Source organism: Delphinus delphis, chromosome 5 (assembly GCF_949987515.2).
Source record: "Delphinus delphis chromosome 5, mDelDel1.2, whole genome shotgun sequence".
Taxonomy (NCBI): domain Eukaryota; kingdom Metazoa; phylum Chordata; class Mammalia; order Artiodactyla; family Delphinidae; genus Delphinus; species Delphinus delphis.
Window position 1 is genome coordinate 135,765,649 of NC_082687.1, and position 280,497 is coordinate 136,046,145.

General features: G+C 58.5%; 3 protein-coding genes across 14 annotated transcripts in view; 2 read left to right on the plus strand and 1 right to left on the minus strand.

Moving 5' to 3' along the window:
• Positions 1–1,164: 1,164 nt before the first annotated feature.
• On the minus strand, positions 1,165–152,016 carry ABLIM2 (actin binding LIM protein family member 2). 9 transcript variants are annotated; one of them, XM_060013032.1, is made up of 22 exons: positions 151,917–152,016; positions 111,574–111,717; positions 103,184–103,367; positions 97,138–97,253; positions 90,173–90,299; positions 87,147–87,240; positions 76,055–76,142; positions 71,553–71,611; positions 62,970–63,047; positions 55,946–56,092; positions 53,795–53,827; positions 52,018–52,138; positions 50,532–50,630; positions 42,479–42,580; positions 41,874–41,927; positions 35,070–35,122; positions 34,425–34,566; positions 23,493–23,554; positions 17,993–18,047; positions 16,625–16,632; positions 16,349–16,429; positions 1,165–2,913 (listed from the first exon to the last, which is right to left on the minus strand). In XM_060013032.1, the coding sequence occupies exons 1-22, from the start codon at positions 151,924–151,926 to the stop codon at positions 2,800–2,802; spliced, it is 1,971 nt and encodes a 656-aa protein (XP_059869015.1). In that variant the 5' UTR covers positions 151,927–152,016; the 3' UTR covers positions 1,165–2,799. The 9 variants fall into 9 exon arrangements, 2 of the variants coding, with proteins under 2 accessions (XP_059869015.1, XP_059869014.1); XR_009519627.1 differs by lacking the exons at positions 1,165–2,913; positions 16,349–16,429; positions 16,625–16,632 and adding an exon at positions 18,891–19,089 and having other exon boundaries at positions 18,028–18,047; positions 34,425–34,563; XR_009519626.1 differs by lacking the exons at positions 1,165–2,913; positions 16,349–16,429; positions 16,625–16,632 and adding an exon at positions 18,891–19,089 and having other exon boundaries at positions 18,028–18,047.
• Positions 152,017–183,353: 31,337 nt separating this feature from the next.
• Positions 183,354–220,101, plus strand: SH3TC1 (SH3 domain and tetratricopeptide repeats 1). Of its 4 annotated transcripts, XM_060013034.1 has the most exons (18): positions 183,354–183,473; positions 189,040–189,224; positions 192,753–192,824; positions 195,116–195,243; positions 196,550–196,655; positions 197,408–197,554; positions 198,167–198,347; positions 199,158–199,234; positions 200,039–200,234; positions 203,436–203,569; positions 205,212–205,250; positions 206,880–208,787; positions 211,380–211,560; positions 212,663–212,813; positions 214,048–214,170; positions 214,851–215,001; positions 215,873–216,069; positions 219,745–220,101. In XM_060013034.1, the coding sequence occupies exons 2-18, from the start codon at positions 189,086–189,088 to the stop codon at positions 220,000–220,002; spliced, it is 4,188 nt and encodes a 1,395-aa protein (XP_059869017.1). In that variant the 5' UTR covers positions 183,354–183,473; positions 189,040–189,085; the 3' UTR covers positions 220,003–220,101. The 4 variants fall into 4 exon arrangements, with proteins under 4 accessions (XP_059869017.1, XP_059869019.1, XP_059869018.1 ...); XM_060013036.2 differs by lacking the exon at positions 189,040–189,224 and having other exon boundaries at positions 183,401–183,473; XM_060013035.1 differs by lacking the exons at positions 183,354–183,473; positions 189,040–189,224; positions 192,753–192,824; positions 195,116–195,243; positions 196,550–196,655 and having other exon boundaries at positions 197,444–197,554; positions 198,075–198,347.
• Positions 220,102–253,754: 33,653 nt separating this feature from the next.
• Positions 253,755–280,497, plus strand: part of HTRA3 (HtrA serine peptidase 3) — a 29,844-nt gene continuing 3,101 nt past the window's right edge. The window contains exons 1-7 of the mRNA XM_060011882.1: positions 253,755–254,356; positions 265,048–265,147; positions 267,975–268,197; positions 271,179–271,373; positions 272,086–272,118; positions 273,855–273,969; positions 279,343–279,391. Coding sequence (XP_059867865.1) covers positions 253,972–254,356; positions 265,048–265,147; positions 267,975–268,197; positions 271,179–271,373; positions 272,086–272,118; positions 273,855–273,969; positions 279,343–279,391 — 1,100 coding nt within the window. The 5' untranslated portion in view covers positions 253,755–253,971. The remainder of the gene's footprint in view (positions 254,357–265,047; positions 265,148–267,974; positions 268,198–271,178; positions 271,374–272,085; positions 272,119–273,854; positions 273,970–279,342; positions 279,392–280,497) is intronic.

The following is a 280,497-nucleotide window of genomic DNA, read 5'->3' on the forward strand; positions in this document are numbered from 1 at the left end:
CTTCAGGGTGGAACCAGGACCTCTGACAGGCCATCCTTGGGGGCGAAGGAATGTGCTGGTTTCTGACTTGCAAACCTGGGTATACTAAAATGAGGCAGATTGTGTACATGTGGACAGGCTTCTGGGTCTTTATGAGAGTCATTAATGTCATTGGAATAAGATTAGAAACTGCTGTGGATTAAATGTGTCCCCCCAAATCCATATGCTGAAGCCCTAATCCCCAGTGTGATGGATTAGGAGGGGGCCTTTGGAAGGTGATTAGGTTGTGAGGGTGGGCCCCTCACAATGGGATTAGTGCCCTTTGAGAAGCTGAGCGAGATGAGAGGAGAGATGATCTCTCTCTGCCCTGTGAAGACACAGCTCACACCTCTGTAAGCAGGAAGCAGGCTCTCACCAGAACCCGATCATGCCAGCACCTTGATCTCGGACTTCAGACTCCAGAACCAAGAGAAAGAAATCTTTGTTGTTTAAGCCCCCAGTCTATGGTTTTTGTTACAGCGGCCTGAGCAAACAAAGGTAGAGATTATAAAGCATTTCATCCCAGGATGACATCTGCCGACCTGCTGGGCCCTCCCTGGAGGGAGCCCGGCCTTCATTCTCTTCCTTTCCTTAGCCACGTGCTCCAGCCATAACCAGCAACCCAAGTTTCCGTAACCGGGGAAGCCGCCTCTGGCTCAGGGTCCACTCCTGCTGTTCCCTCTGCCTGGAACACCCTTCCCTTCCTTGGCCTCTGGGAACACCTCCTCATCTGTCAAGAATTAGTTTGGTAACACCTTCTCAGAAAGCCCAGCCCCCTGACCTCTGGGGTGTATATGGGGCCTCCTCTGGACCTTCCCCAAAGGGTCAGTCTTGTTGTCATTGTCTGTTTGCCGGTCTGTCTCCCCAGCCTGACTGGGGACAGGCATAAGCATCCTTCCCGTCAGCACCTGGTGCCTAGCTGAGGGGCTCTAGAGCAAGCAGAGGGCCCCACCCTTAGGGGCTGCCCCTGAGAGTGCTGTCCCGGGGCGTTCCCAATGCCAACCCTGGGGCCGTCCCGCCCGGCTCTGTGCAGGCTTCCGGGGTGACCCCTTTCGGCAGACGCTCTCCCCAACGACTGTCAGCAGAAGGGGGTCCATGCCTAGAAACGACGCACCTTTAGAAGAAGTGGCTTTTCACTTTCACAAGTTATAATACATCATCCTTTATTTTTCCAGGCTCCCCTAGTCCGACATGACGTTCACTAGTGAGAAACTGGGGGTTTCCAGTGGCCAGGGCTCAGATTGCAGCGTGGAGGGAAGCGTACCAGGTGCTGCGAACTCCGCTCCCTGGCCAAGCTGGGCTGGTGAGAAGCCGGGCGCGCAGAGGGACTGGCGTGTTACGGGGCCAAAAGGAAGCTGAGTGACGGTGACGCACGGATGGGAACCTCGAGGACACACAGAAAGATGCAGCTTCACAGAGACGGGGAGGGGGACAGACTCCGGGGACGCTTCTGCAGTGTTTCACAGGCCTCTCGACGCACTGACAAACACTCCGCGTCAGGCGCCACGCTCTAGCCCACACCGAATCACAAGCAGGACGCCTTCCCGCGGGGGACCCGCCGGCCTCCTGCCGTGGATGCCCTGCTGACTTTGCCATCCAGGTGCCACCTCCCATCCCGTCTCCCCGAGGGTCTGGCTGTCGGTCTCAGGACCGGGCACGAGCATCCCTCCCTGGGGGTGTCTGTGTTTTATAGGGGAGAAGGGGGGAAGGGGGGACACCCCTGGCCATGTCACCAAGAGGGCACGGAAATCCTTCATTCTGGGGCACTGGCCGTCAGGGGAGGATGTCTTCTCTCCAAGACTTGGAAAATGACAGCGAGAAAAACAGTGGCGGCTGTACTTTACGTGTACTTACACACAGCATTATGGGGGGGCGGGGAGTGGGTCTGCCTTTCGGGGTACCTGTATGACAGGTCAAAAAGCAAAACAGCACAAAGAAAACAGACAAGGAGTCCTGTGTGTTAGGAACACACCCCAAACCCGAAACCACGCAGATGCGAACAGTGGAGAATCAGGCTGGAGGTGCTCCCCTGCGGTGGGACCATAGAATTAAACTCTTTATATATGGCGTCTTTAAGTAGGCTCTACTTTTTAATAAAATAAAAACTTTTGTGTTACTCTAAAGATATCATTTAGGCATCTAAGGGGTGATCTGGAAGAAAAATGCAGCGCACGGGGGGCCCTGGCAGAAGGTGCCTGTCTAGACTGAAGTTCCTCTCTAAACACCGATTCATCACAAAGGCGTAAAAACCGAGCCCCCATGCTTCTTGCAGCCCTGGGTGGCACTCCCCCTGCCTCGGGGGTGGGGGGCCATGTGCCAGGCCGTGCCTCCTGAGGCTGAGCGGGTGAGGGGGGCCACGCCGTGCGCCCACCCACCCATGACCCTGTCATCGACAGGCCTCCTCAAATCTCCGGTCCCATCGCCTCTGTCCTACCAGCGTGGGGTGGGCACTGCCCGGAGGCCTGGGGGCTGGGCTGCCCTTGTCTGTTCCCCCATCTCCGGGGCAGTGACCTTGCAGCATCTCCGTGATGGCAAGCAACAGCGGGGAAGGAGTAGTGCAAAGCCAGGCGTCTGGGCCCTAAACTACGGGCGGGAGCGCTGCTGGCGGAAACGGGGTGGGGGGAGCTGCACCTGCTCTGGGACCTCCTCCCGCCCCCAGGCCCCGGCCCGGCCCTTCTAGGCGCCCACCGTCCACCGTGGACACAGAGAAGCCGAAGCCAAGTGCAAGAGGAGGGGTCTGGTGGCTCCCGCAGGCGTGCCCGTGGTCGGGGCCTCGGCGCGTCAAAACAGCAGGGCTTTCTTCTTGAGGTCGTTCCTCTTCCAGAGGGCCAGGCGGTCAAACTCTTCCATGCTCATCCCAAACACTTCCTGGAACTCCTCGGGCGACAAGTGTCTCTTCAGATAAAAAGGAAAACCCAGAGGGGAGCAGTCAGCAACTTCGGCCCCTGAGACGGGATCTGCAGCAAGGATGGGGTGGTCCCCTCAGCGCACCCGAGGCCCTCGGGCTTCCCACCCTCCCTCTGTATCCCCATCGCTCTGCTTTGCAGTGGACAGAACCAAGCCCAGAGGAAAGAGATCCGGTTAGGGCCCCACGGTGACCAGCTGCAGAAGTGGGGCCAGAGCCCTGCCTCCTGACACCTACAGACACGTGTCCCACTGCAGACGAAGTGTGAAAGCACACCCGGGAGAGGACTTCCTCCTGCCGGGAAACGGCTGAGGTTTCAGGAGATTTGCATACGTGGGCACATTCATGATCTCATTTAATTTTCATGGCCGCCGTTTGAGAGCCGGAAGTGAGTGGTTTATTTCGCCCCCATTTCACAGATGAGGACGCTGAGGTGTGGAAGGTGAGCAAAGGAGCCTCAGTTCAAATCCTCCCTCTTCCCCTCCTCTGCTGTGTGACCGTGAGTTTTTTGTCTCTCTGAGCCCGATCCCGGGGGCACAATGGAGAGGCTGAACGGCACGGTGTCAAGGGCACCCGCGCCAGCCAGCCTCTGGAGCCTCAGTCTACTCACCTGTAAATGGGGTCACCCTGGCAACCCCCCCAGAGCTGTGTGGGTGAGTGGGTCAGTGCAGGTCAGCTCTCAGGGCTGAGCCCGGCCACGGGCAGGGCCAGTGTGTGTTGGGCACGTTTGTTATGATCCGAGATAGAGCCACCTCTCTGGAGCTTCCCCTGACTGCCACCCGAACTCTAGACTGTTCCTTGCAGGTCTCTGCTCCCATCAACCCCACATCTGTCTTCCTCAGCAGGCTCTGAGTAACTCCTTGTCCTCCGAGACCCGGCTCAGGTGGGCACGGCACCATCTCCCGGGGGCCTTCCCAGGGGGAGTGAGGCTGTCCCCCTCCTGCCTGGGAGGGCTGAGGGGAAGACGGAAAGGAGGTGGGGGACAGTCTGCAACAGGAGGGGGGGTCAGGTTCTGGCCCCAGAGGACCCGGTTCAAATCCCCCTCTGGCCCCCATTTGAGAAGTGCGGCTTCCGTGTGGCTGTGTGGAAACCAGTATGGCCGTTCTTCCACGTACTTAGCAGGATCACCGTGCGACCCAGCAGATCCACTCCCAAGCAGGTCCCAGATGACCCAAACCAGGGACTCGCGCGGACACCCGCACACCCACGTTCACAGCGGCATCATTGACAAGGGCCAAGAGCGGAAACAACCCAACTGCCCATCGAAGGACAAACGGATAAACAAAACGAGCTCCATTCAGACTCGGGAACGTGGTTCGTCCATAAAAAGTCGTGTGGCTCTGACGTTCGCTAAGACACGGACACGGCCGTGAGGCTGATCCCACTTATACGAAACATCCAGGATGGGCAGATCCACGGGGACCGAAACCAGAGTAGTCACTGCCGGGGTCTTGGGGAGGGAAAGGACCGGAGAATAGCTGGTCAGTGGTACGGGGTTTCCTGCTGGGCTGATCAAAGTGTTCTGGAACTGGATAGAGGTAGTGGAGGTCGTGCAACCTCAGTCGTACACTTTAAAATGGTTAAAATTGTGACTTTTGTAATTTAAAAAACCCAATTCTTGCCCCTCCAAGAGTGGTTTCCTTAAATTTAAAACAGAACACCTCATACTCAAGGTTACTGTGATGATCGAGAGAAAACGGTGTGAGGACACATGGCTAACTACGGAAAGCAGAAACATCAGAGTCACTGCCACTTGTGTCCTGCATAAAAATCACCGAATATGTGTGGCACGCGCTGGGTTTTGGAGCCCAGCTGCTGGCAGGATATGGGGGAGGGAACCCAAGGGACCCATTTTTGCTGAGTCACAAAAGGCCCTCCTAACTGAATCTGGGCCTGGGGTCCTCAGAGGGCGCACACACTCTCACACACACACACACACACAGACATATAGACACAGACAGACACGCACGGAGACACACACACAGACATACACAAACACATAGATACACACAGACATACTAGACACACACTCACACAGAGACACACAGACACACATGCACACACAAGACATACACAGACACACACACAGAGACATATACAGACATGCAGACACACACAGACATACACAGACACATAGATACACACAGACATACTAGACACACACTCACACAGAGACACGCAGACATACACAGATACACACAGACACACGCACACCATCAAGCTAGTCTCTGCCAGGGAAGGGCCGCGAGCTGCCTGCTGCCGTCTCGCACCTGTGACCAGGAAGAAGGTTCTGGCATATGCCAGAAACGAGCCACCCGCCCGGCGCTGACACTGGGGTTTCCTGCCGATCTGGGGAAGCCACAACCCAGCCCACGGGGACTCAGAACCGTCACTTCAGACAGCAGCACCCACTTCCAGTACCGCGTCACAACCTTCCCAAGTACTGTGGGTCAACCAAGACGCCCAACGGGAAGGAGAAAAGGGAAATCGCGTCTCCTGTTACTGGCTGGGTGTTGAGCGGGAGCCTGACACGGGCCGGGGTCCTGAGGCCCCGGGGGGCGTGGCCGTGGGTGGTTAATGGGAGCGCGGCGGGGCAGAGGAAGATCAGAGGCCTGAGCGAGATGCTGGTCTCCAGGGCCTGGCCCTGGGGAGGTGGAAGCCAGGGGAAGGGGCCCAGAGGGGACGGCGCACAGGGATCCCAGGGAGGCATGGACCGGGCTGGCAGGGTGATGCCCAGCGCCCCTGCAGCCTGTGATCTCCTGCTTTAGGGCCCCCCGGGTGTCTCCGGGGTTGGGTCTCCCAGGCGGTGACACACAGAGGGGAGGAGAGGGGAGAGCGGCGACACAGGTCACCGCGCTCTAAGCTGGGAAGGGGAGAGCGGCGCGGTGAGGGTGACCCTGTGCTCACCGGCCAGGAGCCTCCCGCTAGCAGCAGGGGGACCACGGCAGGGCCTGCGGGGGGTGGCAAGGGGGCCCAAGGAGTCACTTCCCCCGGCACCCCCCGCAGGTCCCATGCAGCCCGTCATCCAGCCTCCAGACCAAGATGCCCTGAGAACTGAGTCCGAAAAGCTGAACAGGAACCTGGGTTCTACGGGCAAGGGGACACCCGACCTCGGGGACCTGTGAACTGGGGACATGTGGTGGGTGAGCGGGCAGGAGGACAGGCAAAGGAGAGGACCCTCTGGGGCTGGCGCTCCCAACCCTGCTCCCCCCGCCTGGCCCCCACCTGGCCACAGGAGCGCACCCCATTGCCGGGGAGGCAGCCGGAGGCAGGAGGGAGGGAGGGGTGCTGCACGGTGTCCCAGCTGGGTTCCCAAGCCCGCAGGCCTGTCACAATGACCCTGGGTGCTTGACACATCTGAGAGTGCCTGAACCCTCCCCTCTGCCCCCCCAAAACCTCCCAAGGCAGCCTTAGGGGCCCAGGAGCCCACGTGTGTCACATGCCTCCCAGAGCAGCTGATGGCAGCTGGGTTTGGGGACTCAGGCTAAGGGCAAGTCCTGGGGGCTGGCAGGGGCCCCCGGGCTCTGGTCCTGTTTCTGTAGGCTGAGAACAGGACTCGGCTGCCTGAGGGCTCTGGAGGGCGGGAGAGGGTCACATGGGGAAGGCCTGGCGGAGGGATCTGTTCAGCCATCCCAGCTCCAGCTGTGTGGTCTCTAGTATCTCACCACACCTGGCTGATCCCACAGCCTCCCAGGGAAGAAGGGGCTAAGGGCCCCCGCTCCTGGCAGCTGGGAAGTTGGTAATGTCCGTCAAGGCAGCGTCAGGGCCCCCCATCCAGGGCTCTTCTTGCCCGCCCGAGTGCCTGCCGCAGCAGGAGGAACGTGGCAGAGCACGGCTGACCCCAGAGGCCAGAGCCGGCTTTCTGACCCTGGCCCAACTCCCCCGGCCGCTGGCTCCGGAAGGCTTCCCTGCCCCGCCAGGCACGGCACGGCCGAATTCCCTCCTGAGCCGGCAGGAAGGCAGCCCAGGGCGTGGTGCCTGGGCCGAGGGACGTCCCGGGATGGCCTCGCTTCTGGGGTGCACTGGGGAGAGCCCCTGGGGAGGAGGCCGTTTTTGCAGCATGGTAGGGGTCCCACACGCTTTGCCAGGGGTCCGCCTATGTGTCACCCTCCAGGGCAGCATCGTGCAAAGACCTCGGGCTCAGGAACCAGACACACAGGAATCCGGTCCTGGCTCCAGGCCTGTCCAGCTGTGCTGAGCGACACGACCTCAGTTGTGATGTTTGTAAAATCGGAATCATCCTGTCTGTGCCTTAGCCCACTCTCCCTCTGCCTGGAGTGCCGGGCCCTCCTCCTCTGCCCACGTAACCCCTCCTCACTCCCCAGAGCTGGGCGTGGGTGTCAGCTCGTCCAGGAAGTCTCTCCTGACTGCACCCGTCACCCCAGGCTCCCAGACCCGCAAGCCTCCTTTCCGTGGTGTAAATACACCACGGCCAGTTTCAAGCTTCCAACGGGACGCCACTGAATGCAGAGCTGGAAGGAGATGCCCGGGGGCACAGTCACAGCTTATTCCTCCCGCGCACAGATGCAAGAGCGGTTAAGTAACCTCGAGAGCACAGATGGTAGTAAAATGTGGTTGAGAGATTAGGGAGGAGGGAGTGTTGGGTATTTATCACCTTTGCTTTAAATGTAATTTTCATAATCCTAAGTTTACATCATTTGTTTTTCAGTAATGGCTGGTTTAACAACCAGCGTGGGAAGTTCCTGAAAATATAACAACACGAGCGGCTCTAGCAGCCCCTGATCTCTGAGCGAGCCGGATGCACTAGGGGTCCCTCCGTAACGAGCACCCCCGGGCAGGGAGAGGGCCTGTGTGCCCGGGACCCTGCATGGGGCACTCCTGGGTGGTAGGGTGAGAGGAGAGAAGGGAGGGGAAGGGCTGGTCCTATGCAGGCGCTCTGCTCTCTCCTCATTCAGGTGCCGGGACGCAGAAATAAACCAGACCGGTGCGCCCACCCCACAGAGATCGCACACCTGCCGGGCAGGTGGGTCAGAGCACAATTAAGTCCATCGAGGGCCTGGGACCTGGAGGCCTTGAAGCCTTGTGAAGCACTGATGACATGCCACCAGCACCTTACAGCCAGAGGTAGTTTTCTGAGGGACATGATCTGACTTAAGCCTGTAACCTGGCTCCATTGCCAAGGGCTCCCTGAATACAGGAATCAGTAACGGCCACTAACCTCTGCTCGCAGCAAGGGCTCCTCAAGGGACGGCAGCCGGGAGCCCAGGGCACACACGGCTCTGTGACAGATGCACGCGTGCACTCACACCCAGGGAGGCAACGAGTGTGGGAGCTGGTGGTGCCCAGAGGACGCGGACCGGACCACAGACGGGGACGTCTCCCGTGTCACCCAGCCTGCAAGTGGCACATTAGAACTCGGACCTTCTGGCCGGGGGGCCAGGGCTCTTTCTGACAAGGTGTCACCTGCTGTTCCTTGAGACCACCGTGCCATTCAGACCAGCAGGTCCACGCAGCTGGGGGGCTACCCCTCCCCTTGGCAGACGGGCCCACCGAGGCCTGTGTACCTGGAAGCCGGGCCATGCATGCTGTCCCTCTGGGGCAGAAAGCCCCACTATTTCTGGGTCACGGGCCCCCCGAAACGATGACGCAGTGGCCCATTTTGATAGAATCACGCACACTCATACACGCAGCGTCCGGGTCCAGGAGGCCTACTCGGGGATCCCAGTTCGGACCCTGAACCCCGCCATCCTCCTGCACTGATGCAGGACCACTGGCCAGGCTTGGGAAGGGACTTCATGACAGCTGCTGCCATCGTCACCTGCCCTGAGATTCTAGTTTTCATTTTACGACCTCAGGAAACCCAGGCTCCGAGGGGTCCCATGCCTCGCCCGAGGGCACGCAGCCTGGGCGCCAGGCCAGGTGGCTCAAGGGCCCTCCCTCAGTCCTGACTCCCTGCCCGCTGATGCAGCTTCTGGAAGCATCCGGGGCTTTGTGGTGGAGGCCCTCGGCCTGTGCTCCCCCTGCTCTGCAGGGTATCCCAGGCTAGCTGCCACCCTGCTGGGACTGGTCTGCAGGGCATTCCCAGTACCCCCTGCCCACCGCACCAAGTTCAGATGTCCCACGCCAGCCCACCGGCCACTGCCAGGCCCCCCGCTCCAATGGGGGCTGATCGGGTGGGCTCAGGCCCCAGACCCGCTCAGCCTGCGAATCCTGGACCGGCAAGGGCCCACGTTTCTTCTGAGGCCTGGGTCCCACAGTGCCTCCCTGCCCCACACACTGTACAAGGAGGCCCTGTCTGCAGAGGGGAGCCCTGCTGAGCTGGGTCCATGCTCTGAAGCTTCTGCCGTCTTAGCCGGAGGTCCCTGACGTCATCGCCATAACGACAGCATCACCATAACGACAGCATCACCATAATGACAATGATCCCAGCCATCTGCGGACTGCTCCTCTGGGCCAGGTGAAGGCCGGGAGCTCTCCATCACAGGCTCGTGATGTCTGCATAGTGTATGGGGAAGGACGGGGACGGAGGCTCCGAGATGTGGAGTGACGTGGCTGCCAGGTGGCCCCGAGGCCCTGCCTCACCGTGTCCTTGCCCACCTCTTCCACCACCGTTCTGCTCCACGGTGGGCACCTACGGGTTCTGGAACATGCCATGCTCTCCCTCCACTGCACAGAACTGCTCCTCCTTCTTCTACAGGTACCAGTTCAAATGCCCCCCTCCTCCAGAGGGCCCTCCCGGATTGCACTAGCCAAGCGAGCAGGCCCCAGGCCATGTGTGTCCCTCAGTACGGAGCCACTGCTGATCTCACCTGGTTCTCAGCTCCAGTAGGGCAGGATGGGCTTGTCTCCCATCCTCACCCAGGGACAATCTGTGCTCTTTGCATCCCTGAATCTGCATCCGTGCTCTCACCTTGCCGGCCACGCTGCCTCCCAGCTTCCTCTCTCCTCCTTCAGAGCCCATTCCACTTGCCTGCCCTACTCTGCACTGTGTCTCCCCCCTCCCTCCCCGCCCTCCACCCCTAAGTCCCTGCCACTTGGCCTGGCCTTGGAGGACTCTTCCTGTTTGTTCTCCGAGCCTCTCCTGGGAGGCCCCAGGGTCCCGGAGGCTGCCTCAGACCCATCTCCCAGGCACACCCAGTGGCCGGGAACCCACACTTCACCATCAGTCTGTCAGGTTCTTATCAGACCGGTTGGATGGGTCTAAACAAAGGACGTATTCTTTGACTGCGGGGCCTTATTTTTCAGGCACATTCCTACAACTTGGGCTTTTCCTGCTTGAGCAAACTCAGGTGTGCGTTTAGCCTCAGGGTCTGGCAGAGGGGGCCCCAGAGGAGCCGCTCAGCCTTGCCTCTGCTGAGCACTCGGAAAGGAGGATCCTGGGGACTCGCCGGGACACACCCTCCTTCCAAACCTGTTCAGCCGGCAGCCTTTGCTCTCTGCATGAGTCAGCCTGGCTAGGCCCTGGTGCCCGGCTGCTTGGCCAAACTCTAGTCTAGGGGTGGCTGGGAAGGTATTCTGTCAATGTGGTCATGCCTACAATCAGCCTTTAAGTGAAGATGACCCTCCCTAATGTGGTGGCCTCATCCACTCCACTGGGGCAATCACTGAGGGCTTCCTGGAGAAGGAGATATTCTGCTTCTACCTGTCGGCTCCTGCCCGAGTGTCCATCCAGCCTGCTGCTGGTCTGCCCTGCGGATTCCACACTTGCCAGCCCCACGGGAAGCCAATTCCTTAAATTAAATTTCTTAATACATGTCTATGTCCATATCTGTCTGTGCGTCTGTCTACCTGTATCCTGTTGGTTCTGATTCTCTGGAGGGCCCTGGCTGATACACTTTCCTACCTAAGGAGCCAAATGTGTGCTCTGGGAGGTTGGGGCAAGGAAGGGTGGTTAGAAATTCACTTTTAATTCTGTAATTAATCCAGGAAGATGCACAGCGCGTGGCCCTGTGTGACTACTTAGCTGGAACCCCAGGTCTGTCCCCCAGAAGCCGAGGGCCTGTCCTCCAGCTCCCCTACCCCCACCCCTTCCCACCAAGGCCTCCCTGTAGCTGCTGCACCAACTTGTGAAAACCAAGTACAGGAACGTGTCCAGTGCTTGGAAGAGCCTAGTGATCAAGAGCTTGTAAACAAGCCAAATCTGATAAATTCTCAAACATCCTGTTTTTTCCCCATATCGGGCATCAGGGAGGGACCTCTGTTCTTCTGGCGGCCAAGCCTGTGGCCGATCCTACCTCCATTCACAGCCAGCCACCTTGCTCTTCCACTAAGTTCTTAGCAATCATTGTTCGGCCAGCCCATAGCACCCCATCCCCGTGGAAACCTTTTTCTAATCCATACTGGCCTACTCGGTTCCCAGGTTGGTAAACTGGGGGCAACATGGACAAAATAATTGAAACCATGTGCACATCACACCTGCCTGGGGCTCGCTCACGGCAGGTGCTCATGGCTACTTCTGAACAACTGAAGAGATGCTCAAACCACCCAGCAGGACAGGCAACAGCGATGTCATCTGACAAGTAAGGGTCAGGCTCAGAGTGGTTAAGTAACTTGTCTGTGGTCACACAGCTAGACATTATGGAGACTGGGTTCACACCCAGGCCATCCCGACCCTAAGTGCTCTCTCCCTCCACCAGGATGCCACCTTTGGATGGCAAGAGGCTGATGCACGAGCCCAATGGCCAGTCTTTCGGCAAATGTCGGGCAGCCCGGCAGAGGTTTGCAGGAGTGGCCTCAGGTAAGAGGACACTTGAGTCTGCCCGGGGCAGGCAAGGCTCTTCCCCCTCAGAGTGGAAGCTCCTGGCACAGCCAAACGCAGGAAGGATCAGAGACCCTCCAAGGCATGAGGTCCTTGGGTGCCAGGGGTAGGCGTTGGGACCCAGACCCCCCAGGACAGAAAGTGCTGGATCTCAGGGATGGTGTGAAACTGGCCCCAGACGGGTCTCCCCGGGAAGCCCGAACCTGGCTCTGCGCACTGGGATCACACGATTCATCCGACCGCCTTCCATGTGACAGCGCTTCCAGAGCAGCGGAGGACGGCCACCCTCCTTCCAAACACCTCCATGAGTCACCAACCTTCACTGAGCACCTACTGTGGGCTTCCAGGGGCCGACATGGCACCTTCCTCGCTGTCAGGCTGAGCATCCTGTATTCCCTTGTCTGTGCCTCACAGGCCAGAGCGACAAACACCATCAGAACCAGGGTTCGTCCTACCGCACCGCGTGACCACCACTTACCCAGCACCCCATCCCGACAGCCCGGAGTCACGCCAGGCGTGTCCCTGCCCCTCCCACTTTGACCTCCCAAATCGGGCCTGAATCTACCCGCTTCTCACCTCCGCACTGCCACCACCCTCTCCAAGATGCCATCATTTCTTGCCCGGATAACCCAACCGCCTCCAAAACGGTTTCCCTGCAACCACACGGCCAATTCAGGCTTCGCGGTGCAGCCTCGGGCACTGTTTTACTTACGTAATCAGGTCTTCCTGCAACTTAAAAGCCTTGCCTTTCCTAGAAACCAAACTGCTTATGTGGCTCAGGGCCCTACGAGGCCTGGCCCCTCCTGCCCATCACCCACTCAAGCACAGCTAGTTCCTTCTCAAACAGCCTGTGCTGCCTCCTGCCCCAGGGCCTTTGCACCTGCTGTGGGCTCTTCCTGGAATTCTCTTCCTACCTGCCATGACTCACCTTAGGTGCAAGCGTGCGCGTGCACGCGCACACACACACACACACACACACACACACACACACACAAGCAGGCACACTTACTGCACCCAATTAACTTTTACCCCCTTTTAAATGCTCACAGGCCCACCCTCCTCTCCTTTAGAGCCCTTACCTTGGTGTGTAACTTCACACCTCATTTGGGTCATCAGTTGATTGGCGTCTACCTCCCACCAAGCTGAGTCTATGGGCAGAGCTCATGCTGGTTTCTGCTCATCGTGTGTCCCCTAGGGCCCAGCTCAGTGCCTGGCCCGTGTTCACCAAACCAGTGAGACTCGGCCAAGCACTCTGGCGGTAAAGGATGGATAACAAGCCTTGACCATTCGACGGACAGAGTGGTCCTCCTTCTAGGGACCGACCCTACAGAGGTGTGTGGGAACCACCAGCTGTCTGCCCACGTCCATCTTCTCCCCTTGCTGAGCACACAGCGGACCTGCAGCTTTGCCATGTGACCGAGCCCCAGCCAACGGCCTGTCACTCCACAGCCTGGCCCCTGGGACCCTCCCCGGTGTGAAACTGAAGCTGAGCAGGACACTGTGTGCTTCCTGGGCGTGGAAGCCTTTCTGTGCCCCCCATTTCTTGTTTGTAGGGAACAGACTCCAGTCACCACGACCTTCCCTGAGTTCCAAAGGGAAGATTCGAACAGTTGCTAATCAGGGAAGGGACGGGATGCAGAAACAAGGGAAGATAGGCCAAGAAACGCTAGTGCAGCCTTGGGGCAGGGTCCTGGCTCCACCTCGAGGGATACACATAACAATATATTCTGCGCTCTTTATAGAACTAGAACCCCAATAAATGGAAGATGTCAGTATTCTTCATTCCAGAAAAGACCGCCTGAGGCCAGATTAAAGGAGTGCAGGCCCTGCACACACCCTAATCTTATCAGCAACCCCCCCCCCCCCCCCCCCCCGCAACCATTGCTAGAAAACTCATCAAATCCACCCAGGTTGGGACATACAGTCTTTGGCCTCAGAACGGGATGTGGGACCACCACGCAGCCAACGAAAAGGACGGGCAGATCCCCATGAAATGGCACGGAAAAATGTTCACATAACATTTAAGAGAGAAAAAGCAGATGTCAAACTGCATAAACAGTACGAGGCTACTTATCCAAAAGAGAGTTCAGTTATCTCTGGGTATTTGTGCAAAAAAAGAGATTTCCGGAAGCATGTCTGCCCCGGAGCTAACAGGAGTCTTGACTCGGTAGGGGAATTCCATGTAATGTTTACGTTCTTTGTGTTTTTCTGGACTTTTACAAGAGTTATGAATTGTTTTTATATTAAAAATAAAGCTCTCTCCCCTGAAATAAAAACATCGGTGTCCCTTTCTCTCCTGCTGGGAGGTAGCCCCTCGTGAGCCCCTCCTGGCTCACACCCCAGCTCCAAACCCCGAAGGCTGTGGGACACGCCGTTTGTGAGAAGCTTCCAATTTGCCTCCCGGCTTGCCTGAGATCAGGAAGAGAATGATTACAGAGAGACGCACCCTTGGGTGTGTTCTTGGAGATTTGGGTGATTAAACCCATTACCCCCGTCCTCCAAGGTTTTTTTTTTTAAAAAGGGGAACATTTACACGTATTAACCACTTGATGTTTTGCACCTTCTCTCTGTACTGTAGGAAAACAAGGGTTGGGGTATGGGAGTTGGTTAAAGCGAACCCCAGACCCAAGAGGGAAGTAGCAAGTCCCAAGGGGCGGGTGGCCCCGCGGCTGCTGCTGCGTCAGGAGCTGAGCGGACCCCCCCCACCCTGCCCCACGGTGGGAGCCAGGAGCCCTCAGGGCACCCACGCTTAAGGAACAAACAAGCAGGACAGTGGGACCCCTTCAGGCGGCTCCTGACTGAGTCACCCAGCAGCGACACCCTCCTGCTTTACGGCAGTGGGACAAGACCACACCCTCAACAAGGGCTCACCTTCAGCAGGAGCCAGAGTGTGTCCCCTGCAGAGGCAGCGAGGATTGCCGCGGGGGAGGCCCCGGAAGAGGCTGCCTAGGACCTCGTCTTCCAGATCACAGGGAAGGCACCCCTTAAGCTTGACTCGGGGCCTGCTATGTGCATTCCTGCTCTCGGAGCACCTCCACGTGCTCTCCCTGCCCCCCCACTCACACCCCAGCTTCCTAGCCGGTCCCGCTGCCCCGCCCCCAGCCCCGGGAATGACCCGCACACCTCCTAACAGGTCAGAACATTCCAGTCGTCCTTCCTCTTCTACGGGGTGAGGTCCAAATGTCCTGCTAAGTGGCCAGCCTCCTGAGAAGAGGCCCTGGGGTCATTCGGCTCTGCGGTCCTCTGCTGGCAAGATGCTGCCCACACCCTGGGGACGCCAAGACTCAGCGGGTGGGCTGCACTGCCTGACCACGGCATCCACGGGCTTGCTGGCTCTGCTGGCTCCCCTCCCCGGCCTCAGCTCCCCACCTCCCTGCAGCTAAGCCCTTGCTGCTGCTGTGAGCCCAGCATCACCCTCCCCGTCTCTAGGTCCCAGGTCTCAGAGACCCTCTAGGAGCCTCCGCACCCCGAGTCTCTTCCCTGCAGACGCTGAGCCCGGGGGAGGGGAGGTGAACATCTGTCCATCAGTCAGGCCAACACACACAGAGGAAACATTCAAGAGATGGAGGGAGAGAATCTGGGTCTGGAGACATGATTAAGCCCCACCCGAAGGGACCCGTCAGTCGTCAGTCGTAGGAGCTGGCAACTCCCTTTCAGCTTAAACCACTTGGGGCCAAGTTCCTACTATTGCAACAGAGAAGACAAAATGGACACCCCCCCCCCCGACTGCTGCAGCCACACCAGCGTCCCCGTCCCCTCCTCGCCACCACTACCCCGTACCCTGGGGGAGGGGCTTTATGTGACCTCTCGTGGGTACAGCCACCCACCCAGAGTATATCAATACCCTCATCCTAAAGGGCGGAGATCAGGGCTCCAGAGCAACTGTCTGGACCACCTGAGACGGCGTTTCTTTACAGATGATTGGCTCCCACCTGGCAGCCCTCCTGAGCCCCGGGGCACTGCTGGTGCCCCTCAGCCACATCCACGCCCCTACGGCTCCCTCCCAGAAGCCACCTGAGCCCCCGCCCACAGAAGCAGCAGGGCAGGGGCTGGCGCTGGCCGGACACACACTCTGCTTCAGGCGTTCCCAGCCCCGGGGCACAGGTGGGGCAGGTGGCCCTGGGCCTTCAGGAGCCTCCAGACCCCTCACCCCAGTGAAACCTTCCTGACGTGGCTCGGGAGGTGAAGTCCACTGGGGCCATTGATCTCCTCGTGGGAAGACAGTGAGGATGGAGGAAGTACACGCTCTGGCCACTTGGGCCCGTGGCTCACGGTAGGGCCCGGGCAACAGATGTCTGTGCCCTCCACCTGCGGGTCTTGTAAACATACACTTGTTCCCAGAGCTCAGTATTATTCAAGATCGGGGTGAGTGTGGTCAAACGAGAAGCCATGAATTGGGCCGATTTTCTGAACATCAGCGCTCAGGGAAGAGGCGAATGTTACCCGGTTAAGCACAGTGACGAAGGCTTTCCTGCCCCAAACCGCAAGCAGCTGTGCCCCCCTTTGCACAGCCACCTTTGTTGGGTACATGACCATGTTCTCCGGTCTTTGAAACAACGAGGGACCTGACTCCAAGCCCATCGCCGGGCACTGTGCGGTCGCCACGGGGACCTTGGGGGCGACGAACGTCGACTTTGTGGATGTCAAGGCAGCTGCAGAGACTCGCTCAGCAGACGTGACCCTCCACCCCTGGGGGCCCCTCTCACCTCCAGTCTCGTCCGGTCCACGTCTTTAGGCAGCTTCACGCGGATTCGGTTTGTGACGATGAGGGCGTCATAAGGATAGATCTGCGGGGAGAAGAAAGTCCGGGTTCACCCGGGAAGTAAGCACGTGCGGGGACAGAAGAGCCGAGCCCGAGGCCAGCGGAGAGGTACATACTTGCGTCTGCATCTGACACACACACTTCACAGGGAAAGCACAAAAGGAACTTTTAACCTGGGCAGGTGCAGGAGGTCAGCGCGGGAGCGGGCGGCCCCTCTTACCTTGTATTCTGTAAGAGAAAGCAGAGACCACAGGGGCCGGGTTAGAACACGCACGAGCTCGGCCCAAAGGTGGAAGCAGCCCGTCCGGGACCCCCACCCTGTGGTGGGCCGGGCCTCGCGGTCTCCATCCCCGCCCGCGGCATCCTCCGAGCTGCAGGGGGACGGGCTCTGGGATCTCCGGCGGGAAGCCAGAGCAGCAGGCATGGTCGGAAGGCTGCAGGCCAGACTGGGAGCCAGACGCGGCACTGTGTTCTCCCTCAGCCGTGCTGCTGTCTCCCTGGTGGTCCGGGCCTGCCTCGGTTTACCCCCGTGGAGACAGGCAGCCTTGCTGGGGTCGAACCCCCCTGCCTCTTACTGTTTTCCCTTCGTGACCCTTTAGCTCCTCCTTTTCAATACACAGCTCCGCGTGCTAGCTTTTTAAAAAGGTTTTCCTTCCAGACTAAAAGCGGCTTGTTAAAAATTAAAGTCGTACGGATGGGAGGCCTCCGTGAGCACGCAGAACCCACAGGGCAGCATCTCTGGATCTCGGCCACAAGCAAGCCTGTCTCGGGAGGGAGACCCTGGCGAGGGGCTGGGCACCGGGGGGCCGGTCCTTGAATTTCCCCATGTGCCATGCAGGGTCCCGGCCGCCCCGGCTCTGAGCCCGGGGCCCTGGAGGCCACTTAGAGTTCCCTCCACTCCCACATCCAGCGCGAAGCAGCCCAAGAGAGCAGGCTCCGGTCACCCTCGGGTGACAATCATGAGTGAGCATCGCGGGGCCCGGCGGCTCAGAGCTGGCAGAGCCCTTGGGCAGGCGCCTGCCACGTGACCGGGTCTCTCTAGTGACACCAACCTCCCTGCAGGCCACCCTGCTGGTGTGAAGCCCTGGGAGGCCACACGGAGAGCAGGGCTGGGGCAGCATCTGACCCGACTTCAGACCCGCGGGCTTTTCACTGTGTCTCTGCCTCCTTTACTGCTATAGAATTTAACAGTAGGTGTGGGCTGGCCTCAGCCCTGGCGTGGGACGGACATTCAAACACAGATCTCTCCCCAGGTGACCCGGAGTGACAAGTAAGTCAGGGTGGGGTTGGCAGTGCTCAAGAGGTGAGCACCTGGGTCAGGAAGTGGAGAAGCCTCTGAGTTAGGAGGCAGGGAGCACCGGAGGGAGGGGAGAGGAGAGGGAACATCGCCGGCAACTTTAGGATGGAGGTAAACCAGTCCTTGACCGGAAGAGGCAGGGACATGACTGCCCCAGGCTCCCCGACGCCACGATGCTCAGAGCCTTCTGCCAGCGGCCCTGGTCGGGCGTGGTTTCAGAACGAAACTCGTGGAAACCTGTTAGCGACCCCTGCCCCAGCCAGAGACCCACGGGGTCCCCGCTTCCTGTACCTCGCGTGCCCCAGCTGGCATCCAGGTCTGCTCCACAAGGGGCCAGATTGGCATTCTGGAAGAGAAAGAGAGAGGGCGGCAGGGGGCAGGTTGCAGGGCGCAGGCTGTCGCCGGGCTCCTGGCGGCCTGGCCGGGGAGGAGGGTCAGCCCACGGTGCTCACTGAGGCCGGGCTCTGGAAGGGCCGTGCGGCCGCCCACACTCGTCGGGGTTGCCGGCTTCCCACGCGGCGGGTTTGCTCACATACCTCCCGCCACCTTCAGGCCTGAGCTACCCCTGCCTGTCCAGCCAGCTCCTTCCCGTTGTGATGACAGCTCCAGGGCGCCCGGCCCCTCGGCCCGCAGCTGGCCTGGACCCGGAGGGCGGCTCACTAGGGCTACGGCTCTGCTCCCTCCAGACACACTGTCCCCAGGGACTCAGGTGGCCGGTGTCTGTAAAGTCCCCAGCACAGACCCCTATCGTCGTGAGCACCCCGTACAATCACTGTGGCCTGATGAGGTCCAGGGATGGTATTCGGAGGGGGCATGGACCCGGCCACCTGTCTCAGGTGCCTCCCTCACCTGTCCACGGCACCAGCAGCCAACTCTGCTGTCTGGAATTCTCTTTCCCTCTGCCCACCTGAAAAAGTCATCCTGCAAACCTCGACAGAGGGTTCCTGCCCCACAATGCAGGTGCTGAGGCCCCGCAGGGTCAGTCAGTCCCTCTCCTGTCCGACTGTCTTAGCCCTGCATCCGCTGCCCACGGTGGAGAACAATGTTTTATTTGCGCCCGTATCCCTGGCACCCGGTACAGAGTCTGACACGGGGTCAGGGGTCTTGGCCAGCGCTTCTGGAACTGGGTACAGGGGTTAAATTTCCACGGAGAGAGCTCTGCAGTTAAAGAAGCGATTATATTCCTCACCCTCGGGTTGTATTACAGGGAGAGAGCTTTCAGCACTAATTTACTGCAGGAGGTGATAAGCCAGGAGCTGGTCAGAGTCCTAGCGAGCGCGGGGGCAGGACGAGGCCTCCGAAAGCACCGAGTCCAAGGTCCTTCATCCTGAACAGGGGAAACTGAGGCCCAGAGACGCCGAGACGAGGGCGGCGAGGCGGGTAAGCACCTAAGTGGAGGGTTGGAGCTGGTCTTTACATTGCTGATACTTTGTCCGTCATGGATTTTTTTCATTAATTTGGAGTTTTCAAAACATTGTATTACCTTGTTTACCTTGATAACTGAGTCCTTTGGTAAGTGCCCTGAATGCCTCACCTTAGTCCCAGCACTGGGACCAGAGCCCGGCAGCCCCTCACCTGCCGGGGACTCTCCGTGACCCTGCACCTCCTCCACTTGACTGAATGATTCCCCTTGGGAGTTTTCAAGAGCAATATTTGCAGACATTTTCTCAGGCCACTGACAAGGACCCCCTCCCCCCCCCGCCCCCCCCCCCCCCCCCCCCCCGTTAGGGACGCTCCTGCATAAAGCAAGGCAAACCTGCCTCCCACCTGGCCCGGCTGCGATACGAAAGAGAAATGCCGCCCCCTAGTGCCCGCTGCCCTGCATCACAGGCTGTAATCTCCACGGCCACCGCCACCACCTTGGGCAGTTGGAAACCCACTTCCGGGCAGCAGAACCGGCTTCCTCTGGTCCGCCAGGCTCTGAGACTAGACAGGGGCTCTCAGGAGGGAGGGTGGGGCGTCCCCCGGGTGGAGGCGGGGGGCGGGGTGTCACGGTATCAGTCCAGAGCAGGGAAAGAGCTCTCTACTCCTGGCCTTCTAAATGCCAAGTGGTGATTATTATCACCATTTAATAGCCGAGGCTCAGAGACGTGAAGCAACTTGCCCAAGGTCACACAGCTAATACATGGAACTGTAAAAAATTTAACCCGTGCATTTTACTTTTCAAAAATTATACTGGGATTGATAACGGTGAAAAGGAAATCGTGGCCATCTCACCATTGTTCTTTTCTTGCTAAAGCTCACACTGGAGCGTGCCATTTTACTCACTAGCTACTGAGGTGGAAGTAAGAAGGAGTAGAGACTAGCTTTCATAATAACTATTCGTTTGGGAACTACGCTATAGAACTTAGAAGATTTCACAACTATAATGTTATGTGTCCCGGCAATAACCTTAAGAGGTAAGGATAATTTTTTTAAAGACTAGGAAATAGAGACTCACAGAATTTAAGTAACTTTTGCCCAAACACACACCCAGGAAGTGACAGAGCTGGGATTTGAACTCGGGGCTGCCTGATGACAATGCATGTACTCTTTCCAGCATATCCGACTTTTAAAATTTGTTAAGGTTTTCTTTGTAGTGACATACAGGAACCTTTTCATTCATGTTTTACGGATATGTGAAAACCCGATTCAAAATATACGAATTTTTTTCATGTGCCTATTAGATTAAGTTCGCGGTTTGCACTATTAAATTGATCTCCATACTTTTTTTCTCCTTCACTAGATCCATGTCTGATTTCAAGAGTCATGTTCACATGACCTACCATACTTGCGTTTTATCAAGGTCTCTGGCATTGCCACGTTGCTTGGCAAGTTTACATTTATGAATGCCGTTAACTGCTTTATAACTTGTGTCATCACGAGCTAGTGTTCTTTCTTTTTACCACAAATTCTACTAATTCATCTTAACCTTAACTTCTACCTTATCTGACATTAATATTGCCACTCATGCTTTCCTTCTACTTGTGACTTTGGTATCTCTTTCCCATCCTTTGACCTCTAATCCATTAAAAAATAATTTGTGTTCATCTCATGATGATACATGTTTTTCTTCTTTTATTTAAAAAAAAAATCTAACCTGACAGTTTTTGTCATTTAGTAGGAAAATTCAGTCTGTTCTTAGTTAGCAACAGCGTTTTTCAAAATGGGACTCCTTCCAAGGGGCTACCGTGTGGACCTGTCGGTGACCAGCGGTCAGTCTCTTAATAGCAGACCGGGTGGCACATGTTGGAACCAATGCTGTCTCATCCACAGGAAAGCCTTTAGTAGGTGGCTGTTTCCCTATTTATTCTACAGAGAGGTGTGAATATCTACCATGTGTCAGGCTCTGTGGCGGGCTAGTTATCAGGACGTTTTAACAAGCTTTGGGACATATGGTGCTGGCCCCTTGTGACAAATCCCTTCCAGAACAAGAACCAGGCACATCTCTGCCTCCCCTGACTTACTGACTTCCTTCCTTCCATTTGACAATAAGAGAACTACGCAGTCGGTCACGCTCAGGAAGCTCACAGCTAAGCGTCGGTGGGTTTTCCCAGTGTTCTGTGTGTCTCTGATGTAATCTTCTCCTACTGCTTTCTCTTCCTCTCCTTTGGGATTTGGTGTTACTGGGTTTTTGGTCACTCTGCATCTGGGCTTTTACTTTAGGTCACCTGGAATCCTTTCAGAAACAACTTCATCTGACATGGTTGAGCCGTAAAAGACTGGTCCTCAAAGCACCTGGCTTCTCAGCGGAGAAGCAGGCGTACGATTACATTAGAGTCTTAGAAAGAGTGAAGAAAAAAAAATAGGAGAGAACATGAGTTGGGAAAAAAGAACCCCCCGAAAAAGTCAGCAATAACTTTGATCAATCTCCTGGCTATTGTAATGTGAAACGCTAGAAGTCCTCATGTGGTGATGAACTCCATCTTTATCGACTCCCCAGGATGTGCAGAAGGCCTCACTCGCAGGCTTTCTAACACTCTGCTCCCCACCCTGAGGCCAGCAGGGGAAACATTCCCAGAGGGTTCAGCTCTGACTCTGTAAAGCTTAGAATCTGCTCTCTGCTCTAGGAGAGGCCTGAAGATGGTGTCCCCGCCAGAGTGTCTGGATCGTCTGTTCCCAGACTCCTTGGGGGTGGAGCCTCCGGAGGCCACGCCTTCCTCACAGGTGCTGGGAGCCATCGACCCACGTCCTTCCAGCCTGGCAACCAAGAAGGGACTCTCCCTAGAGGATGCATAACCCCGCCCCCGATGACGCAAGCCTGGAAGGGCTGACGTTCAGGCTCTTGTCTCCCACATTTTGAGAGAAACCCCAGGACTTGGCCTGGGGGGTGGAACGCCTCGGCATGGACATGGCCCAGTCCGTGACCTCGGCACTCAGGGCCCCGGAGTCAGAGCACAGCCGTGCCGGGTGAACAGAGAACGTTCTGACTGGTGCTGCTGCCCTCGGGACCCTCACGCTGAGCCCAAGGATCTACGTTCCCCGGCGCTGTGGACTCCTGCTTTCTCATGTCCCCTGCATCCGTCCTTAGAAGGGAATTCAGAGAAGCATGCTACGTGCCATTCCAGCTCGGCCCATTCTGAATAAACGGGGTGGGGGTGACTGGTTAGTGGGATGGGCGGGGTTCCCTCGAGCAAACCATGCAGAAGCACCTGGGCCCCGGACACACACAGCAGCAGGGCCCACAGACCTCGAGAAGGACAGAAAGGCCCGAGGACACCCGCAGCTTCCGTGGTGGCGTCCCTGTTCTTGGATGTGCCCCATGGCCTGGACCCTGGATTTGAGGTCTGCCTGAGGGGTCGCTGTCCCCTGCGTTACACACTTGTTGCTGGGACTGCCCCAGGGCAACACACGGGGACTGAGGTCTGAGTGGCTTCTCTTGGGGGGTGAATGGCCTCGGTTTGTGGACAAACTTCCTCCGACCGGGAAAAGGCTGCCTCAATGGTAGCAAGTCTCCTGGGGCTGTGTGTGTGTGTGTGTGTGTGTGTGTGTCTGTGTGTGTGTCTGTGTGTGTGTCGGTCTGTGTGTGTGTCTGTGTGTGTGTGTCTGTGTGTGTGTCTGTGTGTGTGTGTGTCTGTGTGTGTGTCTGTGTGTGTGTGTGTCAGGGGGTTGGTGGGGGGTCTGGTGTCATCACGCCCGCTCTGCCTGAGGGGTCCTCACTGGAGACCTAGCAAAGCTGTGGGGAGAGGGACAAACACAAGGGCCCAGCTGCGGGGGACAAGTCAGGCACCACGCTGTGTGGGCTCACGTTGTCATGTCCCCGGATTCAGACAGCTGGGAAGGGGGCAGTCAAAGCAGCCTTCGGCTGGGAGTGGACAGAGAAAGCCGGCCCCTCGGTGTGGCCCCAGTAACGGTCACAGTGCTAAGGGCATCATCAGTGGTAACCATGGTGATGGTACTAACACTGGGGGCCGCGGAGGAAGGGCGCTCCAGGGAAGGAAGTGATTCTGGGCCCACATGTCTCCCGAAACCCCTCCATCCTTTAAGACCCTTATTAGGCTCCAGGTCACAGGAGAAGGACGGTCAGGAGGGCCTTAAAGAGGGTCTGATTCCTCTGGGTGGCCCCGCTGCCCCTGCCCCCCCGACACTGAGGTCTCCCTGGGGGCTGGGGGCTGGGGGCAGAGGGGAGGAGGGGTGTTGCCGGGTGGTGGTCTGGCCCTGGGTAGAGCAGCAGGCAGACGTGGCGGGGTGAGCAGGGTCCCCAGGGCCCGTCCTCCTGGCCGTGTGGTCACCAAGCTGTGGAAGCCGCCCTAGCTCACGGAGGCCGTTAGTACGCATGTGCTGGGGAGGGCGTGCGGGGCCGAGTACCTACCCGGTGGTCCAAGCCATTCTTGCCATGTCCTGGGACAGGGTCAGACTTGGAATAGGGGAACCCTGAAACAGACACAGCACAGCTGTCACGCATGCAGCCAGGTCGGCGGGGCTGCGCAGGTGACATGGGACGGCCCTGAAAATCCCACTGCCTCATTCGCGACCTCTATCCCCAGGGCACTGACTGAGGATGAAGCCAGGAAGTGGGGGACGTCCCGGAGCCCGCCCATGACACCAGGAACGTCACGGAGCCCGTCCCGGCCTGGCAGGCACCTGCATCCTCTGGAAGCCTCTATCACCGGGCCAAGCACCTCACCTGGCTGACCAGGAGAGCGGGGGGCAGAGGGAGGAAGGGGCCCCCATGCAGGGTAGGGCTGTGCTAACCTGTGCCAGAGGCGGCCAGCGGAGGCCCAGCACCACCAGAGGTGGCCTGCAGAATATTTTTTCAAAACCCTTGAGCTGTTTGCAGTTGGCGGATTTCACATTAAAATCCTAATTTCTAGCTTCTCAAAGGGCCAGTCTGAGACACTGGGCCCTGGATTCCCTGTGGGAATCCCACACCTGGTCTCCCTCCACTGACCACATCCCTGGCTGCTCTGGGGGGGCCTAGGGCTTTGAGACCTCCCCAGTGAACCGCTTCAATGCCACGTCTGGAGAGAGCAGAGCGGAAACTCCTGGCTCAGAAGTCCGTGTGGGATGTGCCCCAGAAGGGAGGCCAAGGGGCACAGCCTGGGCCCCCTGGAGGGGCAGGGGACCTCCACCATCCTTAGAAGCACCCTTAGGAGGCCTTTCCCGGCTGCCTGAACTGTCTTTCCATAGCCTGTGGGCCTGTAAAAAGCAGGGCCCATGTCTGCTGCATCTGGGGGTCCCTGTCCCCCACAGCTCAGGCAATAGCACTGGCTCCTGGGAGCCACCGGGCTGCCCGAGGGCTCAGAGGGGACGGCGGGTCCCATCCCTCTGTGTTCACGAGGCTGTAAACCGGACGACTGAGCCTCCAAAGTTGAGACGGGCGCCGTGCACAGAACTGCCTGTCCGTCCACCCACCCGCCCACTCCAGGAAGGCCCACTTCTGAACACAGGATGCTGGTCGATCCAGGCGCCTGTCGTGGGGTGGAGGGCCAGAGAAGACATTCTGTACAGGTCACACCCGTAGGAAAGGCCTCAGCTGGGGACCTGCCTCGGGGACTTGTTTGTCCCAGGGTAGTCTGTGGGAAGGTTCCAGATGTGGGTTAGGAAGGGCCTTTCACGACATCAAGGGCAGGGTTCTCAAGCTGGTTTTAGCCAAGGAGCCCTCTCGTCACAGGAAATCGATGTGAAAACTCCGATACATGAAACAGGAGAGCGGAGCTGGAGGGAGAGAAGCGGGGCCAGACCTGCCGGGCATCCCTCGCCCCTCCTGGCTGCCCTGGGCTCCGCCAGGTAAGTGACCTAGCCAGCTCCTCCCATTTCACAGAAGGGGAACTGAGGCCCGGGGACACAGAGGGACCTGCCCAAGGTCATCCAGCCCTGGGACACAAGACAAGGGCCTCCTGACTTACAGTCCTGAGGTCCCTCCAGGACACACCTGCTTCCCAATTTACACCCAGAGCCAGGCACACTTGGGCATGTGAGGCTGTCGGGCTGAGGATCTAAGGGACCCTCAGCTGAGACCCAGGAGCTCCTGGTCAGTCGGGGATGCCAGCGTCGTCTTCTCAAAGTGGCGTCTCCAATAATAAGCTCACCAGCCACGCCTGGGAGCTTGCTACAAAGGCAAATTCTCAGGACCCACCCCAGACCTACAGACTCAGAATTCTGGGGCTGAGGTCCAGCAGTCTATGACTTCCAAGCCCTCCAGGGCATTTTGATACACACGAAGGCTTGGAAACCCTTAGGGCCCCGAGAACAACTATGCCCTCACCTCCAGCCTTACCTGCTCTAAACCAGCGGTTCTCTACCCGGATGCACTGCAATTACCTAGCCAGCTTCTAAAATCCCCTGTGCTCAGGCTGCCGGCCTATGGCCTCACAGCAGGTGTAGAGACCTTACTTCCACTCAGGCCACTCCATCTTCCTCACTCATCAACTATGACTGTCTTCGCTCTTTCTTCTACCTGCCTTGAGTTTCCATATCGGATGGTGTAACAATTTTTGCTTCGATCATCAATGATTTAAGAAACTCATCACAAGAAGGACAGTCTGTTATACTGATCCCTAATTTTAACCTGTTTTGATGTTCTTCCTTTCTGAATTTCCGAGCTCTCTTATCACTTCCTTTCTGTTTGGAGAACTGCCTTGTGCCAAGTACGTCTGCGAGTGAAAACTTGTCTGAGTTTTCCTTTGTCTGAGAATGTCTCCATTTTCCATTCATTCCTGAAGGATATTTCCATCCGAGATAGAATTCACGTCCACAGCAAATGTCTTTCTGCACATTATATATGTGCCATCTTCCTCTGGCCGCCACGGTTTCTGGGGAGAAGTTGGCTGTCATTTGCGTTGGTGTCCCCGGTAGGGAGTATAATATGTCTTTTCTCTCAGGCTGTTTTCAGTATTATTTTTTTCTGTCTTTAGTTTTTGTAAGTTTAATTATGGTGTGTTTTGGTGTGGATTACTTTGAGCTTATTCTACTTGGGGTTCACTCAGTTTCTCGAGCGTGTGAAGTTTATGGCTTTTGCCAAATTTGTTAAGTTTTCAGGCATTATTTCTTTGAATATTTTTTCAGACCCATTCTCTTCTTTCTGGGACTCCAGTGATACAAGTGTTGTCTGACAGGTCTCTGAGGCTCTGTCCATTCTTTTCTGCTATTTTCTCTCTGCTGTTTAAGTTGGATAATTTCTGTAGTTCTATCTTCAAGTTCACTGATTCTCTCCTCTGACAAATCCCGCTGTTCTGTTATTGAACCCATCCAGTGAATTTTTGAATCTTGGTTATTTTATTTTTCTTTCCCATAATTTCCATTGGATTCTTTTTTTATAACTTGTATTTCTTCTGTGAGATTTTCTTTTTTTCTTTTTCATTTGTTTCAAGAGTATTTGCAATTGTTTGTTGAAGCAGTTTTGCGATGACTGCCTTAAAAATCCTTCTCAGGATAATTCCAATATCTGATTCTTTTCCATGTTAGGATGTGTTGATTGCCTTTTCACATTCAAATAGTTATCTTCACGGTTCTTGGTGTGAGGAGTGATTTTCCACTGCATCCTGGACATTCGGATGTTAGGTTGGGAGACCTGGATCCTAGCTAAGTTTTCCATGTCAGCAGGCTGTCCCTGTGCTTAGGTTTAACATGTGGGGCATGGCTTATTATGGGCTGTGAGTCCAAAGTCAGTTTAGTTAAAGTGCTCTTCTGGTCTGCTGCGTCCACCTGGTGTTTCTGGTAGCAGGCTGGGGTGACAGGTGCTTCCCCGGTTGCCCCGTACCCCGAGGTGGGGGTGGGAGACACCAGCCATGGGTGAAGAGTGTTTCCCTGGGCTTATTCTCTAGGCTGCTGGGTGCCAGTGGGCCTTCTGCTGGGTACCAGGGAGGGCAGTCATCTACTTGGTCACCTTGTCCACTGCATGGGAGGTGAGAGACACTGGTCCCGCATATTTCCTCAAGTCCTCAGTTCTCTGGCCAGTCCACCTTCCTCTCTCTACCCTCCAGGGTTCTGTGATTGTCTACTGCCCTATTGTTCTTGGGCCTTTCAGTTGTACTGAGTGGGAAAGAGCAGGGAGAGATCACATCCCTGGGATGCTATCAAGACCCATTAGAACTGGTTTCTCTTGGGATGGGACCAGCCATCAGTAGATTTCCAAGGTCCCAGGATCCCACGGGCAGCCGTGATTGAGAACCACCCATTTAAAAGGTCCCCTCACGTACTCATAGATTTTCTTGACCGTCACAAGCCAAGGCATTACACATGAGCCCATTTTACGTTTCAGGAAGCTGAGGCCTAGTGAAATTAAGTGACCTGTATAATATCAAATTGTTACTCATGAAGAGGATGAGACAATCTCCCAGGACCCTAGCTTCGGGAACCAGTAACCTTATCTGCTCCAGCAGTTCTGCCCTGGTGAGGGTTTGCAGGCGTGGGAGTCTTCTAGGGACCTGCCTGGCCTGTGGCATGGGCTGGCCTTAAGAGTGTGTGCTGTGTGTATATTGGAGAGAGAGAGAAGGCACACAGGGAGAAGGCAGGTGTGCCGGACCTGGACAGGTGGCAGCTGGGTACTTGTGACCCCGAGTTGTATCAGGCCCTGTAACCACTGGACACCTGCCCACGCCCCATGTCCAAGCTCAGCCTAACTAGGCTCCCCATCACCTCCTCCCAGAAGCCCACCCGTGGCAACCTTGCCCTCAGCGTTCTGCTGGGATTGATCTTGGGTGTCCTTGGGTCTGTCCGTCTTCTGGGCTGGCTTGTCAGAGGTTAGAGGAGCCACTGGACGGATGGGCAAGGAGAGGCCCCTTGCAGGTGGATGACTGTTCCAGGTGCAGCTGCAGGCACACGGCTCATCAGAGCATCCAGGGTGCTTTGTGGACGACGGTCAGGAAGCCACTTCCCTGGGCAGATCTTCGTCAGTTTCACCGGGATGGTGAACGGTTTTCAGTTCACTGATGTGCGAACGTGTAAGCTCGCAGCTGCGTGGCCCTGTGCAGGTTCGGGTCCCCTCTCTGAGTCTCGGCATCCCCGTCTGAGGAAGGAGGGGCTGGGACCCCCTTCAGCCCCTAGGAACATGAACAGGAGGCCCCTTGGGCCGTCTGAGCTTCAGGCTTCAGAAGCAAGCGAGAGGGGTCTACTCACCATGGCTGGCTTGTGGATCTGACCAGCTCTGTGTGACATCCCGGGGCTCAGCCCATAGGATGCCCACGTTGAGCCCCAAAGCCCGGGTGCCGCCTGCCAGGAGGACTGGAACATCCCCACTTTTATAGACGAGGCGATTCCAAACTCAGAGAAGTTTGCTCTCGTACCCAAGGTCACATAGCAAGTGAGAGGCGAGGATTCAACCCAGCGGGATCGCATCCGCATCTAGCCATCTCTGCGGACCCCTCACGTGATCTCATGCACTCTGTCGCTCCCCCCCAGCCCCCACCGTGCTGGGGCCCACGAAGGAGGGAAGACCTGGGCACCCGCCGCCCCGTGGGCACTCACTGGGGGGCTGCTGTGGGCACAGGGGGAGGCACGGGGGGCCCAATCTGGACCCTGCTCCCCAGGAGCTAACAGTCCTCAGGGGAGAAAAGGACACACAGGGTCATAGATAAGGTGCTCCCGGTGGGGGTCGGGGGAGGGGAGACAGAGCTCCCAGGTGGGTGGGAACACCTCAAGACCTGGGCAGAGTTGTGTGTAGGGGGATAGAGGAGGCCCTGAGAGCTGTGACCTGGGACGTGGGCTCCTTCCCCCGGACGCCTGAGGGTCTCAGGCACTGCCTGCACCCCTGCCCACAAATCTGAGGCCACACCCTGTCCAGTTCCCCAGCTGGGGGCAAGCTTGCCCATCACGGGGGGCACAGGGACCTTTGCTAAAAGCGAAGAGTCCCAGCCAGCCCCCAGGGAACGGCAGAGGGCTCTGTCCTGGTGCCCCCCTCTCGCACCTGGAGGTGGCTTCTCCTGGGCCGAGGTCCCCTCCCTGACGTCTGGAACCCTCACTGCTCTTGCTGGGGCCGAACGTGAGCAGGGGGTACTCTGTCCCTCCAGCTGGAGGCCGGGCGGGCCATGCCCTCCCCAGCAGGCTCTGCCCCAAGGGAGTCCCAGCCAGCTGCTGGATGCCGGGTGCCGGACGCAAGCCCTCCAGCTCCCTCGGGCCTCTCCCTCTCAGCCTTCCCCCGCCCCCTCCGCTGGCCCAGGCTCTCTCCATCCCTGGGCCTCCCCCTGCCCACACTTTCTCCATCTTCCCGCTGCGTCTGACGGAGATGGGAAACAGGGCCCGAGGACTGGGGAGTGAGGTAGGCGCTGAGCAGGAGAGTCACAGTTTCTTTGGGCCTCGGACCCTTCTGAGAAGTAACACAGCTCAGGAAACCACCTGGAGGAGGGCCTGGGTCTCAGGTTACCCACCCCCACGTCCCCGGGCCCATCCGGGAGCCCAGGACCCCTGTGACTCTGCCTACAGCCCAGAATCCTCTCCTGAGCGCCCAGCCCATCCGTCCATGGCCCGGCAGCTCCGTCTGGGCATCTCGGCCTCCCGACTCAATGTGAAGAACCCACCTTGCTCCTGCCCAGCTGTGAACAGAGATGCCTCCACCCACCTGCACCAGGACGCCCCGGCCACTCCTGATTCCGCGCCCCCCGCCCCGCCCCTCCCCGACTGCTTGCACCAGTCCTGCTGTTTAGACTGTTCAGGGGGGCCTCCCCATGGCTTATCTGGACACCCCAGCCCCTTGAGCCCCGGCCCAGCAGCCTCCAGTCTATCCTCTGCAAAGCTGCCCGTCCGTGTCTGAACACATAAAACACATCACCTCATCTTCTGCTCACGGCCCTGCCGCACCGACCCTGGGCCCCAGCAGACAGAGAAGAAAATTCCCAGCATCACGCACAGACCAGCTATTTCTGGCTGTCCTCTCCTGCCTCCCCACTGGCTTCCTGTTTCCCAAACTGCTGCTCAGAACACCCCAGGACACCCCCAAAAGACTACCTCCCCCAGAACCCTCCCCCAGCCTGGATGACGGCAATTCCCCTCCTGCCCGGACAGTCCGGCTGAAACCTCAGTCAGAGGCGGCCAGGGCTCTGCTGAGAACCCCTAGGTCTGTCCTCCACTCCGAGGCCAGGCCAAGCCCTCCCAAGGCCCATAGAGCCCTCTGTGACCCTGCGCATCCCAGGCTCCAGCCCTCCCGCAGAGCCCAGCAGCCAGGCTTCACCTGTGTGAGGAGGGCTCACTCCCACGCCTACCCCTTCAAGCCTGCAGCCCTCAAGCCTGCTCACTCAGCATCTCCCTTCCCCGAGCCATCGGCAGCGCCTGGCCCCCCGACCTGCACGCGCCATGGGCCTTACTTTCTGACGTGCTTTTTGTCTGTGTCCCCGCCTCCTCTGGACTGTCAGCTCCCGGGGCTGGGGTGCTGTCCGTTTGGCCTCTGCTCCGGCCCCAGGACCTGTTCGGCGGTCACACCCTGTCTCTGGGCCTTCTCTTGCTTGTCCAAAAATGAGGGCCAGGACTGAGGTCCCGTCAGGGTGATGCTCGTGGATCCTGCCCCTGGGGTCCTCAGGTCCCAGTGCCCAGACTGAGGATGGCCAACCCCCCAAAATTCTCATGGGGTTGGCAGACAGCGAATCAGGTCTCTCTCTCTTTCAGCCGTGGACTAAGAAATGTGAGAATGATTTTTTCTTGCCTGGAAGCTCCAGAGGACTTAACAGGGGGTGAGGAAAGCCACTTCTGGCCAGGCCTCAAACCCGCTTTCCTCCTGCCAGCAGGGAAGGAAAAGTGGAACAGAGGTGCTGTCTCCCGAGCTTCACACTGGTGGGCACTGGGGGTGGGTGACCCAGGAAGCAATCTCGGATCCCAGCCCCAGACCAGGCCCGGACTGGGTGGGCAGCAGGCGAAGACAAGGGGATGGGACTCCACGGGGACAGACACGCAGAGGGTGACGTAAAACGGCAAAACCACAGGCCGGGTGGGCGTGCAGTGGTCCCCACGGGACCAGCCATCTGCACTGCCTTCGTCTCCAATGTGGGGCTTCCCTCACCCCGACCTCCAAGCCCACCCTAACTCCCCTCACGTGCTGGGATTTGAGGAAGGGCCTTATTCCCTTTGGCAGGGTGGGGTCCTTTCCACGGGTCACTGAGCCCTCAGGGAAGGGTCTCCAGCTGGCCTGGGGCTTTGTCTTACTTCAGCACACCTGTGACCACCTGGAGGGGATGTGGGGAACCTCAGAAGGGAGGACAGGACGTGAAGGGTTAGGAAGGTGGGACGCAGAGGAGCAGCAGGCCGGCCCACAGGGTCTAGACCAGGGGAGGGGGGCCCACACCCCCTCGTGTTCTGCTGGGGCAGTGAATCCCATCCTGTAAGGCTCAAGACCCTCTTCTTGTAACAGAAAATCAATACCATCCCTTTCCTGTGCAGAAATCAGATTCCTCAATAATAGAACCTACTACATGCATAGTCCAGATAATGCCCTAAGTGTAGCATAAAGGAAAACAAGCTGTCTGTCATACAGTGTGTATTTCAATGACACCTCCTTCGGAGGGGCTGTCAGTGCTGGCTGAGAACCACTGCCATAGCGGAGAGGGACGTCACACTGGTTTGTCAGTTGTCTGCTTCCCTGGGGAACAGGCACTGGGCCATATTCACCACCTCCTCTCCGCTGCCTAGCACTGTGTTCAGCACATAGTAGGTGCTCAGTTAATGTCTGGTGAAGGGGTGGGTGAATGACTGAATGATGAACTCAGTCTCAGGTGAGATGTGCTGATGGTGTCATGAGTGGGATGAAGTTGTGCGTGGCCCCGGAGAGCCCACGGAGGACCCCAGGCAGGCGGCGGCAGGGTGCGCGTGCACTTGCTCTCAACGGCGTCTTTGCCTGTCCCAGCTCCCTGCACGCGTCTCTGGGTCAGGGGCTGCTCTTGTCTTCTCGGTCTCCCCCTCGGTGCCCTACACAGCGTCTGGCACAGAGTGGGTGCTCAATAAATACCCGTTGAATTTAATGCATCTCAATTCAACAAACATTTATTGAGCGCCCACTGTGTTGAGTGTCACAATCCTACCCTCCTTGGGGCGCTACAGATGGACGTCCCAGGGGTGCAGGCAGGCGTGCCTTGCCACATGCAAACACTTTGTTCAATAACGGTTGTTTGCAAACGAAACTGGTGTGGATGGACTCACAGTTGGGGGCTACATGGTGAGATTGGAAGGAACCCGAGAAAAGAAGGCGGATACCCCTCTCTTCTCAGTTTAAGAGTGTGCTCATCCCGTCCAAATGTCTCAAGAGGCCGGCAGATAGCAAGGCACGCCTGACCTAGGCACGACCAGCAGCCTGGGTCCTCGCTGCTATTTCCATGCACATTGGGAAACAAGGCGATGTCACCAGGACAGAAATAAAGGCACAATTGCAATTGTTAGACACAGTGGGTTTTCCATTCGGAGGAATTGACGTCAGAACATGTGTAGAAAGCGAAGGGATGACAGAACCATTGTCATGGTCATCGTGAGCCTGCATCCCTGAAGGAGGAGGACACACACACACACACGCAGGTTGTTTGTACTTTGCAGGGTTCGCCCCAGTTAGAGCACAAATTCTAGCATAGGCTTTCCAATTCCTGCCGGCCGGGCGCACCTGGATGGGAGGCGGTCCATTCCCATCTGCGGCTACACCTGCAGCTTGTGATCGGAACACGGCAGCAAGGAACGGGGCTGACAAACAGACCTTGAAGGTGTGTGACTGGCCAAAACACTGGCACAGCCTCCGGGTCTCGCAGGGCCTACCGCCTGGGGGACGCCTGGGACGACCGCAGGGCGCCCCGTCCAGCACGTGCAGACGAGGAAGCAGTGCACAGAGGTGAGGAAACACGAACGGGTCAGCGCGGCACAGGGAGGTCCCCACGGGGCGGCCCGTCTCCTGCCCAGGCTTCTCCCCAGATGGTGTCCCCACCTCCCTAAGCCCCAAGCCACAGGCAGACCGGAAGGTAAGTGGGACTCCCTGGGGACAGCAGCTGCCCCCCTGAGGAGAGACAGCGCGGGGAGCTGCAGATGCAGGCCCACCCACCTCCCAGCAAGGGAAGGACTGAAGCTAGAAAAGACCACCCTGAGGACCCCAGATAGTCCTTTCCTGGGTGCTCTCGAGTCCCGGGGCTAACGCTTTGGTGTCCTCTGGGGGACTCTCCGGTGTGACCTTCCAACGGGGATGTCAGCCCTGTGCTCCGGCTCTGGGTCCCATTTAGAGAGCAGAGGCCCAGGCGGACGGGGCCCGGGGCACACAGACATCTGCTTACAGAGATCACACACAAAACGACACACGCTTTCTCTGTTTAGGCGTCTTCTTTAACCAGTGATCACCTCCACGCTTCTCACCCTCTTCCCACGTCGGAACACACGCACTTTCATTTGTGAGATGGTTTACAGTCACGAGAACGGTGGTGATGACGATGAGCACCTACTACGGGCCCGGCCAAGTGCTGGCTGCACACGTGCCACCTCCTCCGGGTCTCTAACGACCCCGCCGGGCACACAGGTGAACATGGGGCCCAGCGAGTGGTGAGCCACCATTTGAACTCAGGTCCGTCTTACGGCAAAGCCAGTGTCTCTCCCTGGCTTTCTCACGTCCACAACCATCCCCTCCTGGCCTCTGCTTCCAAGCTAAGCCTCCAGCTTCTCCACAGAAACCCACCCACAGCTGCTGAGACCCAAAGACTCTGCCCACCGTCTACCGCGGGCATCAGACGACAGCTTGCTGTCGTTTCCGCCTGTAATTTACAGCCTCTGGACGTGAAGAACGTTATATGGGGAGTTTGGCCCGGCATCTGAAGGTCACGCCTACTGCAGCTTCACGACCCCCCGGATCAGGCAGACGGGGTCTTTGTGTCTCCTGCACTCCCTGAGGATCTGCAGTCCCAGCTCCCGGCCCCTCGCCCAAGATGAGCACAGGAGACACGATAATGCCGTTCTCGGCTCCGAGTCTGGACTCGCCCCCCTGGACCATGCTCCTGTCCACTCCGGAGGGAGCCGGGCCCCTCAACTTCCAGCCTGGCAGCCTGCAAGCCCTTTTCCCAAAGGAGCCCAGGAGGCTGAGTTGGCCTTCTGCCCTCTTGCCGGCTCTGGAGAGTTCCGGGGGACGCTGGCTTGGCCCTTGGGCAGCAGACTGGCTGAATCAGGGTGTCACCAAGGGAAGCCGGCACACGGCTGCTGGTCTGCTTCCTACCGGGCTCGCCATTCTGTCTGTGGGTTTGCTCTCGTAGTTTTTAATGAGCAAGGCTTAGATCTGGGGGGGACTGGCTCGAGGTCGTGGGCCCCTTTTCTGTAAGGACTTTCATGCCACACTGACAGCTCCTTGCTCAAAAGAACCACTCACGTGAGTAAATGTTGTCCCCTGGCATCGTTTGGAGAGGACCTCTATCAGTCCCGCTACTGTGGGCCAAAGACTGGCTGTCTAGGTCTGGAGAGTTGGTCCTAGTGTCTCCGTCCCCCTTGAGAAGCAGCCAGTTGGTCTTCTGCTGAGAAAAAAAACAGAAGTGAATTTTGAGGTCACCTGCAGTGGCATCGCCCCACTTTACAGAGGAGGAAACGGAGGCTCAGGGAGGTCAGGGCCCACATGGCTTCACGAGGGGACAGCAGGGTAAGCCGGACTTGGGCTCTTTCCACACACACCTATCTTCCTTAAAGACAAGCAAAGGGGGTCGTACCCCTTGAGCCAGGGTGGGCGGGCAAACTCAGCCCATAGGCCAAACCCTAGCATATGCATTTTGATTTGTTTTCCTTTCCTGTCAGACATCTCCTTGGTTCTAGACCATGACCAGGTTACACAGCATAGAATGAGGACTTTGGTAGTAGACGTGCTAGTCCTAACTGTAAGGGGGCTGGTGGCATCATCACCTCTTAGATTTGGTCCCCGTTCCATGTGGCCCTGCCTAATCCCTAAGGAGCACAGCCTAAGGGGAGGAGCCCGAGGCTTGAAGCTGGAAAAGTCCCCACAGAAGCAGGTCTGCCCCTGCATTACCTTCCTGTTATCCGCGTCGAAACTTCCGTCCTCCCCATCTGATCGCCGCCCGGCTGGAAGGGAAAAATCAATCTGTCAGGGCAGCGCACCACAGATTCTGGGTTTCCATGTGTCAGTTCCCACTTCACAGTCATGCTCAAAGATGGAAAATAATCAAAGAAAAGTCGCCAGCACTCGTACTTTTAAGGGCTGAGGAACCAGCCCAGCTGGCGAAGGTCCCCGCAGGAATGTGGCCTGGGGAGTGCCTGGGGCCTCTCACAGGATGCGCTAAATCGAGAGCAGATGTGTGAAGTGATGCCTCATTGACGTTCCAGCCAACCACCCTGCGGCCACTCGGCATTTCGAAGAACATACTTTCTATCTTCCAAGTTCAAAGGCACAGAAGGGCCCGGCGATCCAGCCCCTACTGGGTCAGACTCAGCTGGGTGCGTCACAGACGTTACTGCTCATCCCCACCTGACCCATTTCACAGATCAGAGGACTGAGGCTCAGAGGCGCCTTTCTCAAGATCATGGATCAGCGGGGGGCAGAGGCTGGCATTTGAACCCAGGCCGTCTGACTCTAAGTCCTTCCTCTGTCTGCCCCACCTCACTGCTCGCAAAACACAAAAAGGTGAGTGAGCTGTGCCGCTGGGAGAATTCCACGCAGAGCAGTAAAGAGGGTACAACAGACAACCAGAGGTATGCTCTATGGAACAGAGCAAGCAAACGTCTGTTATTCAGCAGACTATCTAGAGCTGCGTCAAGAGGTGTCTGTACCTCCATCTGCCTGTTTGGGGATGGGGGCTCGTCACCCAGCCGGGCTGACGTTATCTCCAAGCAAGCATGATGAGTAAATCACACGAGGGCAGGTTGACGGTTCTCAGCATCCAGTTCGGTAAAGACCCATCCTGTGCCTCCCAAGCTAAACCACTGACCCCCATGCAAGGAACGATGAAAGGAAAGACCCCAGGGTCCTTCGCCACCTGCCACGGAGACCGAGGCCATAGTAAGGACATGCCAAGGGTGGGCTCCTTACCTGCAGCCTGCGGAGGGCTCGGACCTTCTAGCCTTTTGGAGCACCCTGCCTTGTGCACCACCAAGGACAAGACTGACATCAGGCCCGAGAGCTTGGAAATTGGGGATTGGGCTACAGGACCTTGACGAGATAAGGCCACAAGTGAAGATGGTTCTGGATACACGGACATTTCATTACTCCCGACGGCCACCTGCTTCTCTGTCTCCCAGGAGAGACAGTGGTTTTCAACGTGAAGATAAAAACCCTGCCGGGTCTACTTGCAGAGGCAAAGTGATGACAAGCCTGCGTGCGGGGCACCGTGCAGGAGGGGCAGGGAGCAGGGGGCTCAGAGGGACGCATGCCCGTCAGTGTAGGCTCTCCTGTTTCCTGGACAACGGCTGTCGCCAGGCAGCGGAGCCTTGAGCGTCTGACCATACATCGGCCGGGACTCTTGGCGGCGGCGCTGTCGCCCCAGGGACATCGGGCCAGCGGCTACCTGGAGCTCTAAGACCACTGCCCTTGTCCAGCCCAGAGAAGGCCTCCAGGGCCAGGTCTGCTGGTACAAGTAAGCTAGCTGGATCCTTGAACAGCCCACAGAGGCCCCCGAATGGACCGAATGGACAGCCACACTTGGGGTAATTTGCAAATGCAAAAACAATTAAGTGGCTCCCACCAAAAGGCTTTTGGGAATGTTGAGATCCCAGGAGTTCAGATCACAGCGTCCCTCCTGGGTCCGAGGACTTTCCATAGCCTCGGGGAGCACATTGGGCCAGACAAACTCTGCCTGTAGAGCTACCTCAGGGCTTAAAGAAGGGCCCCACCTCCAAAAAGGGGGATATCCCACCAAGATTTAGCCAGTTTTCTCTGCCAACGCCACCAGCTCCACGAGGTGTGCACAAGCTAACCAGACTCAAACCAAGGGCTTTCCGGAGCCCCAGTCTCTGCCAGTCCGCAAAACACCCAACGGATTCTCTCGAGAAATGGAGCACGGCTAGGAAAACAGAGGAACCCGGAGCTCTGTGTTATTTTCGGGCTGCTTCCTTAACAGCTCTGAGCCTCAGTTTCCTGATCTGTAAAATGGGCAAATGACGCCCCCCCCCCCTTCAATTTACGAGGATCGCACGAGATAACACGCAGGTGCTGTCACATGATGGGGAGCTCAGCTTACACGTTTGGAATATTAGGAATAAAACGAGAGGCTAACCGGGCCGCTAATTTGTAACATGCCATTTCAGAGTCTCGGGAAAAGACAGATCAATTCAGGACAAGCAGAGAAGTCGAGTTGCGTGTGTCTTTCCTATCACACAAGGCAGCTCCTTCCGAGCCCTGGGAAGTATTTCCCAGTGAGCACCCTTTTGGGAAAGGCTGACGGCCGACTCCCTGCGTCCCTTGGGACCTTTAGAGGGAGCGTCCCAATGAGAGGGGGAGGTCTCTAATTTTCTTTCTGGATACAGGGCCATTCCCTTTCCTCCCATCTCCAAACCAAAAGGAGACTCGACCCCACTACAAAGGAATCCCAGAGACACATGAGATGTGATTAATTCCCGTCTTAAACCAGGCGCCAAAAAAGAGCTGAGAGTACAGGCTACACGGGTCGCCTCTACCGTCTGGCGTGGGTGGGCAGCTCTGGGAGGTGGGAGCGAGCCCCCAACCGTCTGCAGGTGTGGGAGGCGGTGAGACGCCACCCCTGCTTCTTGGGCCTGCGTCTCCGCACACACTGCCATCTGACGGCTCCCGTGCGCTTACCAAGGAAACAAAACGTCTGTCCCTGCAGCTGGACAGTCAGCTTCCTGGGAAATTTGGGGGAGACATTACTTTTTCCTCTTGAATTCATTTTAAACAGTCTAAAAACTGGGTCAGCTTCACTCCATTGAGAGGAAAGTCCCTGCTCTGTGCCAAGCATCACGGGGCCTCATGCAGAGCCCCTCGAAGCCAGAACTCCGTTCTTCAGAGCGAGAGACAGAGCTGGCAGGGGAGCGGCTGCGGCTGGAATCCTGTCTGCCTCCCAAAGAATCCTGGGTTCAACACTGTGATTGATTCAGGACCGTTCGAAAGACACCCAAAATGTCCCCATAGCAGCTGGACCTTTAGCGGGTGGTGGGAGGTCCCCCGCACCCCACCTCCCAGCCCGTCCAACGCCTTCCGCTGGTCCTGAAGCATCTCTGCCCGACGGGATGTGCTTCTTCCTTCGCTTCCTTCTTCCCCTTCCTTCTTATTTCCCATTCAGTTCTTTTGCTTCCTTTCTTCTCTTTCTTATTCTTTTTTGAAGCCATTAAATTGTAACCAAGTAGAATTGGAACTAAGGTAGTCTAAGAAAACACTATTGGTCTCTAATGATGCAAAATGATGTAAATTAAGAGTGGTGGGTTCAGGGGTCCGGCAGACCCGGTGTGACTTGGCCACTGACGGGTCACTTTGCGGCCCTGGCCTTAGTTCCCTTGTCTATAATAATACCTGCCTCAGGGCTGTGTTGAGATGAAACCCCAGCACACGCGATGCATTCAGTGGCAGCTGTCTGACTGCTAACCCTAAACCTAACCCTGGTCCTCAACGCCAGGGTCCCACCCCCGCTGAGTCCCCAGGCCTGACCATCCTCATGCTGGAGGCTCATTTCCCAGAAACACCAATGGGACTAGAGCACCAGAGAAAAAACCAAAACCCAAAACACAACAACTTTTGATGAGTTGGAAATAAAAAGTTGAAAAGTAAATACATTAATTAAAAAGCATAACATTTTAAAACTCACTGAAAATATTAGCTTAAGCTAATTAAATGATCCAGGAACTCGACATCATCACCCGGAGTTTGTTTCCAGAAAGTCTGGCTATTAAAAGGATGGGGGGCTTCCCTGGCGGCGCAGTGGTTGGGAGTCTGCCTGCCGATGCAGGGGACGCGGGTTCGTGCCCCGGTCCGGGAGGATCCCACATGCCGCGGAGCGGCTGGGCCCGTGAGCCATGGCCGCTGAGCCTGCGCGTCCGGAGCCTGTGCTCCGCAACAGGGGAGGCCACAGCAGGGAGAGGCCTGCGTACCGCAAAAAAAAAAAAAAAAAAAAAAAGGATGGGTTCTCCTGAGGTGATCCTGAGGTGTGTGCTTCTCTCCCTTGACAGATGAGGGGACGGTGAGTTTGCTGAGATGGGGGTTGGTGGCTGGCTGCACGTGGGCTTTAAACACACACGTGCACGCTCACACTCACGCACGCTCACACTCACGCACGCTCACACTCACGCACGCTCACACTCACGCACGCTCACACGCATGATGTACACATGCATGCCCCCCACCCCAATGCACTTCTGCCCGGATATGGTCCAGCTCGATGGGGCAAATCTTGTAAAATTAAGACATCTCAAATCTACTGGAAATCAAATGCATCCCATCACGTCTATTATGTCCTTAGTTTACTTTTTTGGCCGTGCCACACGGCATGCGGGATCTTAGTTCTCTAAGCAGGGATGGAACCCAAGACCCCTCCCGTGGAAGCGCGGAGTCTTAACCACTGGACCGCCAGGGAAGTCCCACATCCGTTATGATCTGACGGTTGTCTAAGGAAAGCTGGTGGAGAGGACTACACAGCACCCGTGAGCACTCACTTCATTCATGGCCCATTTATAGTCAAGCAGGGACAGACTGCATTCATGTTCATCCCCACGACGTGGCTGAACGCGCGGCAGAGAGCAGGCGCTCTATAAAGTTCATTTCATAAAATAATCAGTAAACCCACATTCTAGAATGCTAAGAGGGTTTGGGTCATTGTTCAGGGTTCAGTCAAAGAGGAATTCACTTGCCTTTGGATAGCAGAGGTGTTTCTATCCAGATTAAAAAAGAAACACAAAGATTGCCCCTGGTAAGAGTAAACCAGGACTTCCCTGGCAGTCTAGTGGTTAAGACTCCACGCTTCCACTGCAGGGGGCGCGGGTGCGATCCCTGGTCGGGGAAATGCGATCCCTGGTCGGGGAACTAATATCCTGTGTGCCGTGCAGCATGGCCAAAAAAGAGAAACCGAAGCTCCACTGCACGATTTGGTTAAGGGCCTTACTGTCAGAAGTCCTCTGTCCTAGATCGGGCTCCGTCAGACGCTCGTGAGCAAGTTCCTAATCTGATTTACCACCTATTCCCCTCCCGGGGGCCGGCCCTCTGACCCTGTGTGTGTACGTGATGTTAGCTAGTGGCTGATAAAAGGCCGAGTCAGTCAGTCCTTCCCGTGGACGCGGACAGCACGCACAGCCTCCTGGCCGCAGTATGGGCGCCACGATGGGAAGACACCACTCTGCGCCTGCTCATGCCTTCCTGTGCCTCAGTTTCCCCACTGGTAACACAGGGAGCTAGTCTGGACCACCTCTGAGGGCCCTGGAGTCTACGCGTCCCTTCCTCTCCGATCCCTCGGGAAGATCTGTGCTCCCTGCTTCTCCGACTGAGAGGCAACGGTGAGAGGCATCGCCTTGCGGAAATCCAGGAGTTCCCATTCATCGTTTTCTTTCTTGGGAAGAGGAAGAAATACACAAGGCATAGGGCCTATTGCAGTCAAGGAGAAAATTATAAAACACACAAAGCCTGTGCAACTAGAGCACGGATTTGTCAGTAAGTCACAGAAAACACACTTCTACAGATTCCACCCAACAGCGTCCATCCAGTTGTCAACGGGGGACGTGGCTGTGTTTTGGGTGCATCTGGACAAGGTCTTGAAGTACGGGGATCCCTCCTCCCATCTCTCTAGTGTCTGAATAACAACCCCCATCACGTGCACCACATTCGACAGTTTAGAACATGATTCCACGTTCATCATCCCATCCGGTCTTCATAACCAGCCTGTGAAAAGGGCCGAGTGGAGGGTCGGTCCTGTTTTGCAGATGAGGAAACAGAGGCTCAGGATGGTGAAGCAACAAGCCCCAAATCACCAGAAGTTCTGGGACGAAACAGAGGTGAGACCTGGAGCCTTCTGTTCCCTGTGCACCTGTCCCCTGCAGACTCAGGTGGAGTGGAGGTGTCTGGTCACCCCTGAGAGGGAAACTGGGGGGCGAGAGATGCCCTTGGAATCAAGCATCTTCAGCCCCTATTTGCTGATGCAAGAAATCCCTTTAACCAAAGGCTCAGTCATTTATTCTATCATCAGAAATTCTCAAAACACAGGACGTGGGCTTCCCTGGTGGCGCAGTGGTTGAGAAGTCCGCCTGCCGATGCAGGGGACGCGGGTTTGTGCCCCGGTCCGGGAGGATCCCACACGCCGCGGAGCGGCTGGGCCCGTGAGCCATGGCCGCTGAGCCTGCGCGTCCGGAGCCTGTGCTCCATACGGGAGAGGCCACAATGGTGAGAGGCCCGCGTACCGCAAAAACAAAAACAAAACCAAAAAACAACACAGGACTTAAATTCTCATGGAGGAATAAATGACTGATTCTGGTTTGTCCTGTTTTACAAAGACCAGGCTACGTCAGATTGTGGTCCAAGCACCTCTGTCCCTCATCATCTTGGCTAAAGTCAGTCTGGCTGCCTCTCTCAAAGTAGCGTCCCTGAAGCCACACACCGAGACCAGCTCTTGGTTACAAATCCCCAGCCCCAGCCCGGCCCACGTGCGTTAGCCCCGGGTTTAGACACACAGAGGTGTCCTCGGTAGGACACACCCTTTGCTGTAATTTATGAAGGGGCCTCTCGGGAGCCTACCGGCAAATTTGCACCTAACGTTTAGACTGCGGGGCCTCCGAGGTACCCCCCCCCATCATGTATCAGAACACAACAACGGGAAGCATTCAGTAGCAAAGGCATTGACAGACATGCAGGGCAAACACAGCAGCAGAGGAATCCGACTGCATGTACCATGCTGCTTGTAGATGGGGGGTTTCCTATAGATGTTATCTTTGACGCCAGTGTCTGGGAAAGAAGAAAGAAAAAAAAAAAGGAGAGAACAGCAGGGTGAGCAAGCAAATTGTGATGGTTTCCATCCTACCGCTTCTGTGTGAGCAGCAATCCGTCACCCAGATTTAGGGTCCCCAGCAAGGATCTGGCTCCCGCCCCGGAGCCTGGCACCCAGGCCTCACAGCGCACGTCAGCCTCGCTCAGCCCCGACGCCACCCGCCGTGTGAAGGGGGGCAGAGGGACAGAGGCGGCTGGAGCGGGCGTCCAGCGACGACTGTGACCCGGTCAGCCCCCCTCTCTCCAGCCCGCTCTCAGGGGGGCAGCCACGCCTCCCTGGTGTTTGTGGAGATTCAGGAGAAACTCAAACACGTGCCAGTTTGGGGATGCGCACACCCATCTGCGGACTTTTAAAGCATCTCGGGATTTAGGGGTGAGGGAGACGGGGAGGCTCGGGGACCACGCCACCCCCGAGAGGCACGGCAGCCCGCTCCCACCCCCCTGCCCCGACAGCTCAGGGGCGGACAGACGGTCCGCCTGGCGAGCGGCCGTGTGTCCTGGGCGCCTACCTGGGACGTGGAAGTGGCGAGGAGCCTGCTGGTAGGTGGAGGGGGGAGGCTTGTTGTCTGAGAGCACGGAGAGGCTGGAGGTGCTCCGGCCACTTTCACTGCCTCCAGACGGGAAAGCAAAGCCGGCAGACAGAAGGCGGGAAGGGAAAAGCAGAGGAGAGCATTTCAAGCATGAAAGTGAGCCCCTCTCCGCTGCCCAGGGAGAGGGACCCTCACCGACACCTCCAGGTGGGCCCCACGGCTTGTTAATCCAACCTCGAGGGACCCCCTTCGCTGGCCCCGTGGTGAGGGAACAGGTACGCCCAGGGCAGAGCCCGTATTGGTTCCCAGTTCCTGCAAAGTCTGGCCTGGCCGTCGGCAGAGCTCCCTCTCCTTGGGACGGGCACAGCCCACTGCTGCTCTGCCGTGGCTGCCATTGGAACCCAGAAAGTCACAAATTCACCAAAAGTAAGCATCCCCCCCACGCCCACGTCCTGAGTATCCTTGCGTAAAAAGACGCGGATTTCTTGGAGAATTCACAAACTAGCCATTCAGAATCGGGATTAAAGGGCTAGAACTCATCCACATCTGTCCTGAAGAGCCACTGAGTAAGATCCGATCAGCCACAGGAGAATAAGAGACCACTGGTTAATCAGATGCCACGTTCCCAAATAAAGCGATTTTTTTGCCCAGTTAAACGGAAAGAGTCCTCGGATTCCGGCCCCGAGTTCTATCCCGTCGGGACTGTCATTTCTGTTCTGCGAACAAGGTTGGATTATCAAGTCACAAATTTAGACAGCCGTGGTCCCCCGCCGGTCCTACCTGCCCCCCCCCCACGCCTACTGAGGGATGGGGTGGTACACAGGGGGTGACGGGCGTCGGACACGGCACGAAAGGCACACGGCTCCTTTAGCGAGACACGCGAAGGCACAGCGCATTCCCCCCCTTTAGCCCCGGGAAACCCTCGCCCGTTATGTGACAGCTTGGCGAAGGGAGACGGACACCCCGACGTGAAAATCCCCCGGTTGGGAGCCGCAGGACCCCGAGGTGACGTGGTGATGAGGCAGAGTGAGCGCTGGGCCCAACCTGGAGGTGGGCTAACGGGGGGGAGACGCGGTAGCCGGGCTCGTGGGGGACGCTCTCGCCTGGCGGAGGGGCGCGCTGAGGGCAAAGGGGGGCCCGCGGGGCGGGGTGGGCTCAGCAGACCACGGCCACGGCCTGAACCAGGCTGAGGCCACACGGGGGCTGCTGACTACAACTTGAGCATCTCCCTGGGTGCGGCACCAACGTCACCTGTCGGCGTGGACGGAGCTTCAGGTAGATGACTGCCCCCCTCTTCGGGGCATGAACCCTGCTTTTCCCTTAGCTGCCGCCTTCCAGCACGGCACAGAGCCTCCTGGAGCCCCACGCCAGGCCAGACTCCTGCACCCGGGGAGACCACACCCACGGGCACATAAAGAAAACCTCAGATCCGTTCCGCCGGCTGGGCTCGTGCTTCTCCAGGGGCAGCGGAGCACGGTGGAAGCAGGGGCCTTACATTCATCTGCTCGGACCCTGGGGCAGCCGAGGACGCTCACTTACGGCGGCACCACTGTGCCGGACACGTCTTGACCCAGCTTCCAGTGGCCTGTTTCTCTCCACCCCTGCCCAGGTGGCTGGAGTCCCTAACATGTCACGGGACTCCTGCCCACCCCCCCGCCTCAGTCCCCAGGCCCACCGTGCAGTGTCTGACCTCACAGGCAAGACTCTGTGTGTGTGTGTGTGTGTGTGTGTGCACGCGCGTGCACGCACATACGCGCACACGTATCTGAGGAGGCCCACGGCTTTCACCAGGGTCAGGAGGCACCATGCGGTGGCCACACTGGGCTCTCAGGCCCCCCTTACACCTGCCATCCAGGGGCCTCTACACCGGTCAACAGACTCTTAAGACCTTGGACCTGACCCAGAATGCCTCTGCTTCTCCCCCATCCCCTTCTGGACTTCCTTTCCAACCCTCCCCACCTGTGCAGACCCTTCCTGGGTCAAGGCTCAAGTGCAAAGCCTTCCCAGAGAACAGAGCCCAGCTGACCATTCCCTTCTCTGGACACGCACCTGCCTGCCCGTTCACCGTGTTGCTAAATGATCATCAAATGCACCCTCACACAGACCCTACACGGGGCCTCTCGCAGCACTTTGCTCACGGCAGCCCGGCGGTCACGCCACCACGACTGCCTTTTGCAGGGGCCGGTGTCCGGGTGAGGCCCGGCCTCAGGTGCTGCTCTGAGGGCCAGCTTCTCCCGTGGGCCTTGGGGGCAAAACCCCCAACCACTGATGTCACCGGGGATGGGGGAAAGCCAGAGGTCACCCAGCTGAGCGGCAACTTTGAAAAGGCACGGAGCCCCTCGGGCCAAGGTGCGTGGCTTCTCCTGGAGATGGGTCAGGACCGAGGCCGCTTCTGACCTCTGCCAGGGAGGGGCCCTCAGCGTCCTCAGGGAGACGCGAGGATGCCGGGAAGGGGACCTCTCAGAGCCGGGGAACCCCGGCCGGTGAGCGGCCACCTCGCCTGTTTGTCCAAATTGATGCCTTGTTGCAAAGCAGCTCCGCGCAGCACGGAGCCTTCCTGCGGCCCCCAAGTCATTCCCGCCGTTACTTTACGCACCAGCGGCGCGTTGCCACGCAGGTGTTGTCTAAACGCCTTACTTTATTTGGGTTTCACCCGTTTTCCCCTTTTGTATCTGAGGATCCGTCCAGGACACCAGGCGACACTGGTCCTCACGCGTCCTCAGGCTCCCCTGGGCTGTGACCGTTCCTCAGACTCTCCTTGCGTTTCACGGCCTTGGCAGTTTTGAGAAGTGCTGGTCGGTGTTTCGCAGCCTGTCCCTCAGCTGGGGTTCGTCAGATGCTTTTCTCGTGATTGGACGGGGGTCACGGTTTGGGAGGAAGAGCACAGAGGGGAGGCGCCCCCCTCCCATCACGTCAGGGGCACCGCCATCCACGTGGTCAACCACTGCGATTGACCTTGACCCCACGGCCGAGGTCGTGCTGGCCAGGATTCTCCCCGTCCAGCTCCTCCCACACCCCCACTCTGTGCTCCTTGGGAGGGGGCCGCCATGCACAGCCCACACCTGACACGGGGCGGGGGGGCCCTCCTGGAGGGTGGAGGGTCCATGTGAATGATTGGGGATTCTTCTGCCGGGAGTTTGTCTCTTCTCCCCCAGTTACTTATTTATCCAATCGTTCCTTTATATCGGTGTGGACGCGCGGACGTTTGTACTTTGCTTTACGATCCAACACTGTGTCCTTCATTCTGCTGCTCAGCTGTCCCGGCTCTGCCCTCAGGAGCCCCCTCACTTGCTCCTGTGGATCTGCTCAAGGTGACCAGAGGCGAGGCCAGCCCCCAGCCCCTTGCAGGGACCCCATGGGTCACCAAGACATGGGTGGGTTTCCACCTGCCCCTCTCACTGCCACGTGCCACCTGAGTCAGCCAGAGCCACCAGGTGGAGGGCCCCAGAATGGGGGCGAGATGCAGAGATGGCTACGGGCGCAGCGGGTGGGTGGGGGAGTGGCCTTGACCTGAGGTTCCGCAGCTGCAGCCCCTCCTCTCCCTCTCACGCCCTGTCGGGAGCAGGCTCGGCAGTCACTTCCCGTCACTGCCCAGCAAGACGGTTTCGGCAGCATCACTTCCGCTTGCACGCACCTGCGGTGCCGCGGCCTCTGAGCCTTAACAGCTGAGAAGTCAGTCTTAAACCCGACACTGTCCTGGGAGACACTGGGGACTGAAATTCATACTAAAGCGTAAACGGCTGTCACTGGCACCTACGCTGCACGCGGGTCCCGGGAGGAGGGTGGCCCCAGGCACCAGGACGCGGTGGGAAGGTGTGTCTGGGATGGGGGAGGGTGGGAAGGAGGGGCACCTGGCCAGCTCAGGGCAAGCGCTGGCCTCTCCTTGGTGAGCCCTCCACCCACAGTGCCGTCCAGAGGGAGAATCTCCACCTAACGAGCCAAAGAAGCTGAAGAGGCTGTGAGGAGGGACCAGGGAAGGCTCTTCCGCAGAGCGTGGGTGGATGCCAGGTCCCGTGACCAGCTGAGGAGAGGGCAGGTGGCCCCTGGCACAGCTGGCTGCAGAGTGCCCACGGGCTGGGATGCGCCAGAGCCCGTGGGCCTCAGTGAGAGGTGTCGGGGAGAAGTGGTGGCCCCACGGCCAGCAGGTGGACGCACCTGGTGAACGAGGGCCTGCCTCTGGGCTCTGCCCAGCGACCTGTCCCTGAGCCTTGGTCTCCCCAGGGGTGAGTCCTGGCAAAAGGCCGGGGCTCCTGAGGTCACAGACGGCCCTTGAAGTCAGCAGGGGGCAGAGCCGTGGGTGCCAGGCTCCCCTGCATCCTGCACCAGAGAGGAGGGCAGGGGGCTTTGTCTAATTTCTGAACAAAGAGAACTGGGACCCCGAATAGCCAAAGCAATCTTGAGAAAGAAAAACAGAGCTGGAGGAATCAGGCTCCCTGACTTCAGACTATACTACAAAGCTACAGTAATCAAGACAGTATGGTACTGGCACAAAAACAGAAATATAGATCAATGGAACAGGATAGAAAGCCCAGAGATAAACCCATGCACATATGGTCACCTTATTTTTGATAAAGGAGGCAAGAATATACAATGGAGAAAAGACAACCTCTTCAACAAGTGGTGCTGGGAAAACTGGACAACTACATGTGAAAGAATGAAATTAGAACACTCCCTAACACCATACACAAAAATAAACTCAAAATGGATTAAAGACCTAAATGTATGGCCAGACACTATAAAACTCTTAGAGGAAAACACAGACAGAAGACTCTATGACATAAATCACAGCAAGATCCTTTTTGACCCACCTCCTAGAGAAATGGAAATAAAAATAAACAAATGGAACCTAATGAAACTTAAAAACTTTTGCACATTAAAGGAAACCATAAACAAGATGAAAAGACAACCCTCAGAATGGGAGAAAGTATTTGCAAATGAAGCAACTGACAAAGGATTAATCTCCAAAATTTACAAGCAGCTCACGCAGCTCAATAACAAAAAAACAAACAACCCAGTCCAAAAATGGGCAGAAGACCTAAATAGACGTTTCTCCAAAGAAGACATACAGATTGCCAACGAACACATGAAAGAATGCTCAACATCATTAATCATTAGAGAAATGCAAATCAAAACTACAATGAGGTATCATCTCACACCAGTCAGAATGGCTATCATCAAAAAGTCTACAAACAATAAATGCTGGAGAGGGTGTGGAGAGAAGGGAATCCTCTTGCACTGTTGGTGGGAATGTAAATTGATACAGCCACTATGGAGAACAGTATGGAGGTTCCTTAAAAAACTACAAATAGAACTACCATATGACCCAGCAATCCCACTACTGGGCATATACCCTGAGAAAACCATAATTCAAAAAGAGTCATGTACCAAAATGTTCATTGCAGCTCTATTTACAATAGCCAGGACATGGAAGCAACCTAAGTGTCCATCGACAGATGAATGGATAAAGAAGATGTGGCACATGAATACAATGAAATATTACTCAGCCATAAAAAGAAACGAAACTGAGTTATTTGTAGTGAGGTGGATGGACCTAGAGTCTGTCATACAGAGTGAAGTAAATCAGAAAGAGAAAAACAAATACCGTATGCTAACACATATATATGGAATCTAAAAAAAAAAAAAAAGGGTTCTGAAGAAACTAGGGGCAGGACAGGAATAAAGACGCAGACGTAGAGAATAGACTTGAGGACACGGGGAGGGGGAAAGGTAAGCTGGGACGAAGTGAGAGAGTGGCATGGACATATATCCACTACCAAATGTAAAATAGATAGCTAGTGGGAAGCAGCTGTATCGCACAGGGAGATCAGCTCGGTGCTTTGCGTCCACCTAGAGGGGTGAGATAGGGAGGGTGGGAGGGAGACGCAAGAGGGAGGAGATATGGGAATATATGTATACGTGTAGCTGATTCACTTTGTTATACAGCAGAAACTAACACACCATTGTAAAGCAATAATACTCCAATAAAGATGTTAAAAAAAAAAAAAAAAAAAGAGAACTGGGGGCCAAAGCAGTCAGGAGGGAACCGGAGCAGAGCCCTGCCCACCGCGGGGCCAGTGCCCACCCGGAGCAGACCGCAGGGCACCGTGCCCCCTGACCTCAGGGACACCATTGGAAGGGCTATGACATTTAGAAATGTGGTTTCTAAACCACATTTTGGTGGGCAGTGGGGTGGGGGCCTGCCTGCCCCGCCTGCCCCCAGCACAGGATGGAAGGAAGGGCCTCGTTGCTCCTGCCTGAGGTGAGTGGGCTGCCCTCTCCTCGGCCTCCCTCCCTGGCCCTCTCTCATGTGGCTGAGGACGCGGTGCTGCAGGCCGGGGGCAGCTGCCCAGGGGGCCCGTCCTGGGCTGAGGTCGCCTGACGCAGTAAGAACTCGAGGTGGAGGCTCCTAAGGGGCAGCGTCTGTGATGGCCCCTGCCCCACCTGGACGGACGTAGGCAAAACCTCCCCCAGGCAGCCAGCCCAGCCCACAAGGGGCTGCCCCGGGGCGCGAGGCTAGAGCAGCCAAGAGGGCGAGGGTCCTGCCGTCTGGCCTCGCCTCTGGGCCGCACCTCTGCCAGGGAACCCAAAGCAGGGCCACATCAGGCGGGAGGAAAGCCCTGTGCTCTTCTGACCTTCAAGCAAAGGAAGAAGAGGTATCTCTCCTTGGTGACCTGCTGTGACTTGTCTAAATGTCAAATTCACTCCAGTTTGCAGTGAGTCTTCTGTCCACCTCTGGGTGAGGGCACACTCTGGCCACGCGACACCCTTGTGCCACGCGGGTGTGCAAGAGGCCCTGTGGGCTGCTCTCCCGCTCACAGGATTTTGGGCTTTGCTGCTTCTCAGAAGAGTCAGTACGTCCAGAACAGGCCATGAGCTGTGGGCATAGGTCCACTAAGAGGAGAGGAAGGCACCCCGATGACCAGGGGTTCTCTTCTCAGTTAGGCTGATGGAGTCAGGCAAACAGGTGATGATGACAATGAGAACCGTCCAAGTTCCAAGGAGCCCCGCCGGGTGACCATCCAATGATGGAATAATCCAGCCGAGCTGTCCTCCCTTGGCCCCTCGGGGACAGATGATTCTCTTGAAACTTTCACCACTCAGTAACTGTAAGGAACGGGGACCTTAACACGCGTCTGGGGGAATCAGCAAGAGATCATTGCTGCTCCTCTCGTGCTCTGGGAGTCTTTCCATGGTGTATTAATCAGCTAGGGCTGCATAACAAAGGACCACAGCTGCAGAGGCTGGAAGTCCCAGAGGTGTGGCAAGCCTTGGTTCTGGGTGAGGCCTCTCTTCTGGCTGAAGACAACTGTTCTGTCCTCACGTGGCCTCTCCTCTGAGCGCGTGCAGAGAGAGCGTCTGTTCCTCTTCGTAAATGCCACCCACGCTATCAGATTAGGGCCCCACCGGTATGACCTCATGTAACCCTAATAACCTCCTAAAGACCCCTTCTCCCAACGCAGTCACACTGGTGGTTGGGACTTCAACGTATGAATTTGGGGGGACGTAATTCAGCCCGTAATATACGGACTGAAAAGGAATTGGTCCTTTTCCTGGTGTGATTCACACTCGCGTGCCCGGGCGTGGGTGGGGAAGGAGGGTAGGTCTGCGCCCTGGGAGGAGTTGCAGCCGTGCGGGGTACGCCTCCCGCCCGGCCACCAGGAGCTGAGGTCGTGGACGTCTCCACCCTCTGTGCCTTAGCACTTGCTCCCGACAAGCACGGCTAGCGGTCCCCGCACCTGCCGAGCTGACGTGGGAAAGAAAAGGAGACGACTTAGGGAAAGGCTCTGGGCACCAGCCCAAGGGTGGGCGCTGGGTAGGTCCTAGACCCCTCTTCCTGCCTCGCCGCTTGCTCCCTGACACAAGTTACTTCCTGGGAACGTGTACACGCCGACAGAGCTGGACACACAGGACGCAAAGCGGGGAGCATGGGCGTGGGACATGGGCTCGGGGAAGCCATGCGGCGCACACGGAACAGCGAGACACAGACGCACGGCCGGCCCTGCACCACAGCCCGCAGCCCTGAGCGCCTTACCTCGGAAGTAGGGGATGTAATGATGTCTGAACACGGAGGTAGGGCTTGGGTGTTGGGACAGGGACAGGCAGCTACTGGTACCAACACTCACAGTACCAGCTGCGGGCAACAGAGAACAAGTCAGAATCGGCCCTGCGCTCGGGGCCACAAAGCCGCAAAATATTCCTAGCCCCGCTCTGCTAGGAACATTTGTGCTTCCTCTCTTGAGGAATGCACACCTTTCTGAGGCACCTGAAGGGGCGCCGCTAAGTACACTTTGGGCCAGTCTGCCCCGGGTTCCGAGTGAGGAAGCCCTGCCCTCTGGGGTCAGGGTGGCAGAGCCCCCAGGCCTGCTGGGTGGGAGCTGCTGGCCCCTGAGCCCTGCCCACTGCCCCACTTAGGGGGCTCCTTGGGACCCAGGGCCCAGGTGGAGGGCAGATGGCCAGACCAGGGAGTGATCTGTCACCTGACAGGTGCCCCGGCCTTGCCCAGGAGAGATTTGGGTCTCAGCTCTGGGGTGACCACCTGACCAGGCACAACCAACAAGGCCAGAAGACCCAAATATGGTGGGCAGGGCTCAGCAGAGGCTGACAGCCCTTCTCCTGGGCTCACCTGCTCGCCTGGTCACTCGCTCACTCACTCATTCATTCATTCATTCATTCCCTCACTCACCCACTTTCCAAACATCTACCGAGCAGTGTGTACCAGGCACATTGCAGGGAGTCCATGAAAATAACTTTGCAAATGAATGAGTTGTGATTTTTCCACAAGGGCTGCAAAAATCAGAGTTGAGTCCATGGAGGTGAGGATAGAGCCATGCAACAGCTGGCCGAGGAGGAGATGTTTGGCAAAAATCCCTCAAGAAGCAGCTCTGTGTGGAGTCCCTGTGGCTCGGACACGCTGAGGGCAACGCGGATTTTTAAAAGGGAAAGGAATGGAACATCGCTGGGCGCCAGGCGGGGGATGCGGTGGGATGGGGTAGAGGGTCCTCCTCGGGCTTCTCCCCACTGGGAGGGGGCTGGCAGTGGCCCCTGGGGACAGCTGTCTTTGGGGCCACTAACCCAGCTACCGGTGAAGTGTCAATGCATGTGCTGACTCTAGCTTCTGTGCGTTGGTTTTGTCTCCACAGAGCAGACCTTCCCAGAGCCACGCGAGCTTTCCACTAAGTGACCTCTGGCCTCCTGTCCTTCGTGCCGGTTCGCCTTCCTGACATCTCCTGCTACTGACACGTGAGCTGGATTCTATGTGCTCAGCGCTGCCTTGTGTGCTTCACGGGACGGCTCCTCTAACCAACGGGGTAACCGGCTGCCCCTGCACTTAACCTCCCTGCCCTGGCACGAGAGGGCCTTTTCATTCATTAAAAGGACGGGCTCTCCATCGCCCACTGGCAATCCCACGCCCTGTCGGTCGTTTCTCCAGGTGCTAAAGTAAGAGACAGACTCATAAGAGGAAAAGCCACAAGAAGCAGAGCTTCACGGGGGTAAAAGAGGCCGCGGGGGGCGTGTACCTGGACGGCTGTAGTGCTGGGGCGACCGCAAGGTCGGGGTGTAACGGCCGAGGCTGACCGACCCGGTGGAGCTCGGGCTGGAGGTCCGGCACTGCTTGTAGGAGCGGTCATCCTGATAACCCTGGGAGAAGACAGCCTGGTGAACCCTGGCGCCGAGAGCACCGCCCACCCGTATCCACCCACCCCTCCGCCCTCCACTCGGCGTTTGCTCTCCTGACCCAAGAGGCTGACTCAACACGGCCCCAGGACGCAGTCCCCCCACCTTCCAGGGCACATCTGAAGAGCCAGACGGGGGGCTGGCCTTGGTGCTGACACTCCCCTGGGCCTGAGCATCGTCCCCGTGCCTGCCAGGTACTGGAGGGCAGGGTCCCGCCCACGCCTCCAGCAGCCCCTCCTTGTAGCTGGGGCTCCCACAGAGGAGGCAGAGGCACCTGCATCCACCTACGTCTTTCAGCTCCCCTCTCGCCCCATCCTTCCCGGCACCCAAGGCCCCTCGGAACACAGTTTGAGAACCACTGAGATTCTGTATTCCCCCCAGCCTTGATAGGGGCTCCCCAGGAGCAGGCAGTAAGAAGAAGGCCCCCGCCCCGGCCCAGAAGCCCAGCTGAGTCAGACCCACAAGCACTGACAACGCAGACTCCATTCAAGCAGGATGGCCACTGTCTGGGGTGGTCAGGGCAGGTGACAGGTGGCATGAGATGGCGTGGCACTATGGCACGGGGGCAGAGCAGACCGCCCGCCTGCCACAGCTCGGCACGTTGGCCTGAGGCACGACACGGGCCAGCGTCCTGCCGTGGGGTGGACGCTGCCGCTCTGCCCCTCCAGGCTGGCGTGGGATGAGTAATGAAAGAGTCTGGGTCTGGCGCTCACGGCTCCCACGCCCTTCCAAGCTGACCTCCCGCCTCCTAGGGCTTGCTCTTTAGCAGAACCCACGGAGCCACTGTCCTTAAAGCTTGCCTGTGTGCCCACCTGCACGCTCCGCTCAGGCAGCCCTCATGCTGGGAGCACACCTACCAGGCCCCACCCATGCCTCACCCCGAGCCCCTTCGGCCCGGCACATCCTGGCCATGGGCACACACTCTCTCCCCTGGGATGGCTGCAGCCCTGCCGTCTAGCCTCCATCCCCAGGCATCCTCTGCACAGCCCCGCTGGCCAGCTGACATCATACAGATGTCCTATCTTCTCGCCTGCCCTGTGCCCGGGGCTTGCGGCCACACGTGGGCGTGGCAGCTCAGTGCTAGCCGCCCACGTGCAGGCTTCGGCTGTCGCGTTCCTGGACCCGAGGTCTGATGCCCACGCAGACTGGAGTCTGACTGGTGGCTGTCTACGTCGCGGATCAGTTTTGAGAAGCGAGAAAAAAGAGCGGGATGCTAACCCGTGCTATTTGATAGAGAAATGCTTCCAGCACGTTTATCCTCGAGGACCCAAGATATTCCCATAAGTCCCACCTGGAGGCGCGTGACGTAGCCCAGGCTAACCCAGCCCCTGGACTTCTTCTCTAAAGAAAGCCGTGACCCAGACCTCAGGTCAGACACAGGTGTCCCAGGTGTCCGTATCGCAGGGCCGGCAGACACAAGGGAAGCATGCAGATGGGATACGATTATAAAAATAACCAACGCCGAGGAGGAAGCCCCAGCCTCAGAGGGTCACGGCCTGATGCCACAGGCAGAGGCCACAGTCAAGGGCCTGGGAGACCCTCCAGGGGAGCCCCGGTTGGTTATCTTTACCATCCGGGCGGCAGTGCCACGAGCAAACGGGGTGGGCCAGGGGCGGTTACCTCGGGCGGCGTCGGCGAGAGCAGCCGTGGGGACTGTGGACACAACACAGAGTTACCCGTTAGGCCCGGCGCCTGGTGGTCACTAGGGGAGGAGAGCGCCCCGGCCCAGGCTCATCTGCACCACGGACCCTCCTCCACGTGGCAGGGAACCCCAGCACGAGACCCAACACACGTCCCAAAACCTTTTTGGAGACACACAGGAAAAGGTCCCCAAGACAGTCCTCTCTGAGGATGAGCCTGGACCTTGTCTCATCCTGGCCCGCCCCCGCCCTGCCTCTCCCCCACGAGGACTCATTTCTGAAGGGAAGACTGTTGGCTCTGGGCGTTGGGTGGCCACACCCTGCGAGCCCATCACCCTCGGGTTTCTTCCGAAGAGAGAAAAGGGGTCCAGAGGAAGGAAGCACGATTCGGAGCCTCGGGGCTTGGGGTGAGGACCAGTGTGCGGGGTAGGGGCGTCATCGGGGCTCTGGGGAGCGGTGACCGGCCTCCCCGGCCAGGCACCTCTCGCTGGAGCAGGTGAGCACCGCCTGCCACCTACTGACGTGTTGCCAGGACTTAGGGAGGGAGCGCCTGGCAGAAGGGGCCCTGGAAACGGGGCTTCCAGGCAGGAAAGCTCACCTGTCTCCCCCTCTCCTGGACAGGTAGGAAGACGCTGTGGAGCGTTTCCAAGGAGGAGCCCTGGCGACTGGGGACATTTTCTCGTACCGTTAGAACGGCAAGGGGAAAGTGTTTCCCAATCTTCCCATTTCATTGAAGGGGAAACTGAGGCTCAGAAAGGCTGGCAGATCTCTGTGCTTCCAGCCCACTGCCCTTCCCTCCGCTAGCTTCCCACACTCGGATGAACTGCTGGAAAGCTGCCGTTCCAGAGAAGCAGGGGAAGCGGTCCGGCCCCGAGGCCAGGGTTTGCTCAGCTCAGCGCACTGACCCACGTTCTGTGGCCCACTCCACCATTTACCCACAGAAGGGCTCCCACAGAGGACACCTCTGAGCAGGCTTGCAGCCGGGGCATGGCAGGGCCTGTGGAGGGCAGAGGCCTCGAGGTCCCAGGAGATGGAGGAGGGACAGAAGCCCAGTACCTTGCTCTGGGCAATGGCCGCAGCCGGCACGGCGGCAGCAGTGACCAAGGCCAGCCACGAGGGCCCAAGCCCCAGCTCTGCCCCCGTGAGCAGCACGGTCCTGGGCCCTCACCCTCGTTCTCCCTCACCCTCGTCTTCTCATCTACACCCTGGGACGGTCATTCCCAAAGTGCCGGGCCACAGGAGGCGGGGCGACGCAGAAGCCCAGTGTCAGCGCAGAGTGAGAGCGGGCCTGAGGAGCAGGTGATGACTGTGATATCAGCGACAAGGGCTGGCCACTGCAGCATGACCGGTGAGCGTGCCGCGGACCCCCGGAGCCCCGGGCTGTCCCCGCCCTGCCCTCACGCCCCGCAGCTGCGCCAGCTGCTGGACCGCAGCAGGCGTCTGCGTCGAGCCGGGCGCCCTGGAGCCTCGGCCACAGCTTGGGAGACTCGGAGCGGGGCGCCCACGCCGGGCCACCCCACGTGACCGGCACACAGACATGGCCGACAGCTGGCAAAACACGCCTCCTCTCCATCCCAGGCACCCCCGTGGCCCGGTCACACTGAAGTCTCACAAAGGAAAAGTGACTTCACCAGCAAATTCCAGGGTAAATGGAGAGAAGCGGCCACGATTAGGAAGGTCCAGCAAAGGACACTGCCCACGGGACAGCGGGGAAGAAGTCGTCTGGGGTCAACCAGGGGTCAAGCCAGCTCGGGGAGCTCACGGGACGGCGGAGTGGGCCAGGGCGGGGAGAGCCGGAGCGCGGCCTGGAGCGCTCTGGACAAAGGAACAGGATACATTTCCCAACTTAAGAAAATAAAGAGACTCTCGCTTTGCTCCTGTCACTTTCCTGATCGCCAGCGAGATTCCTGCTTTCTGCGCCCGCCGAGGGGGCCTGTCCAGACCCTCTCCGTCAGTGTGTCTGCGAGGGGCAGTTCGGGGCCAGAGCACACTGGGAATTCTTTAAAGAGGAGGCGCAGGTTATCTGAGGGGGTAGAGTAGGCTGAGGCCGCCGGACGGCCGTGGGGACGGACGCCAAGGGGACCGGCTATAGGTGCCACGCCCTGCAGACTGGCCCCGGGCCGGGCCGTACCTCGCTGCAGCTCTGCCTGTCCCCCACCGAGTGGCTGATGAAGGGCGAGTAGGAGATCATGTCGGGGCGGTCGATGCTGTAGATGGCCTTGTTCTTAGGGAGAGCGGCCAGGTCTCTGTAGTCAAGGATCTCATCACCCAGCTTGGCCTGCGAGAGGAAGGAAAGAGTCGAGGGGGTGGTCAGACCCACACCTGGAGGCGTGGTCGCTCGGCAGCCGTGGGTAGAGGTGGGGCCGGGGGCAAAGGCGTGGGGAAGCCTCGTGGCACACGGACCTGCGTCCCCGCGGACAGTGAGAACTCAGCCCGTGGTCTAAATACACACACAGCCACACACACACACATCTATGCTCGCACACATACATACACATGTACACGCGTGCATTTCAACACGTGCACGACGTGTGCAGGCATGTACGCACACATGCAAACACCCACCACGGACATGCAGACCCGCACCTACAATCTACATATGCACGCACACGGGGAACACGCCCGCCTACAGCTGCGGAGGGGAGACAGACACACCCGCACCTCCACTCACTCGCACCCACACAACCTCACCCACCAAACTAGTGCACACGCACACACCTCCCTACCCAGCCACCCACACACACACACTCAGGGGCCACCACGTCTGCTTAGGTGAGGTCCACCTGGGTGCTCACTCCCCTGCAATTGGGCCCGGCCTCCCCTGCACCGCCCGCTGGCCCCTCCTCCTGGCTCCGGGGGCTGCCCGGGGGCGCGTAACTGACGGGACAGGCCTTGGAGCGGGGTGGCCGCCTCAGCTTGGCTCTCACAGCAGGGCCGAGGTTCCCCCCCAAACACCGGTCTCAGTCCCCGTGTCCCTGCAGCACCCCTCCAGCACCGGTGGAATGTTTACAGCCCACGAGCCCAACGGAAGAGAGGACGTGAGTCCCCAGCCTGCTCCCAGCACGAGCCAGTTCCTGGTGCGGCGGATGCCCAGGCTCCCATCCCTCCTGGAGCTGACACACCAGTCACCTCCTTCCGCCGGGTCCCCTCCGAGGATTCATCTCAGCCTGGCATTGCCAGCCACAGGCAAAGCTGGCCACTCGGGCTGCCGCCGCTGGCTCGGCTCGACCCCCAAACCCAGCAGGAACCCTCATCTCAACCTCGGCTTCCCTCGGTGCCCCCGGCCAGGTCAACGCTGCCCCTGCCTTCCTCTCTGCCCCTTCCCAGACCCAGGCGGCTCTGGTCAAGGCCCTCACTGCCCGCGTCCCGATCCAGCCACAGCCTCTGGGGGGCTGTCCTGCCAGCAATTCTTCTAACAAACACCACCAACAGCAGCGTGACACTACACCTTCCACCCTGGACAGCACTGGGGGCGCTCACAGGACGTCCTCTTCACAGAGGAAGAACCGGAGCCCAGAGAGGCCAGGTAACTTGCCCAAAGTCACACAGCCAGGGAGGAGACGCAGGCTTTCTGAGTCCAGAGCCATGCTCCCCACCATGGCTCTCCTCCCCACCATGGCTCTCCTCCCCGCCAGGGCCACGTCACTCAAACTCCAGCTGCACCCCGTCGTCCTCCAACTCACATCCTCCGGCAGCCCCTTCCGGGATGGGTGACACAGCCCTCACTGCAGTTTCCAAACTCGGCCCTGATGTTTCCAGCCCATTCATCATAAGGTGTCTCCTCCTTGTTCCCCCAGTGTGCCAGGCTCAGCCTCCGCCCTCCAGCTTTCCTTTATCCTCTGAAGTCCGGCAGCCCACCTCCTCCAGGAAGACTTCCCTGACCACCAACTCCAAGGCTCGCGTGAGTCGTTGGGTACGCTAGGGGCAATCCCTGCCATCTGTGACGTAGGTTGAGAGAGTGAACACCTGATGTCTCAGATCTCTGGCGATTCCCTTGGGAAACCTGGGCAACGTTCAGAAGACCTGAGTTCAAACCCTGAGTCTGTCGTTTGTAACTGTGGTACCGCCCGATCAGCATTTTTGAGCTGCTCCTCTCTGCCTTCCGGGGAAATCTGAACTCAGGCCCCTGGGGACCTGGCCCTTGTGTATCTGCTCGTCCAAGCCTCTCACTCCCCCACCCATGCCCCTTGTCACGCTCGACCCCTTACAGTTTCCAGAACACCCACAGCCTGAGTGAAACGGAGCAGGACCCTATGCTGCTTCCGCCCACGTCCTCCGCCTGCCTCTTGTCTGCAGGAAAACTTCAGCCAAAGTTTAATCAGAGAAGTGAGAAGATGCAGAAACAAAGGAAACCATCAAAGGAGACCAAATGATAATAGTTTAATCATTAAGCAAAGTCAAAGACCTTTAGTTCCTCCTTAAGGGCTACAGATAATATTCTGAGCCGTATCCTGGGAGCTGCCTTATAGATACTGAAACCCCTACCAGGTGGAAGAAGTTAACTACATGATGACAGACTGTAGCCATGACATAAGTGGCCACAATTCCAAGAATTGACCTCAAGGAAATGGGAATAGACTGACCCTGAAACCGAAGACTAACTGTACTTAAAACAATCAAGATGACGCTGGTCAGACCACCGATGACCAATTTCAAGACGACGGTCAGAGCTGACTGTGCAGTTTCTGCATGTAGCCCCCTCCCTCCGTCTATAAAAGCTCTTGCCCAGTGATTGTCACGGGGGGAGTCAGCCTTTGGACAGGAGTCCGCCCTCCTCTACCTCGCCCTCGTTGCCGGCGTCCAAAATAAAGCAATGTTTCCTTTCCACCAACCTTGCCTCTTTATTGGCTTTTGAGCGGCGAGCAGCTGGACCGCACTTTCGGTTACATGAGGGCTTGGTACATGCTGTTCCCTCCCTCCGAAATGCCGTTCCCAGGCCTCTTTGCCTGGCTCATCCTCTGGTCCTTCCAGATTCAGCACGCTTCCCCTCCACCACCTCCCCTTCTCCTGTGAGTAAAGGTGCTGATTTCGTGGGTGCATCTGTCTCCTTTGCTCCTGAGGCTGGTGGCTCCTGGGGGTTCAGGACCCTGATTCACCATGGAGTCCCTCCCCCTAACTCCATGCGTGACGCGGCACGGGCCCTCGGGGCAGGCATGCCGAATTGAGCTAAAGTCGATCGCACATTTGCCAAAGCCAGCTGGGTTCTCTGGGTCTTTGTCTCCCCCTGAAAATGGGAATACCACCTGGGCCTTGTCCATCTGCTGGATTTCGTGACCATCAACACAGCTCGATATAAAGGGCGATGCTGCCGAGGGGCTGGGAGAGGTCGGCATTCACAGGTCACTGTGGAGGCTGTGTCCGCCCACCCACCTCTGTCCTGCTATGATCGCAGCGCTCAGTGCCCGCTGGCTTTCTCAGCCCCAGGTGCACAGTCAACAGCGCCCGCCTTGCCCTGACACAGGGGATCAGGGAGGCGGCCCGACGATGCCAACTACCACCAACACGACCCTGCTCAGAGAGAAGCCTGCCCGCCCCCACCTGGCCGGCTAGGCGGCTGTGCTCCTGGCTCCTCAGCATTTGTCCTGCCCAGCGGGACAGGATGCATTTCCTGCATCCAAGTCCCGGGGCGGTTGCCATGACAACGGGCTATGTTGTCTCATTGGCGGAAGGCCACTGGAGTGTGTGTAAGTACAAGTGTTTTCCCTTAGCTTTCTTCTCTCCTACACTGTATCCAGCATAACAACTAATGATAAGATATGACCATATATGATGTTATGGCTATAACATAATCCTACCGATGATATAATCTCATGATGCCGCTTTTACGCTATGCCGACTCACTGCTTTATTGCCCTGCTGAAGAAAGGTTACAAAACAATATAGCCAATGTGACCTCACTTTGTTAAAAAAAAAAATACACGCACACGGAGAAAAAGAAACCTAAAGGGCATACTTCAAAATATTAACAGTGGCTACTCTGGCTGGGAGGATTATAAATGGTATTCATTTTCACCTCTGCACCAATCGCTATTTTGTTGCTAATAAATGTGGGTTACATTTGTAATAAAGAAAAAGGCGGTGAAAAGGTTACTTTTAAAAACCCACAATTTATTGAGCACCTACTGTGTGCATGTTTTATCCTAGATACTAAGGTGAGTGAGGCATGGTCCCTGCCCGCCAGGAGCTCACAGCCCGTGTGGGAGACGGTAGCCACATCACATGATAAATTCCCTGCCATTCCTGCAGACAGGGACTTCGCGGGGAATTGATCTCTTCCTGACGGGCAGGAAGGGAGAGGGAGGGAGAGGAAGCTGCATTTGAGAACAACCATCCCACAGCAGGCGGGTCCCAGGCGGCTGGCATCCTTTTAAGCACGCTGAGCTGGTGCATGGATTGGGACCACCGTCCTGAGGTCCTGAGTGTGCCCGGCGCTGAGCAGAGTTGGGTGCACAGTAGGGTGACAGGAGATACCAACAGGGAGATGGAAGGAAGAGCAGAGGGGCTGAGCCTGAGATAAGAAGGGCACTTGCTTGACCAGACTCTCGTCTCCTCAGGGAAGGAACTGCATGGATGTGCACTGCCAACTGGTGCTGATACCGACCCTGACTTGGGAGGGATGGCCAGGGTGGGACGTTTCCCGGCTGGGCGCTGGCCATGGTGCTGGGAGTCCATGTGTTAGGGATGGATGCAGGTCCTTGGACGGTGGCCCCATGACTTAGAGGCTGTGACACAGACCAGCTTCTGCACCTCTCTGAGCTGCATCTAACTGGGATGCTGAGAGGCAAAAGGAGACGGCAGAGTACACTCCCTGGTACCCAGGACTCAAGGCACCTCTGCAGTGTCAAACTAACAACTGCTGCTTCAGACTCAGGAGACAGGATTAAATTAATTCGCCCGAGGTCTTCTATTTACTTATTTTTTTTTAACTTTTACTTCTTTAAAAATATAGCCATGTGTACACTTCAAGGCCTTCTGTTTAAACAGGAATCCAGCACACTCGTATTAGCTGAGCGAGAAGTCTGTCTCAGCTGGGACGGTGCGACCAGCTGGAATCTACCTCGGCTGAAGGCACAGCCAGCTGGTGGGCAACTTCTTTGCCCACCATCATCATTGGCAAGTTCGTGCTCCCCAAGGGCGGGAAGGCCATGTGACCCGATCAAGGGGCGTGGACTTGGCTGTGCTGAGAACTGCCAGGTGGAAGAAGGGACCCAGCAGGGCTGGTTTTCAGCACTGAGCAGCGGGGTTCCCTGGGAAGAACCCAAGCTCTGTGGTGGCAGAGACCTGGGTTCAAAGACAGCTCCACTGCTTACCGCTGCATGACCTTTGAAGTAACAGTGATCACAGAGCCCAGGGACTCTGGTCACTGCTCACTGCACCGTTACATGGTCACTACCGTACCTAAGCGTCTTACAAACACCAGTTTGTTCAAAAAATAATAGTTCATGTTTAATGAGCAGTTTACCAGCAGTAGCTGCAGTCTGGGGACACGACCATGCCTGGCCGCATGCCGAGTGCTTCACAAACACGATCTCATTCAGATAACAATAGTCATTATTATTATTATTCATGATGATGATGGTATTAGGGGCTAAATCGTGCTTCCCCAAATTTCTATGCCGAACCACTAGCCCCCAGCACCACAGAAGTGACTACATTTGGTGATATGGGCCTTTAAAGTGGTGATTAAGGTAAAAAGGGGTCATTAGGGTGGGATCTGATCCAGTACACCTGGTGTCCTTCTGAGAAGAAGAGATTAGGACACAGATGCGCACAGAGGGACGACCACGTGAGGACACAGGGAGAAGACAGCCGTCTACACGTCCAGGAGAGAGGCCTCGGAGGGAACCAACCCTCCAGACACCTTGACTCAAGACTCCCAGCCTCCAGGACGGTGAGAAGATACATTTCTGTGGTTGAAGCCCCCTGGTCTGCGGGGCTTTACGGCGGCCCCGGCAAACGAGCACAGACGTCGTAACAGTAATCCCAGCGAGCGAGCGTTTCCTGTCCTCCCTCTGGGCTCAGGGCTGTGCCCGGGGCCTCCCACTCAGTACCTCAGTGGACCTGGGCAGCAGGCACTGTGGGTCCCCAGGTACAGGTGAGCTCCCAGAGGCTCAGAGAGGCCAACATCCCGCCCAAGGGCACACAGCTGCCTGGTGACGTCGTGCTGCCTTTCTGAGCTTCCGGGTTTGCATCTGCAAAGGGTCATTCTGCGATTTACTCTCCGGACTAGAACCCTTGTTATTATCACCTATCGGAATTAGGGTCAGGAACGGCCCTAGCCCAACTAGAAGGAGAGTTTGGGGAGTGAAAAACAGTGTTGAGAAGAGCGAATTCCACCTCCATCGTGTGAGAGAAAAATGAGGCCCTGGCCGATGGCGGGGGGAGGATGAGAGAGGCGACTCGTCCCAAGTCACCGGCTGTCCTTCGGGTGTGCAGCTGGGCCAAGACACCCAGTCCAGGGCTCGCCCCCTTTCCCTCCCCCACCCCGCACAGGCTCTTTCCCAGACAATGGAGTTTGCCACTTAGACAAGTAAACTAGCAAATAATTACAACCATCACCTTCCATGTCTAATCCCACCACCCAGAGGTAACTCTTATTAACTATTCGTTAAAATGTTCCCAATCATTTTTAGACTTGTATGTGCACGTACACACATACACACACAAATACCCATAACACACACGCACGCACACACATGTGCACACACACGTGCACACACACATGCACACAAATACATACACACACAAACGCAAACGGGATCCCGTAACATGTATTACCCTTCACATGCTTCTTCTAAAAACACGTTAGGAACTTTCCACAGCAGCAGCCACAGATCTGCACCGTTATCTGTGACACGGGCCCGAGTGTTATTTACGCAGGTGAGTCCTGGCTGTGGGGATGCGGAAGTGACTCACCGTCACCCCTGTAGCCACAGCTGTGAGCACACCTCTCTGCGCACCTGTCGCCATCACGGGGCGGCCGTGGTCACACAGCACATCCACACTGGAGGCTCCGACCCAGCCTCACGGTCTGCACCAATCTCCCGCGGCCTCTGGGGGGCGCTGGCCCCGGCCCCCCACTCCGAGGGCACACTCAGCGATGACCCCAGGCCCCGGGGCCCCTCCCCACTCTCCACAGAGAGAATCCAACTTACATAAATCACGCGGCTCGGAGACCCTGAGGTGCTGGAAGCAGGGACGGAAATGATGCTCTCTGAAGAGGTTCTGGTTTCCTAGGAGAGGAGGAGACAGGAGGAGGCTGAAGCAGACCGTCAACGCGAAGAACCTTTCAGAGGCAATTGCACTCCAACAGAAATGCCGGCTCACGAGATACTTTTTATTTGCAGGTTGAAACAATTCTTAAAATAAACATGTAGGCTTGAATGAACGACAGCACAGCTGTAATCAGAAGACACAGCAGGTGACCCTGGCTGCAAGCACAAGCCACGCTTTCAGCGCCGGCCAGAATCGCTCCCGTGATCGCCAAGCTTTCCCGGCGTCAACACTATCTGTTTTCCGGAGGATGAGAGCAAGCGATGCCGTTTCCGCGTTTCTGCGCGCTCCAACGGCAAAGGCGGAACTGTGCTGCTCAGAGACCTTATTCTCCACGTGGATTACGGGGGATGTACTGCAGCTCGTTCCGCCAGCCCCGCCTCTGTTGTCTGACTCGGCGGCCGTCACGTCTGTGGTCTGCTCCTCGCGTGCCCACTGTGGCTTGGAACCATTCCCCCGCCCCTCCTCCCTCGGTTCCAACCATGACTCCTGCACCCCCGAGGTGACATCCCCGAGAAGACTGTCCATCTCCTCCACTCCCCCGCGTCAGGCCCCCCATCAGTGCGAGGACCCTGCCTGTCTCCAGCTCCCACCCCACTCGCTGCACCTGTGCCCATCCCCACCTGTCGGGCGTGACCGGGTAGCTCCTGGACCCTCTCCTGGTCCAGCCCTCACCCCTGCTGGGACCACCCACGGACCTAACACTCCACACCTCCCACTTGCCCCGTCTAAACGGGACCCATCTTCACAAAGCGCCCCCCTCTCCCTACCCACTCACGGCTCCTCTCTTGTTTTCTCAGCAGGCCCCTTCCTCCCACCCCCTGGAATTCTGTCCAGCCCCTCTCAGTGGTCCACACCCGCTGCAGTGGTACCAGCAGCCTGGGAGGGGCCGCATCATGAACTGAATTGCATCCCTCCAAAACCCATACGTTGAAGTCAACACCCCAGGACCCCAGAATGTGACGGTATTTGGAGGTACAGGGCATTTAAGGATGCAATTAGGTTTAAACGGAGTCTTTAGGACAGGCCTGGATCCAACCTGACTGGTGTCCGTATAAGAACAGGAGACTAGGACACAGACATGCACAGAGGGATGACATGTGAGGACACAGGGAGAAGACGCCCAGGAGAGAGGCCTCAGGAGAAACCAACCTGCCCACACCTTGATCTTGGACGTCCAGCCTCCAGGACTGTGAGAAAATCCATTTCTGCTGTTTAAGATCCCCAAGCCTGTGGCATTTTGTATGGCAGCCCCAGGACACTAACACCCATCATGGACCCCCGCCAAGTGGATGACCCCCAGCTCTGGCTACACTTAGCACAACACCAGCGAGAATGGGACAACACCAGGACCAGACGTGAGGCCGACACGGTAGCGGCAGGGACAAACCTGAGAGGCATAGGGGGTGGTGCCTGGGTAAACCTGACTGGGAGCCTGGCTCTGTATCTACAAGGGAAAGAGAAGAGGGAGAGGGCGTGATGCTCCCATCTCTGCGCTCGGTCACTCGTCCAGCTGGTCCATCCCCTCTCCTTGCCCCAGTTATCACCCTGGCATCCTCTGGAGACCTGCCCTGCTTCCCCGGGCCCCTCGCAGGCAGGGGCTGGGGTCCCTCAAGGAGCTCAGCCGGACCCCTGAGGCTCGGCCACCCCCAGTAAAACACAACGTCAAGTGCTGTTGCAAAGGAGCTGCACCGTCGGAGCCCAGTGACACTGGGTCTGTTTTATCACCGTCCCTGTGGCCAGGCTGCCTATTTTACTAGGCAAAAATGATGTACGTACACACTTAATACATTTGAAAGAAAACTTTGACTCTCAGCCTCCTTCTCTATGAAGCGGAAAGAGCTGCTTGGAAGGTGCTTTCTGTCTCTGAGGACGTAGGCAACCTGCTAGGGGCTTGGCACTGTCAATCGTCCTTACTTTTATTTCACTTCAGTTGATTCCAGCTCACGGCAGGAAGCCCCTTCTTTGCAAAGCCGACAAACACTGGTTGTTTTACAAGAAAAGTGCCCCTAAGCTGAGAGCTGCAGCAGTGGCCCAAGAACTGTCCCCCAGACCAAGAGGGACGCTTCCTGGCGCAGGTGGGGCGGCACCGGCTCACTGTCACCACGACCCCGACGGAAGGGGGCTTGGGCTCTGTGAGCGGCAGCGGGCGCCTGGGTTTGCTCTGGCATGTTTCAGGGTTCCGAGCAGGCAGGTGGGTGGCTGCACGGTGCTCTCCTCCCTGTGCCAGGTTCCCAGCCCCGGAGAGGGTCAGGGCGTCCCTGCGTCCCACAGGTCAGGGAGCCCAGACACGACGGGGCCGAGTCCAGGTGATTCTCCCAGAGTCAGGAGACCTGGGCTTTCTCTCACTTTCTCCCTACCCTGACTCCAATTCGTTCACAATCAAACCCAATACCCAGTTGTGTTCTCCAGGGCCTTGTTCACACCAGCAAAGGGCCGGGCAGCTCACCCAGCCCTGTCCCCACCGCTCAGCCTGGTCCCGGGAAGCGTCGTCCTACAACAGTGACGGGGGCACCTGGCTCTCATTAAGGTCCCACACAAGCTGCATGGATACCGCGTGAGGGGTCAGCACCCACTCATCTCCAACTTAAAGCCTAGGGGCTGAGGCTCAGAGAGGGCTAGTGATTTGCCCAAGGTCACACAGCTGGGCAGAGGCAGAGTCCAACACCAAGGCTTGCTCTCCCACCCCGGCGGCCTCTGCGAATTCCACTGAAACGTTCTCACTCATGCTCAGTCACCCCGTCCTTGCGTTTGGGCCTCTGGGACCATCTCAACAAGCCTGTCTTCTCCCTGCTCAGCGGCCTCACAGTTAGCGCAGGGGCTCTTGCTTCCTTCCAGGTGCCCCCGCGGTAAGCAGCCCGGACCTCTGTGCCCCGGGTTTGGGGTGGGGGTGGGGAAGGACATGGGCTCTTGAAATGGTAACTGTGGAGACCCGCAGCCTGGGGGACCAGCCCGGTCAGTCCAGGCTCGCTCTGCGGCCACCCGAGCAGGAGCATGCCCGGCTGTCCCCGGCCACCTTCTTCATGCAAGGAGCTCCTCTCAGCTACTCAGCTGACATGGGGCCGCCCCTGCCATGGCTCTGAAACCCTCACGCAATCCCCAGCAGATCGTGGTTCCTCTGGCTTGGGACCCAGAGCCAGAACAGGGCTGGGCCCTGTGACCCACTCTCCCACACACCTGCCAAGTCTCAGCTCCGGGAAGCTGGCCCCGTCCCTCCCCCCGTCACAGGCAAGCATCCTGCACCCTGGAGCCTGCCCATCTGTCTCCCCTGCCAGAGGACGTGGGCCCTCCTGTAGGGCAGGGACCCGCTGGTCTTATTCACCTCCGTGTTCCCGGTACCCAGCCCAGAAGGGACACAGCAGGTGCTCAGTGGCTGTGTGTTGAATGACCACGTGATCCACTGCCCAACGATGCACTGGGGACAGGCAGTTAGGACCACAGCCTTCCGACAGGCTTTCCATGGGCACGCTCAGCAGACGCACGTCCTTGTCCGGGGGGGCACCCATCCCCCGGGGGAGCACGCAGTCAGGGAGGCCTTCCGGGCAGTGAGGAAGGACTGCCCTCCCTCTCCTGGCTCGGCCTGGCATGGACTCCGGTGCCGGCCCCTGCTGCTGGACGCAGAGATGGAGCTGGCTCCCGGGGGTCCTGGAGCCCACTGGGCCTGGCGTGAGGGGCACTAGTTAGATGACCGCTGAGCAGCCCTCCAGACGAGTGAGTTAGCTCTCGTCTGGATTTACCACATAAGAGTGGAGCTGCCTCCACCCACAGGCCGGACTCAGAGGGAGTTAGTGACGCCACCTCTGCTGCCCTTCTCAGGGGCTGATGGCCCCCTGAGCAGACCCCGCTGGGCTGACCCGGAGCTGACCGGGGCTGGCTGGTTCATGCCCATTAGCTACCTTGCAGGCAGCGAACAATACAGAAAAGTACAGCTTTCTCCCTGCCCCCGGGCAGGAAGCAGTCAGCTGGCTGGAGAACTATCTCCAAGGGGACCTGAGTGCCCAGGGAAAATCATCTGTGCCTGCCCCACCCACCCACTGCCCGGCCCGCCCACTGCCCTGCCCACCCGCTGCCCTGTCCACTCACTGCCCTGTCCACTCACTGCCCCGCCCACCACTGCCCTGTCCACCCACTGCCCCGCCCACCACTGCCCTGTCCACTCACTGCCCTGTCCACCCACTGCCCCGTCCACTCACTGCCCCGCCCACCCACTGCCCCGCCCACCACTGCCCTGTCCACTCGCTGCCCTGTCCACCCACTGCCCTGTCCACACACTGCCACACCCCTCACTGCCCAGCCCATCACTGCCCCACCCACCACTGCCCTGTCCACTCGCTGCCCTGTCCACACACTGCCCGGCCCGCCCACTGCCCCACCCGCCCGCTGTCCTGTCCACTCACTGCCCTGTCCACCCACTGCCCCGTCCACTCACTGCCACACCCCCTCACTGCCACACCCCTCACTGCCCCACCCACCACTGCCCCGCCCACACACTGCCCTGTCCACACACTGCCCTGTCCACCCACTGCCCCATCCACTCACTGCCACACCCCCTCACTGCCCCGCCCACCCACTGCCCTGCCTACCACTTCCCCATCCACTCACTGCCCTGTCCACCTACTGTCCTGCTCACTGCCCTGCCCATCCACTGCACTGCCCACCACTGCCCTGTCCACTCACTGCCCCATCCACTCACTGCCACATCCCCTCACTGACCCGCCCACCCACTGCCCTGCCCACCACTTCCCCATCCACCCACTACCCTGTCCACCTACTGTCCTGCTCACTGCCCTGCCCATCCACTGCACTGCCCACCACTGCCCTGTCCACTCATTGTCCCACCCACCTGCTGCCCCACCCACCACTGCCCTGTCCACTCACTGCCACACTCCCTCACTGCCCCGCCCACCACTACCCTGTCCACTCACTGCCCTGTCCACCCACTGATGTGCCCACTCACTGCCCGGCCCACCAGGCCCAGAGTTTATTCTCATTTCCCGGGCGAGACAGAAGAGGCCCTGAGGGGCGGAGGTGGGGCTGGGACCCGGGGAGGGTGAAACAAGGGACAAGCAGGGCATGACTGGGGCCTGGATGCTGTCCCAGGACACGGAAGGGCAACTGTTGTCAGGCTGCTGGCCTCTGCCCCAAATGTTCCCAAAGCATCTGTGGAAACAAGCCCAGGAAGCCAAGTCCAGGGCAATGACCAGCCCCCGGGGCAACAAGCCTTCCCTTCCTCCCTGTCCTGCCAGCCTGCAGCATTCAGAGAGCCTCGCTTCCGCGGGGCCAGTGGCCTCCAGGCTGGGAGCAGAGGCGGCTGCTGCCACCAGGCCTGGCAGCAGCCTGAGGCCAGCTCAGCAGGGGGTCCAGAGTCCAGGGGCTGGTGCTGGGCACGCTGACCTGGCCGGGGGAGGCTCTGGGGGCACAGAGGGCCCGGGGCACGTGGTCCTCCTCCGCGGAGCCCTTCCACCCCGGCTCAAGGCCACCTTTCCCCAGGTCGCCGTGACACACCAGGGGTAGCAGGACGGTCCCCACGGCCCTCGGACGTAACGTGCCCCTAAGTCCCCCTGCTCCCGCCTCCAGCAGGAACAGCAGGGCTTGGATTTAGTCACCTCGGTGCCGCAGGCCGAGAGCCACGAACGCATCACGAAGGGGCAGATGCCCCAGAAGCAGCGGCTTCCAGACCCCCTGACATCAACTGCCAAAGAAAATGGGACGATTGCCCTCTGCAGTTCTCTCAGAACGGGCTTGGCAAGTGTGCTGAACTGGGCTGGGTCCCACCCAGCCCGAGGGCCCGGTACGAGGAGGGTCCCCTCCACCAGCCCATGCCCCCATCACGTCTCATGGGCCAAAGTTCACGAGGTGGGTCTCCATCCAGCCCACCAGGAATTCCCAAGCCCTGAGCCCCCGCGGCGTCTGCTAGGTCTGGAGACAAGTTTCTGCTCTGGCTCTGCTCACTCCCCACAGCCAGGGGTGGGGGGACTCTGCAGCCCTGACCCCTCGCTCCCGCAGTGCAAGGTATCAGTGAAGGACTCAACGAACAGAACCAGCGTCAACAGTAAAGAGCAAAGTACGCCCAACAGCAGAGCTCTGCCCCTTTCCTCCTGGAGCAGAATTCCTCTGGGCGACGGTCCCTCCTGCCAAACGCAGCTGCCGCAGAGGCGCAGGAAGCCACCGAGACCCCCGGATCGGCCGGCCTCCCACGTGCTTCCCGGGGGACCTGCCTGACTGTCCAGCCTCTGCTCCTCTCAGCCCCTCCCCGCCTCCACCCAGGGACCCCGGTCACCTCGGCCTCTTGACCCAGAGCTGCCACCAGCAGAGCGAGCCCCTCACCCCCGAAAGGCATTCTGGGTATCCCACGGGCTTGGGTCCGAGAAGGCTGGGTCTGAACTCTGCAGTGATCCCAGCATCACTCTGCACACCACACACGGGCACGCTAGCGACCCCGTGCGTCTCCCCGCCCCCTGCAGCAGTTTCCCTGTCCATCTCCCAGACACGGATGCAGACCCGTGCTATGCGGCATCTGAGTAGCCAGGGTCTTCAAGGGCCCACTGCCACCCGGCTCATCCGTAGACTGTCTGGTGGCTTTAAAAGGGTTGGCATGCCCGGGACACCACGCGTAGGGGACAGAGTGGAAAGCCAGGGGTTGCTGGCGTCCTGAGGCCGGGCCCGGGGTCCCGTGGGTCACACACCACTCGCCGCCCGCGGACCATCTACGCTATCCCGGGGCCCTGCAGGGCGTGGCTCCCAGTGGGGGTCCTGCAGGGGTGGGGGGCCCCCTGGCACAGGGCCTGGTAGTGCCTGACAGAGCAAAGCTGGCTGACACGCCTCCCCTCGAGGGCCTGCGGTCCCCTGGGCTGCAGTTCATTGTATTCACTTCCTTCCTTCAACCCGCAAACGCTTGAGTGTGTCACCTGCCAGGACTCGTGTGGGAGCCGGGAATTCAGGACGGAGAGACTGGAGCCTTTCCTCCAGGCTTTTAGGGAAGAGGGAGCTGCCTGCGGGGTGTGAGTTGAGGACGCGGGGCAGGAGCAGGAGTTGGCAAGGTCTTCAGGGGCTGACATTCTGGGTGAATCTTAAAACCCAAAGGAGGAGTTTGCCAGGATGCGTGATGCAAGGGCACGAGAGGGCATCTCTGGCGGAAGGAACGCGTTTGCGAAGGCGCAGGGGAGAAAGGGAGCGGTGAGGATGGAGGCGTGGCAGCCCAGGGGCAGCGGGACCCCTCCCCTGCTCACCCCACCGCCACCCAAGCCAAAGGGAGCTTGCCCTGTTCCTGCCCCAGGGCCTTTGCACGAACCCCCACCCTGCCTGGAACCGCACTCCCTCTCCCTCTCTTCAGGCCTGGCACCGTCTCATCTTCTGGCTCAGCTCCTGCTCATTTCCTCTGGAGGACCGCCTGCACCCCCACCCCCCCCAACCATCCCAGGTGAGGTCGGTCCTTCCCCCGCTCTCCTGCCCCGCCAACCACTGCTGCATTATCTTCTTGCTGAGGCGTTGATTTCTGCCTCTCTCTGGGACGCCAGCCCCGGAAGGGTCAGGGGCATGCCGGCCTCCTTTCTCACCCTGTACCTGCAGCCTGGCGCCCAGCACAGGGCCTCTGAGGGGCAAGGAATTTGGCCTGGCCTAGAGGGTGGTCTAGCCTGGCCCAGAGGGAGGTCTTGCTCTAGTTTCTGGAAGGTGATCGTACCCGATAGGATGTCTCTGTTTAGGAAGGGGGCTAACTGCACCCAAAATTCTTAGAGTGGGGCTGGCCACGCCAGAAAGACCAACCCTATGATTCTGGTGGTCTTGGGTCATGTCACCTGGAGAGTGAAATCAACCACATGGCAACCAATCAATCAACCAACCAACCGATCAGTCATTTAATGGAGCACCGATAAGGTCTCTGGCCCCGGAGCTTCCCTGGTTGGCAACACTCCGTGTGCGCTGTCACCCGTCACTGGGAGGGGCCGAGTCTGGCCTCCACGGGGAGAAGACAATGGTACCGTGTGTCCGGACCCCTCCTGGACCCCGCCCCATGCTGGGCTGATTTCACTCTGTATCTCCCCCTGCCCCCTGCCGGGATAAACCATAACGGGGCTGTAACAGTTCCGTGAGTGCTTCAGACACATTAATGAACCTGCGGGCAGCTGTGAGGACCCCTCGAACTAGCCGCTGGCGTCAGAAGTATGGACGGTCTTGGGACTGTTTGGAGACCCGCGAACTTTGCAGTTGTCCCCAAACTTCCACAGCCATCAGCGTCCACTGAACAAAGGAAGAGGTCGGCAGGGCCAGTGCGGGAAGGGCCCTGGTCCCACCCAGCAGCTGATCTACCTGCTTACACCTCAACATCGCCAGGCCTCGGGCCACCTGCCCCAGAGCCTGGTGGGACTGGCCGGCAAGCCTGCAGACCCAGCCAGCGTCCTCTTAACCGTGCGATGATAGCGCAGAAGCGGGGGGAAAGGCGTCGGAAGAGACTGAATTCCACCAACCTTGCTTTTGTCTTCAGTTCTGGCCGCCTGTCGACACGCCGGGTGCCAGATGGAGGAGCCTGTGGACAGATTCCCAAGAGGGAAGTGTTAGTGTTATTTCCGGAGATGCAGGGGCCGTGCGGAGTGTCAGGAGGAGGGAGCTGGCGTCCACACTCGGACCCTCACTCCCCTTCGTCTGTGCCGGAGTCACAGGTCAGGGCTGGGCCTGGGGCCGATCACGGGGGCTCACAGCCCCACCGGGAAGGGGAGGACGTGAAACAGACAGGAAACGCCCCACCACGAGCTGATGCTCCCATGGGGTCCCTTGGAACCCCGGGCACCCAGACGAGGCTTCTCCGAGGAGGGGGTCTGCGGGTGGCTTCTATTCAGAGGCAGGGGAGACAAGAGGGGCTGCCGTGCGACCTGCACCAGCTCCTCTCTGTGCGGGTGGGCAGTGGCCAGGCCCAGCCATGGGTGCAGTGGGGGGCCGGAGCCCAGTGGGACCTGCCTGGGGAACGAGCGCTTGGGGCAGGGCTCTCCTCGGGGACCCTCAGGTGGGAACCTTAGGTGTGGGGTGAAGATGAGGGCTGCAGGCTGGGGGCCCGACCCCGCGCTCACTCGCGGGGTGTCTGAGCTGTCTCGCTCATGCCGGCCCCGCCCACCTTCCACAGCTGCAGGCACCACCCTCAAGGTAACAGGTCACCAAGCGTCCCAAGGACCCCAAGGGCCCTGCTCTTTTCTAATTCAAACTCGACCTCCCCGAGTCTCAGAGTTTTCCCACCTGCACACAGGGCCGACAATAACCCTACCTGTTCAGGCCTTTAGCAGAATTTAATATAACTAAACAGGGGTAATAACTTCAGGGCCCAGAGCGCTTGCTTCCCCCCTCGGGCCTCCCTGAACCTCAGCCCGGCCCCCTTTCTCCCTCCGTCCATCCGTACTCCACTCACGCACCCTCTGCGGGTGGCCACGGCTGCCGTGTCCGCGTTTACATCCACCGCTGCCAGGACAGCCCATGTGCCGCGTGGAGGTGGGAGCCTTGTCCATCCCATTCTCACATCCCCCGAACAAGCCACACAGAGTGGACGTAGTAGGGGCCCGGCACACAGCAGGGGCTTCAACGTGTGGTGGCAGGAAGGAGCTGCACCCATTTCCGCCTGCAAAGCCTCCGGGTCACGTGAGTTAACGCCAGGGAAGGGAACTTATTTCTGCTCCTCCCTGGGAAAATATCTGCTCCAACCCGGAGCTCCCAGGGAGACCGGGCCTTGGTTGGTTTGTGCGTAAGCTTTTCTTTTTTTAAAACATTGTTTATGATTACAGAGGTCATCGCTGTTTTTTTGATTAAAATTTAAACAAGTCTAAAAAAGAGTATATAGGAAAATTAAAATCATCTGTAACCTCCCACCCACTTTGGGTCGGGCTGTCTTGCAGCGTACACATACAGATTAAATGCACCGTAGGTACACAGTTTTGTATCCTGCGATTTTTGCTTATAAATGTCTTAGTATTTCTCCATGTAATTAAATATCAAAACTGTAACTTTAAGGGCTGCATAATATTGCATCGTACGGATTGATGAGAATGTCTCTATCTGCTCCTTGCCTGTTAGTTCCAAAGTTTTATTTCTAAATAAAGTTGCAGGGAGGGACTTCCCTGGTGGTGCAGTGGTTAAGAATCTGCCTGCCAATGCAGGGGACACGGGTTCGAGCCCTGGTCCGGGAACATCCCACATGCTGCAGAGTGACTAAGCCCGTGCTCCACAACTACTGAGCCTGCGTTCTAGAGCCCGTGGGCCACAACTACTGAGCCCACGTGCCACAACTACTGAAGCCCGCGTGCCTAGAGCCTGTGCTCTACAACAAGAGAAGCCACCGCGATGAGAAGCCAGCGCACTGCAACTGCAACGAAGAGTAGACCCCACTCGCCGCAACTAGAGAAAGCCCGCGTGTAGCAACGAAGACCCTACGCAGCCAAATAAATAAGTAAATTTATATTTAAAAAAAAGTTGCGGGGAGTCCATTGTACACGAGTTCCACCCCATCTCTCTGATTTACTTGAGGGCTTCCTAAAAGTGGGGTCTTGGCTCAGAGGGTGTGGGCATTTTTTTTTTTTTTTTTTTTTTTTGCAGTACGCGGGCCTCTCACCGCTGCGGCCTCTCCCGTTGCGGAGGACAGGCTCCGGACGCGCAGGCTCAGCGGCCATGGCTCACGGGCCCAGCCGCTCCGCGGCACGTGGGATCCTCCCAGACCGGGGCACGAACCCACGTCCCCTGCATCAGCAGGCGGACTCTCACCCACTGCGCCACCAGGGAAGCCCGGGTGTGGGCATTTTGAAGGCTCTTGGGGCATCTTGGCAATTCCCCAGTTTTCGCCCACGAGCCAGGTAAGACGCCCGTTTCCTCCAATCCCCATAGCATGGGGGTGTGTCTTTCCTTTTAACCCTCGTCAACCCAGTGGGAAAAATAACATCAACGCGTTATTTTAATCTGGGTCTCCCTGATAATTAGCGAGAGTCAGACTCCCCCGCCTATGTTCACTGAGTCTGCAGACAGGAAGGTGCGTCCAGGGCTGGGTGGCAGTGCTGGTATTTGGCAGGGGGGCACCTCATCTCCCTCGGAGGCCAAAGGGCTCTCCGGGACCTCTGCTCCTTGCAGCTTTTGCTGCATGGGATTCAGCCGTCAAATACGCCCTCCTGGAGCCCCAGCATCCAGCTGGACCAGGCAGAGGGTCTCGGGGTGTCCGTGCAGGGCAGGGCCAGAGCCCCAAAGGGGCCCCTCTCCGTGGGACTCTGGTGCTCCGTGGAGTGGGGCGTGAAAATCACCGACCGGGTCTGAACCCTTCCGGCACAGACTGGGAAAGAGGCTGGGAGGCGACGGGATGGGCTGCGACATCCCACAGAAAGTCAGGGCAGGTCCCGCATCAGGAACAGGGAGCCCAGAGCCATGAAGAGCATCTTTGTTCTGAGACTGGGTCCCCTTGATGGCCAGCTCGCGTCCCCAAGCTGCCGGCTCGATGCCACTGTGCCAGGCGTCAGTACGTCCTGAAGGTGCCACTTACAGTGGGCGCGGGCGCCTCGGGCAGGGTGACCCCTCCCCACCCAGACATACGTAAAGGACCCCTTTCATAAGCTCTCAAGACTGAAGAACAAGAGGGGACGCTGGGGACCAGGCAGTCCTGGCTGACGTCACCCCACGAGGTTCAGTCTCAGAAAGGGAGGCCTGTGTGACACACGGCCCCAGAAGGACGCCGGGTGAGGTCATCCAATGGTCCGTCTGGCCCTACTCAGCTTGCCTCCGGGGTCACAGAGACACTGACGTCCTTGAAAAGACAATGTGACTACAGAGACAGGGGGTCTCAGCATCTAACCCAACCCACCCAGGCCCCTCGGGGAAGGCCTTCAACCTGCGAGCCCAGTGTCAGCGAGGGCACTGGGGAGCCTCAGCCCCACCACTGACTTTGCCTCTAGGCCGCTGGCCTGTCTTCAGCAGGAATCCTTCTCGGCCTTTCCTCTTGGTAATTTTCCATCCACCCGTCCCCCACTAATCCCCACCCCCTCCTTGGCTATAAATCCCCCGTCCTTGTGAATTCAGAGTTGGCCTGACTCGCCTCCCACCTTCTGCCATGTCCTGAATATACCGTCTTCCTACTGTTTTGACAAGTGTCCAAGGCTTGGGAATGAATAAGCCACAGGGATGGGGTGGGTCTTCAAGGTGATAAAACTAAGTGTAGCTCGAAGGAGAACTCCTAGCACCCCGGTGAACAAACACGTAAAGCAATAGCTGGGAGCTGGGTGCTCCGGTCTGAGCGTGGGTGCAATTTTTTGAACAAAAGCGGCAACGAGCTGAACAGGGTCACTGAAGGAGGGAGGGGGCAACTGGCTGTCACCTGCTGCTTCTCCAGGTCTGGTGGCCACAGGACGCCTCGCCTTTATTCTGTTGTTATTATTTTTATTTTAATGGTGAATGGGTTGGGGATTTCCCATGAAATGCCACGAAATGGGTTAGAAGGTTGGCTATGTTTTTCTCCAGAACTCTCTTTACCGACACTTTGGCGACTCCCTTGACCAGGAGAAAAGCCTCAGGAGCGGCCCGTGGTCTCCACGCTCCCCCATCAATCAAGGGAGGGTAGTGCAGGGGAAAGCCCTGAGCTGAGGGGCTTTCAGGACAGGCTTGAAACGACCACAGACCACATCCATTCCCGTTTGGCTGCTGGGACCCAAATTTCCAACACTCCTGCATCTTGCTCCTGAATTTGGCCTTTCTCTTATCGCGTCCATCTCAGGTTCACGGACATCACGTGGATGGACGATGCAAAACCGGGCAGGCTGTCACTCTGCCGACTCTGGCGGCTGCTCCGTGGGGAGAGCCTGCTGGGCCCTGGACCCCCATCCCTGCTGGGGGGCGGGGTTCCCTAACGAGCGGGAAAGCTCGCTGACACGCCAGGGCACACCCGGCACAGGGCGTTGGGCCCGGGAGCCGCCTGTTTGGTGCCCTCGGGTCGCGAGCCGCACGCTCTCCTTCTTACCTTGCAGGTACATCTCCTCGCCTTCCGCGAACATCCGGCCGCACCCGACACATAGCGCACACAGAGGGTGGAAGTGCTTCTCCCCCGCCTGGAAAAAGCACAAAGCACAGGCGTTTCTGCTCAGGGCACGGCGTGTCCTCACGCAGGTGCTCAGGTGAGGCAGGAAGGCGGGCTGTGTGGTGGAGAGCCCACACTCAGGGGGATGGGATGGGACCGGTGGTGCCCCAGGCCGTCCAGGGTGTGTGAATGTGGCCTCTGCCCGCTGGGGCCACGCCTGGGAGCAGAGACCGGCCTCCGGGAGAGCAGCTGTGTCGCCAGCTCCTCCCAGCTCAGCGGTGGATGGGTCTGCCCCACCCACGAGGCAGAGGGGGGCCAGGTCCCATGCACCTCTGTATCTTGGTGGGGCGGGGAGGGAGGACCTAACATTATTTCCCCAGATGGAGGGACAAGACAGGTGGGGTGAAAGTGATCATTTTCTTTTTGTCTCTCTGTATCGCTCAGTTTTCTCAAGGAGCGTTTTGCAGTTTTTATCATTCTTGAAACCCATTCAAATCGATTAAAATATTAATACCGAAATAACCAAAACAAAGGACATTGGCAAGTTTGGCTTATTTCTACACGGTGTCTTCAGCATGACTGTACACTGACCTTCACCTGGGTTGGGTGTGGCTGCAGCCTGCTGCTAGATGTGGATGTAACCCCCTCAGTCTTTCCTGAGATGCGAAGGTTAATCACCGCTCCCTGAAACTGAATTAGTAATACTCTCCTGAATCAGTAACGGGGTGCAAATTCGTTACAAGCACCTCACTTTCCTTCCCCTTCCCCACCGGTGCCTTCCGTGCAAACCAGGCCCGAGGGGACCCCTGAGTATCAGGGAGGAAGAATCCGGAACAGACTCCCTTCCTGCGTGTGGGACCAGAGGTGTCAGTCTGCGTGGCCCACACGTGTCTCCCGGCAAAGGGATGCTTGGGGAAGCGTGAGAATGCCGAGTGCTCAGTCCTGCCGGCTCTGCGGCCTCCAGGCCTTTGCACCTGCAGCCCCTTCCACCAGGACTGCCCTCCCCACTCTCGCACCCGGGACCACCTGGAATGTTCCCGATCTCATCTCCAACGCCACCTCCTCTTGGAAGCTTCCCCTGATTGCTTCCCTGCTCTGGGCCCCCACAGCCCCATTTTCACAGGGTTTGACAATTATTTCGGGTGAGTCTTCCCCGCTAGACAGTGAGCCTCCGAGGGCAGGGCCTGGCACGGGGCCATCGCAGGAACCCCTAGTCTCAGGAATCTATCTGGGGAGCAGGTCACATTGCAGCACTGGGCCCAGGCAGAGTGAGGGTGAAGCTGCCACTTCAGCCTTAAAATGCCGAGCGGTCAGAGCAGCTCCGTCCTTGAGGTACAAACAGGGGATTGGAACAGCGCTGTAGCTTTAACAGAAACCACCTGCTGTCAGGTCCCAGGTGTCAACTGAGGACTCACGTGCTTTAAACATTGTGACCTCTGACCTGTCCTCACGCCTTCCTCAGGCAGGCACCCCCTTCACTCTGGGTCGGGGGGACAACCCACCCTCATGACATCAAACAGCAGGAGTTCTGTGACAGCCACTTGGGGGAGAAAGCACACACATGTCTACACGTGAGTCAGGTGGAGAGAGAAAGCCGTGGGGAGAGTCTGTAAGAGGACAGGCTTGAAACCCCAGCCCGACCAATGAGAATTAAGGCTGAGCAGAGAAACAGCCCTGCGGCCACCGCCAGGGCCCGGCCCAGCGTCCACACTCTTCCCTCTGGAAAGCACCCCCCAACCCAGCAGCCGGCAGACGCCCCAGCAGCGACGGGGACACCGCTTATTTCTACAGGGAGAGGCAAGAAGCCGCTTCACACACTGACTGGTCTTCATCCTGTGACAGCCTGTGAGGTTCATGACTACCTTTGTTTCCACCAGGGCACAGAGAGGTGGAGGAAGCTGAGCAAGGTCACACAGCAGGAGGGGGTGAAGCCAGGCTTGGCGCCCAGAAGTCTGGCCTTTGTGGCCTCTGTCCCCAGCCGGGAAGGGTCCCTGACTCTGTGGTGTGCACCCCATGCCCACGCACCCCCAAACCCCACACCCTGAGCAATCAACTTGGAGGCCTAGAACAGACTCAAGGCCGAGGAAGGAAACCAGACACCGCGGAGCCGATTCCATTTTTACAAAGTTCAAAACGAGGCAAATGAATCTATACAGTCAGAGTCAGGGTGGTGGCTGCCTTGGGGGCCCCAGGGGGCTGTTTGGGGTGCAGGGCATGTGTTTTCTTGGTCTGGGTGCTGGTGGCTTGGGTGTGTCCAGTGTGTGAGATTCATGGACTCCTCTGTGTGTTACATGCCAGTAAGAGAGTTTTCCCACAGAAGTATAAAACCACAGAAGAAAACACAGGGGTATATTTTGCTGACCCCAGATTTGTCCGTGGATTTTCGGATATGACACGGAAAGCGTGAGCCGCAACAACACAATAGATAAGTTGGACTTCATAAAAATTAACAACTTTTGTGCATCAAAGGACGTTATCAAGAAAGTGAAAAGACAAACTATAGAATGGGAGACAATATTTGCAAATCACAGATCTGATAAGGGTTTAGGATCAGAATATATAAAGAGCTCTTACAGCTCAACAACAAAAAGACAAACAGTCCAGTTAAAAGATAGGCAAACGGCTTGGATGGACATTTTTTCCCCAAAGAAGATACAGGAACGTCCAAGAAGCAAATCAGAGATGCTCAGCATGACTGTCATTCAGGAAAGGCAAATCCAAACGACAGTGAGACACCACCTCACACCCACGAGGGCGACTGTAATGAAAACAAAATGGAAAATAGCAAGTGCTAGTGAGGATACGGAGAAATTGGAACCCTTGCACATCGGTGGTGGGGATGTAAAACGGTGCAGCCACTGTGGAAAACACTGTCAGTGCCTCCAAAAGTTAAACACAGAACTACCACACAACCCAGCGATTCCACTCCTAGGTATTTAGGAAAAAGAGAACAAAAGAGATAAAAACCTGGGTCCACACAATAACGCGCACGTAAATCTTCACAGCAGCGTTATTCCCAGTAGCCAGAAGGTGGAACCCGCCCAAATGTCCAAATGTGAGTGTGATAAACACAACGGCAGATTGTTCAGCCATGAAAAGCCACGTGGGGCCCCCAGGATGTCTTATAAGGACACTCGTGTCCTTACAAGATGAGACAGCAGAGCTCTCTGCCACGGGAGGACACAGGGAGAAGGTGACAATCTCCAAGCCAGGAACCCAGTGCACTGGCACCTTGATCTCAGACTTCCAGCCTCTAGAGCCGTTGCTTAAGCCTCGCAGTTCATAGCACAGCAGCCCAAGCCGACTGAGACAGGCTCACGAAGTCCAAAGTAAAAGTGTCCTCACCCCTTGCATCAACCCCCACTGCTGCTCTGCTCTGTCTCGCAGTGGCCACGGTGGCCGGGGCGTTCCACGTGATCGGAACCCAGCAGCAGCCCCTGCTCCGTCAGAGCCCTTTCCTCCCTACAACTGTCCTAGAAGGGCCACAGTCATCTGTGCCGTCACCCCAGCCCCCAGCCCGGGAGGCAGAGCAGCCCCTTACCCAGGTGGGACTCAAGATGGCGCAGATTTTGAAAGTGTATCAAAAGCCCATGAGATTTTGCGGTGCGTGGTTTGGAAACGATGTCTTGTGCCTTCTGACAAGCGGCTGTCATCTTTAATCAGACAGAACCAGGCTCGTTAGGAACGCAGCCTCCGGGGGCACAGAGCGAGCGCTGTTCCTCAGCGGTACCCAGGCAGAGTGGAGGGCACTGAGCGCGGCCCGACCGTGGACATTAGGGACCGGCCGGGCACCGTGGAGATGTGGCAGTGTCTCTGGGCTGCAGAAACTCCCTCCCCTCCCTGCAGAGACGAGCAGCCAACCCCTCCCGCCTCCCCCAGCTGTGGGAAGCACGGAGGGATGGGCCTCCCCTACCCCATCGGAAGCAGGCACCCCCTTTTCCTCCCTAAAGCCGTCCATGGCCTCTTCCATTCCCTGGAAGCGGCTGTGCCTCCGCCTGCTTTGGGGCCCTCCCCTGGGTCCCCGCTGCAGGGCGCGCATCCCCCAGCCCAGCTCCCAGGGGCTGCTCCCGGCACAGCCCCCAGCTTGAAGCTTTAGTCTCCTTCGGGAATGACCAGAACTGGAACCGGATCTTGAAAGCCCTGATCTCCAGGGCGCACCGATCAAATGAAATTTACCGAGAAGCTAATCAAGATCTGTAGCAGGAAGGATGCAGTCGGGGGAGGGGGGAGCAACTGGCAGCCCTCCCAGCTCTGTGCCATGTCAGCAAAGACCCTCCCCAGAACCCCTGACTCAGCCCTGCCCCCTCCCCACTGCTGACGCCACAGGCCTCGGGACAGGCTCGCTCTGGGCTCGGGGTCTTGGGGGACCACATGGAGGCTGGCGTGGCTCCCTGACTGTGTTTGGGCTCTGTTCCTCTCTCTCCCCCAGCTCCAGGACTCGGGTGACCGCTCCAGGACTAAGCCTTGTCCCCTCGTTCTGTGCTGTCCCAGGCCCTAGAGCAGAGCTGCACGCAGAGGGGCTGTCCCATAAAGATGTTCTGAACGAGAAAATGGTACCCGCCAGGCAAGCATAACGGGGTCCTAGAGGACAGGGGGGTTCTGACCAGTGAGTGTGGGAGCAGCGAAGTGACATACTCCACCTCCAGGCACGTCAGCTATCAAGGCTCTGAGAAGTCCTGCAGTAAGGACGTGGGTGTGGCGCCCTTGCCGGGCTTCCTCAACCCAGATGCCCGGGAATGTGCTGACGGACCGATGGTTAAGGACAAGGACGGAACACACTGATCCTCGCTGGGTGCTGAGCAGGGCGTGGCGTCAGGCTGAAGGCAAGTCCGCGTGTGTCTCTGTGTGTCTCTGTGTGTGTGTGTGAGTCTGTGTACGTATGCGTGTGTATTTTTGTGTCCCTGTGTGTGTCTCTATGTGTGTGTATCTGTGTATTTGTGTGTCTGTATCCGTGTGTATCTCTGTGTCTCTGTGTGTGTCTGTCTATGTGTGTAAGTTTGTGAGTATCTGTGTCTGTGTGTCTTTGTGTGTGTGTGTCCGTGTGTCTGTGTGTGTCTTCGTGTGTGTCCGTGTGTGTGTGTCTTCGTGTGTGTCCATGTGTCTGTGTGTGTCTTCGTGTGTGTGTGTCCGTGTGTCTGTGTGTGTCTTTGTGTGTGTGTGTGTCCGTGTGTGTCTTTGTGTGTGTGTGTCCGTGTGTGTGTGTCTTTGTGTGTGTGTGCGTCCGTGTGTCTGTGCGTGTCTTTGTGTGTGTGTGTCCCTGTGTCTGTGTCTTTGTGTGTGTGTGTGTCTGTGTGTGTCTTCATGTGTATCCGTGTGTCTGTGCGTGTCTTTGTGTGTGTGTGTGTCCGTGTGTCTGTGTGTGTCTTTGTGTGTGTGTGCGTCCGTGTGTCTGTGTGTCTTTGTGTGTGTGTCCGTGTGTCTGTCTTTGTGTATGTGTGTGTCCGTGTGTCTGTGTGTGTCTTTGTGTGTGTCCGTGTGTCTGTGTGTGTCTTTGTGTGTGTGTGCGTCCGTGTGTCTGTGTGTCTTTGTGTGTGTGTCCGTGTGTCTGTCTTTGTGTATGTGTGTGTCCGTGTGTCTGTGTGTGTCTTTGTGTGTGTCCGTGTGTCTGTGTGTGTCTTTGTGTGTGTGTGCGTCCGTGTGTCTGTGTGTGTGCACGTGATCCAAAAGGATGACGTCTAAATGCTAACGGTAGTTTTTCTGGGTGATGACATGCATTATGTATGATTTTTCTTTTAGGATAAACAGGTATTCCCTCTGAGAGTGTTTTTAAAATAAACACGTTCATTAAGTTTTAAAAAGGGAGCGAGAAGCTGGGGTCTTGGGAAGCTGACTTCACCTCTGTCCTTAGGAAACGCCTTTATTTGTTCGGAACTCAGGGTTTGTTTTCTCCCAGTGATAAAAGTCCTGCTGGCTTAGGAGGGTGAAAAGTGCCAAGGAGAAAGGAAAAGAGGAAGAAATAAACACACCAGCATAGGGAGTCGCAGGAAAGGGTCCATTTGAAATGGAGAAACTTTCAGCTGGCCGCCCCCCTCCCTCCAGGGCTCCTCCAGGTCAGGCAGGGGGACCCCTGCCACCGTCCTCACGGGGAACTCCGCCCCCAGGCCAGGCTGGGACACAGTGAGCCTTCAGGAAGGTGAGTAGTGGATGGAGAAGGGAAGGAAGGGAAGAAGGAAGGAGGGAGGGAGGGAGGGAGGGAGGGAGGGAAGCACAGAGGAAGGAACAAAGGGAGGGAGGGATTAATTAGTGGTCCCAGGGGGACCCTGGGCTTCTCGTTACCATGGAGACAGCCAGGCTGCAGGAGGCAGGTGGGGCTCAGACAGAGGCCCCGCCAGGGTTATAAGGAGGATGGGGCTGGCCAAGACGCACCCCATTCCCCGCCCCCGCCCACCTGTTCCTGCTAATACTGTGAGAACCAGTAGAGAACAACGTGATGGCAGGGACTCAGCCAGGGACCCCCTCTCACGCAACACCCCCTCCACTCGTCCAGCCCTGGGCTGGTTGATCTGCTTAGACCACCGTCCCCTGGCAATGCACAGCCACCTTCCAGCTCTCTCCGTGGAGAGACTCCATCCCCAGGAGCCAGCACTGCAGCAGGGCTGCTCCCAGCCCCCTACCTCTGCTCCTTGCCCTGCCCCCCCCACCCCAGCCAGCCAACCCCGCGACGGGGAGGGGGCTTGTGTCAGCCCCTCCCAGGTCCCCACCGGACCCAGGACGCTCCTGGCATGGAGCTGGCTCATCAGGACAGACACCCCAGACACGCAGGATGCGAGACAACATGCAGTGGAGGATGTTAAATATTTCGAGTGACAGAGGGAGTGGGGGGACTGCACTACCATCAAATGCACACCTCACGGGCGGGCGCCCAGCGCAGGTTGGCCCCGGGCCCGGCGCATGCAGACGCGCACAGACTGAGGGCTCCCGCAGGGGCGGGGAAGAGGCCCGGGCTGCTCCCCTACTCCAGCACCTTGGGAGGCAGAGCCGGTGGGGTGGCAGGTGCCTTGGGGGCCTTGCACCTGGCTGATCTGCCCCGCTCCCTGCAATCCCACCCACCTGCAGCCAGTGTGGCCTCCCCATCGGCCCAGAGAGCTTCCTACCTGCACGGGGTCCTGGCACCACAGCCCAGTCGGAGCAGTCAGCCCCTCGGCCCCTGTCTAGCCCCGCTCCCGGGACAGGCTGGCAGGAACAGGCAGTGTGACCGTGAGGACGGGGGCAGAGAGCGGGGGCACAGAGATGCCCTCACCCTCCAGCCAGCGGTCTGGATCCTCCTCTTTCTTTTTCAGGTCCTGTCCCCTGCCACCTGCCGGCCCTCAAGAGCCCGCTGCACGCCCAGCGGGGTCCCAGCACGGCGGCTGCTCCCTTCCGTGGAGCCGGCTTGTCCCCGCCCGCCTGCCTGCAGCTGCCGCCTCGCTGGGGAGGAATCTCAGAGCTGTGCAGGTCCCGCTGACTCAACTGCCACACACCGCGGAGCTCGCCGCCCGCAGGGGCGAAAACAAAAGCATTCATCTTCCCTGGGAGGCCCTTTATCCTCCAGCCCCCATCAGCTACCTCGTGGCCGGCGCTGAGCTGGGGGGCACTCCGCAGACCCCTCGGATCCCCGAGGAGGGTCTGGTGACCGGGCCGCCAGGGCCGGGGCTGGCGTGTCCCGCCCACCCCAAAGGGTGCCGGAAGCGGGCCAGGCTACAGTCACACACCTGTAGCGACAACTGCTCAGCCCACAGAGCCTAAGATGCTGCCCGCTAAGGCCATCAGGTATCGCAGCGTGGCGGGAAACAGCACACAGCAACACCTACGCAGGGGGAGGCCAGGCGGTCGGGCCAAGAACAGGCACCGGGAGCCCGGCTGGGCCTCCTGGGCTCGGCACACGCTCTCCCAGACACACAGACACGAGCCCACAGAGTGAGGGCACCAAGCAGGGCGGGAGGGGGCCAGCGCTCTGGGGAGCGGCTTGAAGAGACGGTGCAGCGGCTGGCGGACCTGGACAGGTGAGGGTTGCAGGTTTCTAGTCTCTTTAAACGGGGGCGACTTGAGCTGTTTCAACAAGCCACCAGGAGGATGCCTTGTGGCCCCCAGGGAGGAAAGGAGATGGCAGGGTAAGGCTCCAGAGGAGGCGGGCAGGGTTCGGACCGGAGCACAGGGTTGGGGGCTGTGGCTGGGAGGAGAGACAGAGCCTCCGTCAGGAAGGGCAGGAGCGGGTGGGCTAGAAGCTTCGCAGACAGCCCTGAGTGGCGTCTGACCCTCTCTCTGTTAAGTCTTAGACAAGGTCATTGTGGCTGGCCGGCTGGGGTGGGAGGGCAGCAGCCCAGGAGAGCGAGGAAGGTCTGGAACAGTCTTTTGGGGGAACAGAGAGAAACAGGCTTGAACTGCCAGGCACTGCGGCAGGTGGGGCCCTGGCCGGGGGATCCTCCAGAAGCCTCGGTGCTGCTGCCGGAGGTGGCGGCTGCCCAGACTCCCCCAGAGCAGGGTCTGCAGCAGGGTCTGGGTGAGGAGAGAGCCCTGGAGAGACGGGAGGGCCAGGTGAGACGTCACCGTGGGGTACGGCGGGAGGACGCATCCTTCGTGCACGTTCGGAGGATGGGGGTACAAACATGAGGCGTGATCACCACCCCAGAAAAACATACAAGATATTCATCAGATGAGATGTCAACAGTCTCATCACGTGACCACCCGCCCAACTCCGTCGGAAAGACATGGAGCCCCCAGTGTAGAAACAGGCGATGCTGACGGAAGATAACTGAAATGCAAGAACTCTGATTGGCTAAAAATGACAAAGAAGACCCGGCACCACTAGGGGTGGGAGGGAAGCAAACAGCAGCGAGGCCCCCCGTTCTCCCCTATCAGCTCGACACAGGATTTCATAAAGATTACACCCAGGGTGGGAGATGGGAAAGATCACGCTCTGTTGATAAGCACGTAAATCAGAATAAACTTTCTGGAAAGCAATTTATGTGTCAAGAACCCTTACAAAGTTCATGGTTGTTGGCTCAGTTTCTATACTTCTGTGAATGAATCTTAAGGAAAACTAGAAATGCAATAAAAAAGATGTTCATCTCAGTGTTATTTATCATAGTAATAAAGTGGAAAACGGTGCTCTGTCCAACGATGCATGATCAGCCTAAAGCATTCTGGTCTAATCCTACGAGGAAATACGATGCAACACTGAAACACTCGTATGTGCGATGCACCTGGAAATGTTATGTGAGACAGATTCAATCACAGAGGACCCCACATAGTGGACGATTCCATTTACATGATGCGTCCAGAACAGGGAACTCTACAGAGACCCAAGTAGATTGGTGGCTGCCACGGGCTCAGGGTGTAGGGGAGGAACAGCTAAGGGGTACAGGCTTCTTCGTGAGGTGATGAGAACGTCCTAAAATGGACTGTGGGGATGGGTGCACAGCTCTGTGAAGATACTAAAAACCACCGAATCACACACTTTATGCGGGTGAGTTGCGTGGTGTGTGAACTATATTCCAATAAGGCTGTTTACAAAAAGACCCATAAAACACAAAACAAAAACATAGGAACCTATTAAATAGGACATGGGAGTTGAAAAAAATCAGGATATAATGTATAAATGGTTTGATGCCAACTCTGACATGTGGAGAGAGAAAAAACTGGAAGGAATCCAGCCAAAAAGTTCAGCTAAATATGATCGCATGTCAGTGACTTCCCCCTTTATTTGTGCTTTGCAAACTCTCTACAGTCAATGAGGGTGTAATCACAGCCCCCCCGCAGGGGCCTCTGGGCGTAGAAGGGCACAGCTCTGCACAGAGCCTGGGACCATTCCCGCTGTGGCATCTGGGAAATGGGGAGATGGTGGGGAGGGCCTCACTGCCCCTGGGTGGGTGTGGCCACCCCCTTCCCCTCCCCGCTACCTGGAGCTGAGGCCCTGGGGCAACTCTCTCCCTGCAGCTCTGATGTCAAGTGTAATTTCAAGAAAAGCAGCTCAGTGCTCAACGTGCAATTCACCAAGGCATTCTGCGCCCGCTACTGCTGGGCTCTAGCTGTGGGGCGGACAGCGCAGGAGTCCTCGGGGCTGTGGGAATGCCCAGCCCTTCCTGGCTGGCTGGCCTCCCGGCCTCCGGCCTCAAGTCCAGCCTCAGCGGCAGCCTGAGGGAGCTCTCTGGTATGCAAATCCGACCCAGGCTTTCCAGGGTTCAGAAGCCCTTGTCTGGGAGGGTGGCCTGGGCCCCGCAGCCTCAGACCCCAACCTGTCTTCCCACCCCCAGAGGCTGCTTCTGTGACCTCCTTGGAAAAGGCTCCCAGGCCCCTTGGCTGGGTCAGGGCCCCTCCTCTCCCACTGCTCTGCCCCCTCCCCACCCCCCAGGTCCTCTGGTTACCTCTGCCCTCCCCAACAGACCATATGCTCGCCGAGGGATGGCCCATCCACCCGCCCCAGCGCAGAGCCCAGGAGGGGCTGCAGAGTGGGGTGGAGGGGCAGGCTGGGCCAGAGCATCAGGGGGGTGGGTTTGGTCCTGTGCACCCCATGGTATTGATCTTACTGAACAAATGTAGTAAAGTGCTTAACACATGTTATTTTCACAAAGGGACACACCCGTGTAACTACCACCCAGACCAAGAAACGCACCTGTCAGCACCCCAGAAATGCCCCAACCTGAGATCGCTGGGTGACCGGTCCGCCTCTGTGGACCCAGCCCTGCCTCCCAGGCTCCCTGTGCAACCCGCCAAGCCTCAGATTTCCCATCTAGATGCCAAAGGGCTGAACCAGGATCGCAAGTTCTTCCCACCTCTCTGTCAACGTGTAAAGGGCACAGGTGAGAGAGTGTTGCAGGGGAATATTCCTGGAGGAGGTGGCACTCACTGGGCAGACCCTGGAAGGTGCCCTCTGGCAGAGCTGGGAGGCAGAGGCTCAGGGCTGCGGGTTCCTGCACAAACATACACCCCAGACGCCACGAGAGGCACCTTCTTATCCTCTCTGTTAACTCCTAGGGGGCGGGCAGACCCCCGTGCCCAGGGAAGACCTTAGAGCGGGCGAGGGTCATGCCTGCAGCCTCCAGGCGGGCCTCCTTACCTCCAGCACGTGCCCCGTGATGTACTTCTCACAGCCATCGCAGCGGATCCCGAACTTGCTGTGATAGTCCGCCTCACAGTAGGGCAGCCCATCCCTGCAACAGAGCCGGCAGTCAGGACGGCGGGGGCACCCCCGGGACCCCCAAGCCCTCAGAGTCCTCGCCAACGAGAGCGGCCATGTCCAAGGGGCAAACGCCCACTTCCTCCTACTCTGGGTACAGCGTGTATGGGGCACTTACGGGCACCAGCACGGCCCCTCGGTCATCAGGGCAGCCCCAAGAGAAATACCACGAAGATCGTTCCATTTCACAGGTGGACAAACTGAGGTTTAAGAGGTGGGGCCGCCTGCCCAGGGGGCGAGCGAGGGCTGGCGGAGGGCTCCAAAGGCTGAGCGCAAGGAATCAAAGCTGCGTCTGGGAAATAAAAGACGTGTCCGCAGACGTGGCTCTTCCTTCCAGTTCATTCTGTCAGATGTTTAACAACCAGGGTGGGAAAGAGTCTATTTACGCATTGGGTGGCTTCCTGCTCGTTCTGAAAGGGGTCTGGGGCGCTGGAGAAAAACGTGAGCCGACAAGGGGGTGTGACAAAGCCGCCCACGGTGGAGACCAGGTCTGAGGGTGACAAGATGCCAAGTGGCAGGCGTGCCTTGGGACCGACCCTCACCCTCCCGGGTGTGGCCGGGAGCTTCCTGCTCTCGAAATCCGAGGGGCGAGGGGCATCAGGCTGCGCAGGAAGGAGCGACGCGTCCACGCCCCCCGCGCACAGCAATGGCGGGCTTCCTACGCGCCGCGCGCGTGGCTTGTGACTTTGGGAAATTGGGACGAGCGGGACACCTCGTGGGCACTGCTCGTGAATATCTGGGCAGCCGTGGGCGGGCTGCTTGAATGCCGAGCCCCCTTCACTGAACTGTAGGGAGAAGCTGGTTTGCAGGTGGTGGACAGAAGACAACGCAGACACAAGGCCTGGACAGTGTCTGGCCTGCGGTCGGAGCTCATTAATTATCACTATGGGGTCAACGCCACGGGACGAGTGGCAGTGACGGTGTCGGAGGTGGTGCCAATGCTTCCTGCTGGGCAGCGGCGAGTGAACAGGCTTGCACTCAAACGCCCAGAGTCCCGGCTGTCACTGAACCCGTCTGGGCCTCAGCTTCCTGGCTGTAAAGTGGGATCGGTAAGTGCAAGGTCTAAGGGAGACAAGGTATGGCCGGCACCTGGCACCCGGTGGCCATCGCCAACCGGGGCTGTCCCCCTGGCCCCGGGTCCAGCCCAATGGGACTTGGACGTGGAGGCGACTGGCCCGGGGGGTGCAGGGTCGGGGGCGTTACTCTGGTGCGTCATCCCCCCCCCACCCCCAACCCCGCACTGCTGCAGTTGCCGTGTGAGCCCCAGTTTGGTTTCGATGTTTGCTCAGCTGCTAACGGAAGGTGAGATTTCTCGAGCTTGTTGGGAGACTGCAGCTAGTGGCGCCCTCTCTTCCTCAAAGCTCAGGACCTCGTCTGGGTCACACAGATGACGGCAGGAGGGGTGAGGTCCCGGTGTTTCTCTGCAGCCTCAGAAACGAAGCAGCCCTTCCTTCCACAGGAGAGGGGACACGTATATTGGGCACTTAGGGTCCACCTTCAAATGCCCTGACCTCAGGGCCCCGACCTCTCCCCAAAAAAGGCTGTACATGCAGCAGATCCAGGAGGTTCAAAGATGACGTCTCCATGGCAACACCACCACGCCCTCATCACGAATTCCGGGCTGTCCCAGAGGCTGCTAAGTAACGCACACGCTGTGTGGGTGAGAGGGGCTGCAGCGCTCTGGGGGCTGGGCATCATTTTGTTTTATTTTAAGTGCTCTGTCCCCAAGGCTGCCTTGGCGTGTCACTCACCCCTTCCCTTTACTATGACAGAGGCAACAGGTCCTGGCCCAAGTGGCCAGAAACCCCCCCAGCCTGACCCAGCCTGGACAGAGGCTCATCTTGATGTGGGGACTCTCACTGGCAATGTTTGATTTTGAGATAATTGTGGATCCAAACACAGTTGTAAGAAACGGGACAGAGAAACCAGGACGGCCTTCGCCAGGTTTCCCCAAGGCTCACATCTTACAGAATTAGAGTACAAGGTCCACAGGAAATTGACACTGGCACACGCAGCGACCCGATTCGGATTCCCCCAGTGAACACCCGCTCTCGCGTGCACATGCGTGTGCATGCATGTATGTGTGCGTGTCTTATTCTCGGAAGTTTTATTGCAGCGGTTTTTGACCCCAGTCAATTCCTGTGATGGTTCTGTTCCCTCAGAGCCTCAAGAACTAGCACAGTCTTTGATAGAAGTTGCCAGAAAAGCCCCTAACTGGCAGGAGGGAGCCGCTCTGCACTCAGAGAAGCTGCTCCTTTGAGCTCAGCCTGTAACCCTTCCCTCCCCGGTGCTGTCTGGGGGCTCACCTGACTCAGTTTCCTGATCTCCAGGGATTAGAATGCACCTGGCAGACCAGCTGCCTCTGCTCAGGGCCCGATCCCCAGAAGCTCCCTCCCCACTGCCTCTGGATAACGGTGCTCCCCCCGCACCCCAAACCAGCCACCGCTGCATCCTGAGCACACATCAGGGACCCTGTGTCGGCCAGCGGGAGCTGCCGATGGCCCCGCGGCAGAAGACAGGGCTGCGCCGTCACACCCGTGACACCCGAGCCCGGTCAGCCCTCTCTCCCTTGCTCTGCTGCCGGCCTCGGCCGACGTCCACTTTGCATCCTGCAGGGGTGCAGGCACCAGCAAGGGGGGCGAATTCCACGGGCGAGGGTGACACCAGGGGCGGTGTGGGGAGGTGTTTTACAGGGTCAAAGGTGGGAGCGCTAAAGTCTCTGTCCCAGTGAACAGCAAGAGCATGGGAGTCTCTGCAAACCACGCTGAGGACGCAAGGCTGGTAGGGAGAGGGGCCTGGCCGGGGCTCTTCCCCTGGCACAGACGGGAGGAGCTGGCAGGAGGGTGGGCACAGGACGAGCCCTGCCCCGCCCCCAGGTGACAGGCCAGCGAGCCCCGCCCACTCACTTGCTGATATACTCCGCGTTCAGTTGTTTCCCGCACGTCTTGCACTTGAAACAGCCCAGATGCCAGTGTTTCTCCAGGGCCACCAGGGACTGGCCGTTTTTGATCTCCACTCCGCAGCCCTTGCAACCTGGAAGAAAGAACGGAGCACAGCCGTCATCCTCGTGGGTGTGGGCGAGAGGCGCAGGGTGGCGGCCCTGCACCGCTGGGACTTCAGACGCCCCAGGGGCAGTGAGAGCGGGCCTGGGGACGGGACAGATGGAACCGTCCGCCGCGGCCGTTACATGACGGCCAGCGTGAGCGCGCATCGAGCGCCGACCGCGTGCAGCCTGGGCCGTGCGCCTGGGGTACCAGCATGAACTAGACAGAGGCCCCACCTTCCAGGGACGGGCGTCCAGGCCTGCGGAAGCAGATGGGGACTTGCACAGGGGCACCCTGCAGTGGGTACTGCCCCAAGCATGGCCCGGGCAGCAGGGTGCCACGATGGCAGGAGCTCTGGGTGGCCTCGCCTGTCCTGCTCTGTTGGCAGGTGGACTTTGAACCTAATTGTGCCCCCCCACCAGGAAAGGTGCTGCTTTAGAGAGGTTGGAGCCCCGATGCCTATCCTCTGAGCGCTCGCCTGCCGGGGTGCCCCTCCCAGGAAGCCCTCCGGCCCCGGCTTCTGAGCTCCTTCTGTGGCCAGCCGTGCCACATCCCGGACATAGGACAGTGACCACCCGCGCTTGCGCTCCTGGCCTCAGCCCAGGTCGGAGCCAGGCCCCAGGAAGCACCTTCACCCCCGGTGATGGGGGCTCTCCCTCCCATGGCCCCCAGCCTGGTCTGGGCCCCTGACTGGTCTCCCCGCTGCTCCTCCAGCCATGCCCATCCCTGATCAAGCCCCCCCCAGGGTCTCGGGTGCTCAGGACACAGCCCTGCTGCCTCCCGACCCCTCCAGCCATGGGCAGCCACACCGGGGGCTCCCACAGTCAGTGCCACGTGTGCTGAAGGACCGGGGGTGGAGCAGGCCGGGCAACGTCAGGGGCAGAGACAGGCAGCATGACCTGCCTGGGGCGTGCGTGTGTGTGCACATATCTGTATCGAGTACGTACACGTGTGTCTTATGTGCACGTGTTGTGTCTGATTACGTGCACTTGTATCTTTGTGTGACATGTCTGTGCAGACAGGTATATCTGTGTGTGACTGTGTGCAGGGGTGTGTGTGCAGGGGTGTATCTATGTATGTGTGTGTTAGTGCCTGTGTGTGTTGTGTGTATGCATGAGCGTATGTGTCTGTGTGAGTGTGTGTCCCTGCGTGAGTCTGTGTGTGTGTGTAAGTGTGTCTGTGTCTGTGCATAAATGTGTGTATGTCTGTATGTAGGTCTATCCGTCTCTGCGTGTGTCTGTCTGTGTGTGGCTGCATGTGTGTGTCTCTGTGTGTGTGTGTCTAGTATTTCCATGTATATCTGTGTGTGTCGGGGACATGACAAGGGTGGGGCCTTGGGGACCCCAAAGGGCCCTGATGAGCAGAGGCGAGCAGGGGGTGCCCTGAGGGACTCAGCATTTCCTGGGCTCAGCCAGGCAGGGACCCCCCCACCCTAGATGAAAGAATGGGGCCCAAGGTCCAGCAGCCTGGCTCCAATCCTGGCCCTACTCCTCGGGGTCACACTGGACAAGGCTCTTTCCTCTCCGTGTGGAGCCCTGTTTCCAGCCGGGGGGTGGGGCGGGGCAGTCACATTCAGTGGCGGATCTCATATGAAGACAGCAGAGCCCGCACGTCTAGATGCTGATGCTGCCGGGACACGGCCAATGCACGGCGGGCTCGCCAGACTCTGCTCTGACAGGGATTTGCTCTCCTTCTGGGCAGAGCCCAGCATCACGTCATCTTTAAGAATAAAAAATATTTAATATCTACAGAACTGTTGGTCAAACTCTAGATTTCTTAATTTACCACACCATCAAATCCACTGGCAACTTTGGAAAAGACCCGAAGAACAGGCTCAAACCCCAAGGTCCAGGGCTGGGAGGGAAGAGGGGACCTCCCAGCCATCTCAGGATCATGGAGCCCAGCCAGGCTGGCGGCAGAGAAGAGCTCAGTGAACGAACGCCTGAATGCATCGGAGCCAAGAGGAAGCTCCCTCCTCACGTTCAGGAGGCATCAAGACCCCTCCCCTCCCGGCCCCTCAGTCTGTCCCCAGCAGAGCAGGGCCGACACCGCCTTCCAGTGCTGGATCCGTGCACCTAGCGGGTGACCGCGGGCACACACGGTACGCTCTGTGCCAGCGCCTCTTGACCAGGGCCATTTTGCTGCCGGGGGCTTTGGGCTGTGTCTGGACACAATTCTGGTCCTTCCAACTGGGCGTGGAAGGTGGGGGTTGTGCCCCAGGGGCCCGGAGGCCAGGAATGCTGCTCAAAACCCTCCAGGGCGCAGGTCGGCCCCCACCACAAAGAATCGTCAGGCCCCAAATGTCAACAGCGCTGAAGTCGAGAAAGCCTGCTCAGAGCCTCGGTCCAGGTCTTCGCAGACGGGCAAAGCCAAGGAGCAGCCCGGACCACGCTGGGCCTGGGGGGAGGCGGGGCACGGCAGTGGCTGGAAGCCAGGCTGTCCCCGCCAGCTGTGTGACAGTGACCGAGTCACTTCACGTCTCTGTGCCCACTAAGACAGGGACGCACTTTATGGGGGTAGTAACAGGACTAGCCTCACGCAGCTGTCATGAGCTAACAGAGACAGGCGTGTGGTGTGAAGGATGCGTTTGAGGAATGAATAAGCGCACGTGAGCTGAACGCTCGAACTATTACCGCTGTCGTCTCGAGGGGGACACCTCGTGAGGGGCCGATTCCCTGCGGGAAGCCCCCCACTCTGCCTCTTCCTGGATCAGCAGTGTGCCCGCCCCCAGGGCAGGGTCCGAGGCTCCGGGCAAACGTGCCACCTGCCGCCGGGGGGGACGTGCTCCGCACCTCCACACCGCCTCCTTGTCCCCGTAGACTCGGGGTAGAGCCTCACTAATAGCGAGCCGTGAACGTGGAGGCCAGGGCCAGGTGCGAGGACTGTTGTCATGGAAACGGCAATCATCATTTTCTAAACACATCTGGAGCTCAGCATAGCTTCGCAGGGCTTTGCAAGTGACAGGTGAATCTTCTGTGATGAATCCACTCGACAACAGCTGTCAACGCACAGACGTCCTTGAGGGAGTGTGTCCCCACTGCCCGGGGGCAGAAGGGGGGCACACTTTGGCCTGGAAGGGCCAAAGCCTGCCATCCACTCATCCTCGCACCCTGGGCCTGGCTCTGCCATCACAGCCACAGGATGGACCTGGGCCCCTTCCCCAGCATGACCCTTCTAGAACCTTCCAAAAAGTTTCCTTGTTTCCCCTCAAGTGCCCCCTCCTCTAGCAGACGCGGTCATGGGTTCAAAGGCCCGGCTCTGCCACTAACTCGCATGGGACCCAGGACGTGTCAGGGGCCTCTCTGAGCCCCAGCTGTGGCCTCGGGCTGGGAGTGGGGTGCAGGGTCAGACTCCCTCACCCACTGTCCTCCTCAGATCTAACTGGGAGTGGAGGGGGGTCTGGGTCGAATCTGAGATTGACCTTTGATGGCAAGAAACCGACAGAGTTCTAACTTTAAAATGCCTGAGACGTTACGGGCTTGGCTTGCGATTTCTCTAAGGAGCCGGGGCCAAGCAGGAGGGCCTGCGAGCATCTGCTGGGAGAGATAAAAAAGGTTCAAGTGCATCCCACCCACTGGGCTCTGCACTGAACTGGCGACTCGACCCCCTGACTGCAACGCAGTGGCTGGGGGGCGGGGAGTGGCGGCCAGGAGGGACATTGGTTCCTGGGGGCTACAGCACCCTACAAGGCAGATGCACCCCACAAGGCAGCCACTGCACCCCACAAGGCAGCCCGCATGCCTGCTCCCCCCTTGGGGCCCAGCCCCTCCTCATCTTTCCACGTCACCCCCTCATTTAACCTCAGCCTCGCCACAAGAAAGGCTCACCCCATTTCCAGAGGGGGGACCGGGGCTCTGATCCCGTCACCCACCCCTGATCACGTGGACAGTGCAACCCCACGTGGGCGGAAGACAGAGAGGTTCTGAGGGCCACAGCCCAGGTGGATGCACGTCCGAAGGCCTGAGGCCCCGCCCCGCCCACAGGACGGCCCCTCACGGGCACACAGCCGGCAGAGGCCTTGGATGCCAGGGCCCTGCCCCTTCCCTCCTGACTTCGGTGGGCCTCCTGATCCTGGCTCCGAGTGTGACCCCAGGTTCCGGGTGTGACCCCGTCCTGGCTGGGCTGGGCCCCAGCAGGTGGAGTCGAGCCTAAGAACGGGTCACGGGGGCTCCTCAGCTTGGACAGGGCTGCCCCGGTCCAAGGTCCCACATTCCCAGCTCCTGGCTGCTGCCACACCAGGCTGCCCCTCCGGGCCACTGCCCACACCCACTGCTGACCCCACATCCACTCCCAAGGCCCGGAGAGGGGACACAGCGTGCCCAGGGCACCCAGGTGGTGAGTGGCGGGGTCTATTCCTCACAGCCGGGCTCAGAGCTGCGCCCTGATTGGAGTGGCGCTGGGCCTCTCTGAGGGCTGCCCTGTGACCGGCTCCAACCAGCAACCGGTTCAGAGCTGGAGAGTACGGGAGGAGCCTGGAAAAGGGGAGCCTGGATGGGCGCCCAGAGGGCTCTCCGGGAGGAGACCCTCCCCTCAGGGCAGTCGGGGAGGCAGTCCAGGGCAGAAGCAGCATGGAAAGCTCAGGTGCGGTGGAGGAGCTGGCCACCCAGAAGGAGCGGTGCACCCCTCCCCAGGGAAGGCGTGGGCATCCAGCAAGAAGCGCTGATCCTGTTACTAAGCAACAGGCTCAGGCCAATGAGCGGAAGAGGGAAGCTCAGGTCCCTGGGACCAAGCCTGACTTCCACGGGAGCAGCTGGCCACTCTCCGCTTCCCCCAGGGAAGGCGGCCCCAAAGGTGGCCATATGCAGCTTTCCACCCTATGCAAGAAGGGCCACGTCCCTCCCCCAGCTGCCACCACCTGCAGGGCAGACCACGCTGTGCAGGCTCACATTCCTAGCATGCTCCCAACCCACCCTGGCACTACCTCCCTCAACAGCCATCTATGGCTCCTCGTTGCCTCCAGGATGCAGCTGGAGCTCCCTGGCATGGCTTTGCCGCCTGGTTTCTTCACTTCCATTCCCTGCTCCCACACAGCACCCCACCTTGTCCACTCACATGGGGGTGGCAGTTGGGCCCAGCTCATGCAGTGCCCTTCCCTCAATGCCTACTTAACGAAAACCTGTGTTTTAGGTTTCAGAACAAAGGCCACCTCTTCAGAAAGCCTCTGGTCACAGCAGGGCGGGCTCCCCTGCTTTGGACTTTAAAGGCCTTGGCTCAAACCTCAGCCCCACCCCTCCCTAGCTGGACACTGGGCACCCAGCACTTCTGCTGCTCTCCACCAGGCTCAGGGCACTTATGCTCCTGCAGAAGGAGGGAGGGACTCCTGCCTGGCCAGGTTGCTCTGGGGACAAAAGGAGGTGGGAGCTGGGAAGACAATGCAGACATCCACACAGAAGCCAAGAACTGGTGATGAATGTTTAATGCCTTCCAGGCACAAAAACGGTTCTAAGCTGGGGATTATCACCACGGACCGTGAGAAGGGATAGGTTATAGAAGGGGTGGGTTACAGACCCATCTGGGGGTGAGGGCAGCGTCTGTTCTTTGAAAACACAAATTTTATATTTTTAAATAAATTTCCATTTGGAGAGGGCAGCCTTTCTGCCCATGACATTTAAAAAAATCTCAAAAAAGTCTCAGACAATGAATCTGTGATTGGGCATATTTCCCTTTTTACTTTGGCTGCCAGGAAGCTCTGGACAAACTCTTCAAACTAACCCCCGCCTTTTCAAATTTTGCTGTAGTTTTTGATTACTATTTCAGGCTTAATGATAATAGGGCTGTTTGTTGAAGCAAATTCTCAAAAACTTAATCAATCCAGACCTCAGCTGGAGAGAAAGTTTTGAATGGAGAACTCTCCTAGCAGACCTCAAAGCAACAGCCTCACCAACTGTGACTGCCGTGAGCTTGCCTCCCCAAGGGATGAAGGCTTCGCCTCATTTCCCAGATAAAATTGTTACCAGTCCCTGAAGCCAACACTCGGCTCCTGGGAGGATGTGCAGTCTCCTCTGTACAGACTTTCAGTGTCGTGGACAAGGAAGCGGGAGAGGACAGGAGAGTGAGGAGAGCCAGGGGGGCTGGCTCTGGAAGTCAATACAAACCCCTCCTCTGTCCCAGGACACGTGGCTCTGGCACTGGGACACCACAGCCACCTTGCACACAGGATGGGCTCTGAACACCCCGTTTCTGCAGTGGGAGCCTGGTGGGAGCAGTCCTGGGGCGCTGGGCTCCCTCCCCGTCCCTGTGTCCCATCTCTGGTCCTGGAAGAGCCACCCACAGGGAAAGGCCAGCGCCTTTCTGCTCCCACCTCGCTCTCTGCCCCACATCCACAAGCTCCTGACATGCCCCTGCTACTGGTTCGTTTTCACTAACAACCCCCTTCTTCATTCAAGAAGCATGTATTGAGCACCCACTGCATACGCACCCTGGCCCAGCTCCCAGGGGACGGAACAGGTAATCCAAGAGCCCCAGACCACAGGAGCCCAGAGGTCACTGTTCTCCTAGTGGCTCTCCTGAAGGGCTCCCGGATGCTCTGGAAATAACTGTGGGGAGCTGAGTGTGGGTGCTGGAGGGAGAAGGCCAGAAGGAGGCCAGAAGGCTTCCTGGAGGAGGTGGGCTAGAGCCGGGCTGAAAGATGGAGTGGCACAAAGGGGGGAGGGCACAGGCTGAGCAAAGGCTTAGAGGCAGGAGTACCCCAGAGACGCCTGGCCCTGGCTCCCTTCGTTGTGTTCATCCACAGTTATTTGCTTCCACTACTTCTGGTCCCAGTGGTGTCAGGCCCGCCACCCAGCACCGCCAAGCCCCCTCCGCCACGCCGCTCCACGTCCACTTACTCCAGAGGCCCTGGGACAGGGGCACGCTGCTGCCCGCTGACGTGGGCAGGGAGCACTTCTGGCACATGCATTCCTTGCCGTTGAAGGTCACTCGGTCCCCGGGCGGGAAGGGCAACCTGAAATAAGACAGCGCATTACCAGCCAGGACCACCTCCTGGCTCTTCTCCTGGGTCGGGGGAGCCCCATCCTAGACACCACGCCGTCACCTCCCCGGGGACCACAGGCCCAGGACGCTGGGTGTCTGCGTGCAGGTGCTGCCGCTGGGCCAGCTTAGCCTTAGTGTCCTCATCGGCACCAGCAGGTAGAATCGCGGTGCAGTGGGCCAGAGCAGTGGGGGCCGGCCTGTGCTTGCACGTGGCGATCAACTGGGCAGTCTCAGCCGTTGGCCTCCTCCATCCAACCCTGCCTCCTCTGACCGCCCAGCATGCTTTGTCTGTTCAATACTCATGGCAACAGCACCGTTTACTGAGCATCTACTAGGTGCCAGGCCAGGTTCTATGACAGATTCCTTAATGCCTGCCTCATTTATCACCATTAAGATGCTTGCCCAGGTTGGTCTTTGCTTTGTTTTTCTCGATGGGTGAGAAAATTGAGTTCAGAGAGGACAGTTGACTTTTCCAAGGCCACACAGCTGCTGCCCGTCAGAACCAGACTCAAACCAAGACCTGTCTGACTCCAAAGCGCCGTGATTTGCCTCCTGGGTCTCTCAGAAAGCAGTGCCGCTAGAAGCATGCAAGACTGTATGCTGGATTCCGTCTTTAAAGTCTGGCATTTTTTTCATCATGGATTTCTTTTTTGCATTCATTCCAATTTCTGAAGTATCACATTAAAATATCATTTACCTTGATCACTTTTTTGGCCTCCCCTTAAACTCTGCATCCAAAGCAGAGTCCCTAGTCCCAGCCCTGGGGCAAGGGGAAGTTACGGCCCTGGGCTGCCCAAGCGAGGCCGGTGGGGGTAGCAGAGCTGGCCCAGCTGCTTCAGCCCCGGAACTTCCCCTCTGGTGACAGAGGTGGATCGGGTGCCTGCCTCTGGTGAGCTAGGGTCAGGCCACCTCCTGCCACTGGGCCACCTCCTCCCCCAGTTCAGCCTGGCAAGAGAACCTGAGCCCTGCGGGCGGCAGTCTCTGAATTATCTGGACCAGGGCACGCCCCGTCCTCTGGCTTAAGCCTTCGTTGTGTCCCCCCTGCCTCCTTCGGGACTGGACAAGGCCAGGCACAGCCAGGTGCTCGACAGGTCACCGTCAGTGAAAGAATGAGCAAGTACATGAACACGTCAATAACCGAAGGTCCCCCTGGAGGCCTAGCTCAGCCACCTTCCCCTGCAGGGCCTCCTCTCGGAGCCTGCCTGGGTCACGTCGGCTCCAGTCTGGCCCCGACTCTGCGACCAGAAGAGCTTTCTGACCCATGAGGCTGCCAAGCCTTCCCGTGAAAAAGCCCCGCCAAAGCCCCCCACTTTGTGCGGCTGGCGTTCAGGGCCCTAGGCAGATTCAGCAGGGCCCCAGCCAGCCAGTCTCAGCTCTTAGGGAGCAAGAACCTATAGAAGCTGAGCTGAACCCCGTCCCAAGACTTGCGAGATGGTCCTGCCGCTCTCTGTCCTTCAGCTGCCCGGGCAGCTATCTGACGCCGTGCGCTGCATCCCGCGTGGTTAGTGCTGGGGTCTACCTCTCTCCCGCCTGCTGTCTTGCAGCTGCCTTGGTGATGGGGGGTCTTGGGCCACAGCGGGAGTCCCTTGCCATCCCTGGATGCGCTCGGAGAGAATCTCCGGCTGTGTGACCCAGAGCAAGCTGCTTAACCTCTCCGAGTTCCTGCTTCTCACTTGTAAAACGGGACTAAGGACATCTGTGTCTCAGGCTGTTATTCATCCATCCATGCATCTGACCTATAGCGTGGAAAGCTCTAGTATTATGCCTGGGACCCAGGAGGGGCTGAATGAATGGTAGGTATTATTTTATTAATTCAACTTCATTGAAGTATATGTTGACAAATGTACACACTCATGTAACCAGGACCACAGTCACGGTATGGGACATTTCTGTCCACTGTAAAAAGCCTGCTGTGACCGTCCACACTCATCCCCCCACCCCGGCCCCAGGCGGCTATGATCGGCGTTCTGTGCCATGGATCTGACTTGATCTTCTGGGACTGCATATAAATGGAATCACACGGTACGCAGTCTTTGATGTCTTGTTCTGCTGCGTGTTTTTGAGATTCACTCACACGGCTGCACACGCCACTGGTGTGTTCTGTTTGATTGTCAAATGCTGCTCCTTTGCACGGATGAACTGTTCATGTCCAAGGACATTTGGCTTCTTTCCAGTTTGGGACTGTTACAAATAAAGCTGCTAAGAACGTTTGCTGACAAGTCTGTGTGGACGTGTGCTTTTGTTTCTCCTGGGTAAATACCTAGGAGCGGAATTGCTGGGCCACGTGCTAACTGTGTGCCTAACTTCACAAGACACTGCCAAACTGCTTTCTGTAGAGGTTGCACCACTTTGCCTTCCCACCAGAGACCTGTGACAGCTCCTTTCACTCTGTATCCTCACCAACACTTGACACTATCCATCTCCTTACTGTTAGTCATTCTAGAGGACATTGGATGGTATTTCAACGAGTTTTAATTGGAATTCCCCTGATGACTAGTGATGTTAATGTAATCATTTAATTTGTTTATTGGTCATTTACATACATTTTTGTGGCGTATCTGCTAAACTCCTTTGCTCATTTTTAATAGTTTTTTTGGTCTTATTATTGAGTTGTAGAAGTTCTTTATATACTGTAGATAACTGTGTTTCACCAGATATGTACCTTCTATTAAGCTGATGGCTTGCTTTTTCATTTGCTTGACGTCTTTTTTTTTTTTTTGTGGTACACGGGCCTCTCACTGTTGTGGCCTCTCCCGTTGCGGAGCACAGGCTCCGGACGTGCAGGCTCAGCGGCCATGGCTCACGGGCCCAGCCGTTCCGCGGCATGTGGGATCTTCCCGGACCGGGGCACGAACCCGTGTCCCCTGCATCGGCAGGCGGACTCTCAACCACTGGGCCACCAGGGAAGCCCTCAGGGAATTTTTTATTTCAGAAATTTCCATTTTCATTTCTATAATTTCCATTTGGTTTCTTTCCATGTCTTCTATAATACTCCTACTTATGTTCATGCTTTCCTCTGAATACTTAAATATATTTACATCGGCTGTTTTAAAGTCATCGTCTGCTAGTTTCACCATTGATCTCATTTCTGGGTCTGTTGCTACTGACTGATTTTTCTTCTGGCCCTGCGTCACGTTTTCCAGCTTCTTCTTATGACCGGTCACATTTGATGGGTGTTGGACATTGTCGATTTTATGTTGTTGAGGGCTGGGTTTTCTTCTCTTTCTACGAAGAGTGTTACACTTTACTTTGGCAGGCAGTTAGCTCACTTGCAGACCAGCGTGATCTCTTTGAGGCTTGTTCTTGAACTTCGAGCAGGTTTACGCCCTCACTCTAGGGCGATTTCAGTTCCGCTAATAAGGCATGATGCTTTTGGTGTCCCCACTGCATGCCTGGGTGTTCCACAAGGAATCTCCACCTGGCCAGAACTCGAATGTCTCCCAGCCCTGGGAATGTTTAGCTTACAGCAACCTGGTCATTTTTTGCCCAACCTTGTGAAATTTCCTCTCCGTCTACATGGCTTCGTGTTTAGTCCAAGAGTCAAAGGCACCTCTGTGCAACTCTCCTGAGGTCTCGTTCTGCATAGCTCTCTCCCTTCTGCTATGCTGTTCTGCCTCTCACATCACTGTCTCTTAACTTGGGGGGGATGCCATGCCCTACCTGGTTCCCTTCTTGTCCTCTGGTTCAAGAAACAGCCTCCAGGCAGAAAGCTGGGTGGTCACAGGGGTCCCTTCTTTCGTCTTCCCTCTGTTAGTCCTGAGCTGCCTGTGCCCCAGAATCCCAAAACAGTTGTTTTGTATGTTTTTTCCAGTCTTCTAGTTTTTTATAGTGGGTGGATAAGTCCAGGCCCAGTGACTCCAGCACGACAGGGCTGTCAGATATTATTTTTAAAATATCGGATTACAGAGGTGATCTTTCAAACCCCCTGTGATTATGTCACCCCTTGTCTCTAAGCTACGTGCACAGAAATCAAACATGCAGATTATCCTTGGGGGAACCTTGACCCACGCACGCTGCAATGACACACGGTGACTCTTCCGTTAGAAATGTCCCTTGTCATGGCTCCTTCCTGGCCCAGCACCTCCTCCCACCCCCACCCCCAACAAAAGCTTCCCTTTCCGCCTAGAGCACGTGCCACAACTACAGAAAACAGCGGGAACAACACTCAACAAGGCCCCTTTCAACTGGGTGTGGTGAGACAGACAGAACAGAGAATAAACTCTGGGGGTTTCATTCTTTGTTTTCTAGACAGAACATTCCCCCTGGGAGCAATGTGTCTGGGGCTGTGGTGGGTGGGAGGGAGGGAGGGAGGGGGGAGGCAGGATGCCCACATGGGAAGGCTGCCTGCTGCTGCCCCCAAGCCCCAGAGGTGCAGGGCAGAGAGGGGAGCGGGTGTAGCCTTGCTGCCGGGGCTGAGGACCTCATTCTGTCTCTAGCAGCCATTCAATGGACACCTGCTCCGTGGCAGGCAGCAGGCGCCGGAGGAGTCAAATCCAGTCCCTGCCCACGTGGTGCTGCCGTCAAGCAGCTCTGGGACACGGTGCCACAGAAGGGTTGTAGGGCCCAGGATGCAGGGGAGCCGCGAGGAGGGACAGGGAGGGGACTGCTTTCCCGGAGGGAGGCTGTGGGGAGGCGGCTCTTGCTGCCCTGCTGTGTCCCCAGATGCTGCGCCCCTAGGGTCTGGGCTAACGCAGCTCCAAGTCACCAGAGCCAGCCTGGGGCCTGGCCCACGTAGGCACCTAGAAAAGCCTGGACGAATGAATGAATGAATAAAGGAATGAAGGGACTGGAACAGACTGTGAAGCTCCCCTCAGCCAGGCTGGGAGGCTCAGACTTTCTCGTGGAGGCCATGGGGGTGGGTCGGAGGAGTGACAGGCAGAGGGAAAACAGGGACCCCAGTGTGGAGGCCTTGGCAGGACTCCAGGGAGGTGAGTTCTGGGTCTGAGTAAGGCAGTGGCTGGGCCGATTTCGGAAGTTCATGGGGGGGACCTGGGAAGATGCCCACGCTTGGGGCTCGTGTGCCTGGTGGGTTGGGCGCCTGTGCCACCTACAGATCAGGGACTTGGGTACAGAGAGGCGGGGTGTGCAGGTGGGATGCGCCAGGACGGCGGAGGAGAGGGGAGCGGCAGTGGGTGGGCACGGAGACGCCAAAGCGTGGACACTGCAGGCACCGACGTGAGAGGAGGCGAGGTGGAGGCTGCGGACAGGAGAGGGGCTGGTGGGCGGGGCCGAGAGGGCACAGGCGGCGGGCGAGCACCTCCCCAGAAGCCATCAGAGGCCTCGTGCTGGCGGTCTCAGAACCCACGGGCCTCTGCATCCCGGAAAGAGGGCTTGATCCTGTGCTGCGGGCAAGGGGTGGGGGCCTGCAAGGTGTGCAGCTGGATGAAGGTGTGCCTCAGAGCAGGGCCGGGGTCCACCTGCCATCCCTTGGCTGGGTCCCGCCTCCCTCCCGGCCATATGAGACAATGGGAGGGAGGGAAGGAGGGAGGGAGGGAGGAGGGAGGGAGGGAGGAGGGAGGAGGGAGGAGGGAGGAGGGAGGAGGAGGAGGAGGGAGGAGGGAGGAGGAGGGAGGAGGGAGGAGGGAGGAGGAGGGAGGAGGGAGGGGGAGGAGGAGGGAGGAGGGAGGGGGAGGAGGAGGGAGGAGGGAGGGGGAGGAGGAGGGAGGGAGGAGGGAGGGAGGAGGGAGGAGGAGGGAGGAGGGAGGGAGGGAGGAGGGAGGGAGGAGGGAGGGAGGAGGGACGGGAGGAGGGAGGGGAGGGAGGAGGAGGGAGGGGAGGGAGGAGGAGGGAGAGAGGAGGGAGGGAGGAGGGAGGGAGGAGGGAGGGAGGGGTAGGGAGGAGGGGGGAGGGAGGAGGGAAGAGGGAGGGCTGGGGAGGAGCCGTTGCAGGTCCCACACTCACCGGCAGACTGCACACACGAAGCAGTTTGGGTGGTAGGTCTTGCCCAGCGCCGATACCACCTCGCCCTCGATGAACTGATCGCAGCTGAAGCAGCGGGTCCCGTACAGTCTCTGGTAGTCCTGGGTGCAGATGTACTCGCCCTGCCGCACGAAGAAGCCGCCTTGGGCCAGGTCACAGCCGCATTCTGGGGACACACGGGAGGGGCCGAGGTAGCAGGTGACCACCAGCTCCCCAGTCCCGACGGGCTCCATGCGTATCCCTCACTACACACAGGCTTCGGTGCGAACTCAGGGTGGCTCGCTGAACCCTCGGGGGGCCAGGCCCTAAGCACAGACTCCAGCTCCGGCCCCTCAGCCTGGAGACGAGTGGCTTTTCTTGTGGAAGCTTCTAGAAAGGGGCACGGACCCGGGATGAGAAGCAGGCTGTGCTGAGGGGCCAGCCCAGCGCCTCCTCGCCTCCTGAACCCACCAGGGACGCAGTGCTGATGCCCCATGAGCCCCCCCCAACCCCCGCTCCTCCAGGTGGGCTGTTCCCAGCAGGAAAATAACAGATGGGGAGGCGGTTCACACCTGAGCACCTACCGCGTGCTAGGCCCTATTCTGGGGGGGAGGATCCCCTGACCACAGTGAGGCTTCCTGACCCCCCTCCACCCGTCTCCCCCAACATGGACGAGGCCAGACCCCCTGCAAAAGGGAGAGAGGCCGGGCACACTCGCACTGACCCCTAATATACCTCCTGCCCCAGGGAGGACCAGGGGGACGTTGCCAGGCGGAGGATGGAGTGCCTGCCCTCAGGACAGGCCCCAGGGCACATGGGAACCGGGCCTGGTTCCAGAGGGAGCAGCCTTCGCGCCCTCCCTGGGGAGGCCCAGCCTGCCAGCCCGTCAGGGCGGGGTCTTTGTGGGTTGCAGCCCCCTAGCCAGAGCCTTGAAATACCATGTAGCCCATCTTTGAATCAACGCCTAAAAATTTTCATCAAAACTTTAACCGACTGCAGAGGCTGTAGTTTCTGGTGAACTGTAAGGACTGGCATCTTTAAATTAACTCGTAGACCGTAGATGTCGAAGCAGGACCACCGACCTCTGTTTACAAAACCCAGAGACAGGCTCTGAGTAAAAGCAGGCATTTCACCTTGTTCCTCGTTTGCTAGGAAAGCCTATTGCCGTCTCTTTCCCCCACAGAACTGCGTGCACACGTGACGTGTTTCAGAGATGGAAGGCGCCTCTCTGCAACAAAAATCCCTCCGTCTACGTGGAAATTGATTTATTAGGAATTTCTTACGGCCACCAGGCTCTAAATATTTAATAGCTTATTCTGGGTAGTGTTGTTATGGCTGCTACTAGTATAAAGCTATCGAAACAACACATATGTTGTACATTTTGGTAAATTATTATTACGTGGATAGAGGACAAGCTTTCCACAGTGCAGCCCTTGACGACACGGATGGCGGTGGTCGAGGGGAGTTCCTGGTGTCTGATCAAGGGAGCCCCGACTTTTAAACTCCACCTTGTTTGGCGCCCTGGGGGATTGGAAGGCGAGGGCAGCCGAGCAGCCTTCCTCCGCTGCAGGTGGCTTCTCAGGCTGGTCAGTTTGGGAAGAGCAAGCGTGGGAGTCTGAATCTCCAAGGGTCTTGGGGTCCCCGGGGGTCGGGTCTGCTTGGTCTGGTCAGCAGCGCCCTTTCAGCTCATGCACCGGGCAGTGCACACGACCCAGGACCTGGGGGCTCCGGGTGGCTCCGCCAGGTGGGGCCCACTCAGCTCAGCTCCCACCCCACACAGGGCGAGGTGGCGGGCCTCTCCCGGGCGCCCCTGTCCCCTCACCTGGGCCACAGGGCTGCACGCGCTGTTACCCGGTTACAGCCACCAGAGTGGCTGGAAATCCTTCCTTCCACATCGTCAAGGAGCTGTTGGCTCTTTGGACATAAGGCTGAGCAGCTGAAAACCCAGACTCCAGGGCTGCCCGGGGGATGCAGGCTCCACTCGTGCACTGCGCTGTGTGCCCCTGGGCAAGGCCCTGACCTCTCTGGGCCCCCAAGTCCTCATCTGGGCCTACTCAGAGGTGAGAAGGGCAGCACAGAGGCGCATCCTATGCTAGCGTGACATAAGCCCCAAGTCGTGCGGGGCCACCATCCAGGCCATCGTTTTACTGACGTCACTCACCCCAGGAGGCCCGAGGCCGGTGCCCAGCTCCAAATCCTTCTCTCACCCAGCCCGAGAGTGAAAAGTCTTTGTTCAATCTCGCACCACAGGGCTTCCCTGGTGGCGCACTGGTTAAGAGTCCGCCTGCCAATGCAGGGGACACGGGTTCGAGCCCTGATCCGGGAAGATCCCACATGCTGTGGACAACTAAGCCCGTGCACCACAACTACCGAGCCTGCGCTCTAGAGCCCGCAAGCCACAACTTCTGAAGCCCGCGTGCTACAACTACTGAAGCCCATGCGCCACAAATACTGAGCCTGCGCTCTAGATCCCGTGCGCCACAACTACTGAAGCCCGTGCGCCTAGAGCCCGGGCTCCACAACAAGAGAAGCCACCACAATGAGAAGCCTGCGCACCGCAACGAAGAGTAGCCCCCGCTCAACGCAACTGAAGAAAGCCCGCGCGCAGCAACAAAGACCCAACGCGGCCAAAATAAATACATTTATGTAAAAAAAGAAAATCTTGCACCACAGCGTAGGCCAAGCAGATGTACCCCGACTCGGGAGGCACAGGCTCCCTGAGGCCTCTGTAGGGGAATTAGTGCCTTTTTCAGTAACCGCTGCCTGTAACAATTCAGCCCTTGAGTGACGGGCTGGTTCACGGACACCCTTGGCTCTGGTACTAGGCTCATTATTTTTCTTTTCTTTTTTTAAAGGTTTATTATTTATTTATCTTGTTTACTTTTGGCTGTGTCGGGTCTCAGTTGCGGCACACAGGATCTTCGTTGAGGCGCGCAGGCTTCTCTCTAGTGGCGTGCGAGCTCCGGGGCTCATTTTCTAATCTTCCTAAAGATATGACCGTATTGACTGTTCTTCGAAGGAGAAGAATGTGAAGAGGGATCTAGCGCCCCACTATAACCTGCATCTACATCACGGAGGCACCAGAAGACTGAATTAAAGCCGCTTTCCTGCCCCGAGAGCCGGGCCCGGCCAATGCTACGTCCTCCCTGCCCGGCCCCGGTCATCTCTGCTACTGACCGGATTGTAGCTGGCTGGGTCCACTAAGGTTGGGGCCAGACAGTAAACCCAGACCTCTGCCTGCTAAAAATCAAGAGTCCAAATTTGTTAATAATTTTGAACGTCCTAATCAAGACAATATATTCTCCTCACATTCCATCTGTCTATCCAAGTAGCCGAGACCCAGTGAAGGGCACAAGCAGCTGTGGGTGGCCCAGAGCAGCCCGCCCCCCATCTTTGGCGGTCACTGTGGTCACTTCTGAGAAACGGTCAGGAGGGGGCGGGCCATGGTGGGAAGACAATCTGCACCACTTTCTGGAATACCCTTTGGCATCGACTCAAAGGAATGTGAAAACCGCTCCTACCCTTTGACCCAGTCGTGTCTCTCTGGGACTCTATCCCGAGCAACTGACCGTGAACGTCCACAGAAGCTTTCTTGCATGGTGTTGGCTGCAGCATCACTACAGTATAATGTAGGAAATAAACGCTGGGCTTTAGGGACAGGCAGCCTGGGCATGAATGCTTCCTCCTGTTGCTTCCTGGCTGTGTGACCTGGGGCAAGTTACTTAACCTCTCTGAATCTCAGAGTCCTCATCTGTAACACTCATGGGATGAGGCATAGGAAACTGACTAGCCCAATGCCGGGCTGGAATCGATGTGAATGTTTAAGAGCTGAGGAACGGCTAAGTCTGCTGCAGGCCAGGCATCTGAAGGAATCTGGGTATATACTGAAATTGATGTTGAAGGATGTATGATGGGGAAAGGGCTTACACAGTCCCTTAAAGAGAATACATCGGGACACAGAAGTAAATATACAACAGGACTTCAGATCGAAAAGACTCTTACAAAGGAGAAGATTAGAAGGCTCTCTACCCAAATACGGACGGCAATTCCCCTGGGGTGGTCAGCTCAGGGATGCTCTTGTCCTGGTGTCTGGGAAGAGGAGAGAGTGATTGATGTTAAAACACAAAGCAGCCCGAGAACCCCAGGGCGTTCATGTGAGTTGGAGGGAGCTGGCTCAGGGCAGCGTGGTCACTGCCAGCCCAGGTCCTGACCTAACCTCTGCCTCAGATGCTCCATCTGAAAATAACAGGCCCACGTCACCGGAGATGGCTTCCTGCCGTGACCTTCCACAATTCTGCCATGTGGGCCTGTTCTCATAAACGCCCCTGGAACGCAATCCCTTTGCCCCATTCCCTTGTCACCCCCAGTCGCTAAGACCAGCTCTGGGTGTGTCTCTTCATGGTCCCCACGGGGTTGTGTCCTTGTGGACAACCCCACCTGCTGTTACCAAGTTACAGGCAGAGCTGGTGGCCTCTTCCCCCAACACACACACACACACACACACACACACACACACACACACACAGAGGCTTCCCTCCCTCCTGTTTCCTTCGCTCATTCTGCAGTCATGAGCGCGCTCAGTCCTGCTGCCACACAGATCAGAAAACGCCTGCTTTCCTGAGGTCACACATGGTTGTGGCCTCACCTTTTCATCATGTCAGAGTCGGGGCCCTTCCCTGGCGGTCGAGTGGTTAAGACTCTGCGCTTCCAGAACCCAGACCTTCCGGCAGGGGGCGCCGGTTCAATCCCTGCTCGGGGAACTAAGACCCTGTATGCTGCGTGGTGCGGCCCCCCTGCCACAAAAGTTCTAAAAGCGCAGAACTCCACTACACGTAAAAGGTCAAGAGAACCGGATTTGTTTTCCTGTGCGAATTTCAGTTGTAGCGGTGGCGACAGATTTCATTTTTTCTTGAGGATGTGCTATGTGCTGGATGTTTGCTATGTTTCTATCCTACACAGATTCCCATTTTGTATCGTGAAACTAGAGCTGGCTGGATTTCAAGACAATCCAGAAGCAGACGCCCCCTCACACGCTCGTCCAAGCTGCCGTGGTCTCAGGCTGGGGCCCAGGCCCTTCTCCCCACCCTGCCCTGGCCTCCCCTCATCAGCACAGCACCCAGTGGTCCATGAAACTAAAATGGACAGGATCCTCCTGTGTTCTTTCTCTCGCAGTGTCACAGCCCAGGTCCTCACGAGGACCCCCTTCCCCCCAGCCTTCCCCCACTCCCCCTCCTCACTCTACTCCAGACACACAGGCCTCGTGCTGTCCTGGAACCTGCCAGGCACACTTCCCTGCTTCAGTGTCACTGCACTGGCTGTTCCCTCTGGCTGCAATGCTCTTCCCTCACCTCCTTCAAGTCTTCAAGCAAAGGTCACCTCCTCCACGAAGCCTGCCCTGATTACCCAATTTAAAATAGTAACTCCCCGGCACTCCCAGTCCCGTCTTTATCTTGCTCTTTGTCTTCCCCTTCCTAGCACTTCACTTTCAGCATATGATGAAATTTGCTCGTTTACTCTATCTAGTGCTTATTGTCTGTCTCCCTGCCCTAGAATGTGATCTTCACAAGGACAAGGATGTCTGTTTTGTTCACGGATGCATCCCAAGCCCAGCACGGAGTATGTGCCCAATCGGGTTGTCGAATGAAACTGAGGCTAAGGAACATGTCTAAGACCCACATGAGCTGGGGGTGGAAGAGGTGGGAATTGAACCCAGACCTTCTGGCATCACAGCCCAAGCCTGAGGCGGCCAAGACGGTCTGGAGAATGATGTGATTTCTTTCACAGATTTTCAGGTTTAACGTTCAGATTTTGAGATGTAAACCAAGGCACATCAAGCCAGTCCCTGGGTGGCAGGAACCCAACACATCGGGATCTCCTGGATCAGAAGTAGACACAGTTGTCTTCTGGGCTAACAGACCCTGTTTCGGTTGGCCTGGCAACACACCCACCCAGGGACGAACACGGCTGGAGTCAGTCAGTCCCCATCCTCCCATTACTATTTGCCGGTGGAGTGGATGTGTGACCTAGTTCTAGCCAGCAAGTCATACAGGAAGCCTGTGTGGGCTTCCAGGGAAAAGGTTCTCCTCCCTGATCGAAGGGAGATTACCCTGATGACCCAATCAGAGTAATCATGCAGGGGGAGGGCCCCTTTGCCTGTGCACACCCCTGCCCAACTTCTTCCCCAGGGCTGAGTGTCCATCTGTGAGGATGTGATGTTTGGAGCTACAGCAGCCATCTTGAGACCATGAGGAGAGTTACTGCTGACATGTATAAGATGGGGCGGGGGAGTTGGAAAAAGAACCTAGTCTTTGATGACTTTTTTGAGCCGTTAAATTAACCAGCTCTAGGGGTGAGGAGGCGACCTCCAGAATTCCTGTTAAGATGACACATATCCGCGTAACTTAAGACACTATAAGTTGGGTCTTCTTTTTTGTTCATCCAAGAGCACCCTCAATGATTCACAGACTTTGCATCTTCATGAGAGCCTGGATAAAAGATCAATCTAAGACTATGCAATCCTCAAGCTTCACAAAACACAACTTCTCAAAGCTTGCAGGAAAACTCAGATGTTCCCTGTCACCCTTCAGCAGGTGAAGCAGACATGCCACCTACTGAAGGCAGGGGCCCCCGCTCTGCCGGCAGGCTGACACGGCACCTGGCACAGAATGAATCTGTGGGTGGGTGGACGCGTGTCCGCCCCCTCCTCACTGGGATGCAGACCCTGCTGGGGGCCCTGCACCCCGTCCCTCCATGCCGGGTCTGGGGCAGAGCTGAGGCTCGTGGGGAGGGCTCCCCCCGCTCTCGCCAGCTGCTCCCACAGGTGTCAACCAGGCGAGTCACACGTCACCCTTTGCTTCCTCATCTTTCACTGGAGACAACGCCTCAGCCCCCCTAATACTGGAGGACTTTGGAAGAAAACACACGGAAAGCACTGAGCTCACAGGAAGCGCTCAGCAGAGGTGAGAGAAGGTGAGAGAAGGAAGCCTCCTCGGCAGGACCGGCAGGCTCCCTGGCAGCCCCTGAGGTTCAGTCCCCCTCCTTCGGCCCCGCTGCACCTTCCACACTGCGCCCCGCACCGCGGGCACAGGCCTGGCCACCTCCGACGGTCCAGCTCTCCTCTTCTTTCTCTGGCTGAACTTAGAGCCAAAACGCCACCTCCTCCGGGAAGCCTTCTCTGGAAGTTCCCAGATCCCTCCCGGTGGGCCACCTTCCTGGCACTCGGCTTCTACCACTAACACCCAACTATTCCCGGCAAGCTGGGAGATTGATCTCCTCACCAGACCTCACCTGTCAAAGCTAAGTCTCACGCCTTCCTACTTAGCGCTTTCCAGAGCCGGGCCTGGTGCACAGCAGGGCCTCCCGAGACTGTGGTGGGCTGAGGGCACTCAGGCAGTTGACGGGCCCCGTGGTGCTGATGAAAGCCACGTCGCCGGATTATCTTACACGTGGCGTATTTCCCATCTTTGCCCATAAAGCCCAGGGGCTCACTGCCCCCGCGGCCCGTCGAGGCCCACATGCGAATGTCTGTGCCTCTCTGGACGTCGTTTCAAACCCGCAGGAGAGCAGGCTGTGACGACACCGCTTGCTGTCCAGAGGTAAGAGGGGTTTGCAGGGCCATTAAAAGAATTCTTTCTTTAAAACTGCCAATTCTTTGGGTTTGGACACTGTGTCAGATTGGTTTGATCCGCCCATCCCTTCCCCAAAATGCTAGTTTTCATTTATTCTCAGGAAACTAAATGCAAACACACGAAACCCCGTTGTGCACGACAGAATATGTAGTGACTGGAGCGTAGGGAGAAAGGTTAGGCTGGAAGGGGGCTCCGAGCAAAGCCTGGCTCAGATAGAGGGACTTCAAGTGATTTGTTTTACTTTCTTCTTATCCTTTTGGTATTATCTGAATTTAGTGATAGTCACGTTATTTTTTATAATCGGAGAAAAAGCCGTGTTCATTTGGAGTGAACAGTAACGTTTTCAGTCCCACTCTGGGAGGGTGCAGGGGCGCCCGAGGTTCGTGGCCCAGCTTAGGTCCTGTGCACCCTGAGGTGCTGAGTTCATGCCACCAGTGACGGCCATTTACCGTGTGGCTACGGGGCCCAAGCGGCCACTTTGCTCTGGCCAGTGGATCACGGACACGGCTACGGCCATCCGAGGACACTGCCCGGGACCTGGACCTCGTCCTCTGACCCTCCCCCTTGGGCAGATGCCCCCGTCACCCCCACAGGGGACACGGGCCACGCTGAAAAGATCACGCTGTTGTATGAAGGTTTGGGATCCGTTTTTCCAGCATCCCAGATCTAACGAGTTTCTGGGGCCCAGCGTGGCAGCCGGGAGGCGGGCTCGGCCACACGGCAGGGCTGTGCCTGGCCCCATCGCGGACGTGGGTCGGCGCTCACCTTTGCAGACGAAGCACTGGATGTGGAAGTACTTGCTCTGCACCCGCAGCACCTCCCCCCTGCACACGTTCCCGCAGGTGTTACACAGGATCGCCGTGCTGGCCGGCTTCTCCGGGGCACTGTGGGCAGCCTGGGGCTCCGACACTGTGGGGAAAAGGCGCTGTGTTAGAAAGTGGGACATGCCGGGCACCAGTGGGCAAACCAGCGACTGTGCGAGGACTCGGGGCCCAACGCATCTCCCGGCACAACCCACAGGGCTTCGGGGGACCAGTGGAGGTCAGGTCATGCGAGACCCCGACAGCGGTCCTGACCCCCACCTCTGTGTGCCCACCTCCCAAGGGCAGCTGATCCCCCTGCGGCCCTGACCTGGCACGACTGTGGCCCTCAGGGGCCTGGTGAGCTGGCCAGTCCTGCTGCAGCCAGGGACCCAGGCCCCCTCTCCTGAGAGTGCAATGACCACATCCTCCTGTGAGCTCGCTTTGAATCCCCTCTGTGCCCTGGGGACAGGGACCTGAATATTGTCACTGTCCCCCTTAGAGCCAGCCGTGACCTAGGATGGCTGAGGAGGCGCTGGAGACCCCCAGAGGGACAGGTCAGGGTGGATGGTCAAAGGGCCCGACTGTGGGGCTCCTGGGGTCTGGGCAGTGCCCGCGGAGGCCGGCGTGCGGGACGCTAGGGCCCACGGCGGGTCTGTGCTCGGGGAGCTCCAGCCCAGGAGTGGCGGCAGCCAGGTGAGTACCAGCTGCAGGCCAAGCGGCAGAGCTGTGGTCGGGGGATGCCTAGGGGCTGGGGACCAGCTCCGTCCCCGCACAAGGAGGCGGTGGAACCGCGGGCAGAGAGCACAGCCCACGACGGGGCCCCAGCAGCCCGACACACCCCCCACTCAGGACCAGCCCAAGGAGGCGCAGCCTGCCTCTGGCCAGTCACCTGGGACACCCCTTGCAGCAGCCCCCCAGCCCCCATCAGAGGCCCCTGAGCCCCCTCTTCTCCACTGGGAAGCTCGCCCACTCCTCTGCCTGCCTCTGGGTCTCCGCCAGGCATGTGACGAAGGCTGACCCCCCGCCCAGCCAGCTCTGAGCAAACAGCCTTTGCCTTTCGCAAGCGCGGGTCTCCGCTTAGATCCACGTCTTCCAGTCCCACGCTCCCGTCTGGGTTTGGGGTCACCGACCCGAGGCTGAGGCAGGGGCGGGGTGCAGGTGGTGCACCTAGGGGACCCCGGGTGGCAGGAAGGAGTGGGGGCAGTGATGGCATGCTTTGAGCTGGACCCCACCTCGGAGCCCCTCCAGGGCATCCCTCAGAAGGAAGGGGGCCGGGGCACGGGTCCTGCTCCCGTCGCCCCAGTGAGGGTTGCCCCCAAGCTGGAACTCCTGTCTCCCTTTCCTGGGCTGAATGAGTTCTGAGGTTTCAGCAGAGGCTGAAAGAGCCAGGGAGCCGCGGGCACCTGAGGCGGGGAGCCCACGGGCCCAGGTACGCCATCCACCTGTACACCGCTGCAGCCACAGGGGGGCCCCGGGGAGGTGATGCGGCCCAGCAGACACCCGCCACCTGGGATGCCCCAGATACACCACGCTTCATTGGAGAGTTAAGCATATTCATACACACACACACACACACACACACACACACAATACACACGCAGAGACACACAGATATACACATACATACACACAGAGACACATACACACGAGACACACATATACACACAGATAAACTTTCACAGAGACACAGATACACATACATACACACACACAGATACACACGCACACACACAAATACACATACATATACACACACAGACACACAAATACACACAGACACACACAGAGAGACACACATGCACACATGCACACACGCACATTTACAAAATCGCTGAACCCCAGCACTGATTGAGTATCAGCCCCAGAAGGTCTCCTCATTCTTGTAAAAACGGAGGAGGTGGCTGTAGACAGAGGAGGACACTTCTCCATCCAGTTTGCAGCCTGCCCCCCAGGCCCACCAGACCCCATCCCGTCCCAGGAGCCCCGCTCCTGCAGCACAGGGCTCCCTCCTCTGGGTCTCGTCCGCGGTGGGGAGTTTGACCGTGGAGGAGGGCCTGGGCCACGCTGGGGACATCAGGCCTTCCAGGAGGAGGCTCTGAAGACCCCAAGGGTAGCAGGTGTCAGCTGTCTGGGGACAAAAGCCACACAGCCTGGAGACACAGGTGCCAAAAAGGAGACGATGGGCACAAAAAAATCATTTTTTGGTGTCGCCCTTAGTACCCCAGGCCCAGGGTCAAGGCCTGCCTGCGTTTCCAAGGGCGTCAGGACCAGACGGCAGGCTGGACCGTGCAGAGCCCAGCGAGGGCCCCAGGGCTCTGTCTGCCGTCCTGGGAGCTGTGCTGACATTTCCACTCTGATTTAAGCGTCAACATACGATGATCACAGAAACTGCCTCATCCAGTACTTAGTAAAATTGGTAAAAGCGGGCAGAGAGCAAGGATGTCCTGGGCTAGAATTTAGGACTCCCTGTGCGGAACGAGCCATTGGACTTGAAGTTCGAAACCTCAGGCGGAGCCGGCTCATGGCTGTGCAAGGGCAGCCCCAGGGCTCACACGGGGCTGATGGGCCCCTGAGTCACCCAGTCCACACAGGCTAAATCAGGATGTGAGGGCGTGGCCCCAAAGACCTCCAACGCTATTATCTTTTCATCCATCACGCATACAAAGGACCATGTGCCTCACGTCCCCATGCATAGCCAGGCAAGGTCTACCCACCACCCACGTGGTGGTGGTGGGGGATGGGTGTCAGAGCCCTGGGAGCAGACGGCCGGGTGCAGCCCAGCTTCACCTCCTACATGCAGTAACCTGGAACTCCCAGCCATCTGTCCATCTGCCATCCGGCCTCTGCTCACAGCATCTGCCCCAGGGGATGCTAGGACCATGGAAAGAAATGTTCGTCTAGCAAGCAGCCCAGGGTCCGGCAGACCATAAATGCTCAATACACAATAGCCATTGTCATTTTCAAGGATACACAGCCTGACATCACCAGTTTCCTGGTTACTGGAAATACTGTTTGATTTGGGGCGAAAGCTGCTTTAAGAGGATCGTGTTTATGGAAGCACCAACTCTGCCCGCCTGGCGCGTCCTCCACAACCTGCTGGGGCCTCTGGTGGCAGGGCGAGAGAGCAGGGTGCTGCCCCCTGGTGGTGGGAAGTAGACACTGCACAGAGGGGGCCTGTCTGTGCAGGTACCACCCGCGCAGGTGTTCCCTCCAACCCGCATCTGCCCCCTTGGCCCTGGGATCCCAGCCTGAGAATCCTGTGGATTTGAGGCGTGGGCCTGATTACCCCTCAGGATGGACTTACTCCTCGAACCTCCTGCAGCTGCCCGATTGGGTGCTTTGCAAAGGGGACTGGTGCTCCCAGCAGCCGGCAGAGCAAGTGCTGTGGTCACTGCTGCTGCCGCCCGGCGAGTGGACTGGGGCCAAGGAGCGGCGGCCCAGCTGGTACATGACTGCAGCAAGGAGGGATCGGGACCCTCACGTGGCAGGACAGGGCAGGAGTGGGCCCCTAGACAGGGATGCGGCAGTGCTGGCCAGACCTCATTACATCAAGAACTATCAAGACATGAGCTATGAAGCCATCTGAAGGCACCTCAGATGCACGCTGCTAAGTGACAGAAGCCAGTCTGAAAAGGCCACACACTGCGTGACTCCAACCCTATGACGTCATCAAAAAGGCAAAACCACAGAGACAGTGAAAGATCATTGGTTGTGAGGGGTGGGGAGGGAGGGGTAAGTGGGCGGCACACAGGGGTGAATACACGTCGTTACACGCTGGTCCAAACCCAGAGAACACAACACCAAGAGCGACCCCCGATGGAAACCGTGCACGCTAGTTAATAATAATATAGCAAAACTGGTTCATCAGTTGTAACAAATGGAGCACACACAAACATTCCAACAACCTAACAGGCAGATGCTAACGGGGGAACTGGGGATTTGGGGTGGGGTGTATATGGGAACTCCTTACTTTCTGTTCAATTTTTCTATAAACTGAAAACTGCTCTAAGAAATAAAGTCTATTAAAAAAAAAAAAAAACTTAAAAGAGAGAGAGAAACGGAGAGAGACGCGAACTACCACACTCCAGACCTAACCCTGAAGGCAGCAGGCTCATTTCTCTACGGTTTCTGGATCGGCTGTAACATTTCATTTAACAAGTCTCCGACTGCGATGATAATAATAACGTAAAACATAGAGTCAAGTGGTAACGGATCAATCCCATGGGGCCGTGACTACTTAATCCCCCCGAGATAATGAAATCCCAGCCTGGGGAGCCTTGCTGGGAAGAAAGGAACGATTACCGGTAACATCAACACAGAACTCACGTTCACAGTGGAGGGACGTGGCTTCCAAGGGTCTGCCCTGGCAGTCGCTGTGACCCCGCCTCTATAATCCCTCCGGGTACAGTTCTGATCTGCCCCCAGGTACACGAGGCCTGGAGGAACCAGGACAGCGGCCGGCAGGCCCGGGTTTGGAACCCACCCACCATCCAGGGGCAGCTGTGTGACCTTGAGAGCTGACTGAGCTCTGAGAAGCCTCTGTGTTCACGACTAATTTGGAGGCTGGTCTCAGGAGGCATCGTGTAGAACCCAGTGACGTGGAGAAAGCTTCTGGTACAATGCCTCACAGGTGCGGGGACCAACAGCTGCTGGCTTAGTCCTTCCGGGTCTCAGAGGCAGACCTGTGACTTGGGGGTGGGGAGGGGCAGAGGCTGTCGGGAGGGGGCCACACCTTTGCCCCCTCAGCAGCCTCATCGGCAGCTTGTCCCAGGTTTGTCTTTGGCCTCGGCCCGCGGCTGGGTGGGTGAGCAGGAAGGGGGGGCAGCCTGCACTGACCCCACCTGCCCCCCTCCCTGGCTGTCACCCTGGGCAGGCCAACATGGCCATACAGAGCCTCAGTCTTCCCTTCTATAAAATGGGGGTAGGTATTCCTAAATGTGGGACCCTTGTCTGGGTCAGATGAGAACACACATGAGGCCAACGACCACCTGGGCGCCCGCTGGGTAAGGCAGGCACAGGAGGCAAGGACTGTGACGGGGGGCGGGTGACACAGTTGCTCCCTCCAGAGAGGGTCTGATGGCGATCTCTGGATCAGTGGGGGCTCTCGACACTGCCCTCTGCTCCCCAGCGATTGGCCCAGCTGGGGCCAGTCCTGATGTTCCAGATGGGATCCACCCTAACCCAGCACTGGGCCTCCCTAGTGCTTGCCTTGGGAAGCAGGCATGGTGGCTGAGCCCCACAGGCATCACTGCCAAGGTCAAGGTCAAGTTCTCAGCTCCATGTCCATCCTGGCGGGCAGACCCCCAGGACACCGGGCAAGAGCGTCAGGGGGCTTGTAGGTTTCTTTACTTTGATAGATGGGGCCTCAACACCCTCTGCCCAGCGAGCTGGGGGAGCTTGCCTCTGGCCGGGTTACCCACCCCATTCTCCCCTCCACTCCATTCGCACAGACCCACCTGGGTGCGGTTTCCCACTTTGTTCATAGTAACTCACCAAGCTGGCATCAGTGAAGACACACAAGCACATGTGCCATGTGCTCCTGTCGTGGGACCTGGGAGCCAGCTGTGATGCCACCTGAACACGTGTCCACCATCTCTCCTCCACGGGATCCTCGCTTGTGCAGGGAGCACGGCGGGCCCTGCCTTCTCCTGCCAAGGAGCGTCTACCCTGGCCCTTCCCGGGGCCCTAACCACGGAAACTGCTGCAGGTCACCTCGACCTCATTCTGACGGCAAAACTGCAGGGTGCTCGGCCGACGCGTGTTCAACTCCAAACACCAAACAGTAAAGCTCTGCTTCTTCTTGTTTGCTGTTCATTCATCCATTCACCCAACAAATGCCTGAGACCTACTATGTGCCCGGATTCCACTGGAACAAAACAGACCCAGCCCTGGCCACCATTTGGTCCATACCACACCCCACAGGAATGTCCTGTCACCCCCATTTCACAGATGAGGACATGGCGGCTCAGAGATGCACGGGGATTTCCCCAAAGCCACAGGGCTGGATTAGGGACTCAGCTGGGGTCCCCCCTCAGGTGTCTGATGCCACCATCCCCTCTGCCACCTGCTGGTCTGCAAGTCCCAAATCACGGGCTCACTTGTTCACCAAACAGGAACAGAGGAGCTGGTGGGCATCCGGGGAGGCGGGTATGCAAACTGGCCAGGCACGGGCGTAGGCAGGCGGCAGGAGAGGGGACATACCGGGCCCAGGGAGTGGGCGTGGAGGGGGCAGGCGCCCCTCTTCTTCCAGCGATTCACCTCATGTCTCACCTCCCAGACAGCACAGCACACGTCGTTCTGTGGTCCTTGGGGACTTTTTCAACTGTTTATCTCCGCTCTCCCTCAAAGGCTCTGCATTTGGTCCTGTCCCTTCTCGAAGGGCCCAGTTCATGCTGGACCCCCAAGCAGGCACTGCTGGGTTGGCCAAAGACCAACAGCCCACGTTCAGCTTGCTTTCCAGGGTTTGCTCTTGAGGCAAATCCACCTTGGTATCAGGAGGTGGAGCTCCCTGCATCCTTGGGGATCTAACGGGGACCCACGCTCCGTCAGCCGGGGAGCTTTTGTAGAGCTCTCCACCCTGCTCCCGGTATTATGCAAACAGCTGGCTTGGGGTTTCCACATTGTATGACTCTGTTCTACTGTTGAAAGCTTTGGAAGACTGTGCATCACACCCTCTCCTGAGAGTCCCATCTGCCTAGAGCGGCTCCCAGGCTCACCGTTCTCGCCTCCCCTCAGGCCTTTCTTTCTAACCGTGACAATGAGCAGAGAACTATGGCGGGAAGCACAGGGCGGTGGGGAGGTGAACCTGTGTGTAGTCAGGGAGGGCTTCCAGGAGGAGGTGACACAAGAGGCACAGGTGCCTTCTGGGACAGCAGCAAGCACACATCACTGTGCTCATCTCCATCACAATACTGACCAATTTGGGTGGCCCTTGCCTACTGGCCATCTGCCTCTCTGGCCTGAAGTCCCCCAGGGCCAGGGGCCAGGTCTGAGAAGTGCGGCTCCCTAGGACTGGGTACCAGTGCAGACAGAGCAAGATGCGCTCAGCCAGGCCTGGCTGGGAGGCGGCTCTCACATACCACGTGGCCACAAGCATCCTTGCAGCCAGCACGCCCTCCAGCACAGGGGTTTCTTTAGACTGGTTTTCTAAACATGGAGTTAATGACACAAAGGCCTTAGGGGGTCTGTCTCCCCTGCCCTCAGGATGTCCTCTGTAGGTTCAGGAATAGGCCGGGAGCTCCCTTCCCGCCCTCCCAAGCGTTATGTGTCGGAAAACCAAGCCAAATCACACGTCATTACTTCCATCTTAGCCTCCTTCAGGGCTGACTGCTAATTCTAACCAGGAGCCAGTAAGCCAGTTCCCACCTGTTCTCACCAAGGCCATCAGTAGCCTGGACCCAGCCAGCTGGCTGTGAGGGTCTCAGGCTGTCCCTGCACTGCCAGACCTCTCTGACTCTTCAGGCACGTCATTCATCTGTCCTCCATCCAGCAAAGACAGCTCTGAGCTCTCTTTGCACTGGGACAAGTTTATTGCCTTCTGGGTCTGGTTCCAGAAACTGGTCCTGCCTGCTCCAAATTCAACCAGAGCTGTCCTAGCCAGTTCCCATGAGGCTATCTTGCTTAAATCCCCCAGGCGCCTGGGGCCCAGCTGCTTAGCCCGGGGAGATGCCAGGTTAGACTGCAGGTCAGCTGTCCTGGCCCCCAGCGACCAAGGGCAGAGCTCAGGTGGAGTCACTGCGGGGAAAACCCCAGATTCCTGCTTCATGCGGGGACCCCCACAGCCAGACATGATAACCTCACAGTGACCAGGAAGAGGATTTCCCAGGAGGCTTTGAAGGTCCAACCAGTGAGGGCAATGGGAGGCCAGCTGTGGGCCAAGGGCTCTGGGTGGCCATTCACCCCTGGGGCCCGCCTATCATCTGTACAGGGCAGCCACAGCTCTGTGATGGAGTGGGGGCAGACAGACTCTCTCCCAAAGCTGTCCTCAGGGGTCCCAGCAAGGTCCCAGCCTTGGCTCCCACCATGCCCTCCTGGGGGTGCTGTGCCTGCCCATCGCTGCCTGTGAAAACCCAGCTCAGTCTTCAAGGCCCCCGTCCAGGGCCTCTTCTGTACCGATCCACTGTGTGCTGAGCGTTTCCCATAGCACAGTGATCCTGTAAGAACATGTACCCATTTTCCAGGTGTGAAAACCGAGGCACAGCAGGTGAGGGGACTTGCCCATTGTCCCCCTGGGTCACGGACTGTGCGACCTCGGACAAGTCAGGTCACCTCTCCACAATGGTGAGTAAGCCTCTGACTCGCAGAAGGTAGTCTGGGCTCCCCAGGCGGAGACACCCCTGGAGGCTCCTGTCTGCTTGCCGGGTCCCCCTAAAGACCTATGCCGGGCCAGGGAACAAATGACCCAGTTCCCCTGGACCATCCTGGGCGCTGCTTGCTGTCCCAGCACAATTATTCTATCCAACGTGTCTCAGTTGGGGTAAGGAATCCGGGGTCCCCATGCCCACAGTGGCGGTACTGATGCTTGGGTCCTTTTCTGGCAGGTCAGGGTCCCAAGACCCCCCCACGACTGAGAGGTTGGGGGACATTCACGAGGTTAAACTCCACTGACCCCGGGAGGCAGAAGAGTCAGAAGGGATTTCTAGCTGAGCGAGAAGAGCTTGGCTTCTAGATTCCAGCCAACTCAGCTCAGACCCCCGGGGGCCCCGTGAGGTGGGGTAGAGTCCCTGAAGCCCCAGGACTCTTCCTGTCCTGAAGCAAGGGAGCCTTCGGACTCTCAGCCATACAGAGATGGCCACGGGGTCACCAGCAGCCCCCCTGAGCCTGAAATGAGCCTTACTCCGGGCTGGGGCCGGGGGTCGGGCGGTACAGGAGGGGTGGCAGGAAAAGGAAAACCAGTGAGCCGCCCTGTCTCCCTCACTCTTAGACTGCGTTAGCTGGAAAACGCTGGGGGGAGCTCCTACGAGACCACAGAAGGGAACGCGTCTGTGATGGATCGAACTACGTCCCCCAAACTCACGTGCTGCAGTCCTAGCCCTCAGCACCTCGGAATGTGACCTGATTTGGACAGAGGTGACTGAGTTAAAGTGAGGCCATTTGGGTGGGTCTGGATGCAATGTGACCGTGGCCTTATGAACGGGAACTAGGGCACAGAGACGCACAGAGGGAAGACGGTGTGAAGCGCAGGGGGAAGGACGGCCATCTGCAAGCCAAGGAAGCCACGCTGGGAACACCTTGATCTCGGACTTTTGGCCTCCAGAACTGTCCAAGAATAACGTCTGTTCTTTGTTGCGGTGGCCCCAGGAAACCAGCCCTGTGGGGAGAAAGAGCTGGAGCGGGGCCTGGGACGCGCCGGCTCCCCGCCCCCGGTCTGAGCCTGTCTTCCTCTGTAGTGGGACAGTGACGCTGCCCCCGGCTGGGCTTCTGGAGGCTGGCACGTGGCAGGGGCCTGGCAGGGGTGGTGTGTGCTGGATTGGGGGGGCAGAAGCTGGGGGAACACGGCAGTGAACAGCCCCCTGGAAGCTCAGGCTGCCCACAGGGGCGCCCAGTCACCTTCAGCTTGAGTTTCTAGCAACTCACAGACTCCTGAAGCTTCTAGCAGCTGGTCCAGGTGCCCTGGCCACCCACGTCCCTGGAGGGTGTTATTTCATCGCCGGAAGAGCAGCCCTTCCTGACCGGAGAGGCGTCTGAGGATCTCACGGGCAGCATTCTGGAAGGTCAGGGCTTAGCGGGCACCTGGGCCCATCCCCTCTCCCCACACACGGGGGGAGCCACAGATGGCAAGTCTGAGGCCAGGCCAGGACCGGGGCTTGGGTCTCTGGGCTCCCAGGCCAGTGCGTGTCCCTGGTGTCACCTTGCCGTGAGCCAGGGCGGCCACCACTGGACCAACAACGTATGCCTCGGGCCCGGCACACAGAAGATGCCCCGTAAAGGTTCCTTAAATCTAATGGGAAACAGGGAATGCATGTGGTGAGTCGGAGCACAGTACAGCGCCCTGCGGGGGTGAAAATTAAGAGTCTGAGTGACAATATCTATCGTCTTTCAGCTCTTGTGCCCAGACTAAGGGCCAGGCACTGCGCTGGGCGATTCCCACCCATGACCCGGGTCACAGAGCTGGAAATGGGCACACGGCACAGCTGGGACTGGAACCCAGGCCTGCAGGATCCCAAGCCCCAGCTGTCAACTCCCACTGGGAGGGTCTGTGAGGGCTGAGCTAATCCCGCCAGGGACCCTCACTCTCCAGGCTGTGTGCCGTGAGACACCGCAGTGTGGGAGCCTATATCCTACAGATATATATACATAATAACGCTTTCAACGTCCACCCCCGTTGCAGCAGGTGTCACTGCTTCATTCCTCTTCATGTCCAAATAACTCTCCACTACATGAACATACCACATGGACCCATTTATCGTTGATTCGGGGCTTGTGTCCGCTCTGGGGCTGTTACAGGTAAGCCGCTCCGACCATCACGCACCATCGCTTTTGTGTGGACACGTTTCCCTTTCTTGCCGGGTCACTCGGTAACTGTTTAACCACTTGAGGAAATGCCAGCCTATTTTCCTGAGCGGCTGAACCATTTCACCTTCCCCCCAGCAGCTCCTCCGCGCCTTTGCCAGTATCGGTTACTGTTGGTCCTTTTCATCGCAGTCACCCTGGTGGGTGTGAAGTCTGTCTCACTGTGGTTTGGGATCTGCACTTCCCGGTGACTAATGATGTTGAACATGTTTTCATGTGCTTGTTCACTATTTGAATATCTTCTTTGGAAAAACGTCTATTCGGATCCTTTGTCTGTCCATTGAATTTGGTTCTTTTCTGACTGAGTCATAAGGGCTGTTTACATATTCTAGATACAAGCCTGCCATCCGACAGACGATTGGCAAATATTGTCTCCTCTTCTGTGAGCTGTGTTTTCATCCTCCTCATAATGTTCTCTGCAGCACAAGGGTGCTTAATTTTGACGAAATCCAATTCATTTACGTTTTCTTTTGTCGTTTGTGTACGTAGTGTCATTTCTAAGACACCACTGTCCGAGCCGAGATCACAAAGGCTTAGCCTTACATTTTCTTCTAAAAGTTTTAGAGTTGTTTTTTTTTTTACTTTTAGCTCTTATGATAATCTTACATAAAGAGAATCACATTTCCCTTACTGCTATTTTTATCACAAGATGCCGTTTCTTCATCGGTGAATCGGGAACAACAGTGCGTATTTCACCGGGTTTGTGCAATTTTTAATATTATATTGTTTTGCCCTTTGCCCATCATCTGGCGAAAGCACGGCAGGGAGTGAAGGGCGTTGCGTTCTCAGCTGAGCGGGGAGACCTGCCCAACCACCGCATGGAAATTCCATTTGAGAAATGAACATCGTCACATGTCTCAGCTCCTGGAATCTGCCGCTATTTTCAGAACAATCCAGTACACTGAGCAGGTTGGGGGATGTTACCTGACCCCAAGCCAACTGGTGCCCTAAGTCCTGGAGTGAGACCTCCACGGGGGGCTGAGCCTGGCCAGGCCAGGGGCCACCCACAGCTACACGCTTTGGTGGGACAAAGATGGAGGGTCTGCGATGCTGGGCCACAGCACCCTGGGAGGGAGGAATGTAATCGCCCCCATTTTACAGTGGGTCCTTGAGCCCCCCCCCCGGAGTGGGGAAGCACCCTGATCAGGGCCACAGTGAGGTCAGGCCAGAGGCAGGGCTGGAAGCTTCACTGGTCTGGCTTCAAAGCCACTGCTGCTGCCCCACCCCAGAGCTGCTTCCTTCCATAAAAATCTCCTGAGTGTCTCCACGTGTGGGATGCTGACGGGGACATATGGACGACGGGTCCCGGATCCTGCCTCTGGACAGACTCCGCAGCCAGAAAGGAGGACGCCAGTGAGGGCAAGGCTCTGCTGTGGCTGCCCAGAGAGGAGGGGTCCGCTGGGCACCGAGCCTCGCGCCCGGACGGAGGCTTGAGGACCAGGGAGCATTTCAGCCTGGAGGCTGGACCCCGGCTGGAGCCCCTGCATACCTTGGGCTCACGGAGGCTCCACCCACCTCTCTGCTTCTGGGGGTCCAAGCTCCTGTCCCTCCCCCTCCCCTCCGCCATCTCACTCTCCCACCCCGACCCTGACCCAGAGCTTTCTCACCTGTCAACAGGTGGGGTTTGAGTGGATTACAAGTTACTTATTGTTTCCGTCTAACTAGCCCGATGGGCCCTGTTCTTTGCGTCAACGCCGGAAGGACTTAAGTCTTTTACGATATTCCTTAAGGCCGGTTCCTCAGCCGCAGCCCAATTAACATTTTGGGCTGGACCCCTCTTCTGTGGGGCCGCCCTGTGCACTCCCAGATGGTGAGCGGCGTCCGCGGCCTCCATCCCCCACGTGCCTGGGGCACCCCTACCCCCGCCAAGCTGTGACCATCAGAAGTGTCTCCAGATGTTGCCAAAGTCCACCCGGGGAGCAAAGCCACCCTCGGTCGAGAACCGAGAACCGCTTTAAAGGAAAGAAAGGGAGGGAGGGAAGGCGCAGAGGCCGAGGGCCCAGGGACTCGGCCAGACTGTAGGATCCCGCTGCAACACTCACCACGGTGCAACGCCGGACCAGACCCTCCCCTTCCCCCAGTCTCAGCTTGCCCATCTGTGAAACGGGTCACTGCACAGGGCTGTCATCAGGAGTTCACGAGAGAGTCCCCGGGGCCGGGCACAGTCGGCGCGCGTGAGCGCCGGTCCTCTGTGCCTTTATAAACAGAGGCAGAGCTCACGCTGCCCCCCTCGTGTTGGACCCCGAGCTTATCTGGGGGACTGGAGGCTTCTAGTTAGAAAAGAAGCCATCCTCTTGGGCTGGTGGTCCCAGTGGACAGGGCAGTGTGGGCCTTACCTGTCCCTCCTCCGGGCATCCCCATGGACTGTGGCCTCCACCCGAAGGGCCAGGACCCTGGAGGCTGCCGGCGGCAGCTGGGCAAGGGCTCGAGCCTCTGAGGCCAACATGGCTCCAGACGGACATGCCAGAGGGTCACGTGGCAGCTGCCCACCCTCATGCCCGAGGAGGGACGGGCCAAGCCCTTCCCAGCACACCGAAATAGACTCCCACCCGGCTCCAGACTGCACCTGTTCCCAGGCGTCCGGGAAAGGGACTTTGCAAAGGCAGTGGGGGAGGGACTGGGGGAGGGCCGGGACCATCCACTGTCCCGTGTGCCAGGCGCAGCCCACAAGCCCTCCCAGCACCTCCCAGCCAGTACCCGTGTCCTGGGGCTGCCTGACAAAGCGACAAAGCCCCACAAGCTGGGGGCTTCATCAGGAGACGTTTATTCTCTCCCAGCCTGGAAGCCTGAAGCCCAGAAGCCCGAAACCAGGGCGTAGGCAGGGCCACGCTCTCTCAAAGGCTCTGGGGGAGGATGCTGCCCTACATCGGCCAGTTTCTGGGGGCTTGTGTCCACATCACTGCCATCTCTGCCTCTGTCCTCACATGGATGTCTTTTCTCTGTACGTCTCTGTGTGTCCTTTTCTGTCTCTTATAAAGACACCAGTCACTGGATTTAGAGCCCACCCTCTTCCAGGATGACCTCATCTCCATCCTTATGTTAATTATATCTGCAAAGACTCTAGTCCAAATAAGGTCACAGGTGGACCCTATTCCAGGTGGACATGAGTTTGGGGCCGACCTGCTTAACCCACTCCACGGCCCCAGTGTGCCAGAGGGGAAACTGAGGCTTGGGACGCTTGGGAGACCAACGGGAGGCCGCTGGGCATGGAAGGCAGCACTGGGGTCCTGCCCGGGTCTGGCTGACAGCCTGGTCCCTTAGGTGACCCCCGTTCTCCTTGGTGTCCCTCTGCTAGACTCATCTTTAAGATCTCCTGGGGCAGAGATGCGATGTGACCTGTCAGCTACGGAAGCAGGAAGCACCGCCTTGCCCCCAGCCCGCCGCAGCGTAGAACCCGCAGGCATTATCCCGGCTAATCGTGCGCGTGATGGGTACAAACCAAGCCTAGTGAGCCCGGGCCAGGACCCCACAGCGGAGAGGCTCCAGGGCCACGCCCTCCAGCCCGAGTCACATTTCCCACCACTCTGCCTGCCGAGGCCCTGGGTTGGCCGCGTCATCCCTCCACCAGCACCCAGCAGAAAATACCTCATTCCATCGGCTCTGAAGGGTCGGAGCAGGTGCTGGCAGCCAGCGGGGACTCTCCTGGCCTGATCTGACTTTCATGACTCACCCTGGTCTGAAGCTCTCCACCCAGCGGACAGGGGATGGTAACCAGTACCCCTGCAGCAAACCCCAGGGCAGCAAAGCATCACCGCCAGGCCCACGGGTCCCGCAAGTGGGGACAGATGATGCATCCCAGGCAGAGAATGGCAGCCCCTCGTGCTTGTAAGTGAGAAGAGTTTCTCCAATCGTTCATTCTGCAGCTACCTACGCCCTGCGGCCCGTGCCCAGCTCAGGGCAGAAACGACAACAGTGTCGGTGACAATGACAGCAGTCCCCACTCAGCAAGTCCCATACACTGCACCACACCTGAGACAGGAACTGTCACGTCCCTACTTTCCCAGCCTGAGAGTCAGACGGGGAATGAGGGGCAGCACGGTGGGTGACCAGGGCCCGATCGAGGGTAGCACAGAGCGAGCTCCCGGAGGGTCGAGGGGATCCCTTGGAGGAGAGAACCCCGGGAGATTCAGAGGCCGAGGGGCGGCTAGTTGCTCAACAGCTGGAAGGGCGAGCCAGACAGAGGGAACGGCCTGTGCGAGGTTGGAAAGGGGGCGAGGCCAGTCCACATTCCCGGGAGGACGGGCGCCCTCGGCTACACGGGGCTGGGGTGGGAGGTGGGCAGGGGCCAGTGCAACGGACAGTCCATCGCAAAGCATGGGTGTCACCCTGAGAACAAGGGAGGCCGAGGGTTTGCCCAGGCGTCTGAAAGAATTGTAGCAGGAGGAGCCGTGGGTACCATCCATCCACTGGGCAGGCGCTGCTTCAGCACGGCACTGGACAGTCACAAGGACCCTCGGAAGGACCTGCTCCCCCTCCCACGAGCCCCACCCAAGGACAGCGTGGGCGCGAACCCCAAGCCCGCTGGCTCCCTGGTAGAGCGCCCGGCAGGGGGCCGGCCCTCTGCCTTTGGGCCACACTTCCCCAGGGCCGGCATCCCCCCGACTAGGGTCCCCCACGGGCCTGGTGCCTCCTGTCCACCTTGGCCGGAGGCCAGGACACCTGTGCATGGGACCATCTGCCACAACACTGCAAGAAGAGCCTCCCAGGAGATGGGCACGTTGGCGTAGGGGCTTCTTGGCCCCTGGGACCCTTGGGTAGAAATCAGCCCAGGGCCTGGCTCGTGCCTCTCCAGGCGTCTGCCCGACCCTCAGCTGCCTGCTCTCCTCCCCTCACACCAATGCCCCCATGGAGCTCAGCTCCCACCGCACCTTGCTCCCCTATCTGTAGTGGCAGCCAGGCCCCTGGGAGGCCGCCCCTGGCTCGTGGGGACCCCTCCCCTACCCACAGAGGTCCAGGGGTCCAGAGACCCATGGCCTCCTCTCCCATGGCCTCAGGTGGTTCCCAGGGCCGAGGGGTGGAGGGGGCGCCTGAGCCCTGCCCCTTGCCCGTCGGTTCTGGGCGGAGCGGACAGGAGAGGCAGCGTGGCCAGCACCCATGGGGAGGCACGGCCGTGGCGCCCAGCCTCGTGGGAGCTTCCTGCCCCATGACCTCTCCAAGGTCCCCGGTGTGGTCTGAAACCAGAGGACCAGGACCCCGAGGAACTCACGCTAATTTCGGATCTGCACGTCCCATCCTGGGGCCGCGACTGGCTGGGGCTGGGGAAGCAGTCCTCTTCCCTCCTGGGCCCTGCGGGATGAGCCCCTCTTCTCCTCTGAGGATGTGGTGGGAGGGGGTGAGGCGAGATGCTGTCCCAGCCCCACCTGGAACCTTCCAGACTGATTCTCAGGAAGAGTCGCAGAGAGGCAGAGCCAGGCCCTGAAAACCCGTGAACGCCAGGGTCGAGGGCACGGGGGATAGGCACTGGGAGCCAGGTTCTCTGCCCCCGGCCAGTGGCTCCCAAACTGTTCCAACATCAGCGCCCAGAGAGAGGGGTACACCGGGCAGTGGCCCCCAGGCACAGGTGTGCACACCTGTGGGATGAACTGAGTCCGGGCTCCCCCTGCAGCCTTACCCTCGCCAGGGTCTCCTCGGGGGAGAGGGTTCTTCCAGTCCCATAACTTTGTGCTGGCCCACGCGGCTGGCTTGGCCACGGCAGGCGGGTGGAAGCAACAATGTTCCAGTTCTGAGTCCAGGTTGAAGGCGGCTCCCTCTGCCCTACTGTGCTTCTGCCTCCTGCTGGTCCCAGGAGGAGGGTATGAGATGGGGCAGAGCCACCCCCACGGAGCCGAGCCTGGTGAGCTGAGCCCCGGCCAGCCCGCAGGCCCCCAGCCAGGATAACTGATTGCCGAGTTCTGCCTCTGCGCTTTGGGGCTGTTTGTTCCAAAGTGTATTTGTTTCTTGTAGCTGCGGTAACAAACCAACACAAACTGGTAAGACAACAGTTCTGGAAGCCAGAAGTCCAAAGTCGGTACCACTGGGCTGAAATCCAGGTGTCTGCAGGGCGAGGCTCCCTCTGGGCTCTGCGGGAGGATCCTTCCCGCCCCGTCCAGATCCTGGTGGCGGCCGGCATCCCTGGCTCACGGCCGCATCACCGCATCTCTGCCCCTCCCCCCACCCCATCCCCTTCTCCTCTGTGTGTCCGTCTGTAACCTCCCTCTGCCTCTCTAAGAGTCACTGTGATGGCATTTAGGGCTCACCCAGATAATCCTGGATAATCTCCCCAGCTCAGCGTCCTCACCTTAATCCCATCTGCAAAAACACTGCTTTTCAAATAAAGCAACACTCACAGGTCCCAGGATGAGAACATGATGTATTCTGGGGGGCCCGTTTTTCAGCCTACCACAGGCAGCAATAGTTTATATACTATGTGAATACATAACAGATATTTCTCACCAAACAATACCTAGTAGCCTTATGACTCGGGATGTGCTCTGCTCTTCTTCTATCTTTTCTTTTCTTTTTTTTTCCCTGGGATGGGTCTGCTATCTTGCATTCAATTCAACCTCTTACGTAACAAAGTCTTCTGTGACCCACTAAACTGATTTCATGCCCACAAATGGGTCGCCACCTGCAGTGTAGAAAGTTCCAGCCTAACTTCTGCACCTGTACCCCTGCCAGGGTTGGGGACCCAGCAAAAGTGATGATGGTTTAAAGAAAGGAGAGAAACGCGGCTCCTTCTGCACACAGAGGGTGGGTGGGACTGACTGGTGCCTGGAAGGACCCCTGAACTCGAGGACATGGTCCAGGCCACCCGGCCCCACGGAGGGTCCTCCACCTGCAGCCCCCAACAGTGGCCTGCATCCTCCGAGCGGGCCGGCTCATCAGGTGACTTGAGAAGGGGCCAGGACCAGAAAGGCAAGGGGGGCGTGGTCGCAGGTGGCTTCGGCGGCTCCACTTGCTTCCCCAAGCCCCTGACTCCCCCTCCTCCTGGCAGACCCCCTGCTCCACATTCCAGAATCATTCTTCAGCCCTGACAGCCCCACACCACGTCCACTCATCACTGTGCCATCACTAGTTACGCCCACTCACATCTTCCTTTCTGAATGCCTCTTAAAAGATGAGAAACAAATGAAATCAAGGACCTGGAAACTTTACGACAGATGGTACAGATTTTCCAGGTGGGTTGAAGGCAAGGAAAACACTGGCGCTTTCTCAGGGGCATAAAAAATTAGGTCTGAAGGGATCTGAGACATCGTCCAGTCCCTGGGCAAGGATTCCTAAGAGTCCAGACGGGCCTCTCCTGAGCACTCAACCCCCAGAGCCAGCGGCGTGCTGGACGCCTCCACCTGGAAGTCCCCCAGGAACCTCAGAGTCAGAAAAGAGAATGCCTGGCTTGTTGCCATCCTCCCTCCCCCACCTCTCCCTACCCCCCAACAGGGCCACACATCACACACCAATACCCTCACCCAGCTGGCTCCCCTTGTGCCACTCAGGCAGACTTGTGTTTGCAACCGGCTCCATCTCTCACTAGCTGTGTGACCTTGGCCCAGCGGCTCTACCTCTCTGGGCCTCAATTTCCGATGTATATAATGGGGGTGCCTGCCTGCTGGCTGCAGAGAGACCAAACAAAATGATACGTGTGAAGGGGCCAGGCACCTCGCCTGGTACCAGATGGGCACTTGGTAAATGGCATCTTTCTTTCCCAATTCCTAACTGTATGAGTTCCCGTGGCTGCTGGGACAAAGGACCAAAACCCGAGTGGCTTAAATAACAGAAATCTATTCTCTCCCAGTCTGGAGGCCGGAAGGCCTAAATCAAGGTGTCAACAGGGCCGTGCTCCCTCTGGAACCCGTAAGGGAGAATGCTTCCTCGCCTCGTCCAGCTCCCGACGGTGGCCAGCAATGCTTGGTTGAAGAGCCCTTCAACCTCTGCCTCTGTGGTCACGTGGCCTCTCCTCTGTGTCTCTCTTCCGCTTCTTATCAGGACGCCCTACTCCATATGACCTCGTATTAACTAGTTACGTCTGCAACAACCCTATTTCCAAATAAGGTCACATTCACAGGGACCAGAGTCAGGACTTCGACATCTCTCTTTGGGGACACAATTCAACCTAGAACATGGACTTTCTCGTCGTCACCAAAATCATCCGTCGTCTCGGAACAGCTAGCACGGAACGTCGGCATTACCGGTAGCGCTTTCTCCCTGTACCTCGTGGGGCCTCCCCTTCTCTCTGGCCCCTCCCACCCACCCCTTCTCACCTGGTTGAGACCCTGTGCCCCATCACTGGTCCTCCCCGCCCTGCCAGACTGACCTCCGGGTCCCCAGCACCGAGCACCACCTCCGGGGGCTCACGAGGCCTCCCAGATTGAGACCAAACTCCTTGTCGCAGACACCCAGCCTGGCTGGACCGCATCCTTTCAGTCCACTCTTCTTGCCCCTGTCCACGTGCGGGAGCCGTGCTCACGAAGGGCCACACCGTGGGTCCTCACAGCATCTGCAGGACCATCTGTGACGTGTATGCCCCCGAGACAGTAAGTCCAGGGTCCCCTAAGGCAAAGGACAGCAAGGCCCCCAAGGTATCAGCCAGGAGGTGGCTTCAGCCAGACTGACCCAGATGCCCGAGGGCTGGGCGACTTGGAGGCTGTCCCGTCCACATAACGGAGGAATGAGTCGGGCAGGGTGTTCTGCCCGGTGAGGGGGAACCTGTCAGTCCTAAGCCCCCCGCCGGGAGCTGGCAGACTAGCAGGGCAACAACACAGCCAGGGAAACAGATGAACGTGCAGCCCGACCTGCGATCAGTGCAACAAAGGAGAAAAGCAGGGCCGGCCCCAGCGGCGGCTGCGGGGCAGCGGGGCTCCGCAGCCGCTGGGCTCAGGCGGTCAGAGGGCCTCTCGGAGGAAATGAAGCCGAAACGAACTTGGAAGGCTGAGAAAAAGCTTACGCGCAGGCGGTTGAGACCAGCAGAGGAGCCCGCAGGTGTGAGGCCCCCGAGGCCAGGAGGAGGCTGCCCAGAGCCGCAAAAGGTGGGCTTGCGCGCCGAGACGCGTTCTGATTTCACGGGAGAAGGTCTCAGCGGCCCCCCGAACCTGGTGAGCAGGGAGATCACCCGGGAGGCTGATCGGAGGTGACCGAGTTTCTGTCTCCCTGTTTGAACACCCCTTCCTCAGCCAACGCTGCCTTCCCCGCCCGACAACACACCTGGACGCGGCCCCGCGGTGCCCGCGTCCTGCCCACTGCCCCCAACACACACCGCCGCTCAGGCCCCACTGCCCGCGCTCAGATGGAGAGCCATTCCATGTCCCTGCTGGGCGGAGCGCAGGGTACGCACCCATCCGCCTTCTGAGTCAATACAGACAGACAAGCAACCCCACAGAAAATAAGCCGGGGGGGCAACAGCAAATTCGCAGAAACACAAATGGCCCGGAAGCTAGAAAAATACCCTCGGGTGCCCGAGAAGGCAGATGAAAGCAGGGAGGTGTCCTTATCCCATCAGCTGGCAGATATGAAAAGACTGACAGTGCCCCGTGTTGGGCAGGGAGCAGAGAGGGACAAGGAACTCTGGTGCCCTTTTGGTAAAGGCGTGAACTGGGTCCGCCTCCAGGGAGGCAGCTCGGCAGACAATATTCCCATTTACCTTTCTGCTTCCGGGAATATCTGTAACTTCCACTCACAGGTCTATTTGCACATGGGTGCAAAGCCGTACGTGCGAGGATTCTCATCCCCGCGGGATGCGCTCAGGCTGTGCTAAAAATCGGAAAGCACATGGGACCAACGGGCCCTGTGCACCCCCTGAGCAGGAAGCAGGTCACACAGCAGCCTCTCACCAAAAATGCTCAGCCCGAATCCCATCACTAAGAAACAGATCCAACCAGATGGGGGACGATCCACAAGGCAACAGGCCTGGACTCTTTAAGTGTCAATGGCATGAAAGAAAACAGGTGGGAAGAACGTTCAAGAATAAAGGGGACTAAAGACAGAGAGACACGCTCACCAATTGTGGCGGGTGACCCTAGACTGACTCCTGAAGAAGGGAGGGTAGACACACGTCTGTAAAGGGGCCCTGGGGGCAGGGAAACGGGACCGGGGACTTCCTGTGGGTGATATTTGGGTACAGGCCTGTGCTGAAGCTTAGGTGTGATGACGCAACTCACTTTCAAATGGTTCAGAAAAGAGAGAGAGAGATGGAGAGAGCGCAAAATGTTAATAACGGGCGCATCTAGATGAAAGTATTACAAGGCGTTCATTGTACTGGCTTTTCCCCCCAACTTTTCTCTATGCTTAAAACTTTTCAGAAGAAAGAGTTGGGGGAGAAACTGATGAAGAAGACAAAGAAATCCCCCAGAAACAGCATAGACCATGACCTGCTAACTTTACCTTCAAGGATCCTGGAAAAAACCTGCAGCCACAGAGACAGGCCCGGGGCTCAGAACACCTGGCTCTGTGTCTGAGGAAACCGTCTTCTCTCCTGGCCCTCAGTTTCCCCACCTGTAGCCAGAGTTGGCAAATGCATGGCTTGCACACACACCCCCCCCACTGCCCGTATCCGTGGAGACATAGATAGTCAATCAACTATTCTTTGTGTCCGTGTGATTCGGTCCCCATCCCGTGAGCTCCTAAGGGTGGGATGGAGCTGATGCATCTCGCCTGGCCCATCCCGGGGCAAGGAGGAGAGTGGATCCACTCAGTGTCTGATGAACGAGCAAACAGCCGAGAGAAGGGATGACTGCACATAGGCGACTGGACACCCCATGGGAAAGGTGATGGTGTGGGTTCTGAATGTGGAAACCCCTCCACCCAGTGCCCCGACACCTTGCCTAGAGGCTGGCATGGCAGGAAGTCCTTTCACCTTGCTGGCCTCACTTTACCCATCTACACCGGGGACACAAGGAGTACCCACTTCACTGGATGGTGGGGAAGGACCAGTGAAGTTCCCACATGTTAAGGGCTCTGGCCTGGTCTGCCTGTGGCCTGACCACAGGACCACCTGCCACAGAGCTGCCGCTGGGACCGTGAAAACCCAAACTGTGTATTTGCATATCCATTATTATTCCCACCAGCCGGAGGTGGGAGCAGCCCGAGTGTCCACAGCCCGATGGACGGACAAACAAAATCTGGCCTGTTCATACAACGGAATATTATTCGGCTTAAAGGGGAAGGGAGTTCTGACGCAGGCTACAGCGCAGACGACCCTTGAGGATGTTATGCTCATTGAAACAGACCAGTCACAGAAGGACAAATATTATATGTTTCCACTTATATGAGGTCTCTAGAGCCGTCAAACTCCTAGAGACAGAAAGCAGAAGTGTGGTTGCCAGGGGCTGGGGAGGGGGTGGGGGATTGGTGTTTAATGGGGACAGAGTTTCAGTTTTGCAAGATGAAAAGAGTTCAGGAAACGATGGTGCTGATGGTGGTACAGAATGAATGCATTTAACGCCACAGAACTGTACACTTAACGATGCTTATTTCTGATGGCAAATTTTAGGTTGTATTTATTTTACCACAATTTAGTTGGCCCCGTGGCCAGGTCAGCGAAACTCCAAAGCAGTAAGGTGTTGGCGGTCGAGGGGGCGGGGGAGCTCTGGCTGAGCCTAGGGAGGAGTGGGCTTCACCCACTGACCCCGTCGGGTCTGCTTTATGGGTCAGGGGACCATCACCCACCAGCATCTCTGCATCACCAGGCAACGGGGTAGGTTAAGGGGAGTTACAACCATACCCCTCTGAGTCACGTCCACAGGCTAAGGGAAGTAGAGGAAGGAAGGTGCAGGACACGTTCTCATCAACGGGGCTAAATATATCCCTCGCTGCCTGGGGCAGCGTCTCGCAATGTGGCCTTGGGTCCAGCTGCAACTTTCCCCAGCATGGCCTCGGGGAACCAAGGCTGCCCTGCTGGACAGAGACGCTTCCCGGGTCCTGGGAGCTGTGGCCCTGGGACCCTCACCCTGACACAGCTCAGGCATTTAGGCCCCCATGGGTCCTGGGCCCCTGCTCTGCACAGGCGCTCACGGGCTCAGAGGATTCTGAGCGGGGGGACACAGTGCCCCCTCTGGAGTCCCTATAGAGGGAGGCAGATGGAAAGGGCCCAGACTCACCTGGACAAGTGGACAAGCAGTGGGGATGACAGCAGGAACGGGACAGGGTCAGGGAGCCAGCAGGACATCCACCCGCAGGCCAGATGCTGGAGGACTGCGGGGAGGGGCAGGGAAGGAAGGCGCCCCAGGAGGGGACCAGCCTGGGCAAAGATGGGGGGATGGAGAGGGGGTAGCCCACGTGGGGAACCTCCAAGAGCCCAGCCTGGCCGCTGGGCACAGCGACCACGTGGAATTGCGGGGATGCTCTTCAGCCACTCCGAGTCCGGCCGGGGCAAGGTGGGCTCAGAGGCCCACCAGACGAGGCCCCGCCCTCAAAGCACCCCGCACCGATGGTAAAGTCCACCAGGAAGACGGCATCATGGCATCTCAAGAAATGAAGCAGATACCTCTTGATCCAGCAATCCCACCCTGGGACGTGCCCCAAGGAAATGACTCAAATAGATATTGCTCACCTGTGTTCACAGTGGCATCATTCCCAACAGTCAAGAGGAGGAAGCAACCCACGTGTCCACGGAAGGATGGATGGATCGACAAAATGTGGTCCATCCCCACAATGGAATATTATTCAGCCTTGAAAAGGATGGAAGTTCTGACAGCTGCTGCAACATGGACGAACCTTGAGGACACTAGGCTCAGTGAAATGAGCCGGTCACGAAAGCACCAGCACTGAATGATTGGCTGCACTTCTGTGAGGACCCTAGAGCTGCCACGTCCACAGAGGCAGAACGCTGGGCACCAGGGGGCGGGGGGCGGGGGGCGGGAAGGCGGATGAAGACTTACTTAATGGGGACAGAGCTGGTTGGGGAAGATGGAAACATTTCTCGAGAAGGATGGTGGTGAAGGTTTCACAACAACGTGAATGTACTTAGTCCCACGAACTGCACACTGAAAAACAGTTACAGTGGCATAGCTAATATTACGTATATCTGACCACGATAGAAAAAGTTTGTTTAATGCAAAGAACACTCCGTGCTTAGTGATGGAAAGAGAATGTGGCCAAACCACAGAAAACCCACTCAGCGGAATCACACCCAGCTGCTCATAAGCGTGCTGTAGGACCGTATGTCCTGCGTGAGGGAAGCTTGCTGGGTGGGTCCCGAGGTGGGGTCCACGCAGACGGGACAGCCGGCCACGGGCCTCTCCAGAGGCACACGCTGTTTCCTCTTCAATCGTCCGCTCTTGCAAAAACAAACACCTGTCTTGTTTATTGTACAATTAATGATAAAGCAGACTCTGAAAAACTCAAGTGAGAGTGACACCCCTAGAAGGGGTCAGGTCCCCCCTTTAAGGTCCCTGGTGGCAGAGGGTGGCACCCAGATATGTGTGGAAAGAAGAGCCAGCTGTTTCAAAAGAGAGATGCCCCGGGCTTCCCTGGTGGCGCAGTGGTTGAGAGTCCGCCTGCCGATGCAGGGGACACGGGTTCGTGCCCCGGTCCGGGAAGATCCCACATGCCGCGGAGCGGCTGGGCCCATGAGCCACGGCCGCTGAGCCTGCGCATCCGGAGCCTGTGCTCTGCAATGGGACAGGCCACAGCAGTGAGAGGCCCGCGTACCGCAAAAAAAAAAAAAAGAGAGAGAGAGAGATGCCCACGGTCCAGCTTGCCAGTCTGGAAGGTCAGAGCAGGGCAGTGGCAGCTGAGAACTCTGGAGGACCAGCAGACTCTGAATCAATGCCGAGGAGGCCTGGGTGTGTGAGCAGGGTCTTTTTAGCCTCTTTTCTCATTAAAACCAACGGCAATGCCTGCTTCCCTGCGGACACGCCTTCTGCAAGGTCATGACACCTGACCTCCAGCTCTCGCTGTCTGCACACCCCGTTCTCCTGTGATCCATCGCCGGGTGGTGGGGAGAGCCTGGGACCGACGGACAGCCCTGGGCTCGAATCACAGCTGTGCCCTGTTCTGGCTGTGTGACCTCAGCCGCCCCTTCCCCCCAACCCCTAGAGCCCTAAGCATTTCTGAGGATTCTGGGGAAACTCTAATGAGGTCACAAACATTGGAGCGCTCAGAGAAGTAATGGCCCAAGCACATGTGAGCTGTAATCTTATGGATTATAAGACCTAGAAAGGAACGTCCCTGGTGGCGCAGTGGTTAAGAATCCGCCTGTCAGTGCAGGGGTCATGGGTCTGAGCCCTGGTCCGGGAAGATCCCACATGCCGCGGAGCAACTGAGCCCGTGCGCCACAACTACTGAGCCTGCGCTCTAGAGCCCGTGAGCCACAACTACTGAGCCCGTGAGCCACAGCTACTGAAGCCCGCGCGCCTAGAGCCCGTGCTCCGCAACAAGAGAAGCCACCGCAATGAGAAGCCCGTGCACCGCAACAAAGGGTAGCTCCCGCTCGCCGCAACTAGAGAAAGCCCGCGCGCAGCAACGAAGACCCAATGCAGCCAAAAAAAAAAAAAAAAGACCTAGAAAGACCCACAAGTCTGGGCCCCAGACGTAGCTGGTAGTTAATTACCAGCCCCTCCCCCTTCTGGGCAGGACCACAGCCACGCGTGGCCTCCTTCAGAGCCTGCTGTGCAGTTCATCTTCCCGCAGCTCGCGGGCACCCAGGGAAATGGCCTTCGCCAAATGTTGACAGGATTCGGGTCTATTTGCTCCAGCAGAGGCAAGGAATCGATATCTGAATATTTCTGCTTCCACAGATGAGGGGAGGGTGCGTGAGACTGCGTTTAGTGTTCCGAGCAGACCTGTACATGGGTGTGATCACAGCTGATCCGCGAGTGAAGGCGATTCAGAGCCCCAAGTAAAGGCGCTGGCTTGCCGGGCAGGGTCCAGGGATCCATCGTGAAATTTCTTCCGTCCGCGTGCTTGGGGCCAAGCCCCTCAAACTTCCCAAGGGACAGCCTCCGTGTCGAGTGGGTCCGTCACACTGTCTGGGCACGAGCTTCTGCTCCCCGGCTTCGAGCAGGAGGCGATAAAACACCCCGAGTCCTGGTGCAGGGGAGGCGCTGCTGGACAAGGCTGCCCTGAGCTGCCCAGGTGGCCGGTGACTGTGCCCCCGACCTCGAGCCACAGATCCCAGCCACTAGCGCCGTTCCTCTCCAAACTGCTGTGGCCCCGAGCGCCAGGAGGTGCCGTGGGAAATAAAAGGTTCTATTCCTGGTGTAACCCCTTTCCCAGAACCGGGACAGTGGGTCCTGAGCCTCCTCTCTGCGTCTCTGGGTCTCACCAGTCTACACGGCACTGAAGCCCACCGCTGTGACCCACCACGCCCAGGCCCGCCTCCCTGGCCAGACTGTCCTTCCAGGGGGCGCTGCCTGGCATCACCCAGTGGGGACCGGGCAGGGACCCCAGCCTCCAGGGTAGGCACGCAGCCGTGCGCGCGGCTCCCACCTCAGATGCGGTGGGCACACGTGCCCATCACCCGGGGTCACGGGTCGCCCTCCTCACCCCGGACCTGAAGAGCTACCGGGTTTAGGAAGATGCGCTAAAGCCTCAGAGGAGGCCACTTGTGCCCCAAGCCGTCTGCTACTCTTGAATGAAATGATGCCCAGGGTTGTGTGTGGGCTGCAAGGGCTCGTGGGGTCAGCTGTCAAGCACTGGGTCACGGGCATCCCTGCTGCTGGGCAGGGAGGGGGCCCAGGCTACCTGAACAGGTGCCGCGCCTCCACCTGGACCCCCAGTGCTGTCCCTGCACGGCTGGAGAAAGGTGCCGCTTCCCTCTGCCCTCCCCCTGCCCCCGGAGAACAGGGCCACCATTCCTGATGAAGCTGCCAGGCCCCTAGCCCTCTGAGAGGAAGTGGGCTGGGCATGGCCCTGGATGAGTCCCAGGTCTGGGGGAGGACAAGCGGCCAAGGAAGACAGCTGAGTGGGGCACCCGTGTCCCCTCTGCTGGTCCCATCCCCCCTGCCATCCACAGTGACAAACAGGTGAGGCCTCCCTGCCCCCTGGCCACACCTGCGCCAGGGCCTTTACTCCCTCCCTTCACAGCTAGACGTGTTGAGAGGGCTTGACACCCCCATCCCCGCCCTGGCTCTGCCCGGAATCATGGCGGGCGGGCAGGGGGGACGCGGTGCAGCTCTAGCAGACGCCCAGGAGCCTGAATTCAGCAGAGACGTGGTCCCACGCTCCCTCCCCCTCTCCTCTCCGGATGCGGTGACTCCTCAGCCACGTCATCACTGAGCGCTTCCTGCAAGCGAGGTGCCGTGCAAGGTACGTTGAGAGGTGACATAGTGCCTGAGAGGCAGATGGGCTGTGGGCCCCTGCCATGGGCCTGGCACTTACCCAGGGCCCAGCCTGGGGCAGAGGCGTGAGTGAAGCTCCTCAAACACTCGCTCTACTCTCACCTCCGCATGTCCTGCCGGATGCCCTTCTGCTGATTTGTCTGGCTAACTCCTACTTAGTGGGATGTCACCTCCTTCAGGAAGCCTGCCAGGATTTCTCTCTCACAGCAGGTTCCTTACCGGCCTCCTCTCTGTCCCCACAGCCTCTCCAGTGAAGTGCTTTCTCATGGTGTGTTTTCCTCACGTGCTATCTGCCTTTCTCATTAGGCTGGGAGCTCCTGGAGGGAAGAACTCCATCAAGGCCACCTCCAGTGCCTGGCCAAGGGGTCCATACACTCAAGTGAAACCACCGGCTCTGCCCAACCCCCAGCCCGGGGATGCTGGGTTGACGCGTTGCCTGTCCATGAGACCCAGGGAGGGGGGGAGGGTCTCCTGTGAAAGGGGTGTCCTTCCCGGTGTCAGGAACTTTGTTGGGGAGGATTTGGGGAGCCGCCCCCTCCCTACAGACTGCTTTCAGGGGGTTCCCAGGAGGTGCCACGGCTAGGAAGCATTCTGAGGCCCAGCTCTCCCACCGTGAGCCCCAAATCCAGAGCAAAGCCCTGCTGAGGTCTCCTGCGGGGCTGCAGGGGTGCCCTGGGAGTGAGGGGAAGGGGGGCGGCAAAGCTCAGAGCGGGGCACCCATGGGGAAGCGGGCCCTGTGCCCGGCGGACGGGGGCAGGAATGTCCTGAAGGCCCGATTTCCAGCAAGATATCCTGCCCAAGGGGCCAATCTTGGAGGCTGTGGGTCACACTTTAAGCGAAAAGAGGGAAAGTTTCTCCGTAAGTCCGTTTCAGAGGCTGCCCCCCCCACCGCCCCCTCCCAGGGGACGACATCCCTGTGCCATCACGCCCCAACCCAGCCGGCAGAGCAGGAACCCACCCTCTCTGCCACGTGAGGCGTGGAGGCACCTAAGCCCGGCTCATGATGAGCTGAGAGCAAACTGACCTACATGTGATGCAGATGACGAGGGAGCGAAGACACCGGCCAGCAGAAGCCCAGGCTCTGGAGGGGCTGCCTGGGTTCACAGGCCGGCTCTCCCACCGCCAGCTGGGTACTCGGGGCAGGTTTCTCGAGGTCACCTGGCCTCCGGGTCCCCACCTGTAAAACGGGCAGTCACGGAAACCACCCCCGCGGCGTCGGGAAGACTCGATGAGTGATACTGTCCGGGGCCGTTACTGTTATTGTTACTGCCATTCTCTTCCGCCTGCGAGGCCTGAGCCCTTGGAAAAGCGTAACGATGCTTCTGGTCTCTCAGAAGACCCGGTGGGGAGATGCGCGCACGCAGAGGAGGCTGCGCTGGCGGTGCTCCCAGAGCGGGTAGTCACCTCCTCCCTTGCCAGCCGCTGACCTTGGGTTGACCTTGGTGGGGGGGGGGGTCTTGCCTCCTGTCTTTGTCTGCCTGCCCTCATCTGTAAACTGGGAGCAAGAATCCTCGCCCCACAGGGATTTGCGGCATTCAAGACGGAGCCTGGACGATGTCTCTACCAGGCCTGGCGTTACTACATGCTCCGTCAACAGCAGACATAGAACTTTATCAGACAAATCAATTACTCCCCTGAGCTCTGCTCCGAGGCCGGCTGGGCGTTGAGGCGCCCGAGGTTGCCAGCACACACCCAGGATATATTTAGCTCTCCGCTGGAGCCCTGCCGGGGCTGGGCATTCCCACAGAGGACGCCGAATTTCAGACCAGCTCCCAGCTCCTCATAGGCCACCGAGAAATTTGCCCCAGAGCACAACTTCCCTTGTTTATGACAGTAGACTAAATTATCCCAAGAGCACACACACACACACACACACACACACACACACACTAAATTCCTGTATCATGTCAGTGCCACTCAAAGCCCTAGTTCCGCAGTGAAAGTCCACCTCCCAAAATAGAGAACGCCGTCCTGTCCCTGGAGCAGGACCTGGCTGCTGCCAGCAGGTCAGACAGCTGCTCTCCAGTCAAGCCTCTTGAGACCCATCCTGTCCCCCTCACATCCTTAAAATGAAGAAGCGAAAGGAAATAAAACAGCCAAGCGTCAGGGAAAAGGCAGCGTTGCCCGTAGCTCTTGCATCGCGATGTATTTTCTTCTGGTGCATTTTGCCTGCGTGTTTTGCAGATGACACGGCGTGTAATCTAGATTCCTCATTTATCACCAGCATAGACACATGCATTGTACTCCTCCTTCACAATTATTTTAATGGCTACGTAATACTCCAGCTTTTATCACCAGTTCCAAGTTTGGTCTAGGGTATTGGATCCCCAGTACCCTAGCAGGGCACCTGCGGGGTCAAAGCCATGTTCATAATAACACTGAGATGGGGAATTCCCCGGAGGCCCAGTGGTTAGGACTCCGCACTTTCACTGCCAGGGCCCAGGTTCAATCCCTGGTCAGGGAGCTAAGATTCCGCAAGCCTCGAGGCGCAGAGGCAAAAATAAAAAAGATCGAGATGTTATTGTCTTCCATCGCTCCCACTCCCTCCTGAGTGTACAGTGGAGTTTTCCGGAAGCCCCGTGACATGTGACATCACAACTGATAGAAAACAGGCCAGACAGGAGCTCCGGCAGACGTCTCTTAAGCCAAATGTTAATGAGATTTGCAAAACCGTAAAGCAATGCCACTCTGATCCCTGAAAACACTCCTACGTTAACATACAAAGGACTATTACTCTTATTCAATGAATTAAAAATTCTCCATTTTAAGGTCTAATACAGCAAATATCAATCAATACCATGCATTCAACCAAAAACTCTTTGGGGTCCCCAATAAATTTGAGTGAAGGGGTCCTACGCCCTCAAAGTTGGAGAACAGCTGCTACGGATGGACGGACGATGATGAACTGGCCCAGCATCTGTGGCTGGACATTCACCCTGCAGAGTACGTGACCCCTTCAGCGAACGACTTTTTATGCACCAATCACATCAGCCGCCTTCTTCTACCAAAGGGCACGAACATATTTAAGCCTCAGTGCGTCTCGCCTAACCGCCCCTCAGAGACTATGCACACTGACGGTCAGCCGTCCCCGATGGCATCCAGCTCAGGGGATCGGGGGATGTGTACAATTAGCTGACTTAACAGTAACAATTTTTTTTTTTTTTTTTTTTTGCGATACGCGGGCCTCTCACTGTTGTGGCCTCTCCCATTGCGGAGCACAGGCTCCAGACGCGCAGGCTCAGCGGCCATGGCTCACGGGCCCAGCCGCTCCGCGGCATGTGGGATCTTCCCGGACCGGGGCATGAACCCGTGTCCCCTGCATCGGCAGGCGGACTCTCAATCACTGCGCCACCAGGGAAGCCCCAACAGTAACAATTTTTAACTAACGACAGGTCTTTCCTCCAACCTTCAGCTATTCTAGAGACCCACACAGGAAGGAGAAAGGGTTTCAGTCCCAGAGACAGAACGTTTGAGAAGCTGCCTGGGGATGCTGAATAATGCCCCCCTCCCCCGGATATACCCACGTCCTCAGCCCTAGGACCTGTGGACGTGACCTTACGTGGTTAAAAATCATGCGGCTGGTCTTTGCAGATGTGATACAGTTAAGGACCTTGAGATGGGAGATTCTCCTGAATTACCTGGGTGGGCCCTAAATGCAGTCACAAGCATCCTCAGAGAGGCAGAGGGAGATCTGACCACACACACGGATGGGAGGGGAGAGACCTGAAGATGCTTGCATCGAGGTCGGGGCGATGTGGCCACAAGCCAAGGAGCGCTGGCAGCTGGGAGAGACGGGGGGCGGATTCTTCCCAGAAGCTCTGGAGGAAGCGCAGCCCTGCCGACACCTTGACTTCAGCCCAGTGACATGGATTTTGGACCTCGGGCCTCCAGAACTGTGAGAGGATAAGCTGCTGTTGTTTTAAGCCCCGAGGTTTACGGTGCTCCATTCCAGCAGCCCCCCTCCTACGGGACGCCCCAGTGACGGAGGCTGACCCCTCCTTCGCCAGCCCCATTCCCTCACCAACAGCATGGGCTGTCAGAAAACCTCGCCGTGCGCTGCAGAGCGCCTCCCCAAGGGGCTCACTGCGGGGCTCGGCGTGTGTGCTGCCGCCAGCTATTTTAATTCCCTGTAGCTCCTTCAAAGGCTGCTGGCCGGCTGCTCCGTTGTGCCCCAGTGAGCTGCTCTCAGAGAAGGAATTTGGGGTGTCAGGTCGGGAGATGGGTGCCAATGGAGGAAAGGAAGGGTCAGCCGCGGCAGGGGCAGAATAAAGCTCTCATGTGGCAGCCCCGGGCCTCGCAGGGCTGCAGAGGGGCCCAGCCTGGCCAGAGGGGACAGAATGAGTCGGCGGGAGGAGAGGGCTGGAAGGGAAGAGCAGCGAAAGCAACACTGAGGTCTGGCGGGGTCGGGAGGGCGGGGAGACCTGCCCAAGGATTCCAGAGGCGGCCCTGGCAGGGCCACCCTTCATCCTCAGCACACAGCCCTGCTCTGCACCCCACGCCCGTCCCACGCCCGTCCCAGGCAGCCAGGGAGGCACCTGGCTGGACGCTGGGCTTCTGCACACATATCACGTTTCCTGATTTCCGCGGCACGTCGGAGGCGTGCTCAAGGGAACCGATGCTTGAAACCCTGCACTCCACAATTACCCTCCAAGCGCCTGGCAGACGAGGCCGGTCTCAGAGCCGAAGGACAGCAAGAGCAGCAGGAAGGCCCGCGAGAAGTGTGTCACAGAGGCCCCCGGGGCCTCGAGTCAACGCGGCGCCATCACAGCAGCAGCAGGGATGCTCAGGGCCGCAGGCGTTGGCCGTGTCGAGGCCCCGGGCCCGCCGTTGGGCGCACACCCGCTCACCCATCCGGACGGCCCCTCCCGTGCGGCTGGCTCACTCCAGCCACACTGGACGGTCTGCTGACCCTTCGCCACCTCCCTGCCTACCTGGGTCGCACTCCTGTGCGAGCGCACGGGTCTCGCACAGCCTCACCCCGCCTGGGTCCCCGCACGCCGGGGGTATCAGACTGCGCCCCGTCCGGGGGGGAGACTGGGCCACCTGAGCTGGCAGAGAGTGTGGCCGCAGAACCGGCAGGTGTGGACGATTCAGAGCTCCACGGGTCAGGTGTTCACTCGGGGAACGGGAGCGGGAAGCCGACCGGAGGCCGGGGGGGTTGTTTCAGCAAGAGGCCATGCGGGTTTTGGACCAGGCAACTGGCCAGGCTAGAATCCCGGCTGCCAGGTTACCGGACACACCCCTGCTGTCCAGCCTCGGTTTCCTTACCAGTAAACTGCAAACTACCAGGAGTGACACTCAGAATAGTTATGAGGGTTCCCCACGCCCCACTCAGCAGGGGTGCAGCCACGCGCGTGCGCCCGGCGCGTCCTGAGCCCGGCGGGGATCCCCCGCCCCGGGTGTAAGGCCGCAGCCTGGGGCGGCCAGTTCTCCGTGCTACTGTCTCCTCCTTGGCCCCCCAGGTGCTCATTAAAGCCTTTGGAGGCAGAGGCAGCCTGAGTAGGAAGAGGCCCGGCTGCGTGTGACACCACAGCCCATCACGCAGCTCCGGAACAACGTGCAGTTGGCAAAACGGGGCCGCCCGCCTTCCCCGGCTCGGGGCGCCTTCCCGCGTCTGCAAAGCCAGCAGGGCCGTGTCTTCTCTCCTCTCTGACCTCTGCTTCCGCCACCACAGCCCCTCTTCTCTGACCCTCCTGCCCCCTCCTCCTCGATGGCATGGACCCCACCGCATCACCTGAGCCCCACTGCGAGCTCTCTAACTTAGTCACATCCTCGAGGTCCCTTCTGCCATGTAGGGGACACACCCACCGGGTCCGGGCATGAGGACAGGGACATCTTGGGGGGCCGTTGTTCAGTCTGAGATGAGGCAACTCAGAGAGGGGCAGTGTCTAGCCCCAGGTCACACAGCAGGCAGGACCAGGCACAAGTCCTCGGCAGGAGCCCCTGGCTCCGCCTGCTGCCCACGGTCCTGATGAGGGAGGGCCCTAAAGGAGTGGAGGAAAGGGTCCTGGGCGTCTTGGGTTCCGGGGGAGGTGTGGAGACGGAGGAGGAATTTCAGGACAGTGCTCTGCGCACAGCAGGCGTTCAACAAACCGAGTGAGCGAGCTTTTCCAGAACAGCTGTGAGCCCTCAAGAGGCGGCTGGTGGCTGGGAACAGAGGTGGCTCCGACCAGACGGAGGTTGGACCGTACTGGGGCCCGTGGGGGCCGCTGTGGGCGCTGCGGCTGCACAGTGCTGCCCGCCTCCATCCCGCCTCTAGGCTCCCCCGGGTGGCGGTGGACAGTTGTATAGTGCGGTGGCTGAGGGGGGGGGGTGCGCAATTCCAGGACCAGCCCTCTGCCCAGGAGGACAAAGGCCCCAGTGTCCCCTGGTTCACCTGCACTCACATCCCCGTCTCTCGGAACATGAATGGAGACAGCTGCAGGGCTGCCAAACTGATACGGGGTCCGCGGGGTGGTCCCCGCAATCCTTCCTTCTTGGAACTTCATGCCCAACTGCAGCGCCAACCGGGCCCTTGGAGATGTCATTTTCCAGCAAGACCCTGGGGCCACGGACGTCCGAGCAGAAGCAGAAGGTCAGAGCAGAAGGTCGGAGAGAGGCCTGACTGTGGGCCCTCGACCCGGGATGAGGGCAAACAGACGAGAAGGCTGAGCGCGAAGCGGGACCCAAGCTCCGGGTGTTCACGCAGCACCTGTCACAAGGCAGCCTGTGCGGACACGGGGTGGGGTGGGATCCACACAGCTCAGCCCAGCCCAGCCCCGAGGACAGACGCCCAGCAGGGACAGCCCCACGCGCGCGCCCTGCAGTGACACTGAGCGGTGGCTTCTTGGCGTGCTGGCTGGAATCGGGTTGCTGGCTCGCCTCTCCAACCCCTTGTTCTGCACGTGAGGAAACTCAAGCCCCAGGACAGCCAGCGTGCCCGCTACGTGCAGGGGGCCAGGCGGAGTCGCCGTGCGGGTGGTGAGGCTCCGAGGCAACCCAGACACCGCTAAGAACCTGGGAGCGGGCAGCTGTCCGGGGACTGGGCTTCTCCCGGCCCTCGGGGACGGGTCAGGGGGTGTGAACAGGACCGGCGGGCTAGGCGGGGGAAGGAGGAGAACCAGCAATGGAGGAAGAGCTGTGAGCCAGCTGACGATGTCAACTGATGCCACGGTGGACCCTGCGGGCTTTGCCCCGAGCCCTGGACAGTGTGTCCAGCTATGATAAAAACCACCCCAGGCCCTTGACACCACAGCCCATGAACAATCCCGTAAAGCGGGCGCTATTATCTCCACCTGACAGGCGGGGAAACCAAGGCAAAGAGCAGTGAGTTACGCAACCTGGTGACTGGGAACAGAGGTGGCCCCGACCAGACGGAGGCTGGACCATACCGGAGCCCAGGTGTTCTGACCCCAAAGCCACCTGGGTATCGAGACCACCTGCCTGGCTGCTTAGGAAACTTCAGCCAAGGCAACACGGTGCGTGAACCCCCCAGTCCGTCATTTTGCACCAGGACCCGTTTAACGTGGGCCTGGCTCCCCCCCCAGCCCGGCAGCCTCCCCGAGGGCAGGAGGCACCCGCAGGGCTCACTGTTGGCTGAGTCTAAGGCAAAGTGAGCATCACAGAACTCAAAGCACACCTTCCACCCACCCCAGGCCTTCCTGCGGACACGCACTCATATGTTCTCCTGGCTTGGATATCCGTCAGACATCCATAGATGCCGCTTCCCTGACAGGCTGCGGAGAAACCCCCGTACACTGGGACCCTCGCGTAAAGGGCAAAGTGCTTCCTGCTGCGATATTGTCAGATGGGGCCTACGTGGCACAGAGGGGTGCTCGGAGACCTCTGGGCTCACGTGGCGTGTTTCCCTGAAATGGTGGCCGAGCCTCAAAGCCAGACGATCTCTCTGGGGCAGTGGGGGAACAGGGTTGTCAGAAGGAAGCCAGTCCCACCCCTGAGGATGGCAGCAGTCCCTGTTTTTACAGACAGGTACCCTGAGGCCCAGAGAGGGAAGCCGGCTCACCCGAGGTCACACAGAGGTCCGGCAGGTGGGGCTGAGGGTCCAAGGAGCTCAGGCACTGACGGGGCTGGTTGACGCTGGAGGGCTGAGCTGGGGCTGGAGGGGCCTGGGATGGCCATGAATACTGCCTTCCAGCTCCGGAAGGCCACAAGGGCCCAGCAGAGGGAAGAACTGGGGCCAGGGGTCAAGGTTACAGGGGGGCATGGGGACTTGACGCGGTGAAACTGTCTCACGGTCCGAGCTGTCCATCCCCGGGTGGAGCGCCATGACCCCAGACAGGAGCCCCGCTGGAGGCCAAGAGCACACGCTTGGGGGCAGACAGAGCAGGGCTGGGGCTGGCTCTGCCTTCCTGGCTATGCGGGCAGGCGCCGCGCCTGTAAATGGGAACACGCTTCTCGGCTCAGGGGAGGAGATGGGTTGTAACCACCACTCACACTGAAAGCGTCATCGTGATGCCCCCAGTGGGTCAAACCTTACCCATCCTCGGCCACACGTTACAAAGTTACCATTGTAACCAGCTAATACATGCAGGGGCAGAAAAGCGTTCAAATGCAGCTCTGGCATTTGCAAACGTCATGAAGTGAAGCCAGGCACCTGACGGGCCCGCCCAGGCATCTGTTTCCCCATCTGTAGGTGGGGACACTCCAGCGGCCCTGAGAAAGGTCCCAGGAGCATCTGGTCCCGGCATGGGCCCCAAGGGAGCACCCCACAAGCCGAGGCTGCGTGACACTGAAGTAGGGTGCTGCCCGACACCCTAGAGACCTTGGCAATGGAAACATCCCCGAGTAAACAAAGACGCAGCACTCAGGTTGCTGTGCCTCGCGTCCTAGCGGCCCGAGGCCCGCTGCTCGGGCGGCCGGCGGGCTGGGCGCACATCTGACCGGTCCCCACGGCAGCTCGCGAGACCACGCGATCACCTTCAAGAAATGCACGCTGCCGTCCGAACACCACCCGAGTTTTCCTGCTGCGACTATTTTAACTGATTTCCAAGCTCCTCCGCGTGCCACGCACTCAGCACCCTTGGGCACCACGGAGACCCCGGAAGAGGCGGCAACAGAAGCTCAGAGAGGTTCCACGATCCTGTGCTGGCAGGTGGCAGAGCTGGGATCTGAGGCCAAGGAAGCGCCCGTGTCTGTGCGGAGCCGGGGCTCTGGGGTCAGGCATCCGGCGAGCAGCTCAGCGTCCCGGCAGCTGGCCTGGCCTTGAGGCCCGGCGGCAGGAGAGGCCCGTCCAGAGGCCAGACACCTCCCCGCCCGCTCCCTTCACCACCAGACTTGCTGCTTCCCTCTCACCAGCTCACAGCTCTCCCACAATGCAGACGATGCTCTGGACGGTCCGGGGGTCTGACAGGCGACTTCTCCAGAGGGAGGGTCCCACTCCCTTTTCTGGGACGGTAAGACTGGACGGTCCAAGAGTTCACCAAAGTCAGGGCTTTGGGTCTAGAGAATATGCCATCTACCCCCAAACTACCTCCTGGACGGAAACCATAAAGAATCGAAGGGTCTCGGGTGGCGGGTTAGGAAGTGACCCTGGACGTGAGGGACACACAGTTCGGAGACCAGAATGCCCAGGCTGAGTGAAAGAGCGTCCCGTTGGTTCCTGGGCAACGGCCACCCTTTGCAGATGCCATTTCGGATGAATTTCTGGGTCAGGATGATTTCTCTTTGGCCACACCTAAGCCAGATGGAGCCACACACGGAAAACGGGCACCCGTGTCGTTACCTGTGCTAAGAGCCACGTGCTGCCATCTGGGAGACCCCCACCCGAGCTAAGGACAGTGGCCCCCGCGGATGGAACCGTCCGACTTCTCACCAAGTCACAGACTCCGGAAGCAGCACGCGGCCGCCTTAGACCTGGAAGCAACACCCTCTCGTCTCAGTTGATTTCTCATTGCAAAAGACAGGCGCACACAGTGAAGAAAACTGGGGAAAGTGACGGGCAGTATAGAGACGCAGAGGGGGGAGCAGCGGCTCGTTTGCCACCTCCACCAGGAGGACGCCGTGCACGGCTTGACCTACTTCCCTTAGTCTGCTCTCCTCCACTGTCTCGTAAAGTTGCAGTCATATAAGATATACAATCTTGTCCTCAGCTGCTGTCTAAATTAAGCTCTTCTTAAGCACGTTCTCCTAGCATGAGAAACCCCTGTCATACAGTTAACTAGAATGTTCCCGCCACCCCCAGAGGACAGGTTTCAGGAGGATACAGATGCCGTTTGTTCTCATCCACGGCTGAGCCCCGGGCCCGGAGCAGTGCTGGGCACGTAGCAGGCGTTTCGTAAACCTCTGTCGAGTGGCTGAACAATCGCATGGCTAGTATCCCATCGCTCCCCCCCACACGTAGCTGGTTTCTAACTTTCTGCTGCTGTCAGGAACGCCGTGGTGAACGTCTGTGGTGACAGCAGAGCCCACACTTGGATTAGAAATGTGTCTCTCTGCTCCAAATGCCGGGGCTGAGCCAGCCAGAGCAGGGGACCGGGTCTCAGGCTGTCTGCCACACACCCTCCTGGCCCCCGGAGGGCTGCCTTTCCTTCCCCAGCCCTCGGTTTCCCCTCTGTGTGGGTAGGTGGCTTTGGACTGGAGCATCTCCCAGGCCCCTTCCAGCTCCATGACCCTAACACAGCAGCCACAGGTACAGAAGAGGCTGCGCCGGCCACCCAGCTCTCCACCCGGCCCTGCACTCCTGTTTGGGGCCTGCATCCCCCCCCACCAAATCCATAATCCAAGATGACTGGTGTCCTTATAAAAAAGAAATAAGGACACAGATACACACAGAGGGAAGATCATGTGAGGACACAGGGAGGAGGCGGTCGTCTACACGGCCAGGAGAGAGGCCTCAGAAGAAACCAATCCTGCCCACACCTTGATGTCAGACTTCCAGCCTCCAGAAGTGTGAGAAGATAAATTTCTGCTGTTTAAGCTGCACGGTCTGTGGTTACTTTGTTATGGCGGTCCTGGAAGACTAACACAGTCCCCCACGAACCCCTGACCACCTGGGGAAATCCTACCCACCAGGCCTGCAGCTGCCCCGGGGAGGACATGCAGGCTCCAGGAGAGCACGGACCCGACGGGGGCAGAGCTGGCGCCGGAGCCCCTCCCAGCTCAGGTTCTTTCCTCTGCCCCGCCTTGCCCTGCCGTGACCACCTGGGCTGTGATGTTAGGAAGCCACCACGAGACTCACCATCATCTCCTGGGTCCCGCCAAGTGTGGGCCAGCATTGTACACAGAGCCAAAGGCGTTCCCTGCACACAGTGGGGAAACCGAGGCGGGGGTAACAGTGAATCAAGCACAGCTAGTGAACTTATCTGATGCAGAACGCCAGCTCCTTCTACCTCACCATGCTGCCACTTGAACAATTTCCCTGGCCACTCGAAATGACTGTGCAACAACACATGGAGGCAACTGCATGAGCCCTTGATGCCAACCCCAGAGCCACCTCAAAGGCGCCCTGGGTTATCGGACTAAAGGAAGATACGCCTGCGGCCCCGATGGCATAAAGGAAAGGGGAGCCTCCCACCCGGGGTGCTTGTACAGGTTGCCTCAGAGTCTGACCATCGGCTCGCCTGGGCAGCCGGAGACTGGACCACGTGATCCCAGCCACACCTACTGGCTGGCGCCAAGCTCTGGGGGTGATGCCAGCCTTCCCTGGGGAGGGCCGTCAGGGGACCTGACCTTGTTGATGATGGAAGCCCCTGACCTGCCAGATGTGCACAGTGGCCAGACGTTAGAGCCCGAGAGCCCTGCACAAGGGACCACCATCTGCTCTCCCCCACCACGGCTGTGGGTGAAAACTACTGCCTTGCAAATCATCAGCTGGGCTGTGAGCGACAGGTCGAGGGGAGAGCATGCCCACTGCCAGTTCCGAAGGGCTCGGTTAACTCAGCAAGGCTGAGGTCTATTGACCCTTACAAGCTACCGAGGGAGGACCTACTGCATGGGGGGCTTCCCACTCCTACCTTATCCCCTCCAGGGAAGCAGCAATATTGCTTTTACACATCAGGAAGCCAAGCTCCAGAAGGGGCCACGATCTGTCCGCGACTAGCAGGTGGGCGCTGTGATTCAAACCCCAGCCTCCTTGTTCTTTCCGCCCATGATCCCCCAGGGCCCTGGTGCCCACGTACGCCTTCTCCCAGGACAACCACACATGAGGAGGGGGAAAGGCCAGTGCTTCTTCCGGGGCTCCCCCTGATTACAGGAGAGACCAGAGGTATCAATTATGGTCATGGAAAGCCTAAAATTCCCCTGTGTGCACCCTGCCATTACCCCCACCTGCCATTAGATAAATGCAGATAAATGGAGGTTCTGTGAAGTCTTGGGGTGCCCCGCTCCCCAGCCACCTCCAGAGAACAGGTTGGCCATTTCAGAAATCCTCTTCTAGAGAATTCTGCCTCCTAGGGCCTGCCACTTGCTCCCCGCCGCTTTCCCAATTCCCACCGCCCATGTGGTCCCTCCTTCCTCACCTAGGAGGGGGAGGGAACTGTTTCCCCCTGGGAGGGGTTGGTCCCTGGAAGCACACCCCCCAAGCAGAGAGCACACAGTAAGTGCTCACTAAAGGCACACTGCCTCCCCAGTCCTCCCCAGCCCCCCCGGAAAAACAGCTGTCCCCACTGTTTTCTGCACCATGGCCAGAAGCCATACTGCAGTCTGCGGCCAGACAGGCTCAGGGGAGAGCACAGGAGTCCGAAACCTGGCCCAGCTGCGTGAGCTGAGCAAGTGACTCAAGTCTGGTGAGTCTTGGTCGCACCCTGAAAAATGGGGTGACGGCCCCTCCCTGCCAGGGAACGTAGGGAGAAGCCCTCAGCCTAGTGGCGAGCCCCAGAAGGCTCTCGAAAAGGGGCTCTGGTCACTCCAGACTCTCTCCAGGAGCCAAGGCCCCCGGCTCTAGGCCTCAGTTTCCCCAAGCGCACTAGGCGCGGCTGGCTTGTGGCGACGTGGGATTTTTCAGCGCCACACAGAGGCTGTTAGACCCAGCGAGTGCGTCGCCAGCGCCAGCTGTGGGGATACGCAGGGGTGAGGGGCCGCAGAGAGGACGCGCGCACGTCCGGGCGGGTCGCACACACCTGCGCGCTCCGCGACCCCAAGTTTGACCCGGGCCAGCCCAGGGCGTCGGGCGTCGGCCTGACGGCCGCCCACCCAGGCGCTGCTGGAGCCGCACAAGGGCGGCGGCCCCTGACGCAAAGGCCCCATGTCACCACACCTCTCCGTGGCAGGGTCTACATTGGTCCCGTGCTCCCTCGCTGGACCCTGGCCGCCTCCTGCAGCCTGTGGCGACCCCGGACGCCAGGGAGAAGCAAAGCAGTGGCGCCTTCCAGACAGCCCAGCGCAGTCACCCCGGCGCCGCGCGGGGAAAGGGTCCCCAGTGCGCGCTGCCAAGCTCACCGCCTGGGGCGCAGGGACAGGGGGCTGCGCGCTGGACCCTCGGGACTGCAAGACCCTGAAGCAGAAGTTGGCTGGAGCAGACCCCCAGTCTGCAGGTGCAGCCACCCCAGCCCTCGCGGCGCCGCGACCCAGCTCGGGGACGCGCGGGTCCCTCGGTCCCCACACTCACCTGCGCTCATCTCAGCGGCAGCTCGGAGTCGGGTCGTCTGGGCTCTGCGCAGCCGATGCTTCTGCCCGCAGGTGCCGCGCCTACCGGCGCGAAGGGCCGCCCGGCCGCCTGCCCGCCTGTCTGCGCCCGCCTGCCCGCAGCGCCGCCGCAGCCCCGCGGCGCGTCCGCCCCTCCCCGCCCCGCCCCGCAGACCCCGCCCCGCCCGCGGCCCCGCCCTTCGCCCGCCCCCCGCCGCTTTGCGGGCGGGGCGCACCCTGGGAAGTGTAGGCGTCGCGCCCCCGCCGCTCCACCTTCACGCCCCGACCCCCGCAGGGACGGACTACAGTCCCGGCAGGCTGCGCGGCCCGCGCATGCGCAGGCGGGCGACGCCGCTGCGGCCTCCCGCAGTCACTCGTGGGTCTCTGCGGAGTTGTCCACCGGGGCCGGCTGGCGGCCTGGCTGGCGACGGCTCTCAGGATCCCGCGAGTGGCGAGGCCGGCGGCCGAGTGAGAAGCAAGCTTGGTGCAGCTCTTGTTGAGTCGTGCATCTGCAAAGGGTCAACTTCCCTCCTTCCCCAGTCCGCAGAGGGAGACTGAGGCGGGGGGCGCGGGCGGCAGGACTCGCCCACCCGCCCCGGCGAGGCTTGCGCTCCCATCTCTAGGTCTAGGGCTCGGCCAGGAGGGGCCGAGCAGAGAGGCCAGAGGACAGCGGCTCCGGGGGAGACCCGAAGTCCTGCAGAGCCAGCTATGGGCAAGGCCGGTCGGACAAATCCCCACGTACCCTAGAAACCCAGAAGGCCTGGCTGGGTGGCTGTCCTGCAGCTTTCCAGCTCCAATGCCTGTCCCCTGGAGCCTTTTGCCCAGAACACAAGTGGATGTGATGACGGAAGGAGACTAGGACGAGCAGGTGCCCTGTTCTCTACCCAGCTCTGCTCTCAGCAGTGCAGCCCTGAGCGAGTCCCTTCCCCTCTGTGGGCATCAGGGCCTCATCCATGAAGTGGCTGAGTGAAGGATCCACCATGGCTGAGAGCATTAAATTCAGGTGCTTACTGTTGGTGGGAGTGTAAACTGGTACAGCCACTATGGAGAACAGTATGGAGGTTCCTTAGAAAACTAAAAATAGAACTACCATATGACCCAGCAAGCCCACTACTGGGCATATACCCAGAGAAAACCATAATTCAAAATGACACATGCACCCCAATGGTCACTGCAGCACTATTTACAATAGCCAGGTCATGGAAGCAACCTAAATGCCCATCGACAGATGAATGGATAAAGATGTGGTACATATATACAATGGAATATTACTCAGCCATAGAAAGAAACGAAATTGGGTCATTGGTAGAGACGTGGGTGGATCTAGAGACTGTCATACAGAGTGAAGTAAGTCAGAAAGAAGAACAAATATCGTATATTAACGCATATATGTGGAACCTAGAAAAATGGTACAGATGAACCGGTTTGCAGGGCAGAAATGGAGACACAGATGTAGAGAACAAAGGTATGGACACCAAGGGGGGGAATGGCGGGTGGGGGGGAGATGACGGTGTGATGAATTGGGAGATTGGGATTGACATATATACACTAATATGTATAAAATGGATAACTAATAAGAACCTGTTGTATAAAAAAATAAATAAACAAAGAAACAAATTCAGGTGCTTAGTCCTGGCTAGAGCAGAGGCAGGCCACTAGGGGTGGGGGGCCCGGGCATCTGACCGCCTGGTGGGGAGCCTGGCTTCTCCTCCGTGTGCATCGCTAGAGCGTTAGCAGTCCCTGCCTCTCAGGATACTTCTCAGGATGCCACGAGCTGATGCATGCTGTGCCCCAGCAGGAGTTGAGATCAGTAAATGTCTTTGATGTTATCAGCCTGTTATTATTCTTCTCAGTGCCTTTCATAGGGCCTGGCACGGAGTGGGCACTCCATGGGTACCAGTTGTCTAAAGGAAGAGAAGGATGGAGGGAAGGAGAGAGGGTGCTGACCCCCAGCACCTGGCACCTCTGGGCCATCACCCTGGGCAGCAGTCCATCCAACATGGGAGCACCCCTGCCTCCACTTGGCCTCTTCAGGAAGCTCTCCGTCAAGTTCCCCACAGAAAGGTGTGGTCAGGCATTTGCTCCCAAGTCCCCGTCAGTCAGAGAGTGGGTCTGGGTGTCCTGGCTCTCAGCTGGTCCCAGAGCTCAGCCTGCCAGGCGGCCACCCAGACCTCCCCATGGAGCCGGCCCCACCTGTCTGCGCAGATACCTCCAAATGGGGCAGGGACTGGGGAGTCACAGCAGTTCTCAACTCCTTGAGGAAGGACCTCGGGGTCCCATGGTTCCATTCTTCACAAGGGCAGAAACTGAAGCCCAAGGAAGTCCTGCCAGAGGCGCCCAGCCAGTTGACATGCAGGGACTTGACCTAGGTGTCCTGTAGCCGAGCCTCTGCCCTGGCCCAGCTGGTTCTCCCACAAGGGAACTCCAAGTGGGCCAGGCCTGCTGCACGGGGCCCGCAGAGACTGGTTGGTTTGGGTAGACGGAACCAGGTTTCGGTTGTCATCCGCGGTGCTGTGAACCAGCTGTGACCTCAGGCAACTTCCTTGCCCTCTCTGTGCCTCAGCTTCCTAAGCCTTCAAACCACAGTGCCTGCCTGATAGGGTTGTTGGGAGGATCACATGAGTCATGTGACTAAAACCCTTCAAAGCTCAAAAAGTCAGGCAGGGCTCAATGCATGGTAGTTATCATGATATTTCCTGTCACCGAAGCAGACCAGAGAGCAGTACGCGCCATCACCAGCCCGTCTTCCATCCATCCATCCATCCACCCACCATGTGCTCAATACCTTTAGTGAACTGGGCACCGTTCTAAAGAAGAAAACGGGCAAGAATTTATATCACGAGTCACATGATTCATTGGAGAAAATGCCACTACCTGATTTTTTTTTATTTTGGCTGCATTGGGTCTTCGTCGCTGCACGTGGGCTTCCTCTCTAGTTGTGGCGAGCGGGGGCTACTCTTCATTGCAGTGCACGGGCTTCTCATTGCGGTGGCTTCTCTTGTTGCGGAGCACGGGCTCTAGGGCCCGAGGGCTTCAGTAATTGTGGCGCACGGGCTTAGTTGCTCCGCGGCATGTGGGATCTTCCCAGACCAGGGATCGAACCTGTGTCCCCTGCATTGGCAGGTGGATTCTTAACTACTGCACCACCAGGGAAATCCCACCACCTGCTTTCAAGCAGGCCCTGAGGGAAGGGGTGTCAGAGGGGCTCCTTGACACAAGGAGGTCCTAGACAGGCTATCGGTCAAACCAAGACCCTTTCAACGTTTGTCCAGTGCGTTCAGATATTAGAGGAACAGCTGGGCCTTGCTGAGTACAGATGCAGAGGGAGGAACCATGAGGCAGCGGGAGCTTCCCTGGTCTGCCCACCGCCCCCCCCTCCCCCCGCCGGGCTCACACCTCCTGCAGACAGAAGGGACGCAGAGTAGGGGCTATGCCTGCTCCTTGGGGCCACTCCCCCTTCAAGCGCTTATCAAACGTTCCCCCTGGGGGAGTTGCCAGCTCATGTCACAGGGGCCCCTTCCGGCCCCTCGCAGGTGGGTGCCCCAGGCAGTGGCCCCCTGGCCCTCTACCCGCTCCTGCCGCCTTTGCCCCATCATTCCTGCCTAAGGACTCACAGATTTCATTTGCTTTCATCCTCCCCACGACCTTTGAAGGAGGGCCATGGTCTTCTACCCTACAGGCTTGGAGAGCGGATGTGACCAGGCCAGGCGTCACACAGGGGGAGCACAGAAAGAGCTGAGCTTTCCAGGACATCTGCGGACTAGGCGCCCTGGCCAGAGCCTCCAGCGGTAGCGCTGGCCCACGTTCCTCCTGGGATGGATCTCAGGGCACTCAGCCTGCCGCCTCTGGGGCTCTCATGGTCACCTTCGCAATGAGGATGCCCTTAGAAGCGGGTACTTCCACTTCTCCCCTGCTCTGTGGCCTGGCGCCCTCCTTGTCTGAACCTGGAGGACAGTGGTATAATTGGAGCTGGGATGTGGGAGCCCTGGGTCATAAAGCGGGGGGGGAGGCGTGCCCAGTGCCAGCACGCAGCACAGGGGGCCAGGAGCAGATGGGAAGAGCCCAGGTAGGACCCTGGAGAAAACACGGGGAGCTCTACCCCACCACCACCTCCTCTCAATTTCCTACCACTTCGTATGGGATGTGGACTGTTCTGGTGATGGAGGCTGCGGAATATGGTGGGGGCAGCCTCAGACCCCCGGCCCCAGCTGGTTCCAAGGTCAAGCCTCCCACACCAAACGCTGCTGTCTTGTGGGCACCAGGCTATAATTTGGAGGTTCCATTCCTGGTAACCCAGAGGTGATCATAAAACACAAAAATGATAAATGCAAACGTGTTCCTTTCCCAGCATCTGTTAACTACGTGAAACACCCTGCTCAGCTAAAAAACCACAGCATTCCTGGTGTACCTTTGGGGAACATTTTTCCTGCATGGGCTGTGCCGGGTGACGGTTTTCAAGAAATGAGTCCAGTGGCCTGTGGGTAAAGACCTTTTCTTTCTGTGACAAATGCCCACCCCCTACCCCACCACTGCTCTGAGGGCCTGCAAGTCATTTCAAAATTCGGGTATTTGTCCTGCAAATGTTTACTGCCCTTTTGTGGAGCCTGAGACTCTTGGGAAGTGAAGGATCCTGAGTGGTGGGATGGGACCAGGGCAGGCTGGGGCAGACCCCATTGCTGACCAGCACAGTCTGGGGGGGAGTGGGGATTTATGTTGGGTTTCTTGAGGCCGGCCCAGGAGGGGCTGGGAGGGAGAGGGGCCAGAGGGCTGCTTAAATGGGGCAGAAGAGCCTGGGTGGAGAGGTTTTGTCTAACCCCAGTGGGGCCAGCCTCGTGCTCAGGTAGAGGGAACCAAGGATAAGTATAAAACTGCAGCTGAGGGAGTTCCCTGGAGGTCCAGTGGTTAGGATTCCAGGCCTTCACTGCTGAGGGCCCAGGTTTGATCTCTGGTTGGGGAACTAAGATCCTACAATCTGTGCAGTGCGGCCCAAAAAGAAAGAAAGAAGGAAAAAAAAAACCAAAAACCTGCCGCTGAGGAGGTTGCCCAGGGCCAAGCCAGGTGAGGCAAGAAGTCAGGACTAGGGCTGCGATGCCCGGGGACCACTCTGTGTCAGAGAACCCTCCATCCTCATCCTCACACCCATTTAACAGATGGAGAAATCGGGCTTTAGCTTGCCCAAATGCAAATATTCCCCAGTGGAAGAGCTGGGATGCACGCCCAGGCCCTTCTGAAGAGCGAGCCTCTGGGCTTCGGCACACGCCCCTCCTGGATCTGTCAGGCCTCCAAGGGGCGTTGTGGAGGCCAACTGACAAGGCTGAGGGGCCCGAGCCGAGGGTGAGGTGCTTGGCCCATAAGGACCTGCCCCACTGGATCCAAACCGTGACAGGCCCTCTGCCCCCTGCGCTGGAGGATGCCCCACCCTCACCTGACAGCTCAGCCTCCCCCACTGGACTCTACTGGAGATTCCCTCCTTGGAGAAGACCGCCTGAACCCCCAGCTAAACCAGGGGCCACCTCTGCTCCCCGAGGCCTCGACTGTCCCTGCCAGGTCACTCTATGCTCTTGCCATTTATTTCCTGACTCCCTCACCAGACATCAGACCACCCAAGCAGGGCTATGTCGGGCTCATCAAGGGGTCTTCAGAGCACCTCAGGGTCTCCAGTGCATCCCGGGGTCTCCAGCGTGCAGGAGAGTAGCCACTGAACTCCAGGGTCAGCGTGCACCCTGCTGACATTCCCTTTTCTGCCTCTCACTCAGCACAGCAAAAGGAAAGATGTAAGACTCCCTGAGCCCCTTCCCAACATTCCTGACCTTGCCCTGGATCTGCTGAGGCTTCCCACAAATTGCTTCTCCACAGAGAGAGTACGGTGTGGCTGGGCTCACCTGGGGCCTGGTCTAGAAAGGTGTCACCCTGGAAACCCAGCTGTGCAGACATCCTGCAAGTGGGAGGCCCTCGGCCCATGGAAGAGCCACAGTTAGAGGCCCTGAATAACCCAGGGCACATCCAGGCCTTTTCTCGCCCAAGCTGTGGGTTTCTCTGTACTTTCCTTCACCTCCAAATACAGCCCAGAAATTGATTCACTTAACAGCCAAATGGAGAAACAAATGAAATATGATTTCATTGTGGGATCTTTCCAGCCACTCAATAATTTAAAACCCGGCCACATGAAACCAGGAGTAAAAATAACATGTGACTCACACCTTGGAGCCTCACTCCCTCAAACACAGGTCCACACACCTGGATTATTCAGCGAATTCAGGTCCAAGCTCAGCATCACACCCTACAGTTCTGAATTCTCCAGGCCGGATGGAAGGAGAAGGTGCATTGATTCTCCGTAACAGCTGAGTCTATTGAAGTGAGGGCTGAGGTCTGGCTCCCAATCCCGCCGTGGGTGGGAACACTGCCCCAGCAGAGAGGGGACCCAGCCCCATGTGCCCTGTGTCCACAGCACTAAAAACAATTGCTGGGAACTGTGCTGTTCTCCACCCCCAACACTCTAGGAGCCTGCTCCCTGTCCCTGGTGTGAGGCGAGCCTGGCTTCACCCACAAACCGGAGCTCATGCAGCATCCATCCCCAGGGCCACTTCCCCGAACCACCCCTTTGTGTCTGTCCTTTGTGTGGCTGGACACAGAGGCCTGGGCACTGACTGTGGGTCCAGGGCACAGAAAGCCTGGCACTTTGCAGGTGGGTAGCAAAAGTTTCCTAAAAGGAACTCAGTCGTATTCGTGAAGAGGCATATTTTTAACAGAAAGGTAACATGACTTCATGGAGAAAAATATGCTGTCATCCACACTTCTCAGGATACTGTTCTCACAGGAAGATGTATTGTTTCAACAAGGCCAATCAATCTCTTTGCTTCACTGCCCCCACGTGGTAGAGTACTCTAATTGCAGGCATGCTATCGCAGAGTGCTAATTCTCCTGCGTTGCAAGACTTTAGATCCAGCCTAGGATAGGTGTGCAGACATTGCTCTTGGTAAAGAGCACCCACGCACCTGCCTTCAGCCAACACCGGGGGAGAGGAAGGAAGGCGCAATTTCATGCAAGGTCTTCAGCCATCCTCTCACCCTTTCCTGATATTTGAGGTGTTGGCTGCAGAGGCTGTATGTAGTTTGTAATCATGACCTAATGAAGCATGTGAGCATGGAGAGGTGGGGCAGCTCTCGAGAATTCCTTACTCTCTGTCTCCCACTGGTGTTTACCTGATGCCCATTTCTCTTGCTCCTTGCTTTCTCACAGCACCCAAATTTCCATTCTTTCTCACCATGCAACCCCAGTAAGAAGTCCCCATGGGCTTCGCAGTAAGCTGGCCCAGTTCAGAAGGTTCTGAGGGGTCTAAGGGTGACTACATTCCTCTGGAGACAGGGATCAGCTACACCACTTAGCACCCAGCTTTCCCTGGACACAGGACTTTCTCCAGGAATGGCATAGGACCCAGTTCAGGCCAATGGGATGCGAGTGGGGAGAAATGCTGGAAAAGATATTTGTCTTCCTTAGGAGAGAGCGTCAGGACACCCTCCTCTCTCCTGGTCTGGATGTTGTGATGGGGAATGTATTGCAATTTTGTCCCCATACGGACAGCCTGAGAATGAAGCCAACATCAGGAGGAAATCATGGAGAAGTGGGGCCAGAGCCCCTGGATCAAGCCAGTACTGAGACCCACCTATCTCTGGACTTCCAAGTCCATGAGCCAAGAAAGACCTTTGAGCCACGTGGGCTTGAGTCTTTCGTTATTTATTACACCACCCTCAAGTCCCCTAAGGCATCACTGTTTGTGATGTCATTGAAAGTGTCCTGGGCAGGATCTCCCTCCAGATGGAATGATGCTTGGATTGCACTTGACTTAAGTGGCAGGACAGTCCAGGAAGCCCTCCCCTTCACCTGCTCCCTGGTCTGGTAGGAGAGATGGGGGAGTTCCTGAGAGCCTCTGGCTTGCCTGACCCTCATCAGAGATGGAAAGAAAGGGGGCACCTCCCAACTCTGTTCCAGGCAAGACTCAGCAAGAAAAGAATATCTGCTGTGTGTCAGCGAAAGTCTTAGAGGTCAGCCTGCCAAGACCTGGAAGGGGAAGTACACTCACCATGGAATACTCCCTGGGTTTCCAATTCTTCACCCAGTGGGGGCTGATAGGAAGTCAGTGTTCAATTTGTGAATGATAAGCAGCAATATTGTCTATGTAGGCTCCTTAGGAAGAGGCCTCAGAACAGGAGTACCATTTTGCAGCAAAGAAGACATGACATTGAGTCCCACACCAAGGGATCTACTTGTCCTGCCCCGGAAGCTGCCAGCTGATAGAATGCCCCCTCCAAGGCTCAGCACAGGGACCGTCCCCTGCAGATGGAGCCCTGTCTTCCAGGATGCAGTGCACGCCCGGAACCAGCAGGCGGTGCACAGGAGCGAACCAAGAGCAGAAGCGCGCCGGGCCCCTGTCACCGTCATCCGCAGGGACCCACTAGTGGGATGTGTGCTGCTCGTCTCTGCGACCTTGGGCTCTGCTGGATTAGTGGTCCTGGCTCAGCACGGGCGGAGCGGATGGGGATGCTTCCACCAGGGGACGGAGTAAAGATTCCATTGAAGTTGAAACTGCCTGCGAGTGGGGACCTCAGACCAACGGACCAGAAAGGCAGAGTTACTCTCCCAGGGGTGGGAGTGGCGGGGGACGGTGACGGCCCCTGATCATCCTGAGGAACTAGGGGTGCCCCTACAGTGAGGGCAGGGGGCGTAAGCCCGGAACCCGGAGGACCACGGCGGCATCCCTGGGCTCTTCCACCCGCGGTGGCAGTAAACAGGCAGGGCAAGGACGTCTGTGTGAAAGGGGCCGGCAGTAAGGGCTGCTGAGGGTCTGGGCCTCCCGCCCCTCAAGCGACCTTGATGGAGGTGCCGGTCAAGGGCAGGGAGGAGAGAGAGGACGAGCGTCTGTGGGAGCCTCTCCTGAGGCCGCAGGGCCAAACCTTGTTTTGCTAAACCTCCTGAGTGAGTCTCTGTAGAGGCCGCGTGGTGGCCGGGCCTTGACGGGGACGTGAGCAGAGCTGAGCCACGCAAGGGCGGGCCTGCAAGGCTCTTCGATTCTGCCCTGGGCTTCGCTAACGCGTGGTGTGGATGCCTGCGTGACCGACCCGTCTGCCAACCCAGTGGTGTGAGGCCACCATCAGTCAAGGCCACCCTTGACCAAGGGGGGCTGGAGTCTGGGCACCCACGGCCCCTCTTCAAGGCTCGAGTGGACAATTCCCAGGCACATTCCTCTCGGCTCCTTGGAAGATCTCAGAGGGATCAAGGTCCAGGGTGAGTAGCTCGACAGCATCCATTCATCACTGGCCCCCACCCCGCCTTGCGGCCCTCTCCTCGGGCCTCACTCCTGTCCCCGGGGATCACTTTCCCAGTCAGCTTCCTCTTCAAAGCCCTGTCTCCCTTTCTGGAGTGGGGTTAGGGAAGGAAGACCAGGCTTAGACAGGCAGGGCTCGGAGCCAGCAGGAGAGGAGGCTGCCGAGGCTGGGGGTGGGAGCGATGACCGAAGGAGCCTTGGATCCCAGGCACAGATCCCAGGCGCCGGGGCTCCTGGGAGATTTAGAATCAAAGCGGCCGCGTCTCGTGTCTGAGCTATCTGAGTGACTGTGAGACGGCAGAGACTAGAGACGTCAGGCACGTGGGGAGGAGGGGTGGGCAGAGAGGGAGAGAGACACAGAGACAGAGAAAAAATGGAGAAGGAGTTGAGGGTAGGGGAAGGGAAACGGGAGCTGGGAGTGATGGGAAAGGGAAACAGAGCCGCCTTTCTCCGGCCAAGTTCTGAACCCAGGACTCAGTGATGCGCGGGCCTGTTTTCTCTCAGGGCTGCTTAGCCGTGGACGTTCTAGCTGCATGGGGGTGGCAGGGGGTTAATTCGTTAGAACAATGGATGCCTGAGGGTATTAGAGCTCCATTTTCTCAAGGAATCCTTGATGAGAACAGTTGAAAGGAAGCAAAGGGTGAGAGAGGTTTCATTGGCGTTAGAATCCCGCACCCTGGATGCTGTCCTCGTTTCTCTAAGCACGTCCCGGGCCGCTGCGAGGGAGAAGGGGGAGGAGTTCGGAGGATTCTTGCTGATAACAGGTAATCTGACCTATTCTCTGAACGGCAAACTATCTGTCTTCTTACACTCGGCTAGAGGGAGAGAGAGAGAGACAGAGGCCGAGGAAAGACGGTAGCGGCCCTGCAGCCTCCAACTTCTAACGAAGGAAAAGCCCGCACGTGGGTTTTCTGAGCAACTATGCCCACAACCTGAACCACCAGCCACAGAGGAAGGATGTGCAGTTGTCATACTGTCATCCTTCTCCGGGCCTCACTCTTCTCATCTTTGAAATGGGAACAATACTAGGGCCCTCGCAGGCTGGCACGGACAGAATAATGAGGTGATGTGAGCCGGTGCTCAGCGACCCGTCCCCCCTGCCACAGGCGAACGGGGGGCGTGAGAGCCCCTCAGTGCCCCTGGCTCTAGCAGCTTCAGTCCTTCTGGCCTCCGTGGACCTCCTGCCACAGAAGTCCCGACTGTGAGCAGAGCACCCACCACCACTCAGTGAAGCGCCCTCCCTGGGCCTGGGGGGCGGGGGTCAAGGAGGCTGCCCACCCCCATGCTGCCCGTAAAGAGAATCCTGGGGGTTGCACGTTGGAGAAAACCCGGCGCTGGATGTCAGTTAGAGCAGTGAAAAGGGATTTGATTCTGGACTATTGCAATAGGTGGAACTGGGCTCAGCCCTGAATACAGGGCGGACAGGTGGGGTTTATGGCCCAGGAGCAGGGGGCCAGGTGGGGTCGCTGGATGGAAGATTACTAAGAGGGAACATCGGGGTGAAAGAGGTTCCGGCTAAACTCCCGGACAGCATCCTTGCTGAAGGCTGGGAATCGGACATCCACTAGGGGGCGCTGGGGTCGAGGCGTTGGACCGGCTTAGCGGGGTTCTGTCTCTTTAGGACAAAGTTAGAACGAACACTGAATCTACGGAACCTAAAAAAAGGGTACAAATGAACTTATCTACAAAACAGAAATAGAGTCACAGATGTAGAAAACAAACTTATGGTTACCAGGGCATGGGGGGGGGCGATAAATTGGGAGATTGGGACTGACATATCCACACTACTATATGTAAAATAGGTCACTAATAAGGACCTGCTGTCTAGCACAGGGAGCTCTACTCAGTACTCTGTAACGGCCTATATGGGGAAAGAATCCAAACAAGAGGAATGTATGTCTATGTACAACTGCTTCACTTTGCTGGACAGCAGAAACTAACGCAACATTGTGAATCAACTATACTCCAATAAAAATTGTTTTAGAAAGAAAAAAGCAAAAGGGCTCGGGGGGGCCCGACTAAGTTTGGGTCAGGGTCTTAGTCATGCACACGAGAGACAGATCCATGTAGCCCTGCAAAGGCTTCAGAAGCCGAACTGGCCTTGGAACTGCCGTCCACGCAGACCGGACGGGGACGCGGGGCCCAGCCCGCCAGCTTGACCGCCTCCAGCTAAAAGCATTGCATGCGTAGTTCAGAGCGTGTTTGGAGAGGGGACAGAATCATTTTGTATTGTCGTGGGGCGATTATATGTGCTAAAACTGGACACCAGAGCAAAAGTAATTTTACTGTATGTAAAATTTGTAAAAATAATGGAAACAGCAAGATGTAAGTGCTCTCCCTGTGCTGGGCACACAGCATTCCTATATGTCACCTCCAGTCCTTCACCAGCTCTGTGTCACGATCACCACACACAGGTGAGGAAACAGGCTGACGAAGGGAGGGGTCTCCCCAGGTCACGTCACTGGGGGCCAGGGCACCGGGACCGGAGACCCAGGTCCACCCTGTGTTCTGTAGGGTCTGGTGCACAGTAGGCGTACAGGGCTGGGCTGAGGTCTGGAATGGCAGCCGAAGCCCGTCCAGCCATCTGGCCCGTCTGCTGCGTGAGCAGAACACGCTTGCCGGCTTGGGCTCATTCCTTCCCTGTGGCTGGCTAACCAGGGTCCCCTACAGCAGCGCTTCCCTGACCGTAACTGGAGCTGCCCACGGCTGCCCAGTGCCGAGGTGGCCCCAAGGAGGCCGGGCCAGAACGAGGGAGACCAGCCAACGCCCCGGGAGGGTCCTCTCTCCCCACCTCTCTCGGGTCTCCTGGCCCCCACCTCACCTGTGGCCTTGCTCCTGCTGGGTTTCCCGGGTCCCTAGAAGAGGTGGCTCCCGGGAGAGCCAGAGACCCAGGCTCCAGCCCCTCTGGGCCACTGCTGAGCCGTGAGACCCGAGCAAGTTTCCTGATCTCGCAGAGCCTCAGTTTCCTCATCCATAAATGTGGATGATAATGTTGACCTCACAGGGAGGTCGAGGCGTGGATACGGTTGAGGAAGGACAGTCTGCAGGCGGTTGTACAGTAAGACCGGGGCTGCCCGTAAGAGCAGGACCTGGAGATTTTAGATTGATGGATTCAATAAAATCTGGACTCAGATGAGAAGGCAGACTAGGGGACCCAGGGACTCCCAGACAGACTCCTGGGGCAGGCAGGCTGGGGGGAGAACAGGCAGAGCTACAATATGTCCGTGTGTCATCTGGTCCACGCGTGACCCACCTCACAGCTGGGCACACCGAGGCTCAGAGAGGGTGAGCACCCTGCCTGCAGTCACACAGCCAGCCATCAGCAGAGCCGGGAACACCCCCAAGATCAAGTGCTTTCTAATCCCAGGTGCTTTTTTCGTGAACTGTGGCGACCAAGGGGGTCTGCCAGAGCGTTTTGTCAAATCACCCTCATCCTCGTCCTTCCAGAAAATCAGGTCCTGTTTGTCATTTGCTCTCCCAAGGTGCAGTCAAAACAGACCTGTGTTTCCTTCTCCAAACAAGGAGATGACATTCCAGGGCGATGGGGGAAGGGAGTAGACACTGATGAAGCAATGACCACCTGCCAAAGGCTCGACCCCAGAGCAATGGGCGGTCCTGTCAGCGAAGGCATTGCTTTTGCTTTACCCGAGTTACCCTATCTGTCCTCCTGGCAGCCCCTTATACTGCTGGCTCCATTTCACAGATGAGGAAACTGAGGTCCTCCCGAAGCTAGCAAATGGCAGAGCGGAGAAGTGCACAGACCCCAGGGGTGACTGATGCCACTGTCCGTGTTCCTGTCCTGTGGGTGAGCGCTGTGATTTTTAGTGGCTCGCAGACACCGACGTTTCTTATCACACAGTTTCTGTGGCTCAAGGGCTCTTGGGAGGTTGCAGCCAGACCGTCGGCTGGGCTGTGGTCTCATCCAACGCTTTGCTGGGTGGGGAGAATCGCTTCTGAGCTCATTTTGAAGATGAGTAACGTGAAGCTTGGAGACATTAAGTGTCTGACTCAAGGAAATACGGCCGGAAGTGTCAGAACCAGGTGAGTTTCTCTCTTGCCGCCCCACCCTGCCTCCTCTGAAAGGTGGGTGCCACGAGGGGCAGCCAGGAGGGAATGGTGCTTGCAGTTTCCAAGGGAAGGGCACCTGCTCTGTCCTTGTTGGCAGTTCCCACCGCTGGGGGCTCACACATGCCCCATAGATATTGCCGCACTGAGTCCTGGCTTGGCCAGCTCTTTCTGCATCCCTGCCGTGACCTCACAGATGTTACTTAGGCTGGGGGGGAGGCATCTGCCCAGGTGTCTTGCTGGGTGGCTGGTGGAAGTGGGACTCAGACTAGGTCTTCCTTGTTTGCCCTCAGTCAGCTCCCTGTCTGGAGCAACAGAGATGGCTGAGAGCTTGTGCAGGGCCCTTGCCTTGACTCCGTCAGCCGATGACCCCATCACCCCGAACACGGCACCCCAGGCACCAGCCACTTCGTGGCTGGCCACAAGTCCTGCCAGTGGGGTCAGAGCCCCTGGCCGTATTGATGCTCAGTCCTGTCACCAGCTGTTGACCTCGGGCTCACTCTGTCTCCTCTGAGCTCCGTTCTAAGGAGGCGAGGCCAGAACACCCACTTCCTAGGACAGCTTTGGTGATCAGGTGAGGACCCAAGTGACCATGTGGCTGGGGCCAGTATCGTCACTGCAAGCTCTTAATATGCGTTATCTGTCGCTAAATTCTCCATACTATTGTATGATGAGAACCCAGGGCTTTAACAAGTAGAGAGAACCAGGTGAAGACAGCTCAGCACTTCCTGGGCAAGCCCCGCCCCTCTCACCTGTTGGGGAGTGGGTGGTGATTATAGGAACACAGCCTTGGGGTGCACCTCCTGAGGGCGCCACAGGGATCTTAGCCCCGCGGGCCCCAGAGGGGTGACCCACGCGGCGTTTTTTGCGCTCAGTCTTCCACTAGAGGGCAGTGGTGGGCAGGGGCCACCACCACTCCCCCGTCCCCCCAACCCCCGGGTTTGGCCTGAGCGTGAAGGTGGGACTTGCCCAGAGCCACTCAGGGAGAGAATTACACCCCCTCCCCTGGGCTCCCTGGGGCTCATCCACGTGCCTGTTCACAGTGGGGGTCTGGAGGGAGACACACCATGAGCAAGTGACAACACCTTCAAGGATGAAAAACGGGGGGCAGGGGGGCCGGAGGTCCCGAGCCCGGGGCCTCCCGAGGAACGTGGCTCCAGGAGCCCAAGCTCTGGGGGCCGCTGCCAGTGTGCTCCTCCTGGGCTCAGAAACTTGCTCAGGAACGCCTGCGTGTATAAACGTGCATCCAAAACATGGTTTTCATTACCCACCAGTTGCATTGTTTCTGAGTACAAAGTAATCATCTTCTGATTTTTTTTTTTTTTTTTTTTTTTTTGCGGTACGCGGGCCTCTCACTGCTGTTGTGGTCTCTCCCGGTGCGGAGCGCAGGCTCCGGATGCGCAGGCTCAGCGGCCATGGCTCACGGGCCCAGCCGCTCCGCGGCATGTGGGATCTTCCCGGACCGGGGCACGAACCCGTGTTCCCTGCATCGGCAGGCGGACTCTCAACCACTGCGCCACCAGGGAAGCCCTTATCTTCTGATTTTAAAGTGAGACACCCTGAAAATACAGAAAGCGTGTAATGAACATTGAATGGCCCCGACCTCATCACCCTGATGACTACAGAGAACATTTTCATATTCTTCTGTCCAGTTTTCTTCCTCTAAAGAGCATTTTCAAAACCACAGATGGGCTCTGATCATCCAGGATGTTCTGAAATCCCCTCCTTCAGCCTGACCTCGCAGGATACGTTGAGAATATCTTCGTGTAGTCAGTGTTTATCCTGCCATAACATCTACAGTAATTGGCAACTTCCCGCTGTCTGTGGGCTGGGATGGACCCTAGTCCTGGAGGGAGCCCCAGGCGACCTCATGGGAGTGCGCTGAGATAGCCCCCATGACCCTGTCCCAAGAACCAAGTCCAAGTCCACGTGGCCTTGGGGTGTTGCCCCAACCTCCTACTCACATATAAAGCTGCTTTGTGCCCATGGGGTCATGCCTGTCCCCACCGGGCATGCAGGTCTCAGCCTTGTCTTTGCCCCTGTTTCTATGTCACTCTGGCCGCAGGGAGCTCTGCTTATCCCAGAAGGGATCAGACCAAGTACTGTCCATTTAATTCATAGCTTTTGCTTCCCGGCTGTGGGTATCTCGCCCCGTCAACACACGTTCTAGGGTCTTCTAGCTGCTCGTGGAGGGGTCACGCCTGCCCCTCAGGCCACCTTCTGCCCTTCGCTGCATGGCTCACCCCGGCCCCTCCACGCTGGGGAGACTCACCCGGAAGACAGCCCCAGTCCACTGTGCTCCCTCTTGGGGATCACGGCTGGTGCCCTTGGCTTTCATTATTTTCAAGCAAGATTTCCAAAATGGTCTTTAAAAGGTTAAGACAAGAAATTTAGGATGTAGGCGATTTGTTTGTTTATAAGTGAATTCTGGGCTCCACAGCGCCAATCCCCAAGGCGAGATGGTTTGTACATCTCATGTACATCAGGGAAGCCCTCGTGTTCCTTGTACCAATCCTGAGCCCATCGAAATGAGGTTCAAGGAGGCGGATGTGAGGATGCTGTGTGGTTGAGGAGAGGCGTCAGGGCATCCCACGCAGGCTCACAATGGCCTCGGGCCCCTCAGCCAGCACCGCTGAGAGGAGCAGCGATGCCTGCGGTCTGGTGGTTGGGAAGAAGGTGTCTGCTGCAGAGCCGTGGTCCCCAGAAGGTCCCCAGGCCATCCACTTCCCACTTGCAAATGGGGAAACTGAGGCCCAGAGAGAGCTGTGTATTGTCCGAAGTGACCCCGGGATTGAAAATACAGGGCTCCCTGAGAACTCCCTGGCGGTCCAGTGGTTAGGACTCCACGCTTCCACTGCAGGGGGCGCAGGTTCGATCCCTGGTTGGGGAGCTAAGATCCCACAAGCCATGCAGCGCAGTGCAAAAAAAAAATTTAAAGGAAAAGAAAATACAGGACTCCTGACACAGCTCAGCCCTGTGAGAGGACCCACGGGGCTACGGAAGGGCAGGGGAAGGGTCTCTAGCACAAGAGGGCTTCCAGACTCGAGACCTGAGCAGGAGAAATCCTGCAGTGGGACCCTGGCTAGGGGACTTCCAGGGGGAGAGTCTGTCCAAGCTGCTGGGCCCCTCGGGGCCTTGGTCTCCAACCCTGGAAATGGGCAGTGGCTGGGGGATGGGAGCCCTCGGGATCTAAGCCTGAGCAGGTGCGTGGCACCCTGCCAGCCCTCGACCTGGGGGAGGGCCCCCCGAGGAGGGTGGTCGGACCTAACTACCTCTAAGCCCCCGGCCTGGCCTCCCCCGGGGTTGGGACCAGCACCCTCCCCTGGCCCCCGGGTGGGGTCCTGCAGGTCAGCCTAGGCCTGCAGCATTAGAGAGCTTGGTGGGGGTGACTAGGAATTTCAGGGCCCCGCGCAGGTTCCTGGGAACCAAGCCGCCAGGGTTTGGCCCAGGGAAGCGGGGTCACAGCTCAGTGCCCGCAGGGCGCCAACGCGGGAGCCAGGGGAGCCCCTGGTGGCCGTGGCCATGGGAGAGCTCACCCTCCATGCAGGGGCAGCAGGCCCTTGGTGAGCGGCGGGGGAAGGCTGCCCCGTGTGTCCAGGCTTCCCGACTTTCCAGAGCAGCCGGATATCTTAGTGTGAAATCTCTACTTTCCGTGGTTGAAAACGAATCCGCGGTCTTTGCGCCCCTCGCCTGTGGCCTGACGGTTGCTGACACCGCAGGAATGTGAGCCCTGAGGCCAGAGCCCCGGTCCTGGGACAGGCCAGACAGGGCGAGCCCAGGTGAGCCCAAGGGGTCACAGGAAGCGAGCCCAGGTTTCTGGACTGAAGGAAGAGTGTCAGGGACCACGGTGACCAGTATTATCAGGTGTCAGCCAGCGGGGCGCTGTGGGAACCAACTCTGTGCTCTTGTAAGTAAAAGCAAAGAAAATGTCAGACACTTTGTGCCTCATTCATTCACTCATTCATTCGTCCGTCCACATGGGTGGCGGGCACTGAGCGGCCAGCTCTTGTCCAGCCCCAAGGCCAGCGCGGGCCCAGCACCTCCTGCCTCCTGCCCAAGCCAGCTCTTCCCCCAAGACAGCACAGATCATCTCGTGTGGCCGAGTCAGAGCCAGCAGGATGCCTGATAAAAATGCCCAGCTGGGGTGTGCGTGTGTGTGTGTGTGTGTGTGTGTGTGTGTGTGTGTGTGTGTGTATGCATGTGTACGTAGGGCATTGCTTTGAGCCCTTGACCATTACTAACTCTTTTATTTCTCACGAATACTGATGGGGGGGCCGAGTATCTAGCATTCTTCCATTTCAAAGACAGGGAGAGAGAAGCACAGGACTTCCCTGGCTGCCCAGTGGTTAGGGCTCCACATTTCCACTGCAGGGGGCCCGGGTTCGATCCCCAGATCCCTGGTTGGGGAACTAAGATCCTGCATGCCTCATGGCTTGGCCAGAAGAAAAACAAAGGGAGGCACAGAGAGGTTAAGAAACTTGCCTCAAGTCACATGGCCAGTCCTGGGAGCAGGGGCCCCGCCCCTCGTGGTTCAGGGATCTGTGGAGGGGCACGGGAGGCTTGCCTGTCACAGGTGACTCTGCCCACCTATTTGAATGTCTGAGCATAGACGTGTCTTTGGGACGGGGTGCTCAGACTTGCCTGATGACAGGGGCCCCTTGGGAACTTGTTAAAAATCTAGATTTCTGGGCCCTGCCTTGGAAGGTGCTGATGCGGTGGGTCTGGAGTCGAGGATCTGTAACTTTAAGGACACCGCCGGTGACCCAGGAGGAACTACTTTGGGAAATGGTCTCTCTGGACGCCCTGAGATCTGCTGTTGCCTCGCACAGGGCCCAGCACACAGCAGTTGCTCAGTGGATGTTTGCTGAGCTCCCAGCTACCGAAACCGGCCCCAGCAAGAGGGGCGAACTCTTCTTGGACAGCCCAGCCGTGCTCAAGGGCCCATCCTCCTGCCTCTCTGCGGTACAGGGACCAGGGGGGTGCCTCCCCTGCCCGCCCAGCTCAGGAATGCTGACCCGGGATTGCTGACTTCCACGGGCCGGTGAGGAGGAGGAAGGTCGTGGAGGAGACTCGGCCCCTTCCTGGCGGGGCGGGCTGACCGCGGGCACAGCCAATGACCCGGGCTGACAGCTCGGGCCGCCTGATCAGAGCCTGGAGGGCCAGCTTGCTGCAGATGTGCGCCTTCCTGCCCGCGACAGGCATCGCACAGCCAGCGACCGTCCCGAGGGGCCCCGGGAGCCTCCCTCCCTCCCTTCCTTGGCAGGGTGAGTTCCAGACCACCGGGCAGGACTGCTCTAGGAGGAGCCGCCCCTACGCTGCGGCCCCCAGCCCCACGCTGAGGGTCACCTGTTGGGGCAGGTGAGGCCAGGGGAGGGTGGGCGTGTGTCCCCAAAACAGTCCTGGCCGGGGAGCGGCAGGGCAGTGCTCAGCTGGTCCTGCGCCTGAGAAAGGGGCCAAGGGCTGGTGGTGAAGCTGGACGTTGTCAGGGTGGCAGCTGTGAGGCAGGAGGTGCCTCCCCGGGGTGGGGCTCATAGCGGGGAGCGGGGAGGGCTCTCGAGGGCCCAGGAGGCAGCAGCCCCAGGGATTCCGATCTTGGCTGAGCCCCTGGCCTGCGAGTAAGCGCCTCCCCCTCTGAGCCTCAGTTTGCCATCTGCGAGAGGCGAGCGTCCGTGCTGGGGCTCAGGACGGTGTGCCCAGGGGGTACGGCGCCCACAGCCCTGGAGAGGAACAGAAGCCCTGGGCTGGGGGCCAGGTCCTGGCTTCCCCTTGCCTCTAAGACTGCCCCGCCTGCCCTGGGCATCAGCACCGGGGGTCTCTGCTCTTCCTCTTTCCCCCAGCCCCCACCCCACCCCCCAGGGGCCAAAGTCCCTGCAACACTGGGCAGTGGGCCCGAGAGTGGGTTTTGAATGGGGACGGGGCGGAGGTGGAAGGGGTGGGGAACGTCCCTGCCCCGCGGCCCTGGGGTGCACTGCAGACCTCACGTAGACTGATGGCGGGACGGGGCGGGGTGAGGGGCAGCCCTGTGGCCCAGGCGAGGCACTGAGAGCCTGGTGACTCTCCCTCTCCCCCTCCCCACCTCGGGGGCTGCGGGTCAGGCCCCAGGCTGAGTTTTGTTTACACAAAACAGAGCCTACAATTCTCAGGTGACCTGTGGAGGGGCCCGGCCCCGAGGCGAGGCTCGAGGGGGCGTAACTTGCCGGAGATCACCACCAGGTCGTGGCTGGAACCGGGGCCTCCGCTGAAGGCCTGCCTTGGCTCTCCCAGTGCCTCGGACCGCAAGGAGAGCACAAGGAGAGCCAGGCTCGGCCCCTCTCGGCCTCCTCGTGCAGGCTGGGCGGCTCCAAGGCTGGCCCGAGGCCACACGGCAAGTAGGCCTGAGACACGCCCTCCATCCTTCTCTCTCCACACTTGCAGGTTGTTCCACCTTACTGGGCCTCTTTAAAAAAAAAAGATGTGATTTTTTTTTTTTAAATACATGGACTCCCGTATTTTTTTTATTTATTTACTTTTGGCTGTGCTGGGGCCTCGTTTCTGTGCGAGGGCTTTCTCTAGTTGCGGCAAGCGGGGGCCACTCTTCATCGCGGTGCACGGGCCTCTCACAATCGCGGGCTCTCTTGTTGCAGAGCACAGGCTCCAGACGCGCAGGCTCAGTAGTTGTGGCTCGTGGACCTAGTTGCTCCGCGGCATGTGGGATCTTCCCGGACCAGGGCTCGAACCCGTGTCCCCTGCATCGGCAGGCGGACTCTCAGCCACTGAGCCACCAGGGAAGCCCCAGAACAGTTTTAGATTTACAAAACAATTGCAAATATAGCACAGAGAGCTTTTGTAAGCCCCACCCAGTCTCCCCTGTTACTAACATCTTACATCGGTTCCATACATCTGTCACAGTTAGTGAACCAATAGACTCATTATTACTAAGTGAAGCCCATACGTCATTCAGGTTTCCTTTGTTTCTACCTAATGTCCCTTTTCTGTCCCAGGACCCCATCAAGGACCCCATGTGACATTTACTAGTCACATCTCCCAGGGCTTCTGGACTGTGACCATTTCCCAGACTTTCCTTCTTCTTCTTTTTTTTTCTTCTATTTTTTGAAGTAGAGTTGATTTCCAATGCTGTGTTAATTTCTGCTGTACAGCAAAGTGCCTCCGTTATACATATAAATCTTCTTTTTCATATTCTCTTCCACTCTGGTTTATCACAGGATATTGAATATAGCTCCCTGGGCTCTACAGTAGGACCTTGTTGTTGACCCATTCTCTATACAATAGTTTGCACCTGCTCATCCCAAACTCTCACTCCATCCCTCCCACCCCCCCCTCGGCAACCACAAGACTGTTCTCTATGTCTGTGAGTCTGTTTCTGTTTCGTAGATAAGTTCATTTGTGTCATATTTTAGATTCCACATATCAGTGATATCATATGGTATTGTCTTTCTCTGTCTGGCTTACTTCACTTAGTATGATAATCTCTAGCTGCATCCATGTTGCTGAAAATGGCATTCTTTCTTTCTTTTTCATGGCTGAGTAGTATTCCACTGTATATATGTACCACATCTTCTTTACCCATTCATCTGTCGATGGACATTTAGGTTGTTTCCATGTCTTGGCTGTTGTGAATAGTGCTGCTGTGAACATAGGGGTGCGTGTATCTTTTCGAATTATAGTTTTGTCTGGATACATGCCCAGGAGTGGGATTGCTGGGTCATACGGCAACTCTATTTTTAGTTTTTTGAGGAACCTCCATTCTGTTTTCCATAGTGGCTGCACCAGTTTACATTCCCAACCGACAGTGTAGAGGGTTCCCTTTTCTCCACACCCTCTCCAGCATTTACTGTTTGTAGACATTTTGATGATGTCTGACTGGTGTGAGGTGATACCTCATTGCGGTTTTGATTTACATTTCTCTAATAATTAGTGATGTTGAGCATCTTTTCATGTGCCTGTTGGCCATCTGTATAGCCTTTCTTATTTGAATTCTTTTGTTTTTGAGGAGTTTTGGTTTGGTGCTTTGTAAAATGCCCCTCAATTGGGAATTTTCTGATTAGACAGGGATTATGGGTTATAATCTAACGCTAATTAGTTTTTTTTTACTCAAGTCTTTCTAGCTTTGGCCACGGAGGGCTCTTTCAGCTGGCCCTGCCTCCCTCTGACACATCTCATCATGGTGGGATTTCATTCATTTGTTGCTTCATTCATGTCCTTCCTTACTTTTCTGCCACTACAAGCCAGGCTCATCGTGTCTCTATCCTGGCCCAGTCCTAGAATCAGCCAGTTCTCCAAGAGTCCTGATTCCTTTTGTGGGAGAAAAGTCTTAGGAACCAAGATTTACCTGCACTCTGTGTGTGCTTGTTGCTACCTGGGTGTCTTTTAGGACCTCTCAGCAGATGTGTATGTGTATACGAACCCATGTATAAACACACATGTATGTGTACACGTATGTGTACACGTATCCACGTAAATACACACATCTATAAGTTAGCCTGTATATATGTGTGCACCAGCCCGTGCAGACGCACGTATCTGTAAGTATCTACTCGTGTGTACGTGTATCCGTATATATACACGTATCTATAAGTTAGTGTGTACGTATGTGGATACTAACCCATCTATACACGCAGATCTGTAAGTTAGCATGTATATATATGTATCCTAACTCGCGTATACACACATACCTAATAAGTGTATCTATATGTAACCTGTGTATCTCTATCAAGTGAAACACGAATTCACAGCGATGTCTCCACCTCTAAGCCGTCACCCATGGATCACTCCAGCCTCCTCTCCTTGGTTTTCTGTAGCTCCCACTCCAACAGTGAGAAACCCGGCTGTCACCACCCACCACCCATTTACTTAATTATTCACATTCTGATTACTGGACACACGTATAGAAGCGTAAGATTTTGTAACCCAGGCCCCCATGGGGAGCAACACGACCAGCTTGAGCCCAGGGTACACACCCACGGTGTAACCCAGCTTGAGACCAGCTTGAGCCCAGGGCCCATGTGTGAGGTCTTTTGCCTTCAACCTTCAGCCTCCACTCGTTGCCAGCCTGATGTGCAGGTCCCTCTCCCCTCTCTTCGGGGACGCTGTTTCGTACATTTGTGATACTGTTCACTGTTTTGTCGTACTCTGCCTCCAACCTGGCATTCCCCTGTCCTCCTAAATTTGTTTTATTTGCATACGTTCAGGTTCACTTTGTGCTATAAAGTTTAAAGTCTTTTGACACATGCACGGTGTCAGGTATCCACTGTCACAGGATCACACAGAGTTTCGCAACCTGAAAAAAATCTCCCAGGCTTCCCTACTCAACCCTCTGCGGCCGCTGATTTATTTGACAGCTGGGTCATTTCCGAGAAGTCACTGTTATAGAGCCCCCGCCCCCTCGGAGCCCTGCCGTCTCAGAAGCAGGCAGTCATCTGCGGAGTGATGCCAGAGGCTGCCAGGCAAAGGGTGAACACTGCGGCTTTACAGGAGTTGGCTGGTAACCCAGCCTCAGGTGGGCCTGGCCCCGGGCTCGCCGCAGCCCTGCTGAGGGTGTCCTGACAGATGCCGGTGGCTGTGGAGCTGGGAGGTGACAAAGGGTCTCTTGGGACCACTTTGCACTTCCAAGCATCATTTCATGCATTTCAAGGACACGGACCCGTGTCCAGTCCCCAAGGTTTTCTGTAGAGTCATTGGCTTCTTCCTCCAGCATGGAATATGGGGGTCAGCATCTCAGGTGCAGTTTAATTAGAAACACCTGCTGGGAGAGGGCCGGGTCCAGCCTGACTGGGAACCAAAACCCGCAGCAGATTTTGTTTGTTGAAAATGAACAGTAAAGGGACTGAGAAAAACAGCAGACAAATCCCAGCTGAGGTCCAATCTGCAAAAGTACCTGGTCAGGCCTCAAAACTGTCAAAAGTCATGAAAAACATGGAAAGTCTGAGAAACCAGCACAGCTCAGAGGAGCCTAAAGACACACGATACTGAAGTGTGAGGTGGTGTCCCCAGTGGGCTCTGGGGACAGAAAAGGACACTAGGGAAAAGCTAAGGAAACCGAACGAAGTATGAACTTCAGTTAATGGTGAGGTATCAATCAATATCGCTTCATCAGTTGTGACAAACGTACCATAACGACGTGAGATGATGTTGCGGAAACAGGGCGTGGCACCAGATCGGTGGGTGCTCCAGCCAGGCCCCCCACGCCGCGGCCTGTGAAAGCTGCCGCTGGGTGGCTGGGCGTGTGAAGGGCTCAGGTGCGGATGTCCACCTGCAGCGGGGCTGCTGCTCGGAGCCTGCGGTGGCCCGTGGATGAGACCTGAGTCCATCCCACCCAGCTGCCACCCTGGAGAGCCAGGAAGAAAGGGGGGAACTACAAATCGGCCAGGAGGAGACGGGTGAGCGTCCTGTACGGCTTTGCCCTATCTGAGGCGGTAACTCAGGGGGCTACCCTTTCTGCGAGTCTGGGGCAGGCAGGTCCTTCGCACAGGGGCTCCTGTTCAGGTGCCTGTTTGTTAGTCATTCAACAAACGCTCGCAGACTTCCCCGGCAGTGCCCTTGAGGGTCCTCGAGTGTTAGCCGAGCGGCAGCCTAGAAAGAAACCCCAGTTACAGCACAGATGTGCCCAGGACCCTCAGGGCTGGGGAAGGGGTGGCTTCCACGTCAGCGAGGCCTCAGAAGGAGGCAATGCAGGAAGGAGACAGACAGGAGTTGAGGTCACAGCCTGGAGGAGAAGGTGACCAGGAAAAGGATGTGCAAATGCAGAGGAAGTGGTGGGGGGCACAGGGGATCAGGGAGCCCAAGGACCCCAACCATCGGGGGAACGGGGTGGCCTGAGTGTGACAGGTCAGTGGAAAGTGAAGGACCAGGTGCTGAGTGGCCGGTGGTGCTGTTTTCTGAGATTCGGGGGATGGAGGGGTGGGTGGTGGGCAATGGGGGCAGTGGTCCAGTCCCACCGAGAGGAAGGCCTGGCATCGCCCTCAGGTGTGAGGTGGCACCTGGGCTGTCAGTGTGGGCAGAGGGCTCTGAAGTCCCCGACCTTCACGCTCACACCTAAGAACGAGTGTAGACAGAGCAGTGTGGCAGGTAGGCAGAGGGTGGCCGCTGAGGGGCCAGCGAGATGAGGACGGGGGCGAAACCATTGGATTTAGCAACGCGGAAGGTGCTGGCGGCCTGGGCAAGGGCAGTTTCGGGGAGTGGGTGAGGAGAGGCTCAGGAGGGGCACAGAACTGGCTGGGGGAGAAGGCTCTAGAGGTCTCGCCAGAGGGAGCAGAGATGAGAAGTCGCCAAATGAACGACACGGGGTTGAAACGGGGGCTACGCCCCCAGCCAGCATCACCCATGTGTAGTCCTGGCACAGCAGGGAGCGGCATCGGGGGGGCCTGCAGAAATTCCCCCCGAGCCCTCCTGCCCTGTCCCACCTGCAGTGGTGGGTCTTGGCTGGGAGGCCTCTGGGAAGTGTGTGCTGGGGCCTGGGTTAATGTTTGCACAGCCAAGCTCGAGATCCATCCCCCGGTGCCTGGGCTGGGATAACGCCCAGAATCCCAGTGGATGCCACACCCCGCTTCGGGAATGCTGGAACCCTGGAGGGTGAGGGCCCACGGGATCGGGGTGTCCCTGGGGTCTCGTTTATAAGCTGGGTGACTTCCCCAGTCTCCCAGGGAAAACGGCAGCCATGAAGGCCACACCGTGCATCCCAGTCTGGAGCCCCCTACTCCCATCTCCTCCAGGCAGCCGCCTCCTGGTCACCCACGACTCAGGGGATGGATGGTCCAGGGCAGTGGGGCGAGCCTGTCCTATGATGGGAGGAACCTCTAAGACACGGCCACTGCCAGCTGTGTGGCCGCTTAGAACCCCATCCCTTAATTCTTTTTTATATATTTATTTAATTTATTTATTTATTTGGTTGGTTGGTTGGTTGCATCAGGTCTTAGTTGCAGCTCGAAGGCTCCTTAGTTGCGGCTCACTGGCTCCTTAGTTGTGGCATGCGAACTCTTAGTTGTGGCATGTGGGATCTAGTTCCCCAACCAGGGATTGAACCTGGGCCCTCTGCATTGGGAGTGTGGAATCTTAACCACTGTACCACCAGGGGAGTTTCCACCTCGTCCCTTAGTTTTTAAAGGAGGGGGCTACTTTGAACTGGTGGGTACCACAGGGCCCCCCTAAGGATGTGACAAGGAGGACATGCCAGTCCGGACCTTGCTCCCTTATAGGCTGTGAAAACAACCTTTGTCCTTTCTTACCAACTTGCTCCGAGTGCCCTGTCACATTATTTGGGGTGTTGACGAGGGAGCACCCCTCTTCTGAATGTGGAAGATTCCCAGGCACAAATACACCCAGGCACCTGGCCAGCTCGTGGGCCGAGGAGGGGAGACAGGGCAGCAGAGTCAGCGATTCCCGGACAGAGGGCGACGCCTGCCCAGACAGAGCCGGACGGGCTGGGGCCACGGCCATTGCGGGTGGCGTCTCCGGTCCACAGGAACTGCTGACTGCTTCCTGCAGGCCTTCGACCCGGCCCGGGTGGCCATCAGTCATCTGGAAAGGCTGTTTAGTCCCGATATCCTTGTTTTGCAAAGAGCAGTTCCTGAAATCACGGGGCCTAGAGCTCTGCTCATCTTTGATTGGGCCTGGTTTCAGCTGCTCAGGCCAGAAACAACAAACACGGACCGAACTCTGCTGAGCACACGCCTGGTTCTAGCCCCTGCGGCAGGTCCAGCGGCAGCCGGGTGCCTGGTTCCAGACGAGCAGCTTCTCCCTCCGTCCGGGGCTCCAACCTCAGACCTGGTTGTGCAAAGGAAGGACGTCTCAGGCAGATTGCTCCTTAGACCCGGGTGGGGCTCAGGAATGCGCTGGCCTTGGCAAGAGTGTCTTTCTGGGAGATTGCTTGAGTCGGGTCCCATCTGCATCTGACAGATGTGGAGCCAGAGACCAGGGAAGGTGAGGGGGCGTTGCCTGGCGTGGACCAGTGGGGGTACTGGATTCACCCCCTCCTGTGACCTTGGGTGAGGGGCTTTCTCTGCCGGAGTCTCAGTTCCTCCGAAGCCTGAAGGACGGACTTTGCTACCTCGCAGCCCTATCGCCTGTCTTTATTGGGAACGTTCTCGGTAACCCTCGATAACTTAGCAGCTGCAGTCCTAACCAGCGGGAGGAGGGAGGAAGGGTGCAGCTTCCTGTATCGTGTCCTGAGCCGGCATCAAGCACAGGACAGTCTTCAGCTCTCTGGTCATTACTGGTCTTCCAGGCTGCCTGGTGCTGGTGCCGGCTCCACCGTTCTCTACTGAGATGCTCTCCTAATGTTACCGAATCCAAGCCCGGTCTGCTCGCTGCACTACAGGCCCATAAATCGGGACGAGATGTTGAGGCAAGGAATAGCGTCTTCATTTGGAAAGCTGGGCGTCTGAGAAGATGGCGGACTAATGTCCTAGAGTACCATCTTTCTTTTTAAACAAAATTTATTTATTTAATTTTGGGCTGTGTTGGGTCTTCGTTGCTGCGTGCGGGCTTTCTCTAGTTGCGGCGAGCGGGGGCTGCTCTTTGTTGCGGTGCGCGGGCTTCTTATTGCGGTGGCTTCTCTTGTTGCGGAGCACAGGCTCTAGGCATGCAGGCTTCAGTAGCTGTGGTGCGCGGGCTCAGTAGTTGTGGCTTGCGGGCTCAGTAGTCGTGGCACACAGGCTCAATAGATGTGACTCGCGGGCTCTAGAGCGCAGCCTCAGTAATTGGGGCGCACAGGATTGGTTGCTCCGCGGCATGTGGGAACTTCCTGGAGGGCTTGAACTCACGTCCCCTGCATTGGCAGGTGGATTCTTAACCACTGCACCAGCAGGGAAGTCCCCTAGAGTACCAGGGAAGTCCCCTAGAGTACCATCTTATCTGGGTCTCATGCCAGTTTTTTTTTATAGAACAGAGACAGGGAGGAAGTAAAGCAAAAAGGCTTTTTTTTTTGCCTGTTTTGCAAAATATCTCCTGGCCTGGCCAGCCTCCGGGAGGGGATGTGTTAATTTCTTTTCTGCAGCCATTCACAGGTGGGCAGGGTCAGAATGTCTTCCTGTGAGGTGAACAAAGGCACTTTGGTTTAACATTCAGGCAGAGGGGCAGGGTTCCCCAAGGCAGGCCATTACCTACGCTTGTAGCTATCGGCAGCATCCTTTTAGTGATTATAGCAACAAAAGCAACAAAAAGCAAAGATTAAAGTAAAAGAAACAGATCCAACATGGAGTCAGATTCTGTTCTTCCCTGTTTCCCTAATGGTGAACCTTTCCACATCCCAATTCCGGGGTGGCAAGGGATGCTTTGTGGTGACTCCTTCCTGCGTCAGTGGCAGGGTGATCCTGAGGGGCTTTTCCATGAATTCCCCATCCCGCCCCGTTCTCTAGAGCAGGACCCATACCCAGGGCCAAATCCCACCCCTGTTTTGCAAATAAGGTTTTCTTGGCACTGGACCAGGCCCAGTCATTTCCTGTCACCTAAGCCTGATTTCAGGCTGTAACTGCAGGGTTCTGGTGGATCCCACATTATGACCTGAAAAGCCAAACCTATTTGTTCTCTGTCCCTTTATGGAAAGCATCTGCTGCCCCTGTTCTAGAATCACCTGTACATCTTGCTTCCACTGTCTGGGCTGTTGCAGAGACCCAGCAGGGAGTCGTCCTGTCCCCCAACCCTAACCCACCCCCTCCCCAGGGCCTCTGCATTCCTGGGATTCACCATTTATGTTTATGGCCTGTTGTAGTTTAACCCTCAGGGCGAGAGGGTGACCTGCCCCCAGAATCTGCAGCCACCAGGAGTGGCTGTGGGATGCTTCAGCAAGCTGCCTACCTGGAGCAGGCCAGGCTCATGTGCTCTTCTGGCTGGCCCTGTCCCCAGGCAGACCTTTACACCTTCTCTCTGCCTAGTCCCTCTTCCTCCAAGAGTCAGCTGAGGCGCTTCCACCTCCAGGAAGCCTTCCTAGATTTCGCCTCCCTCGTCTTCCCCTTCCTTTGGCACTGCACAGGTCATGCTACATCATCCCAGTCTGTTTCCACGTCTGTAACCCCAACTTGTCTGAGCCCCCTTGTGGGTGGGGACTTGAAGTCAGAACTGGGATGATGGAGCCAAGATGGGTGGTGGCAGGGGTAGCTCTGAACCCCAAAGTGCAGAGCAGTCACAAGGCAGAGTGTGGGACCCCCCCAAGAGGCTGGACCACGTGCCAGGGAGGCTGTCCAGAGGATCACAGCTGGGCCTGGGGGTTGGGCTAGGTCACCTTTCCTGGCCCAGGACTGTGCTGATCCAGCCCCTCCCAGCCCCAGAGGACTGAAAATGCTCTAAGATGACATGACAAAATTAGAAATTGCTTTTGTCTTTGTAGGACCACAGTTGTTGCTATTTGCTCCATGAGTTAAAACATAAGCAGAGGATGGAAGGCAGGGCACCCCACAGCCCCTGTCCCCCAGCTCTGGATGGCAGCCCAGGGCCAGCGTCTATGGTCTAGGAATCAGGCGGGAGCCGTCCTGGGAGCTCATTGGGAACCTCCGTCCACAATGGCAGAGCAGAGTCCAGGCGGGCTGAAGGTGGGAGGGGGCCACCTCGGACCCACAGGGATGGTTAAAGAGAAGCTGCAGCTGGGTTGCTGGCGGGTGGCCACAGGATTTCCCACAGGAAGTTCCTGAGAGCTCTTCCTCTGGCCGTGTGTCTCATGCCTTAGAGTGTCAGGGGTCCGCTTTGGCCCTGGGCAGCCCTGGTGTCAGCCTGGGGACTGTGTGACCTGATCCGGGGCAGGTCCTGCCTCTCCTAAGCCCGTTTGCTACTCAGTCCAGTGGGATGGTGGTAATACACTGGAATGGCTACAATCCATGCATCCAGCATCTTTTTGGCAAGTGATAACTGGAATTTATTACAACCCTGCAGGGATCAGAGCTGCTGACCTGGGAGGGCACTTAGAGATCTCTAAGCTCAAGTTGACCCTTTAAAAGGGACGAAGTGAGGCCCAGGGGGTGACAGACTCTCTCAGGAGCACCCGAAACCTGGGCTGGGCTGGGGTTGAAACCAGCCTCTTGCACACAGGGCCGTACAGGGCTGCCCTGTGGTGCAACTTCCAGGAGGGACCCCTTATTTGGAAAGGCTCACATTCTTCCTCTGGAAGGCTATTAGGGTGCACTTGTAGAGTTGGGGTACACGCTGTGAAGTTGGGGTACGGTATGCAGAGCTGAAGGATGCTGGGCACAGTGGGGGAGGCTCTTGGAAACCCCCTCGGCCTTGGGCCAAGAATGCAGCTACAGAGACAAACAGGATACGGGGGCTCGGGCCGCAGCGGGGCACAATCGCCAGGAGAGGAAACGCGTCCAGACCCTTTTATGGTTGTGGAGCCCATCTGGGGCCTCTTTCAACACAGTTTCCAGAAAAACAAAGGGAGCAGAAGTGAGCAGCTCATGTTCCGCACAATGTGGGGTTCTGGAGAGGCGGCTGGAGAACTGGGGGGCCCCAATCCACAGACAGAGGCCAGGCTTGGGGAGGCCGCACCTCCCTGGGGCAGAGAGGGAGAGCTGCTGGTGGGAGTGGCTGCCTGGCCCCCTGGGACCCAGGGGGTGGCGTGAAATCCTCCCCCATTACTTGGCCTGTGGTCTTAGGGGACTGTGAAAATGGCCACCTAGAACCTCTGGCTCCTGCCTTGTGGTCGCCGAGCATGTTGGTGGCGTGTGGGGTGTGGCCCAGCTGGGCTGGGGGTGTGGGCAGCCCGAGCTCCGGGCCTGGCCTTTCTGGGGCCCCCGGAGGGAGTGGCTTGCCTGCCCTGGACCTCAGCGGCCAGAGCTGCTCCGAGAGGGGCTCGAGCCCCATGCTGGCCCTCAGTGGGGGCTTCGCTGGTGTGAGCTGGCCACGCGCCCACACGTCTCCAGCTGCCCCCTCACGCCTGGGTTCTGGCCCACTGGGGAGGGGAGGAAGTTTGTGACATTGGGGTGACTGCATTAATGCTGGGAGTTGATCTGAGAAAGGACGGACGGGGTGGGGAGGGGGTCATCCAGAAATATCTCGGCCCTGAGTGGTTCTCACTCTGGGTGACATTGCCCCCAGGAGACAAGTGTCTAGAGATGTGAATGGTTGTCACAGCTGGGGTCGGCTTCAGCTGGTAGAGGCCAGGGATGCTGCTAAAATCCCAGTGTACATGGCAACCCCCTCCCCGTGACAGAGAGCAATCGTCCCAGCAGTGCCGCAGTTAGAAGCCGAGCCCGGGGGCTTCGGTGTCGGTCAGACCTGGTTCTGGGCTCACCTTCTAGTTACCACCGGCCTTGGGCATGCCACATCATGTCCCAGGCCTCAGTTTCCCTGTCTGTAAAATGGGCACATTACCACTGAACTCAGAGACGTTCCTGGTCATGAAGCCAGGCCATGAGTGAAAGTCCAGCCTTTCTCAAGCACAGGACGGAGAAGGTGGCCCTCTGTTCTTGATTCCTGGGTCTGGGCTGGGGCCAGCAACCAGAGCCACACCCCTGCCTCCGTGAGGGCCTGAGAGCACATGGGAGGCTAGGGCCAGGGGCCGACCCGCGTTCAGTTCCTGCTTCTTGTCTGAGACCCAGGAGACCCAGTTCTGGCTTCCCAGGCAGGGCTGAGATCCCCTGCTGTCAAACCCAGGTCGGGCCTGGAGCCCAGCGGAAAGACAAAGAGGGAAGGACAGCAGACGCCCAGCTGTCCCCTGTGTGCGTTCCCATTGACTGGGCCAACGGGCCGGGGCAGCACCGGGGCAGAGGGAAGGAGCTGTGTGTATGCGCATGCACGCACACACGTGTGCACATGTATGTCTTGTGTGTGCACACGTGTGTGTGCACGTGTGTGCGGTAAGTGGAAGAGGAAGAGAGAGCAGAGCTGAGGTTGGCGGGGCAGCTGTCAGACTTCCCCAATCCTGGCAGCTGAGGCGGTGTGGCCTCCACATCTGAGCCTGGGTGCCGGGCCCTGGGCAGGCGGGGCAGGGCCTGGAGCCGGTCCAGGACGGAGCTAATGATCAACCAGCCCTTGGGGGTGGTGCAGCAGCGTGGGGCCTGCCTCTCTCCGGAGGCACGGGTGCAGGGAGGAAGTAGGGCAGGAAGAGGGGACGGTGGCGGCCACTGTGCAGTCAGCTGGGCTGCGGGCGGCGGAGACGGCCTGCGGGGCGAGCCAGCGAGGAGCTGGGAGCGGCCGCCTGGTGCCGCGGTCCTGCAGAGCGGGGCGCAGGTACGGGGCGCTGACGGGCGGGCGAGGACGGCCGAGCAGGCGTCGTCCACGGAGCTGGGTCTTGCCACGGTCGGATCTGAGCCGTCTTGCCTTTCACTTTCTTGGAGACTTTTCTGACCTTTTAGGATCGGGAGGGAGAAGGAGTGGAGTCTGGGGAGGCCCGAAGGCTGTGGGCACTGGTTAGCGGACTCCTGGGCAGAGCTCTGGGAGCACCCCGTGCTGGCCGGCAGCCATGGCCCCAGTGATGATGTCGGGTTTGACAAAGCACAGTCGCTCCCGTGATCTCGCTTGTCCCCCACTTCACGCAGGCAGCCAGCCAGCGCGTCCCGAAGGTCTGGCCAGGACGCAGGAACATCGCCAGCAAGCAGGGTTCCGGGTCTAGGGGGCCTCAAGTGGGCCTCCACCCTGGGTTGACGCCACCTCTGGTAGACACCACGTGTCCCGGCCCGAGTGGCACTGTAGCTGTGACCTGGCCACTCTGAGGTCACCGCCCCTGGGCCTCTTCTCCATCAACAAATGGGATGAGTGACTTGACCAGGGGCCCCAACCGGAAGGTTCTAGGGGAAACCCAGACCCAAGGCTTCAGAGCACCAGGTCCTGCCCTGGGTGTGTGGTCCCAGCACATCACTGAGACCCTCCCCCGGCCTGCAGTGACCCCCGGCCCCCTCCGCCGAGAGCCCCAAGCCCTGTCTGTGGGAGTTTCCTAGAGATGACGGATGGCAAAGCCACACTGGTGGGAGTTAGTGTTGCAGGTCCCTTGGGGCGCAGCCTCCCACGGGGCGGGGGGCTGGGTACGGGGGGCCGTGCGTGGCTGAGCTTGTGGATAGAGGCGCAGCCGTGGAGGGTGAGCTCAGGTTCAGGGTGGGTGTCGAGGGCTGGACTCAGACCCTCCTGGGTTTAGATCCCACCAGAGCCGCCCCGGCCGGGCGGAGTCAGCACAGCTGCTCACGGAGCCGTCATGGCTCCTCTGTGCAATGGGTGCAGCGCTTGCTCCCGCAGGCCGTCATGAGGACTAAGCGGGGACACTCAGCGCTGCGGGGCGGCGGCTCCCGACCATGACAAGGCTTCCTGTATCCGGTGTTGAGCCGGCGTCTGAGGCCTGAGGTCACTTAATCCTCCTCCCAAAACGCCAACTTTACGGCAGAGAAATTCAAGGCGCGGGGGACCCAGGGCGACTACTGTCCTGGGGCTGCCGTAACAGAGGGCCACAAACTGGGGGCTTCTAACCACAGAAGTTAATTCTCCGCCAGTTCCGGAGGCTGGAAGTCTGAAGCCCAGGTGTGGGGGGGGGGGGCTCTGAGGGAGGGTCCTTCAGCTCTTGGCCGCTGCAGGCGACCCTGGGCTCGTGGGGCGCATCGCCCTGGCCTCCGGCTCCATCTTCACACAGCATCCCAGGTGTGTCTGTGTCCCTCCTCTTCTTATAAGGACCCCAGGCATGCAGGGACACCTCGGTCCTGTGTGACCTCATCCTAACCTCACCTGCAAAGACCCTGTTTCCAAATAAGGTCACCTGGGCTTCCCTGGTGGCGCAGTGGTTGAGAGTCCGCCTGCCGATGCAGGGGACACGGGTTAGTGCCCCGGTCCGGGAAGATCCCACCTGCCGCGGAGCGGCTGGGCCCGTGAGCCATGGCCACTGAGCCTGCGCGTACAGAGCCTGTGCTCCGCAACGGGAGAGGCCGCAACAGTGAGAGGTCCGCGTACCGCAAATAAGGTCACCTTCTGAGTTAGCGGTGGACATGACTTTGGGGGTGCACTGGTCACCCCAGTACAGGGGGTGACCAGACAACCCTCAAGAGGTGCTTCTTGGTGAGGTGGACGAGGTCTGCATGGCCCTCGAGGCATTTGCTCAGTACGGGTCCAGAGAAAGCTCTGGCCAGACCTCCCCAAACCATCTCTTCCCTTTGTCCCGCCCGCATTTATTAAACGCAGCTGTAACCCAGGAGCACCAGCCTTTAATCCATTGACCTCCTTGTAGGTGGTGTTTTCATTCTCATTCTCTGGTGGGTAAACTGAGGCATGGGGCGGTGTTCTGGTGCCAAACTCCCGTCCCCTGGGTTTGGGTGCTGGCTGGGACCTGGGGCCTGTTGCTGACGCATCGGGTGGCCCAACAGTGAACAGAGCAAAGGGGCCAGAGGCCACAGGGAAGGACAGTCCCTGAGTCTCCGCAGGGCCGCCCGTGGGGGCTCTGGACACCTGCCAGGCTGCGGGCTGGGCGGCCCCTCCTGCAGTCGGGAGCCGGCAGCCTGTTGGGCTGAGCAAGGCTATTTTAGGACCCAGCAGGGAGGGACCCTCCCAGGGAGACAGAGCCCACTTCCTCACGCGGGCTGTGACCAGGAACCCCACGCTTACGACTGTCCCCGGCAGCCCTGCCTGATGGGCAGGCCCCTCATCAAGACTGGGAAGTCCCCTGAGCCCCGAAGCCTTCTGTTTTCTCAGGAAACCAGCCCTGAGCTGCTGGGGGCAGGCCTGTGGGGCAGGGACACAGGCGCTGATGGGCTGGTCCTGACTCCTGGGCGGAGGCGGGGACAAGAGTCAGACGCCCTGGGTGTGGGTTGTGCAAGATGCCTGGCTGTAGAGAGGGGGGGACGAGGACCCCGGCTGGGGGTTATAGAGACCCCACAAACAGGACCTGTGCAGGACAACGGGTCCAAGTGCCCTACTGAGATGCTTCAGAAGAGCAGAACAGCGGGGATAGCAGCCTGGCCTCCAAGCCGCGTAGCTGCGTGCTTCCCGGTCCCGACACCCACCTGTGATCAGGCCACGGTGCCCTCGATGACAGGTGTGGGGCTCGCCGTTTTCAGAGTAAAGAGAGGAAGGAAACAGACGATGGCTTGGCTGGGGGCTGAGGAGGGCCAGGCAGATGGAGCGGCACCCTGAAAGATGCCAGGAGGTCTTCGTGCGTGACAAGGGCGGGGATGGCCCCCGGGGACCAGGGCACAGGGAGTGCAAGGCACCAGGGCTTGAAATGACATTGGACATTTAACAAAGGTTGCTGGAGAATTCTGCAGCAGTGCTGCGTTCCTGGAACCTGCCGGTCCACGCTGCTTCTTCCTCTGGCAAGGGAGCACCCTCCGGCCTCCTCCCTCCTCCCTGGGGGCGAGGGGCTGCCTAGAAGGGTAGCAGGGTGGGCATGGACAGGGGTGTCTGTGTGGGGGGGGATGTGAGTGTGTGAGAGGGTGTTAATGTGAGAGTATATATATGTGTGTGTGTGTGTGTGTGTGTGTAGGGGGTTGAGTTGCCCCCCGCCTCGGAGCCCAGCCCGGTTTCTCCATCTGTAGAACGGGGTGATGTCCTTTCCCCGCCGGCTGCAGTGCACCTGGCTGAGGCACCTGGCGCATGCAGGTGTTGACAAATACTTGCGTCTGAGGCCCTCTGGGAGCCTGTGGAGACTCGCCACCGCCCTGGGACAGCCTTGGGTCCGTAGTTCTGAAGAAAATACTCCTTGCTGGGTCTGACGGAGGTCCAGCTTCCCTGACCCTGGTGAAAATTCGAGGCAGGGAAGTGAACCCAAGGCTCCACCCCTCGCAGGTCCCACCTCCACTCTCTCCTCTGTCCTTTCTGCACAAATACAGGAACGAAACTTCCAAGGGATAGAACGCAGCCCTTCTCAGGGTTTAAGACGCTCTGGTGGCTCCTCTGTGCGTTCACGGGGCGCTCAGTGCTGTGCCCCCCACAACCCTGCGTGCCCCGTGTCCTCTGCCCCAGCCCCCAGCCCCGAGCCCCCAGCCCCGGGGTGACGCGACAGCTGCCGCCATCCGCCCCCGCATCTGCTGCCCATTCTCTGCTGCAGGAAGCGGGTGGAGCCGGGAGGCCGGCCAGGGGCTCTCGGGGTTGTGCACGCCCAGTGGGTTCTGAGCCCCATGCTCCTCATAGCGTCCTCTGGTCTCTGCTGGGCCCCCTGTTCCCCAGCACCCACCGCAGGACGGGGTGTGGGTCTGGAGGAGGCCACACCTGCTCTCCAGTTTGCAGTTTTGTCCCCAGGAAAGGGGCTCAGAGGTGCGCTCTCCTGTCTCCCTGTGCGTCCCGCTCTGTGCAGAGGGAATTCTTGCCGGCCTGGTCGGGGTTTGGGGTTGAACCCTCCCAGCTCTTCATCAGAGAACAGAGACCTGACAAGAGGAATTTCTCTTGCACTTGCTTCCCGGCCTTGCTGTTGCCCACCTCCGTGTGAGTGAGCGGGGCCATTCCTGTCCCCTCTGTCCCCGAGGTGGAAACTGAGGGGGGCGTAGTTGACTCCCGTCCTTGTGGATGGGGGCAGGGGCTCTGCCTCTGTGCCTCAGCCCCCAGCCCAGGCTGCACACCCGCCCTCCCTGTCACCTGTGCCTGGAAGGGGCTCTGTGTCCTGCTGTGTCCTCTAATTGGTGACCAAACCCCAGACCCTGGCAGCACCGTCTGTCGGGTCGGAAAGGGCCTCACTCCTCTCTGGCCCCAGGAAAGAGTGGTGCATAATGACCGGCTCTCGGGGGGAGGCCCAAGGGCACCCCGGGAGTGGGGAGCGGTCTCTGGTTCCTCCCCGGCCACTTCCTCCTTTCCCTCCCTCTGCCACCTGCTTCTTCCCCTCACGGGGCAACGTGGGACCTGGCCCATTTCCTGCAAAGCTGGACAGGGTGAAGTCCTCTTCCGGTGAGAGAAACGGGGCCCACTGAGGCCCCCAGGACGCGGACTTAGTTATAAGGAGCAGCAGGACCCCCTGGGAATCCGAGGCTGGAGTCACAGCCCAGCTGAGCCCCGTATGCAATGGAGCTGCGTACTCTTCTCTCAGGAGATGCGCTGTCTTTGGGGGAGTCTGTCCCTCCCAGCCCTCGGTGGGTGGGAGATGCAGTGGGCTTATCTCTAAACCACGGTCCCGGGATGTCCCAAGAGGACACCTGCTCTGTTCCCTGTTCCCACACGGCCTTTATTGCTTCCGTGTCGCGCTCGTTGCGGTGCGCGGGCTTCTCGTTGCTGTGGCTTCTCTTGTTGCGGAGCCCGGGCTCTAGGCGCACAGGCTTACACTAGTTGTGGCATGTGGGCTCAGTAGTTGTGGCACACAGGCTTCAGTAGTTGTGGCACACGGGCTTCAGTAGTTGTGGCACATGGGCTTCAGTAGTTGTGGCACACGGGCTTCAGTAGTTGCAGTGCACAGGCTCAGTAGCTGTGGCTCGCGGGCTCTAGAGCGCAGGCTCAGTAGTTGTGGCGCACGGGCTTAGTTGCTCCGCGGCATGTGGGGTCTTCCCGGACCAGGGTTCGAACCTGTGTCCCCTGTATTGGCAGGCGGCTTCTTAACCACTGCGCCACTAGGGGAGCCCTGGTGGGAAGGTTTTGAGCAGCCTCCAGGTGCCAGGATCTGAGCTACCTCCTCAGGGTCTGTTGATGAGTGAGAATGGCCCCTACCCGCCCAGACTGTGCTGTCTGGAGGGGAAGTGGCCGGTGAGCAGAGCTCTGGAAGGATGCTCAAGGGTCCACCAGGCAAAGAGGAGGCGTTCTCTCCTCTTCCCCCAACTCTGGCGGCAGATCTGTGCTGGTGCTGGCCGCCTGTCTTCTTAGAGAGGTCCCCACTGCTGACCCCTGCACTCTCTTCTCTCCACAGAGGCCAGCCCGGCATGCCGGGCCCTTGGCGCTGAGTCCACTGCGTCATGGAGGGCCTGACGAGGAGGGGGCCCGTGGGGCCCCCGGGAGGCAGCGGTGGCCGCGAGGTCCAGAGAGCGGGAGCGAGTGCGTCAGCCGTCTGGGGGCGAGCAGGGCCTGAGGAGGCCAAGGCTACCGTGGGAAGCGGTGAGTGCGGCGTGTGCGTCCACCCTGCCGTCCATTGCACCCAGGATGCCGCTGGACGCCTGCACTGTCAGTGCTTGTGTTGAAGGAGGATATGCCCAGTGAGCATTTACGACAGATGGGGGCCCACCTGGTGCTTCTCCAGGGCGCGGCGGGAGGGGCAGGGGTTGGAACCTCTAGAAATGCAGCTTTGGGTGCCCACAGTTCTGCTTTGTCCTTGGAGGTGAGTCCCGGGGATTCCTCAGGACGGGGCGTCCCTCATTCTTCCAGGAGCGCAAACCAAGGCCCAGGGAGGGGAAGGAAGCAGGGCCTGGGCCAGGCCCCGGGCAGGATTACTTCCTGAACAGCGGAGGATGAGGGGTGTGACCAGGGCAGAGCCGTCTCCCACCCGACCTGCCCATGTGCGCGCGAGAGGGGCTGTGCCGGGAGCAGGGCTGGGCCACGTGACGTGGAAACCCGAGGGGTGGCCTAGGAGATCTCCAGGACCCCTCTCCCTAACTTCTTGGGTCCTGGAGGCGAGGAGGGAAGGGCGGGGGGAAGGCTGAGGTGGGCCCAGGCCCCTCCCCGAGCCCGGGACAGCCTGTCCTCCTGTCCCTCCCTGGGCTTCCCTTCGTCACATCGTCACCTTCAGCCTGGTCACCTGCTTAGTTGCCTCCAGGGCTCAGCACATAGCAGCTGAGCACATATTGGAATGACGAAGGATCGATGCTTTGGGAGGATGGAAACAAAACCTCATACTCGGTGCCTGGCCCAGAGCCTGACGCCGTGCATGCTTGGCGATTAGAGGTATTTTTACACCTTGGCGATTAGCGGAATTTTTACACCTTGGCGATTAGCGGAGATGGGAAAGGTCGGGGTGGCCTCGTGGGTGCTGACTCCTGTAGTCAGACACCTGCCTGGCCTGGGGATCCCACTGGGCCGGGCGCCCTCCAGTGCTCGCCAGCACGCCACAGAGGAGCTGGGTTCCGCCGGATGCCTGGGGGCCAGACCAGCCTCCCGCACGGCAGCCCAGCCCCGGAGGGGCCGTGAGTCCTGGAGCACGGGGATTCCTGCCGTCGGTGCCGCGGCCAAGCCAGAAGCATTCTGACCGTGTTGCCAAGTGTTTCCTGCCCTAGCTGCCCCACAGCGCAGCTGGCATTGGCTGGCATTGGGGTGGACCTGTGAGCCCAGGCAGCGGGGTCTGGGAGCCCCTCCTGTCTTCCTGGGCTCTCTGGCCCCGAGTAGCCAAGTGGCCAGTGGACTCTCACCCCATCCACCCAGAGCCCCTTCCCGTTTCAGCTTCTTTTGCAAATTGACAACAAAAGTCACAAGAAATAATATAAATAATTCCCATGTACCCCACCCAGCTTCCTCAAATGTTGACATTTTACTATGCTTGCCTTCTGTCTTTCTGCATTTACAGGTCTATTTATATTTCAGGACAGTTTAAGAGTAAACTGCAGACACGATGCCCCTTTATCCCCCAGTGCTCTGGCGTGTGTGTTTCCTCAAACCAGGACCTGCTCGTACAGAACCCTCGTGCAATTTTTTCAAACTTCCAACTCTCCTGGTTTAAACAACACCATTATCTAATCTGCAGACGGACCTCACTCCCATCCTGCCATCTGTGCCCGTAATGTCCTTTCCACCAAAGAAAACCCTGGTCAGGCTCTGCGTGCTGTGGCCACGTGCCTGTGGAGCTTTCTAGCCTGGAGGTTGATACTTTGAAGATTCTGGGCCAGTATATTCTGTAGAACGTTTGGGTGCAGCTCAGTTCAAGCGTGGCTGTTTCTTCAGGATTGCAGGCAGGCGCTCTGGGCAGAAACACCGCAGAAGTGTTCGGTTCCCCTCCGTGCGGCCGACCAGGAGACCTCGATGTCCATTTGTCTGGTCCCTGGTGACATCCACGGCTCACGTCCATCCTTGATTAAGGAGATGTTTGACAGCGTACATGTCACTGTCAACGTCACCCTTCTTCCCTTTGTCATGAGTAAGGAGCCCGTGGGAAGATACTTGGGGACTTTGTGACTAGCCGGTTCCTCTGGTCCTAATCAAGGACTAGTTTTATCATCCGTGCAAGGTTCTTGACTGAAATCATAACATTACGATAGTTGCTAAGTGGTGACTTTCTAATGCTGCGTTCTTTTGACATTTGTTAATGGACCTTCCACTGAAGAGAAGAGCTGTCCCCTCTCCCCAGGTATTCATTGATTTATCTGAGCGTGGGTGGGCTCAGAGGTCTTTATTTCATTCTCTGGACTCTATCAGTTGCTGTCATTATTTATTTTGTTGTTCATATTGCCCCCGATTTCGTCTTGTGATGCACCTCCAGCATCCTGTGAGCACATCCTACTTTCTGGGACAAAAAGAGGCTCACACCTCATCTCTGCTCTCCCTGTCGTAGCCCTGGAATCAGCCGTTCCTCAAGGAACCCTGGCTTCTCAGGGGGAGGACGGAGCTTAAAGCCGAGATCTGGGTGCCGTGCCCTTGTTCGGATTTGACAGGCATTTCTGAGCCCCCGCTCTGGGGATGCAGAGCAAGGAAGGGCTGGAAATGGGCTCTGACCACACAGGCTTAGGGCTGGTATAACGTAGGTGGGGAGAGAGCAGAAATGAGCCTATCGTCTTGCACGGTCCAAGGCCAACGTGGCAGCACCGTGCCCACGGCTGAGCGGTACTTCCCCGGGGTGAAGAGGCTGCAGTGAGGTTCAGCACCGTCTCTCGGAACCACAGGTGCTTCCAGATCAGATCCCCTTTGATCTGAAGGCCCTGATTGCTCATCCCATTGTACAGATGAGAACCGAGCAGGGCAGAGACGGGTGTGTGCGTGGAGGGGCCTGGCCGAGATGCAGACTGGGAGCTGGCTTCCCGGCTGGGGGCTGGGGGCAGGGACAACCAGCAGAGGACCGGCCTCACAGGCCAGTCAAAATCAGAATGCAGCCCCATCTGCCACAGACCCCGAGTTCCCCCTGGGCTGTCACCGGTCCTCTGTGGTCAACAGAGTAAAGGCCCCCAAAGAAGTCCACATTCTAGTCCCCAGAACCTGTGCGCACACACACGTTACCTCCGCGGCCAAAGAGACTTTGCAAAGGGGATTAAGGATCGTGAGACGGGAAGATTATCCTGGGGTCAGAGTCACAGAGAGGTTGGAGATGCTGTGCTTTGGGGATGGAGGAGGGGCCTCGAGCGAAGGAATGCGGGCCCCTCTGGAAGCTGGAGAAGCAAGGACACAGATTCTCTCCTGGAGCCTCCAGAAGAAAGGAACCAGCCCTGCCCACACCTTGTTTTGTCCCAGCAAGACCCGTCTCAAACCCCAGAACAGCAAGATAACACTGTTGTTTCCAGAAGCCTCTAGGGTAGGGTAATTAGTAACGGCACAGCAGGAGACTCATAGCCTCCGACCTTGTTGGGCTTTATGACCCTGGAGGAAGGGTGTGAACGGTGGTTTATAGGGGTGTGGACATACCTTTCTTCTGGAAATACCTGGGGGCTGGCGCCTGTAGCTGAGAGTTGCCTGTTCTCACCTTAATCACAGGATCCTGCTCTGTTACAGACGCTGCCGCCCCTGGCGTTTCTCCACCGGCTGCTGGGCCCTCTCCTGGCCAGATGGGCTCCTACCCCACAGGTAGACGTCCTGGGCGCTACGCCACGCGTCGGTGTTAAGTCTGGGCTGGGGACGTGAATGTGGGATCCCTGGGCGTCCCCCCTTCCCTCCGGCCTCACCCATCCCGTGGGCTCCTGGTTCAGGAGCGTCTAACCCAGCCTTCTCTAATGTGGACGCCCTGCTTTAAGGTCACCCTGAATGAGAGGCTTGTTAAACACTGATGCCTGGGTCCTGCTGGGGTCTGGGGTAGGGCCCAGGACTCTGCATTTTTCACTTGGGGACAGGGCTCGCCTGCACGTGCAAAGGGCTTCCCTCGACTCTGTTTGCATCTGCCCACACAAGAGGGGGGCACGGCCCTGGAGGCTGCATGCAGGGGAAGTGAAACCCCAGGAGGGACACCCTGGGGGGGCAGGGGGATGGCAAGGGCCCTCGGGAGAGGCATCGGGGGACTGCTTCCGGGGAGGGGCTCCGAGGACGGAACGGCGGGACTTCCGCAGGGCGCTGATGGGCGGAGGGGGGCAGCAAGAAGCCCCTAACGCCGGAGACCCGACTCCCGAGCCCCAGCTGTGGGGGGCATGGAGACCCCAGCGTCGTCGGCCGCCCACCTTGGCCGTGACAGCCGCCCGTCCTCCGGCTTTTGCTTCGGGTGGGCAGCGCTGCCTGTGGTCACTCGGGATGACCAGGACTGTTGAGCAACAAGGGAGATTATTATGTGATTGACAATTCAACCCCACCCTCTTACGGGAGTAGGAGGGGTCACTTGTTAGAACCGGTTGGGAAATGCTGGGCTGGCTTCCTGCTGGGGGAGGGGCCTGATTCCAGATCCCAGATGTGCTCCTTTGCTCCTGCCCTGGCCCCCAGGAGGGGATGGGGATGTCTGCTCGAGGGTCCCCTAGCTGGAAAATTCCAAGGCAGGTGCAAGGCTTATTCAGAGGGTGTGAGGAATCTCCCTCCCCCTCTCCGCGTCCTGGCCCTCTTCCTCTCTCCCTCTCTCTTCTCCCCTCCCCCTGCCCATCCTCTCCCCTTCACCTCCCCTCTCCAGTTTTGGAACAGCCCATGATCTGAGGATCCCTGCGGCCAGGAGGCCTCTCAGGGGGACGGGGTGTGGGTGGGCAGGGGACATTTGAGCTGGGATCCAATCATAGTGCACCAGCCAGGCCAGGAATTGGTCTGGGAGAGGGTGCTTCAGGTGGAGGACAGGGTGAGTGCAAAGGCCCTGGGGTGGGTTGGGGGGGGAATGCCTCGATGTCTCAGGGCATCAGAGAGGCGGCCACAGGCTGGAAGGGAGGGGGAGGAGAGGTGGGGCTCTGCGGGGCGGGGTGAAGCGCAGGCTGCTCCAGGCTGTGCCTGGAAAGGTGGAAAGGATCCGCATTTTATTCTTCCCGAGGAGAAGCAAAACCACCGGGGCTGCGCTGCCTAATACAGTAGCTACATGTGGCTGTTTATGTTTAAATTGAACTTAAAGAAAATTAAAAATCCAGTTCCTCAATTACACTGTCCACATTTCAAGAGCTCAGGGCCCTATGTGGCTGGTGGCCTCTGTGCAGGACAGTGCAGAGAGCAAACATGTCCATTGCTGCAGAAATTTCTGGGGAACAGCAATGCCCGGAGGGCTGAGAGCCAAGGCGTTCCATAAGCCAGAGCTGGCTGGGAGGGGACCCTCTGGCCCTCTGTGGACCAGAGAACCATCTGGAGGGAGGGCCAGGGCTCAGACACTGCTCAGGAGGCCCTATGGGGCGGGGCCACGGTGAGGGGTGAGCACGGTGCGTTCAGCCTGGTTTTGCAGGTGGGTCAGTGGGCTTCGCTTGTGGACCAGCCAGGGGTGTGTGAGGGAAGGAGGTGTCGTTGGTCTGAGCAGGGTGGGGGAGGCGGTCCTTCTGGAGATGGTAAAGAAAGGAGGACAAGCCAGTTTTGGGTGCGGGGGGCGATGAAGAGTTCTAGGATGCCCGTGGGGTGTCTGCTGGAGTTTGGATGTCCCGTTGGAGCCCAGGCATGGAAGCAGTCGGGGCTGGAGGTCACGGTGACTTGGGACCATTTGCTGAATGCCTGCCCTGTGCTGGCCTGTCCTGGGGCTGTGACACAGTCCGCTTCCTCCCATCTCTGTAAGATGTGGGTAGCACGTAACTCATTTACCACCAAAGAAACTGGGCCTCAGGGGAGAAAAGCACCTGTGCAGAGTTCTCACAGGCAGTGCACGTGGGCTGTGAATCCGGGTCCCCGTGATTGTGGGCGAGGGCCCTCAGGGAGGGGAGAGCACCTCACAGAACTGGCCTGGGCCAGGGAAACTGCCCACCTTCATCTTCCCCTTTCAGACCTGACTTTGCAGCTGCTGGCCGTGCAGAGGAAAAGCGGATTGCCCGACCCCAGCCTGCAGCAGGTCCTGCGGGGCCGGCTCCGTCTTCTGGAGAATGACAGCTGGGAGGTAGCCCGTGCTCTCGGGGTGAGTCTGGCTCCTCGGGGGGCCTGGGCGGGCAGAGGTGCAGGGGATCCACGCTTGTGAATGGGGTCGAGGAGGAGAGGGCAGTGGACGTAGGAGGAGGTCTGTCCATGGTGTCCAGACCTTACCTGATGGTGCCACACTGGGGTGACTTGTCCCCCGTCTGCTCTCCTGGCTGTCTGGCTCCGGGAACAAGGGTCACACAGCCCCAGACACACGTGGGCCACCACTTTCTGAATGCCCCAGTCCCTTTCTCCATGGACGCCCCACGCTGCTAGGAGTTTGAGTCTCTTCATAGGGAGCAAAAAGGACGGCTGTGAGTTGATTTTATTCTCTGCTTGATTTGTTGGTGACGGGCCTCGCACAGACGGACGGTGTGTCAGGAGGTTGGTGGGGGAGGAGGCTGAGCTGGGCGACCTCCCCAGGGCTGAGGGCTGAGAGGCCACAACCTGACCTTGCGCTCAGCCTGGCCTGACCTTGGCCGAGGTCCCTCGGCCTCTGTGAACGCAGCTTCCTCAGCCACATACGGGAGATGCTTAGCTTTATCACGCCACGGAGCTGCCGTGAGGACCTGCGAGCAGCGGGCACGGTGCACCCAGCTCGGTGCTCTGCAGGGGGGCTGCCCCTGTGATGCCCGTCCTGGGTGCCTGCTGGCTCTGGGCTGAATCCCGGCTGTCCCAGGGTCAGACCTCGGAAAGGAACCGGGACCTTATTTCTTAATCCAGATGGAGATGATAATAGTACCCTCTCCCCCTTGGTCAGCGTCAGCTGGTGTCACTTTTAATGCCCCAGCACCACCAGGAGTGTTCATGGGATGGGTGACAGGAGAGGGGATGCTGGACCTGCCACAGAGGGTGCAGGTCCAGGGCATGGAGGCTGTGAGCTCCGGGAAGGAGTGGGGCTTGGTACAGCCCTGGGGAGCCACAGCTGGCTTGAGAAGCAGGAGAGGAGCAGCTTGGTTGTAAAGCTCTGTGCTTGCTGTCCATATCAGGGTCACTTAAAAAAAAATTAACTAATTAATCTGTGCCGGGTCTTAGTTGCGGCGAGCGAGATCTTCATTGCAGCTTGCGGGATCCTTAGTTACAGCATGCACTCTTAGCTGCGGCATGTGGGATCTAGTTCCCTGACCAGGGATCGAACCCGTGCGCCCTGCATTGGGAACGTGGAGTCTTACCCACTGGCCCCCACCAGGGAAGTCCCGCCAGGGTCACTTCTGCAAAACGTTTCTACTGCGTGGCTCCGTCCTCCTGATGGGCAGACGCCCCAAAGCCGCTGGGACTGTTTCTCATTTCTGTTTCTTCCCCGTAAGGAGCTATCGGCCAGGCTGCTGTCCATCCACAGTGACCAGGATCGGATTGTGGTGACGTTTAAGACTTTTGAAGAAATCTGGAAGTTTTCCACCTACCACGCTCTCGGTAAGGCGGTGACCCTCGCAGACCCCGTCATGGGGACGCGTGTCACACACCAAGCGTTTTATGTTACCAGTCGGGGCTTTAGACTAAGTTAGTTCATGATGGCCTCTGCGGACGTCACCTGTTCTCAGTGAGGTTGTGATGGGCGGAGTCGCAGATGCACACGGGTCTGAGCGCAACTCGCCCCCAGGGCAGCTGAGCTCTCATTGGCCGAGCACAGACCAGGAAACCCTGTTTCAACCTCAACCCAAGTGCTTTCTTTCTGAAACATTCCCTGTTCTAAGGGAGACTTTGGCCGTCGAAGTGCGTCTCCTGGGGAAACTTGCTGCCCCACTCCCGCACTCCCTCAGGAACCTGAGGGCTGAGGAAGTGAGAAATTAGACTCACAGTGACCGTTTCTTGTGCCCCTGGAGCAGGGCTGTGCCCACGCCTGCAGCGCACGTGATCTCCTTGATCTCCCGTCCCATCTCATAGAAGAGGAGACCGAGGGTCTTAGAAGAAGTAACTAGACCCCGCCCGAACTTCCCAGGGCACAGGGAGGCAGATGAGTTGTCCACCATCACGGCTGGTCCTCTCGCAGCCCAGATGGTCTGACCTGTGGCCTGCCCAGGTAGTGGACGGTACCACGAGTCCCCAAGGACCGGGTGGTCCATCTCCCTGGGCTTGGTCGGCGCAGGGCTCGGCCAACACCCAGCCATCAGGGCTTCCCTGCCGCCGGCCTGGAGCCCACTGGTAACCAGGGCTGTCTGCTCCAGGCTTCACTCATCACTGCCTGGAAAACCTGCTTGTGGACCAGACCTTCTGGCTGCTTGAGCCTGATGAAGACCAGGAGACGGCCATCCAAGTCCACGTGGATGAGGAGGCCTTGAAGCTGACGCACGAGAGCCTCCTTTTCCAGGAAGGTGAGTGCTGCGCAGGCGATGGTGACCTTGGGTAGCTCCTCGCCGGGCTGGGGACGCCCCGGGGCCGCAGGCAGCCTAAGGGCTCTGGAGGTGCCGGAGACTGAGGGCGCTTGGGGCAAGGAAAAGCCCCCCCAAGAAATGACAGAAAAGGGGTTTGGCCAGCGCCCCCCTAAGCCCGAGTTCCTGACGGAGCTATTGCTCCCAGTACCTCGGTGGCCTCACCGTTGGGCCCCGAGGCCGCAGCAAACAGGCCATTGGCTGCCTGCCCTTCCCCAGCCACAGAGTGGACAAGAGGAGGCCGCTGCGGTCCAAGAAGGAAGGGCCCTTGCGATCACATGTCGAGCCCCTCAGAGCCCAGACAGGGAAACTGAGGCCCAGAGAGCCTGAGGCTGAGCCAGGCTCCCGGGCAAGTCCCGGCGGAGTGGGGACTCCAGCCCAGGTCCAGCCTCCAGGTCTGGGCCCCTGGGGCCTCCAGTGTCTTTCTGTGAATGCAGAAACTGGGGTGGGGGAACCCCTGCAGGTATCCCTGGTGGAGAACAGGTAGTCCCGCCTGCAAACTACAGCTGCACCTGTGTCCAGCCGCCTGAATGACCACCCTCTGCCGCTTTGAAGGGCCTTTCTTTGTGCTGTGTCCTGACCACCATGTGAAAGTGATGAACGGCCTCCAGCCCCTCGGGCAGGCTTCGGGGTTTCCCCGGGCAGAGGCGGCCCTGCCAGTGGACTCTTTGGCCCCCAGCCACAACACATCCTCAGAGGAGCGGACAGCCGCGGAGCCCTTGATTCCGTTCCATCAGTAGGTACCGACCTTTGTTTCTCTGCTTCCTGTGGGTCCAGCGTGTTGTCCGGCCTCCCGGAGACTCCCCCAGGCCCGGGTCCAACCGTAGGCCAAGGCGGGTAGACGGGAACCGGTGTGAGCCCGAGGCAGACCTGGCCACGACCCCTTCTGCTATTTTCAGTGCGTGGCTTCAGCTAAGCCAGTCCAGGTCTCTGGGCCTCGGGGCTGCCACCTGCACAGCAGGACAGCGACACCTCCCAGCAGCGCTGTCCTGGGATGGGATGGCCTGGGAGTGTACGACATGGGGCTCTGGCTTCCTGCTCTAGCTTGTTCTGGAAAGCTGTTGCGGGAGCTACATAGCCTGTGCTCATAGCAAGGGAGCACGCAGGGATGTGTGCAGATAAGAACCAAGGCAGGGACGGCCTGGGGAAGGCAGGGACAGGTAACACGCAAGTTCATGCTCGTGTGCTGAACGTGGGGCGTAAACTTGGCTTGAGCTTCCTGGCGGCCAAAGCAAAGAGAGAAACTGCATCTCCTCATGTTCACTGTCTATGAAATGACAGTCTGTGGCTGAGTTTCTCTCCCGGGGTGATGGAGGGAGGTCCCCGAGGATGCCAGCGTGAGGGACGGCAGGAGACACCTGGGCTGGGGGCCGTGGGGCATGGCTGGAGCTGAAGGCCGCGCACCTGGGCGTGTGTGTGTGCGCGCACACGTGCAGTGGGGGCAGGTGGTGGATTTCGCTCGGGTCCCTGGGGGCCGTTGACCTGTCCAGCCTACACACAGTTTCAATCTGCCCTAAACCTAAAATCCTCTCTCATCCCACTCCAGGTGGGCTCTTAGGGTCCCCTGGGACCCCATCAACGACTCCATGGGCGGACCTGTGACGCCAGACGTCCAGCGGATGGGTAAGTATTTCCACTGGCCCTCCTCCCCTGGGGAAGAGGTGGGTGAGGAAGGGCGGGCACCGAAGCTTCTGCGCCCACCCTGAATCCTCCCCAAGGCAGAAGAGGCAGCTAGAATCCCCTCCAGTTCCTGAGGCAATAACAGAGGCTCAGAGAGGTCCACTGGCTGGTCCAAACTCACACAGCACATGGGGAGGCCAGGCCGGGGTCCCTGGGCACCCCACCTCTAGAGAGTAACTTCCACACCCTATTTGACCAGCACTTCTGCAACTTCTGCTCTCTTTCTGGCACTGGGTCAGACACCTCGGAGGGCCCTCAGACGGTGGAGGTGGGGTGGGCAGGGCCCCGGCTGAATTCGCCACGTGTGCAAATGGAGGAGCGAGAGGCAGGGGTCTTGTTTAGAAAAGACGGCCTGGGTCCCTGGTCCAGTGCACTGGCTCTGCCCCAGGCTGCTTGGTGTCTGGGTGGCCTGTGCACCTGTTAAGTGGACATAAGGCCCCGTGGGAGGACACTTACAGCTGAATTTGCCCTGGGTGGGCCCTGGCCTTGGAGGCCGACAGCCCTGGGCCGAGTTAATCGACATCCCCAGCCTCAGTTTCTTCTCCTCAGCGTGGGGATAAAGAGGCCCCGCTTCAGGTACCGCATGGATGTCCAGCCCCTCGTGTGCGGCAGCCCCGCACCCTGGCCAGGTGCTAAGCCAGTTCCTCAGCAGGACGGCATGTTCCCTGGCCAGGACACCACCCCTGCGGCCGAGGGCCGCCCGTCCCTATACCCCCCAGCACTGACCGTGTGGCCTCCTTCCTGCAGCTGTGGGCCTGGCCTCGGCCGTGGCGGACTGCCAGGGCTCAGGGCCCGAAGAGATGACCTTCCGAAGCGGTGACCACATCGAGATCCTGGGCGCCCAGGTGCCCGGCCTGCCCTGGTGCCTGGGCCGGCACGCGGCCTCCGGCCAGGTCGCCTTTGTGCAGACGAGCCTCATCAGCGCGAAGGGCCAAGCGTCTGAGTGAGTGGCTGAGGCCTCGCCCCCTTCTGACTCCACCCCTCCCCCCCGTGGGAAGCCTACCCCGTCCACCTGCTTCCCAGGTGGCAGACCCGCAGTGTCCTGGACGGCACCTCCTGCCCCTCCCTAGCCCCTCTTCCTGGTCGTCACTCCCACCTCCGTCCCCGGGGCTGGGCCTAGCCCAGGGCCACCCCACTGTCCCCAGGGCATGGCTTCAGCTTCCTGTCTGGACCCCTCCTGCCCTTCCTCCAAGTGCTGCCAGGTTTGGTCCCTGAAATACAAAGGTGTCCACGTGCACAGGTGTCCTGGGGCTGCGGGGACAGCACCACAGACTGGGGACTTAAAACAACAGACTGGAGGCCGGACGTCCAAATCATGGTGTGGCCAGGGCCGAGCTCCCGCTGGGGGCTCCTCGGGAGGGGACTTCCCACCTCTTCCAGCTCCTGTGGCTTCAGGCGGTCCTCGTGGCCGCATCACCCCAACCCCTGCCTCTGTTCGCGTGGCTTCCTCCCTGTCTGTCCTCTCGTCTGTCTCTTGTAAGGGCACCAGTTGTTGGATTTAGGGACCATCCGGATAACCCAGGACCATCTCCTCATACCAGGAGCCTTGACTTGGTCACGTTTGAAAAGACCCTATTATTTCCAAATAAGGTTGCCTTCTGAGGGTCCAGGGGAACATGGGTTTGGGGGGGACGTTATTCAAGCCAGTACACCCTGCCATTCCCCTTCATAAACCCCTTCGAAGCTTTGGGCCTGTCTTTCAAGGCCTCTTGCAACCCAGGCCCTGGTCACCCCCAGTTTCGAAGGCCACCACTCACCATTGTGTCACCCTGAGGCCAGCGTGCGGGTTGGCTCACCCCTTCTAGAACGATTCTGGGTTATGCGCCTCCCTCTACGTGAGATGTCCCCTCCACCCCGACCATCCCGTTTTCCTGGGGGCTCTCCATGGCCCCCAGTCTCACCTCCAATGGCTCATCCCTGGGCGCACCCTTCCTGGCTGTGCTCTACTCCCCGTGTTACCTCCCCACCCCCATCCAGGGGATTCTGAGCCAGGACTGTCTGGTCACCTCCAAGTCCCCACTGCCTGGCCCTGGGCAGCAGCAGGGGGGCCTTGAGAGAGTGGTCAGCCGGCACAGCTGTGCTCTTGACCTTTTGTGGTTAAGACCTCAGCCCAGGGGTCAGTGTAGAGAAAGGACCCTTCACTGGGTCAGCGTCTGCCCCTCGGACGCACTGTGAGATGCTCGTCCTCGGCGCCCCACTAGCCCTGACGTACACACCGTCTCATTCTTGTCTGACACCTGAGACAGACCAACGCCTCCCAAACCAAGTCTCAGAGGCCACTCTGGCTTCATGACCTGTCGCACCAGTCCCTCTGTTTCCTAATTCAAGTGTCTGTCTGCTCCATGGCCTCCTGTTCATCAGAAACTGTTTGAAGCTGGGCTGGGCTCGGATGCCCAGAGCAGCAGCTAGACCCAAGTTTCCCAAAGTGTGTTCCCCCAGGGCTCCATCTCAAACTTCATCAGTGACGGTGTGCTTTCCACACGCCCTGGCTGCTGGTCCACGGGGATTCCCAGCACAAGGAAGGCACCCAGAGTCTGAAACTTTTCTTTTTCCTGTTGAAACGCGTTCTTCACACTTGACCTCCAGACAACACTACTTTTTTTTTTTTGCGGTACGCGGGCCTCTCACTGTTGTGGCTTCTCCCATTGTGGAGCACAGGCTCCAGACGTGCAGGCTCAGCGGCCATGGCTCACGGGCCCAGCCGCTCCGCGGCATGTGGGATCTTCCCGGACCGGGGCACGAACCCGTGTCCCCTGCATCGGCAGGCGGACTCTCAACCACTGCGCCACCAGGGAAGCCCCAGACAACACTATTAGCTGTTGTTTTGTGGAACACTCCTTAGGCACCCTTGGTCATCATCTCTGGGGAGACCACAACGGCTCAACAGACGTCTGGGCTCCATGTGACTTAAACCTGTCCTGAGCTTGCTGACGGGCTGAGCTGCAATTGCTGTGGGAATGAGCCAGTCTGTTTTGCCCTCCCTTAACCCAGAAGGGTGACGGGGCCCAGTGCCATTGGTCCTGTTTACAGCTGGAGAAGCCCTAACAGCTTCCCTCATTCACTCAACAGATGTTTACCAAACATCTTTCCTATTCCAGATCTGGGTCTTTTATCTTCTGTGTAATGAGCATTCTGGTAGCTATTCATTTCTTTTAACTTTATTTTGACATAATTTCAGACTTAGGGAAAAGATACAAAAAGGGCATAAAATTCCTGGATGTCCTTCACCCAGGTTGCCCAAATGTTGACATGTTATGATGTTTACTTTCTCCTCTTTTTTTTTTTTCTATGGGAGTCAGTTGCAAACACAATGTCCCTTTACCCCTAAATAATGTGATATGTGTTTCCAGAAATCAGGACATCATTTGCGTGACCAAAATCAGGAAGTTAACGTTGATAGAATCCTGTTTCTGCAGACCTTAGATTTTACCACATTTTCCGGTAATTCCCTCTATAGCCAAAGAAAATTCCAGACCCCATGTGAGCACCTGTCTGTCTCTTTAGTCTCATTTCCTTGATCTGAGACAGTTCCCTGTTCTCTTTGTCCTTTAGGACACCGACACTTTTGAGGAATACAGGCCTATTTTATCGAATGTCCTGCAATCTACCCTAAGGTTTTCTTTAACTTCTCAAAAGAGCTCCCTCTAAGTTCCAAAGTACGTGTGAAAGTTTCATATTTTGCTGGTAATTTAGCCCTGTAAGCAGAAGTTGCCTCCCCCTCCCTGTCTCCTTCCTGTTTTCCTCTCCCTGAGTTTTCGGAGCACACACGTGCCCTGAGCTCGTGTTGTGTGAGGCTCTGTGTGGAGCTTACAGTGTGGAGGAATTGAGTCTGCCTGCAGCTGTCATGGCCGGCCTTGCAGGGGAAGGGGCATTTAAGGTGGGGCTTTGAAGGCTGCCCAGGAGCTCACCTTCCCAGGATGCTGTGACCAGCTGCATCTGTCATGGCATTTCCCACTCCTGGGCGTCTGCCTCTGGCCAGACAAAGCAACCTTAAGGGCAGGATCTATTTTGTTTCTATCTTGGTGTCTTCACCGCTGGGCACAGGATAGGTATGCAGGGACCATCTGTCAAGTGAGGGAGTGGAAAAGGGTCTTTGTGTGAGATCTTGGAAACGTGCAATCTAAATGCACTTTATTTTTTCCAGCTTGGAAAATGTGATTTTTCTCAATGAAGAGGAAAGGTCTTTCTTCAGCAGCGAAGGACGCTTTTCTGAGGAGGATGCCAGGCAGCTACTCAGGAGGACGTCCAGCACGGACGTCTGCACTGTGTACAGCTTGGGTAGGTGTGTGGGGTGTTGGGGGGCGCTCTTCCCACCCCCCTCGGGATGACTGCGGGCCCCTCTCAGGACCCGCCGCTGGTTACACCCTACAGCCCATGATTTAGGATAGTTTTCTCGGGGCAGACTTCTGGAAAGACCACGAAGGGTGCAGAGCTGTCCCGTGGCTGAGACCCCATCAGCCCTATTCGGTCGGCACCGGGCTCTGAGTTTGGACTGTCCATTCAGCAGAGCTTTGGATGGACCTGCTTCACCCACTGTTCACAGCGGCACCCACCCCGCTTCCCTTCGGGAATGTTCTGCTTCCTCCGTCACGCCACAGTAATGAATGCCAGCCCCTGGGCTCTTAAAGGTGACCAGCCAGTTGCTGTCACTGCCTTCCTGGTAGGTGGGGACATGCCGGGCCAGACACAGAGGAGCCAGGGTGAGGGGCCGGGAGATGCAGGAAAGCGGGCCCGAGCCTCCCAGCTGCCCGAGGATGGGCCTCAGCGAAGCCTTTCCTCCGCTAACTCCAGGTGCCCGGCTAAGGCCCCCTGCTGCACTGGGGCAGGGCCAGCGTGCGGGCCCCGGGCTGCAGTGCAAATCGTAGATGAAGGAAGCGTGTCAGCAGCCACAGCGAAAGGAAATGCAGCAGAGGGGACGGTGCTGGAGCAAACTTACCCCCAGCTCCCACGGGTCGTGGGGACGTAACGTTACAGCTCATTCCTTCACCCCTCTGGATGGAGATAAATGCTCGCATGTGTACACACCCACACAGATATATGCACACACATGCACACACACTCAGATGAATACATACAGACACACTCAGAGCCATACACGTACACCCACATACCCACCATGTACATATACATATGCACACACTCGTGAATACACACATATGTACACATACGTGTACCTATGTACACACATCCACACATATGTCACATGCACACACACATCTTTTCTGCCTGCTTGCTGACACATGTTATAAGGCTTTTCCTGCCAATATTAGATTTAAACTTTCGAGATCCCACAAATCAGTTTTTCTTCCTAAACAGGCATACTTAAATTTGACCTTGGCGTATCAGGCTTAAGCCAGCCTGGCCCACGATTTCTTCTCTTTCTGCGGAGGCCGCGCTGGGACCCTCGTTTGCGGGGTGTTGTGGGATCCTCTCTGCCGGGTGCTCCGTAGTTGGCAGCACGTCACACTTCCCATGTGTCTTTGCAGCTCTTTTTCTCCTTTGGTTTCTATGGCAACGCCGTGGGCAATTAGCGCCAGCCCATTTTCAGGAGGTGGGAACTGAGGCGCTGGCAGTGGGAGAGGAGGGGTTCAATCCCAGATCTGCCGCCCTGCCCGTGGGAGAGCTGACGGGATCAGTGGGGAGCGTGTCCCCTGTTCCCAGAGCGGGAGCTGCAGAAGTCGTCAGCCTCTCAGGGAGGATGGAGTCCTGCAGGGGAGGCCTAGGGCGGGGACACGTCCTAGAAGATATGGCTCCTCGGCCAGTGCCCCACCCCACCCCCGGCCCAGTCCGTTTCCCCTCAGGGAGCTGGTGTCAGGGACGTTACGATTCTGGTGCGCACCCCCCCCGCCCCGCCCCGACTTGGCCCTGGACACACAGGGTGCTGGCCGGACGGTGATGCTTTCCTTCTCTCCCTTTTCAGACACAGAAGAAGCTGAGATGCAGCAACAGGAAGAACATGGTACGTTCTTCCCACACGGCCTGGGGTCCCTCCGGTCACGGGGCTGGGCCGTGGGGTGATGCCAGACAGAGGGGGCAGAGCTGGGCTTGGATGGGTGCTGGCCATGGACCTTACTCCTCCGTGGGGGAGGGCTGGAGGGGGGACGTCGGGTGAGGTGGAGGCGAGGCTCCCCTCCACTGCCGCAGCAGGTCCCCAACAAACGTGCCAGCCCCCCTGCACTGTGCCTGTGTAGGGAGGGTGACCTCTCCACGGCCAAGCCCATGCTGGGTCCCCCTGCACTGTCCCCAGCAAAGACGGACCGTCCCCGCCATTGTCTGAGCTCATGCCTCATTCTGGGCTCCTTTCAGGCAACCTAGAGCAGCTGAAGTTTGCCCCGCGCCCTGCTTGGAGGGGTGAAGGGGGTGTGGAGCTTGCTGAATTTGGAGGCTTACGTTGGAAAAGTCCCTTGAGGATCTGCTCTTTCCTGTGGGGGGCTGGTTCGGGGAGACCCCCTCCTTCTCCCTCCACACTCCCCCTCCCCACAGTAGGGGGTCGGAGGCAGGGAGAGCCTGGGGACACAGGTGCCAAGGACCCTCTGAGATTCCCTGGGGATGGGCACCATCTAAGCACAAACACGGACGGACCACTGTGGGATGTGGTTGAAGAGGCCCGGAAGCCAGCCCCCGGGGCCCCAGGGCGATGCCAGGGCCCTCCCTCCTCCCCAGACCCTCTGCAGGCTTCTCTTCGGGGAGGATCTCAGCTGTCGGGGACAGGATAACCGGGATAACGTGGGAAGATGCCCTGGGGAGCCCACTTGCCGCCACTGGGTGCAGGTGTTTCTTAGCTAATCGAGTACACGGTCACGTCGCACATTTGCCGCTCAACCGTACTTAATGTTTTAAATTCTTAGGCTTTACAGACTAACAGACAGTTCTGAACATATTTTTCTACAAGTGAACTCGAAACAGAAGAGTCTTTAGAGCCTGGTTCTTTCCTTCCAAACAAATTCCCCTTCAAAGCCCATGTTTTTGCAACAGGAAATGTAGCGTGTTTGCTCCTCGAGGCTGGACATGCCTCCGGGCGCTGAGTCCATCCAAGGCCAACAGTCCCTTGGCGGGCAGCTGTGGGCACCTCCTTGTCCCCAGGCTCTCTGGCACTCCTCTTTAACCCTTTAGTGACCGTGAGCCTCAGATTCCCAAACCAGCCAAGATGAAGGGGGAGCCCCGGGCTCTGGGAGCCATTCCCGGTGTTTCCTGTCATAATGACCCCCAGGCTACAGCCGGGCAGATGGACACACAGGCCACTGTCGGTTCTGTGGGTGCTTTTGAGCTCACGCTGGCCAGCAGGGCTGATTGGCTACTGATTGATTTCACGGGGGCTCCTCACCTGGCTGAGAGGGAAGGGCAGAGGCGAGGAGCATCCCTCGATAAAAGCTTGGCCAACCTGCTCTGTGTCCCCCCAGCAGTCACTCCTACTGCGGCCCCGCACTGCGCCCAGCTCTGCGCTCCACAATCCGCAGAAATCTCAGACGCTCAGGGCAGCCCCGTGGGAGAGGTGACAGGGACCCTGCGGCTCGGGGAGGGACGCGCCCTGGCCCAGCCTGGACTCAGGCCACACTCTAACCCACGTGGGCATTCTGGTCACTTGCAGAGATGCCCCCGCCTTGCCTGCACCCAGAGCCACGTGAGACCCTGCAGATGGTGAAGAATGTCCTAGAACGATGCAAGTCCTGCCGGGGCTGCCCCAAGGAGCCAACGTCCCCGGGCGTCCACGGGGCGTCCAGTGGTGTGAGCTCGCCAGACGCCAAGTCCTGCCGGGGCTGCCCCAAGGAGCCAACGTCCCCGGGCGTCCACGGGGCGTCCAGTGGTGCGAGCTCACCAGACGCCAAGTCCTGCCGGGGCTGCCCCAAGGAGCCAACGTCCCCGGGCATCCACGGGGCGTCCAGTGGTGCGAGCTCGCCAGACGCCAAGTCCTGCCGGGGCTGCCCCAAGGAGCCAACGTCCCCGGGCGTCCACGGGGCATCCGGTGGTGCGAGCTCGCCGGACACCAAGGACCTCTCCTTCCGCCTGGACGCCGGGGATGCCCGGGCTGACCCGGAGGCCCTGGGCTCCCTGCTGCAGTTCCTGGATAAGCCCGGCTTCGAGGCCGGCTTCCAGGGCCTGTACGACCTCTCCCCGCCCGGGCTGAGCGGCGTGTTTGGCGGCTTCACCGACGATGAGGAGCTGGCCCGGCTTCTGGCTGAGGCCCGGGGGGTGGCCAAGAAGGCCGGGCTGCCCATGGCCCTGGCCAGGCTCTGCTTCCTGCTGGGGCGGCTGTGCGTCCGGCGGCTGAAGCTGTCCCAGGCCCGCGTGTACTTCGAGGAAGCCCTGGGGGCGCTGGGGGGCCGCTTCGGGGACCTCGTCCTGGTGGCGGCCGTGTACACCAGCCTGGCCGCCGTCCACCTGCGGCAGAAGAACAGGGAGAAGTGCGCGCAGGTGGTGCCCAAGGCCTTGGCCCTGCTCCTGGGGACGCCCGGCCACGTCGGCGGCTCCGAGGCCGAGTCGGGGCTCCTGCAGCTGGGCCTGCGGAGGGCTATCGGCGCCCGCAGCCCGCAGGCCGAGGCCCGGGCCTGCTTCCTGCTGGCCGAGCACCACGCCCGCGGCAAGCGGCCCGAGGAGGCCCTGCCCTTCCTGGAGAGGCTGCTGCAGCTGCACGGGGCCTCGGGGGCTCCGGGCGCCTCGTGGCCCGTCGACTGCTACCTGCTGCTGGCGGACGTCTACAGCCGCAAGTGCCTCCCGCACCTGGCGCTGAGCTGCGTCAAGGTGGCCTCGCGGCGGGCGCGGGGCTCGCTGGACAGCGCGCTCCGGAGCGCGGCCCTGGTCCTGCGGGGCAGCCCCCAGCTCCCCCGCCTCCCCGCCCAGCTCGCCCCCTACCTCCTGCAGGCCCTGGCCTCCCCGGCCTCGGGCGCGGGGCGGGTGCTGCGCGGCCCCATCTACGCCAGCCTGGCCCGGCTGCACAGCCAGCACGGGCGACAGGGCAGGGCCATCGCCTTCATGACGCGGGCCGCGGAGACGGACGCCCAGATTGGCGGCCGCACGGTCGTGGACCGCCTGGTGGCCCTCGCCTGGTTGCACGTGCTTCACAGGCAGATCCCGGCAGCCCTGGACATCTTGGAGTCCGTCCTGGAGGCGGCGGTGGCCGCCCTGGACCAGGAGGGCGTGATCGCCAACATGGCGGCTATCGCCCTGAAGAGGATGGGCAGGACCCAGCAGGCGGCCGAGGGCTACTACCGCGCCCTGCGGGTTGCCAGGCGCCTGGGTCGCCAGCGGAACAAGGCGGTGGTCCTGGCCAACTTCGGGACCCTGTGTCTGCAGACCGGCGCCGGCAGGCTGGCCCAGCACTACTTCCTGGAGGCCGTGAAGCTCTTCTCGCGGCTGCCCAGCGGAGAGTGCGGCCCAGACTTCACCCAGGTGCTCCTGCGGCTGGGTCACCTGTGCACCCGCAGGGCCCTCACCCGGCAGGGCAAGTGCTACTACGAGTGGGCCTTTCTGGTTGCCGTGGAGACGGGCCATTTGGAGAGTAAGTGTGGGCCACACTGGCTTCCTGGAAAGAAAGAAAACACGTTTCCTTTCCACCTCTGTTCAGAACACACCTGGGGTTTGCGATTCAGAGGCGAGCGGTTGTTTTTGCACTGACAATGCCGAGTGCTGGAAACCAGCAGACGTTTGCAGACGCCTTGAGGGTGTCCCACGCCGGGTCGATGTCACCAGGGCAAACGACTCATCCCGGTTTGCCTGGGACCGTCCTGCTTTGTACATTGAAAGTCCCGAGGCCGGGAATCCTGGCCATCTCCGGCAAATGGGCGGTGGTGACCCTGGACGTAGCCCAGGCCGGGGGGGGGGGGGGGCAGCCGTGCCGAGGAGCCCCCTGGGCCTTGAATGCTGGGTGCTTTAGCTGGTGCTGGCATCTCCCTGCAGCCCTGGCGTCTCCCCTGCACAGAGGGTGCAGGACAGTTGCTTCATCCAACAGCGACTTGTGTGAATACTCCAGGCTCTGTGCGGGGCTCCACCTGCAAAGGGACCCGAGCGGTCCTCACTGGGGGCTGGCAGCCAAGCGTGGGAGACAGATGCCTGGGTCACAAGAGCCACAAAAGCAGGAGCTCAGCTTAAACATGGGGGCCAGGCTTCAGCTCGTAGGTCGGGGCAGTCTGATCAGTTCAGCTCGTAGGTCGGGGCAGTCTGATCAGTCTGGGACTTGAGGGAGGAGGAGGCTTTCGCCAAGCACGGGATGGGGGTCTGGCAGAAGGAGCAGCCAGTGCAAAGGCCCTGGGGTGAGTGAGCTGGGCCACACAGGGAGGTGCAGAGTTTGGAGTGAGAGGGTCAGGTGGGGGTGTGGTGAGAACCTCAGGTGGGAAGCTAGGCAGGGGCCCAGGAGCCCAGACTGTGGTTTGGTGTTTTTCCTGAGAGTGCTGGGGAGCTACTGAGGGATGTAGACCACTCACTGAGGCTGGAAGGGGTCCCTCTGGACCTCCAGAAGGAACCAAGAGCTGGGTCCCTGACCCTCCCCGTGCCCTCAGGCAGGTCCTGGTGGTGCTTGGCCGTGGAACGTGGCCCCCCCGTGTGCCTATCAGAAACCTCCTTTGACCCACCTCCCCAAACCCGGGCCCTGGGGACTCAGACTTGGAAATGCAGAGCTGGGGGACCCAGAGGGTCATGTTGTTTGCTCCTCCCCCGTATTGAACAGTGAGGAGACTAAGGGCTAGGGTGACACCCCAGGGTCACTCCGTGCGTGGTCTGGTTCCTTTTTTAGCCCCTTTCAGTAGTTTGTGTCTTCCTAGGATTTGTCCGTTCCATCCTGGTTCCCTAATTCGTTGGCATACAGCTGTTCATAGCATGCCCTTTACTTCCGTGAGATCGGAAGTAATGTCCCCTTTTTCACTCCTGGTTTTAGTGATTTTCATCTTCTTTCTTTTTTTTCTCGGTCAGTCCAGCTAAAGATTTGTCAATTTTGTTAATCTTTTCAAAGAACCATCCCTGGGTTTCATTGATTTTCTCTATCTTTCTATTCTCTATCATTTTATCATTTCCACTTGAACTTTTATTTTTCCTTCCTTTTGCTTGCTTTGGGTCTAATTAACTTTTCTTTTTCTAGTTTCTTCAGGGGGGAGTTCAGGGTTTTGATTTGAATTTTTTACTATTTCTTTGACACAGGCATTTACAGTAATACAGTTCCTCTAAGCACTGCTTTCTCCGCATCCCCTAAATTGTGGTACGTTGTGCTTTCATGCTCACTCATCTCCAATATCTTTTAGTTTCCTTCCTTGACCCACTGGTGATTGAGGAATATGCTGCCCATGTGTACAGGTCTGTGAATTTCCCAAACTTCCTTCTGTTACTGATTCCTGATTTCATTCCGTCACACCTGGAGAACGCGCTTCGCATGATTTCAATCCTTTTACGTTTACAGAGAATAGTTCTGTGATCCAGCCTCTGGTCCGTCCTGGAGAATGTTCGTGGGCACGTGAAGAACACGTGTTCTGCTGTTGCTGGGGACCTGTTCTGTGGTCTGTTAGGTCTGGTTGGTTCGCCGTGTCGTTCAAGTCTTCTCTTGCCTTGTTCATCCCCGGGTTATTTTTAAGAGTGGAAGCTCCCAATGGTTCCCAACCCTCTGGTTTTAGGAGAGGCAAGTACGGCTGAGGGCTTGGAGCCCGGCTTCATGAAGGAGGATCGGCTGTGGAATAGCGGAGCTGGATTTGAATCCCTTCTGCCCCGCATGCCGTGTGCCCCAGCTTTGAACTCAGCTTGCCGCTCTGCCACAGGGGGTGCCGGTGATCCCTGCCTTGTCCGCTCAGTGTGAGGGCAGCCCCTGTTGGGCTGGGAGGAGCTCTGTGAAGCAGAAACAGCACCCTGGCGCGGTGGGAGAGCCCGGCCAGGACGGCCCAGCCTGAGGGTTATAAAAGTGGTCGGTGCTGTCCCTCGAGCCCCTGTGACGTGCCTGGCCCGGCCCTGTCTCGAGATGCTCGCCGGCTGTGTGACCTTGAGCAGGACACTCAGCCTGTCTGCATGTGCAATGACCCCAGCGCACAGAGGCGGGCACCCAGCAGGGGACTTTGACCCTGCAAACGTTGCTGTGATGCATGATGGGAGCCTTTTCCTTTTGTCTCCCGCCCAGGCCAGCTGCACGCCGTCCAGCGGCTGTGTCACTTCTACAGCACAGTCATGCCCAGTGAGGCCCAGTGTGTCGTCTACCACGAGTTCCAGCTTTCGCTGGCCCGCAGGGTGGCCGACAAGGTGCTGGAGGGGCAGCTCCTGGAGGCCATCAGCCAGCTCTACCTGGCCCTGGGCACCGAGAGGTGAGGGCTGGCCCTGGGGGCGGGCAGGGTGGTGAGGATGCTGGACCACCATCCTAGGACAGCCCCTCCTCAAGGGCCATTTCATCCCTTAGGGTCAGACGGGCTCTGGGCCAGCAGGCCTGGTCTCATCCCCAAGGGAGGCAGAGCATGTGTTTCTGGACCTTTCTTCCTGCCGTGGTGGCTTCTGGAAGCTGACCCCGCTCTGCCCTGAGTCTTTTCTCGCTGGCCCAGCTCTGGGCGAGGTAGTCTGGTCCTCGTCTGTCCCCTCAGATGTGAGAACAGCAGCCACGTGTGCCCAGAGGCTTCTCATCCACTGGAGACAGCTGCTTCCCTGGGACAGGATTTCAGAACCACATGTGAAGAAGCCCACCCAGAGCATCCTGACTGGGGGTGGGTGGCACATGGCTGGACCACACAGCCTGCAGGCTGGTAGTCTCACAACACCCCCGGCAGCGTGGGGGCTCCCCGAGGGCAGGGAAGGAGCCAGGTTCCCCGGGACTCAGGTGTGCCCGTCCTGGCCTCCGCCTCTCATCCTCGGGCCTCCGTTTCACAGCAGGGCCAATGGGCCAGCGACCTAGATCGATGCTCCACAAAGTGGGGACCCCGGATCAGCAGCCTCCACCTTGCTGGGGCGCTGGTTGGAAATGCACATTCCCAGGCCCCACTCCAGACTTCCTGAGTCAGCAGCTCTGGGAGCAGAGCCCGGCGATCTGTGTCTGAACAGCCCCCCTGGGTGGTTCCGATCTTCCCTTGGTGTGATAGCCAGTAGCCTGGACGATCTCTAAATTTCTGCCCAGTGGCCACAATCCCTGCTGCGTCTGGAAGTGACACGGGCCTGTGTTTGGGGAAGCGAGGCAGACGAACGGTACGCTCCTCCTGCCTTGTGGTGCCTGCTTCCGTCCCAAGGGCCTCCTTCATCTTTGCTGGACGAGTTGCTGTACGTTCATCCCGGATCTCCCAGCAGCCTGGGAAGGGCAGGCTCTTTTCCTGCTCCTGACGTTTCAGGTCCATGGTCACCAGACGGCCCCGGGGAGAGCCCCGTCCAATCCACATGGGCGGCTGGCCCGGGAGACCTGTTCTGACCGCCCACCTCTAATTCCAGGGCCTACAAATCCGCGCTGGACTACACCAAGCGCAGTCTGGGGATATTCATCGACCTGCAGAAGAAGGACAAGGAGGCGCACGCCTGGCTGCAGGCGGGGAAGATCTACTACATCCTCCAGCAGAACGAGCTGGTGGATGTCTACATCCAGGTGCGAGGGCTCCGGGCGTGCGCGCGCGGTCGCTCACCCACCCGCCCACTCACCCCTAAGCTGCCGCGTGCCAGGTGCCCGCGCCATCTCCCGCCGCCCCAGACCTCCAGCATCCTCCATAACCAACTGAGCTCTGGGGACAGAGGCTCTGGGGACAGTGCCCCCGGCTGTGTTGGTACACAGCAAGTGCTCGATAAATGTGCAAATGTCGTGCCCGCTCAGCTGACACACAGAACTCGCTTCAGCAGTGCACGGCATTTCTCCTTAAAAAACACATTTATCACAGAAGCTCCGTTTTTTGACAGTTTCTCAAACATGACGTGATTTGTGACAAATTGAGAGACTCAAGAGCCTTGTGGGTTTTTTTCCTTTTGGGGCACCTGCTGTGTACCTCCCCTGGGCCAGGCCGGGGTTGACGAACCAGATCAGTAGCTGGCGGCTGGTGGGGGTACAGCCTCCTCTACAAGGAATGCTGCCTGGGGCCAGGGCTGCGGCACAGAAAGGAGCGGGGGGTGCGCTCGGTCAGCCTGGGGTCACGGAGGCTGTTTGAATTGTAGGGCGGTGGTAGGCATATGGGGTATTCCTGCACCAGGACTCATAGGTGCAAAGGCCCAGCGGTGCCCGGGAGCGCAGCAAGGTCAGGGCTGCGAGCCGCTGGGTGTGGCTAGACTGCGGACCAGGGCTGGTCCCCTCAGTCACTCGGCGTTTTTTTCTGAGCACCTACTACGCGCCAGGCACGTGCGAAGCCCTGGACGCGGCAGAGGAGCGACAGCCTCAGTCCTCTGGAGGGAGAGACAAGTGGACATGCGGTCGGGTGTCTCTAAGTGCTCGGGAGGGAAGATAGGGGGGCCCAAGGAACCAGGATTTGGGGGCCCCAGGTGAAGCCGCGCAGAGGGTGCTGTGGTCTGGGCACGGCCGGCAGGATTCAGAGGCTGGCTCTGAGCTCCGTCCCGAGCGCCTCCCCAGCCCACACGTGCCGGCTCCTGGGGCCTCAGCTGGAAAGGCCTCCTCCTGGGACACAGAGCTTAGATGATTTGTCCTCATGCCAGCAGGGGACAAGGGCCCCGCATGCACAGGGACTGAGGTGTATGAGAGGAAAGAACCCTCGCTCCGTGTCGGTGTGATAGAGGGTCCCGGGCGGCCGGCAGGTGGCTGTGAGCTTCCCCCAGCGGGCCCTGCCGCCTCGCCCTGCCGGGTCACTGGGGGACCCATGAGAGTTTCTGCATCCCCACAGGTGGCACAGAACGCGGCCCTGTACACAGGGGACCCCAAGCTGGGGCTGCAGCTCTTTGAGGCGGCCGGAGACATCTTCTTCAACGGGACCTGGGAGCGGGAGAAAGCCGTGTCCTTCTACCGGGTGAGCGGCGGCTGTGGGTCCAGGCGGGTGGGCCTCAGGGGGCATCCCTCCTGGAGGCGGCGTCCCCCACGCACATGTTTAGTTTCCCGGTGGTTTGGCCAGGGATGACCTTGGCCCCCAGCCCCAGCCTGGGAGGGACAGAGCAAAGAAGGACCATCGGAGGACATGCATCTCCGTGATCCAAACACCCCTGGGAGGCGAGGACTGTCCCCGTTTTACAGATGAAGAAACAGGCTCAGAGAGGCACAGGGGTGTGCCTAAGGACACACAGCACATCAGGGGGAGGACCCGGAGCAGGGCCAGGTCTGCACGTGCCTGCCAGGGAGGGCAGCTTCTCCCCGGCCGTCTGCCCAGCTCGTGCGTGTGGCTCAGCCCCAGGGGACAGATAAGCGCGGCGTATTTAGAGCCTAGAGGGGCGTTGGACCTTCCTGGTCAGGCGCCCACCACCCAGGAGGGTCAGGGCTGGTCTGAGTGTGTGTGGTGTAGCTCGATGGGCAAGGCTCACACCCAGCTGACTCGTGGCCCAGTGACGCTGGGGGTGTCCCACCACTCTGAGCTGGCCTTTCCTGGGGGGGCAGAGCTGTGTAAAGCTCCAGTGGGTTAGTGGGGGCTCTGAGGAGGGTACCGGGCCTGGCTGGCTGCTGCGGGCGGAGGCCTGACCCGCCCGCCTGTGCTCGCAGGACCGGGCGCTGCCCCTGGCCGTGAACACGGGGAGCCAGGAGGCCGAGCTGCGTCTCTGCAACAAGCTGGCAGCGCTGCTGGCCGAGACGGAGGCGCCGCAGGAGGGCCTGGAGTTCGCCCACACGGCCCTGGCCCTCAGCGTCACCCTCGGTAAGCCGCACCCGGGGCCCAGGGCCTCCCCCTCTGAGGTCTGAGCGCGGCCGCGCGTCTCCCGGGCTGCAGGCGCCTCTCCTGCGGGCCAGGCTGCTGAGACGGGCAGCAGCGCACCCGCCCCGCCCGCCCGCCCGGGGTCTCAGGAAGCGCCGCAGGCTGGACGAGCAACGCCAGCTCTGCGGCTCCCCCGCCGCCCCCCACCTTGCTGACCACAAGGCTGGCCAAGGCCCCAGGCGGGCCCAGCCCGTGCCTTTCTGCCTGCTGTCCCCTCCCGCTGTCCCTTCCCCACTCGCCGCCAGCAGCCCCTGCTGGCTGGCCAAATCCCGGTCCCCTTTTCAGAGGCCGGTCCCTCAATGCCCGCATCTCTCTGTGCCTAATGTCTTCCCCGAGACAGGGAGCCCAGGAGGGCTGGGCACACAGTAGGTGCCCAGCAGGGGAGCCCTGGAAGGGGGAGGATCTTGGAGACAGCCTCGTGTGGTGACTCCCCGAGGACGGGGTAGGGGCCGCTGACTGTACAGCGGGAGGCCAAAGGTCGTGTTTTCAGGTTGACCGGGGCCCTGGCACCTGCAGGTGCACAGACCGCAGGACTTTGGGTTCTCCAGTCAAAACAGTCACCAAAGCCCCCTGTCCAGGGGGGTCCGTGCAGGCCCAGAGCCAGGGCAGCGTGATCCATGACTCTGCCGCATCCCCGAGGAAGAAGGGGAGCGGGCCTTATCAGGTCCCCTTTACAGATGGGAAAGTGAGTCTGGGGCCAGGAAGGGGCCGGCTGGAGCTCGGAGACGGTGACGGCCAGGTGCTCCTGGCTGACCTGTGCCCCGCCACCCTGAGCAGCCGTGTCCTCACTCGTGACCCCTCCCTGCGTCCCCAGGGGACCGGCTGAACGAGCGGGTGGCCTACCATCGGCTGGCCGCCTTGCACCAGCAGCTGGGCCACGGGGAGCTGGCCGAGCACTTCTACCTCAAGGCACTCTCGCTCTGCACCTCGCCACTGGAATTTGACGAGGAGACCCTGTACTACGTGAAGGTGTATCTGGTGCTCGGAGACATCATCTTCTACGACCTCAAGGTGGGCGGGTGCAGGCAGGGCTGGGACGCTGGGGTTAGGCGGCCATCGTGCACGCACACCGGGGAGGCCTGGGTCCCAGTGGGCTTCCTGTGAGGAGAGGCAAGGCCAGCGGACACTCTCTGAGTCCCCCTGCGGGTCAGGCCCTGCCCTCTAGAGCCCAGGGTCAGGCAGGAGGCTGACGTGTGAACAGATGATGCAGCCATTGGGTAGAGGACAAAATGGTGCATAGTGGCGGCGGGGGGCTCCTGGAGGGGCTGAGCAAAGCTGAGTCTCGGGAGTCGAGCAGGAATTAGCCACAGAATAATGGGGGAGGGGGATAAAGACATTCCTGGGGCAGGGGAAGGGTCGCCGTTATTCCCAGAGACCCACGTTGCAAGGTGCAACCCAAACCCTGCCGTCTCCTCCAGGAAGCTCGCCAGTCTGTGCAGAGCGCTTCCTTCCTGGAATCCTCACATCACCTGGATGGGGGTAGGGGCACTGTTATCACCTCACTTCACAGAGACGGAAGCTGGGGCTCGAGGTGGGGTGCCACAGGACTGGGAGGAGAAGGGGACCGCTTTTCCATTTGTCTCTGAGCCCCGCCGTGGATGCAGACGAGGGCCTGGAAATGTCTCCTCTATTGTTCCCCGCCGCTCCCCGTACGGGCAGACACCCCCCGTCACCCCCACTCTGCGTCTAGCACAGCACCTGCACAGGGTCCCTGCTCTGTGTTGGTTGAGGGGTGAGGGTGCCCCAGCGCAGGGGCTGAGCACTTCCCTTTCCCCTCCCCAACTAATGGCATCTAGGAGCTGGCGTGGCCCTGGAAGATTCCCCACTCCCTGCAGGTGACCCCCAGTCCCCTGCCTATAGGGCAGACCAGCCTGTGCACTGGTGACACATGGTGGTCAGAAGTGGTCACTGCAGCCTCTGCTCTGTCAGAGCCAGGCAGTGCTGGGGGATCCCAAGGGCAGTGATGACCCCTGCGCTGAGCCCCACCGGGGTCCAGGCTCCGTGCTGTCCGGGTTCCATGCTGTCCGGGCTCCATGCTGTCCGGGCTCCATGCTGTCCAGGCTCCTTGCTGTTCAGACTCCATGCTGTCCAGGCTCCATGCTGTCCAGGCTCCATGCTGTCTGGGCTCCATGCTGTCCAGACTCCGTGCTGTCCGGGCTTCGTGCTGTCTGGACTTCGTGCTGTCCAGGCTCCATGCTGTCCGGGCTCCATGCTGTCCGGGCTATATTCTGTCCAGACTCCGTGCTGTCTGGGCTCCGTGCTGTCTGGGCTCTGTGCTGTCTGGGCTCCGTGCTGTCTGGGCTCCATGCTGTCCGGGCTCCGTGCTGTCCAGGCTCCTTGCTGTTCAGACTCCATGCTGTCCGGACTCCATGCTGTCCAGACTCCGTGCTGTCCGGGCTATATTCTGTCCAGACTCCGTGCTGTCCGGGCTCCGTGGTGTCCGGGCTCCATGCTGTCCAGACTCCGTGCTGTCCAGGCTCCGTGCTGTCCGGAATTTGTGTGGTTGGCTCTTCAAATGCTTTGCTGTAGGAGGAGCTGGTGAGTCCACAGGACAGGGCGGAGACTGAGGCCAGGAGTGGGTAGCTAATTACGGTAGAATGAGGAATAGCGCACTTCACCTTCAGCGCCTGGGACTCTGCAGCCCTGTGGCCCTGCGGGCATGGGCCTCCGAGACTCACACCCTGGCACCCTGGGGCCCTGCGACCCTGCTCGTTCTCTCCACATCAGGGCCCCCCTCCTGGGCGGGGGGCCTGGTGGTGGAGCGACTGGGGCCAGCCTCTCCTGAGCCAACCTCTCCGTTCGCCCCGAGCCCTGTGGCCCTGGACGGTCTGAGGATAGGGCCACATCGAGCACGTACCACCCCAGGTTCTGCATGATCGCTTCTGTACCTCAGCAGGGAGCCGTGTGAGGTTCCTCAGCTCAAAACAAGAAGGGGAAACTGAGGCTGGAGAGGTGAACAGATTTACCCAAGATGGGGAAGGGGGGGTGAGCCAGGCCAGGGTCAGTTCCAGACCCCAGGTATCTGATCTAAGCCCAGGCGGAACGCTCGCTGGCCCCTGACGCTGGGAGGGAGCCCTGGGGACGGGCGCTAATCCCTCCACAGTCACTCTGGGCAGGAAGGAAAGGGCAGGGCTGCAACTGAGGCCAGGTTCCCTTGGCTGGGCAACTGGGGTCAAGGGGCAGAGAACGTCTTCGCTTCCCTCCAAATGGGCTTCCCAGGCTGTGCTACCATCCACAGCCTCACCGTGATCGCCCTGCCGAGGCCACGCCTGCCTTTACCACGCTGAGGCCTTAGAATTCCCTCACCTCCCATCCTTCTCCACGTGCCCAGGAGGGAAAGCGGCCCCCTCGTGCCCTGGGTGTGACCAAGGGGCTCTCCTGCGTGGGGCAGGGATGGGAAGGAGAAAGAGGACCTGGACAGAGGCAGGACCATCTTTAGCCTGTGTGTGGTGGGTCATAGCTGAAAGGGCGAGGCTTGGACTAGGAAAGATTTGGGTGTGAATTCTGGGTCTGCCACCCGCTAGCCTGTACACACACATGTGCACACGTGCACAGGAATGCACACCACCACCCCCAACCGCCCACTCTGGCCAATTCCTTCCATTATTTGAGATGCCTCCTCCTCCAGGAAGCCCTCCCATCCCACCCCAGGCTGAGTCAGGTGCTTCCCAGGCTCCCACAGCTTCCCTCTGTTTCAGTGCTGGTCGACCCTTGTGGTCCTGTAGTTCCAGAATCAGCCGTGTTGGCCTCCCCATCCCTGCCTTCCACACAGGGTCCTGTGCCTAGCCGGGGCCGGGGCTGGGACAGTGTCGCTGAACTGCTACACACACCTGCTTTAATTGTCTTCTGGGTCCTTGCTCGGCGGGGGGCGGGGGGGTAGTGAGGGGCCAGGGCTGGTGACATTGGACTTCGTCCTGTGTCCTGGGCAGGCATTGTGAGCAGGGGGTGGCCGGGCTGGGTTTGGGTTTAGAGCAGTCCCTTGGGTGACCTCGGGTGGAGGACCTGGGGATGCTGGGGTGGGAGACAGGAGTTGGCGGGGGTGGGGAACATCCCAGCCTGGGAACGTTGGGTTTGAGGCAAAGATGTGTCTGAAACGGGATCCCATGACCTGGGGGGAGGCACGCCCCCTTGGAGCTGCAGGGGATTCTGAGATGACACCCATGAGCGGCTTTGCGCTGGGCCTGGCCTGGGGAAGGCCGTTCGTGCTGGCATCAGTGTGGACGTGGGCTGGAGGGAGTCAAGCCGTGGCCACCCTGGGCCGGGGTAGCCCTGCTGGGAGCTCTCAGAGCAGCCAGTCAGACCCCAGCTCAGCTCAAGGGGAAGCCACAGATGTCCCCCCAGGTCCCAGGGGTGAGCAGGGAAGAGGCTTCCAGGACGAGGGGACGCTGGGTGCTACGAGGTTCGAGACCCTGGCCCCAGGAAGGGGGAGGACCAGTGGGTCTAGAGCACAGGAGGGACCAGGGCCACCGAGACACCAGTCCAGGCCCCCGCAGACCTCCAGTTGCTCTCAGGCAGCCCCGGGTGTGGCCCGTCTGGGGCGACGAAGCGTCCTGTGCCCCTGGAGCTCTGTCGTGGGCCCAGCCCTGGGGTTGGAGAGGCAGGCAGGGCACAGCCTTGGGGGAGACACCTCCCCCAAAGCACCCGGTGCGGAGCTGTCCTATTGATTACATGCCATCTCCCCTGCAGGACCCGCTCGACGCGGCCGGGTACTACCAGCTGGCACTGGCAGCGGCCGTGGACCTGGGCAACAAGAAGGCGCAGATGAAGATCTACACGCGCCTGGCTGCCATCTACCACAACTTCCTCCTGGACCGGGAGAAGTCCCTGTTCTTCTACCAGAAGGCTCGGACCTTTGCCACCGAGCTTAACATCCGCCGGGGACACCTGGCCCCTGGGCGGTGCTGCGGGCGGGCGGCCTGGCTGGTCCCCGGGCCCCCGTCCTGAGCCGTGGCCTCCGTCTGTCCCAGTGTCTCAGGGGGCTCGCTTCCTGGGAAATGCGGGCACGAGGGCAGAGGTCAAATAGCAATAAATGTTTTTTGCCAAACCCTGGAGTCCTCAGGCTCCCCTCCCTGGGCTGCCTCCTCGGGAGTGTCTGGGGACTGGGCCCTGTCCCCGGGGGCCACCCTGCTGCTGCATCCCGTCCTCGGGTATGAGCGGGCAGGACTGTGAGTCTAGCCGACCCAGGCCAGGTCCCCCCAGCCTGTCACTCACGGTGTGGCCTTGGGCAAGTCCTTCCCTCAAACCCCAGTTTCAGGTGGTGGGATTCCCTGGGCCTCTTCTCCGTTCCCTGGACCCTCACTGAATGTCCAGCACTGTGCTCTGTCTGCCTTTAATCCTCAAACCACCCTGTGAAGTCGGAACTGTTATATCTGTTTATAGTTGAAGAAACAGAGGCACAGAGAGGTTAGGTCTGTTGCCTGAAGTCACACAGCAGGTAGGTAGGGGCAGAGCTCCAGAGCCCAGCATAGTAACCACTGCACCACTCTGCCAGCCTGCCCCATGCGATGTGTCCCATTAGGACCCAAGGGCGGGTACATGGTTCCATACCTCTCTACCCCAGTTCTGTGTCCTGAAAGTGATGGAGACAGGAGAAGGGGGTCCAAGTGCCCCCCACCTGGCTGTCCTCCTGCCCAGCCTGGCCACTCCCACCTCCAGCCCCCAGTCGGCCCTCAGGACACGTGGTGTCAGGGCCTCCAGCCCGACGTGGCGTCCACTGCGGAGTGTATTTAAAGGCTTACCTGGGCCGTCTACCCCAGCCCTCCCCGCCCTCTCTCTCCCCTTCCCTCCCAGCAACCCGCCAAGCACCAGGAGTCTAGGCAGGGTTGAACTCAGCTCCCCGACTTCCAGACAGGGTGCCAGGTTCAGAGGCCGTGGGCATCCCCAGTGGCTCTCACCCACCCCACAGCACTATTCCAAGCTTCTCTCTCTCTCTCTCTTTTTTTTTTTTTTTTTTTGGCTGCGTGGCCTATGGGGTCTTCGTTCCCCGACCAGGGATTGAACTCATGCCCCTGCGGTGGAAGCTTGGATTCCTAACCACTGGACTAACCAGGGACGTCCCGAAGCTTCTCTTTTTCATGAGATGAAATGCACGTAACATAAAATTAACCATTAAAGTGAACAGTTCAGTGGCACTTAGGGCTTCGCAGTGCTGTGCAGCCACCACTCTGTCTAGCTCAAAACATTTTCGTGTCCCCAAAGAAATCTGCTGGACCCTGAAGCAGCCATTGTACTTCCCATCCTCCCCATTAACAGAAAAAAACGGAGCCTGGAGAGGGGCTCCCGAGGCAGGAGAGCCCTGGTTTGGTTTTGCGCCCGGGATGCAGCGCCTGGAAGGCCCGGGGAAGGAGGGCAGGGGGGCTCCATCATCCTTCCTCTGGTCCTGGGGTGGGTCGGGGAGCCCCATAGTGGCCCTGCCACGCTGCCGGCCCCTCCCAGGCCTCCCCCACCAGGGGGCAGCAGAGAGCTTCCAGAACTGGCACCTCCTGGGGGAAGGAGCTGGTCCCAGCAGAACTGCCAACAAACCTTCCATCTAACCTTGACCCCAGGCTGCCTTCTCTGTGGGCTGGGCGGGTGTGGAAGGTAGGAGGAGGCCAGCTGTAATTGGAAACACGGAGGCGGGGTGACCTGCGCTGGATGCAGCCGGAAGCCCCATCACAGTAACCCCAGGGACACAGCTCTCCGAGGTCATGGGCCCGTAGCCTCGCCGCATGGGCTGGGGACGGTGGCCGGCTCACTCCTGGCCCACCACGTGCCTCGGAACCCGTGCCTTCCCTGACCTTCCACAAGCTGTCGTGCCCCTGCCCCTCCCGCCTGGGGTCCCAGTCCCCCACCCCAGGCCCCCCCTGGGGGCTCTGGCCTCCTGGGACCCCTTGCCCTCGGGCGGCAGACCTGGAGGTCCAGGCGAGACTCGGTTGTCCAACATCTGGGTTCAAATCCCAGCTCCCCACTTAGAAGCTGTGGGCTCTGGGGTGAGAAAGTTTACTTCTCTGAGCCCCGGTTTGGTCGCAGCTAAAGCGAGATTATCAGAATCCCTGCATCTGGGTCGAAGTGAGTATTCGAGAGGCAGAGGGCTCAGCGCAGTGCCAGGGCCAGGCCAGTAGTGGCCTGTTTCCTATTAACGGTGCTTATTGCTACGGGAAGAGCTCCAGCAACCGCAGGCTGCAGAGCCCCGAACCAAAGCTTGAGTCACTCTGATCGAGTCGCTCGGCCTCTCAGACCCTCAGTCTCCTCTGCATCTGTGACCAAAACCAAACCCTACCTCAAGGTTCTGAGCATGAAGAGAAACCGTGCCCGCACACAGTAGGCACGCAGAACAGGGTGGCCGGCCCCCCGCTTGTGGCCAAGGCGAGAAGCAGGCGGCTGGAGGCCAGCGCGCGGCTGGCTTGGGCCCCAGGCCAGCTGGGCTCCAGTCCAACTGGGCTCCGGTCCTTCTCTGTTCCTTTGGTGGCCGGGGCCCCGGGCAGCAAGGCCCCAGTCTCCTCTTTCAGCAGAGTAGGCGTGAGATGGGCATGCGTCTGGCGCACAGTAGGCACACAGCCCAGAAGCCCTGCTGCCCCAGTTTTAGAAACGGTGTCTCCACTGGGTCCATCCAGTCACCTGCTCACTCAGGTTCACTGTGATCTTACTGTGCACAGGCTCAGTAACGACCGTGGGCCAGGCACAGGGCGGAGCCATGGAAGCAGGGAGAAGGGGCCCCTCCTGGAGGAGTCCCCAGGGCTGGGGATAAAAATTGCGCTCCTTGTGGGGGGGGGGGTCCCTGAAGACTCTCCCACTCACTTTCCCAAACAGAGAAGGAAAGCAACCTGCCCAGGGTCACACAGCACCCTTCCTGACTACGAGGCCCTGAAGCTCCCTGCCAGCACGCTGTCTCCACCTTTGGAGAACCAAGTTCAAGTTCGCCCCTAGCTTTGCATGAGGAAACTGAAGCTCAGAGAGGGAGAGTGGCATCTGAAGCATGCGCGTGTCTGTCATCTTCATCTTCATCTTCATCTTCATTGTCGTGGTGGGGCCCCAGCAACCCATCACCTCCGAATAACGGGCGGGTGGGAGCTGCAAGGAGGTGGGTGTGTCTCGGCATGAAGCTGAATTCTCCGGCTGAGTTCTCAAGAGAAGGGGAAGCTTACCTCAGGGAGAAGGGAGCTCTCCATCAGCAGAGGGCTTCAGGCAGGCCACGGAAGCTCTTCCTCCTGAACGGAGTCTGAGAGTCTTCAGGGGATGTAAGATGCCCCTCGGACTAGGGTCTGCACCATCCGTGATCCCACCGCATTTTGGGGGAGTTGAGAGCAGTCAGCTTGTGCTTCCTTGGGTGCCCAGCGCCTGGCTGGGGAGGGGCTGTCAGTCACAGGCTGTGTAGGTGGTGGGACCTGTCGGCAGCCAGGTGGGGGTCTGTTTGTGCAAGGTCAAGTCCAGGCTTTACCTCCCTCCAACCTGGTGTGACCTGAAGCACCCAGCAGAAGGCACCCTTCATGTGCCCTTCATATGCCAATGTGCTTTGAGCCTCGTTTTTCTCATCTGTAAAGGGGGTACGTTCCTCGTCAGACTGTTAACGAGATTAACAACAGCATAAACACCTAGCATTTTCTCTCAGGTTTAAGGTCGTGAATGAAGATGATGATGTTCATTGACGTGAATGAAGATGATGATGTGTTTTCACCCAGAGGGAAGGCAGAATTCCATCTTTTTTTTTTTTTTTTTTTTGGCTGTGCCGCACGGCACGTGGGATCTTAGTTCCCTGACCAGGGGTGGAACCCGTGCCCCCAGCATTGGGAGCGCAGAGTCTTAACCACTGGACCACCAGGGAAGTCCCAAGGCAGAATTCTAAAAGGGCCAGTATAATCTGAGTGCAACCGGGAATGTGATGGGATTTCACTCTCATAATTAGGTAATGTATGTGCAAAGGTGAAGACGTTGCAGATGTAATTAAGGTCTCTAATCAGCTGACTCTGAGTCACTCAAACAGGAATTACCCTGGGTGAGCCTGACCTCATCAGGTGAGCCCTTTAGAAGAGGGTCCAGCCTTCCCTGCGGGGAGAGATTTGAAGCTGCAGAAATTCTCCTACAGGCTTGAAGAAGCAAACAGCCATGGAGTGAAATTCCTATAGAGGGGGCCACATGGCAAGGAGCTGAGTGGTCCCCGGCTGGTAGCCCTCAAGGGTATGGGGACCTCTGCCCTGCGACCACAGGGGACCGAATTTTGCCAACAACCACATGGCTTTGACGGGGCCCCTGATTCTCAGATGGGGTCACAGCCCAGCTGACACCTTGAATACAGTCTGCTGAGACCCTGCGCAGAGATCTCTGCCAACTCCTGACCACAGAAAGTGTGAGATAGTAAACGGATGTGCTTTTAGCCACTATGTTTATTATGAGACACAGATAACGAATACCAAGGCCACGCCCCAGGTGTCCCTGCAGCCTGGAGCCCCACTTTGAAGGACCCACGTTCTGGCCTCCCCGCAGACCTCCATCCTCACCCTCCCACAACCCACCTGCCCATGCTCTCCAGCCTCTACACGTCCATGTGTGAGGCCTTGAAGTTCAGCTTCTGCACCAGGAGTAAAGGTGGGGGCGGGGGGGCCCGGGTGTCAGGACCCCAGGCTTTCAGCCACCCTCCAGCACAGCTGCAGCCCCCGGGGCAGCCTGGGCTTCAGGGCCTCCGTCATGGAGCAGAGAGCAATCTTCTGGGGTGGGCCTGGATCCCTGGGCATGAAGAGCTCTGAGGGGCATCCCTCTCCCCCAGGCACAGTCGCTTGTGGCGCAAGCATGACCCTTGCTTGCCCAGGACTGTGCTCAACAGGCCAGCCGTCTCCGCCGGCCAGAACCAAAATTTCACAATCCCTGTGGCTTCGGGCTGGGTTTGCCCTGTGTCCCAGGAAGGGGAATGCAGGGCAGGGGCGTCTCCAGGAAACGGGGGCCGTCCCTCCGGGAGCACACAGACAGGGTGGGCTCCACGTCTCTGACGGCTCTGGGTGCCCCATCCACAGGGTGACGAGACCTCTCCAGGGACCTCTCAATCTGGGGAGGCCGTGAGGCTAGGGGAGGGCGGGGCTGGGATTCCAGAGAAGTCAGAGGGAGGGAGAAACAGCTCTTGCAACACTGCTATCTCAGGCTCCTCCGGCAGGCTCGCCCCTCGGGGAGGGCAGCGGGAGTGGCAGGTCCCCTCACCAGGACCGGGACAGGCCCAGGATCAGGCCCCCTTCTCCCCTCCACCCCGTGGGGCAGCCCCTGCCTGCATCGCGCATCCCGCCGTGAGCCGGCTGCTACCCAGGCGGCCGGGCAGCCTCCTTGAGGCCAGCAGGCAGGGCCCCGCAGAGCGCGGGCACGGCTGCACACCGCAGGCTTTGCTGTCCAGCAGGCAGGACCCCGCAGAGCGCGGGCACGGCTGCACACCGCAGGCTTTGCTGTCCAGCACGAGCAGACACGCCTGTTCCCAACATGGCCTGGATCCGGGAGCCGAGTGGGGGCATGGGCGGGCCTGGACGTCTGCTTTCCTGGACACAGCCAGAGGGCCCCGCCCGGGACAGGGTGGCAGAGATGGAGAGGCCCCTGGGGACAGCCCTCTGTGTGTGGATGGGTCCTGGCTGGAAGGAGGCCAGGGCCTCCGTGAGCTCAGCTGCTCACCTCGTGGCCTTTCACAGGCCTTGATGTCTCACCCCAGTCCCCAGCCGACAGAGCGAAGGAAGACCCCCAGAGCCACCGCAGCGGGTGCAGGAAACGCACTGCGTGTTCTTTCACCCAACCCGCGATAAATCCTCTCAGCAAATAAGAAGCAGATCCCCTCGACCTGAGAACGGTTTTCTACCATATTTAGTGGAGCCTAAGACGTGTTCCCCGTAAGTTCAAGGATGAGGCCAGGTGGCCTCCGCCACCACTTCTAGTCCATATCGCTTTGAAGGTCCCAGAAAATGTAGCAAACCAAGGAGAAAGAAATAGGCTTAAAGGTTGTTAAAGAAGAAACAAACGGCCATTATTCACCAACGGAAATTGTTTACACAGAAAACCCCAGGCGAGCCTCAGACAGCTTTTAGGATTATTACGAAGCCAAGTTTCCTGGGAGAAGAGGGAACGAAAGTCAGTTTCGTTCTTACAGACATGAGTTAGGAAATGCCATTTGGAAAATCATACAGTTCAGAATCCTTGCCCTATAAGATCCAATGGTTTATTACAAAGTTACTTCATGGATACAGGGTAGTATTGGGACAGGGATAAAGAAATAACTATGGAAAAAACCAAAAGCCTAGAATTGAACTACCCAGCATGTGGACACGGTATAAAGTGTGCAGATCTTCAGGGAGAAGTTAGATATTTGAGTTACCACCTAAGGACACTGAGTTGCCCACCTATGAAATGCTATCCCTACCTCACAGCCTCCTCAAATACCCATTCCTGTCAGATTAAAAACCAAAATATGGAAAGAAGAAATGATGTGAACTTCTTAAAAAAAAAAAAGAATATTTTCATGAGCCAGGCTAAGGAAGAATGTCTCCAGCAAGACACAAAGAGCACAAGAGGAAAACATTGATGTTTGTTTACCATTAAAGTTGTGAACCACTGTGCATGAAAAGACAGCTCAGGAAAAAAAAAGCCACAAGCTTGGAGAAGATGTTTGCAATGCATGTATCCAGAGCAGTGGTAACAATCTGTGTGTGTGTGTGTGTGTGTGTGCGTGCGCGTGATGTGTAATGCACACGTGTATATGCACGTGTATATAATAAATAATATAACTGTATACACATATAACTGTATATAAAGATAGATAATCTCAAAACATCATATATAACCAAACACACACACACAGAGTCATTTTGCATAAAGGGACAAACATAGAAGCAGACAAATTATGGAAGCAGAAAGCAAATGGGCCAATAGCGTTTGCAAAGCCTCAACCAGCAGTCCTGTCAATGAGCTCCAGCCAGTGAGATGCCCGCTCATCCCAGAGCACCGGAAGCACTGGTGAGCCCGCGGACAGGGTAGTGTCCATACGCTGCTGCTGAGATTAGGACAGGCACAGCCATTTCCAAGAGCAGCACGGCGCCTTCATACACAGCAAACCTCACACGGGCCCCAGGGACGCGTAGGATTGCACAGAAGCGGCTTCGTGATGGTGAACGTGGCAGAAGGTAACGGACACAGTTCTTCCCTCCCCTCAGGAGGTGGAGTCTCCTTCCCGCACACTGAATCCTGATTGGTCAGGGGAGTGGCTTCGGCCAGCGGGCATTAGCACGTGGGATGCGAGCAGGGGCTCGAAAAACGCTGTGCACGGGGGCTTGGCTGCAATGACTCGTTCACGCGAGAGAGCTGAGCCTCCTGCAGAGCAAAAGGCCACAAGGAGGAGGACCCAGGTACCCTCATCGATCGCTATCCCCGTGAGCAGGGCCGTCCCAGGTGATGCGATCACGCAGCCGCCCGCTGGCCACCGGGGCATGAGAGAGCTCAGCGGCCACCAGCCAGGCCGGCCCAGTCAGAGCTGCTCGGTGGCTCAGGGACGCCTGAGCTACATAAAAGCGTCATTGTATAGACCCACTAAGTGTTGAGATGGCTTGTTGCCTTGCATCTGTCAGCAAGAGTTGACAGATACAATGAAAAACTGAAGACTTCATCGACATCCAATGGGAGAATTGAGTGCATCCTGATCTGTGCAGTGAGATGCCATCCAGTAGTGAAAGTGAAGGAATTAGGGCCATTATTAGATGAATCTCATAAATACTGATTAAACGAGAACAGATTACACACGCTGCACACGGCCTGACACCACCGATATGACGTTTGTTATCTTGAAACGCTGGTTCCGGTGGCGCAGATCCTCCCGTCCCGGCCAGTCTCCGGGGTTATGTCCTGCAGTCCAGAGCCTGTCCCTGCCCCGACGGCACCCCTCTCGCCCCCTCTCTCTGCCCCATCTTGACTCGGAAGCACTTGACATGGAGCGGGCTTTGTTTTTAATCCCAGAAGGGCTTGGCTTGGATGGTTCGGAGCAAAGGCTAAAGGGATGAAAACAGTTTTACAATTATGAGCCTAGATTAACAGATGGGAAAAGGTACCCCAAAAAGCAGTTCCCTACTAACTTTGGATTAGGGCCCCACAGACCGATCAGAGCGACCGAAAGCCAGAACACTGACAACAGCAAACGCTGGCGAGAACGCGGAGCAGCAGGAGCTCTCGCTCGCCGCTGGTGGGAACGCAGGACGGTGCAGCCACGTCGGAAGGCAGCGCGGCAGTCCCTTCCAAAACTAAACGTACTCTTAAAAACAGGCATAATCAGTTCATAGCGATTATCCTTAGTGACTGAAAGGGGCTCAAGGAAACCTCTGGGGTGCTGGTATTGTCAGGGGTTTTGATAAGGCTGCTTATACGAATGTGTTTGTGAAAATTCATCAAACTGCCTTGCTCACGATGTGTACACTTTTATGTATGAATGTTACAATTCATAATAACTAAAGTGTAAAAAAAAAAAGTAAATGTTAGACTTGATTGGACTATTCACAAGCCCAGTTTTAAAAAATAAAACGAAACAGGGCTTCCCTGGTGGCGCAGTGGTTGGGAGTCCGCCTGCCGATGCAGGGGACACGGGTTCGTGCCCCGGTCCGGGAAGATCCCACGTGCTGTGGAGCGGCTGCGCCCGTGAGCCATGGCCACTGAGCCTGCGCGTCCGGAGCCTGTGCTCCGCAACGGGAGAGGCCACAACAGTGAGAGGCCCGCGTACCACAAAAAGAAAAAAAAAAAAAAAGAAACATACTCTTACTATTTGCTCCAGCAATCAAATGGTATTTACTCAAAGGAGCTGAAATCTTATATCCCCACAAAACCTGCAGACACGTGTTTATAGTAGCTTTATTCGTAATCGGCAACACTTGGAAGCCACCAAGATGTCCTTCAGTAGGTGATGGATAGATAACTAGCTGCCATCCAGGGCTAAAAAGGGATGAGCTATCAAGCCACTAAAAAACATAGTGGTGTTGGTGGGGGACCTTAAATGCATATGTCTAAGTGACAGAAGCCCATCTGAAAAGGCTACGGACTGTGTGATTCCAACTATAGGACATCTGGAAAAGGCAAAAACTGTAGAAACAGGAAAAAGTCCAGTGGTTGCCCAGGGTGGTGGGTGGAGGGATGGAGAGGTGGTGCATAGGAAATTTTTAGGGCAATAGAACCACTCTGTGTGACTCTGTAAGGATGGACACATGTCATGATACATTTGTCCAAACCTATAGAGAGCACAGCACCAAGAGTGAACTCCGACGTAAACTGTGGCCTTTGGACGATGACGATGTATCACTGTAACTCAGTGACTGTGACAAAGGGACCACCCTGGCGGGGATGCTGACGGTGGAGAGGCTGAACATTCTGTGGGGAGGAGGTATATGGGAACTCTCTGTGCCTTCCCCTCAATTTTTCCGTGAACCTAAAACTGCCCTTAAAAATAAAGTCTTTTTAAAAAAAATCGGTCAAGGGTCCACTGAAGACAGACGGTGCGGCGGAGGTGCTGTGAATCAGAAGAGGCTGACGGCTCCGATAAACGCCCCACGCCCTGCCCTCTGGAAACTGAAACCCATCAAACTCTCTTAGGCGAACTGGAGCAGGGGGGAGAGAGGAAGTTGGTCCAATGTGGCTCCCCGCGGTGCAGCGGCCGTGTCTGGGGTGATAGCCAGTCAGAGGGACCCGGAACCCAGTTCGGGGGCCAGGAAGAGCCGAGGGGTGTGAATGGAGTGGGGGGCTCATGTCGGGTGACCTGGGCAGGACCGTGGCCGCCAGCAGGGTGACATCCAGGACTGGGGTGTGGGTCTCCTCGGCAGCTGGGGTCCTCCCTGACGGCAGAGTCGTCTAATAGCCCCCGAGAACTGAGGGGAAGGGGGCAATGCCTCTCCAGGTGGCTGAGTTCAGATCCTAAGGCTGCCACGTTTAAAGCCGAGAGTGACACGGTCACGGGAATGGAGCGAGCATGGCCACTGCCCTGAGCTTCTCGTTCATTGGTTCAAGGTGGGGACCTGGCAACAGAATTGGTTAAAGCTGGGACTTCCCTGGCGATCCTGGTTCAGACTCTGCGCTTCCACTGCAGGGGGCCCAGGTTCAATCCCTGGTTGGGGAACTAAGATCCCGCATGTCACGTGCTGTGCAGCCCAAAAAAAAAAAAAAAAAATTGGTTAAAGCTCCCTGATGACTCTGAGAGCAGCCTGAGAGAGAACCTTGATCTTTTCAGCGCTCAGGGCCATGACTCTCACGTGGTGGGGTCTGCCCTCCCCGTACCCACACCTGCCAGCTTTGCCAGGGCCCATAGGTGACTTGGGAGTGCTCCAAGTGTTGGTTCAAAGCAAGCCCTTCTCCTCTGCAGGCTTCCAGTGCAGGGTGGGCCCTTCTGGAAAAATGCAGGTGGCGGGGCAGGGGCTCAAGGGAAACACACCAGGTGCACACAGGGATCTGGGCTGGTAGCCAGTCCTTCCTTTTAACTTTTCACTCGTTTATTCAGGCATAAGAACCCATTCGTTTCCTGTGGCAGCTGTAACCAATGTCCACAAACTGGCTGGGTTAGAACAACAGAATTGTACGCTCTCAGTTCTGGAGGCCAGAAGTTTGAAATCCAGGGTCCGCAGGGCCCCCTCCAAAGGCTGCAGGGCGGAATGGCTCCTCGCCTGTTCCAGCGCCGCTGCTTGCTGGCCTTCCTTGTCTGCGGCCGCGTCACGCCACAGCCCCTTCAAGGGCAGCATCCTCACGTGACCCTGCTCCATCTTCACATCACCATTGGTCTACCTCCCTCCCGTAAGGACACTTGTGAGTGCGTGCAGGATCACCCAGATAAGCCGAGAGAACGCCCCATCTCAGGGTCCTCAAGGTAACCACATGTGCCATGTAAGGTCCCAGAGCCCAAGGTTAGGGAGTGAGCATTTTAGAGAGCGCCATCCTGCTGCCCACAGCCACCTAAGGCAACTCAAACCCTGTAGGTGGACTTACAGAGCCAGGTGAGGGAGATGGGATGCGGGCGCAGTTTTCAACAGACCCTTGTCTGTGTGCAGCCCCCTGCCAAGCGCCAGAGAGAAGTGGGCAGGGGCGGTGGTCCCCTCCACACCAGCAGCCTGGGACAGGCAGGCTGAGTGCCCCAGAGGGAGGGAAAGGGGGTGGCCTGGAGCCTGGGAAAGCAGATCCTGTGTGGGCACCACTGGCTCTGCAGGAACACAGGCGGGGGCTGGCACGTTCCTCCAGGAAAGTGGAAGCCCTCCGGCTGCTGTGTGTGAGTCCCTTGTGCCCTTGAGGGCTGCTGTGTGCTGGGGCTGGGGTCTGGATCCTGAGATCTGGGTTTCTTTTCCTTTGAGAGATATGTGTGTGTGTGTGTGTGTGTGTGTGTGTGAGAGAGAGAGAGAGAGAGAGAGAGAGAGTGGTGGGGGGAAGGAGGAAGGAGAGGAATCAGGGGGAGGGAGAGAATGCAGCCGAACGGTGTTCCCACCCAGGTCTGCCCGGCTCCATCGCCTTGCTTGAGGGCACTGACCTTGTCTCTAATTCAGGAAGCGGCAACCCCCAGAAATGCCTGCCCACGTGGACAGACAGACCTCGGAACGGAGCTGTCAGGGGCACTGGCACTCCTGACAATCGCACCGGGCCTATGAGGGACCATGTGGGACCTGTCCAAGGCATAGCCCAGAGCTCAGAGCTACCTACACCTGTGATCAGCTTAACCCCCTTGGAGTCTTGGTTTCCTCATCTGTAAAATGGGGGTAATGATGTCGATTTCAGGGGTTACTGCAAGGATCATGTGAGGGTGTGTTTGTAAAGTACAAACTCTCAATAAATGGCCCTGTTCTTATCTTTTTCTGGGAGAAGCATGTCAGGGATGACCCACAGGCACTGGGCCATAATCCACCCATCACACCTCCTTTGCACATGCGTGCTCCCTCCTCTACCCAGTGGGCTCCTACTCGCCCTTCAGGACCCACTATGAATGGCCCCTTCCGTAAAGCCTTTCCCGGCTGCAGGGCTTCCTCGCCAGGACACCACTTTGTTCTCTACACCTCACTGTGCAGCAGTCTTCACACTAGACTGTCACCGCCGGCTTGCCCGCCGGGGTCCTGCTCACCATGGGGCCTGGGGTGGGTCCATCCACCGTCTGTGCCACTCCCAGCACTGGGCTGGTTCCCAGGAGGCTTAGCACAGGAAGGCACGGGCCTGAGACCTCCTGACTGAAGGCGGGTCCGGGAGGAGTAAGCCTCCCGTGAAGATGGTCAGGAAGCAGACGGAAGTGTCCCCAGGGGTTGGGGTTTGAGGGAGCCTCTCAGCCTCCCTGGACACGGCAGCAGGTTTGCCTTGCGTGGCTGAGAAAGGGCTTTGAACCCACGTGGAGGGAGACTCGGAGAATTTCTGCACAGAACAGAATGTTCTTTTCTCTTCTCAGAAATCCCTTAAGCGCCTCTTTCCCAGGCCGTGTTTTTCACCATGAGTTATTGTCGTATATATTTTCCACCGAAGGACGGGCCAGGCAGATCGTTGTTGGATCTCCTGCTGCAGAGACTTTGCCAGGCTACTTCTGTGAATTGCGTGTTTAACGAATGCACGTGTGGGAGTTTCTGTTCTGAACTACACGTGTCCTGTGTCCTGCACGACAAATGCACGTGTCCTGGCTGGATGGTTGGAGCCGTGGCTTTTTCAGGATGAAGCACCTGCAGGGACCGTATGACCCCAGCCCCTTCTGGAAGCTGAGGCCCAAGGAGGCGACGTGAGCTGGCAAGGACAGAACCCAGACCCAGCCTGTGGTTCCCAGCTCCCCCCGACCTGCACCCTGGGTGGCATGTCCTGGTAACCCTGGGGTGGTTAGCACATGGGGGTGGGCTTACCCTTATGGGAAGTGGGCTGGAGCTGGAGCCTGGATGGTGTCCAGTAGGGGCTGTGAATGTCACAGATCTCCCCTCATCACCTGTGTCAGTTTCAACGCTTTCCTTGTCCCCTTAATGGTTTATTTATTTAACTGTTGCATGAGGGCCCTTGGCCTACAGCTGGGGCAATAAAATGGCACCGCGATTCAGGGTAAAAAAATCATGCCAAGTATTATTTCCCTATTGGTCAGGCTTAAAATGTAGCTATAATCTCAAGGAGGCTGGGAAGGCCCTGAGGACAGGTAGTGGGTTGAATAGCATCCCCCAAACTCAGGTCCACACGGAACCTCAGAACGTGACCGTGTTTGCAGCGCGGGTTTTTGCAGGTGTAATTAGTTAAGGACCTGGAGATGAGCTCATGATGCAGATGGGCCCTACATCCAAAGACCAGTCCTTAGAAGAGAGAGAAGAGGTGGTGACAGATGTGGAGGCTGGGGTGACGTGGCCACAGCCCAGGAACTTCTGGAGCCTGCAGGAGCTGGAAGAGGCAGGAAGGATCCTCCCCTGGAGGCTTAGGAGGGAGCGGCCCTGCCAGGACCTCGATTCAGACTCCTGGCCTCCAGAACTGCAAAAGCAAACAAGTTCTAAGCCCCCAGTTCGTGAGAGTTTGTCTTGGCAAACAGTGAGGGCAAGAGCTGTGTCCAGTCTACCTGGACTCTCGGGGCCAGTGAGCCCCGCCCTGGCTTCAGTAGCGGACAACTAGGGCTGGTCGCCACCTGCTGCTTGACCTGGTGGGGTGATACGGGAGTGTTGTCTGTGGAAATCCATGCAGCTGTCCACCACCTAGGCCCTGTGCCCTTGGCCGCGGCGCGATGCTGCACTTCAGTGAGAAGACGTAAAATTGCTTCTCACTTCCCTGCAACCCACACGTTCCTCCTTGTCACACACGGGCCCTTCCCTCTTCTGAGCCTCGGTTTGAACACCAGCCACACGGGAAGAGAAACAACGGCCCCCCGCCCCGGGGTGTGGGAGACCAGAAGTCTGAACTCCAAGTTCAGCGAGTGGTGATTGGAACTCGGGGGGGGGGGGTGTTTGTCGACTGCCTCTCGTGGGCGCCCCCAAGCTCCGACAGCCTCTGACTCAAAGCCCAGCCTCCCCTACTCCCGTGGGGGCTCTTTCAGTCCAGGGACATCCAGCCCGGTGTCCCCTGCAGAGAATCACAACCTCCTGCAGCTGGCGGGACCTGGGGAGGGCACTCTGGCCTAACCTCAGGTTGGAGAGACGCCTGCCAGCTGTGGGCCGGGGGACCAGCCGCTCCCCTCTTGGGCCCCGGGTTCTCATCTATAACATGGTGATGGGAGAAGGGGTGAACATGTTTCAGAGCGACAGGAAGCGGGCGGACTCCACACAGTGTACCTGAGAGACCTGGGTCCCATCAGTGAGGTGAGGGGTTCACGGAGCCCCTGCCGGGTGGGTACTGGGTCTGGGGTCCCCTTGGGGCCGCTGGGAGGAACGATGCAGCTCACGCTGGGGGTAGAGGCAGATGCTCCTTCCTCTTGCCATCAGATGAGGCAGACAGAAAGCAGGAAGTGCGTGCAGAGAAGGGGCTGGACACTCGCCTGGGGACTGGGGAGGGTTCCACAAAGGGGAAGCATTCAGGGGCCTGACTCTGTGCGACAGCCAACGTCTCCAGCTCTCAGTGTTGTCTGTGTGTCCCCAGGATGCCACGTGTGGATGGGTGAGTGCGCGGGAGGCAGCAGCACGTAGAGGGGCGTCCAGGGCAATTCCAGGAAGAGCCACGCCAGGGCCAGGGCCAGGCCCTGGGACCAGCAGCTGCAGGGTGTGGCCGAGGGCAGGGCTGCAGGGAGGGCCCAGGAAGCAGCCGCCAGGTGGAAGGGTTTGGAAGTGAGCAGCTGTCGGCCGACCCCAGGCATCGTCCCTGAGCACAGGCGGCTCTCCTGCCTTCCGTGCTGGACACCCTCCCCGTCACCTTCCGAGGACACTCCTCAGGCAGCAGGAGCTGGGCTGCAGGGGTACCGCGCGCAGCAAATATTCTTTCAGAGATAAGACTCCAGGATGGCCAAGGTGCACCAAGATGGGCCCTCCTGCTGGAGGAGGGATGAACCAGTAGAACCTTTCTAGAAAGCAAGTTGGCTCTCAGTGCTAAGTCTTAAAGGAGTTTATATCCGTGACCCCGTGACTACTCCTACAGGACTTCCCCCTAAAGACACCATCACGATGCCTGCAAACATTCACGCCCGGGACATTCACCCCGGCGTCATCAGTGGCAGCGCACCGTGCGAGGAGGCGGGGTTGACTGAACAGATGACGGCACCCACCCGGTGACACGTGGCCACCTAAAGCACACTTTTGAGAAGGTTTAACGAAGGGGGAAGTGGTCGCTCTGTGACGTGAGTCGATAAACGTTACGCACAGCCATGGTGGGAGCGTCCACTACGCACACCCCGCTCTTCACTGACCCGGCTTCCCCAGCGCCCCTTCGTCTTCCCTGTATCCACCTTGTGTCTGGGGGAGAAGAGCCCTTCAGTGCTGCCAGCTGGCTTCCAGCTGGGCTCAGCTCCCGGGAGAGTGGGGAAGGGACAGGGATCCCCAGATCTCTCCCAGCTGTGGCCAGGGGACCCCAGAGCTTGGGAACCCCCCCTTCCTCTGCCCCCAGGGGTGGAGGTGGCTTCGTGCACTGTTGCAGCTTTTCTGTGCCTCCATTGCTGTCCCGTGACCAGTGCCTGTTTTTGTTTGTGTGTGCGTGTGTGTGTGTCTGTGCCACTTTATCACATATATAGATTCACGCAACCACCCTGCAGGCGCGACACAGCTGATCCTCCCCCACGGCCATCTCCCTACGTCACACCCTCCCCACCGTCCCTAAACCCCTGCATCCACGAATCTGTTCTTCGTCTCTGTGATTTTGTCCTTCCAAGTTTACATAAGTGGATCACACAGTATGTGAAGTGTGACACTGACCTTTCCCCTCCCCATGATGTCCTGGAGGCCGCCCAAGTTGTTGTGTTTATCAGTGGGTTCCTCCTTTGCGTTGGGAGTGGCGTCCACGGTGCGGATGGGATGGACGGACACACACGGTTGACTTAACCGTTCATGTAAGTCATCGCTTTGGGCCGCTACCCAGAAGCCGCTCTGAAGGATTGGGTGCAGGTTTTCTGTGAACGCGAGTCTTCGTTTCTCTGGGATGAACACCCAGGAATGCGATAGCTGAGTCCTACGTATAGGTTTAGTTTAGGTTTCTTTTTTTTTTTAAGAAACTGTCGGATTATTTTCCAGAGTGGCCGCACCACTTTACACGTCCCGACAAGATTTTGAGCGAGGTGCACGCCTCGGAGAAGAGCACAAACGATTGCTATCTCTGGTTGCCATCGTCAAGTATAATGTTTACTCCTTATGCGTATGTTTCTGTATCTTCCAAATTTTATGAAAGACACACGTCTTTTGTAATATACATTTGGTCATCAGAAAAAAGTACATTCTGTGAAAATTACTGGATAAAATGAGAAATTTTTCATGAAACCCTGTTTTTTAAAATGAAGATACTACGAAGTCTGTCAGTAAGATCTAAACTACATAACAAACTCACACACACATACACGCCCCAAGACTCAAGGCCAGAGGACAACACCCCGCCTGTCAGCCAGGGTCCCCCCTGACTGCTGGGGTTGGAGTCAGTATTCATTTCCTGGACCTGTCATAACAAAGTACCTTAAATGTGGTGACTTAAAAAGATAGAAATTGATTCTCTTACTGCCCCAGAGGCCAGAAGTCCAAATAAAGGAGTCTACAGGGCGGGGCTCCGTCCAGAGGCTCTCGGAAGGTGTCCGCCCCCTCCATCTTGTGTGGGTTCCAGGTGTTCCTGGCTTGTGGCCCCATCACTCCAATCTCTGCCTCCCTCTGTGTGGACCTCTCTTCCTCCTTCTCTGTGTGTGTGTTTCTTACAAAGACACTCGTCACTGGATTTAGGGCCCTCCCAGATAACCCAGGGTGAGCTCATCTCAAGACCCTTAGCTCAATTACATCTGTGAAGACACTATTTCCTTTTTTTTCCTTTTTTTTTTTGACTTATTTTTTGGCCATATCAAGTGGCATGCGGGATCTTAGTTCCCCGACCAGGGGTCAAACCTGCGCCCCCTGCATTGGAAGTGCAGAGTCTTAACCACTGGACCACCAGGGAAGTCCCGAGCCTATCTCCAAATAAGGAAGTTCACAGTCACAGGGTCTGTTGTTTTTTTTCTTTTTAATTTTTATTTTATATTGGAGTAGAGTTGATTAACAATGTTGTGTTAGTTTCAGGTGTACAGCAAAGTGATTCAGTTATACATACACACGTATCTACTCTTTTTCAAATGCTTCTCCCATTTAGGTTATTACAGAATATTGAGCAGAGTTCCCTGTGCTCTACAGTAGGGCCTCGCTGGTTATCTACTTTATATATAGTAGTGTGTGTATGTCAATCCCAAACTCAATTATTCCTACTGGTCTGGGGGTTAAGACTTGGCTATACCTTTTTCAGGGCCACCATCCAACCTACTATGATGGGGTAGCTTTAAAAACTGTCTGCCCTGGTGGCACAGCGGTTAAGAATCCGCCTGCCCATGCAGGGGACACGGGTTCCATCCCTGGTCCGGCGGGATCCCACGTGCCTTGGAGCAACTAAGCGCATGTGTCACAGCTACTGAGCCCGTGTGCCACAGCTGCTGAGCCTGCACTCTAGAGCCCACGAGCCACAACTACTGAAGCCCTTGCGCCTAGAGCCCCTGCTCGGCAACAAGAGAAACCACTGCCATGAGAAGCCCGCGCACCACAACCAAGAGTAGCCCCCTCTCGCCGCAACTAGAGAAAGCCCGCGCACAGCAATGAAGACTCAACGCAGCCAAACATACATATGTACGTATATCAGTAAATACATTTTTAAAAACACTTAAAAAAACGGTCTGCCTATTCTTTCCTACTTTCTAAATGATCCACGAGAATATTCTATTATTAGAAGCACCAGTAGGAATCACAATACTATAAGAAATGAGCTGCACAATAACAGTTACTTTTCCCAACTTGAGAGAGAGACAGAAACAGAGAGACAGTTGAGAAGGATGGATAACAGAGGGCCAGACCCTCCCGGGTGTGCAGACATGCCCGCCCCCCACCACCCCCGGCCCTCCCCGCCCATGGCAGAGGGCTGGACACTGCCTGAGTGAGTGGCTGTGTCGGTGTGCCCGGTGTGCAGGCACAGAGCGGGGGGCCCGTGGCCCGAGAGGATGGGGACATGGCGGGGGAGATGCAGGCTGTCGGGGAGCAGCAGATGGAAGGCCGTGAGCGTGTTTACTGAGCGCTGTCCGGGCAGCACTTTGGGGAGGTCACCCTTGACCCCACTGGGGCAGGTCAGCATGGTCACCCCCGCTTTACAGGTGAGGACACAGCATCTCAGACAGTTGGGTCGTTGCTCACAGCTGAGAGCTGGGGAGTGGCAGAGCTGCGACCTGCACAGGGCACGTGGTCTCAAGGACAATTTCCAATGCAGACTCTGGCCAAATGCAGACTGGAAACTTGTCCCTTGGCCTGTCCCGGCGGTGTACGCGGCGGTGCTCAATAAATGCTCCTGGACCTACCTCCTCGAGGGCAGGGCTCATGTCTATTTTGTTCCTGCGCAGCCAGCGACCGGCCCGCGGGGGAGGGACCCCTTGGGGGGGTGGCCGAAGGGGCAGGAGCTGCAGGGCTCTGAGCCGCGAGTCCACGTCCCCACTGTGCCGCTCACGTGCGCTCTGATTTGGGCGTAGTTCGTGCCCTCCCTGGGCCTCGGTTTCCCCACTTGTACACTCCGGGTGGGTGCTTTCTGAGACCCTGCCAATCTCTGCTCTTCTGGTCTGTGGTAGCAAAGGGAAAAGCAAGTTTCTGTCCCCGGGAAACTGACCAGCGCTGCGCTCTCAGCACCCTGGCCCCTGCCCAGATCCCGCTGGAGGCCATGGGCCTCCCCCCTCCGGAATGAGTCCCAGGACAGGAAGTCTGGGAAGAACTCTCTTCCTGGCCCTGGGAATGCACCTCGGGGACCAGGACTGTCTGCTGGGCGGGACAGTGGCTAGAGTGCAGACGCCGACACACACCCAGGCAGAGCATGCCCACACACACCACACCCAGCACACACACCCTGCACACGCACACACACGTACACACATATGCACGCGTGAGCACACGTAGGTGGGCCCCTGCACACCCAAAGCAATACACACACCGCATCAACACATACACACACGTGCGCGCACACACGCATCTCTATGAAACAACTATTAAAAGTTATACCCTCCATACGCGTCAATGGAGAGAAGGCAGTAAGTCAGAAAGAGAAAAATAAATATCGTATGTTCACGCATATATGTGGAATCTAGAAAAATGGTACAGATGAACCGGTTTGCAGCGCAGAAATAGAGACACAGATGTAGAGAACAAACGTATGGACGCCAAGGGGGGAAAGCGGGGCTGTGGGGTATCGGGGGGTGAATTGGGGGATTCGGATTGACATGGATACACTAACTAATGTGTATAAAGTATGTAACTAATGAGAACCCGCTGTAGAGCACAGGGAACTCACTTCACTTCGCTGTACAGTAGAAACTACCACAACATGGTAAAACAACTATACCCCAATTTAAAAAAAAAAAAAAATCACCAGGGTCCCTCCACCGTGGTGCACATGTCAGAGAACTTCCTTCCAGACTTTGATAGAAAGATGTGTAGGCATACATCCTGTCTAAGTTTAACCAAAATGGCATCATAGGGCCCCTCTGGGGTGTGACCCCTTTTGTCACCCTAGGAGGTAAAGTGACACTTTCCACTTGCTCTGAGTGGAAGCCTGCATACCAGTGCCGTGCCCCATGACACAGCATCCCTCAGACCCCCTGCCACGTGGCGTTAAGTCACACCTGGTTTTCAGTGTCATAAACAGCGCCCTGGGACGTATCACAGCTCAGAATTTGTGCAAAGCCTTAACTGTTCAGCTCCTCGGGATACATTCCTAGGAGCCTGCTGTGAGCAGCATTTCGCCTGTACAAGAATCCGTCCCTGTCCATCCGTCTGTCCAGGTGTCCCCGTCCCCCAAAGGCACCCTGCGCGGGTTCGGAACACAGAGGGCACTCCCAGATGAAGCGGGCGCTCCGCTCGGAGGGAAAGCAGTGTGGGCAGCGGCCTGGGGGTGAGTACTGCCAGCAGGAATCTCCCCAGGTGGCGCAGAGGTGACAGACGTGGGATGGCGGGGGCTGACTCCGTCACAGCGTGAGGCCCTTTATTGCCAGTAAACGAGGCTTGGTAAAATAGCTATAACATAAAACTCACCTTTTAGATCATTTCTAGGTGTACAGTCCGTAGCATTAAGCAATGCAACCATCTGCAGACAGATGTGTCACTGCAGGGAGCCTGGCCAAGCTGGGAGGCAGAGAACTGGGGGCTGCAGGGCCCCAGGAGAGGGAGAGGAGGGGCCTGAGCTACACCCCGTGGAGGCCCTGGAGCCCAGTCCACGCACTGGAGCGCCAGGCCCGGAGCAGGGGAGGGGGAAGGGGTGCGGGCAGGGGGCATGCCTCGGAGGTGAGGTCACCCAGGACAGCTGGGCCAGAGTAGGAGCCCAAGTGCTGTGTCTGCACAAAGTCAGGGAGGGCTGGGGGGTGACGGGAGCTGGCCTAGCGCTGGGGCCTAGCGCTGGGGCCTCACAGGGGACGGGGAAGCTCCCGGCCCAGCCTTCAGGGAAATTATAGGGGCCCCCGGCCGCGCGCAGGATGGGAGCAGCCTGGCAGGCTTTGCACGGACCGTATCCACACAGGGTGCTAAGGGTGAAGGGGCATCGTGTCTGCAGCTCAAAGTGCCACAAAAGTGCCGAGCTCAGTGCTGGACCCCACTGGGACGCAGCCTGGATGGGCACGATCCCCGCTCAGCCCTGCCTCGCCCCTCCGGGCCGCACAGCGGCCAACGCCACCCTTCAAGGACACACCTCAGCTCACCCTCCAGCCCCTGCCCCCCAGGAGCCCTGATTGGAATCTTCGGCCAGAGCCCACCTCTCCATCCCTGCCCACACTCTGGCCACAGAGAGCCTCCTTCAGGCTCCTCCAGGCGGTGGGACATTCCGGCTATGCTGAGTGCTGCCCGGTGGGAACGTCCGTGCCACCATCAGTGCCCTCTGGCTGGACCTGGGAGGCAGGAACTGTGTCCAGTCCCGGGCAGCACAGCGCTGGCCATGGGCACTCTGCCCAGAGTCTGGACCCTGGGAAGGAGCGGGCGTCCCCGTGCTGTAAGCGGCACCTCCGTCTCTCTGCACCTCGACTCCCTCACCAGACACACTTACAGCCAACAACCACCTGGCGGGTCACAGGCAGAGCATCGCCAGGTGGGAAGGCAGGTGTGTACGGTGGGGCAGGGCGGTGTCCCTGCCTGTCTGCCCAGCTGGGGAGGAGACACGCTGCAGACAGTGACACGAGCCTGCCACGGGGAGGGCGAAGAGGCTGCCTGGGTCCCAGTGCCGGGGTCAGCACCTCTGTCCCACCCCGGTAAGCTGCAAGCCTCAAGGGCAGCGCCGCTAATGAGCCAGCATCCCCAGGGTGCTGCCGAAATGCTGCGGGTTCTTCCTGGGTTCAGATGTCAACTCTGCCCCTTTCTGGGCTGGGTTCCCAGCCTCACCTCAGGCTGGACACTCAGACGGTCTGCCCTCTCACCTCAGCCTGCCTTTGGCCGGGTTCCCCAGAAGCAGACCTGAGCCTTTGCTCACTGTGTTGTGGATATGCAGGGGGTGCCCTGTGCTTAGGACACGTGCGCCGAGAAATTGAAGGTAAAGAGATTTCATGTCTGCCACTCGCCCTCAAATATTCCAGGAGAAAACCTGTGCGAGAGACAGAGACAGAGAGATAGAGAGAGACAGAGGTAGAGAGACAAAGAGAGATAGAGACGGAGAGCGAAGAGGAGAGAACAGGCTTCGCGAGGACTTCTTGAGGAATGGACACTAAGATCAGAGCCGCCCAAGGAAGGGAGAGGAAAATCCCCAGGACGGTGACTGACTCCAGAAAACGGGAAAGGTCAGGCCTGGTCGTCTCCAGGGGGTCTGGGACTCAGAATCGTTGCAGAGGGGCACGTGAGCAGGACAGGTGATGGACAAAGTGCTACATATCAGAGTGGGGGAGGGGAGAGGGTGTCAAGACCGCTCAGTGGGGAGAGTATAGTCTTTTAATCAAATGGTGCTGGGACCACGGCATCCCACATGCACATGAATGAAGTTGGGTCCCTACCTCACACCACATATGAAAATTAACTCAAGATGGATCATAGCCCTAAATGGAAGAGCCAAAGCTATAAAACTCTTAGAGGAAAATGCAGGAATAAATCGTTGTGACCTTGGGTTACAAAGGCTTCTTAGATATGTCACCAAAAGCACAAGCAACAAAAGAGAAAATAGACAAATTGGACTCATGTTAAAATTAAATTCTTGTGCTTCGAAGGATACCAGTGAAAAGACAACTCACAGAATGGGAGAAAATATTTGCAAGTTATATATTTCATAAAGGGATTTTATCCAGAATATATAAAGAGCTCTTATAACTCAATAATAAAAAGGCATGTAACCCAGTTTAAAGATGGGCAAATAATCTGAATAGACATTTCTCCAAAGAAAATATTCAAATGGCCAATAAGCACACGAAGAGATGCTCACCATTAGGGGGATGCAAATCCAAACCGCAAGGGGATACCACCTCATACCTAGTACGATAACTATGTTAATTTTTTAAAAGACAGAAAATAAAAGGTATTGGCAAGGATGTGGAGAAATCAGAGCCTCACTGCTGATGGGAACGTGAAATGGTGCAGTCATTTTAGAAAACAGTTTCTCAAATGGTTAAACATAGAATTACCATATGACTCAGCAATTCCGCTCCTAGGTATGTACCCAAGAGAACTGTAAACTTATGGCCACACAAATTTACATATGAATGTTCACAGTGTTTTCCATAATGGAAACAACCCAAACATCCATTAATGGATAACAATGGATTACAAATGGAAATGCAGTATGTGGTATATCCACACAATGGAACATTACTCAGTCATGAAAAGGAATCAAGTACCGATACATGCAACAACATGGTTGAACCTTGAAAACGTGATGGTCAGTGAAAGAAGACAGTCACAACAGGACCACGTGTCGTATGATTCCATTTATATGAAATGTCCAGTACAGGCAAATCCCTAGAGACAGAAAATAGATGAGCAGTTACCAGGGCCTGGGTGAAGGGGAAATGGAGAGTGACAGCTGACGGGTACAGGGTTTCTTTTTAGGGTGATGGAAGTGTTCTCAAATTAATTGTAGCGATGGTTGTACACACTTGTGAATATATTGAAAAACCACTGAATCGTACTCTATAAAAGGGTGAATTGTACGGCATGTGAATTATATCCCGATGAAGTTGTTATATTTGTTTTAAAACCAAGGAGGGGGGAATTCTATGGCAGTCCAGTGGTTAGGACTCAGTGCTTTCACTGCCGTGGCCCAGGTTCAGTCCCTGGTCGGGGAACTAAGATCCCACAAGCCCCACGGCACAGCCAGAATAAATAGATAAATAAAATAAAACCATTGTTAGAAACTGAGATTTCGGAGGTGGAGCAGTTTCTGGTGATATAAGAGCTGGGACCAAGGAGGGCTGGAGGCGGAATTCCCTGCGGTGAGGAGCCCTGGGAACAGGTCACTGGATGCGCTGCCACACAGTCACTCGGTGGGGATGGGGACAGACGTCCGGGGTTTGGGAGAGAGGGGAGGGGTGGGCTCGGGCCCAGGGAGTGGATGAGAGTCAAAGAGATGATGGGCAGGTGAGGGGCATGTGTTTAGGCTGGAAACCATCATCCACAGGGCTGGGAGTTGTGGGGTACGTTTAGTCCTGAGGTACTTAGAGGAGGCGGTACCCAGGCTGAGAGGTGGGGACAGGGGCCCTGGTTCTTTGCCGCCTGTTCAGCTGGTTACCTGGTGGCAGCTGAGAGCGATGTAGGGTGAGGGTGAGAGCCAAGTGTGCCCTTTTTTTTTTTAATAAATCTACTTATTTTTATTTTTGTTTATTTTTGGCTGCGTTGGGTCTTCGTTGCTGCATGCGGGCTTTCTCTAGTTGCGGCGAGCGGGGGCTACTCTTTGTCGCGGTGCATGGGCTTCTCATTGCGGTGGCTTGTCTTATCATGGAGCACGGGCTCTAGGCACACGGGCTTCAGTAGTCGTGGCGCGTGGGTTCAGTAGTCGTGGCTCACAGGCTCTAGAGCGCAGGCTCAGTAGTTGTGGCGCACGGGCTTCGTTGCTCCACAGCATGTGGGATCTTCCCGGACCAGGGATTGAACCCATGTCCCCTGCATTGGCAGGCGGATTCTTAACCACTGCACCACCAGGGAAGCTCAGTGTGCCCATTTTAAGGAGGAGGAAACTGAGGGTCAGAGAGACGAAAGAGCACTGACACCGTCACACAGCAGGACGTGGCAGAGCCTAGAACTTGAGCTTGGAGCCCCCTGCATCCAGGAGCTGGCTCACGGCTATACCATGCACTGCCTCCCAAAGTGCCAGGCGTAGGCCATGCCCAGGCCTCCTGCAGGGACACTCAGAGCCAGCTAGTGCTGCTCCCCTGACATGTGCGGTCCAGAGAGTGCCAGTGGACTTGCCGGGCTGGCTGTGCGTGGTGGCGTCCACAGGGTGGGGAGTCCCACGGCCTCCCTGGTTCTGGATGTCCAGTGTGGCCAGGCTCTGGGCTCCAGCACACATGCAGTGCCTGGGGACTGCCTAGGGGCAGAGGAGGGCATGGGCTCTGGAGTCAGACAGACCCAAGTTCAAATCCTAGCCCTGGGTGAGACTCGGCGATCTCTTGGCCTCAGGTCCTCACCTGCAGAAAGGGAACCTTGTCATGGGGGCGCAAAAGAGACAGTGCCCAGCAGTGGCAGGCACCCTGTAAGTGACAGGCGCACGACCCCCGCCACTTGGCTGACCTCCCCTCTTGAATCTCTGTTTATTGTCAGGGTGTGGCTGGGCACAGCCCCTGTACGACAGTCTAAGCTGCAGGGAACTGTAGGAAACGCATATGAAGCTGACCTCAACATCACAGAGGATTTACTCGCTCAATCGGCTGATGGCTTAGAAAAAACAGCTTCAGGCATGGCATGATCCAGGCTCAAGACCAGCTCGCCTTCTCTCCTTTTCTCAGTTCCACTCCTCAGTTAGCTCCATTTCAAGGCAGACTGTCCCCTCAGGGTCATCAGATGGCCGCCAGTCGCACTTTTCCTGGTTCCCACGCTGAGGCAAGGTGTCTGTGCAGAAGGAAATGTTTCTTCCTGACAGTGTCAACCGATGGTACCTTACATGGATTGGCTCTCGTTGGGTGAAGGACCCACCCCTGAAACAATCATCATGGAAGGGGGATGGGATATACTGACGAGCTCAGCCGATCAGGGCTCACCCTTGAACGGCCCTGGGTTCAGACCCACCTGAGTTTCATGAGGAGGACAGGAAACCAGGCTCCAGCCGATTGGGAAACTGGGAAGCGGTTCTCAGAAAGCACCAGGATCTGCCTCCAGCGCTCATACTGTCACAGGGTGGGTGCCGGGAGGTCTGCCCTGGGTCCAGGCTGAGAGGCTGAGGGAGCCGCGGGGAGCCCGGCCTGGCAGGAGACACGTGGGTGTGAGTTTCTGCCAGGTCAGGGAACAAAGCGGGTGGGCTGCCCTGGAGGGTGTGGGGGAGGGGCTCCCATCCCTGAGGGGGTGCAAGCCCACGAGGAGGACGCTCAGTGGGGACTCTAGACTCTTGTGGGACTCCCTCTGGCCCGGAGCAGCTCATCTTTGTGACTGGGTGACCTCAGTCTCCAACTGGCCACCCACAAACCAGGGCCCAGCTGTGCGGCCCTGGGTGAGTCGCTTCACCTCCCTAGGCCTGAAACATGGGGATGGTAAGAGTTTCTGCACAGGGACCCCCCGGCCCGGGGGTTAAACCACACCTGGGCACAGAGCATGGTGGGAACGGGTTTCACGTTAGGACCGTTGACGGGGCGGGGGCCTCGGGAGCACCTGTGTCCCATTAGCAGCATGAAAGCTTGGCGAGGAGCCCCAGAGGGCCAGCAGGCGGTCCCCTCGCCCTCAGTTCCGAAGTGCTTCCTCTCTGGCTCACCTTCAGTCTAGCAGCCCGCTGGGACCGTGTGGACACAGCTCAGGGGTCCCGGAGAGCAGTGTGGCCCAGGGGAGAGGGGAGAGGGGCGCCAGATCCCTGCCCATTACTCCCAACAAGCCTGCCCATCGTGACACCCTGGATGGCCAGAGTGACTGTTTCTGGGCATCAACTTGCCCCCCAGCTCCGGCGAGGATGGAGAAGGGCCTCCGGGGCTGAAAGAAAGGCTGGCGGCTCCTCAGAGGGTGGACAGAGGCCCAGCAGCCTCCAGGACAGCTGCTCCGTTGGCTGGGGGGTGAGCCTGCTGTCCAGTGAGGGCCGCCTTGCTGGACAGGACGGACAGGATGTGCCCTCCCAGGAGTGGGGTGGGCCGCTCTGGTCCAGGGGGAGGTTCACGTCCAACTCCTGTCAGTGTTGAGGTGGGGCAGGGTGATTTCCAGGAAGGGCTTGGGCTGCAGACAGTCAAACCGGAGAATTGTCGTCTTGAAAGAAGGGAAAAGGACCAAGGCCTGCTGGCCGGGAGGCTCTGATTTCCTCATTTCAATCAGCCTGGACCCCTTTATGACGTCTACCCACTCCTTCCTCTCAGCTTTCCTTGCCCGGCCCTCACGCAGCTCTGCTGGTTCCAAACCAGCTTTTGTAGGAGACGCACGTTGCCTGGGTTCCAATCCCGATTCTGTAGCTCCCTTGCTCACTGTGTGACCTTGGGCAAGTTATTGAACCTCTGTGCCCCGCTCTTTTCATCTGTGAAACGGGCATGTCAGTGGGAGGAGGTGGTGAGGACCAGACACAGATGCTTTGAGGCTCAATCATGTGACCTTTTGTTAACAATTAGCCCGGCATCTCTGCAACCCACCTCCCCTTCTTGGGCCTCAGTTTTCCCTTCTATAAAATGGGCATGGAACAGAAGTGTGGTGCCGGGGTAAGAGCATGAACTTTGGGTTCAGACCCGACTATTTTCTAACCCTGGGTCCATTGCCTAATGGCTTCGGGGTCTTGGGAAAGCCACTCAACCTCTCCTAGCTTAGTTTTCTGCTCCCAAGGGGTGGGTGTAACTAGCGCCCGCCTTGTGGTACTTAAAGAAACTTCCCGAGACAGGGCAGAGCTGGGCCAGTAGGCGGGGCCCAGGAGGGCTGTCTCCGGGGCTGGGGCTTGGCCCCAAGGGCTGCCGCCCCTCCTCCAGGCTGTTGTCCTCCACACCTCCACCCCTCCACCCCTCTGTCCCCTCAGAGTTAACGACACACTTACTCAGCCTTCGCCTCCTGTATTCATTTTCTGTGGCCGCAAAACGAATCACCACAAACCTAGTGGCTGGAAACAACGTACATGTATTGTCTCATGGTATCTGTGGGGCAAGACTCCGGCACGACTTGTTTGGTCCTCGCTCAGGGTCTCACACAGTGTTGGCTGCCTGCAACCCCTGACTAGAGGCCCAGCGGGGAAGACATCTTCAGGCCCTTCAGGCTGTTGGCAGAATTCATTTCCTTGCGGTTGTAGGACTGAGGTCCCCACTGTCTTGTGGGCTGTCGGTTGGGGACCACTCAGCTCCTAGAGGTCCCCCCAGGTCCTTGCCTTGTGGCCCCCTCCATGGGTCCCTCACACTTCCAATCTCTCTACACTTCGAGCCTCTGCCTTCAGGAAGGGCCCAGGCCCTTTTAAGGGCTTACCTGATTAGGTCAGGCCCACCCACACTCAAGGGGCATAGGAAGGGTGTGTACACCGGGGGCAGGAACCTTGGGGGCCATCTTACATCCCTACGTACTGCCTCTGTTGGTCCTTAGGAACCCCAGGAGGAAGTTTCCTTCTTGTCATTCTCTAGATAGATAGAAAACTGAGGCCCACGGTCACAAGGGAACTAATAGAGAAGCAACGTGATGACCAGCCTTTGATGTTTGCCACCTTCTTTTTTTTCTTTATTATTTTACATTTTCTTTACTCTTATTTTCGTTTTTTGACTGCGTCGGGTCTTAGTTGCAGCACACAGGATCTTCAGTGAAGCACGCGAGCTCAGTAGTTGTGGTGAATGGGCTTAGTTACCCCATGGTGTGTGGGACCTCAGTTCCCCCACCAGGGATCAAACCCACAACCCCTGCATTGGAAGGCGGACACTTTACCCCTGGACCACCAGGGAAGTCCCTGCAGCTTTCTTTTGTAGATAAGGGAACTGATGGAGTCCAGCAAAGTCCAGAGATGGGAATTACAGGAGCAGCATTTAGCTCAATTGAAGGAAGAACAGTCTAACAATGGGAAGGATTGCCTTGATGGGTAGTGAGCTCCCCGTCACTAGAGGTGTGCAAGCAGAGTATCCACCTCTGTGAAGGGAATACCCAGACCTGCTGGTCTCGGTCACTGTGCAGCTTCCTTCAGCTCAGTCTCTGAGACTTACCTTCCTGCCACCTGGGACTGGGATCAGGCCACACCTGACGTTAGATCACCTTGCCCCTACCAGGAAGGTGCACTGATAAGCCCTCTTTTGCTGAAGCCAGTTGGAGTGGGGCTTTAACAACTTGGGGCCAAGGCATCACCTTGCACCTGGATCTCTGCAGAATTCCCCGCCAGGTCGCTTACTTTTTGCACACCCCGTTCTGGCCAATCCAGGCCCTCATGTAGCCAGAGCAAGTTGTCTCAGAACAGCTGACCATGTTGTGCTGCTACTTCTCCTCCTCCAGGGGTCCCCACTGCCCTAGAGAGAAGGCCTGCCTTCCCTAACCCTGCTGGCCCCCTTTGCACCCCTGCACCCTCTCCTGGGGTTCCCTGTTTTCCTGCTCTGTCCAGCAAGCCCCTCCCCAGCATTCAGAGTCCACTCAGGGAAGGCCCTCCTTTCCCCTGGGCCTCAGAGTGGACCCCGTCCAGCCCCCAGGCTTCCCTCTGTCCCAGCATCCTCCGTGCGTGCTGTCATGGTGTGGTTGCCCGGAGACCACGCAGTGGACTGGCCGTGGGCGTGCGCTCTGGAGCCATACACCCTGGGGCCATATCTTGCGCCGTGTCGGGCAGGCTCCGTGCCTTTGGCCACCTTACCCCACCTGTCTGTGCCTTGCCTGCCCCACCTGCAAAATGGGGATTATAGTAGCACCTATTCTCCAGGGTCCCCAGAGCAGTCCTGAGTGCTAGCTGGTGCCTGCCCCTCCCCCTCTGTCCCTGGAGGCCAGGGGCCAGGGGGGACACAGGGGTGAGGAGGGAAGTCTCTCTCTCAAAGAGACTCACCTCCTCCAAGTGTGGTAAGGGCCAAGGGGCTGGGGGCTGAAGACAGAGTGGGTCCCACCCACCCTGACCCCCTCCCCACCCTAACCCTGTGCAGGGGGCCCACCCTCTGAGTCACCCACTAACGTGGGCTGACGAGTCTTACTGCAGGCCGAGGTGCGGTCGGGATGCGAAGTCCCCAAAGTGACTTAAGTCATGACCTCATCCAACGTGAAGCCTTAGACAAAGCTCAGGTCAAAGGGCAGAGGCTTCCCAGAGCTTGGAGAGCTCGACCCGAGGACCCAGGTCCGGCCGGCTGTCCAACTCTGTGCAGAGATGGAGGCCTGGGCTGGAGGTCCCCCAGGGCTCCCGCCTGGACAGACTCAATTCCATTCCAATTAGTGTAAGTAACCTTGGCCAGCGCCCAGCCTGGCCAGCGCTGGGGAGATGAGACACTGCCCCTCTCTGCGAGGGGCTGATATCTGGAGCGGAGTCAGGCACGACCCAGATGGTGACCGTGAGGCAGAGTCTGCAGGGAGCACGACTGCCCTCCGCCCACCGCTCGCTGCTCTGCCGGCGCTCAGGGATGCGCCAGGCAACCCCACCGGTCTCCCCGCCTGGGCCCTTGGGCGCCAGGCTATGGGGAGAATGCCTCGGTGCCCTGGGCTATGTTTTCTTAGAGGGTGCCAGGGCAGAGTGTCTGCGGCCCTCGTTGACATGGGTCTGATGGCCTTCAGTCCTCATGGCCCGCTCCCCTTTTCTGGAACCTTCTCGCCCTGCTGTGTTGTGTGCCAGGAGTCACATGGGCTGACCCAACCCGCGCACTGAAAGGTTCGTGGAGCTCTTTCCCTGCGGTATAGTGTGTTACGTGGGGAAGGCGTTCTCACGAGTGAGTGACGCCTGTTCTCATCAAGTTCGGTATCACCTGCTCCAGGTCCTGAATGAGGTTCTAGGACGTTCCACCAAGCTTGGGCACTTACTGCAGAGCTCCCCTGCTCCCCCTGGGCCAGTCTGAATCCCACCTGCTAAGGAGTGCAGCTTCTTGCAGGATCCCTAGTCTGGCTTGCCCCTCATTCCCATTGAGAGCTATTTTCTGGGGAGCCTCACGGAACCAGCTGTGGCAGGTGTCAGGCCCTCCTGCAGAATCCTTCCTGAGGCTCCCTGGGGACACCTCTCTCCCCTTAGTAGTGAGAAGTCAGGCTGCTTTGGAGAATGGCTTCTTCCGTCAACACGGACATCACGTTTCCATCTTTGCCTTGGCTACCAGGAAGCTGGGGGCCAAATTTACGGGCATGCGCTAAGAACTAGCATCTCGTGACAAGAATTTGGATATTAGCTCCACCTCTGGCTTCCCATTATTTTTCTCTCACTCTTTTTTGCTTAAATTGATTTCTCTTCCTTCCTTTTTATCTTGTTCTTGTTTGTAAAAGGCCTTAAGTACCAACGGTGGGGGGTAAGGGGGAGTAATAGGAAGAGCCTCCACCTTCCTTGAAGCAGCACCTGGGAGCATCCCAGGCCTCCGAGGACGTTCACCCACGGTGGGGTGGAGGGGGAGACTCAGATCCAGCGGGAGGGGCTCCCGCAGCAGGCGGGGAAGCCACTGAAGGTGCCCTGGTTCGCACCCAGAGGCAGGATGGAGTCGGAGCAGCAGGGGGCGCTGCTCCCTCCGTCTCCCCGGCAGCTGCAGGAACATCTGGAAACAGATTCCCTTTTCACCGACAGAGCACTCTGGGCCCGGGGCCAGCCATGCTCACTGCAGCCTCTGTGAGAAGGGCCTGCCTATTTCAGGCAAAAACAAAGGCAAACCCAGGGACTGCACCCCAGTTTCAGAGGGGAGAAGGGAAGCCACGGATGGGCCCTTTCACTTTGGGCCTCAGTTTCCCCATCTGTACAAGGGGAATAAATATTCCCTTTGCAAGACGGTTGTAAAGGTCAAATCAGGTGACCGTTGGGGGCAGTGTGGTCTTGAGGGAAGGGCATGGACTGAGTCCCAGGCTGCCACACACTGTGAGCCGTGCATCCCAGAGCTTCCTTCAAGGATCGCGATACCCACCTCCCAGGGCAGCCGTGAATATGGCATCAAATCATGTGAGCAGAGCACCCGAACAGCCTCAGGGCCCAAGGACAGCAGGCGTTGTCCCGTGTAAACTGTAGAGGGCTGTGAGAGCTCTGGTCTGCAGCTGTGGCCAGCCTAGGACCTCTCTGAGACTCAGTTTCCCCACCTGTAGACAAAAGCTTTAGAAGAAATGAGCTCCCGGTCCCACCCAGGTCTCTGCTTTTCTGTGCACTGCAGCATCCCGGCAGGGTTGGGTGTCTGGCATGCCGAGGCCCCCCAAGGAGCCTACTCTGGGTCCCCCAGGATGTCCTGGGCCCGTGGGCCACTCCCTCTGCCCCTCAGACCTGCACCCTCCTTAGAGGAGAGACAAACCAGGAGCCCTGGCCAGGGTTGGGGGAGGCCCAGACCAGCCCTGTGGTCCCCCACCCCTGGTATTCTGGGTTATTCCAAGAAAGGCCTGAAATTCTCCACATCTTCAAAGCAAAATGCATTTCCAGTTTTTCGAGGCAGAAGTGCATATCCCATTGCCCTTTGTCAAAGGGCCTTTTAGAAAGGGAAGACCCAGCCTCCTGCGGCCCGTTCTCCAGCTGACCTTCAACCCTACGCTCACGGCCACTGCCTCTCAGGGCCCCCAGCTCCCCTTCTGTACCCCAGCCTGAGCCACTTCCTCCAGCGTACCTGTCAGATGGGCCACATCCCGTCTAACCTCTCAGCAGTGCCCAGTCCTTCAAGGACGCCAAGGCCCTCAGGGAACAGACACAGTCCCTCCCCCCCACCCCTCTCCCTCCTCTGAGCCAGAGATTCCTAACCTGGGGGTCTGAAAACTCGGATGAAAACAAAAATCTTTATTTTCACCATCCCCTCCCTGAAGCCCAGCATATCCTTCCATGGTGAAGCAGGCCCAAGCCACAGGGCCCCTGCGACCCTGTCACCGAGAGGAACACAGGTATTCCCCCCATGCTGCAGCGGCTGCAGGCACCTCTAGACCCCCGTGTGCTCTGAAATCTGGCCGGGTGTCCCACTGCTGGCCAGATCTTATTCAAGCGGTTCACAGAGAAGCCACGTACACACCGTGGATCTATATGTTTAACTACCTGGATTAATCAGAGCATTGCTTCCCCTAGTAATGCCGTGCCGCTTGTTTTATGCATTTAAAAGACATCATTCCGAGTAGGGCTCTCCAGACTTCACCAGGCGGCTGAAGGGCCTGTCAGAGAGGGTACAGACCCCCAACTCCAGGGTCTGCACCCGAGGGCTTTCTCTGCCGAATGGGTCGCCACTCTGACTTGCCTTTGCTTGTGGACCCTTGGCCCAGGTAGGGCAGAGCTCCTGGCTGGACCCCGCCAGCCCCCAGGCCCATGGCCGCATCCAGACCCTGCACCCTCTTATTTATTTATTTGGCTGCACCGGGTCTTAGTTACGGCATGCAGGACCCTTAGTTGCGGCATACGGGATCTGGTTCCCTGACCAGGGATCGAACCCGGGCCCCCTGCATTGGGAACGCGGAGTCTTAACCACTGGACCACCAGGGCAGTCCCAGACCCTACACCCTCTTGAAGCTCACCTCCAAAGGAGGGTCCTGCCCTCTCCTCGGATCCCCACAGCCCTCGTCACGCTGATGACATCATGGTCACCCGGCTCTGGGCCCTCGGGCAGGGCCTGGGTCTGAAGTGGCTTTTCAGAGACCGTGTGCGGAATAATCAGGAGGGTGGAGCAGCCTCCCGGTCCCATGGGCCGACTGCGCGCAGCGCACAAAGTGCTTGCGGACATTCCTCCAACATCCGCTGCGTGGGACTCTCCCTACGTCCTATGAGGCAGCAAGTGCTATGCCTTCCCCTTTCCTGGAGAGGAAACTGAGGCACGGAACTGTAAGACAACTGCCAGGGCCACAGAACACCGAGGGCGGGGCTGCCCCCAGACAGGCCCTGTCCAGAGCCTGGGGGAGCACATCCTCCAAGCCCTAAAGCCTGAGGACAGGGGGTGGGGGCAGCACTTCCGGAAGGTCTGTCCCCAGTGGAGGTGGGGAGCCGGGACATCCATCCCTCCCGCCAACGTGGATTGGTCGGGGCCTGTCCTGAGGGCTTCCTGGCTGAGGAGGCCCGGGGGGAGGGGGGGGAAAGGCAGGCGGGGGGGGGGGGGGGGGGGAGGAGCCGGGACGGCCCATTTCTAGGAGGGGGAGGGGGAGGGGGAGTAGCTGAGGTCACTGGAACTCAGCCTTGAACTCGGCTAGCTCAGGGATCCCCAGGGGTGCCGGAGGCCCGCACACTGGTGGCTTCTCCTCCCCAAGGCCCCTAGCCGGGGGGCGGGGTCGCAGAATATCCATCACACCGGTTTCCCAGACCAGGCAGGCCCCGCTTTCGGCCTCGGGTGGGTCCAGGCCCGGAAGGCCGGGCGGGGGCGGTTGGGCCGGGGCGGAGCTGGCGGAGGGGCCGGGCCGCCCCCTTCCAGCGAGGGCGGGCGGGAGGCCGGCGCCTTTAAACGCGGCGGGGCCGGCTACCCGCCACCGTCTGCCCAGAGGGAGCGGGCGCCTCCCCAGTGCCCCGCGTTCTCCGCGCCCCGGGCATGTCTCTGCGGTCCCGTCGCCCGCCCGCCTGAGCCGCCGGCGCGTGTGGCCGCGCTCCCGCCCGCGTTCCCTCCGTCGGCGCCCGGAGCAGCGGCCTCGGTGCGCCCCTGGCCGGTCCCCCGCGCTGCCGCCCGCCGCGGGCCCGTCCGCCATGCAGGCGCGGGCGCTGGTCCTGGCCGCTCTGGTCGCGCTGGCGCTGGCCCGGGAGCCCCTGGCCACGTCGTGCCCCGCGCGCTGCGACGTGTCGCGGTGCCCGAGTCCCCGCTGTCCCGGCGGCTACGTGCCCGACCTCTGCAACTGCTGCCTGGTGTGCGCCGCCGTCGAGGGCGAGCCGTGCGGCCGCGCCGTAGACTCGCCGTGCGGGGAGAGCCTGGAGTGTGTGCGCGGCTTGTGTCGGTGTCGCTGGGCGCACGCCGTGTGCGGCACGGACGGGCACACCTACGCCAACGTGTGCGCGCTGCAGGCGGCCAGCCGCCGCGCGCTGCAGCTCTCCGGGACGCCCGTGCGCCAGCTGCAGAAAGGCGCCTGCCCATCGGGTAAGCGCTCTCGGTCGGGCTGCTCCGCTGGCACTGCGGGGGTGGGGGGTGGAATGAAGCGGTCTCCTGGGGAAACAGGCTCAGAGCCGGGGCGGAGCCTCATTGTCCACACTCCCCGGGCACAAGTGATGGTTTCTTTGAGAAATCATCCAACCAGCCTTCCGGTCTTCCAGGTGGGGAAACGGAGGCTGGGAGAGGTAAAGTGCTGTCCCCAAGGTCACAGAAGTAGTCAACAGTGAAACCCGGTGCTCTCCTAACCATCCCGAGGGGCCTGGTCTAGCTCTACATCTCTCCAGCCTCTGGCCTCATCACAACTTACCCATGTTGTGTCTCCTTTCCCCTGGTCCCCATCTCCCTGCCTGCCTGGGTGTCGGATGCAAAGCGATCCTTCCTGGCCTTAAATATCCAGTCTTGATATTCGAGAGACACCAATTGAGTGACATGGGGTGTTTCCTTTCTTGTCTTGCCCTGCGCTTAAAACGCATGTCACCTGAGGGCTGTTTAGGAATGGGGAGCGGGCTTGTGGAGGCTCTGGACTGCTTGGAGCTCCGTGGGGACCGGCCGTCGGGGTAGGAAATTTCTCAGTCCCGTCACACCTTAGAACAGCCTCCCCTAACCTGGACTTGGCTCTGGGTTGCTTCTTGCCACACAGGTTGACCCTGTGGAAGAAAATGCTGGCAAACCCTACTGTGCCCTTATTTGTTTGGGGCACCTCTCAGGAACGCAGGCTCCGGCGTCGGTTCCGCAGGTGCTCTGAGTGCAGCAGCCTGCGCTGGGCCCGGAGTTCACGGCGCTGGAGTTGTCAGGCCGCGGTGTGTGCCCTCAGCCCGCAGCTGCCCACCAGGAGATGCTGACCGCCAGAACAGGCTCTGCCGTGGGGAGCACGGCTGCCTGGAGTGCCGGGAAACCTTCAGGGGTGAGGGGCCTCTAAGCTGAATCCCCAAGGATGGGGACACGCCTTCCAGGTAGCGGGAGGGTTAGGCTTTCGGGGAAGGGAAGACAGCATGAACCACCACGTGGGGCCCTGTGCCTATGGTGAGCCACGTAGCCCAGAGCAGTTGTTGTGCAGGGGAGGCGTGTGTGCGCGTGTGCACGTGTAGGCTTGTGAGAGACACCCAGGGCTGGGCGGCTTGGCTGGGACAGGACCACAAGTGGCCCATAAACGTCGTGTTTTCGGCTTCATCCTGTAGGCCAGGCTTCCCGAATCATGTCTGGGATTCTGAAAATAAGTGTCCTGTGGCCCCAGAGGTCTGGGAAAGTAAACGCCGGCCCTGCAGTGGGGGTTCGCACTCCGCGTGAGTCCATCAGAGCTTCTGAGAAAACCTACAGCAAGGAAAGAAAAAACCCACCAAACGATAAAACGCAGGGTTTCCCAAGAGAACTTCAACAGAGCCCTTTCCTGGCAGAAGAGGCGTGACCTCCTGGCACACCGGGGTTCCGGGGAGCCCGGGTTGGGAAGCGTTATGTGGGCTTAGCCATGATTGTACGGGAGAGCCATGGAAAGGTTTTAAGAGAAGTGAGGGCGCTGAGGTCAGCCTTGTGTTTGGATCGTGCCCAGGAGACCGGGAGCGCGGTGCCACTCGATGCCATGGAGATGGGCGTTATCATTTCTTGAGCACCGTCGCACCTTCTGACGTGGGGCTCGGAACCAGCCGCCTGGTGGGTCTGGGAGGCAGAGGGCTCAGGCTGGGCCTGGCCTGCCCACTGCAGCTCGGTGGTGTCTGTGGTCCCCTTCCCAGTGCCAGCTCTCCCAAGTAGTGGGTGCTGTTAGAATCAGGCTCCAGGGTGCCGGGGATCAGCAGGGAGGTTGGAGGTGCTCTAGGCATTTTGAAACCTTTATTCTTGACTGAGGGAGTCCACGTCTGTGAAGCACGTTCTCTGTGTGTCCCGCTGGCCGTGGGCTGGTAACAAGGCCCCTGTAATGAGGCAGACCCCATCTGTGTCCTGGAGAAACTGACAGTGGGGGAAACAGGAGCGTGAGAAGAGGACAGTAGCTCAGTGGCCACAGACAGACGTCTGTCCAGCACCTGGGCTCAGTAGGTGCTGTGGAATGAAAGGCTGGCCCACGTGGTGGGCGTCCCTCCTTGCATACCTCCAGTGATGATGGGTTCACTGCCTATCCGTGGAGCTCTTGTGTACTCCCATGTCTGTGCTAGGCAGATACCACACGGTGTGGGTGAATATCTATCAATGGAAGAGTAAAACCCAGAGAACTGTGTGCAGAGGGTCTGCGGAGAGCAGAGGTGTCCCTTTTCGCAGCCTCTCTGCCTACAGCTGCAGACAAATAGGCTTTCAAGCGTGCAGTTAAATCAGAATCTCAAGCCCTGGGCGGTTCACAACGTGGCATTTAATCATCAGCTTTCATCGTTCAGCCCCAGTGCAGGTGCCAACAGAGGCTCTCAGCTCTATTTACTTAAGCGCTTTGTTGGCTTTCGATTCTTAATCCTCTTAGCAGCTTCCTGGGGCCTTGTGGGTCTCAGAATTCTGCATTCAGGACTCATCAGGCATCCCCACTCCTCTCACTCCCCCTGCCCAGACAGCAGGGCTGAACTGCAGCATCTGGAAGCTCCTGGGGACTCGTGAAGAGCGAGGCATCCAGCCAAGAGAAGCTTAAGGCCCGGGGTGCTGTGCAGCTGTGCTTTTCCCTCCAGGGCTTGGCCTGGGAAGCACCCTCGCCCTCCACGCTCACTGAGCTGGTCTGGAGGTGCACTGGGATCCCACAGCACCCCATCCAGTCTGTCTTCCCAGGCCTCTCCCCTTCCCATGCACCTCCACACGGTGGCCCGAGGGGGCGGGCATGAGACGCACGTCTCCCCAGCCCAAAGCCCTGCTGTGACTCTGGGACCACTGGCTCTGGGACCAAGCAGGACTTCTGATGCAGGCTGCAGGCTCAGTACGTCCTGGCCTCTGCAGCCTGCCCACCATCACCACCACCAGCTGAGTCCTTGTGAAATCCCTGATCATCTGTGTTGTGAGGGACAGATGACAATGTGTGGAACTCAGGGGAGGGAGAACCCATCTCCGGGATGGGGAGAGACATAGATCAGGGAAGGCTTCCTGGAGGAGGTGGCATGTAAACAGCCATGGAGAGGTTGATGCAAAGAGAGCCTGTGCTGAGGAGGACAGCAGGAAATGCTGAGCAAGCTGGTGCCAGATGGAGGAGCTGTGAGGGTGACCCATCTTTAGGAGGTGAGGGACCCCTGAAGGCTTATGGGTAACAGGTTTACAGAGTGGGTACAGGGGCCCAGCTAGTGCGAGGCTGGTGCCCTGAGGAGGAAGAACTGATGAGGCCTGAGCTAGGGGGACAGCCGAGGGGGACAGGCTCCAGAAGCATTAGTATCTCATGACTGAGGGGGGTAGGGGGTCAGGGTGGGTGGCGGGGCCTCTCCTGGAGCAGCGGGTTCGGAGAGCTGTGGTCAGGTTCTGGCGGGGGACTCTGGCATGGAGGGTGTCTATGGGGCACGGGGTTCCGTGACAAGCGCCTGGCTGGTGAGTGGCCCTGTCCGTGTGTTGGCGGCAGTGTTGCTCCATTTGTGTCGTTGAGAAGGGGTGGCCTAGGTTTGGGACAGGGTAGCAGGCTCATCACCTCTCCAGGCTTTGGGGGCCCCACCATGACCTGTGGGGCCTGTGGAGCTCCGCCCCCACCCAACCCAAATCCAGGTCCGTCCTTGCCTTCAAGTCCACGTCCGAGGGGACCCAGCAGAGACACCCAGCCGCTCCGGGGATGAACTGCCCTGCCTTGGTCACACTGCGAGCACTGTGCTGGGTGAGCTGGAGCAAGGGTGTGGCAGACTCAACCCACTGGCTGCGTCCACCTGGCCTGACACGTACGTACCTCTCAGCTGCCGGGAGCTCTGGGGGAAATGAGGCCAAGCAGAGATTCCCTTGGCCTCCTTGGAAGCCGGGGGTTCATGCAAACTGGATGACGGAGTAGCCAGCGGCTGACCAAGTGAGCCGGTGTGTCCTGCCAGAGGGTCTGAAAGCGGCCTCCTCCTGGGCCTGCTCTGAGGGTGAGAAGCCACCAGCTTTTACCAGGGTCAAGGGCGAGACCTTGTGCTCTGGGCTAAACACGCATCGTGTCTGGGTGTTTTTGTCACGGCCCTTTAGAAGAAAAGACTCATCAAGGTATAGCGGGCTACCCGAGGTCACCAGGTGGGGAGGGACAGCTGTGCTGAACCCGGGTCCTCCTGCCTGTGCATCTGGTGTCCTGTACCCCGGGCAGGCCTCCAGCACCTTGAGGAAGTGGCCTCCCTGCTTGGTTTTGATAAGGGTGTTGAATAAACAGGTTGGAAAGAGAATAGAATCACAGACCCCTTGTCCTCAGTGTAGCAAAGATGTGGCCGGGACGTGTGGGTGTGTGCGCAGCCCAAACTGAACGCCCGGTCTGGCGCAGAGGGTAGCAGTGCACAGCCTGCCCAGCTGTATTCTCTAGCCCCTCTAGCAAATAATGGGCAGAGCCACAACTGGGACCCAGTTCCGTTCCCGGCTGCTCAGGGGTGAGTCCCAGCTCTACCACTTCCCGTGGAGAGACGCTGCAAGTCTAAGCTCTCCACGCCTCGGTTTCTTCATCTGTGAAATGGGGACAACAGATCCTCCTCACTGGGTCATTGACAATCAACGAGATAATGATTTTCAAGTGCTTTGCACGATGTAAGCGTTAATTAATAGGCGTTAGTGGGAATAAACCTAAATGTTGACAAATGGACGTATCTGACATAAGTGGAGTTTGTGAGAGGAAGGTGGGGCGGTGGAGGACGGGAAGGATCTGGAGGGCAGTGTTTGTGGAGCGGCTGCCACGTGCCAGGCCCTGCCCACGGGGGTTCCACTGGCCTCGTTCAGTACCCACGTCACAGCTGAGGAGCCTGAACCCAAAGGAGTCAGCTGACGGACCAGTCAGGGCAGGGAGGGCTTCCTGTAAGAGGAGAACCAGGGGCTGACCCCACCTTGGCTTCCGTGGCTTGGGCGGCCCTGTGGGCATCCCGGAGTCCTGCCTGGCCTGTGGGGCCCCTTTGACAAAGCCCAAACGAGCTGATAGCTGAGCCCTCTCCTCCACAGGGTTGGCTGCAGCCCCAGTGGGATTCACAGCCAGAAAAGCCAGGCTGGCCCCTAAGCTGAGGACCGGCCAGGGCTGGGCTCTTCTGGGGGTGGGACAGCCAGTCCCCCTGGCTGAGGACCAGCACGGGGAGAGAGCCGTGCCGGGGGTCGGGGGTCTGGGACCTGGCTGCAGGCCTTGGCGGGTCTCCTGACCTCTCAGAGCCTTTTTCCTCACCTGTAAAATGGGTGAAGATTCCTGCCCTGCAGAACTGCTGTGAGAACTCCCCGCTATCATCAGTGCCCAGAACCCCGGCTGGCGTGGCTCACGGAGAGGGAGTTCCGGCTGCAGCCCTCAGCCCTGGGTTCCAGAGACGGGAGCCTGGGGGTCGCGGACAGCAGCATTGCCCCCCGGGAGCTGTAACCGCTGTCTTTGGCTGGGGGGAGACAGTTCACTCGGGGACAGGCATGTTTTCAAGAAAAAGAAAAACACAGGCAGGGAGCCGTCCTGGGAACTAATCAGACCCGGAAGACAGCTCTTGGGGCTTTGAAGCCTGCCCCTTGTGGGTGGTGGGTGGGGCCTGGGGTGAGGGCGAGAGGCCGTGGGGGAGCCCCTGGTAATTCCCCTGCTCCCCTGCTGCTCTCCGCTCACCACTGTGGGTCAGGGGCGCCCAGCCCATGGGGACAGTCTTGAAGGACAGGTCTGGGAGGGGTCACCAGGTGCCTTGGGCCCCAGACGAGTGAGCTCGGTCACTGAGCCCACTGAGTCAGGTCAGGCTCCCCAGGGGAGGTGAGTTGGCCTGGGCCTGGCGGTGCTGAGGGAGGGACTGATTACAAAGGTTTGGGGGGACACTCAGAGCACACATGCTTGGGGAACCAGAGCCGAGGGTACCGGGTCGGGGGCGTGTGGCAGTAGCAAGGCTGCAGTTGTAAATGGGACCTGGACACAGCCCTGCTGAGAGGTTGCCATCTGGCCTACAGGCTGTAGTCAGTGTTATGGACAGATGGGCGCAGCCTGGGACCTTGTGGGCACCTGCGGATGGCCCCTCCTTTCCCAGCTCTTACCTAACTACTGGGTGATGGGGGGGCGGTGTCTTCTGATTGCAGGAGGCAATAGAAGAAGGGGCAGTGACCTCAGAGTTAGAGGAAAGAACTGGGTCTCGGTCCTGGCTCTGCCCGTCGTGTGCTGGACGGGTGATGCACACGGCTGTGCAGGTTGTGCACTGCACAATTCCAAGGGAGGTGGTCACGCTGTGATGTTTGTTAAGAATGGTCCTGGAGTTGTGCAGTACACAACCCGTGCAGCAGGATCAGTGGCCCTGTGGGGTGTCTGGGCCAGTCACTGTCCCACCCTGGGCCTCGATTTCCCCATCTGTGCCACGGTGGGCCAGTCACTGTCCCACCCTGGGCCTCGATTTCCCCATCCGTGCCATGGCAGTTGTGACTGTCCAGAGCTGACACATCATGGGTCCTCTTTCAGAGTCTGCCGCTGTGCCGGAAGCCCTGACACGCAGACATGTGGGAGGTGGAGCCCCGGGCCCCGCCTGGCTCCCTGCCAGCCCTTCTCCCCGTCCCTTTCCGCCCTGGCTGTGCCCCTTCCTCTTGCGGGAGGGCGCCACCGCTGGACACCTGGCCTTGTTTGCTTTGCTCTGTGTCGAGTCCTTCCTGACTAGAACTTCCAAAGCCTGTGGATTGCAGCTCATTTTTGAAAACAAACAAAAGAAATGCTAACAGCTGAGTCTGGTCAAGACTGACTGTTGACTTCAGAACTTTGGCTCCAGGACAGTGTGAGGGCGGGGATGGGGGTTGTCAAAACCCCCAAATAAACAGCGTCTGCCTCCCAGCCGTGGGGCCCAAGGTTTTCATGTGGAAAGAGGCAGTGGGAACCACGTCTTCCCTTCCCACTGATTCATGGGATGATTCATCTGTGTGTGGGGAAGAGGACCAGGGAGCAGGCCCTGCCCGCCTCCCACCTCCTCCCCACCACCCACCTCGCCAGCTTAAAGAGACAGGGCCTGGCAGGGCCTGTGTCACCCGCCGGCTGACCCAGGAGCTCCGCAGGGGAGCCCCAGGCCGTGGGGTCAGGGCGGGCGCACGCTCTGAAGTCCATGGGACCTGGGGCTCTAGCTCCAGGCCTGTCTCCACCCTAAACCGTCTTTGTCTCTGGCCTGTTTCCTGGGACACACTGACGCTGCTCTTGTGAGGCTGCTCCCCCCAAAACCTGGTTAACAGGCTGAACAGTGTTCTCTGTGGTGGTGTTTGCAGGCCTACTGTGTGCTGGGCCGGATGGGGTCAAGCGGAGCATCCTCGTCCCTGGGTTAGGGTCAGGCCCTCCCTCCCGTGCCCCCTCTCAAGGGCTGCCTTGGGGGCTCACGTATGCTGCTTACAGCTGGGCTATCGGGGAATCCGGACATGTGTGTGTCCCGGAGGAGCTGGTGCCTGGGTGGGAGGTGAGCCCAGCCCGGCTTCCCCTCGGAGCTTCCACAGCCCGCCAGTCACCAGGGCCCTGCCGGGGATGCTGGGAAACACATCCCGCCTCTCGCCGTCTCACACCCCAGCCCAGCTCACAGCCCGTCCAGGCCTTCCTCTCTCTCTTCTGTTTCTTTCTATAGCTAACTTGCTCACGGGAGGACATTTGGAGAATCCACAAAAGAAAACAAAACCACACGTGACTTCACCTCTGGCCCCGAAATACCCACCGTGAAATATTCTGATGTGTTTCCCGCCAGCCTTTGGCCTGTGAATACTTTCCAGAGGGTTTTCGTTTTTAAATCATGAAATTGAGGGTCACCTATTTTAAGTGATCTCTGGAGAGGCCACATTGGAAAGAAAAGCATCTGGTGGGAGGCCGCCGTGCCGTCCAGATCTGCGGGTGGCCAGGTCGGCTCCTCGGCCGCTTGGGCAGCTCGGGGCGCTCAGCCTGCGGGACCTGCGCTGGGTCAGCCAGGGGCTGGACAGACGCGCCTAGAGCTTTGGAGTCCCTGAGATCTGGCACGGAGTCGCGTGGCAACGCAGCCTCTTCTGATCTGATGTGTTCACCCCTCCTCTGTCTTATTCACACTGGGCCCAGCTTGGAGTCAGCCGAATCCACCCGTAGCTGCCCTCGTGCGTGAGGCTGTGTCTTTGCATCTCTGTTCCCCTCCTGGTGTGCTCTTCCAGGCCTGGATTAGGGGTGCCACTGGACTCCCCCATCTCACCCTGGGCCTCCCCTTGTCCCGTCACTGGTGACGCAGTGCTGTGCCTGGCTGGTCACTGTCCTGTCCCCAGCACTGAGCACACACACGGAAGGCACTCAGCATCCCTATGAGATTGAGTGTGGTGGGTGAGGCATTATGCTGGGAGCCCCAAGGAGGGCGGGAAGAAGACTGCCAGGGGGGCTGCCTGGAGGAGGTGAGATTTGAGCTGCATCCAGGACAGGCCAGAGCATCGTGGTAGGGAAAACTGGGGAGTGGTCCACGTGGGAATGGTGGGTGATGGAGCAGAGACTGGGGGTAAGTGGCCCCCACGGCTTACAGAGCAGGGAGGGGCGACACCTGGCCTCACCCACCTGGGCTTGCCCGTTCCAGCACGGCATGGTGGGCACGAGCCTTGGCCAGAGTAGATCCAGGCCTGGTGCCGAGTCCTCCCCACTGCCTGGGGTCCTCCGGGACCTTGGTGATGTGGGGATTGCCTAGCAGGGGAGCTTCTTGTCAGAGAGCAGAACCTGGAAGTCACCAGGGCCCTGCCGGGGATGGAAGGGGCAACAAGGTTGGTGGCTGGCTTCCTTCCCTGTGCCTTTAAGATAGAGCATGAATGCAGGTTCCCAGTGCCCTTGGGATTGGGCCGGCAGAGCTAGGCTCGGGCCCCACGGGCTAGCTGACAGGTAGCTTCTCCTCCAGAGTTTCAGGGGCTGTTGGCTATCCACGTGGAAACAAACGTGCCTGACACCCACGTGTGCTGGGAGAGGCAGAGCCGTGGCCCGGCATGGGCCTTGCCCACAAACACAACCTCTGAATCTTAGACACCATCCCTCCACTGGGCTTTGCCTCTGGGAGGAGGGCTCTGGGCACGGTGGTCCCTGGCGGCCGCAGTTTGATCATCAGGGAGCCACGAGGTGGCCGGCAGTGGGCCACGTCTCCCAGCCAGTCTCCAGCCACCCCGGATAGGCGGCCTTTGATTCAGGCTGACTGCAGGGGGCTGGGCCCGCCGTGCCCGGCGCCCACAGGCTGGTTGAGAGGCAGACATCACAGGATCCGTGGGGTGGGCCCTGCTCGCCTCCCCGGACTGAGGAGCCCAAGGCAAGCTCTCCTCTGGGCCCCGAGTCCCAGCTCAGGCTTAATTCACAGTCAGGGCCTTGGGGGGCCACAGTGGGGAGGGGAGGGCCCTAAGGAGGGGAGCCCTGCAGCCCCTGTCAGGAGCCTGGTTCTCGAGCTGAGCCTCAGGTTTCCCCACCTTTAGGATGGAGCTGATGACCCCTGCCAGGGCTGCCCCCCTGGACAGCTGGGGAGATGAGTCGGGCTGCGGATGGGGACCGCATTTGTCCACGATGTTTATGCAGCACCTACTGTGGCCTTGCACCCTGCGCCTGTGCTGCACCCAGCCTGCTCCCTCCCGTCCCTTTGGAGAACCAGGAAAACCAGATTTTCTCTAGATCCTGATGCTCAGTCACTTCCCAGAGACCATCAAGAGACACCAGCTGCGAAGCTGGACCTTACGGGCCGAGCCCTCTTTGTTCGCCAACGTCAGGGAGCAGGGTGGGTGGTGGGCTCCCCCCAGCCCCTTCCACCCCTGCCGAGGCAGGGAGCATTACAGTCGGCAAGGCACAGCCTATTCCCACAGCTCCCTGGGGGATGGGGGCGGAGAGGCACCTTTGGTCTCACAGTTCAGGTGAGGTGTCGAGGCCCAGAGAGGGTAAGTGACTTGCCTAAAGCCACACAGCTGGAGCTCAGTGGTGCTCAGCCCAGTACTCATTTCAGGCCCTGGGAGCCCTTACAAGCAGGGCTGGGCAGCGTGGGTTCCAGACAGCGCCGGTCTCTGGCGGGGACCTGGGAGACCCCAGCACGTGCCCGAACAGGGAGACCAGAGGGGTGTGGGCCTTGTGCCACCCACACGTCTCGGGCCTGTGGTCCTGGCGAGCAGCAGCTCCACTGCTGACGGCAGCAGAAATCTGAGCCGGCGAATGTTCCAGGGAAGGTCGTGAGCTGCCTGGTGAGCCAGCCTGGGGCCTGGCTAAGTTAGGCACAGATCAGGGTCGGGGCCCTGGCGACTCAGACAGCGGCAGCTGACCTGGCCCAGATGGGGGCCACGCCATGGCCAGGAGCGTGCAGCTCAGAAGGGACCACCCAGGGGCTTCTGCTGTAACCTTGTCCAGCCACTGCAGTAGCCCAAGGCCTGGAGGGACAGGCCAGAGCTGGCAAAGGGAAGGGTCGATTTCCTCACGCCAGGACGTTGCTGTATCTGAGAGAAAGGGCAACGGCCCAGGGGGACTAGCCCAGATCCAGCCTGAGTGTCACGTCAGTGCTGTGTGGCCCGGGGCAAGTGTTCTGACCTCTCTGAGCCTCCTGGCCGGCCTGGCGATGTGAGATGAGGTAGATCAGCATTAACCATCCGTGGGGCAAGTGAGCCCCCCTTCCCAGATGTCTGGGCCTCACTAAAGCACCTGGTTCTTCCTGCCAGTGCAGGTCTCCACCAGCTGACCAGCGCGCGGTACAAATTCAACTTCATCGCTGACGTGGTGGAGAAGATCGCGCCGGCCGTGGTCCACATAGAACTCTTCCTGAGGTACGTGGAGCCCCTCTCGCCCCTCCAAGGTCTCCCCCACATCTGCTGGGCCCAATGTAGACTCAGTTCTAGCATTGGGGGGCAGCAGAAACCAGAGCGGGCGTGGGGTCCGGCGGGCCTCGCTCAGACTGCCGAGCTGCTGGTGCCCTTGCGGAGGATGCCCCCTCCCTGACCCCCTCACCTGAGGAGACAGAGAGCACCTCTCAGGTGACCGGGCTGCGGAACGAGCAGGTGCGAGGTCGGGGGTTGCTCAGGTGTCACAGGGGTACTGCAAACCGCTGGCTCCTGTGGAATCCTGGGGTCTAGTCCCAAATTGACTTATACCCCCCAAAGAGAAGACACGAAGAGCGTGACTTTTGTCAAATTTAAAGTGTTTCTTCCATCGGGTTTCCTAACCTTTTGGCCAGTAGCAGCCCAGATGAGACACACAGGGTCAGAACCCCACTCCATCCTGTTGGGGTCGGAGGCAGCGTGTGCCACGCTGCCCGAGGGGACGGTCACTGAGGCCTCGACCACGACCCCAGGGCCTTGCTTGTCTTCACAGCACTCTCCCCAAGTGGTGGAGGCCGGCCAGTGTCATTATGCCCACCTGAGGCACAGAGGACCAGGTGGCCCTGGGGGTTCCCAGGAGTGGGCAGAATTGCTCGTGCCCTGACTCCTGGCCCCAGCACAGGGCCCCCGGCTCGCCGGCTGTGGAGCTTGGGTAGTGGGAGCCCTCGTCACTGGGCAGGACTGCCCCCCATCTCTGGAGGGCAGGGACCGTGCTCACCGCTGAATGCTCCATGCGGGGTGGGGCGGGGGAGACTAATGGTGTGAGCTCAGCAATGTCGTCAGACGCCTGCTGTGTGCCCATCGCCGCGCGGGCTGCCTTTCCTACAGTTCCTGTGCTGCTCCAAACAGCCCTGCCGTGTGCCCACCTCCTAAAGGAGAGGCAGAGACCAGGCAGCCTGTCCCTTAGCGCTGACAGCCTATGCACCTTCCCGTGAATCCGTAAGGCGGGCTCCCGCGTTCGCATTTTCTGGATGTGGAAACAGAGGCCCGGGGAACTGCCCCAGGCTCAGAGCTGCAGAGCTGCCCCAAGTCTCTTGGACCTCAGAGCTGAGCCCATCCCCCTGCGATACGCTGACCCCTCACTGTCCTTTCCACGGGCCCCAGAGCCTGAGTCGTGTCATTAAGGATATGACAACTGGACATGTGAGTGGCACGTCCCTGGCCTTGCAGGTGGCTTGGAGGGGGCAGCGTCTTTCCAGAAAGCCCCAGGCAGCAGACCCCCAAACCAGCAGGGCAGGCGGTGATGCCATTTCCATGTCAGCCTTGGAGGCTGATGTCCGCGTGGTGAGGCCAAGGCGGCCGAGATCCCAGACACCAGAAAATCATGCGCCTCTGGCTGTGTCCCTGGAGCCGGAGAGGAGGCCCTGGGCTGCCTGGGGCCCTTCTGCAGACACTCGACAAATCCTACACGTGGCAGCCCCGCGGGGCTCAGGTGCGGCTGCCACTCAGGGACCCACATGGAACGAGGCGGGGGCAGAAGCTGGTTGCTGGCGTGAGTGGACAGATGCTCTGGTCACCCTGCAGAGGGGCCAAGGGACCAGGCTGCCTGGTTCAGACCCCTGCTGTGCCCTTTCCCTGCCTGCCCCGGGCAGCTGGTTCATGTCACTGGTCCTGTTTCCCCACCTGCCTACCTTGTAGGGCAGCTGTGAGCGCGAAATGACTTGGTCCGTGGCTCAGAGGGAGCTCTTGGTGACATTAGCTGTCCCCGGTCCTGCTGATGCTGAGGTGGTGTTTCTGCACCTCCTAGAGACCCACTCCCCGGAGACGTCCCTGCCATCCCTGCTCCTTCCCTCCCGTTGTCTCTGCCAAGCAGCCTCAGGCCCCGATGATCTGCTCCACGCAGTCCCTGCCCTGGGGTCCCAGAGGCGACCGACCCCCCTCCCGGGGGGCGTCCCGAGCTGTGTCGGGCATCCTGGGAGCTGAGGTTGCTACTCTGAGGGCTCCAGCCGCGGCGGGGTGCTGTCCCCCACCAGAGGATGCTGACTCGGGCTCCATGCCAGCTGCATCACCTGTTCCATCCCATCTCACGGAGGCAGATGCTAAGGCCGGTGTCCCTGCCCTGCCACGTCCAGGGCTCCCCCTGTAGGCACGTGGCGTGGAATTCACGGAACGGAGCCTCGCCAGCTCTGCTCCTCGCGCCAGCTGGGGCTTCAGGGTAGGCAGCAGTGGGGAGGCGCCCGAGGGAGGTGGGAGCACGCTCCCCTCAGTGTTTAGACCCTCTCTCTGCGCAGCCAGAGATCTGGGACACTGACATTCCCTGGGGACCTGCTGTGTGACAGTCCACGGAGGCCCGGTGCACATCCTGCATCTTCCCTATGCCAGGAGCAGCCCTGCTTGTTGACCAACTGCCTGCAGGCCCCCGGCTCAGTGGAGCCGGTGTTGTTAGCCCATTGCCTAGATGGGGAGACTGAGGCTCAGAGGGGCCGGCCTCCTGCCCACAGTCAGGCAGATGTGCGTGGGGGCTGGACTTGAGGTTAGAATCATGGTCTGTCTGGCTCCAGGGCAGGAAGCGCCTGGTGTGTCGTCACGGGTCTGACGTTCACGGGCCTCCTGACTCATCCTCGCGGATGGCGAGTCGCAGATCGTGGGCCCCTCTTTGTGGCCGTGAAACGGGTCTAGACTTTATGACCTGGCCGAGGCCACAGCCAGGAGGTGGCACAGCTGGGATTCGACCCCGGCCCACCGCTGCGGCCGACCCCCGCCCCAGTCCTGAATGCCCGCTGCTGCGGCCGACCCCCGCCCCAGTCCTGAGCGCCCGCCGCTCGCCTCCCTGCAGACACCCTCTGTTCGGCCGCAACGTGCCCCTGTCCAGCGGCTCAGGCTTCATCATGTCAGAGGCTGGTTTGATCGTCACCAACGCCCACGTGGTGTCCAGCACCAACACCGTCTCGGGCCGGCAGCAGCTCAAGGTGCAGCTGCAGAACGGTGACACCTACGAGGCCACCATCAAAGACATCGACAAGAAGTCGGACATCGCCACCATCAAGATCCACCCCAAGGTGAGTGGGCGGCGGGGGAGGGGGGCCCTTCCTGGGCGGCGGGGGAGGGGGGCCCTTCCTGGGCGGCGGGGGAGGGGAGCCCTTCCTGGACCCCAGGGCTCTGAGACGCGCTGGCCCAGCCCTCCCGTCGGACGCTCGGAGGAACTGAGACCCCTGGGGACTGGCGATATGTCCCCAGTCTTGGGTCTAGTCAGACTAGAACCCGGGCGTCCGGACATCGCCCTGCGCTTCCCCTGAGCCGCCCGTGCAGGGCAGAGCTGGCTCTGTGCCGCCCGTAGCCACTCCCACACGGAGGGTCTCCGAGGCCCAGGACACTTCCGTTGTCCCTCCCGGGCCCATTCCTGGGGGTGCCACTGTCCCCGTGGGGGTGACAGAGGCCAGTGGGGAGCACTTGGGATACTTGTCCCCCTCCATGCCCCCACTTCCACATCGGCACCCCAGCTGAGCAGGCAGACCCACCCCGGGGCCACAGTGCTCCTCCGTGACTCCCACTGGCCATTTCTGGGAGGCCAGCCTGTGTACAGCCCCCCGTCCCCACCATAGCCCTTGGCGGGAGGGGAGCCAGTGTCCGGCTATTTCAGAGGGGAAACTGAGGCCTGGGGAGTCAGGTGATTGCCCGAGGTCAGTCTAACCAAGGGGCCCACTCAGCTAAGTCCTAGACTCCCTCCAGCGAGTTTCTTGTCGTCCAGCGCTGTGGTCACGACTCTGTGGGCCACTGCGGGCTCACCGACGGTGACCTGTGCCCTACCTACGCCGTGAGGCCCCTGAGGGGCGGCCCGTCTGGGCTGGCGAGTCCAGCTTGCCTGCGTCTGAACCTGGTTTCTGCGCTCTCTGAATAAAGCTGCCAGCACTTGAGATGATCGGTCTTTTGCACGGAGGTGTCCTCTTACCCAATCACGGGAGAGGAGGTTTAGCGGCTCCACGCCGCTATCCTAACGGAGACTCTTGCCCACTTTTGAGCCCTTTCCCAGTAGTTATTGAGTCTGGGAACACCATGTCCATTTCAAAGATGAGAAAACTGGGGCTGGGGGAGGAGGGATGTGCTCGAGGACAGAGGCTGGCACACTTCTGTGAAGCACCAGGTAGTAAACGATTTAGTCTTCAGGCCCTGTGGTCTCTGTAGCAACTGCTCTGCACTGGACTGGGAAAATAGCCACAGGCCAGCTGGCTGAGCTGTGGTCCAAGAAAAGATTATTTACAGAAGAGGCTGCTGGATTGGGCTGGATTTGCCCAAGGGCCACAGTTTGCGACCCCTGCCCAAGGACCCCTGTGGGGAGAGGTAGAGCTGGATGAGACCCTAGGTCTGGCTGTCTCTGGGTCTCTCCCCTTCCAGGCACTGCAATCCCAGGGGGGGCAGGGGCGCACCCCAGCGGCCACCTGGGGCCAAAGATGCCAGCAGAGTCAATAAGACCCAGGTGCCCCGGTGCCCAGAGATGCCCAGCGCCTGCAGCGGTTCTCATGACGGCAGGTCTGCCTCTTAGCCTCCGAGCCCTGCACGTGGCATCACACCAAGCTCTGGGGAAAGCTGCCGACCCGCGTTGTCCCTCTGGGTCCTCACCCCGACTGCAGCGCCCCGTTCCTCCACCTGGGACCCTTCGTGCCACTCACTGAGGCTTCGCCGTCCAGCAGCACAGAAGGTGGCGCGTTGAGACCCCACGTCTCCCACGTGGGCACAGCCGCTTGGGGTCACCTTAACCCGCCCGGAGGTCCCCTCGCTCCGTTTACAGGCGTTTACCTTTCCACCTTTGTCGAGAGCTGCTGTGAAAAACAGGGGAAAATTCTTACTTGACGTGGTGGCACTGCATAAAAAGGGGAGACTCCTGACCTGGGAGCAGGGAGCAGAGGCCAGATGGAACCCACAGTGCCGAGGGTCCACGGTGCGGGAGCCTGCCCCCGACTTCCAGAGTTAGCCGAGGGCCCTGGGGTCTGAGCGCGGCCGTCTCCGGGGCTTCTCTTCCGTTTTCCATTGTGGAGTTTAGAAGCTCTACTCCCCTGCACAGTCAGCACATGGATTTCATGTTACTTAGTTCACCTGGAAGTTTGCTTCCTGCCGTTGCCTTTGTCACTGACGCACCATTGGTGGGGAAACTCCAGCACCTTGTAGAGAAGACTTTCATCTGGAAATAAGGACAGACCCACAGGAAGCTGCAGAAGTGGTGCTGAGGGGTCCCACGTGCCGCCCCTCCCCCCGGGGTGACGTCTGACATGAGGGGTGCAGCATCAAAACCAGGAAACCCTCCAAGCTCACGGGCATCTCCTCCTCTGAGCTTGCCCCCTGCAGCTTCCAGAACATGGAGACAGATAAGGCACGGCCCCTCTCAGAGCTCCCAGTCCAGCTGCAGAGTCAGACAGACAGACAGACAGAGAGGCCCCGCTGGCTCCAGGAGAAAACAGGAGAGGAGAGTGCGGGTGTCCTCGGCGTGCAGAGGCGGGACGGGGATGCAGAGCGTGGTTAAGTCGCTTTATCTGTCTGGCCTCAGCTTCCCTGTGTGTCTGTATTGGGAGGTCAGGTTGAGCTGCATCAGATTCCAAAACCAGTTTCGCGGGTCCCCACTGGGCTCCAGGGCTCGCGCAGACCCCATTCCACACGTTAGTGTGTGCATTTTCCGGGCGCTGCTGTCCATGGCTTTTGTCGGATTTTCAGAGGGATCTGGGACCATTGAACCACTGGGCTCAGTGACCCTGGAGGCCGTACCCCACTCGACCCTCTGTGCAGTCTCCCTATGACAGACCCCTGAGGCCCGCCCTAGGGAGACCTGTGGTTACTGGGGGGCTGAGCCCCTGCTCTGTGAACGCCAGCCCTGGGTCTCGTGGCCACCACGGGGCAGCCAGACTTTCCTTGGTCTGCAGCCCTGACTGATGGCTCTGTCCAGCTGCTCCAGGGACCACCCTGCCGGGGGCCTGGACGTGATCTGGCTCTGGTGCCACCAAAGGCCGACAGCTGAGCCCCCCCTCCCCGTGTCCTTCCCCCCTCCCCCCAGAAAAAGCTCCCGGCGCTGTTGCTGGGCCACTCGGCAGACCTGCGGCCCGGCGAGTTTGTGGTGGCCATTGGTAGCCCCTTCGCCCTGCAGAACACCGTGACCACGGGCATCGTCAGCACGGCCCAGCGGGACGGCCGGGAGCTGGGCCTCCGGGACTCAGACATGGACTACATCCAGACGGATGCCATCATCAACGTGAGCGTCCACCATAGCCACGGGGCCCTGTCCCAGAGCCCTCTCCATCCCCGGACGCACCCACGGGCTCTGGAGCTCTGACTCCCTGTGACTTCTACCCATGGGTGCCAGGCTGGCCCTGGGAGTTAGAGGCTGCTGCCCTGGCCCGGGACAGCCCTTCAGGGATATAGAGGCGTAGCCAAGGCCTCTGGAATACCTTTGCCCAAATACACAGCCCGGCCCGCACTGATTATTACTATTATTGTTATTATTACTATCATGTTGGGTGGCGGCTTTCGCATTCACAAAGCACTTTGACGCCCGGCGCCTGTCTCTCTGGCTTTGCCGTGGTTCAGACCCTCTTCTGGAAGCGTTAGTCTTTGAGAGACTCCTCGAGGCTGGCGGGGTGAGAAATGGTGCCCCATCCTGCGTCCGCCAGCTGCTGCTCCCCCTGTGGATGTGAGGCTGCAGGGAGCCCATGAGGTCTGTGCAGACAGCCCTGGGCAGGTCAGACCCTGATGATCAGACGGCCGTGCACTTGGCCTGTGTGGGCCTCAGTTTTCTTATCTGTGAAATGGGAGACGGTGATGAGGCCTTTCGACGTTGTCCGGGGATGACATTCGATTACATGCTTCTGTGCTGGTTGGAACGGTAGTTGGAAGAAAAAGCTTCAGGAGCCCTCGGGGTCGGGGGGCTCAGGGCACAGCTCATGTCGAATTGCTTCCCCCTGCAGTACGGGAACTCCGGGGGACCGCTGGTGAACCTGGTAAGTGTCCCCTAGAGCAGGGGCCTTGGGTTCTCGGGGGCTCTGCTCACATGGCGGGTGGGGCACAGCCTCGAGGCAGGCGTGGGACCCAGAACACGGCCAACAGCCTGGAGGCCCAGGAGGAGGATGTGACCCCGAGCATGTGCTGCCCCGTACCCCCAGGGGAGCTGGTGCTGTCAGAGGAGTGAGGGACACCCCAAGAACAGCAGCCCAGGCCGGGGCTGTGTGCCTGTGGTGGACCTGGGGCAGGGGACACAGGATGGGGACGAGTCACCCCCTCTGGGTCCCCCTGTTGTCGTGTTGACAGGAGACGAGATGGGCGTGCCACGCACCTCGGCACCCAGGCTCCCTGGGTTTGGTCCCTGCGTCTGGGCCGTGTAAGGATAGACCAGACCAGCTGAGGTCCAGCCCTCTCTAAGACACAGATGCCTGTTCCCCCAGTGCCAGATCCCAGGGGAACGCCTTAGCCTTGCCATTCAGGCAGTACTCGGGAGGGGACCCATCCAAGGACGGGGTCAGGCAGGGACACACCCAAGCACGGTGTGAGGAGTAGGGAGGGCTCCAGAGGGACACCGGGCCGGGGGACCTGGCAGCTGACATGGGATCCGGGAGGGCTTCCTGGAGGCGGGAGCACCTCGTCTGGGCTGTGGAGATGGAGGGTTTGGGTGGATGGAGACGTGCAGGAAAAAGATATTCCAGGGCGAGGGCAGAGCACGGGCACGGGGTGGAGGCGTACAGGCAGGTGTCGCTGCTGGACCGACAGGTGGGAAACAGTGCAGGGAGGCTGGTGCGCCACGTCCTGACGCGGAGGGTGCGTCTCCCCGCGCCCTGACAAGCCCTAGGCTCTTCCAGCAGTGCTGAGGCCATAGCGCTGGTGTTCAGGAAAGCTCATGTGGGAGGACCTTAGGCCAGAGTTCAGGAGGCCACGCCCTGTGGTCCAGGCGGAGGGGGATGGGCATACAGGGCCCATGAGAGACTCTCCGTCCCTGGATCCTCTCCTGGCCTGGTCCTCCCACCTCACGGCTCCTAGGGAACAGGTGGGGACGGGCACTTGGGGGACCAGGCAGGCGAAGTATGCCTTTGTCCAAAGCTCTGCGGCAGGCCCCAGAGGGGACCCCTGGTGACCAGGCCAGGCCGTGGCCTGGGTGTCGTGTGCAGACGTCACCCCCGAGGTGAACAGGAGAGCCAGGGCAGGGGTGCCTGCCGGGCTGAGGGAGGGGCTAGGTCCAGGAGAGAGGCCTCAGGCTGCAGATCCGGCCAAGCTACGCCAGCCTCGTGGCGGGCAGGGCAGGGCAGGGTGGGCGCCCAGCTCCAAAGGGACAGAAAGGAGGGGGGATGCTGGGGCGGCCCTGGGCCCCCTTGCCCCCCTGCTTCTAGAAGGCGGGGTTGGGGGGTCCCACAGTCCTCACCACGTCCCTCTTGGCCTCAGCCCCTTGGAATGCTGCCTGGGGGTGTTCTCGGTCAGTGGGCTCTGCTTCTCAGGGGCAGACTGCAAGCCTCCCCGGCCGACACTCTCCAGCGATGGGGGCGGGGTCAGCTCTGGAGGCAAATGGCGGGAGAGGTGGGGGTCCCTGACCCAGGTGTGAACCCCAGAGCACCTTTTCGGAGCTTCTCAGGGAGGGTGCTGATGGCCAGGATCCCCTCTGGGAGCCGAGCCGCGGACACGCTGCTCTGCCGCTGAGGGCAGAGGTCGCCTGGGCTCCCCGAGTGACCACCCTCTCTGATCACCTGCCCAGGACGGCGAGGTCATTGGCATCAACACGCTCAAGGTTGCGGCCGGCATCTCCTTCGCCATCCCCTCAGACCGCATCACACGCTTCCTCACGGAGTTCCAGGACAAGCACGGCAAAGGTACGCGGCTCCCACGTGGAGGCAGGGAGGCTGTCCCAGGGCTGAGCCCACAGCCTCCCGCCGGGCCAGGAGATCCTGTGGTGCTGTGTGCCCACGCTCACTCCTGACCCCCTCCTGATGTCCCGAGACCCCCGCCCCGGGATACCTCAGCCTCTTTCAGGACTTCCACTTCATGGCCGCGTTCACCCCTACCCCTCCAGACTGGCCCCTCTGGCTGGGGAGCATCAACCTCACCTCCCACCTCCAGGGGTTTGGCACCTGGGCTTCGCTCGTCTGGGCTGCTCTGTAGTTGTCAGAACCCAGTGCTTCCTTCCTTCCATCACCTCACCCACCCACCCACCCATCTGCCCACCCACCCACCCATCCCTTCACCCACCAACACACCCATCCCTTCATCCACCAACACACCCATCCATTCACCCACCAACACACCCATCCCTTCACCCACCAACACACCCATCCATTCACCCACCAACACACCCATCCATTCACCCACCAACACACCCATCCCTTCACCCACCAACACACCCATCCATTCACCCACCCACCCACCCATCCCTTCACCCACCAACACACCCATCCCTTCACCCACCCACCCCCCATCCAACCATCCATTCTTCTACCCACCCACCCATCCGTGCACCCACTCATACATCCATCCATCCATGTAGCCTTCCTTTCTTCCTTCCTTTTCCTTCTTTCTTTCCTTCCATCCCTCCTTCCTTCTGTTCATCCATCCACCTATTCACCCTTCCTTCCTTCCACCCATCCACCTGCCCATCCACGAGTCCTCCCTCTTCCAGCCCTCTGGCCATGCAGACTGCCGAGCAGCGTAGCCTCTACTCCAGGGGAGCAGAGCCCGAGGTCCTGATCCTTGGGCATTACCCTCTTCTCATCCTCCATCTCCTCCCCCCATCCACACGGGCACGTCCCGCCCACCCTGCCTGCTCCCAGATGGCCACGAGCATCTGTCTGGGAGAGGCCTTGACAAGGCCAGGTGACTGTCCCCTGTCCCTAGTAAGGACAGGCCAGCCGCTTTCCCAGAGTCGGTGGTCACAGCCACTCTCCAGAGGAGGGCCACGTTTCTAATCTCAGGACCTTTCCTGGCGGCCTCCACCTTCCCACCATTCTCTTCACCTGAGCAACTTCTCCTTCCGCCCAATTTGTCTCCCATGACCCCTCGTGGCCAGCGCCCAGACCTGACTCAGCCCTACTGCTCACACCTTCATGTTGCTCCCTCTCTCCTCCCAGCCCCTTCGCCAGCAGTCCACTGAGGGCAGGGGGATTTCTTCATGCTTGCCCCATCCTGCACGCCCCCACCAGCCAAGTGTACAGACTCCAGTACAGCCCAGACCAGGGCTAAGAGGACTGGTCCCATGGAGAACCGCAGTTGAGGACCCCGTTTGGTTCATCCGTGTCCCTTATGTGAAGACAGCCTGAAGCCAGGGCACAGCCAGTCTTCCTTAAAGAAGCTGAAGGCTTCTGTTGGCCAGGGGATCATCTCACCTCTTGAGCCCTTTTCTCCTTGGCTGCTAGGAAGCTCAGAACTTGATCCAGGGCTGCACCTTCGTACCACACTTGGTTTTTTCTCTAATAACCAAGTTTTCCAGTTTAATTTTCCTCTGCTCCAGGGGTGCCTTTGACTTTGGCCACCTTCCTGGAAATCAGTGGGGCTGTACTTGGCACAGATTGAGCTGTGAGGTGACTGATTTGTTGGAAGTGGGGTGATAACATCCTCTTCTTTTTTCTCTCTTCCTCTGTTGTTGTACAGGGACTGTCCCCATCCTTTGTTGTACGGGGACTGTCCCCATCAGCACTGACCTCACCCCAGGCCCCAGGGAACACTCGTCCCCTGTCCCCAGAGCTGTCACCTCCCTGAGGACATGTGGACTAATGAAAGAGCCCAACAAGTTTTAGCTGATTGACTGAATTTATAATTTTAAAGCCTTCTGAAATGGACTGATATTCACTTTTAGGTATTTTTTTTTAAATAAAAATACCAAATCATCCAAACCCAGTTAATCTAAATTTCTTTAAGACTGACATCTTTTTATTACAGTGAGGGAATGTTAGTTAAGGTGCACTTCTTGTTTCCATCTAGGGGTTGGGGGGCAGAGGCCTCTGGGGGACTTTCAAGGTAAGAGTGGCCCCAGGAGTGTCTGGGGGTTCAGCCAGCCTTAGGACTAACGTGTACCCACAGCGGGTGATTGAGTTAGTGGGCTGGGCCATCCTAGGTGTGTCCGCCCAGAAGGTACGCAGATAGTACACAAACTTACGCCCAGGACTGAGGGGCAGAAAAACAATGGTTCAGCTCGACTCCCTGAGTCATGTGTGACCCTGGACTTGTCCTGTCCTTCCTGGAAGCCTCAGAGAGTTGGAGAGGGAGGAAGCGGAAGAGGGCCAGTTATGCTTACACATAAGTCTAACCCTGACCACACTCGCCACTGTCGTTCACCATGGTCTAGGAAGTCCTAGCCATAATAATTAAATGAAAAAAAGAAAAAAAAGAAAGAAATAAGAGGAATCTAGTGGCGGAGGAAAAAGGAAAACTGTCACTCTGTAGATGACGTGATACTCTATATAGCAAATGCTGAAGGCAACACCCCAAAACAAATAGATCCCGTCAGAAAACTCAGTTAAGTTGCAGCATACAACAGTAATCTACAGAGTCCATTTTGGGGAGACAAGAGTCCATGCCGGAGACCAGTGAGGGGCCCACAGCAGCCTTTCTGGTGGCCAGGCTCGGGGGGTGGCAGCTGTGGGGTGAGGGCTGGTTGGGTCCGGGATCTATTTTGAACTTGGAGCCAATAGGACCCGCTGGACGCTGGGGTGAGTGAGGGGCATTTCCTGGGATGGGGGCCCTTGGGCAAATCAGAGATTAGTCTTGATGCCGAGAAGCCCAGGTGTGAGCATCGCTCTCGTGTCTGTTTGTTTGTTGAAGTGAGAGTCAGTTCATGGGGCCTACGGTTGACCATGGAAAATGTACCCTTGGGTGCATTTCTCCTTCCCCGGAGAGCATCCGCCCCCTTCAGGCCATCACTTCCCCTCCCCGCCCGCATTGTTGTTTTGTTACCGTCTTTGATGTACTTGCCTCACTTTGGGTCAGCGTGGTTCCGTGACATGTTTAGAAGGAAACAGGGCACCCAGCCTCCCTCCAAGCCTTGTTTCCAGCACGCGACACGCATCACTTAGGTGATTTTCCAATAAGGACGGGAAGACGAAGGGTTGCAGTTATGATTCTGTTTCTGGAGAGCCCGCGAGTGGGCGTGGCCCGCTGCTCCGGGGTCGGTGGAGGATGAGGAATCTCCTGCCCCAGGAGATCTAACAGGACAGCCACTGGCCTCAGGTGACCCTGGGCTACGCTTCTCGAAGCCGCGGGTTTCTTCCTCTTTGGTAAGCGTGACCTTGGGGCTGTGAGCGAAGCTGACCAGTGGCCGGTACTCATGCCGGGAGCAGGTTGGAGGGCTGAGGCCTCAGTGCCGGGCCCCACCGCTTTCCTCTGAGGACCTCATCCAGTCTTGTGGATTTAAGTGCCACCTAGAGTGACTCCCCCAAATTTACATCTCCAGCCTGACCCCCTCCCCAAACCCTAGTCTCAGATGTACAACTGCTTGTCACCCCCACACACACAAGCTGTGCGTCCCCATCGCCATTCCCCTTCTCAGTTACGGCAGCTCCATCCTTCCAGATTTTCCACCTGCATCCAGTCCATCAGCCAGCCCCGCTGGCCCTATCTTGGGGATCAGTCCGTCCCCTACTGCTCTCTTGCCATCTCCAGCTCCACCCCCCAAGCCAGCCACCAGGGACACTCACCTCCTCTCTGCTCCTCTGTCCATGCCCTTGCCCCCCACAGACTCTTCCCACTGCCAGAGGAGGTTCTTGCAGAATTTAAGGCAGACCGTGGCGTGTCTCTGTGCAAACCCTCCTCAGGCTCCACCTCACTGGGAGTAAAACCCAAAGCCCAGCAGATCGATGGGGTCAGGGCTCCCATGTGCTCTGACCTCAACTCCCACATCTCCCAACATCTCCCGTGTTCCAGGGTTCCACCATCTGGAACATCCATCCATCTTCCTTGCTGAAATGTCTGTTTACATAATATGCCCATTTTTAAAATTGGAGTTGTTCGTGTTCTTAAGTTTTGAGAATTCTTTATATATTCTGGACAGGATCCCTTTGTCAGATAAATGAACTGCAAATATTTTCTCCTGCTGGCTTGTCTTTTCATTCTCTTAAGAGCAGAAGTTTTGTGAATTTTGACGAAGTCTGATTTACCAATTTTTGTAAATGGGTTGTGAGTCTAGTGTTATATGAAAGAAATCTTTGCTAACCAAAGGTCCAGGAAGGTTTTCTCTTACATTTTCTTTCAAAAGTTTTACTTTGTGAGGTTTTAGACTTAGGACTATTATGTGCTTTGAATTAATTTTTAAAAATAGTGCCAAGGGGGCTTTCCTGGTGGCGCAGTGTTTGAGAGTCCGCCTGCCGATGCAGGGGACACGGGTTCGTGCCCCGGTCTGGGAAGATCCCACGTGCCACGGAGCGGCTGGGCCCGTGAGCCATGGCCGCTGAGCTTGCGCGTCCGGAGCCTGTGCTCCGCAACGGGAGAGGCCACAACAGTGAGAGGCCCGCGTACAGAAAAAAAAATAACAAAGATGGGTTATTTAGAAATATATATTTGGTTTCTAAGTTATTGGGAATCTTGTAGATACCTTTCTATTAGTGATTTCTAGTTTAATTCCATTGTGGCCAGAGAGCATATTTTTATGATACGACATTTTAAAAATGTACTGAAACTTGTTTATGGTTTAAAATATGTAAATTCTATTTCTGGGTCTAAGTCATAGGCTGGGGCAGCTGGGAGCATAGAGGTACCATCTTAGCCTATTAGGCGTACAGTGCTCCAACCAGAGGGCCTGCCGCATGGTCAGAGCTCACTGGGTATTATCGATTAATATATTATTTATGGAGAAGGCTGGGGAAGGTGACTAGTTCAGACCAGAGGAAGGTGACTTTGGGGAACCTGTGGGCTGGAGGCTGGAGAGAAGAGCCCCACTGTCTGCTGGGGTTTGGATGTGGGGCTTAGCAGGAGAGCCGGTGTCAGAGCTGAGGTGGTTGGATGGTGCCTGAGAGGGTGAGGGTGGGCACGAAGCCACAAGATTAGAGCCAGGACGTCTCCCAGCCCCTCAAGAACAGCCAAGTGGAGAGAGGAAACTCTAGGTGATCACAAGGGGGCTGGGCTGGTCCAAGCAAGGCGGCTCCCGCTGCCTTCTACTACTGGTGTAGCGGGTGGGGGACTTCTGCCCCTGCCCGGCTCCTTGGCGGGGACAGAGACTTCCACGGAGGCTCTAACCAAGTCCCGACGTGCTCGGTTTCTAGACTGGAAGAAGCGCTTCATTGGCATACGAATGCGGACCATCACACCCAGGTGAGTGCCGAAGGACGCTGCCCCCGCCACCCCTCCGTTCTCATCCCTCACCTCGAGCTTCCTCCCAGACCCTGGCCCCAACATGCCCGGCCACCCGCAGGTGCTCCAGCAGGCCAGACACACTCAGGCTTCTGAGCCTTTTTCAGGCCGGTCCCTCTGCCTGGAATGCCTTTCCCCCTTTGCCTGATAGGTTCCTTTGGCTTCCGTAGGACTCCATTCAGGTGCCCCTCCTCCAGGAAGCCTCCCAGATGAGCTTCCTGTGGCTTCCATAACAAATTACCACAAACTCGGAGGCTCAAAACAATAGAAGTTCATTCTCTCACAGTTCTGGAAGCCCACAGTCCCAAATCAAGGTGTCAGCAGGGCTGCACTCCCCCCGGCCGCTCCAGGGGAGGATCTTCCTTGCACCTCCCAGCTTCTGGTGGTTCCAGGTGTCTCTTGGACTGTAGTTGCATCTCTGCAGGCTCTGCCATCCTCATCGCATGGCGTCTTCTTCCTGTGTGTCTGTGTCCAGTCTCCCTCTTATTTCTCTTATTAAAACACCAGCCATTGGATTAAGGGCCCACTCTAAGTCAGGCTGATCTCATCTAGAGATTCTTAACCAACCATGTCTGCAAAGACCCTATTTCCAAACAACGTCACGTTCTGAGGCCCTAGGTGGGCATCAGTTTTGGGGGCGGGGGGGGACACTATTCTACCTCCCCAGGTGCCTCCTCTTCTCTTGCAAAGCTGTGCTTCCCTCGCCAGCATCGCCTTGGTCCCGTGGTGTCAGAATCGCCCATCCTCAACCTTGACCATGAGCTCCTTGGGAGCGGGGACTGGGTCCTGCTCATCTGTCTGCTCCCCCCACCCCTCCCAGGACCCGGTCTACAGCAGAGTGGGTGCCTGGAAATACTAAGTGAGTGAAATAGAGAAGGGGGTGGGGAAGAGGAGGGAGAGAGAGGAAGGAAAGGAAGCTGAAGGGAGGAAAATGCAACGTCAGGTCCAAGGTTTGAAGAAGGAAGAGGTCTCTGCACTGGGGAGCTCTGGGAAGAGGTAAGCTCACCTGACTCACCCTCCTGCCCACTCAGTCCCTAAAATGACCTTCTTCCTGTTTCAGCAACTGT

Coding starts and splice junctions, on each gene's coding strand:
- ABLIM2 (XM_060013032.1), bottom strand. Junction 52,139..53,794: donor TCTCGCCGACGCCGCCCGAG/GTAACCGCCCCT, acceptor GTCTTCTCCCAG/GGTTATCAGGATGACCGCTC. Junction 23,555..34,424: donor AGGGGACAACATTTACTCAC/GTGAGTGGTTCT, acceptor TGTCTGTTTCAG/GGTTCCCCTATTCCAAGTCT.
- SH3TC1 (XM_060013034.1), top strand. CDS start 189,086: ATGGAGGGCCTGACGAGGAGGGGGCCCGTGGGGCCCCCGGGAGGCAGC. Junction 200,235..203,435: donor GCGAAGGGCCAAGCGTCTGA/GTGAGTGGCTGA, acceptor TATTTTTTCCAG/CTTGGAAAATGTGATTTTTC. Junction 212,814..214,047: donor TGGTGGATGTCTACATCCAG/GTGCGAGGGCTC, acceptor GCATCCCCACAG/GTGGCACAGAACGCGGCCCT.